Here is a 259,268-nt window from a genome sequence, read left to right on the forward strand (position 1 = left end):
CTGCGTCTGCTGCTAATATAGACTGGATGATAATGATACAAAAAATATATATATATATCACTACTGCAGCCGGACAGGTATATATTATATAATGACGGACCTGCTGGACACTGTCAGCTCAGCACTGCAGACTCCTAAAGTAAGCTACTAGTATCAAGAAGATAGAAAGAAAAAAAAAACACCACGGGTAGGTGGTATACAATTATGGATGGACGAGCGACTGCCGACACAGAGGTAGCTACAGCCGTGGACTACCGTACTGCGTCTGCTGCAGTGCTAATATAGACTGGATGATAATGATATAAAAAATATATATATATCACTACTGCAGCCGGACAGGTATATATTATATAATGACGGACCTGCTGGACACTGTCAGCAGAATGCGTTTATAGAATAAAAACACCACACGACGAGTGTTTAACTTTTTCAGGCAGACAATCACAATATACTGGTGGTCAGTGGTCACTGGTCAGTCACACTGGCAGTGGCACTCTGGCAGCAAAAGTGTGCACTGTTAAAATATGTACTCCTGCTATAACTGCTCCCCAGTCTCCCCCACAATTAAGCTGTGTGAGCAGTGAGCACTCAGCACAGTCAGATATACAGTATTACATAGATGATGCAGCACACTGAGGCTGAGCACAGATATGGTATGTGACTGTGTCACACTGTGTATCGTTTTTTTTCAGGCAGAGAACGGATTAATGAAACTGGTGGTCACTGGTCACACTATCAGCAAGTAGTACTCCTAATATGCTCCCCAAAATTAGTAAATCAAGTGTCTCTACTACTCTCTAGTCTACTCTAAACGGAGAGGACGCCAGCCACGTCCTCTCCCTATCAATCTCAATGCACGTGTGAAAATGGCGGCGACGCGCGGCTCCTTATATAGAATCCGAGTCTCGCGATAGAATCCGAGCCTCGCGAGAATCCGACAGCGGGATGATGACGTTCGGGCGCGCTCGGGTTAACCGAGCAAGGCGGGAAGATCCGAGTCTGCCTCGGACCCGTGTAAAAAGGCTGAAGTTCGGGGGGGTTCGGATTCCGAGGAACCGAACCCGCTCATCACTAGTCAGTGTTGAAGTACACCAGGATGAGGAGGATATGGGTGTTGCTGGCGCTGGGGAGGAAATTGACCAGGAGGATTCTGATGGTGAGATGGTTTGTTTAAGTCAGGCACCCGGGGAGACACCTGTTGTCCGTGGGAGGAATAGGGCCATTGACATGCCTGGTGAAAATACTAAAAAAATCAGCTCTTCGGTGTGGAAGTATTTCAACAGAAATGCGGACAACATTTGTCAAGCCGTGTGTTGCCTTTGTCAAGCTGTAATAAGTAGGGGTAAGGACGTTAACCACCTCAGAACATCCTCCCTTATACGTCACCTGCAGCGCATTCATCATAAGTCAGTGACAAGTTCAAAAACTTTGGGCGACAGCGGAAGCAGTCCACTGACCAGTAAATCCCTTCCTCTTGTAACCAAGCTCACGCAAACCACCCCACCAACTCCCTCAGTGTCAATTTCCTCCTTCCCCAGGAATGCCAATAGTCCTGCAGGCCATGTCACTGGCAATTCTGATGAGTCCTCTCCTGCCTGGGATTCCTCCGATGCATCCTTGCGTGTAACGCCTACTGCTGCTGGCGCTGCTGTTGTTGCTGCTGGGAGTCGATGGTCATCCCAGAGGGGAAGTCGTAAGACCACTTTTACTACTTCCACCAAGCAATTGACTGTCCAACAGTCCTTTGCGAGGAAGATGAAATATCACAGCAGTCATCCTGCTGCAAAGCGGATAACTGAGGCCTTGGCATCCTGGGCGGTGAGAAACGTGGTTCCGGTATCCATCATTACTGCAGAGCCAACTAGAGACTTGTTGGAGGTACTGTGTCCCCGGTACCAAATACCATCTAGGTTCCATTTCTCTAGGCAGGCGATACCGAAAATGTACACAGACCTCAGAAAAAGACTCACCAGTGTCCTAAAAAATGCAGTTGTACCCAATGTCCACTTAACCACGGACATGTGGACAAGTGGAGCAGGGCAGGCTCAGGACTATATGACTGTGACAGCCCACTGGGTAGATGTATGGACTCCCGCCGCAAGAACAGCAGCGGCGGCACCAGTAGCAGCATCTCGCAAACGCCAACTCTTTCCTAGGCAGGCTACGCTTTGTATCACCGCTTTCCAGAATACGCACACAGCTGAAAACCTCTTACGGCAACTGAGGAAGATCATCGCGGAATGGCTTACCCCAATTGGACTCTCCTGTGGATTTGTGGCATCGGACAACGCCAGCAATATTGTGTGTGCATTAAATCTGGGCAAATTCCAGCACGTCCCATGTTTTGCACATACCTTGAATTTGGTGGTGCAGAATTATTTAAAAAACGAGAGGGGCATGCAAGAGATGCTGTCGGTGGCCAGAAGAATTGCGGGACACTTTCGGCGTACAGGCACCACGTACAGAAGACTGGAGCACCACCAAAAACGCCTGAACCTGCCCTGCCATCATCTGAAGCAAGAAGTGGTAACGAGGTGGAATTCAACCCTCTATATGTTTCAGAGGTTGGAGGAGCAGCAAAAGGCCATTCAAGCCTATACAACTGAGCACGATATAGGAGGTGGAATGCACCTGTCTCAAGCGCAGTGGAGAATGATTTCAACGTTGTGCAAGGTTCTGCAACCTTTTGAACTTGCCACACGTGAAGTCAGTTCAGACACTGCCAGCCTGAGTCAGGTCATTCCCCTCATCAGGCTTTTGCAGAAGAAGCTGGAGACATTGAAGGAGGAGCTAACACAGAGCGATTCCGCTAGGCATGTGGGACTTGTGGATGGAGCCCTTAATTCGCTTAACAAGGATTCACGGGTGGTCAATCTGTTGAAATCAGAGCACTACATTTTGGCCACCGTGCTCGATCCTAGATTTAAAACCTACCTTGGATCTCTCTTTCCGGCAGACACAAGTCTGCTGGGGTTCAAAGAACTGCTGGTGACAAAATTGTCAAGTCAAGCGGAACGCGACCTGTCAACATCTCCTCCTTCACATTCTCCCGCAACTGGGGGTGCGAGGAAAAGGCTCAGAATTCCGAGCCCACCCGCTGGCGGTGATGCAGGGCAGTCTGGAGCGACTGCTGATGCTGACATCTGGTCCGGACTGAAGGACCTGACAACGATTACGGACATGTCGTCTACTGTCACTGCATATGATTCTCTCCCCATTGAAAGAATGGTGGAGGATTATATGAGTGACCGCATCCAAGTAGGCACGTCAGACAGTCCGTACTTATACTGGCAGGAAAAAGAGGCAATTTGGAGGCCCTTGCACAAACTGGCTTTATTCTACCTAAGTTGCCCTCCCACAAGTGTGTACTCCGAAAGAGTGTTTAGTGCCGCCGCTCACCTTGTCAGCAATCGGCGTACGAGGTTACATCCAGAAAATGTGGAGAAGATGATGTTCATTAAAATGAATTATAATCAATTCCTCCGTGGAGACATTCACCAGCAGCAATTGCCTCCACAAAGTACACAGGGAGCTGAGATGGTGGATTCCAGTGGGGACGAATTGATAATCTGTGAGGAGGGGGATGTACACGGTGATATATCGGAGGATGATGATGAGGTGGACATCTTGCCTCTGTAGAGCCAGTTTGTGCAAGGAGAGATTAATTGCTTCTTTTTTGGTGGGGGTCCAAACCAACCCGTCATTTCAGTCACAGTCGTGTGGCAGACCCTGTCACTGAAATGATGGGTTGGTTAAAGTGTGCATGTCCTGTTTATACAACATAAGGGTGGGTGGGAGGGCCCAAGGACAATTCCATCTTGCACCTCTTTTTTCTTTCATTTTTCTTTGCGTCATGTGCTGTTTGGGGAGTAGTTTTTGGAAGGGCCATCCTGCGTGACACTGCAGTGCCACTCCTAGATGGGCCAGGTGTTTGTGTCGGCCACTTGGGTCGCTTATCTTAGTCACACAGCTACCTCATTGCGCATCTTTTTTTTCTTCTTTGCGTCATGTGCTGTTTGGGGAGTAGTTTTTTGAAGGGCCATCCTGCGTGACACTGCAGTGACACTCCTAGATGGGCCAGGTGTTTGTGTCGGCCACTAGGGTCGCTTAGCTTAGTCACACAGCTACCTCATTGCGCCTCTTTTTTTCTTTGCGTCATGTGCTGTTTGGGGGGTGTTTTTTGGAAGGGCCATCCTGCGTGACACTGCAGTGCCACTCCTAGATGGGCCAGGTGTTTGTGTCGGCCACTAGGGTCGCTTATCTTAGTCACACAGCTACCTCATTGCGCTTCTTTTTTTTCTTCTTTGCGTCATGTGCTGTTTGGGGAGTAGTTTTTTGAAGGGCCATCCTGCGTGACACTGCAGTGACACTCCTAGATGGGCCAGGTGTTTGTGTCGGCCACTAGGGTCGCTTAGCTTAGTCACACAGCTACCTCATTGCGCATCTTTTTTTCTTTACGTCATGTGCTGTTTGGGGGGTGTTTTTTGGAAGGGCCATCCTGCGTGACACTGCAGTGCCACTCCTAGATGGGCCAGGTGTTTGTGTCGGCCACTAGGGTCGCTTAGCTTACTCACACAGCTACCTCATTGCGCCTCTTTTTTTTCTTCTTTGCGTCAGGTGCTGTTTGGGGGGTGTTTTTTGGAAGGGCCATCCTGCGTGACACTGCAGTGCCACTCCTAGATGGGCCAGGTGTTTGTGTCGGCCACTAGGGTCGCCTAGCTTACTCACACAGCTACCTCATTGCGCCTCTTTTTTTTCTTCTTTGCGTCATGTGCTGTTTGGGGAGTAGTTTTTGAAAGGGCCATCCTGCGTGACACTGCAGTGCCACTCCTAGATGGGCCAGGTGTTTGTGTCGGCCACTTGGGTCGCTTATCTTAGTCACACAGCTACCTCATTGCGCCTCTTTTTTTCTTTGCGTCATGTGCTGTTTGGGGGGTGTTTTTTGGAAGGGCCATCCTGCGTGACACTGCAGTGCCACTCCTAGATGGGCCAGGTGTTTGTGTCGGCCACTTGGGTCGCTTATCTTAGTCACACAGCTACCTCATTGCGCATCTTTTTTTCTTTGCGTCATGTGCTGTTTGGGGGGTGTTTTTTGGAAGGGCCATCCTGCGTGACACTGCAGTGCCACTCCTAGATGGGCCAGGTGTTTGTGTCGGCCACTAGGGTCGCTTATCTTAGTCACACAGCTACCTTATTGCGCATCTTTTTTTTCTTCTTTGCGTCATGTGCTGTTTGGGGAGTAGTTTTTTGAAGGGCCATCCTGCGTGACACTGCAGTGCCACTCCTAGATGGGCCAGGTGTTTGTGTCGGCCACTAGGGTCGCTTAGCTTAGTCACACAGCTACCTCATTGCGCCTCTTTTTTTCTTTGCGTCATGTGCTGTTTGGGGGGTGTTTTTTGGAAGGGCCATCCTGCGTGACACTGCAGTGCCACTCCTAGATGGGCCAGGTGTTTGTGTCGGCCACTAGGGTCGCTTAGCTTACTCACACAGCTACCTCATTGCGCCTCTTTTTCTTCTTCTTTGCGTCATGTGCTGTTTGGGGAGTAGTTTTTTGAAGGGCCATCCTGCGTGACACTGCAGTGCCACTCCTAGATGGGCCAGGTGTTTGTGTCGGCCACTTGGGTCGCTGAGCTTAGTCATCCAGCGACCTCGGTGCAAATATTAGGACTAAAAATAATATTGTGAGGTGTGAGGTGTTCAGAATAGACTGAAAATGAGTGGAAATTATGGTTATTGAGGTTAATAATACTTTGGGATCAAAATGACCCCCAAATTCTATGATTTAAGCTGTTTTTTAGGGTTTTTTGAAAAAAACACCCGAATCCAAAACACACCCGAATCCGACAAAAAAAATTCGGTGAGGTTTTGCCAAAACGCGTTCGAACCCAAAACACGGCCGCGGAACCGAACCCAAAACCAAAACACAAAACCCGAAAAATTTCCGGTGCTCATCACTAATAACAAGACAACGTCCAGTGTGAAGAGAAAACAATCTGGTGATAATGGGGACAGTGCATCCATTTTCTTAAGTAGCGTATTAGAGTCTTTCTGAAAAGTATACTTGTATCAGATCTTGTAAGAAGCTATCAAGGTACTGTTATACCGTGTAATAAAGAGAATCCCGGGCACTGATTATCGGACGCCCTGGTGGGTGTATCAAGTCCTTATGAATTTTTGGGATTGAATATAGTACTGGTGTGACCGGATCACAACTTAAGGCCTTCTGTATTTTTGTTTTTTTGTCAGATATTGTTATGTCACTCCATAGGTTAACAGCTCTTCCAATTCTATTTGAAAAATAGTAGTTGGATCTGAGTATGTCTTCCGGTATACCGCTGTATCTTGGAGTTGTCCCAATAATTAATTTCTATAGTACTCCAGATCAAGGACTACAACGCCCCCGCCCTTGTCAGTGGGGTGTATGACAATGTCGTCGTAGGATTTTAAATCATTGAGCGCTTCCTCTGTGTTTTATTGAGATTATTTTTTGGTCTCGGTAAGGTACGGACCTTGTCCACCACCAATTGACTGATGGTTTTAGAGAAGACTCTGATAGAATTATTATTCGAAGAAGAATCAAAACTTGATGGAATTTTAAACAGTGTCCTTTCTATTTGCAAGTCCCTTTGTGGTTGTTTACTGAAATATTCCTTCAAACCAAGCTGTCGCATAAATCTGTGTACATCAACTGTCCTTTGAAAGTTGTCAAATTTGGTTGACGGAATGAAAGATAAACCCTTACTCAGTATCTCAGTTTCCACCATAGTCAAAATTATCTTTGAAAGATTAAATACTATCCTTTCTTCTTTATTTTTTGCGTTTTTTTGGCAGATCCTCCTCTTCTGTTGGTTTTTCTCTTATTCCACGTTGCGCTTGAATACGTACCCCAAAACGGGGTTTACCTGTGGAAGTGGATGCATCACTGCAAAGGTAATTTTGTGACGTCTGGCTCCCACTTGATGTGTCATTCTGGAAAGTTTTACGTTGGCGCCATCTAGCGGATCTGTTGTACTTAGTAGAGTGATTCGGGTTATTCACCCATGGGTACACCCTACCCTCTTGGGAGTGCTTTTGCACAGTATGAAGTTTGTCCTTCTTAAATTTAAGTAAATCACTTCGATATTTATCAAGTTGTTCTCCCTTTTTGTTCAGCCAATTAGATTCCAAGTCTCGCTTAAGGAGGTCCCAATTATTTTTCTCAAATGACTCTATTTCTCCTCTGGTTTTGGTGAGTTCACATCCGGATTCCTCTATCCCTAGAAGAAGCAGGTCTAGGCTGCATTTATTTAGAACATCCACCCACCTTCTGCAGAAGTCAGGGTTAAATTTTCCAATGGTTGGGGTATATTTAACCCTAAAACCCTGCGGGATCTGTTTCTTTCTGAAATAATCACTTAAAGTGATGCTGTGCATGAGATAGTCTATTTCCCTCTTTTTTAATACTTGGAAATATAATTGTTCATTAGGGATTGTCCTACTGGCAACATCCAGAGCCTCTGTAAACAGGATGGCTTCTGCTTCTATATCCGAAAAAGATAGCACTTCCCCTAATGGGAAATTAACATCTCTGTAACCAGTCTGCTCCAGTATTAAAGAACTCTCCGACGTCATAGAATATTATGGTGAAAACCCGTGAACCAAGATAAAGGCCCTCATTCCGAGTTGATCGCTAGCTGCTTTCGTTCGCAGCGCTATGATCAGGCAAAAAAACGGCACTTCTGCGCATGCGTATGGGGCGCAATACGCACGCGCGACGTACTGTCACAAAAGCCATTGCAGTTTCACACAAGGTCTAGCGACGCTTTTCAGTCGCACTGCTGACCGCAGAGTGATTGACAGGAAATGAGTGTTTCTGGGAGGTAACAGACCGTTTTCGGGGAGTGTGTGTAAAAACGCAGGAGTGGCTGTGGAAATGTAGGTGTGGCTGGCCGAACGCAGGGCGTGTTTGTGACGTCAAAACAGGAACTAAATAAATAGTCTGAAGTGATTGCAAGCTAGGAGTAGGTCTCGAGCTACTCAGAAACTGCACAATCTTTTTTTGTAGCAGCGCTGCGATCCTTTCGTTCGCACTTCTGCTAAGCTAAGATACACTCCCAGAGGGCAACGGCTAAGTGTTTGTACGGCTGCTAAAAGCAGCTAGTGAGCGAACAACTCGGAATGAGGGCCAAAACCCAGTGGAAATGTCCTCTGTTAAGAGTATGGGTGCCTTGTCTCATCAGCAGTGCTATGCATCCACCCTCATAGAAGGAGATAGCACCAACCTAATATGCAGTGTTCCATAGATGACCGGCACTCCTGGTATATAAAAATAGGATTTTAATTACCTACCGGTAAATCCTTTTCTCGTAGTCCGTAGAGGATGCTGGGGTTCCATTTAATTCCATGGGGCATAAACGGGTCCTTTGGGAGCCACTGGCACTTTAAGAGTTTAACAATGTGGGCTGGCTCCTCCCTCTTTGCCCCTCCTACCAGACTCAGTCTAGAAACTGTGCCCGAGGAGACGGACATACTTCGAGAGAAGGAAATACAGATAGTGGTGAGATTCACACCAGCTCACACCGAATCGAAAAAACCATGCTGACCAGCATGCAACATGGAGAAACCATGCTAACCAGCATGCACCATGAAGAAATCATGCAAAACCGCATGAAACATGAAGAAAGCACGCTAACCAACAGGAAACATGAAGAAATCATGTTAGCCAGGATGAAACATGAAGAAATCATGCCAACCATCATGCAACACGAAGAAAACATGTTATCTAGCATGAAACAGCTAGCAACCATTCCAATCCGCATGTAACCTGAAGAAACCATGCTAACCATGCATGAAAGAGGAACAGCAACAACTGAACCAATACTTAACCAAGTAGCAACGCAGGAAAACGAAGCACTGGGCGGGCGCCCAGCATCCTCTACAGACTACGAGAAAAGGATTTACCAGTAGGTAATTAAAATCATATTTTCTCTTACGTCCTAGAGGATTCTGGGGTTCCATTTAGTACCATGGGGATGTACCAAAGCCCCCAGTATGGGAGGGAGAGTGCTGAGGATCCTGCAGTACGGAGTGACTAAACTATAGGTCCTCAGAGGCCAAAGTATTGAACTTGTAGAAGTTCAACAAACGTGTTCGACCCCGACCAAGCAGCTGGTCGGCAAAGCTGAAAAGCAAGATACCCCGGGCAGCTGCCCAGGAACAACCCACTGTACGAGTAGAGTAGGCCTTAACAGATCTTGGACAAGGCAGGGATGGCCGGATTAAGGCTCCACGGGGCAAGGGGGCCCCCTGAGGGCTAATTGTAGTATATATATATATATATATGGGGGGAAGGGGGGAATTCCATACACTATATATATGAATGCTGTTATAGTACATATTATTGAACAGAAAAATAGAAAGCCAATGAGTCCAAAGTAGCAAAACAAAACAATATCACATTGTGGTACTCAGCTGGACTCAGAGAATCAAATGTTGAAGCTGGTCTGCAAGGTACAAGGCCACCCCAAACCTGTCACACGGTAGGTGGTGTTAGTATGGTGTGGGGGTACCCTCTGCAAGTGTCTAAGGGCACACAAGCTGCTGGTTACAATAGCTTCAAGAAGAAAACTGTTACCACACATACAGCATACTTACACACACACACACCATACATACATACATACATACATACACACAACATATATACTGTACATATATGACACACACACAGCAAACCTGTAGACACACACACAGCATACATGCACACAACATACATACTGTACATACACAACACACACACAGCATACATACACGTCACTAACCAAGAGAGAAGAGGAGGAGATTGTCACTGCCCGATTCCATGTGAGCGGAGCTGCTGCTGCACATACTCAGTAGCTCCCTCTGCTGTCTGCAAATGTATCCAGTGATGCAGATAGCTCTGCTGATCAGAGCTCTCTGTGAGGAGCAGCCGTCCATGCTTGTGCGGCTGCTCTGATAGTCAGTGACTGCAGGTGTGCCCGGCCTGTGCAGAGATGGAGACAGGGCTGTCTCCATCTCTTGAAAACAAATTTGGCCCACGCAGGAGGAGTAGTTCTGCGCCACTTCCACCAATGGCAGAACGTTATATATGTATAAATAAATCAGTGTAAATGTCCAGTGCTTGATGGCAGACAGGGGGGCCCCAATATAAGGGGGGCCTGGGGTAATGTGTCCCCTGGGCACCCACTTTAATCCGGCTCTGACGGCAGGCCTGCCATAGAATAAGCATGCTGGATTGTCAACCCGATCCAGCGAGCACATGTCTGCTTAGAAGCAGGACACCCAACTGTGTTGGGACCTTAAATGACAAAAAGAGCGTCCGACTACCTGTGACGAGAAGTCCTCTTCACAGAAACTTTCAAAACCCTCACAACATCCAAGGACTGTGAGGTAAGTGAGGAGTCAGTAGCCACTGGCACCACAATAGGTTGGTGATATGAAAACCAACACAACCCTTGGAAGAAATTGCTTATGTGTTCTGAGCTCAGTTACATCTTCATGGAAAAACAAGTAGGGGCTCTTGAATGACAATGCCCCCAATCTCGACACCCGTCGAGCAGATGCCAATGCCAGTGTGACCACCTTCCGAGTTAGAAACTTGACGTCCACCTCTTGTAAAGGCTCGACCAATCCGACTGCAGGAACTGCAGCACCACATTAAGATCCCAAGGTGCCGTAGAAGGCACAAAGGGTGGCTGGATGTGCAGAATCCCTATCAAGAAATTCTGAATCTCAGGGAGAGCAGCCAATTGTTTCTGGAAGAAAATGGACAAGGCCAAAATCTGGACCTTTATGGAGCCCAAGCGTAGGCCCACAACCACACCTGCTTGAAGAAAGAGGAGAAACCATCCTAGTTGAAACTCTACCGCAGGAAACTTCTTGGATTCACACCAAGACATGTAAATTGTCTAAATGTGATGGTAATGTTTAGACATTACCCCCTTCCTAGGCAGTATCAGGGTAGGAATGACTTTGTTCGGAATGCCCTTCTGAGCTAAGATCTGACGTTAATGCTTCTCCGCCCAGAGGAGGATTATTGTCACCCCTGACATTGCAGCCCTGCTCTTCGTTCCGCCCTGCCTGTTTATGTAGGACACCGCTGTGACGTTGTCTGACTGAACCTGAACGGCTTGATCTTGCAGAAGATATGCCACTTGTAGAAAGTCGTTGTACACGGCCTTCAGATCCAGAATGTCTATTGGAAGGGGAGATACCTGAACTGACCGCTTTCCTTGGAAGTTTTCCCCCTGAGCGACTGCTTCACAACCCGTGAGACTTGCATCTGTGGTTAGATGAATCCAATTCTGAATCCCGAACCTGCAGCCCTCCAGAAGGTGAGAAGTTTGCAGCCACCAGAGGAGTGAAATTTTGGGTTTCGGCAACAGTCGTATCCGCTGGTGCATGTGAAGATGAGATCCTGACCATAAGACCCGGAGATCCAGTGGGAAAGACCGTGCAAGGAATCTTCAATACTGTCGAGCCTCTTAGTAGGCAACCATCTTCCCCAGAAGGTGAATGCACTGATGAACCGATACCCGGGCTGGCGTCAGGATATCCCGGACCATTGATTGGATCACCAACGCTTTCTTCACCGGTAGAAACACCCTCTGCACTTCTGTGTTGAGAATCATCCCCAGGAAGGAACACCTCCTTATCAGCTTCAAATGTGAAATTGGAAGCTTCAGGATCCACCTGAGATCCCGGAATAGTTGATTTTAGAGAGCAACACTCCGCAACAACATCTCCCTGGAGGATGTTAAGGTCATCCAGATATGGAATTATGTCCACTCCTGGTTTGTGGAGTGGGAGTATAAAGGCTACCATGGCTCTGATGAACACCCCCGGTGTTGCGTAGAAGCCAAGGTCAGTGTTTGGAACTGGAAGTGACATAGTTGTAGTGCAATCCTAGATAGGCCTAGAGAGGCGGCCAGATTGGAATGTGAAGTACGCACCCCTGATATCCCAGGATACCAGGAATTCCTTAACATCTCGAGCAGAGGTCACCACTCCCAGACTCCATCCGGAATTGAACACCCACCAGTAGGGAATCAATGACCCCAGGTTTGAATAGTAACCTCTGTTACATAAATGAGGTGGAACTGGAATAATGACATTAGTTTGACAAATGATATGATAGCTTCCAGCAGTAGTGCACTTTCTGCCTGAGAAGCTATAAACCTGATTTGAATAATCTGTGAGGCGGGAATACTAGAAATTCTAGTCTGCACCCCTGGCTAACCCAACTGTTTCCAGGGGTCTAGGCAGTATATCGCCCAGATGTGTTACTGAATCTCTTTAGTCTCGCTCCCACCTGCCTGATTCCCAGGCAGTGAGATCCACCGAAAAACCGAAGGGTTTGAAAAAGGCTGAATTTGAAATCCGTCCCTGGGAACCTGGCGGCGCAGGTTTTCTGGATTTCCCCAATATCCTCTAAAGGAAGTGGAGGAATATGTGGAATCATGTTCGAAGGAACTGCAGTGTAGGTATAGGATATAATTTCCTGGTCTGTGTAGCTGTGGAATGAAGACATAACGACTTACCCACAGTTGACATGGATAATCATGTATCCTGTGCGTCCCAACAGGGGACCTGTCATACCTTACTCGGATTCTGCATCCACAGTCCATTGGTGTAGCCACCATCCCCTGTGTGTCGAAACTGCCAGAACAGTGGTCCCTGTGTTATGCAGGTCAATCTCCTCCATGCCATCTTGCCGTGAAGCCTGTAGAATCCTGTATGTGACATAGAAACAAGTACAAGTAACTTCTACACATAGAATCTAAATCATCAAGTAAGCAGCCTGACCACGTTACAATAGCCCCAGAGATGTTCGCAAAAGTGGGTCTCCGAGTCACACCTGTAGCAGTGTACAGTATTAGAGATTAGTCTCAATAGGTGATCAGCCTTTATGGAGGTTGTACCAGGGACAGGTAAGACAACCATATTTGACAATTTAGACAGTCTATAGGGAAAGTGGATAATAACTCTGGGTGTACTCAGTTTTTCCCAAATAAGGAGTTCAACGCCTTACACAGTGGGAAGGCATTCATTATATACATATAATAATATTTCTTACCCCTAATAGCCTCAAACAAATATTGGACCCCTCTTATATATGCATTATATGGGCAAGTGTACGCTTTCTAGGGTACGGAGATGGGTTGAGAGGCACAGCAGTGGGATTTGAAACCCAACTTTTCTCAAAACTGCGGCTTCTACCCAGTATGGGATATATTGGAAGCATTATATTCTTAAAGTACACCTTATGGAGGCCACCCCAAGGGGAATCTGCCACTGAAGCCTGAGATGTGTACAGTTTTGAGCATGGTGTAGACTCCCCAGGAGAAGATATGCATTCTGCACTACAGGACAAAGTCCCTTAAACATGGTAAAGTGGATTGATTACACATACACAGGAAAACGTCAACACAGTTTCCCCCCCCCTCCAGTATATCTTCAGAGAGTCACAGAGCACAAGAAGCCAGCCACAGCGCGCACTTATAGGCTTTTATAAAGATAAAACCCCGCTGACTAGCGTAACTTTAACAGGGTAGCTAGTACATAATATCACTCCCCCCTTTTATAACACCTTTTACCTCAGTGTAGTTATGGGGAGGACAGCGTTTCCTGTCAGCGTGTGTCTGCAGGGAGAAAATGCCGCTGGTTAGTGCTGGATCCGCTCTGAGGAGAAGCTCCGTCCCCTGTAATGGCACGTCTTACCGCACTTAGAGATTATACTGGCCTGAGGTTATTTTTGCAGCAAACAGTGGGTTAGACCTTGAAAGCTATGTTTGACCAGTGTAGGGTATCGAGCTGGCCCAGGACGCCCCTCACAGCGCCGTACACAGTGTGCCGCTGAACCTTCTGTAGCGCAGCCTGTCAGAGCTGCACTCCCACCCTTGTGCCGCCATTCCCGCCGGGGACCCGCTTACCGGGACTCCGGCGTCAGATTCACCACTCTTCTTTCTTCTGGCTCTGTTAGGGGGTGGCGGCATGCTGCGGGAGTGAGCGGTCGCCTCGGGCGGTTAACGATCATCACCCTCAGGTGCTCAGTTTCCTGTCAGCAGAGATAGGGGCCATTAACCTCAAGGGTTGGATCCTACACCCCCCCTAAGTTGCCAGCAGCCTGCCTGTAAAATAACAAACTCTAGAAAACAATAAAACTAAGAAAACTCCTAGGTGCTCCCCTAGCTGTGACCGGCTCCTCCGGGCACATTTTCTAAACTGAGTCTGGTGGGAGGGTCATAGAGGGAGGAGCCAGCCCACATTGTTAAACTCTTAAAGTGCCAGTGGTTCCCAAAGGACCCGTCTATGCCCCATGGAACTAAATGGAACCCCAGCATCCTCTAGGACGTAAGAGAACCTTTACTATTGCATAAAAACAGTAAGACACAAGGTGGCGGAATAGATCCTATATACCAATAATTACACATTTTGTCTCTATGTTTCATCAAACACTCAATCTGTCAGATACCCATATCAATCTTATACGATCAGTCTGTCAGAATGGCAAAGAGACGAAAAGGTAAGTATAAGGCTGGTACACAAGTTATTAAGAGGAATCTAATGAAATCACCGGACCATATCAGAGAAACTGTCATATCTACAATATAACCATGGTGTACAAAAGGGAAAATGGAAAAGTAGAAAGTAGAAATAGAGTTCTAAAACTACATTACAAGTTATTATAAGAAACATCCCAAGTTGTTGGTTTCGTTAAGGCTCAACGGGGGCCAATGTCTTCAGTTGGTAAAGCCAGCGGGCTTCCATACGGAGTAGGCAAGTACCACGATCACCCCCTCTTAAATTGATGGGGATGTGGTCTATAATCTTGTATCTGAGTGTAGCTAATGAGTGTTTCTTATTCCTAAAGTGTGTCGCCACTGGCTGTTTTTGTGGTTTGACCTGGATTGCATCCCTGATCGCTTGACGATGTAAGGCCATTCTTTCACGGAAAGTTCTGGTTGTTTTGTCTATATACATAAGGCCGCATGGGCAAAGGATGTAGTAGATCACATAGGATGACTGGCATGACAATACATGGTTAATTTTAATCATAGCTCCTGAATGTGGATGTGTAAACGTGGAGAAGCTTTGCATGAAACTACAAGTTGTGCAGCCCACACACTTGTAACAGCCAGGTTTTCTTGCTAAAAAGTGTTGTGGACGGTGATGTCCAAGACCCGATATGTCATTATGGACCAAAATGTCCTGCAAGTTTTTAGCCCTTTTATAGCTGGGCATAATGTTGGTATTTTTTAAGACTTTTAGATCCGAGTCATTCGTAAATTTCTGGCCAAAGGTTCTTACTTTGACATACATTCGACTCACTGAAGGGATGGTATTTAGAGATGTGCGGCTGGCACTTTTCGTGTTTTGTGTTTTGGTTTTGGTTCTAATTCCATTTTTGTGTTTTGGTTTTGGCTTGGTTTTGACAAAAGCACCCTTTCGTGTTTTGGTTTTGGTTTTGTATCTGGATGATTTTTGAAAAAAAACATAAAAACAGCTAAAATCACAGAATTTGGGGGTCATTTTGCTCCTACAGTATTATTAACCTCAATAACAATCATTTCCACTCATTTCCAGTCTATTCTGAACACCTCACACCTCACAATATTGTTTTTATGCCTAAAAGTTGCACCGAGGTAGCTGTATGACTAAGCTAAGCGACACAAGTGTGCGGTATAAACACCTGGCCCATCTAGGAGTGGCACTGCAGTTGCAGACAAGATGGCACTATTCAAAAACTAGTCCCCAAACAGCACATGATGCAAAGACGAAAAAAAGGTGCAATTAGGTAGCTGGATGGCCAAGCTAAGTGACACAAGTGTGCGGCACAAACACCTGGTCCATCTAGGAGTGGCACTGCAGTGACAGACAGGATGGCAAATTTAAAAAATAGTCCCCAAAATGCACATTATGCAAAGAAGAAAAAGAGGTGCAATTAGGTAGCTGTATGACTATGCTAAGCGACAAAAGTGTTCGGCACAAACACCTGGCCCATCTAGCAGTGGCACTGCAGTGGCAGACAGGATGGAAGATTAAAAAAAATAGGCCCCAAACAGCACTTGATGCAAAGAAGAAAAAGAGGTGCTATGAGGTAGCTGGATGGCCAAGCTAAGCGACACAAGTGTGCGGCACAAACACCTGGCCCATCTAGGAGTGGCACTGCAGTTATAGACAGTATGGTACAAAAAGAAACTAGTCCCCAAACAGCACATGATGCAAAGAAGAAAAACTGGTGCAAGATGGAATTGTCCTTGGGCACTCCCACCCACCCGTATGTTGTATAAACAGGACATGCACACTTTAACAAACCATTCATTTCAACGACACGGTCTGCCACACGACTGTGACTGAAATGACTGGTTTGTTTGGGCCCCCACCAAAAAAGAAGCAATCAATCTCTCCTTGCACAAACTGGCTCTACAGACGCAAGATGTCCACCTCATCATCATCCTCCGATCCCTCATCCCTTTCACCGTGTACATCCTCCTCACTGAGTATTAATTCATCCCCACTGGAATCCACCATCACAGGTTCCTGTGTACGTTCTGGAGGCAATTGCGGGTAAAGGTCTTCCCGGAAGACTTTATAATTCATTTTGATGAACATCATCTTCTCCACATTTTGTGAAAGTAACCTCCTATGCCGATCGCTGACAAAGTTACCGGCTGCACTAAACACTCTTTCGGAGTACACACTGGAGGGGGGGCAACTTAGGTAAAATAAAGCCAGTTTGTGCAAGGGCCTCCAAATTGCCTCTTTTTCCTGCCAGTATACATACGGACTGTCTGACATGCCTACTTGGATGCTGTCACTCATATAATCCTCCACCATTCGTTCAATGGTGACAGAATCATATGCAGTGACAGTAGACATGTCAGTAATCCTTGGCAGGTCCTTCAGTCTGGACCAGATGTCAGCTTTCGCCCCTGACTTCCCTGCATCACCGCCAGCAGGTGGGCTAGGAAATTTTATCCTTTTCCTTGCAGCCCCAGTGGCTGGAGAAATTGAAGGAGGAGCTGTTGACGGGTCACGTTCCGCTTGAGTTGACAATTTACTAACCAGCAGGTCTTTGCACCTCTGCACACTTGTGTCTGCTGGAAAGAGAGATACAACGTAGGCTTTAAACCTAGGATCGAGCACGGTGGCCAAAAGTTAGTGCTCTAATTTCAACAGGTTGACCACCCTGGAATCCTGGCAAAGCGAATGAAGGGCTCCATTCACAAGTCCCACATACTTTGCGGAATCGCTCTGTCTTAGCTCCTCCTTCAATTTCTCCAGCTGCTTCTGCAAAAGCCTGATGAGGGGAATGACCTGACTCAAGCTGGCAGTGTCTGAACTGACTTCACGTGTGGCAAGTTCAAAGGGTTGGAGAACCTTGCACAAGACGGAAATCATTCTCCACTGCACTTGAGTCCAGTGCATTACCCCTCCTTTGTCTATATCGTAGTTGTATGTATAGGCTTGAATGGCCTTTTGCTGCTCCTCCATCCATATAGAGTGTTGAATTCCACCTCGTTACCACTTCTTGCTTCAGTTGATGGCGGGGCAGGTTCAGGAGTGTTTGCTGGCAATCCAGTCTTCGGCACACAGTGGAAGAATGCCGAAAGTGGCCCGAAATTTGTCGGGCCACTGACAGCATCTCCTGAACACCCCTCTCATTTAAAAAAAAAATTCTGCACCACCAAATTAATTGTATGTGCAGAACATTGGACGTGCTGGAATTTGCCCAGTTGTAATGCACGCACAATATTGGTGGCATTGTCCGATGTCACAAATCCCCAGGAGAGTCCAATTGGGGTAAGCCATTCTGCGATGATGTTCCTCAGTTTCCGTAAGAGGTTGTCAGCTGTGTGCCTCTTATGGAAAGCGGTGATACATAGCGTAGCCTGCCTAGGAATGAGTTGGCGTTTGCAAGATGCTGCTACTGGTGCCACTGCGGGAGGCCATACATCTACCATGTGGGCTGTTACAGTCATATAGTCCTTAGTCTGCCCTGTTCCACTTGTCCACATGTCCGTGGTTAAGTGGACACTGGATACAACTGCATTTTTTAGGACCATGGTGACTCTTTTTCTGACGTCTGTGTACATTCTCTGTATCGCCTGCCTGGAGAAGTGGAACCTATATGGGAATTGATACCAGGGACACAGTATCTCAAACAAATCTTTAAGTGACTCTGAACTAATGGTGGATACCGGCTGCACCTCTAACACCAACATAGCTGTCAAGGCCTCAGTTATCTGCTTTGCAAAAGGATGACTGCTGTCATATTTCATCTTCCTCACAAAGGACTGTTGGACATTCAATTGCTTATTGGAAGTAGTACAAGTGGTCTTCCGACTTCCACTCTGAGATGACGATCAACTCCCAGCAGCAACAACAGTAGCGGCAGCAACAGCAGGCGTACCACTCAAGGATCCTATGGAGGAACCCCGGTTAGGAGAGGACTTCGCAGTCTTGACAGTGACTTGGCCTGCAGGACTATGGACGTTCCTGACTGAGGAGGAAGTTGACGTTGAGGGAGTTGGTGGTGTGTCTTGCAGGAGCTTGGGTACAGGAGGAAGAAGGGATTTAGGTGTCAGTGGACTGCTTACGCTCTTACCCAAAGTTTCTGAACTTGACAGTGACTTCTGATGAATGTGCAGCAGGAGACGTATAAGGGAGGTTGTTCCTAGGTGGTTAACATCCTTACCCCTAATTATTGACAGAGGCAATAGATGGCTTGACACCTGTTGTCCGGATTTGAGGCGAAATAATTCCACACCGAAGAGGTGGCTTTTTTGGTAGTTTGCCCAGGCATCACAATGGGCTTCTTCATCCCACGGACAACAGGTGTCTCCCCCGGTGCCTGACTTAAACAAACCACATCACCATCAGTGACATCTTCAATTTGAATATCAGGAACTGGACTATGGGTGCTCCTTCCAGCCCTTGCAGGGGGCGTGCAAATGGTGGAAGGAGCCATCTCTTCCCGCCCAGTGTTGGGAAGGTCAGGCATCACAACCGCCAAAACAATTGGACTCTCCTTGAGGATTTGTGATACCATCTCAGAGCGCACAGTTCTTTTCTGTGCTCTTTCCAGCTTAACTCTTTTAATTTTTCTAGCGGGAGGATGAGGGCTTCCATCGCCATGTGAAGCTGAACCACTAACCATGAACATAGGCCAGGGCCTCAACCATTCATTGCCACTCCGTGTCGTAAATGGCATATTGGCAAGTTTACGTTTCTCCTCAGACGATACTGAACCTTAGCTTTCTGGATTTTACGCGCCCTCTACTATCATATTGGGCATCGGCCTTGGCAGACGACGTTGATGGCATTTCATCATCTATGTCATGGCTAGTGGCAGCAGCTTCAGCACTAGGAGGAAGTGGTTCTTGATCTTTCCCTATTAATACCTCAAAATGTTTGTTCTCCATTATTTTTCTGGAGTTATATAACACAATATGTGGCACAAGAGAGCGTACCCCTACACCTCACAGGGCAAACCCTGTAAAAATTATTTGGATTAAATATTAATAACCCTTTATTTGGAGTAAATAATATACAGCACAGGACAGCACCACTGAACTTATATGGCAGCACAACTGGACTGGATTTATACGGAAATATATGGATTTATATGGAATTATACGGCAGGATAACTGGAATTATACGCCAGTATCATGGGAATTATACGGCAATATCACAGGAATTATACGCCAGTATTCCGAGAAATATACGGCAATGTCACAGGAATTATACGGCAATATCACAGGAATTATACGGCAATATCACGGGAATTATACGGCAATGTCACAGGAATTATACGCCAGTATTCAGAGGATTATACGGCAATGTCACAGGAATTATACGCCAGTATTCCGAGAATTATACGTCAATGTCACAGGAATTATACGGCAGTATTCAGAGAATTATACGGCAATGGCACAGGAATTATATGCCAATATTCAGAGAATTATACGGCAATGTCACAGGAATTATACGGCAGTATCACGGGAATTATACGGCAATATCACAGGAATTATACGGCAATGTCACAGGAATTATATGCCAGTATTCAGAGAATTATACGGCAATGTCACAGGAATTATACGCCAGTATTTCGAGAATTATACGGCAATGTCACAGGAATTATACGCCAGTATTCAGAGAATTATACGGCAATGTTACAGGAATTATACGCCAGTATTCAGAGAATTATACGGCAATGTCACAGGAATTATACGCCAGTATCACGGGAATTATACGGCAATATCACAGGAATTATATGACAGTATAACGAGAATTATATGGCAATGTCACAGGAATTTTACGCCAGTATTCAGAGAATTATATGGCAATGTCACAGGAATTATACGCCAGAATCATGGGAATTATACGGCAATATCAAAGGAATTATACACCAGTATTCAGAGAATTATACGGCAATGTCACAGGAATTATACGCCAGTATTCAGAGAATTATAGGGCAATGTCACAGGAATCATACGGCAATATCACAGGAATTATACGCCAGTATCACGGGAATTATACGGCAATATCACAGGAGTTATACGCCAGTATCACAGGAATCATACGGCAATATCACAGGCATTTTACGCCAGTATCACGGGAATTATACGGCAGTAACACTGGATATATGGCAGCAGAGGATACCACCACTGTGACTGGTCACTGGACTGATGCTGCACAAGTCACTACTCCTGGTCTGATGCAAGACAATACAGCTAAAATGCAAGGGACTTATACAGCAGCACTGGGAACATATAGCAGCAGAGAACATCAACACTGTGACTGGCTGGACTGATGCAGCATAAGACACTGACTACACTGGACTGGACTGAGCAGCACAAGACAGCAGTAAGTATACTTGCCACTCCACTTTCCCCACACAGACACTGAGGACGGAGACATGTCCTCTCACTACACTTTCCGAGACTGGAGTGAAAATGGCCGCGACGCGCCGCTCCTTATATGGAATCCAAATCCCGCGAGAATCCAACTGCGGGATGATGACGTTGTGCCGATTTCTAGTTTCCGAGTCAAGAGGAAAGATCCGAGCCTGGCTCGGATACAGACTTGGAAGCCAAAGTTCAGGAGGGTTCGGTTCTCTGAGAACCGAACCCGCTCATCTCTAGTATTGTTGTACAAACGGGATCTTCTTATTCAATTATTTATTTTTTGGGGAAGTTGAAAGTATTTGAGTTCTATGTGTTTTTAACACCTCCTGTTTTAGATCCTTCAGTATCACTATGTCATAACCTCTTGTTATGAACTGATGGATCATTTCATATATACAAACTTCCACCTTTTTGATGTCATCACAAATGCGTACAGCCCTAAGGAATTGAGATTGCAGTGGGCTGTTGATGGTGGACATCTGCATATGCTATTATCGAAAGCACCCAGGCAAACTAATATTTTATATACCAGAAGTGCCGGTCATCTATGGAACACTATATATATATATATATATATATATATATACTGTGCTCATACATATACTGCAACATTATGACATTGACACAACCTGTGGCTTCCTACTGCAAGACCCACCTGCATTGCAAATTGCAGTATCGATGTACCATCAGTCCAACTATCGGACACCCCCTATGGCAGAAAAGAATGTCCATTGGAACATAGCTGCTGAGGCAGCACGACTGCGTCAGTTACAGCCATCGATGCTCCACAAATTTCTGGACATTCCACCCAGCAGTGACTGGGCTGCAGCTGCAGGTAGGAACATTTGGGATCCCAGACAGCATCTGCTACCTTTGTACTGTACTGTATGTACCTTTCATAACTTCATTATCTGTCCATTACACTAAAACAGAAATACACTACAGCCAGGTAAATACCTTCCTGTCTTCTCCTACTCTGAGTGGGTACAGGGCCGTCTTTTCGTATGGGCTCAATGGGCTCTTGCCCAAGGGCCCCAGGGGTAAAAGGGCCCTAGGCTGATAGCTGAGGGTCCCCTCTTTCCAGGGGTACCAGATTTTTGAAAATCGGCCCTGGGGAACCAAAGATATCAGACTTCAAAGTAGTGGTCCCCATCCATGCCTTTTAATTTTTCTTCCCAGCCAGATATCTCGGGTTCTGTCTGACATATAGTTTTTCTGAGGATATATTTCAAAAGCTGGGACTCTCCCCTTTTGGTAGACACTAGCAGCTTGTCTCTACTATGCCCAGAACCAGATATATCAGCCTTCCAGCAGCTGGTCCCTGCTCCAGCTCCACACGCCTAATGTGCAGTTTTATATTTTCGTTGGTGGATTGCTCTGGCTCCTGAACTCTGATCCCCAAGTTCCCAGTACCTCCTGAAAGGTGGGACTCTCTAGTTTTTTTTATCCCATGAAAACTAAGAAATCTGTTTCCAGGAACTGGAGATATCTGCAGTCAAGCATACTGCCCTCCCACCAGAAGATAATGAATATTAAGCCCACTCCACTATCGACCCATTCTGTGCTTATTAAACACCCCCTACCACCCTGGAAGTCATGTACCGGGGCCCCTTCATTCAGCACAGCGTCCCACATTCTACAGTTTAGTGTTCTCCCTAACGCTCCATCTGTGCAGTAAAGGAATAATTAGCAGAAATTATTGCTCCAGGTCTTACACGTTGAGCAGAAGGCAGAACACCCCTTCCACCCGCGGGACATTAAAGCTGCCACTGATAGCACCCCCCATCCCTGCCGCTGATGGATGGTTAGGGGCCCCAGTGCATTGCTGTGCCCAGGGGCCTACACTGCTGTTAAGACGGCTCTGAGTGGTTATCTCTCTCTGCCATCTCCTCCTAGTCCTCCTCTCTCGTCTCACGCTATTCCTCATCTCTTTCTTATTTCCCCCTCTCTTTTCCATCTCCCCCTATTCTTCCTCTCTTCCCCTATGCCTCCTCTTTCCCGTCTCCCCCATACCTCCTCTCTTTTCAATCTCTCCCTATTCCTCCTCTTTACCATCTCCCCTGATAATGTCGATATTATCTTAAACCATTAAAGCTATACCTTTAAACACACTTTTACCATGAGCCGCTGCTGCCGCTAGACTTAATACAAATGCTACGTGCTATGTACACTATTTGCATACAGAGTCCCGTAAGGTGTACGGACTTAACGTACACACGACGCGCTGGGGGTACAAAGTACACACAGCGCGTACACACTCAATTGATAAACTTTAAACCTTATCAGTAATACAATGCAATGATATAATTACACTTTAAACCTTAATGCAGCAAAGCACTGCAGTGATGTCAGTTATACCTTAAACCTTAAGCAGCGCTGATGGTATAAAGTACCCGCAGTGCGTACACCTTATCAATACACTCTTAATCTTTAAGCAGTTAAATACACTTTAAACCCTAGCAGGGAAATGAGGACACAACACCGATTTGTAGTTGAAACCACAGGGTTCTAAGGCCACCGTGGATTATTTCAAAAGGTAAAACAGTACAAATCATACACTACAGGCTAACAAGATAAATCTAAAACAGAGTAATGGCTACAGTCAATGTACATACGTGAGAATGTTCGCTTGCGCAACCCGGCCGGTCCTCCGCTTGTCAGGTAGAAAGCATTCAGAGTCTTATGTGACCAAGCCTGCTGCAAGCTCTCTTTATTCACTTCATCCAAAACAATACAATGGTCACTGTAATCCCTTTGTCTATTGGACACAGAGATGTATCTTTTCATTACAGGAGAGGTCATAGGTTGATTTGAAAAGGTGGGCTATGTCTTTCTCAACTGCTCTTGTGGGTGGTCTCCTCTGGATTCCCCCCACATACATAATATACAGTAAATACAGTTTAAACCTATATTCTGCTTCTGCATCTAACTATCCTCAGGAACATGCGATCTTCCTCAAACCAACACCAGAATGTTTCCCTTAAAATACCCTACAGCTGGATACCAAACACCACCTTGTAACCTTGTTCTGTCCCCTCCTATCCTGTAAAGGTGAATCCCTTTGTTCTGTTACCATTTTAAACAGCTATTTCTTTCTGATGTGGTGCAGGGGGCTATGTGTACAATGTGCACTATTTGGGTTAAATATGTAATGTTCTGATAACCCTCTATGCGCTCACAAACTCCGCCGTAAATACCCATACCACGCGCATGATCGCAGGAGCGATCCTATGCAAATTGCGGATATGTGCACGCACGGCGGAATAAGTGCACGCACAGCGGGCATGTGTATGGGGTTAGTACATGGTGTATGCATTACTATATTATTCAACTTTGACAGTCCACCCTTTGGCAGTCAACAATAACTGCCACTATCTAAACATTAAACAGAAAAATATACAATACAATATCTACAGATGATTGGATGGTATGAGGAGAGGTGTAGGTGGGAAATGTATGACCTAGTGAGATAGTAAAAGCATGTGTGTATGAATCCATGTCTGAGGGGCATGTATCATCGTGCCGTATATGTTCTAGATAAGCTTCCAGGTATTGCGAAGTATACATTAAATCCTTCTCATCCCGTACTAAGGGTCTCTAAGTGAGCCAACAAACACTACCGAGCTCTTTTCGGCTTCTTGTTCCAACAAATGGGGTGCACATTTAGTTGATGATACATGGAGGGGGAACATATGTGAATGCTAATATGGGGATATCACCTGTCGACTATGTGTGTCACTACCTGAAGGTTGTAGAGATGAAGATAAGAAACATATCAAAAATACATTCACATAACATTTGCGTAATCATTCTTGGGTGTTGATTGAAGTCTTTTCCGGATGGGTGTATTTTTGCTGAGGGAAAACAAAGCAAAACGAGTGAAAGAAACGGGCCGTGGAATTCATTTGCAATCCTTATCACAACATAATTTCTATAGATGGGTCATAAATTAAATCTGCTGCTGAAGAAATGCCCCTGCTCCTTAAACTCATCACTTTTGTACTGCGCTTGCGCCGCGTTAAAATTCAAACACATCTAAATATCAAGACAATAATTATGACGACTCCCAGGATACAAAGGAGAAACTTTCCTACACTCATAATGACATTTTTAGCCCATTCTCCTAAACCTGAGAACCAATTGCGTGGGTTCAACCATGAGACCCAGCCGGTCAGTTCATTACCCACAGCAGTCAGGGTAAGGGGTTGTGTCTCCTTCGGAACTCCCACTTCAACTGCAAGATATCGTCCATCTTTTGATCAATGATCTCAGTTGGGTCGTCCGTGCTGTGAGTAGCCAATGTGACACAGTACCCCCCCCCCCCCGTCACAGCTGTGATATAATTGAGGACCATCCTGTGCTGGATCAGTTCCGTTTTGTAAGCTTGCAACTCCCTCCCTGTATACCTGAAGGTGTCATCATACATCTCGGTGATATTATCTATCAGGTTTGCTAGCGCGTGGATATACCTATAATTTATCATTCCTCTGGCAGTACAGGTGTTGTCTAACGCGAGTAGGAATTGAATCCCGGTGGATTTGTGAATTAAATCAGAGGCTGCCTGCTCTGTCCTATCTATAAGGTGTCTCTTAACGATGTGTTCATAGTGAGTATGAGTGTAAGGAGTTTGAGCACTGCGGTGAACGTCTTTCATCCTATCATGGGTTATGGTCATAACCTCTGGCAATACTCTTCCAATGTAACACAATCCCTCTGAGTTTGGGGCAAGCCACTTATACGCCTTCCTCCCACATATGAAATAAGCATCATCGGGGAGAACATATGGGACAGAATATGACATTACCATATTGCAAACCTTCCAAGTGAAAAATCCTATCCCTAACTCTCTCATCTGTTCAGTACAAGTATCAGGCTGTATGATATGCGCACAGTACCCTGGTGATACTTCTCCAACCCGCGTGGTCTTACTTCCTTGAGTATACCTATACCAAAAATACCTTCCACTGTTGGCTATTTGGCGTATAAGATCAGAGTCTACGGGTATTCTGTCAGCTCTGTGTGAAAATGCCATGGTTTGGTTATTCCATGTCACCTCCCAATTTCCCGGCTTTCGGGAATTGGAAATGTTGAAACACACTAAGGATCTATCTACATGGTACTGGTGGAGCTTCAAACTAGGGGGCCTAGAAATATTAAATTTCTTGTCCACCGGTCTCCCACCCCATAATTCGAGTACCTTATCTATTGCTAAAGGGTATGGTACTAATCCTGACTTGCTCTGACCTTGAGGTACTTGTGAGAACACCCAGCATTCTGTCTGGTTTAAGACCTTACCCACTAGTGAGTGGTAATCACTCAATGGATGACGGTCCATGTTGATATTAAGGCTGGACTGACATCTCTGGATGCACCCATCCTCAACTATGTTTTCACAATTCCTACAAATGCATTCTTCCTCAGCCAATAACCCTTCACAGTGCCTCCTAGTTTCTAGACTACCAGATCGTTTTCTGATACTCACCTTTGCTCGATGGATGTGTTGCTCTTGGAATTCTACAAATCCGTCCTTGCCATCAGAACCCATTCCAGATCCTTTCTCGACCTCTCTGGTACTCTCACCGAAACAGACTGTTCTCGTCAACAACAGGATTAACAGGAAAACCCGGAACGCAGTCTCTTGGGATAAGTCCATCTTGTTTAAGGGGAGATAAAGGGAACAAGAAGGGGGAGGAAAGGAAGGTAATGGGAGACGGAGAAAATAATAAAAAGCAAAGAGAAAACTGGTGCGACAATCGCCTCTGATCTTACTGTTCCCCGCGCTCAGGTGCCGTGACAACAGTCCTGCCTCTCAGCCTTCCCGGAACAGACACCCCAGTGATACGATGTTCTCTCCGAGTCAGCGACCTTTCTATAGGGAACATAAATCTTGCATTACATTGTGTTTAACTGTTGTATGAAGTAAACCATCCTTGAAAAATGAAAAAGAGAGAGAGAAAATAATAAAAGGAAAATTTGTCAGATTTGCGTTCACCATCAGGCTGTCACACCATCATGTCTATCGGTATCTATGCACAGTCTCCCTTCACCAGTATTTCAACTCTCCACCCTTTGTGCATGGCCAGGCACAGTGATGCTGGTGAGATATACTGGTTTTGGGCAGACCTCTGAAAAGACCGAGTAGACATGTGACGTTTGAGCTGTAATTCTGTCAGTGAACGTCAGAGATGAAGATGAAACTTTAAAGGCAACTCACAGAGTTTAGTAACAAAGAAGATTTTACAAAGTTTGACATCTGGATTGAGCACTACGGGAATGATTCCCTAATCGGTCTGTTCCCCTAAAAAAAATTCTATGTGTGTTATATCTCTACTGGGACTATCCCAGCCGTCAATCCAGTGTCTTGTCCATTCCAAGTTCATAGGGAACCAGGTATCTTTGAGATAATTTCCTCTACCTGTTATGGACATGCTTCTAAAACAGTGAAATGCAATATTAGTCTCCGTGGGTATTTAACATATTTTGTGCTTCCTGGGTGGGAGCACTCTATATGTATACCATCTCTAACAAAACTCCTGTTAAATTACTTATAGGTCACTTCTGCTAGAGAGAGAGAAGCAGAAGTTTAGAAACCTCCTCCTAATTTCCGTAAATTCTGTCAAAAGGGTAAAGTTGCATTTATTCTGTTCTTTCCATTAACCGAATCTGTGTTTTTCTATACTGCTCGTGATTCCTTACTATATGTCCCTTGATCCTGTCTATGTGTTTAATAACGTGGCTTGTTTATTCTGTCTAGGGGTCTATATTGGCTATGTGCTCCACTACTCCTACAATTTCTAGCAAAATGTCCTTCATTTTTACAAATGTAACATATCTTAGGTCTTTTGTTACTACTAGGGTTTTGGGGTTTGGGCTGATGAGACTTTGGTGTAAGAGCCTGCATACTTTCAATCTTCAGCCTCTTCTCTCGCAGTTTTCTACGCCTAGCAATATTCCTATGGTGTTCAATTGCGCACTCTCTAAGGCAAGCTACTGTGACCCCTCTCCAACCAGGCAAAGAGGTTTGTACTTTGTCCCTCACTGTCTGATCGAGTCCGTCCATTAGCACAGACACAGCTACTTCTCTGTATTTTTCATCGTTCCCTGCATCTAATACCCCCATGTATCTGTCCATTTCCTCCAGTGCTCGGTGGAAATAGTCAGATGCCATTTCATTTTCCCTCTGTTTTATGGAGAAAATTCTTCTCCACTCAGTGGGAAAACACAACTCTAATTGCCTATTAATTAATTTTATATTTTCCTGATTGTTTCTGTCAGTCATAGGAATATCTGACTCTAATCTACAATCAGTGATTAATTTTAGGGTGTCAATATTAGGGGGTAGGCAGGCTTTCAAAAATGTCCGCCAATGTTGGTTTGTCGGTTCATACACATTACCCAGATCTCTGATAAATTTCTGACATCTGGCTAAATGCTTCTTAGGGTCGGGGAATTCTGAAATGATTGATCGCAGCTCATCTCTGGGCCACGGGCAATACATTGCATTATTCCTGGTGAGGACTACTTCCTGTCTATCGGTTCCCCCATTGGGAGTTACTATTCCCAAGACAGGGTGTAATCCTACCATTCCGTTCCTAAACTGTTTACTGTGTGGTGTTGTTTCTGTGCAATGAACTGTCTCATACTTACCGGTAGCTGTGACCTCACCCGTTCTTTCATTGGGGAATATTGTTACTGCACTACCTGGTTGGACAGGTCCCACCTGAGTTTCCTGCAACATGACTGCTTGGAGAAGAGCTGCGATTTGGCTGAATCCTTCATCTTCCTGTGACCTAAAACCTTGGAGAGACTTCAAAACAGGATACATTTTGCAAAAGTTAGGGTTAATACATTGCTCTTTCATATTACTATAATATGGATGTATCATTGACTGTAGCCTTCTGTTCCCCTTCGACCTGTGTTGACCATGGTGTGTTTGTGTTCTCATTCCCGCTAGGTTTGGAACCGGTTGCATATGTTAATTTCTCTTGCATATCGCCCTCTTGCTGCCATAAATTTAAACAGTTTGTGTGTCTGACCTTTTTCTTTTGGGATTTTATCAGACATATCCTAAACCTTAAATTCTGCAACACCTCTGGTTCAAAACTACCTATCCCAGGAAATTATGCTTTATTCCCCACAGTCATTCGTGTCCATTCATCACAAAAGGTCTCAGTGTGGGGACCATACTTCCCCCACATTACTAACCAAGCTGACCCCCTGGGTCTCAATTCTGCTGTCTGAACCCTGACTGAGGAACATCCCTGTGTTGTGCACTTGGCTCCCATTGTGGACCTTTTTAACACGGAAAACTACCTAAAATGCACCAAACACAGTAATCTACCGGTGGAAGTCCTCAAAGTTCTTCCACTAACTTCTTCTGCTCTGAGTATCACGGATCCGCCTTTTTTAGCAGACACGTGTAGCCGTTGCAGGCCCTACTTCGGCCTATATCCCCTGGGCCTTTTTGTACCCAGTGAATATCTGCCTCTGGAGGGACCATTGAAAACTCCCTAAACCTTTATTTTACACAAATCTCACTTGCATGTGCTTCACACAACACTTATGATGACGAGATTTACGCACAAATATGCAAAACTTCGTATCACGTTGCGCCGCGTATTGCCCACACAACCGTGCGGTCCAATCATATCGCTCATAGACACTTGCTATCTATAAGTGGTATGATCACTGGAGTCTCCACACTGTGCTCCAAAACAGCCGGAGTGTAATACCACGAAAACTTTGTCACACTCCGTTGCACGTATTCACCTAGACCGTGCTCACCACGTTTTCACCTAGACCGTGCTTCACCAAGTTTCACCAAGATCACCAAGATCACCAAGTTCACCAAGCGGGGTTCAATACATTCACACCTTATTCAGCCCACACTAACACTCTGTGATCAGAAAATATCTTTTCCTGTTAACTGATAGCTTTCCCCAGAGGTAATACAGTAAAAAAGGTTTTTAAACTAAATTATTGGAAACTGATCAATTTGTGCTATTATCGCATGGCTACCATCTCGCGCCTAAACTAAAACAATGCTATTGTGTGATTTGTACTTAGCGGTCGTACTTTTTTACGCACGTTGCGTAAACACGCCACGTGTGTATACCTTTACGTTGCGTATGCAGTCCCGTACTCTGACCGAGACACGTGTACAAAGGCCGTACATCCGCAGTACTACAAATCCCACACTTCTATAAATGTAAGCGATATTTAACTATAATCGCTCACTTAACACAACACACAGTTTCTTCTGTATAAACCTTTACAACTAGGCCAGGCTGCGTGTGCGTCTTACACTTACTTCCTTAAATATTAACTCTATATTTTAACTAAATAGCAACAAATTTTCTCAGTACAGGTCAAAATGAATCTAATAATCATCAATAATTCAAATAGTATGATTCAGATTGGATAGCTATCTTGCAGAACATACATTGATATAAACACACACATTATTATTATAATATTATATATATGTACCATTCACTGGTCTCCTGAGACTCATTTACCCATTAAGTGCTTCTAATTTGCATATGAATGCTATGTGCTATTGGCTGCCTGTAAAGGTGGGGGGGGGGTTTTCACTGCTAGGAAAAAGCAGTTACACAGGTTAATTTGCATTTCAATGGCTATCTTATAGCAAGCAGAGTTAACTGAATCTTAGAGGTAAAAGAAAAAAAACTTTGTTTATATCTGTGTGTGGTTCTTACATCAAGTATTCATCTCACTATTAACTTTTCACTAGGCCCAGCTGAAACTATTTGTAATTGACTATGGCATTGGTTAAATAAATACATTGGTAACTCATAAATGGTGATTGATTGTGACCAGGGAGAGCTGATTATTCTGGGCAGTGAAAATCAGTCATTTAGAAAAATGACCTTCCCAACATGGCTGCTGCTCCTCCCCCTTCCACATCCATGAGGGTTACACAAAATGGTGGACAGGCCATGTGGTTAGTCCAAAATGGAGGACAAACCATGCGGCTTCCTTTGTCACAAAGAAATCACACACCATGCAAGCCCCTGAAGTTATTTTAGGCCTGAGTTAAAAAAAAACACTATATCAAGGCTTTTGCAGCAACTTTTAAATGTACTTTTACCCTACTTAACAGATAAGCAATCCAATCTGAATCAAACACAATATGACTCATTTGAACCTTGTTTTGCAATAATATGATCAGATATGCAGAGTACAGGTGTATGCTTGTATTGTGTGCGCATTTGGCGCCAAACAGAAATTCACAGACTTTTTAAATAGCTTTGCTTATTCACTTTACGGGTCCCACCAGCATCCCTACAAACCATGCAGAGCAGACGCCATCTAATCAGCATACAAATAGAGTTTCCAGTGTATCCTGCGACCAGGAAAGGGTTCACGCAGGGTACCTGTCCGCCCTTTTGCTGATAAAGTCTGCTGTACCCTGCTAGGCTGTGGGTATGAGGAAAAACAGGAAGATGCCCTCAATTGATAATGTCGATATTATCTTAAACCATTAAAGCTAAACCTTTAAACACACTTTTACCATGAGCTGCTGCGGCCGCTAGACTTAATACACACGCTACGTACTATGTACACTATTTGCGTACAAGTCCCGTAAGGTGTACGGACTTAACGTACACACGACACGCTGGGGGTACAAAGTACACACAGCGCGTACACACTCAATTGATAAACTTTAAGCCTTATCAGTAATACAATACAATGATATGATTACACTTTAAACCCTAATGCAGCAAAGCACTGCAGTGATGTTATACCTTAAACCTTAAGCAGCGCTAACGGTATAAAGTACCCGCAGTGCGTACACCTTATCAATACACTCTTAATCTTTAAGCAGTTAAATACACTTTAAACCCTAGCAGGGAAATGAGGACACAACACCGATTTGTAGTTGAAACCACATGGTTCTAAGGCCACCGTGGATTATTTCAAAAGGTAAAACAGTACAAATCATACACTACAAGCTAACAAGATAAATCTAAAACAGAGTAATGGCTACAGTCAATGTACATACGTGAGAATGTTCACTTGCGCAACCCAGCCGGTCCTCCGCTTGTCAGGTAGAAAGCGTTCAGAGGCTTGTGTGACCAAGCCTGCTGCAAGCTCTCTTTATTCACTTCATCCAAAACAATACAATGGTCACTGTAATCCCTTTGTATATTGGACACAGAGATGTATCTTTTCATTACAGGAGAGGTCATAGGTGGATTTGAAAAGGTGGGCTATGTCTTTCTCAACTGCTCTTGTGGGTGGTCTCCTCTGGATTCCCCCCGCATACATAATATACAGTAAATACAGTTTAAACCTATATTCTGCTTCTGCATCTAACTATCCTCAGGAACATGCGATCTTCCTCAAACCAACACCAGAATATTTCCCTTAAAATACCCTACAGCTGGATACCAAACACCACCTTGTAACCTTGTTCTGTCCCCTCCTATCCTGTAAAGGTGAATCCCTTTGTTCTGTTACCATTTTAAACAGCTATTTCTTTCTGATGTGGTGCAGGGGGCTATGTGTACAATGTGCACTATTTGGGTTAAATATGTAATGTTCTGATAACCCTCTATGCGCTCACACACTCCGCCGTAAATACCCATACCACGCGCAAGATCGCAGGAGCGATCCTACGCAAATTGCAGATATGTGCACGCACGGCGGAATAAGTGCACGCGCAGCGGGCATGTGTATGGGGTTAGTACATGGTGTATGCATTACAATATTTTTCGACTTTGACACCCCCTATACCTCCTCTCTTTCCCTTATCCTCCTATTCCTCTCTCTTTCCTATTTCCCCCTATTCATCCTCTTTCTATTCTCCCCCTATTCTTCCTCTCTTTCCTATTTCCCCCATCCTCCTCTCTTTCCCTTCTCCCCCTATTCCTCCTCTCTTTCCCTTCTCCCCCTATTCCTCCTCTCTTTTCCATTTCCCCCTATTCATCCTCTCTCCATTCTCCCCCTATTCTTCCTATCTTTCCTATTTCTCTGACGTCCTAGTGGATGCTGGGAACTCCATAAGGACCATGGGGAATAGCGGGCTCCGAAGGAGACTGGGCACTCTAAAAGAAAGATTAGGTACTATCTGGTGTGCACTGGCTCCTCCCTCTATGACCCTCCTCCAGACCTCAGTTAGAATTCTGTGCCCGGCCGAGCTGGTTGCACACTAGGAGCTCTCCTGAGCTCCTAGAAAAGAAAGTATATATTTAGGTTTTTTATTTTCAGTGAGATCTGCTGGCAACAGACTCACTGCTACGAGGGACTTAGGGGAGAGAAGCATTCCTAGCTGCTTGCAGCTAGCTTGGCCTTCTAGGCTACTGGACACCATTAGCTCCAGAGGGATCGAACACAGGCCCAGCCTCGGTCGTCCGGTCCCGGAGCCGCGCCGCCGTCCCCCTTGAAGAGCCAGAAGCAAGAAGAACGTCCAGGAAATCGGCGGCAGAAGACTCCGGTCTTCATTAAGGTAGCGCACAGCACTGCAGCTGTGCGCCATTGCTCCCTCTGCACACCACACACTCCGGTCACTGATGGGTGCAGGGCGCTGGGGGGGGGGGGGCGCCCTGGGCAGCAATAAGAGTACCTTAACTGGCATAAAACACATAATATAGTCAGTAGGACTATATATGTGTAAAATCCCCTGCCAGAAATATCCTCAAAAAAGCGGGAGAAGTCCGCCATGAAGGGGGCGGGGCTATCTCCCTCAGCACACTGGCGCCATTTTCTCTTCACAGTGCAGCTGGAAGACCGCTCCCCAGGCTCTCCCCTGTAGTTTTCAGGCTCAAAGGGTTAAAGAGAGAGGGGGGGCACAAAATTTAGGCGCAAAATATATATATATATATAAAGCAGCTATAGGGAAAAATTCACTTTTGTTAGTGTAAATCCCTGATTATATAGCGCTGTGGTGTGTGCTGGCATACTCTCTCTCTGTCTCCCCAAAGGACTTTGTAGGGTCCTGTCCTCAGTCAGAGCATCCCCTGTGTGTGTGCGGTGTGTCGGTACGGCTGTGTCGACATGTTTGATGAGGAAGGTAACGTGGAGGCGGAGCAGGTGCCGATAAATGTGATGTCGCCTCCTGCGGGGCCGACACCAGAGTGGATGGATATGTGGAAGGTATTAACCGACAGTGTCAACTCCTTACATAAAAGGCTGGATGACGTAACAGCCGTGGGACAGCCGGCTTCTCAGCCGCGCCTGCCCAGGCGTCTCAAAGGCCATCAGGGGCTCAAAAACGCCCGCTACCTCAGATGGCAGACACAGATGTCGACGCAGAGTCTGACTCCAGTGTCGACGAGGTTGAGACATATACACAATCCACTAGGGACATCTGTTGCATGATTTCGGCAATGAAAAATGTGTTACACATTTCTGACATTATCCCAAGTACCACTAAAAAGGGGTTTTATGTTTGGGGAGAAAAAGCAGCCAGTGTTTTGTTCCCCCATCAGATGAGTTGAATGAAGTGTGTGAAGAAGCGTGGGTTTCCCCCGATAAGAAACTGGTAATTTCTAAAAAGTTACTGATGGCGTACCCTTTCCCGCCAGAGGATAGGTCACGTTGGGAGATATCCCCTAGGGTGGATAAGGCGCTCACACGTTTGTCAAAAAAGGTGGCACTGCCGTCTCAGGATACGGCCACCTTGAAGGAGCCTGCTGATAGAAAGCAGGAGGCTATCCCGAAGTCTGTATATACACACTCAGGTACTATACTGAGACCTGCAGTAGTGCTGCTGCAGTGTGGTCTGATACCCTGTCAGATAATATTGACCCTCGACAGGGATACTATTTTGCTAACTATAGAGCATATTAAAGATGTTGTCTTATATATGAGGGATGCACAGAGGGATATTTGCCGGCTGGCATCCAGAATTAAGGCAATGTCCATTTCTGCCAGGAGGGTATTAGGGACCCGGCAGTGGACAGGTGATGCTGATTCTAATAGGCACATGGAGATTCTGCCTTATAAGGGTGAGGAATTGTTTGGGGATGGTCTCTCGGATCTCGTATCCACAGCAACAGCTGGGAAGTAAACATTTTTTTACCTCAGGTTCCCTCACAGCCTAAGAAAGCACCGTATTATCAGGTACAGTCCTTTTGGCCTCAGAAAAGCAAGCGGGTCAAAGGCGCTTCCTTTCTGCACAGAGACATGGGTAGAGGGAAAAAGCTGCACCAGACAGCCAGTTCCCAGGATCAAAAATCCTCCCCCGCTTCCTCTAAGTCCACCGCATGACGCTGGGGCTCCACAGGCGGAGCCAGGTGCGGTGGGGGCGCGTCTCCGGAACTTCAGCGACCAGTGGGCTCGCTCACAGGTGGATCCCTGGGTTCTGCAAGTAGTATCACAGGGATACAAGCTGGAGTTCGAGGCGACTCCCCCTCGCCGTTACCTCAAATCAGCCTTGCCTGCTGCCCTCGGAGAAAGGGAGGTAGTACTGGCGGCAATTCACAAGCTGTATCTTCAGCAGGTGATAATCAAGGTACCCCTCCTTCAACAGGGACGGGGCTACTATGCCACAATGTTGTGGTACCGAAACCAGACGGTTCGGTGAGACCCATTCTAAAATTAAAGTCCTTGAACATATAAATAAAAAAGTTCAAGTTCAAGATGGAATCGCTCAGAGCGGTTATTGCAAGCCTGGAAGAGCGGGATTTTATGATGTCATGGGACATCAAGGATGCCTACCTGCATGTCCCCATTTATCCACCCCACCAGGAGTACCTCAAGTTTGTGGTACAGGAATGTCATTACCAATTCCAGACGTTGCCGTGGGTATGTCCACGGCACCGCGGGTATTTACCAAAGTAATGACCGAAATGATGATGCTCCTCCGAAAGAGGGGAGTCATGGTTATTCCGTACTTGGACGATCTCCTTATAAAGGCGAGGTCCAAAGAGCAGTTGCTAGTCAGCGTATCACTATCTCAGGAAGTGCAGCATCAGCAGGGCTGGATTCTGAATATCCCAAGGTCGCAGCTGATTCCTGCGACGCGTCTGCTGTTCTTAGGCGTGATTCTGTACACACAACAGAATATTTCTCCTGGAGGAGAAGGCCCAGGAATTATCATCTCTGGTCAGGGACCTCCTGAAACCAAAGCAGGTGTCGGTGCATCACTGCACGCGAGTCCTGGGAAAGATGGTAGCTTCTTACGAAGCAATTCCCTTCGGCAGATTCCATGCAAGGATCTTCCAGTGGGATCTGTTGGACAAGTGGTCCGGATCGCATCTCCAGATGCATGGGTTAATCACCCTGTCCCAGAGGGCCAGGGTGTCTCTGCTGTGGCGGCTGCAGAGGGCTCCTCTGCTCGAAGGCCGCAGAGTTGGCATACAGAACTGGGTCCTGGGGACCACGGATACAAGCCTCTGAGGTTGGGGAGCAGTCACCCAGGGAAGAAACTTCCAAGGACAATGGTCGAGTCAGGAAACTTCCCTACACATAAATATTCTGGAACTAAGGGCCGTTTACAACGCCCTGAGTCAAGCAGAACCCCTGCTTCAAAACCAATCGGTTCTGATTCAGTCAGACAACATCACAGTGGTCGCCCATGTAAACCGCCAGGGCGGCACAAGAAGCAGGGTGGCAATGGCAGAAGCCACAAGGATTCTTCGATGGGCGGAGAATCAAGTGATAGCACTGTCAGCAGTGTTCAGTCCGGGAGTGGACAACTGGGAAGCAGACTTCCTCAGCAAGCACGACCTCCACCCGGGAGAGTGGGGACTTCATCCAGAAATTTCCAGCTGATTGTGAACCGTTGGGAACGGCCACAGGTGGACATGATGGTGTCCCGCCTCAACAAAAAGCTTAAATATTGCGCAAGGTCAAGGGACCCTCAGGCGATAGCTGTGGCCGCTCTAGTGACACCGTGGGTGTACCAGTTGGTTTATGTGTTCCTTCCTCTTCCTCTCATACCCAAGGTACTGAGGATAATAAGTAGGAGAGGAGTAAGAACTATACTCATGGTTCCGGATTGGCCAAGAAGAGCTTGGTACCCAGAACTTCAAGAAATGATCTCAGAGGACCCATGGCCTCTGCCGCTCAGACAGGACCTGTTACTGCAGGGGCCCTGTCTGTTCCAAGACTTACCGCGGCTGCGTTTGACGGCATGGCGGTTGAACACCGGATCCTAAAGGAAAAGGGCATTCCGGAGGAAGTAATTCCTACGCTGATTAAAGCTACGAAGGATGTGACCGCAAAACATTATCACCGCATATGGCGAAAATATGTTGCTTGGTGTGAGGCCACGAAGGCCCCACGGACTATGGGCCTCAAATTGGGTTCCATTAAGGTCCAGATTTCGGCTCTGTCAATTTTCTTCCAAAAAGAACTGGCTTCACTGCCTGAAGTTCAGACTTTTGTTAAAGGAGTGCTGCATATTCAGCCCCCTTTTGTGCCTCCAGTGGCACCTTGGGATCTCAACGTGGTGTTGGATTTCCTAAAGTCGCATTGGTTTGAGCCACTTAAAACCGTGGAGCAAAAATATCTCACGTGGAAAGTGGTCATGCTGTTGGCCTTGGCTTCGGCCAGGCGTGTATCAGAATTGGCGGCTTTGTCATGTAAAAGCCCTTATCTGATTTTTCATATGGATAGGGCGGAATTGAGGACTCGTTCCCAATTTCTTCCTAAGGTGGTATCAGCGTTTCATTTGAACCAACCTATTGTGGTGCCTGCGGCTACTCGGGACTTGGAGGATTCCAAGTTGATGGACGTAGTCAGGGCCCTGAAAATCTATGTTTCTAGGACGGCTAGAGTCAGGAAAACTGACTCGCTATTTATCCTGTATGCACCCAACAAGCTGGGTGCTCCTGCTTCAAAGCAGACTATGGCTCGCTGGATCTGTAGCACGATTCAACTTGCACATTCTGCGGCTGAACTGCTGCATCCTAAATCTGTAGAAGCCCATTCCACGAGGAAAGGGGCTCTTCTTGGGCGGCTGCCCGAGGGGTCTCGGCTTTACAACTTTGCCGAGCTACTACTTGGTCGGCTTCAAACACATTTGCAAAATTCTACAAGTTGATACCCTGGCTGAGGAGGACCTTGAGTTTGCTCATTCGGTGCTGCAGAGTCATCCGCACTCTCCCGCCCGTTTGGGAGCTTTGGTATAATCCCCATGGTCCTTACGGAGTTCCCAGCATCCACTAGGACGTCAGAGAAAATAAGAATTTACTCACCGGTAATTCTATTTCTCGTAGTCCGTAGTGGATGCTGGGCGCCCATCCCAAGTGCGGATTGTCTGCAATACTTGTATATAGTTATTGCCTAACTAAAGGGTTATTGTTATGAGCCATCTGTTCGTGAGGCTCAGTTGTTATTCATACTGTTAACTGGGTATAGTATCACGAGTTGTACGGTGTGATTGGTGTGGCTGGTATGAGTCTTACCCGGGATTCAAAATCCTTTCCTTATTGTGTCAGCTCTTCCGGGCACAGTTTCCCTAACTGAGGTCTGGAGGAGGGTCATAGAGGGAGGAGCCAGTGCACACCAGATAGTACCTAATCTTTCTTTTAGAGTGCCCAGTCTCCTTCGGAGCCCGCTATTCCCCATGGTCCTTACGGAGTTCCCAGCATCCACTACGGACTACGAGAAATAGAATTACCGGTGAGTAAATTCTTATTTTCCCCCATCCTCCTCTCTTTCCCTTTTCCCCCTATTCCTCCTCTCTTTCCCATTTCCCCCTATTCCTCCTCTTTCCCTTCTCCCCCTATTCCTCCTCTCTTTCTTATTTTCCCCCATCCTCCTCTCTTTCCCTTCTCCCCCTATTACATAGTAACATAGTAACATAGTATCTGAGGTTGAAAAAAGACAATTGTCCATCGAGTTCAACCTATTTGTGGTCTCCTATGCATGATGATTTGACTAAAATTTCTAACTGATGCTGATGTCAGCCGTTGCATTTTATCCCTATTTATAGTAACTATAATACATGACTATGCACCATACCCCTGGATATCCTTATCCATTAGGAATTTATCTAACCCATTCTTAAAGGTGTTGACAGATTCCGCCATTACAACTCCCTCGGGCAGGGAATTCCAAACATGTATTGTCCTTACCGTGAAAAAGCCTTTACGCCGTATTGTGCGGAATCTCCTCTCCTCTAACCTGAGCGAGTGTCCACGAGTCCTCTGTGTTGATCTAACCAAAAACAGGTCCCGCGCAAGCTCTATGTATTGTCCCCTTATATATTTGTAGATGTTGATCATATCCCCTCTTAGTCTCCGCTTTTCCAATGTAAACATGCCTAGTCTTTCAAGCCTTTCCTTGTATTCCATCGTCTCCATGCCCTTAATTAGTTTGGTCGTCCTCCTCTTTTTTTCCTGTCTCCCCCTATTTTTCCTCTCTCCCCCATCTCCCACTATTCCTCCTCTCTATCTCAACTGTCTTCCCCTGTTCCTCCTCTCGCCGGTGAATACAGCATTGCTCCTCTCCAGGTCCGGCAGTGCTGCGCCTGATTATTGGATCAAACGGAGCTGGGACAGCAAGGAGAGGGCAGCAATGTTTTATTTATTGATTGATTTATTTTGGGGTTGGGGGAGTGCAGGCTGATTGAAAATAATAAAATTAAATTTCCATCATGGATTTTTGCAGTAAATATTAACACAAGTTTTTTGTTCAATTGGACACCACAGGTATCACGGGTTTGCATATCTGTGGCAATTAAAAAAAAAGGTTGCAATAGCAGTGGTAATTTTTACCGCAAAATTTGCACATCTAATTGAATATACTCACTTAAGTTATCAAATTTATGGCATGTATGGTGTCTAATTCAGTATAAATTAGAGATGTGAGGCGGGACTTTTTTTGTGTTTTGTGTTTTGGTTTTGGTTCTAATTCCCCGCTCGTGTTTTGGTTTTGGATTCATTTTGCCAAAACCACCCTTTCGTATTTTGGTTTTGGATCTGGATGATTTTTGGAAAAAAACATAAAAATGGCTAAAATCACAGAATTTCGGTGTAATTTTGAACCTCCGGTATTATTAACCTCAATAACATTAATTTCCACTCATTTCCAGTCTATTATGAACACCTCACAATATTGTTTTTAGGCCAAAAAGTTGCACTGAGGTGGCTGTATGACTAAGCTAAGCGACACAAGTGTGCGGCACAAACACCTGGCCCATCTAGGAGTCGCATTGCAGTGGCAGACAGGATGGCAGATTTAAAAAATAGGCCCCAAACAGCACATCATGCAAAGAAGAAAAAGAATTGCAATGAGGTTGCTGTATGACTAAGCTAAGCGACACAAGTGTGCGGCAAAATCACCTGGACCATCTAGGAGTGGCACTGCAGTGTCAGACATGATGGCACTTTAAAAAGCTAGTCCCCAAACAGCACATGATGCAAAGAAGAAAAAGAAGTGCACCGAGATTGCTGTATGACTAAGCTAAGTGACACAACAACCTGGCCCATCTAGTAGTGGCATGCAGTGGCTGAATGTCGAAAGTGGCCCACAATTTTTCAGTCCACTGACAGCATCTCCTGGACGCCCCTGTCATTTTTCAAAGATTCTGCAATTGGTGGACTTATACGGCAGTACCCATGGACTAATACAGCAGTACCCCTGGACTTATAAGGCAGTGTCAGACAGGATGACACTATAAAAAACCATACCCCAAACAGCACATGATGCAAAGATGAAAAAGAGGTGCACCAAGGTTGTTGTATGACTAAGCTAAGCGTCACAAGTGTGCAGCACAAACACCTGGCCCATCTAGGAGTGGCACAGCAGTGGCAGACAGCATGGCACTTAAAAAACTAGGCCCCAAACAGCACATCGTGCAAAGAAGAAAAAGAGGTGCAATGAGGTAGCTGTATGACTAAGCTAAGTGACACAAACAATTGGCCCATCTAGGAGTGGCACTGCAGTGTCAGACAGGAGGGCAGATATAAAAACAGGCCACAAACAGCACATCATGCAAAGATGAAAAAGAGGTGTAATGAGGTAGCTGTATGACTAAGCTAAGCGACACAAACAATTGGCCCATCTAGGAGTGGTATTGCAGTGTCAAACAGGATGGCACTTAAAAAAAAAAGTACCCAAACAGCACATCATGCCAAGAAGTAAAAGAAGGCAATGAGGTAGCTGTATGACTAAACTAAGCGACACAAGTGTGCGGCACAAACACCTGGCCCATCTAGGGTTGGCACTGCAGTCTCTCTGCACTAATGGCGGATACTGGACGCACGTCTATCACCAGCATAGTTGTTATGGCCTAAGTAATCTGCTTTGCAACAGGGTATATATATATATATATATATATATATATATATACGGCAGTATCACTGGAATTATATGGCAGTACCACTGGACAAATATGGCAGGATCATTGGACTGGATTTATACGCCAGTACCACTGGAATTATACGGCAGGATCACTGGTTTTATACGGCAGTATCGCTGGACATATACGGCAGTACCGCTGGACATATACGGCAGTATCAATGGACATATACGGCAGTATCACTGGACATATACGGCAGTATCACTGGACTGGATTTATACGCCAGTACCACTGGAATTATACAGCAGGGCCACTGGAATTATATGGCAGGATCACTGGATTTATACGGCAGTACCGCTAAACATATATGGCAGTATCAATGGACATATACATCAGTATCACTGGACATATACGTTAGTATCACTGGACTGGACTTATACGCCAGTACCTCTGGAATTATATGGCAGGATCACTGGAATTATATGGCAGGATCACTGGATTTATACGGCAGTACCGCTGGACATATACGGCAGTATCAATGGACATATATATCAGTATCACTGGACATATACGGCAGTATCACTGGACTGGACTTATACGCCAGTACCACTGGAATTATACGGCAGTACCGCTGGACATATATGGCAGTATCAATGGACATATAAGGTAGTATCACTGGACATATACATCAGTATCACTGGACATATACAGCAGCACAGGTACACCACCACTGGACTGATGCAGGACAACACAGCATCACTTCAATGGACTGGATTTATACAGCAGCACTGGACATATGGCAGCAGAGGACACCACCACTGTGACTGGACAGATGCAGCACAAGACACCACCACAGGACTGATGCAGCACAACACAGCACCACTGGAGTGATGCAGCACAAAACAGCTCCACTGGACTTGACTTATACAGCAGCACTGGGCATATGGCAGCAGAGGACGCCACCACTGTGACTGGACAGATGCAGCACAAGACACCACCACAGGACTGATGCAGCACAACACAGCACCACTGGAGTGATGCAGCACAAAACAGCTCCACTGGACTTGACTTATACAGCAGCACTGGACATATGGCAGCAGAGGACGCCACCACTGTGACTGGACAGATGCAGCACAAGACACCACCACAGGACTGATGCAGCACAACACAGCACCACTGGAGTGATGCAGCACAAAACAGCTCCACTGGACTTGACTTATACAGCAGCACTGGACATATGGCAGCAGAGGACGCCACCACTGTGACTGGACAGATGCAGCACAAGACACCACCACAGGACTGATGCAGCACAACACAGCACCACTGGACTGGACTTATACAGCAGCACTGGATATATGGCAGCAGAGGACACAACCACTGTGACTGGACAGATGCAGCACAAGACACTACCACTAAGGACGGAGACACGTCCTCTCTCTACACTCTTCAATGCCGGAGTGAAAATGGAGGGGACGTGCGGCTCCTTATATGGAATCCAAATAAAACGGAATGACAGGAGCGCTTAAATATATAAAATGAATTAATAAAAATAATAAAAGATTTTTTTGCAAACACCTGTGAAAAAATAAATGGTTAATTAGAAATGTTTACAGCACTTTCGTGCTGATGTGAGAAGTCCTGTGCGGGAGTCCTTTTCTTAGATGCCGGCACTTCGGTCCGTACTGCGGCTGCAGTGGGAAAGTCTAACTAGCTATCCCTATTGCTGCCTACCTTTAGTCACGTCCAGACTGTGCTTCTTTCTTGCGGATTGCGTCCTGCCGGCTGGTCCCGATGCTGGTACACGCGCTCCCGTCTTAACACCCGTTTGGCGCAGGCGGGATGACGTCAGGGCTTCACTCATTAATTCTTACCAACGCGTTTCGGACTTGCTGGTCCTTAATCCTGGCTGATAGAGACACTTCCCAATAGGATCTCTTTATATGGGTGGTCTTCTGTTTGCCGGCGGTCGGCCTCCCGGCGCTCAGTATACCGGCGCCGGGAGCCCGACAGCCGGCATACCGACAATTATTTTCCCTCGTGGGCGCCACCGTGCCCGTAGCGTGGCGAGCGCAGCGAGCCCGCAAGGGGCTCATTTGCGCTCGCCAAGCTGTCGGTAAGCCGGCGGTCGGGCTCCCGGCGCCGGGATGCTGGTCGCCGGGAGCCCGACCGCCGGCCAGCCGTAGTGAACCCCTTTATATAGCTTTATTGTTTCATTGGCTTGATTGGAGAAGGCTCGTTAAGTTAAAAACAGCTGAATAAAATTATCAGATTCTTTTCTCTCACTCATTAGACACAGGTGTTTGCAAGTAAAAATAAAGGTGAATATATAAAAATAAATAAGTAATCTGTTATGAGAAATATTTTTTTTTTTTAATTCAATAATTTTTATTGGTTTTTCACTTTGCAATTAAACAATACAACAAAACTACTAAACATACAGTGTTCCAGATAAGGGAATACGCAGATTCCCATCCAAAAAGTTTCAATCACAGCATGTGAGATGTGCAGGCTCCACTCATGCATATACATTTATAAATCAGGAGAAGTGACAGATATGGGGACACCTTATTCAGATATAATAATCATGTATATCTCAAAAACTAATCAACCAACTATATTTGTACAACACATAACCTCAAACCCGGGCAAGTGGGTGGCTGGCTGCGGCCCCATGGGCGATACACGAAAGGGAAAACAACACCATCAGTACAGACCCACCTACACACTTCCACACAATCCCCATTGTACATGGCCCATCCCTCCATCCCGTCATCATATTGGTCACACTGTAGCAAGTAATCAGTCACTATGGTTCGTTGAATTAGGAGAGCTGAGCCATCTGCCCCATAGGTCGTGATACTTTTTCCTTGCTTTTCTAGCCATGTATACATATTTTTCGTGAGCAGCCGTTTCATTGACAAGCGAAACCCATGACTGTACTGTGGGAGCATCCTTAGCCAACCATAATCTAGCGACACACACCTTGGCTAAAGCACACAGATTAATCAGATATCGTCTGCTAGGAGCATCCAGGGTCTCTTCCTCCAAAGCCGACAACACACATACCACCGGAGTACACACATCCAATGGAATACCAGTCGACACCATAATGTTAATAATACCAGACCAAAACACTGCCATCCTGGGGCAAAGCCAAATAATGTGCCAAAAATCAGCATCCAAACTGCCACATTTAGGACATCTGGTAGTATGAGTACCGCCCATGCGGGCCAATCTCACTGGTGTCATGTATACTCTGTGTATAATAAACAATTGGATTTGCTGATATCTAGTGGTGGTGGTAGATAACCGTGGGGAGCAAAGAGCATTCTCCCATACCTCGTCAGAAATTGTTCCCAGGTCCGATTCCCATTTATTTCTAAGAGAGGATAATGGGTCAGAGTAGTGAGACCGGAGCATACTTGTATAAATACTGGATACCAAATGCCCGTTACCCAGATTCTGTAAGAGTGACTTGAATGGGGAGGACAGAATCTTCGGAGGGGTATTAGAAAACTGTACATTAATCGCATGCCTCAGTTGCAAATAACGATAAAAATAAGAGGAGGGTAAATTATAGTCCTGTTGGAGCTGCTGGAAAGATTTCAATATATCGCCATTATACAATTGCCCCAGGGATGTAACCCCCCACCTACCCCACACCGCCCTAGTATGCAGCGAGGCCAGTTCTGGGAGACCAAGGACATTATCTAACGGAGTGTCTGGGTCTATACCCTGGCCCAGCAATATAGTATGTACCCGCTTCCACACAAGAGTGGCCTGCCTTATTATAGGGACCTCAGACAATTTAGCGTTCCCACAGAGTAACAACTGCAACGGCGTGCCATCAGGATACTCCTGCAGACACATTTGTGAGTGTAAGGTGAGTCTGTCGGAGTCAGACATCCACTCCCAGATATGCGCCAACTGCGCTGCGTAATAGTAAAATTTAAAGACAGGGAAGGCCAGTCCTCCCGTCAGTCTTGGTCTAGACAGGGTGTCAATCTTCAACCGTGCTCTCCTGCTAGCCCAAATCAAGGAAGACAGTAGGCTGTCAATTTGCCTGAATATTTTTAAGCCAATATATATAGGTGACTGCTGAAGAACATAGAGGAGCTTAGGGAGGTACACCATTTTCACTAAGTTGACCCTACCAGTAATAGTCAGAGGCAAAGCCCCCCAAACCTTAATTTTCGAGCGGAGAAAAACAATCTGCGGCATAATATTAAGAGAAACATAAGTACAAGGGTCATTCGATACCCAAATACCCAGATACTTAAAGGAGTCTACCCACTTAAGCGGGATATGGATCAATGGGGCTACCGGGATTGGACCCTTAAGTGGAGTGATGTTGGATTTATCCCAATTAATTTTGAGCCCGGAGAATTGTCCATGGGTGTTGATCATATCCAGAATTATTGGCATAGAGGAGACATAATCCTGAACAAATAGCAAGAGATCATCAGCATATAATGCTATTCTATCTTCTCTTGCGCCCACCTTAATACCCATAATATCGGGACTAGCTCTAATCAAACATGCCAATGGTTCAATAGCGACGGCGAACAATGTGGGGGAGAGAGGGCAGCCCTGTCTCGTTCCCCTGGACAAGGGGAAGGAATGTGATACGTATCCATTCACCGAGACCCTGGCCATGGGCAGAGAATAAAGCAATCTAACATATTTGATAAAATTGGGAACCATGCCAAATCTACTCATGGTTTCCCACAAGAAGGCCCACTCCACCGAATCGAAGGCCTTTGCGGCATCTAAAGAGGCTACAACAGAAGAGCAGGCCTCCCCATGAGAAACCTGAAAATGGGTGAAAAAGCGCCTTAAATTAACAGCAGTGGACTTACCAGGCATAAAGCCTGTTTGGTCCGGGTGAATGATTTGGGTTATAACCCGATTGAGTCTAGAAGCCAGGACCTTGGCCAGGATTTTAATATCCGTGGGTAGCAGAGAGATAGGTCGATATGACTCAACCCTCTTGGGGTCCTTATCTGGCTTGGGAATCACTATAATCAATGCCTCCGCCATAGAAGGGGGAAGCATATTTTGCTCAAATATAGTATTAAATAGAGTAAGCAACTGAGGGGCGAAAAATCTAGCGTGTTTCTTACACAACTCCGATGGGATACCATCAAGGCCAGAGGCCTTGCCATCTTGAGATGCGGTGATCGCAGCCTCTACCTCCTCCAACGACAGAGGAGCGTCAAGAAGAGCTCTAGCCTCACTGGAGATACAGGGCAACTGGATTCGATCCAAGTAATTACACAATTCTAGCGGGGAACATGTTAGTGTGGAGCTATATAACGCTTGATAATATGATACAAATTCTGTGACAATTTGGGGGGTGCGGTCTAATACCGTCCCGGCCGAGTTCACAACCTCTAGTACCGTATGAGAGGAACGGTCCCCCCTTGCAAGATTAGCCAAATAAGAGCCCGGTCTATCCCCTGTAGCGTAGTGAACATGCGAGGAGAATAGAAGCCTGTGCTGGGTTTTCCCCCATAGATACTCCTTCCATTCTTTCTGAGCATGGAGCCAGTCTAATTTAGAGTTGTCCAAGCCATCCCGTATGTATATCATCTCAGAAGCAATAACCCGAGCCTCCAGCTCAGCCTCATGTTTCTTAAAAGAGGATTTAAGACTACCCACTCTTTTGATCAAAGTCCCTCTCATGAAAGCTTTAAAGGTATCCCACAATAAGGAGATGTCGGTAGTGTCCGCATTCGAATTAAAAAATTCTAGCCAGCTAGCTTCCAATTCGGATCCCGCACCCATATGCGTGAGCCAGAAGGGGTTAAATTTCCATACTGCTTGGCCCCTCTGAGAGCTTAAGTCAATATGTACTGATACAGGGGAGTGGTCCGAAATACCCCTAGTCTCATATTTAACACCATGTATCATAGGCAGGAGCTCCCGAGTGAGGAGAGCCAAGTCTATCCTAGAGAAGGAAGTGTGGGAGTGTGAGAAACACGAATATTGCCTCAGGTCAGGAAGGATATTTCAATCTCCAGGGATCGACCAAGCCCAGCTCAGAGACAGTATCTGCAAATGGAGACCGCTTCGGCTGTGGGTTGGAGGATGCCATGGAGAACCTATCCAGTTCATGGTTTAAGACATTGTTAAAGTCACCCATACATATAGCAGCCACCCCCGGGGACGCAGCCATGAAGGTAGATACCTTTTTAAGAACGTCAGGCGAGTAAGGAGGGGGCACATACACAGCTAGCAACAGTAAAGGAACGGAGTTGATTTTACATTTTAGAAACACATACCTCCCCCACTGATCTGTTTGTACACCATCAAGCAAGAAAGGAACAGACTTTCTAATCAGAATCGACACTCCCCGGGACGCCGAGGTATGCGTGGAATGGAAAGCCCACCCCACCCACGGCTTTTTAAGGGACAGAAGTCTAGTGCCTACCAAGTGGGTCTCCATTAAACAGATTACATCTGATGCATATTGTTTGATCTGCCTAAATACCAAGGAACGTTTGATTTTGTCATTGATCCCCCTCACATTCCAGGACAGTAACCTGACCAGAGCCATAACAGAGCATTTTTAACGATGAAGCAGATGACCCGCGACCAGCCACCCCCAGCACGTATCCACCCACCCATACCCGTGTGCAGCTGCAAAGGAAGCACATCTGAAACAAGCACACTGCACATCAGAGAATAAAAACAAAACACTACTTTCTTAACATAACCGCCACCACCACCCCGTACACCACTAAAAACTTGCAGCATACCTGATTCCCTAACAAACAACTCTCCCAAAAAGCGAACACTAACGACTAAGGCAAGAAATACCCTTACACATTTTACAAAGTCAAATAAAACAAAAGAAAGACCCAAAAGGGGGGCCAAGAATTCAATGACCTTGCGGCAGGAGTAACCTCCAGCTAAATTCAAGTCCCCCCTAGGGCCATCAGAACAGCCCCATCTAAAGAACCATTTAGGACCATACATCGGGACAGGGATATACCCAGGCGGCCCTGAGAGTAACCTATAGAGCTGAACAGGATGCTAGTTCAGGGCAATATGAGGCAGATATAAGGACATAAGTAAGCACCGTAACATATTAGTGAAAGCAGAATAACAGTTCTAAAGATATCCCAGCATTTACCCCGTCAACAATGAGCACACATCCCTCCCAGAAACCCAATGCTTGGGTTCAGTCAGAGGCCATCGCCCGCCGTGCCGGATAGTGTCTGTCCAGCCACACCGAAGCCTCACGAGGAGTCAAGAAGAATTTAGTTTCTCCATCCGAAACCACCCGCAGTTTAGACGGAAAGAGCATGGCATAGGGGATGTTCAGGTCACGCAGCCTGCGTTTCACAGGGACAAACTGAGCTCTATCTTTTTGCACGTCAATTGCGAAATCCGGAAAAACTGAAATCGGAGAACCGTTCCACTTGAGGGGGCCCCTAGTGCGGGACAATTTCAGAATCACATCCCTATCCCGGTAATGAAGCAGCTTGGCAATGAACGTACGGGTGGTGCCCCTGGAGGTAAAGGTTGCATCGGAACTCTGTGAGCGCGTTCCACCGCAAAATGTGAGGTGAACTCCTCCGCTCCAAACGTGTCCAACATCCACTTCTCAAGAAATTTTTCAGGGGAGGCACCCTCCTCTTTCTCAGGGAGGCCGACGAAGCGGACGTTGTTCCGCCTCAATCTCCCCTCCATATCGGTCATATTTTTATTTACCTCCAACATCTGCGACTCCAGGGCAGAAGTACGTCTGCCGATTGGCGTAATCGTGTCCTCCAACGTGGATACGCGCGTCTCAACTACACCGACTCTCTCTCGCACCCGCTGAAGGTCCTGATGAATAATGGATAAGTCCGCCTGGACCTGACCGATCCTGTCGGCCAAGCGGGCTTCGCTGGCTGTGACCGCATCCAGCACCTTTTGCAATGCCGCATCCACAGCCTCCGCAGAAGAGGAGCCAGCCAACGGAGAAGGCGGCGATGAGGTCGACTGTAACTCTCCCCCCCCCCCCCCCCGTTGGGACCGTGTCGGAGGGTTTCTAGCAAATTTCTCTAACTTCGCCGCAGCCGCGGCAGATTGATGTGGTTTAACCATTGCAGCCAAGCCGGTAATAGAGAGCCAGAAATTATAGTATATCAGAACTGTCCAGGTGCTACGTGTGTAACTGCGAAGTATATCAAAACTGCCCAGCTGCCGCCTATGGATATATAGTATATCAAAACTGTCCAGTGGGTGTGTATGGAGAGGGCAGTATAGCAAATCTGTCCAGGGACAGCCTGTCTAGATGCTGCCCGGAAGCATCTGCTGAGGGCCAACAGGATAATGTATCGATTGTCTCACACTGTGTCCCAGTATATAGCAATAACCAACAGGGGCAGCCCAGCCAAGGAGCCACTATCAGTTTATATATAGTGTAGGGAGATCTGCAGACACAGATGCTCCCACACGTCTCCCTCCGAGGCCAGCTCCGTCCCCCCAGCAGTGTAAGTGCCTCTCCGAGAGGCAGACAGGGGAGTAGAGCAGAAGCCGCAGTGGTAATCAGGGGGATCGGCGGCGGGACCCGCGGCAGTGCCGTAGCAGGGGTCAGGCAGAGCGCTCTCCAGTGTCTTCTCGTCTCGGCTCCACACAGCGGCAGCAGGGACGGGCAGCAGTCTCCAGCGCGGGGGAAGGAGAGCGGGTCACGTGGTGTAGCTGGCCCCGGCACCCCGCTCACACAGACAGTCCGGCTGCAGCGGGAATCGAGGGTACAGCTCTCTGTCTGACATGGCGGCCGCACCAAGAGTTCCCACAGGTATGGGGCTATTTTCGGGCCCAGGGGGGGACACAGGATCTAGTTATAGGATAATGAAGCTGGAGAGCCACAGAGCCTGTGTGCTACTCCATGTCCGCCTTGGCCACGCCCCATGAGAAATATTTTTAATGAATCAATTATGAGAAAGATTATAAAAAGGAATTTAGATCAAAATCTATGTTGAGACCGGTGGGTTCCAGAGTTTGTAAAATAAAAGTCCATTTCGCTTCTGCTCTTTTGAGCTTGTCCACTATGTCTCCTCCTCTAAAACTATGAGTTTGCAGTCCTTTTTTGATATTATAAATGTGCTCTGCTAAACGGATTTTGACTGCAAACTCATAGTGTATCTAAACACTTTGCTGACAAACACAATAAAGATCCCAGATTTTTATCATTTTTGGGGATACAACGTATCACATCTAATTGGAGAGGAGGAGACATAGTGGACAAGCTCAAAAGAGCAAAAGCGAAATGGACTTTTATTTTACAAACTCTGGAACCCACCGGTCTCAACATAGATTTTGATCTAAATTCCTTTTTATAATCTTTCTCATAATTGATTCATTAAAAATATTTCTCATAACAGATTACTTATTTATTTTTATATATTCACTTTTATTTTTACTTGCAAACACCTGTGTCTAATGAGTGAGAGAAAAGAATTTGATAATTTTATTCAGCTGTTTTTAATTTACCGAGCCTTCTCCAATCAAGCCAATGAAACAATAAAGCTATATAAAGAGATCCTATTGGGAAGTATCTCTATCAGCCAGGATTAAGGACCTGCAAGTCCGAAACGCGTTGGTAAGAATTAATGAGTGAAGCCCTGATGTCATCCCGCCTGCGCCAAACGGGTGTGAAGATGGGAGCGCGTGTACCAGCATCGGGACCAGCCGGCAGGACGCGATCCGCAAGAAAGAAGCACAGTCTGGACGTGATTAAAGGTAGGCAGCAATAGGGATAGCTAGTTAGACTTTCCCACTGCAGCTGCAGTACGGACCGAAGTGCCGGCATCTAAAAAAAGGACTCTCGCACAGGACTTCTCACATCAGCACGAAAGTGATGTAAACATTTCTAATTAACCATTTATTTTTTTCACAGGTGTTTGCAAAAAAATCTTTTATTATTTTTATTAATTCATTTTATATATTTAAGCGCTCCTGTCATTCCGTTTTATTTGGATTCCATATAAGGAGCCGCACGTCCCCTCCATTTTCACTCCGGCATTGAAGAGTGTAGAGAGAGGACGTGTCTCCGTCCTTAGTGGTAGTGTCTTGTGCTGCATCTGTTTTATTGTTATTATTTCTTAAAGGAGCAGCTGCACAAAACTTTCAAAGCGCGGGTTATCCATCACACATATGGAATCCAAACCCTGCGAGAATCCGACAGCGGGATGATGACATTTTGCATCGTTCTGGTTTCCGAGTCAGGTGGGAAAACCCGAGCCTGACTCGGATCCGGGCTCCTGACGTGAAATCCGGGGGAATTCGGTTCTCTGAGAACCGAACCCGCTCATCTCTAGTATAAATCACACAGTACAAACTCCTGAATTAGGCATTAAATCACTAATACTTAAGGAGAATATTGTAAAATACATTCTTTGTGCAGCTATAAGAACAGACAATTAGCTGCGAAGGGTGTGAAGTGCCGTTGCCGCAGCGTTTAACCGCCAGTAACGGTACCTGATTTTGCACCCTTCACAGCCTGGATTTGCACAAAATTGCTCACTACCCTATGGGGCAGCGAGCACTTTTGAGTGAGTTCGGTCCGCTGCTGCGATGATTTGCTCCCGCGATATCATTGTGGCTTAATTGGATTAACCCCCCAAGTGGGACTGATATAGAATTGGACACAATTTACACACATAAAAAAGATGTTTCCTGACTGCCCTCATTTGGTTATATTTAGGTAATAAAAATAATGCAATTAAATAAAAAAGAAGTATATTGCTGTGTTCCATGCAAGCAAGCAGCAGCCAGCAGGTGTATAAGATGCCAACTGCGTGTGTGTGTGTGTGGGGGGGGGGGTGGGGGGGGGGGGGGCGGGGGAGTAGGCTGAAGTTTTGCCTAGGGTGACACGAAACCTTGCACCGGCCCTGCACAGAAACAATATAACCCACCCAAATCTAACTCTCTTTGCACATGTTACATCTGACCCTTCTCTCTCCCCCCTCCCCCCCCCCACCCCTTCTGCAGTGCAGCAAGGTTTTGCTGATTATCCTTTTGCAATCAGGTCTGAATTAAGCCCAATATCCATTGATATGCTAACAGTCACAGATGTGTGTATATGCATGCACCCGTTAGCGGCCTGAATACTACTGCAATAACTATGGGTATCAGGAGCATTGCTTCCCCCCAGTGGTGTAAGTAGAAAAAACATCTTATTATGGTCCAGAAGATGCCTGTTTGTGTAGGAACATAACCAAAGCATAGGCGTGTGCGCAGCACATTTTATTAGGGGGTGCACCATCGGAGAGATGTGTCTAGCACCGCCTTTTGGGCGTGTCTAGCACCATCTATTGATGGTCAACGCAATATAAAATATCCCCCCTTGTACCAATCCTAATAAAGCAGATACGTTGTCAGATGTTGTGGTGTGCACCAAACAAACAGCCCTGATGGCACTCACTGCAATTACAATGCTCCTCCTCAGCCTGGTCTGGCTCCCCCTCTCTTTCCCCTGCAAGCTGCAGCAGCTAGTAAGCCAAGTCAGTCACTCACTGACAGTCGCAGACTGGTACTGCTGCTGCTGGAAAAATGAGTGACGTGTCAATGTTGCTGCCGACCGCCTGCCAGTATTGAATTTGTCTTCCTAAGAGGAACGCTGGCTGCATGCTGATCCTCATCAGAGGCTTGCGTTGGCATAGCATAGAAGGAGAGAGGTGGGCATGTGGCGGGTGGGCGTGTGAGCAGCATGACGTAATCACATCACGTTGTTTTTGTACATGGAGGTGGAGCCAGGAGTTTGAAAGCCGGTGGCAGTGGCACCCTTGATTAACCCAGGTTAATCAGGGGTGGCAGGGTGCAGCGCAGAGGGGACAGTAATCAGCCTGCTCGGCGACCGCTGCATCAGGCATGTGAGATCGGGGAGCCAGACATTAGGGGGTGCACCAGGCACCCCCCCTGCGCACACCTATGAACCAAAGTCATTGTCATACAACAGAGGTTCAACCAGATTGATGCCAGCTGTGTCACCTTCTACCCCCTGTGTCTCTCATCTACACCATTATCCTCCCCCCTGCATCTCCTAGCCACGCCATCATGTCCCCCGATACTTTCAGCCACATAGTCATCTCTCCCCAGCGTCTCTCAGCCTTCGTTCCCCCGCTCCTTCATTCTGTGTCTCTGAGTCTGCATTCCCCCTCCTTCGTTCTGTGTCTCTCAGCCTGCATTCCTCCCTTCATTCTGTGTCTCTCAGCTGGAATCCCCCCCCCTTCATTCTGTATCTCTCAGTCTGCATCCCCACTCCTCCATTCTGTGTCTCTCAGCCTGTGTTCCTCCCCCCTCTTTTATTCTGTGTCACTCATCCTGCATTCCCCCCTCCTTCATTCTGTGTCTCTCAGCCTGCCCCCCCCCTTCCTTCATTCTGTGTCTCTCAGCCTGCATTCACCCCCCCCCCTTCATCCTGTGTCTCTCTTAGCCTGCATCTCCCCCCCCCTTCATTCTGTGTCTCTCAGTCTGCATTCCCCCTCCTTCATTCTGTGTCTCAGCCTGCATTCCTCCCCCCTTCTTTATTCTGTGTCTCTCATCCTGCGCCCCCTTCATTCTGTATCTCTCAGCCTTCGTTCCCCTCCTCCTTGATTCTGTCTCTCAGCCTGCATTCCCCCCCCCCCCTTCCTTCATTCTGTGTCTCAGCCTGCGTTCCCCTCCTCCTTGATTCTGTGTCTCTCAGCCTGCATTCCCCCCCCTTCATTCTGTCTCTCTCAGCCTGCGTCCCCCCCCCTCATTCTGTCTCTCTCAGCCTGCGTCCCCTTCTCTTCATTCTGTCTCTCTCAGCCTGCATCCCCCCCTTACTCTGTCTCTCTCAGCCTGCTCCCCCCCTCATTCTGACTCTCTCAGCCTGCGTCCCCCCCTTCATTATGTGTCTCTCAGCCTGCGCCCCCTCCCCCCTTATTCTGTCTCTCTCAGCCTGCGTTCCCCCCTTCATTATGTCTCAGCCTGCGTCCCCCCCCCTTCATTCTGTCTTTCTCAGCCTGCGTTCCCCCCCATTAAGTCTCTCTCAGCCTGCATTCCTCCCCCCCTTCATTTAGTCTCTCTCAGCCTTCGTTCCCCCCCTTCATTCTGTTCCTCTCAGCCTGCATTCCCCCCATCTTTCTGTCTCTCTTTCAGCCTGCCCCCCCCTCTTCATGCTGTCTCTCAGCCTGCGATCCCCCCACTCCTTAACTCTGTGTCTCTTTCACTTACACACTCACCCTCCACTCCAGGCGCTGGCTGACGGAAAGCAACAAGGCAGGCGTGCATACAGCAGGAGGAAGCAGCGGCTCTTCTGTAAGAGGTGCGGCGGTGCGTGTGGTGGTGCCTGCTGCCGTGCAGGTGTAGGTGTAGTTTCGGTACTCACCAGGCGCCGCTCTCTCTCACCTTCAGGTACCGGAACCTTCAACGGACCTGGCAAATCTTCCGTCGGACCCGGACACGATGACCTAGGAGGAAGGAGATTGCTGAGTGCCGTCCTCCTGACTGTGGACCGAAACGCCCTCCGGAGCCGAGGAAAATAGTGCGTTCGGGCTAGGTGAGGGTCATCCCAGGCGTCCGCCTCAGAGCCCGAATTTCACCTATTGGCACTCTCGCACCAGGTGGAAATTCTACCTTGCACCGGCGTGCAAGGCTCACCGTTCGCCCTGAAGGAAGGAAGACAGATAGGGACACACACAGAAGGAACACACAGACCGATGTTACTCACCGTCCTACGTCTTGTACTCCGATCTTCTCCACTTACAGGCAAAAAGAGAAACAGCCGTGCAGGGCCTCACTCTAACCTAGTGTGCATCGGCTACACTAACTACATAAACAAAGCCCTCAAACTGGCTCAAGTGTGGGTGGTGCAACACAAACTATGCACAAACTCTAAACAACACTTTGCCCTGCACGGTAACAACACACATATCAGAGTACAACATCAAACGGTGCTGTTCCTTTAGATCCCTACCTGCACTCTGGGGGGTGGACGCCGCACAGCCTACCCACCTCCTGTACCCTCCCTTATGTGTGACTCAGGCCAAGCGAGCCTGCCTACCTAAACACCCTAGGGTGGACTGGGCCTAGTGCCCAGTACCACCTGTATTCACCTTCGGGGAAACTGCTTATTTATTGGGCCTAGCGCCCCCTATTTGCGCACGGGGGCGAGGCCCGACATTACCCACGGGCCTAGCGCCCGCCTAACTTGTCACTCGTTGGGTGACCTGGGCCTAGTACCCAGCGTCACCTTATGTTTACCTAATTGGCCAGAATACACTAGGGCCTAACGCCCTCTAATGCCCCACAGGCCTATTGCCTGATATGCCCCTCGGGCCTAATGCCCGCCTACTGTGCTGTTGGGGTGGCTTGGGCCTAATGCCCAAACCACCAAATCCAATGGTGACTCCAACCTCCTATCTGCGCCACAGGCCTAGTGCCTGAATTGTGCCCCCGGGCCTAATGCCCGTCCCTGATGGTCTAGGGAGGAAAGGAGAGGGGGTGGAAGTAGCCTCACTGAGGCCTCACCTGCTCCAAGGGGTCTCCGGCGCACTCTTCTGCCGCTGGCCCGGCCTGGCCAGCAGCACCGCCTCCGCTCCTCCGCATCCAGCCGCCGCTGGACATCTCCTTTCCTCTGGAGCTCGATGTCTTCTGGCCTCTTCAACGGCCACAGGACCTTCCACCGCGACGTCCTCTTCTTCCTCGCGCCGCCGGGATCTTCGCCGCTCTTCGGCGCGGCCTCCTCCATGTTCGGCTCCTGCCCGGCGTCCTCTGCATGCTCCGTGCTCCCGCTCGCGGTCTTTACCTTCGGCTCCCGCCCGGCGTCTGACGTCAGACGCCAGGGGCGGGGCCTATGACGCGGCGAGCGCCGATTGGCTCGCCGCGCCCCTCTCTGATTGGCCGCCGCTCCGGGAGCCGCGATTGGCTCCCGGAGAGCGCCAATATTTGAATGCCCCTGCAGCCTCCGGTCCGGTGCAGGGAAAAGGGTAATCCCTGCACCGGACACCTGCCGCCGCCACACACTGACAGGCGCTGGGGACAGACAAGCTGTCCCAGCGCTGTCAGAGACGTTGTCCCGCAGGGGACACAGACTCCCTGGCTGCCGCAGCTGGAATGTGTCCTGTAAAACAGGACACATCTCCACATTTCCCCCCCTTTTTCCTTTGTAGTCCCTACAAAGGTCTCCACGACGTCCATCGTCCGCGGGTCAGGGAATTCCGAGGTCCCTCCGGCGAGGTTGTGTTCGAGGGTCCAGCCCGGACAGACCGTGACCCCACACCCTTCCACCTCCGGGTTCCTCTTCTTACCTCCTGACCTCCATCGGCGGATCATCTGGGGGAGTGGCATCTCCTCACGGTCGCTCGACGTTGGCCACCAAGGGGAATCTTCCTCCACGGGGACAACAGTCACCCACTCTTGACCTCCCATGTCGTCTGTGGCATCGTCCCTGTCTTCAGGGTGTGGTACCGACCACCACCCAACAGCGAAATCCTCCGGGGCATCAGTTTCCTCCCGGGCAACAACCACCATCTGTCGCATCTCCTCGTGGGGCATCTCCAAAGGTCCCATGTCTGCCTCTGGAACGGGTCCTCCCACTGCATCACGATCCTCTCCCCGTAAGTCCGTCCATTTCGGCACTCCCGGCAGGTATCCTTGCTCCAGGACTATCTCCTCCTCTTCACGGAGGGCATTCAACTGGGAGCGCGACTCCACCCGATCCTGCCAGTCACTCTCGTCGGCGCTTCTGATGCCAGAGTCGTCCTCCATCTGTTCTTGGAGGGATTCGTCGGCGGACAGCTCACCGTAGTCCGAGTCCTCCTCCGATATCTGGACTGGGGTATTATTTTCCTCCTCAGCGTACTTAGTCTATTCCGCTGGTACCTCTGCTTCCTCAGCGTACTCCTTCGCTTCCGCTGGCATCGTTACTTCCTCAGCGTACTCCTTCGCTTCCGCTGGCATCTTTACTTCCTCAGCGTACTCCTTCGCTTCCGCTGGCATCTTTACTTCCTCAGCGTACTCCTTCACTTCCGCTGGCATCTCTAGGTACCCAGGACACATCTGTTCCGCACGTCCTGGTCGTGGACGGTTCCATCGCGGGGAGATTCCGGACGTCTCCGTCACTGGGTCTTCACGCTTTTCTTCACAGCGTGGTCTCTTCACCTCCCAGTCGTCCATCTCCGCCTTATGTGGGAAAGGATTCTGCCTTACTGGGGTCACTTTCTTGGGACAAAGTAGGTCCGCGGCATCTTCCAAGGGGCACTCACTGGCCGCATGTCCTGGTCGCCGACACTTCCAACAAGGGAGGGCCACTGCCACCTTCTCCAAGACGGGTTCCTTGTCCACCTCCTTCGCTGAGGAATCTTCACCCGTTGGTTCCGGCTCAGAGGAAATGGGCACCTGCGAACTAACTTCAAGCAGGGTCTTCCGCTTCATTTCCCTGGTTTCCTCCTCCCATCTCTGGGCACGACCATCCGCAATCATCCGGTCTTCATTCCACGGACAATCGGGAAGCGCATGTCCTCTCGCCTCGCAGAAAGCACACGCAGGCTCTGCAGCCACCCGGTCCCAAAGCTGCTGACGAGATTTCGTCAGCTGCTTCACCGTGGCCTCGTAGTCTGTCCTGTCTTCAGTCCATGGACATTCCAGGAGCCGATGTCGGGGATCTCCACAGCTTTCACACCAGGAATCAACCTCGTCTTGGCTCAACTCTTCGTCGAAGGGGCAACTGTTATGCTCATGCCCGTAGTTACCGCAGAGCAAACACCAGGACTCCTTCTTCGCTTGGCCCTTCTGACGTCTTCGGTCCGCTTCCTGGACCACCTTCTTTGGGGACGTCTCTTGCCAAGTACACTCGTCGGCAAAGTGCCCCGTTTGCTGACATTTCTTGCAGGGCGTCACAGCGGCCCTTCTCCCGGCGCTACTCCTTTTCACGCCGGACCGACCGCTGCACCATCTTCAGGAGGTCTGCCCCAGACACCGTCACCCAGTCGCTCTGGTCCGCACACGTCCGGGGGTGAGTCTGTCCCGGAGCCGTCCGCAGGGAGGTCTTCTTGGTGGCGTTCCACATCGTGTCCGTGATCCGGTATCCTTGATCCTGCCGACTACGCCAAAATGTAAGAGGTGCGGCGGTGCGTGTGGTGGTGCCTGCTGCCGTGCAGGTGTAGTTTCGGTACTCACCAGGCGCCGCTCTCTCTCACCTACAGGTACCGGAACCTTCAACGGACCTGGCAAATCTTCCGTCGGACCCGGACACGATGACCTAGGAGGAAGGAGATTGCTGAGTTTCGTCCTCCTGACTGTGGACCGAAACGCCCTCCGGAGCCGAGGAAAATAGTGCGTTCGGGCTAGGTGAGGGTCATCCCAGGCGTCCGCCTCAGAGCCCGAATTTCACCTATTGGCACTCTCGCACCAGGTGGAAATTCTACCTTGCACCGGCGTGCAAGGCTCACCGTTCGCCCTGAAGGAAGGGAGACAGATAGGGACACACACAGAAGGAACACACAGACCGATGTTACTCACCGTCCTACGTCTTGTACTCCGATCTTCTCCACTTACAGGTCCCTGTAAGGAGGCAAAGAGAGAAACAGCCGTGCAGGGCCTCACTCTAACCTAGTGTGCATCCGCTACACTAACTACATAAACAAAGCCATCAAACTGGCTCAAGTGTGGGTGGTGCAACACAAACTATGCACAAACTCTAAACAACACTTTGCCCTGCACTGTAACAACACACATATCAGAGTACAACATCAAACGGTGCGGTTCCTTTAGATCCCTACCTGCACTCTGGGGGGTGGACGCCGCACAGCCTACCCACCTCCTGTACCCTCCCTTATGTGGGACTCAGGCCAAGCGAGCCTGCCTACCTAAACACCCTGGGGTGGACTGGGCCTAGTGCCCAGTACCACCTGTATTCACCTTCAGGGAAACTGCTTATTTATTGGGCCTAGCGCCCCCTATTTGCGCACGGGGGCGAGGCCCGACATTACCCACGGGCCTAGCGCCCGCCTAACTCGTCACTCGTTGGGTGACCTGGGCCTAGTACCCAGCGTCACCTTATGTTTACCTAATTGGCCAGAATACACTAGGGCCTAACGCCCTCTAATGCCCCACAGGCCTATTGCCTGATATGCCCCTCGGGCCTAATGCCCGCCTACTGTGCTGTTGGGGTGGCTTGGGCCTAATGTCCAAACCACCAAATCCAATGGTGGCTCCAACCTCCTATCTGCGCCACAGGCCTAGTGCCTGAATTGTGCCCCCGGGCCTAATGCTCCTGCCCGGCGTCCTCTGCATGCTCCGCGCTCCCGCGCGCGGTCTTTACCTTCGGCTCCCGCCCGGCATTTGACGTCAGATGCCGGGGGAGGGGCCTATGATGCGGCGAGCGCCGATTGGCTCGCCGCGCCCCTCTCTGATTGACCGCCGCTCCGGGAGCCGCGATTGGCTCCCGGAGAGCGCCAATATTTGAATGCCCCTGCAGCCTCCGGTCTGGTGCAGAGAAAAGGGTAATCCCTGCACCGGACACCCGCCGCCGCCACACACTGACAGGCGCTGGGAACAGACAAGCTGTCCCAGCGCTGTCAGAGACGTTGTCCCGCAGGGGACACAGACTCCCTGGCTGCCGCAGCTGGAATGTGTCCTGTAAAACAGGACACATCTTCACACTTCCTTCCTGCTATGACACTGCGCTCCCAGCACGCAGTGTCGAACAAGAAAGAGCCACAGCCGCGTGTGTGTAGCTGGCTCATGGAGTCGGTGGAGGTGCGGAGTGATTGCGTTGCTGTGTACCGGGGAGGGGGGATGGCCACCACGGACGGACATGTCTCTGCCAGGTCAGTGGATGGGATGGGGGTGCGGTTGTGAGTGCATGGCTCTATTTGGTGTCACCCCATGGCACCCCCCGACCCCCCACCCCCCTCATGACACCACTGTGTAATGTGAACTCTACTATATATAGCTATTATTATGGGGGCATTACTATATATTGCGTAATGTGGGACACTACTATATATGTCTATTATTATGGGACATTACTATATATTTATATTGTAATGTGGGACACCAGGGTCGGCTCCAGGCCTACTAGCACCCTGAGCGAGAAAAAGTAAAAAGTGCAGCCACCCCTTCGGCGCGCGCGCTCCTGGAAAAGTGGGCGTGGCCTCCTGGAAAAGTGGGCTTGGCCTTGTAACTTCATATTATCAAACTATAAATAAATATATTTTCACACCCCCTCTATGCACACAATTAGCAGCCTTACACATAACAACCACAGTAGTGTTCCTTACACACAATGTCTCCAGTATAGTGCCAGATACACATAATGGCCCTCATTCCGAGTTGTTCGCTCGCAAGCTGCTTTTAGCAGCTTTGCACACGCTAAGCCGCCGCCTACTGGGAGTGAATCTTAGCATAGTAGATTTGCGAACGAAAGATTAGCAGATTTGCGAATAGACAGTTCTTAGCAGTTTCTGAGTAGCTCGAGATTTACTCTGCCACTGCGATCAGCTCAGTCAGTTTCGTTCCTGGTTTGACGTCACAAACACACCCAGCGTTCGCCCAGACACTCCCCCATTTCTTCAGACACTCCTGCGTTTTTCCCAGAAACGGCAGCGTTTTTTCAAACACACCCATAAAACGGCCAGTTTCCGCCCAGAAACACCCACTTCCTGTCAATCACACTACGATCACCAGAACGAAGAAAAAACCTCGTAATGCCGTGAGTAAAATACCAAACTTAATAGCAAATTTACTTGGCGCAGTCGCACTGCGGACATTGCGCATGCACATTAGCGACTAATCGCTCCGTTGCGAAAAAAAATAATGAGCGATCAACTCGGAATGACCACCAATGTGCAGTGCCAAATAGACATGATATGCCCCCCAGCAGTGCCAGCTACACATGACATGCCCTGCAGCAGTGCCAGCTACACATGACATGCCCCGCAGCAGTGCCAGCAACACATGACATGCCCCCCAGCAGTGCCAGCTACCTATGATAGTGTTCACTTTTTAGGACAGGGTGCTGATCACATGGCGGGCACATTTTTAAGTTAGGAGGGCAAAAATGTAAGGGTGTTGCTTCGTATGGAAGGGGCGTGGCCACATAATAGTTGCAATTCGCATTACACCACACAGTAGTGCAGCTAATACACATTTCACCAGCTAGAACTTCCTATACACACTGACAGGTAGAGCACTTATACGCTTTGCGCCAGCAGAACACGTTAGACACTTTGTGCCAGGCAGAGCACGTTAGACACTTTGCGCCAGGCAGAGCACGTTAGACACTTTGCGCCAGGCAGAGCACTGAGACACTTTGCGTCAGGCAGAGCACTGAGACACATTGCGCCAGGCAGAGCACTGAGACACATTGCACCAGGAAGAGCACTGAGACACATTGCACCAAGTAGAGCACTGAGACACATTGCACCAGGTAGAGCACTGAGACACATTGCCTAGCCACAGACGCCTAGCGGGAACACTACATGATATGCTCCCCAGCCGTGCCAGCTACACATGACATGCCCCCCAGCAGTGCCAGCTACACATGACATGCCCCCCAGCAGTGCCAGATACACATGACATGCCCCCCAGCAGTGCCAGATACACATGACAGATACACATGAGATGCCCCCCAGCAGTGCCAGATACACATGACATGCCCCCGAGCAGTGCCAGATACATAAATGGCCACACAGTGCCAGATATGTCCCCACAGTTCTAGATACATAAATGCCCCTACAGTGCCAGATACATAAATGCCCCCACAGTGCAGATATGCCCCCACAGTGCCAGATACATAAATGCCCCCACAGTGCAGACATGCACCCACAGTTCCAGATACATAAATGCCCCCACAGCGCAGATATGCCCCCACAGTGCCAGATACATAAATGCCCCCAGTGCCAGATACATAAGTGCCCCCCACCGTTTCAGATACATAAATCCCCCCACAGTGCCAGATACATAAATGCCCCCAGTTCAGATACATAAATGCCCCCACAGTTCCAGATACATAAATGCCCCCACACTGCAGATTATCCCCCACAGTGCAGATATGACCCCACAGTGCCAGATATGACCCCACAGTGCCCTGCCCAGTACATAAATGCCCCCACACAGTGCCCAATCCATAAATGCCCTCACAATACCTGCGGTGCTGGGAGGGGGAGTGCTGCTGAGGGCGCGGGCAGACTCTTCCAAAACTCTTGTGTGCGCGGCGCCGGCATCTGATGTCAGATGCCGGCGCCGCACAGCGCGCATAGCGCACACACAAAAGTTTAGGCTGGGTAGCACTGCAGGCTGGCTCCAGGCACGAATATGGGGGAACCAGCGTGCGGCGCCCATTAAGGGTGGCACCACGCGTGGCCACTCTATTCGAACATGCTTGGAACCGGCCCTGTGGGACACTACTATATATTTCATTATACCTGGGGAACAACTACAGTATATATTCCTGTTATAATAGGGGCATTACTATGTATTTGTATTAAATTGGGGGCATTACAATATATTTCTATCATACTGGGGTTATTACTATGTATTTCTATTATACTGGGGTTATTACTATGTATTTCTATTAAACTGGAGGCAGTACTATATATTTCTAGCCTTGCCTACAGAGTGCAAAGAAAAGGGACTATGCTGTGTGGCTAGACCCCTAGTGTAATGTAGCCAGTCCCCCTAGTGTCATGTGGTCATGCCCCCTCATGACATGTGACCACGCTCATTTTTCGGCACACTCAGTATCACTATCAAAATATTTCTACTTGCACCACTGCTGTTTGTAGATTGACAGATTGACAGATTTTGGACATACAGTATATAGCAGCGCTGTAGATATCCTTTATGTGTTACATTTTAGTTGCTGTTCAGGATTCGTGTGCACACAGAACCCCCCTCCCGGCCAAGCTGGAACCGTTCAGCGGGACCCGCTTGGCCGCTATGCGTGGCTGTAGCCTTAACCTATTCGAAACAGGTGCCAGCAATCATACATTAAGAGAAAAGTCCAGAAGCAGACACACATACAGAATCCAGGTACTGGCTGCTACTCAGACACTGTGCATGGGTGGCTGCTGCTGGCACTTCGGGTCCCCATTTCCCTCCTCCCCTGCCACGCTGCTCGGCTCCGGTGTCTCTCTTCTTGAACTTCCTGGATTGTGGGTATATGTGTACCTGGCACTAGGGTGGCATATTTGGCACTGGGGGTATATGTGTACCTGGCACTGGGGGGGGGGGGGGGCATATTTGGCACTGGGGGTATATGTGTAGCTGGCACTGGGGGGGGGCATATGGGGCACTGGGAGCATATGTGTATCTGGCACTGGGGGGCATATTTGGCACTGTGGGCATATGTGTTTCTGACACTATGGGGGCATATTTTTATCTGGCACTGTAGGGAAATATCTGGTACTGGGGGCATATGTGGCACTGGGAGCACAGCCCTAGCAACAAGCATTACCCCCAGCTCATGAAATCCCTGACAACAAGCATTACCCCCAGCAATGAGCATGACTCCCAGTGCATGAAACCCCCTGGCACGAGCGTGGAACCAAGAGCATGAAACCCCTGGCAATGAGCAGGTAATTTAAAGTAATTAGGAGCCTTACTGTAGGGCTTAATGTGTAATGGGCATTGCGGTGTGTGGCATAATGTATCACAGGCATTACGGTGTGTGGTATACTATATCACGGGCATTGTGGTATGTGGTATAATGTCTCAGGGGCATTGCAATGTGTGACATAATGTATAACAGGTATTTCAGTGTGTGGCATAATGTATCACGGACATTGCAGTGTGTGGCATAATGTATCACGGACATTACGATGTGTGTCATAATGTGTCACAGGCATTGTACGTGCTATAATTTATCAGGGGCATTGTAGTGTGTAGCATAATTTATAACGGGCATTACGATACGTGGCATAATGTGTCAGGGGCATTACGGTGTGTGCCATAATGTGTCGGGGGCATTACGGTGTGTGGCATATTGTGTCATGGGCATTATTGTGTGTGGCAAAATGTCTAAGGGCCATTGCAGTATGTGGCATAATGTATACTGGGCATTACTATAAGGAGGAAAAATGACAAATAATGTAAGGGGCATGAATCAGGATTATTTTTCTTTCCTGTGGTGGCCAATGTCTGGGCGTGCAGGTTGCAAAACTGGGGTATAAGGTAGTCTATTCCTGCAATGCTACGCCCCTTTATGCAAAGCCACGCCCATTCCAGCAATGCCATGCCCCTTTTTGCAGCACGCAGATTCATCCCTTTACTAGTGGCAATTATGGGAGGGTAGGGGGGCGCCCGAGTATGTTTTGGCTTGGGGGAGAAAAATTTCTACTGGATGGAGTGCACATAATCTTCGTAGGGAATCGCATTTGCGTACAAACATGAATTAGGCCCATTGTATATATTTCATATGAGGTATCATCATTACTTCACACTTTCACAGTCATGCTTAACAGGCCTTTCAAGGGTGATGCTTGCGAAAAATAACTCATAACAACACCACTATTCCTATAAGATCCTACACAACACCTTTTATCTGCAGATTCTTGTTACCGCCATTATCCGGATGTCCTGTGTTGAAATCCGTGCACGACTTGAGGCTCTACCTGCAATCTTGCTCCTAAGTAAGCAAGCAAGTCACCAGCAAAGAGGTTTTGCAGCAGCTATCTAACAACAGAATAAGCAGTTTCAGGTGCCGGTCAAGGAGCCTGATGTTGCAAGCAACTTATCCCCTACAAATGGTGAGCTGTTGGTGCTCACAGTCTACTATTGTCTAGTGGCTATGTAACACCAGCAGCAATTGTTAGTAACAGCAATAAGATGTATTGGTAGGACGGGATACAGTCAGGATCCCAGCAGTCGAAATCCCGACACTGCTTGGTAGTGCCGGCGCCGGCATCCCAACTGGGATCAAAATCCAGAAACAGGAATCCCCGAAAACTGGGATCCCGAAAGAGTGATGGCCGGTCAGCCGGAAAGGTAAACCCGGGAGGGGGAGGTTAGGTTTAAGCTGCGTGGGGAGGGTTAGGCACCCCGAGGAGGGTTAGGGTTAGGCTTCGCAGGGGGGGTTTAGGTTTAGGCTGCGGGAAGGAGAGGTTAGGTTTGGGCACCACAGGGGATGGTTAGGATTAGGCTGTCTGGGAGGGAAGGGGGAGGGGGCGGGGGGTTAGGAGGTTTAGGCTGCAGGAAGGAGAGGTTAGGTTTGGGCACCACAGGGGATGGTTAGGATTAGGCTGTCTGGGAGGGAAGGGGGGGGGTTAGGTTTAGGCTGCGGGAAGGAGAGGTTAGGTTTGGGCACCACAGGAGATGGTTAGGATTAGGCTGTCTGGGAGGGAAGGGGGGGGGTTAGGTTTAGGCTGTGGAAAGGAAGGGTTTGGGGGCATTGTAGGAAGGTGTGCAAACTTACCTTCACCCTGTCGTGATTCAAAACATCGGGGTGCTGCAGTCGGCATTCTCACCGCAAGTATCCCAACTCGGTGAGACTACTAAACACTGGAAAAAGGTACGGGCCGGTAAGTCCTACCTTAAGAGATTGGCAGCCGGCAGTGGTGCAAAGAGAGGGGGGGAGAGGGTACAAATTACCCAGGCCCAGGTCTGACGGAGGGGCCCAGTGAGGGCCCCTTCCCCTTACCTGGCAGCAGCAGCTCTTTTCCTCAGCCCAGCACATGCTGCTGTGTGCTGGGCTGCAGTGTGGTCATGGAGGTGCTTAAAATACCATTTCTTTCAGTATTTTTTCTCTAAGGGAGCATGACCATGCCTCCTGTGATTAGGCCACTCCCCCTGAAAAGTACCTGGGCCCAGTCGGGGCTCTTAACTGCCCTAGCAGCCAGTACACCGTATCGCCTGTCCCACAGCTGCTGTGAGCACTTTTGTATTAAAGTACTTACGGCATAACAGGCCACTGGTTGGCTGAGAATGGCTGTCTCTCAGCCAACCAGTGGTCTGTTACCATGGTAATGGCTGCTGATGGGGCGGGTTAGCAGCGTTGTTCCCGGCTTTGCCTGTCCTCCGTGCCTGGCGTGCTCTCTCTTTTCCCTGCTGCATGTGCTATGGTTCCCGGCTCTCCGTGGTTCTGGCGCTGCTCGGGCTACTGGGTCCTGTGTGTGATCCTCCCGGCTTCGGAGCTGCCACAGGGGATTTATCTGCGGGGATAGTGCTACTGCAGCTGATCCCCACAGTGCACGGCCAGTGTTGAAGGTGAGTGCCTGCGCCTGTTCAAATAGTGTTCCCCCTGTGTGGTGCCATGATCCACGTTGTCTTCTACTCTCCCCCCTTTGTCCCCTTCTCTCCCCCCTGTGTCCCCTACTTTCCCCTCTGTGGCCCCAGCCTGCTCCCTGTGTCCTCCACTCTCCTCCCTGTGGCCCTACTCTCCACCCTGTGGCCCCACTCTCCCCATTGTATCCCCTATTCTCTCCTCTGTGGCCCCAATCTTACCTCTGTGGCCCCACTCACCCCCGTGTCCTTTACTCTCACCTCTGTGGCCCCACTCTGCTTCCTGTGTCCCCCACTCTCAACCCTGTGGCCCCACTCTCCCCTCTGTGGTCCCACTCTCCCCACTGTGTCCCCTACTCTCCCCAGTGTGTCCCCTACTATCCCCTCTGTGGCCCCACTATGCTCCCTGTGTCCCCCTGTGGCCTCCCTCTCCCCCCTGCGACCTCACTCCTCCCTGTGGCCCCACTCTCCCCACTAGGTCCCCTACTGTCCACTCTGTGGCCCACTCTAGCCTCTTTGGATTTTCTTAATACATGTATAAGGGGCTCTGCTGTCTGGTATAACGTGTACAAGGAGTTCTGTTGTCTGGCGTAACGTGTATAAGGGGCTCTGTTTTCTGGTAAATTGTGTTTAAGGGGCTCTGCTGTCTGGCATAACGTGTTTAGGGGGCTCTGCTGTCTGGCATAACATGTATAACGGGCTCTGCTGTCTGGCATAACGTGTATAAGGGGCTCTGTTGTCTGACTTAAAATGTATAAGGGGCTTTGTTCTGTGGCGTAGCAAGTATAAGGGGCACTGCTGTGCGGTGTAATGTGAATAACGGGCACTACTGTAGATGTTGACATGCCCCCATTTTCAATTACCACGCCCCTTATGGCACGTGTCCTTTCAGCGAGCACACACAGTGACAGTACCACTGAAAAAAATTTTTATATGCACCACTGGTTAACACTGACTTGCAGTTCATCATGCACTTACCACTTTAGGGCAAATTCAATTAGCCGCAACGTTCAGCCTGGGCCTAACGTGCAACAGGGGTTATAATACTACAAGGGTTATCCGGGCAGTAACACCTTGTTTGTTTTTGCTGTAACCCTGAGGTGTGATTATGGCACCCAGTATGTGTGTAACTGTAATCTCACAATTAATGGAATCTACCCCTCAGTGTTTACAGAAGTATGTAGGGCATTTTACGTTGATCACCTCACTTGATACAAATCCTGATTTGCCTCACCTCTGCATCTCCCAGATGTCAGGTAGGAAAAGCAGGTAAGTGTGAATTAACTTCACAGAACATTGGACTAGCTCCTTAATTTGTCCTAGAAATTATCATTAGTTACTGGACGTTCATCCACCTCATCCTTCTTCTCCTGGACACATTGTTGTGCTAGCTGTTCTCTGTAATATGATATACAGTATATGTACATTTTAAATTTTTATGTCATACAATTGAAAAGTGGCATAGATGTATATTGGGGTGTTCTTCAGGTTGCCGGCGGCCGGGCTCCCGGCGACCACCATACCGGCGCCGGCATCCCGACCGCCGGCATACCGACATCTTTTCTCCCTCTTGGGAGTCCACGACCCCCCTGGAGGGAGATAGATAGCGTGGTGAGTGCAGCAAGCCCGCAAGGGGCTCATTTGCACTCCCCAGCTGTCGGTATGCCGGCGGTCGGGATTCCACAGGTATAGAATCTAGATGGATAGTATACTTGACGACACAGAGGTAGGTAGAGCAGTGGCCTTCCGTACCGTACTGCTATATATACTGGTGGTCACTGTCAGCAAACTGCAAAACTAAAATGCACCACAGGTATAGAATCTAGATGGATAGTATACTTGACGACACAGAGGTAGGTAGAGCAGTGGCCTTCCGTACTGTACTGCTATATATACTGGTGGTCGCTGTCAGCAAACTGCAAAACTAAAATGCACCACAGGTATAGAATCTAGATGGATAGTATACTTGACGACACAGAGGTAGGTAGAGCAGTGGCCTTCCGTACCGTACTGCTATATATACTGGTGGTCACTGTCAGCAGACTGCAAAACTAAAATGCACCACAGGTATAGAATCTAGATGGATAGTATACTTGATGACACAGAGGTAGGTAGAGCAGTGGCCTTCCGTACCGTACTGCTATAAATACTGGTGGTCACTGGTCAGCAAAACTCTGCACTGTACTCCTATATAATATACTGGTGGTCCCCAGTACCCACAATAAAGCAGTGTGAGCACAGATATATGCAGCACACTGAGCACAGATATGGAGCGTTTTTCAGGCAGACAACGTATACTGGTGGTCACTGATCAGCAAAACTCTGCACTGTACTCCTCCTATATAATACAGCTGCTCCCCAGTCCCCACAATTAAGCAATAAGCACAAATATTTGCAGCAACATTAATAAACGGAGAGGACGCCAGCCCCGTCCTCTCCCTAACATTTCCAATGCACAAGTGAAAATGGCGGCGACGCGCGGCTCCTTATATAGAATCCGAATCTCGCGAGAATCCGACAGCGGGATGATGACGTTCGGGTGCGCTCGGGTTAACCGAGCCATACGGGAGAATCCGAGTATGCCTCGGACCCGTGTAAAATGGGTGAAGTTCGGGGGGGATCGGTTTCCGAGGAATCGACCCCGCTCATCACTACTCCAAACTACTGTACTGTACTGTGTTACATGCCCAAACTGCTGACTTTGCTCACATTTTTTCTCACTCCTCAGGACGCTGCGAGAAAGAATGTGTCTTTCGTGGCTAATGGGCGCCTGAACGGCAGAACAACTCAATTGTTGCCTTCGGGCTCCATCTAGTGGCGGCCATGAAAAAAACAATTGAATTCCCCCTGTAACTAGGGAGGACAATCCCAGGCCATTTTTTCAATCCTGGCTATCGGGATTGAAAAATAGTCAATCCCGGGATTCCCGGGATACCTGGAATTGGCGTTTCCCTGTGTGGCTGCCCCCCTCGCTCCGCCCCGCCCCACACACATAACTCACCACAGCACCAAGGCGGGAGGGTGGGACACATCAGCTTCACTCTCCCGGCAGCGCGTGACGGCACAGCGTGACCTCTCACTGCACTTCACGCTGTGCTGGGGAGCCGGGAGGAGGAAGCCGGGCAGCGTTTGAACATCCTGAGGACGCTCAACGCTGATCCCTCAGTCCCCGGGATTGGAAGCTCCAGTGTATACAATGTATCTTTTCACTCAACCTAGTGTACTATTGGATCATGTACCAAATATCAGTCCATTATTATAAGTTACAAATATATTTATAAATAATTTGCATCTGAAACACAAATAAAATACGTAGAGATGTGCACCGGAAATTTTTCGGGTTTTGTGTTTTGGTTTTGGGTTCGGTTCCGCGGCCGTGTTTTGGGTTCGAACGCGTTTTGGCAAAACCTCATCGAATTTTTTTTGTCGGATTCGGGTGTGTTTTGGATTCGGGTGTTTTTTTTAAAAAAACCCTAAAAAACAGCTTAAATCATAGAATTTGGGGGTCATTTTGATCCCAAAGTATTATTAACCTCAATAACCATAATTTCCACTCATTTTCAGTCTATTCTGAACACCTCACACCTCACAATATTATTTTTAGTCCTAAAATTTGCACCGAGGTCGCTGGATGGCTAAGCTAAGCGACCCAAGTGGCCGACACAAACACCTGGCCCATCTAGGAGTGGCACTGCAGTGTCACACAGGATGGCCCTTCCAAAAAATACTCCCCAAACAGCACATGACGCAAAGAAGAAAAAAAAGAGGCGCAATGAGGTAGCTGTGGGAGTAAGCTAAGCGACCCTAGTGGCCGACACAAACACCTGGCCCATCTAGGAGTGTCACTGCAGTGTCACGCAGGATGGCCCTTCCAAAAAACACTCCCCAAACAGCACATGATGCAAAGAAGAAAAAAAAGAGGCGCAATGAGGTAGCTGTGTGACTAAGCTCAGCGACCCAAGTGGCCGACACAAACACCTGGCCCATCTAGGAGTGGCACTGCAGTGTCAAGCAGGATGGCCCTTCCAAAAAATACTCCCCAAACAGCACATGACGCAAAGAAGAAAAAAAAGAGGCGCAATGAGGTAGCTGTGTGAGTAAGCTAAGCGACCCTAGTGGCCGACACAAACACCTGGCCCATCTAGGAGTGGCACTGCAGTGTCACGCAGGATGGCCCTTCCAAAAAACACTCCCCAAACAGCACATGACGCAAAGAAAAATTAAAGAAAAAAGAGGTGCAAGATGGAATTGTCCTTGGGCCCTCCCACCCACCCTTATGTTGTATAAACAGGACATGCACACTTTAACCAACCCATCATTTCAGTGACAGGGTCTGCCACACGACTGTGACTGAAATGACGGGTTGGTTTGGACCCCCACCAAAAAAGAAGCAATTAATCTCTCCTTGCACAAACTGGCTCTACAGAGGCAAGATGTCCACCTCATCATCATCCTCCGATTCATCACCGTGTACATCCCCCTCCTCACAGATTATCAATTCGTCCCCACTGGAATCCACCATCTCAGCTCCCTGTGTACCTTGTGGAGGCAATTGCTGCTGGTCAATGTCTCCACGGAGGAATTGATTATAATTCATTTTAATGAACATCATCTTCTCCACATTTTCTGGAAGTAACCTCGTACGCCGATTGCTGACAAGGTGAGCGGCGGCACTAAACACTCTTTCGGAGTACACACTTGTGGGAGGGCAACTTAGGTAGAATAAAGCCAGTTTCTGCAAGGGCCTCCAAATTGCCTCTTTTTCCTGCCAGTATACGTACGGACTGTCTGACGTGCCTACTTGGATGCGGTCACTCATATAATCCTCCACCATTCTTTCAATGGAGAGAGAATCATATGCAGTGCCAGTAGACGACATGTCCGTAATCGTTGGCAGGTCCTTCAGTCCGGACCAGATGTCAGCATCAGCAGTCGCTCCAGACTGCCCTGCATCACCGCCAGCGGGTGGGCTCGGAATTCTGAGCCTTTTCCTCGCATCCCCAATTGCGGGAGAATGTGAAGGAGGAGCTGTTGACCGATCAAGTTCCACTTGACTTGATAATTTTCCCACCAGCAGGTCTTTGAACCCCTGCAGACTTGTGTCTGCCGGAAAGAGAGATCCAACGTAGGTTTTAAATCTAGGATCGAGCACGGTGGCCAAAATGTAGTGCTCTGATTTCAACAGATTGACCACCCGTGAATCCTGGTTAAGCGAATGAAGGGCTCCATCCACAAGTCCCACATGCCTAGCGGAATCGCTATGTCTTAGCTCCTCCTTCAATGTCTCCAGCTTCTTCTGCAAAAGCCTGATGAGGGGAATGACCTGACTCAGGCTGGCAGTGTCTGAACTGACTTCACGTGTGGCAAGTTCAAAAGGTTGCAGAACCTTGCACAACGTTGAAATCATTCTCCACTGCGCTTGAGACAGGTGCATTCCACCTCCTTTGCCTATATCGTGGCCAGATGTATAGGCTTGAATGGCCTTTTGCTGCTCCTCCATCCTCTGAAGCATATAGAGGGTTGAATTCCACCTCGTTACCACTTCTTGCTTCAGATGATGGCAGGGCAGGTTCAGGCATTTTTGGTGTTGCTCCAGTCTTCTGTACGTGGTGCCTGTACGCCGAAAGTGTCCCGCAATTCTTCTGGCCACCGACAGCATCTCTTGCACGCCCCTGTCGTTTTTTAAATAATTCTGCACCACCAAATTCAAGGTATGTGCAAAACATGGGACGTGCTGGAATTTGCCCAGATATAATGCACGCACAATATTGCTGGCGTTGTCCGATGCCACAAATCCACAGGAGAGTCCAATTGGGGTAAGCCATTCTGCGATGATCTTCCTCAGTTGCCGTAAGAGGTTTTCAGCTGTGTGCGTATTCTGGAAAGCGGTGATACAAAGGGTAGCCTGCCTAGGAAAGAGTTGGCGTTTGCGAGATGCTGCTACTGGTGCCGCCGCTGCTGTTCTTGCGGCGGGAGTCAATACATCTACCCAGTGGGCTGTCACAGTCATATAGTCCTGAGTCTGCCCTGCTCCACTTGTCCACATGTCCGTGGTTAAGTGGACATTGGGTACAACTGCATTTTTTAGGACACTGGTGAGTATTTTTCTGAGGTCTGTGTACATTTTCGGTATCGCCTGCCTAGAGAAATGGAACCTAGATGGTATTTGGTACCTGGGACACAGTACCTCAATCAAGTCTATAGTTGGCTCTGAAGTAATGATGGATACCGGAACCACGTTTCTCACCGCCCAGGATGTCAAGGCCTCAGTTATCCGCTTTGCAGCAGGATGACTGCTGTGATATTTCATCTTCCTCGCAAAGTACTGTTGGACAGTCAATTGCTTGGTGGAAGTAGTAAAAGTGGTCTTACGACTTCCCCTCTGGGATGACCATCGACTCCCAGCAGCAACAACAGCAGCACCAGCAGCAGTAGGCGTTACACTCAAGGATGCATCGGAGGAATCCCAGGCAGGAGAGGACTCGTCAGAATTGCCAGTGACATGGCCTGCAGGACTATTGGCATTCCTGGGGAAGGAGGAAATTGACACTGAGGGAGTTGGTGGGGTGGTTTGCGTGAGCTTGGTTACAAGAGGAAGGGATTTACTGGTCAGTGGACTGCTTCCGCTGTCGCCCAAAGTTGTTGAACTTGTCACTGACTTATGATGAATGCGCTGCAGGTGACGTATAAGGGAGGATGTTCCGAGGTGGTTAACGTCCTTACCCCTACTTATTACAGCTTGACAAAGGCAACACACGGCTTGACACCTGTTGTCCGCATTTCTGTTGAAATACTTCCACACCGAAGAGCTGATTTTTTTGGTATTTTCACCAGGCATGTCAATGGCCATATTCCTCCCACGGACAACAGGTGTCTCCCCGGGTGCCTGACTTAAACAAACCACCTCACCATCAGAATCCTCCTTGTCAATTTCCTCCCCAGCGCCAGCAACACCCATATCCTCCTCATCCTGGTGTACTTCAACACTGACATCTTCAATCTGACTATCAGGAACTGGACTGCGGGTGCTCCTTCCAGCACTTGCAGGGGGCGTGCAAATGGTGGAAGGCGCATGCTCTTCACGTCCAGTGTTGGGAATGTCAGGCATCGCAACCGACACAATTGGACTCTCCTTGTGGATTTGTGATTTCGAAGAACGCACAGTTCTTTGCTGTGCTTTTGCCAGCTTAAGTCTTTTCATTTTCCTAGCGAGAGGCTGAGTGCTTCCATCCTCATGTGAAGCTGAACCACTAGCCATGAACATAGGCCAGGGCCTCAGCCGTTCCTTGCCACTCCGTGTGGTAAATGGCATATTGGCAAGTTTACGCTTCTCCTCCGACGATTTTAATTTAGATTTTTGAGTCCTTTTTTTACTGATCTTTTGTGTTTTGGATTTTACATGCTCTGTACTATGACATTGGGCATCGGCCTTGGCAGACGACGTTGATGGAATTTCATCGTCTCGGCCATGACTAGTGGCAGCAGCTTCAGCACGAGGTGGAAGTGGATCTTGATCTTTCCCTATTTTTGGAACCTCAACATTTTTGTTCTCCATATTTTAATAGGCACAACTAAAAGGCACCTCAGGTAAACAATGGAGATGGATGGATACTAGTATACTTATGGATGACGAGTGACTGACGACACAGAGGTAGCTACAGCCGTGGACTACCGTACTGCGTCTGCTAGTATAGAGATGATAATTAATGATATAAAAAAAAATATATATAACTACTGTAGGTATATATAATATAATGACGGACCTGCTGGACACTGTCAGCAGACTGCTAAACTACTAGTATGAAGAAGATAGAAAAAAAAACCCCACCACAGGTAGGTAGGTATACAATTATGGACGAGTGACGACACAGAGGTAGGTACAGCCGTGGCCTACCGTACTGCGTCTGCTAGTATAGATAATATACTAAATATATTACTACTGTAGGTATATAATATAATGACGGACCTGGTGGACACTGTCAGCAGACTCCTAAACTACTAGTATGAAGAAGATAGAAAAAAAAAAACCACCACAGGTAGGTATACAATTATGGACGAGCACTGACGACACAGAGATAGCCACAGCCGTGGACTACCGTACTGCGTCTGCTAGTATAGATAATATACTAAATATATTACTACTGTAGGATTATAATGACGGACCTGGTGGACACTGTCAGCAGACTCCTAAATTACTAGTATGAAGAAGATAGAAAAAAAAAACCCACCACAGGTAGGTAGGTATACAATTATGGACGAGCACTGACGACACAGAGATAGCCACAGCCGTGGACTACCGTACTGCGTCTGCTAATATAGAGATGATAAAGATGATAGAGATGAAAAATATATATATAACACTACTGTAGGTAAATATTTATATAATATAATGAATGACGGACCTGCTGGACACTGTCAGGAGAATGCGTTTATACTATAGAATAAAAAAAAAAAACACCACAGGAGTGTTTAACTTTTTCAGGCAGACAATATACTGGTGGTCACTGGCAGCAAAAGTGTGCACTGTACTCCTGCTATAACTGCACCCCAGTCTCCCCCACAATTCAGCTGTGTGAGCAGTGAGCACTCAGCACAGTCAGATATACATAGATGATATATCATGCAGCACACTGAGGCTGAGCACAGATATGGTATGTGACTGTGTATCGTTTTTTTTCAGGCAGAGAACGGATTATAAATAAAACTGGTGGTCACTATCAGCAAAACTCTGCACTGTACTGAGTACTCCTAATGCTCCCCAAAATTAGTAAATCAAGTGTCTCTCTAATCTATTCTAAACGGAGAGGACGCCAGCCACGTCCTCTCCCTATCAATCTCAATGCACGTGTGAAAATGGCGGCGACGCGCGGCTCCTTATATAGAATCCGAGTCTCGCGAGAATCCGACAGCGGGATGATGACGTTCGGGCGCGCTCGGGTTAACCGAGCAAGGCGGGAGGATCCGAGTCTGCTCGGACCCGTGCAAAAAAGGCTGAAGTTCGGGCAGGTTCGGATTCCGAGGAACCGAACCCGCTCATCTCTAATATTACACAGTTACTTGTGAAATAATGTAAACTTTAGAACCATAATCTCGTATTACATTAATATTCATTTGCCATGTGTCCTGCAATATTATTATTACATTATTTTCTAATACTTTTACAACTTTTATACTTAACTGGGGATTAGTAAAAAGCACAGTCAGTATTAAATGTTATATGGTATACAGCTAATTATTTTACTCCGCATTCTCTGATGGCAGGAATAGTGTATGGAGCACTTAATGTACATCGGGGGTAATTCAGACTTGGGGCCTAATTCAGAGTTGATCACAGCAGCAAATTTGTTAGCAGTTGGGAAAAACCATGGCCCTCATTCCGAGTTGTTCGCTCGCTAGCTGCTTTTAGCAGCCGTGCAAACGCTAAGCCGCCTCCCTCTGGGAGTGTATTTTAGCTTATCAGAAGTGCGAACGAAAGGATCGCAGCGCGGCTACAAAATAATTTTGTGCAGCTTCAGAGTAGCTCAAGACCTACTCCTAGTTTGCGATCACTACAGACTATTTAGTTCCTGTTTTGACGTCACAAACACGCCCTGCACCCGTTTTCGGGGAGTGGAGAAGAAAATGCAGGCGTGACCAGGAGAACGGAGGGAGGATGTCTGACATCAAAGCCGGCCCCAGCATCGCAGAGATCGTCGCACAGGGTAAGTATGTCCAGGGCTAGTCATGTTGTGCTTGAAATTTTTTTAGCTTAGCAGGGCTGCACAAGCAATCGCAGCCCTGCTAAGCTAAAATACACTCCCCCATAGGCATGGACTAGTTGATCGCAGCAGCAGCAAAAAGTTGTTGGCTGCGATCAACTCGGAATGACCACTATGGTTTTGCCCAACTGCTAACATATTTGCTGCTACGATCAGGTCTGAATTACCCCCATCCTTTGGTGGATTTCCTCCATATGACAATGTAGGATTTCCAATATATTTATTATACATTTTATGGGGTATATTCAATAAAATTCGGATCCATTCCGACATGCATTTGTCGGAATGGATCCAACAACCCCTATTCAATGGCCGGCCAAATCCGACTGCGGATTTGGCTGTACCTGGGGAGCTGTTCTGCCGGTGCTGTCAGCTGCCGAGAGCAGACAGCGGGGGCTGGCAGGGAGTAGGTGAGGGTGGCGGGCGTGAGGTGACGGCGGCGGGAGCTGGATGGTGGCGGGCAGCGGGGGGAGCTGGATGGCGGCGGCGGGAGCTGCCAGCGCCTGAGGAGAGTGATGTTTGCGGCGGGTGGAGGCGCTGAACGGAGAGCGTTACCTGGCCGGGGGATGGCCAGGCAAGGTACCTCTCATCCCCGTAGCCTGCCGCAGCGCTCCCTGTCTCCTCACCTCAATCCGACTTGTTTTCAAGCATGATTGAGTTTGTCGGAAAGGGGGCCCAAAACCTGTCGGATTTGGCCCCATTTCCGACAGAAGCACGTAGATCGGCGGGTCTCAGAAAGGCATAACCCACTGCAGGCAGGGAACCCGACCTCAGAATGAAAATAGGATTTTAATTACCTACCGGTAAATCCTTTTCTCGTAGTCCTTAGAGGATGCTGGGGTCAACATTAGTAGCATGGGGTATAGATGGGTCCCTTGGGAGCCATGGGCACTTTAATAGTTTAATAGTGTGGGCTGGTTCCTCACTCTATGCCCCTCCTACCAGACTCAGTCTAGAAACTGTGCCTGAGGAGACAGACATACTTCGAGAGAAGGAAATACACAGATAGTGGTGAGATTGCTTCCTTGGAAGTTTTCCCCTTGGGCGACTGCACCCCAACCTCTGAGACTTGCATCCGTGGTTAGAAGGATCCAATTCTGAATCCCGAACCTGCGGCCCTCTAGTAGGTGAGAAGTTTGCAGCCACCAGAGGAGCGAGATTCTGGCTTTCGGTGACAGACGTATCCTCTGGTGCATGTGAAGATGAGAACCCGACCATTTGTCCAGGAGATCTAGTTGGAAGGACCATGCATGAAATCTTCTGTACTGTAGAGCCTTGTAGGAGGCAACCATCTTTCCCAGAAGGCGAATGCACTGATGAACTGACACCCGGGCTGGCTTCAGGACATCCCGGACCATTGTTTGTATCACCAACGCTTTCTCCACCGGTAGAAACACCCTCTGTACTTCCGTGTCGAGGATCATCCCTAGGAAGGACAGCCTCCTTTTTCGGCTCCAGATGTGACTTTGGAAGATTCAGGATCCATCCATGATCCTGGAGTAGTTGAGTTGAGAGAGCAATGCTCTGTAACAACTTCTGCCTGGAAGATGCCTTTATTAGCAGATCGTCCAGATAAGGAAGTATGTTCACACCCTGCTTGCGGAGGAGTAGCAACATTCCCGCCATGACCTTGATGAACACCCTCGGTGCCATGGAGAGGATAAACAGCAGTGCCTGGAACTAGAGATGAGCGGGTTCGGTTCCTCGAAATCCGAACCCCCCCGAACTTCAGCCTTTTTACACGGGTCCGAGGCAGACTCGGATCTTCCCGCCTTGCTCGGTTAACCCGAGCGCGCCCGAACGTCATCATCCCGCTGTCGGATTCTCGCGAGGATCGGATTCTATCGCGAGACTCGGATTCTATATAAGGAGCCGCGCGTCGCCGCCATTTTCACACGTGCATTGAGATTGATAGGGAGAGGACGTGGCTGGCGTCCTCTCCGTTAGAATAGATAGAGACACTTGAGTTGATTTACTACTAACTTAGTAATTTTGGGGAGCATTAGGAGTACTCAGAGTGCAGAGTTTTGCTGATAGTTACTAGTGACCACCACCAGTTTTATTTATTATTTAATATAATCCGTTCTCTGCCTGAAAAAAAACGATACACAGTCACATACCATATCTGTGCTCAGCCTCATTGTGCTGCATGATAATATCATCTATGTATATCTGACTGTGCTGAGTGCTCACTGCTCACACAGCTGAATTGTGGGGGAGACTGGGGTGCAGTTATAGCAGGAGTACAGTGCACACTTTTGCTGCCAGTGTGACTGACCAGTGACCACCAGTATATTGTCTGCTTGAAAAAGTTAAACACTCCTGTGGTGTTTTTTTTTTTTATTCTATAAACGCATTCTGCTGACAGTGTCCAGCAGGTCCGTCATTCATTATATTATATAAATATTTACCTGCAGTAGTGTTATATTTTTTTTGTTCATCTCTATCATCTTTATCATCTCTATATTAGCAGACGCAGTACGGTAGTCCACGGCTGTGGCTACCTCTGTGTCGTCAGTGCTCGTCCATAATTGTATACCTACCTGTGGTGGGGTTTTTTTTTCTATCTTCTTCATACTAGTAGTTTAGGAGTCTGCTGACAGTGTCCAGCAGGTCCATCATTATATTATATATACCTGCAGTAGTGATATATATATATTTTTTATATCATTATCATCTCTATACTAGCAGACGCAGTACGGTAGTCCACGGCTGTAGCTACCTCTGTGTCGTCAGTGCTCGTCCATAATTGTATACCTACCTGTGGTGGGGGTATTTTTTCTATCTTCTTCATACTAGTAGTTTAGGAGTTTGCTGACAGTGTCCAGCAGGTCCGTCATTATATTATATATACCTGCAGTAGTGATATATATATATTTTTTATATCATTATCATCTCTATACTAGCAGACGCAGTACGGTAGTCCACGGCTGTAGCTACCTCTGTGTCGTCAGTGCTCGTCCATAATTGTATACCTACCTGTGGTGGGTTTTTTTTTTCTATCTTCTTCATACTAGTAGTAGGAGTCTGCTGACAGTGTCCAGCAGGTCCGTCATTATATTATATATACCTGCAGTAGTGATATATATATATTTTTTATATCATTATCATCTCTATACTAGCAGACGCAGTACGGTAGTCCACGGCTGTAGCTACCTCTGTGTCGTCAGTGCTCGTCAATAATTGTATACCTACCTGTGGTGGGGGGGGGTTTTCTATCTTCTTCATACTAGTAGTTTAGGAGTCTGCTGACAGTGTCCAGCAGGTCCGTCATTATATTATATATACCTGCAGTAGTGATATATATATATTTTTTATATCATTATCATCTCTATACTAGCAGACGCAGTACGGTAGTCCACGGCTGTAGCTACCTCTGTGTCGTCAGTGCTCGTCCATAATTGTATACCTACCTGTGGTGGGTTTTTTTTTTCTATCTTCTTCATACTAGTAGTTTAGGAGTCTGCTGACAGTGTCCAGCAGGTCCGTCATTATATTATATATACCTGCAGTAGTGATATATATATATATTTTATATCATTATCATCTCTATACTAGCAGACGCAGTACGGTAGTCCACGGCTGTAGCTACCTCTGTGTCGTCAGTCACTCGTCATCCATAAGTATACTAGTATCCATCCATCTCCATTGTTTACCTGAGGTGCCTTTTAGTTGTGCCTATTAAAATATGGAGAACAAAAATGTTGAGGTTCCAAAAATAGGGAAAGATCAAGATCCACTTCCACCTCGTGCTGAAGCTGCTGCCACTAGTCATGGCCGAGACGATGAAATTCCATCAACGTCGTCTGCCAAGGCCGATGCCCAATGTCATAGTACAGAGCATGTAAAATCCAAAACACAAAAGATCAGTAAAAAAAGGACTCAAAAATCTAAAATAAAATCGTCGGAGGAGAAGCGTAAACTTGCCAATATGCCATTTACCACACGGAGTGGCAAGGAACGGCTGAGGCCCTGGCCTATGTTCATGGCTAGTGGTTCAGCTTCACATGAGGATGGAAGCACTCAGCCTCTCGCTAGAAAAATGAAAAGACTTAAGCTGGCAAAAGCACAGCAAAGAACTGTGCGTTCTTCGAAATCACAAATCCACAAGGAGAGTCCAATTGTGTCGGTTGCGATGCCTGACCTTCCCAACACTGGACGTGAAGAGCATGCGCCTTCCACCATTTGCACGCCCCCTGCAAGTGCTGGAAGGAGCACCCGCAGTCCAGTTCCTGATAGTCAGATTGAAGATGTCAGTGTTGAAGTACACCAGGATGAGGAGGATATGGGTGTTGCTGGCGCTGGGGAGGAAATTGACAAGGAGGATTCTGATGGTGAGGTGGTTTGTTTAAGTCAGGCACCCGGGGAGACACCTGTTGTCCGTGGGAGGAATATGGCCATTGACATGCCTGGTGAAAATACCAAAAAAATCAGCTCTTCGGTGTGGAAGTATTTCAACAGAAATGCGGACAACAGGTGTCAAGCCGTGTGTTGCCTTTGTCAAGCTGTAATAAGTAGGGGTAAGGACGTTAACCACCTCGGAACATCCTCCCTTATACGTCACCTGCAGCGCATTCATCATAAGTCAGTGACAAGTTCAAAAACTTTGGGCGACAGCGGAAGCAGTCCACTGACCAGTAAATCCCTTCCTCTTGTAACCAAGCTCACGCAAACCACCCCACCAACTCCCTCAGTGTCAATTTCCTCCTTCCCCAGGAATGCCAATAGTCCTGAAGGCCATGTCACTGGCAATTCTGACGAGTCCTCTCCTGCCTGGGATTCCTCCGATGCATCCTTGAGTGTAACGCCTACTGATGCTGGCGCTGCTGTTGTTGCTGCTGGGAGTCGATGGTCATCCCAGAGGGGAAGTCGTAAGACCACTTTTACTACTTCCACCAAGCAATTGACTGTCCAACAGTCCTTTGCGAGGAAGATGAAATATCACAGCAGTCATCCTGCTGCAAAGCGGATAACTGAGGCCTTGGCATCCTGGGCGGTGAGAAACGTGGTTCCGGTATCCATAATTACTGCAGAGCCAACTATAGACTTGTTTGAGGTACTGTGTCCCCGGTACCAAATACCATCTAGGTTCCATTTCTCTAGGCAGGCGATACCGAAAATGTACACAGACCTCAGAAAAATACTCACCAGTGTCCTAAAAAATGCAGTTGTACCCAATGTCCACTTAACCACGGACATGTGGACAAGTGGAGCAGGGCAGACTCAGGACTATATGACTGTGACAGCCCACTGGGTAGATGTATTGACTCCCGCCGCAAGAACAGCAGCGGCGGCACCAGTAGCAGCATCTCGCAAACGCCAACTCTTTCCTAGGCAGGCTACGCTTTGTATCACCGCTTTCCAGAATACGCACACAGCTGAAAACCTCTTACGGCAACTGAGGAAGATCATCGCAGAATGGCTTACCCCAATTGGACTCTCCTGTGGATTTGTGGCATCGGACAACGCCAGCAATATTGTGTGTGCATTAAATCTGGGCAAATTCCAGCACGTCCCATGTTTTGCACATACCTTGAATTTGGTGGTGCAGAATTATTTAAAAAACGACAGGGGCGTGCAAGAGATGCTGTCGGTGGCCAGAAGAATTGCGGGACACTTTCGGCGTACAGGCACCACGTACAGAAGACTGGAGCAACATTAAAAACGCCTGAACCTGCCCTGCCATCATCTGAAGCAAGAAGTGGTAACGAGGTGGAATTCAACCCTCTATATGCTTCAGAGGTTGGAGGAGCAGCAAAAGGCCATTCAAGCCTATACAACTGACCACGATATAGGAGGTGGAATGCACCTGTCTCAAGCGCAGTGGAGAATGATTTCAACGTTGTGCAAGGTTCTGCAACCTTTTGAACTTGCCACACGTGAAGTCAGTTCAGACACTGCCAGCCTGAGTCAGGTCATTCCCCTCATCAGGCTTTTGCAGAAGAAGCTGGAGACATTGAAGGAGGAGCTAACACAGAGCGATTCCGCTAAGCATGTGGGACTTGTGGATGGAGCCCTTAATTCGCTTAACAAGGATTCACGGGTGGTCAATCTGTTGAAATCAGAGCACTACATTTTGGCCACCGTGCTCGATCCTAGATTTAAAACCTACGTTGTATCTCTCTTTCCGGCAGACACAAGTCTGCAGGGGTTCAAAGAACTGCTGGTGAGAAAATTGTCAAGTCAAGCGGAACGCGACCTGTCAACATCTCCTCCTTCACATTCTCCCGCATCTGGGGGTGCGAGGAAAAGGCTCAGAATTCCGAGCCCACCCGCTGGCGGTGATGCAGGGCAGTCTGGAGCGACTGCTGATGCTGACATCTGGTCCGGACTGAAGGACCTGCCAACGATTACGGACATGTCGTCTACTGTCACTGCATATGATTCTCTCACCATTGAAAGAATGGTGGAGGATTATATGAGTGACCGCATCCAAGTAGGCACGTCAGACAGTCCGTACGTATACTGGCAGGAAAAAGAGGCAATTTGGAGGCCCTTGCACAAACTGGCTTTATTCTACCTAAGTTGCCCTCCCACAAGTGTGTACTCCGAAAGAGTGTTTAGTGCCGCCGCTCACCTTGTCAGCAATCGGCGTACGAGGTTACTTCCAGAAAATGTGGAGAAGATGATGTTCATTAAAATGAATTATAATCAATTCCTCCGTGGAGACATTCACCAGCAGCAATTGCCTCCACAAAGTACACAGGGAGCTGTGATGGTGGATTCCAGTGGGGACGAATTGATAATCTGTGAGGAGGGGGATGTACACGGTGATGAATCGGAGGATGATGATGAGGTGGACATCTTGCCTCTGTAGAGCCAGTTTGTGCAAGGAGAGATTAATTGCTTCTTTTTTGGTGGGGGTCCAAACCAACCCGTCATTTCAGTCACAGTCGTGTGGCAGACCCTGTCACTGAAATGATGGGTTGGTTAAAGTGTGCATGTCCTGTTTATACAACATAAGGGTGGGTGGGAGGGCCCAAGGACAATTCCATCTTGCACCTCTTTTTTCTTTCATTTTTCTTTGCGTCATGTGCTGTTTGGGGAGTGTTTTTTGGAAGGGCCATCCTGCGTGACACTGCAGTGCCACTCCTAGATGGGCCAGGTGTTTGTGTCGGCCACTAGGGTCGCTTATCTTAGTCACACAGCTACCTCATTGCTCCTCTTTTTTTTCTTCTTTGCGTCATGTGCTGTTTGGGGAGTATTTTTTGGAAGGGCCATCCTGCGTGACACTGCAGTGCCACTCCTAGATGGGCCAGGTGTTTGTGTCGGCCACTAGGGTCACTTATCTTAGTCACACAGCTACCTCATTGCGCCTCTTTTTTTTCTTCTTTGCGTCATGTGCTGTTTGGGGAGTATTTTTTGGAAGGGCCATCCGGCCTGACACTGCAGTGCCACTCCTAGATGGGCCAGGTGTTTGTGTCGGCCACTAGGGTCACTTAGCTTACTCACACAGCTACCTCATTGCGCCTCTTTTTTTCTTTGCGTCATGTGCTGTTTGGGGGGTGTTTTTTGGAAGGGCCATCCTGCGTGACACTGCAGTGCCACTCCTAGATGGGCCAGGTGTTTGTGTCGGCCACTTGGGTCGCTGAGCTTAGTCATCCAGCGACCTCGGTGCAAATTTTAGGACTAAAAATAATATTGTGAGGTGTGAGGTGTTCAGAATAGACTGAAAATGAGTGGAAATTATGGTTATTGAGGTTAATAATACTTTGGGATCAAAATGACCCCCAAATTCTATTATTTAAGATGTTTTTTAGGGTTTTTTGAAAAAAACACCCGAATCCAAAACACACCCGAATCCGACAAAAAAAATTCGGTGAGGTTTTGCCAAAACGCGTTCGAACCCAAAACACGGCCACGGAACCGAACTTAAAACCAGAACACAAAACCCGAAAAATTTCCGGTGCACATCTCTACCTGGAACTGATAGTGACAGTCCAGTAGCGCAAATCTTAGATAAGCCTGGTGAGGCGGCCAGATCGGAATGTGAAGGTACGCATCCTTGATATCTAGGGACACCAGAATTTCCCCCTCCTCCAGACCTGAGCACCGCTCTCAGAGACTCCATTTTGAATTTGATGTCTCTCAAGTAAGGGTTCAATGACTTTAGGTTTAATATTGGCCTGACCGAACCATCCGGTTTTGGTACCACAAACAGGTTTGAGTAATAACCCTTGTATGCTAGGTGAGGTGGAACTAGAATAATGACATTTGACTTTAGCAATTTTTTAATGGCTTCCTGTAGGATAGCACTTTCTGTCAGCGAAGCTGGTAAGCCTGATTTGAAGAATCTGTGAGGTGGGAGTTCTTGAAACTCTAGTCTGTACACCTGGGTAACAATATCCTTTACCCAGGGATCCAGGCATGAGGACGCCCAGACACGACTGAAATTTCTTAGTCTTGCTCCCACCTGCCCAATCTCCAGGCTGGCAGGTCCACCGTCATGCCGAGGATTTTGAGGAAGCAGAACCAGGTTTCTGTTCCTGGGAACCTGTTGGTGCAGGTTTTCTGGATTTCCCCTGACCTCCTCTAAAGAAAGTGGAAGGGGGTTTGGACTTTTTAACTTTCACGGTCCGAAAGAACTGCATTGTAGATGTAGGATAAGATTTCCTAGTCGGCAGTGTTGCAGAGGGAAGAAAAGTTGACTTACCCGCAGTTGCCATGGAGATCCATGCATCTAATGCTTTCCCAGAGCCTGACCTGTGAAGGGTAGGTTCTCCACACTCTTCTTGGATTCAGCATCCGCAGACCATTGGCGCAGCCAGAGTCCCCTGCGTGCCGAGACAGCCATGGAAGAAGCTCTCGCATTAAGATGTCTAAGGTACTTCATGGCTTCCACCATGAAACCTGCAGAATCCTGTATGTGACGCAAAAACAATTCAATGTCACTTCTATCCATATAATCTAATTCCTCTAGTAAAGTGCCTAGCCACTTTACTATGGCCTTAGAAATCCATGCACAACATAGTTGCCTACGCTCCCTCATTCTGCAGGATACTCCCTGAAATAGCAGCAATCTCCCTGCCTCCATGAATAGTCCAGCAATCTCCCTCATTGTACCTTACCCCCATTATGTAGCTGTTGTCAAAGTCGAAAAATATTGAAGAACACACAGCACGTATAAACTGCACACACATGCCCACTGCGCGTGCACTTGTTCTGCCATGCGTGCACATATCCGCAATTTGCGTATGGTCGCTCCAGCGGACCTGCGCATTAGCGCGTGGTATGGGTATTTACGGCAGAGTTTGTGTACGCATGGAGAGCCATCAAAACACATTACATATTTAATCCAAATAGTGCACAATGTACACATAGTCTCCTTGCACCACATCAGAAAGTTATAGCTGTTTAAATGGTTGCAGAACAAGGGGATTCACCTTTACAGGATAAGAGGGGACAGACTAAGGTTATAAGGTGGTATTTGGTACCCAGCTGTAGGGTATTTTAACGGTAACATTCCGGTGGTGGTCTGCGGAAGATCGCATGTTCCTGCAGATAGTTATGTGCAGAAGCAGAATATAGATATATATTGTATTTACTGTATATTATGTATGCGGCGGGAATCCAGAGGAGACCACCCACAAGAGCAGTTGAGAAAGACATCGCCTACCTTTTCAAATCAACCTATGACCTCTCCTGTACTGTAAAGGTGCATCCCTGTGTCCAATCGACAAAGGGATTACAGTATCCATTGTATTGCTTTTGGAAGACTTGTATAAATAAAGCCTGCTTCAGGCCGGCCAGTCACAAGACACAACGTTATCTATTTGATTACGGAGGACTGGACCAGGAAGCGCACGCGAATATTCTCACGTATGTACATTGACCTGTAGCCATTATTCTGTTATATATATTGTTTGTATTGTAGTGTATAATTTGTATTGTAAACACCCTTTCAGAAATAATCCACTGTGGTGTCGGAACCCAGCGGTTAATCACAATTGGTGTCGTGTGCTCATTGCCCTGCTAAGGTTTAAAGTGTATTATTATTATTATTATTATTATTGGATTGCATTGCTGTAAAAGGTTTAAAGTGTATCTCTGGGTGTGTATGCGCTGAGAGTACTTTGTACCGTCAGCGCGGCGTGTGTATGCAAAGTCCGTACACTGTACGGGACTCTGTACGCTAATAGCGTAAAAGGTGCGTAGAGTGTGAAATAAGTATAGCGGCCGCAGCAGCTGAAGGTTTAAAGTGTATTGACGTGTGTTTAATGTATAGCTTTTATTCCTGTAAAGATAATCGACATTATCAATTGGGGGCTTAATCACAATTGGTGTCGTATGCTCATTGCCCTGCTAAGGTTTAAAGTGTATTATTATTATTATTATTATTATTATTATTATTGCATTGCATTGCTGTAGAAGGTTTAAAGTGTATCTATGGGTGTGTACGCGCTGAGAGTACTTTGTACCGTCAGCGCGGCATGTGTACGCAAAGTCCGTACACTGTACGGGACTCTGTACGCTAATAGCGTAAAAGGTGCGTAGAGTGTGAACTAAGTATAGCGGCCGCAGCGGCTGAAGGTTTAAAGTGTATTGACGGTGTGTTTAAGGTATAGCTTTTATTCCCGTAAAGATAATCAACATTATCAATTGGGGGCATCGTCCGATTTTCCACATTTTTACTGCTTAACAGGTCACAAGCAGACATAATCTATCAGCATAAGGGTGGACGGGGATCCTACGTATCCTTTTCTTGGTCGGTGGATATACTGAAAACACTACTTAATTGCTGATTAGATGGTGTCTGCTCTGTATGGTTTGTAGGGATGCTGGTAAGAACTCGTAAGGTAAGCAGGTAAAACGTTATTTACAATCTGTGAATTTATTTTTGGCGCCAAATGCGTACACAACAAAAGCGTACACCCATACCCTGTGCATACTCTCCCACATTGTTGCCATAACATTCAGATTACTAGATTCATAATATAAATATTAAGGAAGTAAGTGTAAAACACAAACGCAGTCTGGCCTAGTTATAAGGGTTTATACAGAAAAGAAACTGTGTGGCGTGTTAAGTGAGTGATTATAGTTAATATTGCTCACATTTATAGAAATTGTGTGAGTTGTTTTATTGCGTCCACACATTGGTACACGTGGTACGGAACGTGAGGTGAGCGTACACAAAACGTGCACGTAGCGCAAGGCCACACATGTGGCATTAAGGTACGCACGGTTGCGTAATTACGCAAGCTTGCGTAGCGTTGTGTGCGCATAATAAAACCACACGATAGTTCGTTTAGTTTAAAGGTGGGATAGTAGCCACGCTACAATAACACAAGATTGCCCAGCTTCCAAAATTTAGTATAAAACCCTTATTTGCTGTATTGCCTCTGGAAGTAAAGCTGCTTGTCTGAATGATAATTTTCTGTACAGAAAAATAAAGTGTATTTGAGTGAGCAAGTGCAGGAGTGAGTGAATACTGAACCCAAGAACTAGGAACTAGGTGGACTAGGTGGTCTAGGTGTGCACACTGGGTTAGTAGAGATCCGGTGGCGTAGGGTTCGCAACCCTGCGTTATTAAGAGTGGACTAGGTGGTCTTGGTGGACTGAGTGGTATCCCATACAACTCTAGGTGGTCTACTAGGTGGTACTAGGTGGTACTAGGTGGTCTACAACAATCGTAGGGCATATAGATAACTAGTATCTATAGGCTGTGCTATTGCATCACACGTCCGTTTGTTCTGCACAGAGCAACGTGATATTATTGTGTCATCTGTGGAAGAGCATACGCAGATGTGATTGTATAGACAAAGGGGTTTTTCTTTGATAACTTCGGGAAATCTCCCTGGTGGGCTTCACTGGAAAGAGTGAAAGATAGTTATCTTATTTCTCTGTTTTTCACTCTACAAACAATTCCAGTGAAAGAAACCGAAAAGGAAATTTTCACTGACTCTCTCAGGAAAATATTCCAAACAGAACTTCCACCGAAAGAAATTACGGTGTAAGGTCTGATAGGAGCCCTAAGTTGGGTACATTGCCTTCGCTATCAACAGTGTATGGTAGTACTGGCTAGCGTGGGCGCGAGCGAGTGGAAGGCGCTCAGGTATACTTCCACGGTCTACTTATATTGAGTATTTTGGTGTTTGTGGGAATTTTTTAAAAGATATTAGAAGAGACCCACAAATATGGGAGCCAGTTGCTCAAGTAAGAGACGTTTAGACAGGGTTCAGGCAGAATTGTGGCCAAAAGGCTCCGCAAGGTTTATCATGTGTGAAAAATATGGTTCACACACAGAAGGTTTATGCAATGAGTGGATATGTATGACCAACAATGATAGGGTACCAATCCCTAGAGTGGGCAGCTTTGAACCAGGCAGCTTTGAACCAGAGGTATTACAGAACTTAAGGTTAAGGATATGTCTGATAAAATCCAAGAAACAAAGGATTAAACATACAGACTGTTTCAATTTATGGCAACAGGAGGGGGATATGCAAAAGGAAGTAGCTCGCGCAGCAGGTTCCAAACCTAGCGGGAAAACAATGGCGACGGCACCACCACCATATATTGTTGGGGAGAAAATGGCTACAGGCAATGATACATTGGTACAGAATAAGAGTGTAATTGCAAAATGTACTAACCCTAACCCTTGCCAGTTGTATCCTGTTTTAAATTTTCCCCAGGATTGCGAACAAGAAGATGAGCCCAGCACGATATCGGCACTCTCTCTAGCAGCCACCATACAAGACACTCAGGTGGGCACGGCCCAACCAACAAGAGCAGTAGTCAGGCCCCCTAGCGGAGGGATAAGTGAGGTCGTGTCCACAGGTAAGTACGGTACTGTACATTATGCAGAAACCATAGCACCCCACATTGTAGAATCAAACCAGAAGGTTGTAATTGAATTAAATCCTGTCAGGGTGATTGCAGTCCCCAATGGGAGGACTGATGCTCAGGGAGTCACTCCCATCAGGAACATTGCCATGCATTGTCCCTGGTCCCGGACAAAATTGAGGTCAATTATGTCAGTTTCCCGATCCCAGAAAGGATCGAGTCGCATGCCAGAGGTTCATTAAAGAGTTAGGTAACGCCACCAAACCCACAAACAAAGATTGGCGAACAGTGCTACGGGTATGTTTACCCTCCAATATTGACCACCCGAAGTTCATAACTGATTGCAATTTAGACGAAGAAGTACCTATCACTGATGAGTACACTCAGGAGAAGGTACGACAAATCAATCTGCAATTAGGAATATATTTCCCTACTGTTGTCAAATGGAATAAAATCTTTTCCATAAGACAAAAGGAAGGTGAAACGGCATCCGAATATTTCCATTGAGCACTGCAGGAAAGGACTAGCTACACTGGGATCGAGGACATTAGAGACAATGCACATCATAGGGAGGTTGCTGTTTCAGTATTAATGGACGGGTTGAAGGAGGCACTCAGAACAAGGGTACAGACCTCTCTACCAAACTGGAGAGGTATCTCAGTGGCTGCATTGAGAGAGTCCGCTGTCAAGCATGATAGGAACAACATTAAACACAGGGAGTCACAGGGGGAAAAACTGTTGACGGTAAGTATACAGGCCCTTACGGCAAAACACCATCAACCAAAAACCCGGACCCCTGCTGTTTGGGACAGACCTAGAACATGCTACATTTGTAGGAAGGAAGGGCATTTTGCCAAAGACTGTAGGAGTAGTAGAGCGCATAGCCAAGATAGAACCCTAGACAGAGAATACGAACCACACTACTACTCACATAATCGGGATCAGGGACCACATAGGAGAAGTTATGAGCCACATGCAGGGGAAACAAGAAGGTACCCCCCAAGGAGAGATGGGCAGACCTCCGGAAATTCTCAGCTACCTCCCCCACATATCGTAGCTGCCAATGCACTGCGGGAGGGTCTCACCACACCATAGGGGTTGGGCCACACCTGTAGTCTGCAGCCAGTAAAGTTGATTGCTAGCCTTGGTAGTGAACCTGAGGTCACGGTTGATGTAGCTGGTGTATCATTACCTTTTCTTGTAGATACAGGGGCGGCCAGGTCAGTGTTAAATTCAACTGTAGGTATGAAAACCACGGGTAAAACAATTTCGGCAATGGGAGTAACAGGAATAGTGCAACACTACACTTTGAGTAAACCTGCAGAGATTACGATAGGGCCCTTGCAAACCAAGCATTCCTTTTTGCTGGCTGCAGCGGCTCCGACTAACCTGCTTGGAAGAGATTTATTGTGTAAAATGCGGTGTGTCATATACTGTACTCCTGAGGGTGTCTTCTTGGATATACCTGAGAATCACGTTCAGGAAGTGCAAGATATATTAGACACCCCTCAAAGGCTAATGTCGCATTCTGCTGTTATAGACAAGTGTCCATCAAAGGTAGAGGAAATGATCTCACAAATACTGGGTTCCCTTTGGACCAAAGATGGACAAGACACTGGATTGATGGCGAATGTAGCTCCGGTAGTAGTGCAAGTAAAAGACGGTAGGATAGCTCCAAAAATCCCTCAGTATCCTCTGAAGCCAGAGGTAGAATTAGGAGTGTACCCCGTCATAGAGCGATTGCTACAACAGGGCATACTAGTCAGGACGTCCAGCACTGCCAATAGTCCCATCTTCCCTGTGAAAAAGAGTGGGGGGAGGGGTTACAGGCTAGTGCAGGATCTAAGGGTTATCCAAGATAGTTGAGAGTCAATTCCCCATAGTGCCCAATCCAGCTGTCCTCCTCATGCAAATTCCCCCTACTGCAAAATTTTTCACTGTCATTGACCTCTGTTCTGCCTTCTTTTCTGTCCCTCTGCAACCTGACAGCCAATACCTCTTTGCATTTACATACAGGGGAGTACAGTACACCTGGACTCGACTTCCCCAAGGTTTCATTGACAGCCCAAGTATTTTCTCCCAGGCTTTGCATGACTGTTTACAATCCTTTCAACCTGAGAGCCGGTCAGTATTAATACAATATGTTGATGACTTATTGCTGTGTTCTGATTCACTCGAATCGTCCTTCAAAGACACGAAACAGCTTCTGTTTCACCTTTCTAATACGGGACACAAGGTTTCAAAGGATATTTGGGACATTGCTTGACTCAAGGACTTAGACATCTCACCGCTGATAGAATACAGGCGATTCGCGACATGACCCTGCCACAAACCCAGCAACAGATCCGCACTTTCCTTGGAATGTGTGGGTACTGCCGAAACTGGATCCCAGGATTCTCCATACTGGCTTTACCTTTGCAAGAAATGGTCTCCTCGAACAAACCAGATCGGATCTCGCACACAGATGAGTCCGAATTGGCCTTTGAGAGACTCAAACAGTGCCTATCACAGGCACCTGCATTAGGTATGCCAGATTATGGGAAGCCTTTTGAATTATACGGTACAGAAAGTGCAGGGTGCGCAGCAGGAGTTTTAACCCAGAGACATGGTGATGCCAGCAGGCCGGTAGCTTACTACAGTGCACAGTTGGACACCGTAGCGAGGTCTCTCCCCACATGCTTGCGGAGTGTTGCAGCGATAGCTTTGCTAGTAAGTAAAAGCGAAGTCGTAGTGTTAGGACACAACCTGACCATCCATACACCTCATGCAGTATCAGCCTTACTGAACTCCGCCCAAACCAGACATGTGTCATCGGCACGGTTTACAAAGTGGGAATTAGCACTAATGGCCCCTGTAAACATCACCATAAAGAGATGCAGCGCACTAAATCCTGCAACTTATCTGCCAAGTATGCCTGGACAGGCACAAAGGGTGGAGGATGAGAATGATGGTGAAGGAGGATTAAGTACAGATACTGATACGCATGATTGTATGGAATACCTGAATCAGACTTTCACTGACATCAGTGACAACCCACTGGAAGGCGTAGATTTTACCTTTTACACTGACGGTAGTTGCCACAGACAGACAGACTCGGGAGACTTGTGTACTGGATACGCAGTCATAGATGACAGAGGTATCATAGAAGCTGAACCCCTGGGCCCACCGCACTCAGCACAAGTTGCTGAGCTGGTCGCCCTAACCAGAGCGTGTGAATTTGCCAAGGGTAAGTCAGCCAATATATATACAGATTCTAGGTATGCCTTTGGAGTAGTGCATGATTTCGGGGCCCTATGGCACCTCAGAAATTTTATGACGGCAGCTGGCACCCCTGTAGCGCATGCATCCCACATAAAAAGGCTTCTAACAGCGATACAAGAACCAGACAGAGTGGCTGTTATCAAGTGCAAAGCACACACTTACAACCAAGACCCAATCTCACTTGGTAACAGCCGGGCAGACGAAGCTGCTAAATCAGCAGCCAGCACCCCCATACAAACGAACATCACATCACTGATGACATTCAACACAATCAACACACAAAAATTAATTGAAATGCACAATTTGTGTTCTCCACTGGAAAAGGCGGTCTGGAGGTCAAAGGGGTATGGCCAGGAGTCCTCAGGACTCTGGACAGGTGGACACGGTAAGCCAGTGGCCCCCAGAGCATATCTTCCAAGCTTAGCTGAGGCGGCACATGGTCTGACTCATCTGGGTAAAGAGGGTATGTGTAAGCTGGTGAGAGCCTACTGGTGTGCGCCAGGATTCTCTTCTCATGCGGGTAAGAAAGCAATAACATGTCTTACTTGCTTGAGGAAGAATATTGGAAAGTCAATACCAACAGAACCATCCCATATCCCTCCGACAGACGGCCCTTTTCAGGCAATACAAATTGATTTCATACAGTTACCACCCTGTAGGAATTTAAAATATGTGTTAGTCTGTATTGATGTATTTTCCAATTGGGTAGAAGCGTTCCCTGCTGCCACAAATACTGCTACGTTCACTGCAAAGAAAATTGTGCAGGAATTTGTGTGTAGATATGGTATCCCTAGAATAATTGAAAGCGATAGGGGTACCCATGTTACAGGTGAAGTCTTTCAGGTAATGTGCAAACTGATGGGAATTAATAGCAAGCTGCATACTCCGTACCGAACACAGGCGAGTGCGAAGGTGGAGAGAATGAACAGCACTATTAAGAACAAGCTGAGCAAAGTGATGGCTGAGACTGGATTGTTGTGGCCAGAAGCTTTGCCACTAGTATTGTACAGCATCAGAACCACTCTCAGGTCCCCCCTTAACCTATCACCCTTTGAGATTCTTTTTGGCCGACAACCTCATGTAATGATAGACCCCCAGGATGATTTGAAATGCAATAACGAAGTGACTATAAAATATTTGGTTAGGATGAACCAGCAGCTGAGGAATCAAAATAGAAATCTAAAGCTGGTGATTCCTGACCTACCGAACAGTAATTGTCATGACATTGAACCGGGCGATTATGTAATGATTCAAAATTTTCTACGCTCAGGTTGCCTCATTGACAGGTGGGAAGGACCGTACCAAGTCTTGCTAACCAGCACGACAGCATTAAAGGTTGCCGAAAGAGAGACTTGGGTCCACTCGTCCCACTGTAAGAAGGTTGCTGACCCAGAGAGAACCCGTGACAAAGAACAGAGTGTAGAGAACATCGTATCACCGGAGTGTCTGTTCCGGGAAGGTTGAGAGGCAGTACTGTTGAGACGGCACCTGAGCGCGGAGAACAACAAGACCAGAGGCGGTTGTCGCACCAGTTTTTTTATTTTCTCCATTCCCCACTACCCTCCTTCTCTTTCTCCCCCCCCCTTCTTGTTTCCCTTCTCTTCCCTTAACAAGATGGACTTACCCCAAGAGACTATGTTCCGGGTTTTCCTGTTAATCCTGTTGTTGACCAGGACAGTCTATTTCGGTGAGGGTCCCAGAGAGGTCGAGAAAGGATCTGGAATGGGTTCTGATGGCGGGGATGGATTTGTAGAATCTCAAGAGCAACACATCACTCGAGCAAAGGCGAGTATCAGAAAGCGATCTGGTAGTCAGGGAGCTCGGAGGCACTGTGAAGGGTTATTGGCTGAGGAAAATTGCATTTGTAGGAATTGTGAGAACATAGTCGAGGATGGGTGCATCCAGAGATGTCAGTCCAGCCTTAATATCAACGTGGACCGTCATCCGTTGAGTGATTACCACTCACTAGTGGGTAAGGTCTTAAACAAGACAGAATGCTGGGTGTGCTCACAAGTACCTCAAGGTCAGAGCAAGTCAGGATTAGTACCGTACCCTTTAGCAATAGATGAGGTACTCGAATTAAGGGGTGGGAGACCGGTGGACAAGAAATTCAATATTTCTAGGCCCCCTAGTTTGAAGCTCCACCAGTACCATGTAGATAGATCCTTATTATGTTTCAATATTTCCAATTACCGAAAACCGGGAAATTGGGAAGTGACGTGGAATAACCAGACAATGGTCTTTTCGCACAGAGCTGATAGGATACCCATAGACTCTGAACTTGTACGCCAAATAGCCAACAGTGGAAGGTATTTTCGGTATAGGTATACTCGAGGTAGCAAGACCATGTGGGTTGGAGAAGTATCACCAGGGTACTGTGCTCATATCATCCAGCCTGATACTTGTACTGAGCAGATGGGAGAACTAGGGATTGGGTTTTTCACTTGGAAAGTTTGTAATATGGTAATGTCATATTCTGTCCCCTATGTTTTCCTAGATGATGCCTATTTCATATGTGGGAGGAAGGCGTATAAGTGACTTGCCCCAAACTCAGAGGGATTGTGTTATGTTGGAAGAGTGTTGCCAGAGGTCATGACTATAACCCATGATAAGATGAAAGATGTTCACCGCAGTGCTCAGGCTCCTTATACTCATACTCACTATGAATACATCGTCAAGAGACACCTCATAGAGAGGATAGAGCACGTAGCCTCTGATTTGATCCACGAATCCACCGGGATTCAATTCCTTCTCGCATTAGACATCACCCGTACTGCCAGAGGAATTATAAATTATAGGTATATCCATGCGCTAGCGAACTTGATAGATAATATCACTGAGATGTATGACGACACCTTCAGGTATACGGGAAGGGAGTTACAAGCTTACAAGACGGAATTGATCCAGCACAGGATGGTCCTTAATTATATCACAGCTGTGACGGGTGGGTACTGTGTCACTTTGGCAACTCAATATGGTGTGAAGTGCTGTACGTATATTACAAACAGCACTGACGACCCCACAGAGATTATCGATCAAAAGATGGATGATATATTGCAGTTGAAATGGGAGTTCCAGGGGAGACACAACCTTACCCTGACCGCTGTGGGTAATGAGCTGACCGGCTGGGTCTCATGGTTGAACCCACGAAATTGGTTCTCAGGATTAGGAGAGTGGGCTCAAAATGTTATTATGAGTGTAGGGAAGTTTCTCCTTTGTATCCTGGGAGTCTTCATAATTATTGGCTTGATATTTAGGTGTATTCGAATTCTGACGCGGCGCAAGCACGGCACAAATTTGATGAGTTTGAGGAGCGAGGGCATTGTTATAGCATCAGATTTAATTTACGACCCATCCATAGAGACAGTGTTATGATAAGGATTGCAAATGAATTCCATGGCCTGTTTCTTTCACCCGTTTTTCCTTTGTCTCCCCCTCTGCCCAGATACACCCATCCGGAAAGGACATCAGCCCTACCCAAGAATGTTTATGTAAATGTTATGTGAATGTATTTTAGATATGTGTCTTATCTTCATCTCTACAACCTACAGTTAATGACACACATAGTCGACAGGTGATATCCACATATACTAGCACTCACATATGTTCCCCCTCCATGTATCATCAACTAAATGTGCACCCCATTTGTTGGAACAAGAAGCCGAAAAGAGCTCTGTGGTGTTTGTCAGCCCACTTACAGACCCTTAATACGGGATAAGAAGGATTTAATGTATACTTCGCAATACCTCGAAGCTTATCTAAAAGATATACGGCACGATGATACATGTCCCTCAGACATGGATTCATACATACATGCTTTTTACTATCCCACTAGGTCATACATTTCCCGCCTACAACTCTCCTCCGACCATCCAATCGTCTGTAGAGATTGTATTGATATTTTTCTGTTTAGTGATTAGATAGTGGCAGTTATTGGTGACTGCGAAAGGGTGGACTGTCAAAGTCGAAAAATATTGAAGAACACACAGCACGTATAAACTGCACACACATGCCCGCTGCGCATGCACTTGTTCTGCCGTGCGTGCACATATCCGCAATTTGCGTATGGTCGCTCCCGCAGACCTGCGCATTAGCGTGTGGTATGGGTATTTACAGCAGAGTTTGTGTACGCATGGAGAGCCATCAAAACACATTACATATTTAATCCAAATAGTGCACAATGTACACATAGTCTCCTTGCACCACATCAGAAAGTTATAGCTGTTTAAATGGTTGCAGAACAAGGGGATTCACCTTTACAGGATAAGAGGGGACAGACTAAGGTTATAAGGTGGTATTTGGTACCCAGCTGTAGGGTATTTTAAGGGTAACATTCCGATGGTGGTCTGCAGAAGATCGCATGTTCCTGCGGATAGTTATGTGCAGAAGCAGAATATAGATATATATTGTATTTACTGTATATTATGTATGCGGCGGGAATCCAGAGAAGACCACCCACAAGAGCAGTTGAGAAAGACATCGCCTACCTTTTCAAATCATCCTATGACCTCTCCTGTACTGTAAAGGTGCATCCCTGTGTCCAATGGACAAAGGGATTACAGTATCCATTGTATTGCTTTTGGAAGACTTGTATAAATAAATCCTGCTTCAGGCCAGCCAGTCACAAGACTCACAACGTTATCTATTTGATTACGGAGGACTGGACCAGGAAGCGCACGCGAATATTCTCACGTATGTACATTGACCTGTAGCCATTATTCTGTTATATATATTGTTTGTATTGTAGTGTATAATTTGTATTGTAAACCCCCTTTCAGAAATAATCCACTGTGGTGTCGGAACCCAGCGGTTAATCACAATTGGTGTCGTGTGCTCAGTGTATCTCTGGGTGTGTACGCGCTGAGAGTACTTTGTATCGTCAGCGCGGCGTGTGTATGGGACTCTGTACGCTAATAGCGTAAAAGGTGAGTAGAGTGTGAACTAAGTATAGCGGCCGCAGCGGCTGAAGGTTTAAAGTGTATTGACGGTGTGTTTAAGGTATAGCTTTTATTCCTGTAAAGATAATCGACATTATCACTGTTATATTCTTGGGGGGAACAATAAAGATATATATCCATTCAAATGGGATCATCAGTGCCATTTCCCTGTATTGGTTATAAGGCACAATGATCCCTATGGCTACATGCATTTTAAATAAGGGTTTTCATGGCCACTTGCAGTATACTAACTTTGGGGCTTATTTACGTTTGGATGTAAGCAATTTTCATGACACGCCTCTCAGATGTAGCAGTACACGTCCACGCTGATAGGTGTTACTTTCACAATTTCCCTGAAATGTTTTTTAAAAAGTAGGCAAGTATGATGCACAAGCAATAGTGAGTCGTAAAGCTACGCCATTAGCTGTGTATAATGATTTGAGTGTAGTCTCAATCTTGCGGTCAGCCGGCTCTTTTAAAGCGGTGGACCCAGGGACAGGTATAATTACCTTCTTAGACAACCTAGATACAGAAGCGTCTACTACAGGGGTTTTCCCACTTATTCCTGTCCTCTTCAAAGCAATGAGAACCCTTTTTGGGATCTGGAACTGTTTCTCCGGGTTTACCCAGGATTTTTCAAACAGTGCGTTTAATTCCTTAGACGCAGGGAATGTAAGGGAGGTTTTCTTATTGTCTGTAAAATAAGCCTCCTCTACCTGCTCAGGTATCTTATCAGTAATGTGTAAAATGTCCCTAATAGCCTCAATAATAAGTTGCACCCCCTTAGCAAGGGATGCCTCCCCCCCCCCCCCCCCCAGTATATCACCATCACCGTCCCCTGAATCAGAGTCGGTGTCCGTGTCAGCTTGCACAGTTTCCCCCCAGAGTACCTTCAGAGAGACACAGAGTATAAGGAGCCAGCCACACAGCGCCCTGGTAGGCAGTTATTATGATAAATGCCTGGCGCTGACTGAATAACCTCAATAGATTACACAGTGAAATATAACACTCTCCCCCCTTGTCTAATACACCCTGGTACCGCAGAGGATATCTGTAGAGGAGGGCATCGCTCCCTGTCAGCATCTCTGTAGTGTGATCTGCAGGGAGAAAATGGCACTGGTGAGTGCTGGATCCGCTCTGAGGAAGAAGCCCCGCCCCCTGTAATGGCGCATCTTCCCGCTGATGAGCTTATACTGGCCTGAGGTAAATGTGGTTGCAAACAGCGGGATTAGCCCCTGTTAGCCCCTGTATACCAGTGTAGAGTCCAGGGGGCCCCTCACAGCGCAGCACATTGTACCGCTGAGCCCTCCGAAGCGCAGCTTCGCAGGGCTGCGCTCCAACCCTTATGCCGCCATACTTGCCGGCAACCCGTTTACCGGGGCGCCAGCCTCATACTCACCACTCCATCTTCTGGCTCTGTTAGGGGGTGGCGGCCATGCTGCGGGAGTGAGCAGTCGCCTCGTGGGCTTGCGTTCATCACCCTCAGGAGCTCAGTGTCCTGTCAGCGGAGATAGGAGCCATTAACCTCTAGGGTCAGATCCTACTCCCCCACTAAGTCCCACGAAGCAGGGAGGCTGTTGCCAACAGCCTCCCTGAACCTAGCTCTTTAAAAAAAAAAAAAACTAGAAAAATTCCTAGGAGCTCCCCTAGCTGTGACCGGCTCCACCGGGCACATTTTCTAAACTGAGTCTGAGGGGCATAGAGGGAGGAGCCACCTCACACTATTAAGCTCTTAAAGTGCCCATGGCTCCCAAGTGACCCGTCTATACCCCATGGTACTAATGTGGACCCCAGCATCCTCTAGGACGTAAGAGAATTAAAAAGCTGCAAAAGGAGCAAAGGCCCACATGACAAATGTCTGCAGCGTCCAATTACCTAAAAAAATAAACGCTGTTTTCCCCTTAGCCATAAGTGACAAAAGTACTGACATTTGCCATACATTGTATAGTTTCAAAGTATATACAGTATGGTGATTATTTTAAACATTCAAATTTAGTGCACATGATCCCAAAAAAATCACTAATCCATATAGTACAATTCAGAGTCCATTGAAAACAAGAAGCCTGTATGAAGTCTAGAAAGTGTAAACAAATGATAATGTGACTAGCTGCAATGATTAATTCTCATCACTAGGTGGGGCAGTTATTATTCTTTTTAGGTATCTTGCGCGTATGCTTTAAGACTTGTGTTGGCGTCATGTACGTGCTACTGGCGGCTGAAGCCGCTGTGTGCGTGACTTTGCCCTTACTGCCTCCCGGCGTCCATTCGATGTTACGTGGCCATGGCTGTCCCACGTGTGTCCGCGTTTGCCACTTATAAGCAGTTGCAGCAAGAAACGACACCGCAGGTCGGGTATGATAAATTTGGGTCACCTGTTTGGAAGTTGACAGGGAATAGAATGTGGCTTGGGAATCCAGTGAGTCTTACTGTTACATACCTCCCAACATGACTCTCTCCAGGAGGGACAGAATGCTCTGCTCCTGGACTTCCCTCTTAATTTATGATTGCAGACACCTGTGGTGAAACACGTTTCTTATCCACTAACCTGTTCAACACAGGTGCCGGCAATCATACATTAAGAGGGAAGTCCAGAAGCAGAGCATTGTGTCCCTCCTGGAGAGGGTCATGTTGGGAGGCATGCTGTTATGGAACTACAAGTGCCAGGATGTGCTGTCAGGTCATGTAGTGCTGCAGCCATCCGAGCTACATACTGTATATTGTCAGATTAGTTAACAGAAGCATATGAGAAACACATGCAGTACATTTATGCTTTCACAGCATGCCTAGTAATCATACTTGCCTACCTGACCCTCTCCATGAGGGAGAAAATGCTCTGTTCCTGGACTTTCCTGGTAATGTATAATTGCCATCACCTGTGGTGAAACACCTTTCTTATCAATTAACTAGCTCACCACAGGTGATGGCAATCATACATTACCAGGAAAGTCCAGGAACAGAGCATTTTCTCCCTCATGGAGAGGGTCAGGTAGGCAAGTATGTAGTAAGTGCATACCTTCCTTCCAACATTTTAAACATAAAGGGGGTCATTCCGAGTTGATTGCTCGCTAGCAACTTTTTGCAGCGCTGCGATCAGGTTAAATCTCGGCAAAACTGCGCATGTGTATGCACCGCATTGCGCAGGCGCGTCGTACGGGTATAGAGAGGATCGGTGCTGGGCGATGGATTTAACGAAGAATCCATTTGCACAGCCGATCGCAAGGTGATTGACAGAAAGAGGGCGTTTGTGGGTGTCAACTGACTGTTTTCTGGGAGTGTTTGGAAAAACGTAGACGTGTCCAAGCGTTTGCAGGGTGGGTGTCTGACGTTCTTTCCGGGACCAAAAAGACTGAAGTGATCGCAGCGGCTGAGTAAGTCCAGAGCTACTCAGAAACTGCAAAAAACTTTTTTGTGCCATCAGCTGCAAAAGCGTTCGCACGCTCGCAAACCTAAAATACACTCCCCCATAGGCGGCGACTATCTGATCGCAGCGCTGCAAAAATTTGCTAGCGAGCGATCAACTCTGAATGACCCACAAAAATCAGTACAAATGCGAAAGGGGGCATGGCCACAGTTAAAGGATGCCCCTTTTACTATACTTTCAGTGGAAGTTAGGAGAGCCAAAAATCGGTACAGACCATAAAAAAAAGGTACGGTACCTGCCAAAAAGGTACAGCTGGAGGATATGTAAGTGCAGTGGGCAGCAAGCATACTGCTAGCTTCTTGTATCTAACATAAGGAATGTAAAGAGGTTAGCAAATTAATCTTTGGAATAGTTCATCAGATTAAATTAGGGAGACCAGATTGTATAACTAGTTGTGCAGAAATATCCGCTGTCTCTGTTTTATAGAGATTGCCCCATTTGTAAAGTTGCGTGTCTGGAACATTTTATCCATGGCAGCGATGTGTTCTAGTATTGACCAATCTATTCATTTAGATGCAATTGCCACTACTTGTCTTTCTCTTATACTCCATGCAACTTAATACTCGAGCAACTTTTATTATCCTGTGTGCACCCAAACTTTGCAGATTTTCATCAGACTTGTGCCGTGTACAATGTTTATAAATAGCTCTCGGGATCGCCCGTACGAGGGTCAGTCCAGTTGCAGGCGATGTTCTCGCCCACGCGAGTATGTGTAACACGTCTCTGCCTTTCGTTCGCAGACCTTTCCCCTTCTACTCTCTCTGCTATTTCCACCTGGACGTGCCAGCGCTTTATGTCTAAGACTAAGCTGATAATCTTCCCACCCTCGCACATACCCTCACCTCCCACCATCTCTTTATCTGTTGACTGCGTCACATCTCCTCTGTAGGCCGGAAGTTATTCTTGACTCCTCCCTTTCTGTCAAACCACACACCCAGTCCCCTCTCAGTCCTGTTATTTCCAACTCAAAAATATTTCTAGGATGAGACTCTTTCTCACCCTGTAGGCAACTATCATCTTCCTGCACATCACATCTGCCGCACTTGTAGTGCAACATGGTTTTGCCCATTAATATGCTTTTATTGGTTTGCTAACAAACCTAAATAAGGCCCTAAGACTGGACAACTGTAACCTCCTCTTATCTGGTCTCCGTGACTCCCACCTGTTTTTGCTATAGTCTGTCCTCCATGCTGCTGCCTGGATCATATTCCTCACCAAATGCATACCTCCCAACTGTCCCTCTTGCGGGTTGCAGTGTCCCGCGGGCAGGGGGGCAGATTGGGAGAGCCAGTGATCATCCCTGCTCTGCAAAGCACCCCGTGATGTCCCCCAGCGTTGTAAGTGATTGCCCCTTTAAAAAAAAGTCTGAGTTCAACCGGCTGCCCGCACGGCCACCGAACTTGGGCGGCATTATATCCGGTGCATATTTCTTACCTATGATCGTTTGTAAATAGAACTAAAAAGCTGGTATCCACACTCCTGTCTGTCTTTGTAAGTTCCAACCATCCGTTTTATTATTTATTTGTTCACATATTTTTGTCCATGATGCGTTAAAATGTTGGCCCTGACTGTACAACTTTGCGGAATATGAAAGCGCAATATAAGGAATGATAATAAATGTTCTATAATATCTCCTTAGCATATGTTATTAAAGGACTTGGTTTTTAACTTTGTCTTTCAGTTGGGTTTGAAGAAGAACAAGAACAAGGGCTCCATCTCCAAGACCTCACATAAGCTTCTAAAAAAGAAACGGAAGTCTTCCATGCCAATTTATGAAGCAGCCGTAAACAATTCTAAGGTATTGCGAGAGGATAGTGGACGTGTATTACAGTCATTTCTTCCCACAAACAAGAAAACAAAAGTCTCCAGCAGGAAAGAAAAAAAATTGTGCACAACTGAAAATACTGGAAAACCACGAGCTGTGGAATTGACGGTAATACGTTTTTTTTCTATCATCCAGTATTATGTAATGGAGGAGTGAAATCACATTTGTGTGTATTTCTCTAACGTCCTAGTGGATGCTGGGGACTCCGTCAGGACCATGGGGAATAGCGGGCTCCGCAGGAGACAGGGCACATCTAAAAAAGCTTTTAGGTCACATGGTGTGTACTGGCTCCTCCCCCCATGACCCTCCTCCAAGCCTCAGTTAGGTTTTTGTGCCCGTCCGAGAGGGTGCAATCTAGGTGGCTCTCTTAAAGAGCTGTTTAGAAAAGTTTTTTTTAGGTTTCTAATCAGTGATTCCTGCTGGCGACAGGATCACTGCAACGAGGGACTTAGGGGAGAGACTTGCAACTCACCTGCGTGCAGGAGGATTGAAGTCTTAGGCTACTGGACACTGAGCTCCAGAGGGAGTCGGAACACAGGTCAGCCTGGGGTTCGTCCCGGAGCCGCGCCGCCGATCCCCCTTACAGACGCTGAAGAACGGCAGAACGGAGGTCCGGAAACAGGCGGCAGAAGACTCCTCAGTCTTCATGAAGGTAGCGCACAGCACTGCAGCTGTGCGCCATTGTTGCTACACGGCTCACTGATCTCGGTCACGGAGGGTGCAGGGCGCTGCTGGGGGCGCCCTGGGCAGCAATATAGATTACCTTAGAGGCAAATAAATACATCACATATAGCCATTAAGGCTATATGTATGTATTTAACCCAGGCCAGTTTTCCTAATAACCGGGAGAAAACCCCGCCGAGAAAGGGGCGGAGCTTATTCTCCTCAGCACTCAGCGCCATTTTCCTGACCAGCTCCGCTGGTGAGGAAGGCTCCCACTCTCCCCTGCACTACAGAAACAGGGTTAAAGAGAAGGGGGGCATAAATTGGCGATATAATTATATATTAAGAGCGCATATATATATAGAAACAACACCTTCTAGGGTTGTTATATACATTATGGCGCTTTTGGTGTGTGCTGGCAAACTCTCCCTCTGTCTCCCCAAAGGGCTAGTGGGTCCTGTCCTCTATCAGAGCATTCCCTGTGTGTGTGCAGTAGGTCGGTACGTGTGTGTCGACATGTATGAGGAAAATGTTGGTGAGGAGACGGAGAAAATTGCCTGTAATGGTGATGTCACTCTCTAGGGAGTCGACACCGGAATGGATGGCTTATTTAGGGAATTACGTGATAATGTCAACACGCTGCAAGCCGGTTGACGACATGAGACAGCCGGCGGACAAATTAGTATCGGTCCAGGCGTCTCAGACACCGTCAGGGGCTTGTAAAAACGCCCATTTACCTCAGTCGGTCGACAGAGACTGACACGGACACTGACCCCAGTGTCGACGGTGAAGAAACAAACGTATTTTTCCTTTAGGGCCACAAGTTACATGTTAAGGGCAATGAAGGAGGTGTTACATATTTCTGATACCACAAGTACCACAAATAAGGGTATTTTGTAGGGTGGGAATAAACTACTTGTAGTTTTGCCTGAATCAGATAAATTAAATGAAGTGTGTGATGATACGTGGGGTTCCTCCGATAGAAAGTTATGGGCGGTATACCCTTTCCCGCCAGAAGTAAGGGCGAGTTGGAAAACACACCTTAGGGTGGATAAGGCGCTCACACGCTTATAAAAAACATGGCGTTACCGTTTCCAGATACGGCCACCCTCAAGGAGCCAGCTGATAGGAAGCTGGAAAATATCATAACAGTATATACACACATACTGGTATTATACTACGACCAGCAATCGCCTCAGCCTGGATGTGCAGCGCTGAGGGGGCTTGGTCGGATTTCCTGACTGAAAATTTTGATACCCTTGACAGGGACAGGATTTTATTGTCTATAGAGCATTTTAAGGATGCATTTCTATATATGCGTGATGCGCAGAGGCATATTTGCATTCTGGCATCAAGAGTAAATGTGATGTACATATCTGCCAGACGAAGACACGACAGTGGTCAGGTGAGGCAGATTCCAGACGGCATATGGAAGTATTGCCGTATAAAGGGGCGGTCCATTGGATCTGGTGGCCATGGCAACAGCTGAAAAATCCACCTTTTGTTACCCCGAGTCACATATTGGCAGAAAAGGACACAGTCTTTCAGTCTCAGTCCTTTCGTCCTCATACGGGCAGGCGGGCAAAGGCCAGTCATATCTGCCCAGGGGTAGAGGAAAGGGAAGAAGACTGCAGCAAGCAGCTCATTCCCAGGAACAGAAGCTCCTCACGGCTTCTGCCAAGTCCGCAGCATAACGCTGGGGCCGTACAAGCGGACTCAGGTGCGGTAGGGGGTCATCTCAAGAGTTTCAGCAACACTCGCAAGGGAACTCCGGGATCCTACATGAAATATCCCAGGTGTACATTGGAAATTCGAGACGTCTCCCCCTCACACAATTCACAGGCTGTATTCCCAGCAGGTGATAATCAAAGTACCCTTCTTACAACAAGGAAGGGGGTAGTATTCCACACTATATTGTGGTACTGAAGCCAACCGGCTTGGTGAGATCTGAAATATTTGAACACTTACATACAAGCGTTCAAATCAAGATGGAGTCACTCGGAGCAGTGATAGCGAACCAGGAAGTAGGGGACGATATGGTGTCACTGGATATCAGGGACGCTTACCTACAGGTCCAAATTTGCCCTTCTCACCAAGGGTACTTCAGGTTCCTGGTACAGAACTGTCACTATCAGTTCAGACGCGGCCGTTTGGATTGTCCACGGCGCCCCGGGTCTTTACCAAGGTAATGACCGGAATGATGATTTTTCTTAAAAGAAACATGGACGCTTTCCTGATAAGGGCAAGGTCCAGAGAACAGTTGGAGGTCGGAGTAGCACTATCTTAAGTAGTTCTACGACAGCACGAGGGGATTCTAAATATTCCAAAATCGCAGCTTTTTCCGACGACACGTCTACTGTTCCTAGGGATGATTCTGGACACAGTCCAGAAAAACGTGTTTCTCCCAGTGGAGAAAGCCAGGGAGTTATCCGAGCTAATCGGGATCCTCCTAAAACCAGGAAAAGTGTCAGTGCATCATTGCACAAGAGTCCTGGTAAAAATGGTGGCTTATTACGAAGCAATTCCATTCTGCAGATTTCCCGCAAGAACTCTTCAGTGGGATCTGCTGGACAAATGGTCCGGATCGCATCCTCAGATGCATCAGCGGATAACCCTATATCCAAGGACAAGGGTGTCTCTCCTGTGGTGATTACAGAGTGCTCATCTTCTAGAGGGCCGCAAATTCGGCATTCAGGATTGGATGCCGGTGACCACGGAGGCCAGCCTGAGAGGCTGGGGAACAGTCACACAGGGAAAAAATTTCCAGGGAAGTGTGATTAAGTCTGGAGAATTCTCTCCGCATAAATAAGCTTAGAGCAAATTATAATGTTCTAAACTTAGCTAGACCTCTGCTTCAAGGTCAGCCGGTATTGATCCAGTGGGATAACATCACGGCAGTCGCCCACGTAAACAGAAAGGGCGGCACAAGAAGCAGGAGGGCAGTGACAAAACTGCAAGGATTTTTCGCTAGGCGGAAAATCATGTGATAGCACTGTCAGCAGTGTTCTTTCCGGGAGTGGACGACTGGGAAGCAGACTTCCTCAGCAGGCATGACCTCCACCCGGGAGAGTGGAAACTTCATAGGGAAGTTTTTCAACATGATTGTGGACCGTTGGCAAAGACCAAAGGTGGACATGATGGCGTCCCGCCCGAACAAAAAACGGGACAGGTATTCCGCCAGGTCATGAGACCTTCAGGCGATAGCTGTGGATGTTCTGGTAACACCGTGGGTGTACCAGTCAGTGTATGTGTTCCCTCCTCTGTTTCTCATAACCAAGGTATTGAGAATTATAAAACATAGAGGAGTATGAACTATACTAGTGGCTCCGGATTGGCCAAGAGGGACTTGGTACCCGGAACTTCAAGAAATGCTCACAGAGGACTAAGGGCCTGGGGAGCTAAGAAGGGACTTGCTTCAGCAAGTACCATGTCTATTCCAAGACTTACCGCGGCTGCGTTTGACGGCATGGCGGTTGAATGCCGGATCCTGAAGGGAAAAGGCATTCCATAAGAGGTCATACCTACCCTGGTCAAAGCCAGGAAGGAGGTGACCGCACAACGTCATCACCACATGTGGTAAAAATATGTTGCGTGGGTGAGGCCAGGAAGGCTCCACGACGGAAATTCAACTAGGTCGATTTCTACACTTCCTGAAAACAGGAGTGTTTTGGGCCTCAAATTGGGGTTCATTAACATTTAAATTTCGGCCCTGTAGATTTTCTTCCAGAAAGAATTGACTTCAGTTCCTGAAGTCCAGATTGTAAAGGGTGTATTGCATATACAGCTTTTTTGTGCCTCTAGGGGCACCGTGAGTTTTCAACATAGTGTTGGGATTTCTTAAAATCATATTGGTTTGAACAGCTCAAATCTGTGGATTTGAAATATCTCACATGGAAAGTGACCATGCTGTTGACCAATATCTCACATGGGAAGTGACCATGTGTTAGCCCTGGCCTCGGCCAGGCGATTGTCAGAATGGGCGGCTTTGTCTTACAAAAGCCCATATTAAAATTTTCCATTTGAACAGGGCAGAACTGGGACTCGTCTCCAGTTTCTTCCTAAAGGGGTGTCAGCGTTTTCACCTGAAACAACCTGTTGTGGTGCCTGCGGCTACTAGGGACTTGGAGGACTCCAAGTTACTAGACGTTGTCAGGGCCCTAAAAATATATATATATATATATATATATATAGTTAGGACGGCTGGAGTCAGAAAGTCTGACTTGCTGTTTATATTGTATGCACCCAACAAGCTGGGTGCTCCTGCTTCTAAGCAGTCTATTGCACGCTGGATTTGTAGTACAATTCAGCTTGCACATTCTGTGGCAGGCCTGCCACAGCCGAAATATGTAGATGCCCATTCCACAAGGAAGGGGGCTCATCCTGGGCGGCTGCCCGAGGAGTCTCGGCATTACAACTTTGCCGAGCAGCTACGTGGTCAGGGGAGAACACGTTTGTAAAATTTTACAAATTTGATACTCTGGCTAAGGAGGACCTGGAGTTCTCTCATTCGGTGCTGCAGAGTCATCCGCACTCTCCCGCCCGTTTGGGAGCTTTGGTATAATCCCCATGGTCCTGACGGAGTCCCCAGCATCCACTAGGACGTTAGAGAAAATAAGAATTTACTTACCGATAATTCTATTTCTCGTAGTCCGTAGTGGATGCTGGGCGCCCATCCCAAGTGCGGATTGTCTGCAATGCTTGTACATAGTTATTGTTACAAAAATCGGGTTATTACTATTGTTGTGAGCCATCTTTTCAGAGGCTACTTCATTTTGTTATCATACTGTTAACTGGGTTCAGATCACAAGTTGTACGGTGTGATTGGTGTGGCTGGTATGAGTCTTACCCGGGATTCAAGATCCTTCCTTATTGTGTACGCTCGTCCGGGCACAGTACCTAACTGAGGCTTGGAGGAGGGTCATGGGGGGAGGAGCCAGTACACACCATGTGACCTAAAAGCTTTTTTAGATGTGCCCTGTCTCCTGCGGAGCCCGCTATTCCCCATGGTCCTGACGGAGTCCCAGCATCCACTACGGACTACGAGAAATAGAATTATCGGTAAGTAAATTCTTATTTTCTGCCACATGGGACATGTACTAAGCAGTGATAAAAGTGGAGAAGTGAGCCAGTGAAGAAGTTGCCTATAGAAACCAATCAGCTGCCCTGTATACTTTATATTATGCAAATTATAAATGTTACGTCAATGCTGATTGGTTGCCATGGGCAACTTCTTCACTGTCTCACTTCTCCACTTTTATCACTGCTTAGTACATGTACTGAAGTTTAGTTTGTTTTCTCTTACATCCTAGAGGATGCTGGGGACTCCGTAAGGACCATGGGGTATAGACGGGCTCCGCAGGAGACATGGGCACTATAAAGAACTTTAGAATGGGTGTGCACTAGCTCCTCCCTCTATGCCCCTCCTCCAGACCTCAGTTAGATCCTGTGCCCAGAGGAGACTGGGTGCACTAAAGGGGAGCTCTCCTGAGTTTCTCTGAAAAATACTTTTTGGTAGATTTTTTATTTTCAGGGAGCACTGCTGGCAACAGGCACCCTGCATCGTGGGACTGAGGGGAGAGAAGCAGACCTACTTAAGTGATAGGCTCTGCTTCTTAGGCTACTGGACACCATTAGCTCCAGAGGGTCGGAACGCAGGTCTCACCCTCGCCGTTCGGCCCGGAGCCGCGCCGCCGTCCTCCTCACAGAGCCGGAAGATAGAAGCCGGGTGAGTATAAGAAGAAAGAAGACTTCAAAGGCGGCAGAAGACTTCTAATCTTCACTGAGAGTAACGCTGCGCGCCATTGCTCCCACACATACACAGCGGGCACTGTAAGGGCGCAGGGGGGGTGCCCTGGGCAGCAATAATAAGCCTCAAGGGACACTGGCTGATATATATATATATATATATATATATATATATATGTATGTATATATATATATATATATATATATACATACTGCGGAGGCAGTATATTCATAAACCCCCGCCAGTTTTGATAATTTGAGCGGGACCGAAGCCTGCCGCTGAGGGGGCGGAGCTTGATCCTCCAGCACTAACCAGCGCCATTTTCTCCACAGCACAATGCAGAGAAGCTGGCTCCCCGGACTCTCGCCTGCTGAACACGGTTACAGAGGGCAAAAAAGAGGGGGGGGCACATTTAATTGGCGCAGTGAGTAATATATATATATATATATATATATATATATAAGTGCTGTCCTAACTGGGATTTTATTCCAGGGTCTAGTGGCGCTGGGTGTGTGCTGGCATACTCTCTCTCTGTGTCTCCAAAGGGCCTTATTGGGGAACTCTCTCCATATAGTTATTTCCCTGAGTGTGTGGGGGTGTTGGTACGTGTGTGTTGACATGTCTGAAGCGGAAGGCTCATCTAAGGAGGAGGTGGAGCAGATGATTGTGGTGTCTCCGTCGGCAACGCCGACACCTGATTGGATGGATATGTTAAATGTTTTAAATGCAAATGTGTCTTTATTACATAAGAGATTGGACAAAGCAGAGTCCAGGGATAGAAAAGGGAGTCAATCCATGTCTTTGACTGTGTCATAGGGCCCTTCAGGGTCTCAGAAACGTCCCCTGTCCCAAGTAGCAGACACTGATACCGACACGGATTCTGACTCCAGTGTCGACTACGATGATGCGAGGTTACACCCAAGGGTGGCCAAAAGTATTCATTATATGATTATTGCAATAAAGGATGTTTTACATATCACAGATGACCCATCTGTCCCTGACAAGAGGGTATGCATGTTTAAGGAAAAGAAACCTGAGGTAACCTTTCCCCCATCCCATGAGCTGAATGCGTTATTTGAAAAAGCTTGGGAAACTCCAGACAAGAAACTGCAGATTCCCAAGAGAATTTTTATGGCGTATCCTTTCCCTGCGCAGGACAGGTCACGGTGGGAATCCTCACCCAGGGTGGACAAGGCTTTAACGCGCTTGTCCAAAAAGGTGGCGCTGCCGTCTCCAGATACGGCAGCCCTCGGGGATCCTGCTGATCGCAGACAGGATACTACCTTAAAATTAATTTATACACATACGGGTGCCTTGCTCAAACCGGCAATAGCATCGGCTTGGGTTTGTAGCGCTGTAGCAGCGTGGACAGATACCTTGTCAGCTGACATTGATACCCTGGATAGGGATACCATTTTATTGACCTTAGGTCACATTAAAGACGCAGTCTTGTATATGAGAGACGCTCAGAGAGACGTTGGGCTGCTAGGTTCGAGAGCCAACGCCATGGCAATTTCTGCTAGGCGAGCCCTGTGGACCCGCCAATGGACGGGTGATGCCGACTCAAAGAGGCATATGGAAGTTTTGCCTTACAAAGGTGAGGACTTATTTGGGGAAGGTCTCGCGGACCTGGTTTCCACAGCTACCGCGGGTAAATCTACTTTTTTACCTTATGTTTCCCCACAGCAAAAGAAAACGCCACAATATCAGATGCAGTCCTTTCGGTCGCATAAGTCCTGAAGAGGTCGGGGCTCTTCCTTCCTCGCCAGAGGTAAGGGTAGAGGGAAAAGAATGCCTGCTACGGCTAGTTCCCAGGAGCAGAAGTCCTCCCCGGCTTCTACTAAATCCACCGCATGATGCTGGGGCTCCACTGAGGGAGTCCGCTCAGGTTGGGGCACGTCTTCGACTCTTCAGCCACGTCTGGGTTCAGTCAGATGTGGATCCTTGGGCAATGGAAATTGTATCCCAAGGTTACAAGCTGGAATTCGAAGACGTGCCTCCTCGCCGGTTTTTCAAATCGGCCATACCAGCTTCTTCCCCAGAAAGGGAGATAGTGTTAGCTGCAATTCAAAAACTGTGTCAACAACAAGTGGTTGTCGAGGTTCCCCTACTTCAACAGGGGAAGGGGTACTATTCAACCCTGTTTGGGGTCCAGAAACCGGATGGCTCGGTCAGACCCATTCTAAATATAAAATCCCTAAACCTGTACTTGAAAAAGTTCAAATTCAAGATGGAATCGCTCCGGGCAGTTATCTCCAGCCTGGAAGGGGGGGATTTTATGGTGTCACTAGACATAAACGATGCATACCTTCATGTCCCCATATATCACCTTCATCAGGCGTACCTGAGATTCGCTGTACAGGACTGTCATTACCAGTTTCAGACGTTGCTTTTTGGGCTTTCCACAGCCCCGAGGGTTTTCACCAAGGTAATAGCGGAAATGATGGTGCTCCTGCGCCGGCAGGGAGTCACAATTATCCTGTACTTGGACGATCTCCTGATAAAAGCAAGATCGAGAGAACAGTTGCTGAAAAGCGTGTCGCTCTCCCTGAGAGTGCTACAGCAACATGGCTGGATTCTCAATCTACCAAAGTCACAGTTGGTTCCAACGACTCGGCTATCTTTCTTAGGCATGATTCTGGACACGGGACAAAAGAGGGTTTTTCTCCCAATGGAGAAAGCCCAGGAACTCCAGAACATGGTCAGAGACCTGTTGAAACCGAAAAGAGTGTCAGTCCATCAATGCACTCGAGTACTGGGGAAAATGGTGGCGTCCTACGAGGCCATCCCCTTCGGCAGGTTTCATGCGAGGACTTTTCAGTGGGACCTTCTGGACAAGTGGTCCGGGTCCCATCTTCACATTCATCAGAAAATAAGCCTGTCCCCCAGGGCAAGGGTGTCTCTCCTGTGGTGGCTGCAGAGTGCTCACCTTCTAGAAGGTCGCAGGTTCGGCATTCAGGACTGGGTTCTGGTGACCACGAACGCGAGCCTCCGAGGATTGGGAGCAGTCGCACAAGGAAGAAACTTTCAGGGACTATGGTCAAGCCAGGAGGCTTGTCTACACATCAACGTACTGGAATTGAGGGCCATATACAACGGCCTGCGTCAAGCGGAGAATCTTCTTCGCGACCTACCGGTTCTGATTCAGTCAGACAACGTCACAGCCGTGGCTCATGTAAACCGCCAAGGCGGAACAAGGAGCAGAGTGGCAATGGCGGAAGCCACCAGGATTCTTCGCTGGGCGGAAAATCATGTAAGCGCTTTGACAGCAGTCTTCATTCCGGGAGTGGACAACTGGGAAGCAGACTTCCTCAGCAGACACGATCTCCATCCAGGAGAGTGGGGACTTCATCAAGAAGTTTTTGCAGAGATAACAAGTCATTGGGGACTTCCTCAAATAGACATGATGGCGTCACGCCTCAACAAGAAGCTTCGGAGATATTGAGAATCATAAGACGAAAAAGAGTGCGGACAATACTCATTGTACCAGATTGGCCTCGGAGGGCCTGGTATTCAGATCTTCAGGAAATGCTCACAGAAGATCCGTGGCCTCTTCCTCTCAGAGAGGCATAGGTGTGCGCAGGGGGGGGTGCCTGGTGCGCACAGGCACCCCCTAATATCTGACCCCCCGATCTCACATGCCTGATGCAGCGATCGCCGAGCAGGCTGATTACTGTCCCCTCTGCGTTGCACCCTGTGAGGATTGCATTACTGACCGGATGTCTGGGTTAATCAAGGGTGCCACTTCCACCGGCTTTCAAACTCCCAGCTCCACCTCCATGTACAAAAACAGCGTGATGTGATGTGATTACGTCATGCTGCTCGCACGCCCACCCGTCACACCCGCCACATGCCCACCTCTCTCCTTCTATGCTATGCCAACGCCAGCCACTGATGAGGATCAGCATGCAGCCAGCGTTCCTCTTAGGAAGACAAATTCAATACTGGCAGGCGGTCGGCAGCAGCATTGACACGTCACTCGTTTTTCCAGCAGCAGCAGTACTAGTCTGCGAATGTCAGTGTCAGTGTGCGACTGTCAGTATCAGTGAGTGGCTGCAGCTTGCAGGGGAAAGAGAGGGGCAGCCAGACCAGGCTGAGGAGGAGCAGTGTAATTGCAGTGAGTGCCATCAGGGGTGTTTGTTTGGTGCACACCACAACATCTGACAATGTATCTGCTTTATTAGGATTGGTACAAGGGTGGATATTTTATATTGCGTTGACCGTCAATAGATGGTGCTAAACACGCCCAAAAGGCGGTGCTAGACACATTTCTCCGACGGTGCACCCCCTAATGAAATGTGCTGCGCACGCCTATGCAGAGAGGACCTGTTGCAACAGGGGCCCTGCGTGTTCCAAGACTTACCGCGGTTATGTTTGACGGCATGGCGGTTGAACACCGAATCCTAGCTGGAAAAGGCATTCCGGAAGAAGTCATCCCTACGCTGATAAAGGCTAGGAAGGAGGTGACGGCGAAGCATTATCACCGTATCTGGAGAAAGTATGTATCTTGGTGTGAGGCCAAGAATGCTCCTACGGAAGATTTCCATCTGGGCCGTTTTCTCCACTTTCTGCAGACAGGAGTGGATATGGGCCTAAAATTAGGCTCCATTAAGGTACAGATTTCGGCCCTATCAATTTTCTTTCAGAAGGAATTGGCTTCTCTCCCGGAAGTCCAGACTTTTGTAAAGGGAGTGCTGCACATACAGCCTCCTTTTGTGCCTCCAGTAGCACCATGGGATCTTAACGTGGTGTTACAGTTCCTAAAATCTCACTGGTTTGAACCTCTTCAAACGGTGGAATTAAAATTTCTCACTTGGAAGGTGGTCATGTTGTTAGCCTTGGCATCTGCAAGGCGGGTGTCCGAATTGGCGGCTTTGTCTCACAAAAGCCTTTATCTGATTTTCCATGTGGATAGAGCAGAATTAAGGACTCGTCCTCAATTTTTGCCTAAGGTGGTTTCATCGTTTCATATGAACCAACCTATTGTGGTACCTGTGGCTACGGGGGACTTGGAGGATTCCATGTCCCTTAATGAAGTCAGGGCCTTAAAAATTGATGTAGCCAGGACGGCTCGGGTTAGGAAAACAGAGGCTCTGTTTGTCCTGTATGCAGCCAACAAGGTTGGCGCTCCTGCTTCTAAGCAGACTATTGCTCGCTGGATCTGTAACACGATTCAGCGGGCTCATTCTACGGCTGGATTGCCGTTACCAAATTCGGTAAAGGCCCATTCCACTAGGAAGGTGGGCTCTTCTTGGGCGGCTGCCCGAGGCATCTCGGAATTACAGCTTTGCCGAGCGGCGACTTGGTCGGGTTCAAACACTTTTGCAAAATTCTACAAGTTTGATACCCTGGCTGATGAGGACCTCATGTTTGCTCAATCGGTGCTGCAGAGTCATCCGCACTCTCCCGCCCTGTCTGGAGCTTTGGTATAATACCCATGGTCCTTACGAAGTCCCCAGCATCCTCCTAGGACGTAGGAGAAAATAAGATTTTAAAACTACCGGTAAATCTTTTTCTCCTAGTCCGTAGAGGATGCTGGGCGCCCGTCCCAGTGCGGACTAAATTCTGCAAGACTTGTATATAGTTTTTGCTTACATAAGGGTTATGTTACAGTTTTGATCAGTCTCGGGCTGATGCTGTTTTGATTTATACTGTTAACTGGTTCGTATATTCCATGTTATACGGTGTGGGCTGGTATGAATCTTGCCCTTATATTAACAAAAATCCTTTCCTCGTACTGTCCGTCTCCTCTGGGCATAGTTTCTCTAACTGAGGTCTGGAGGAGGGGCATAGAGGGAGGAGCCAGTGCACACCCATTCTAAAGTTCTTTATAGTGCCCATGTCTCCTGCGGAGCCCGTCTATACCCCATGGTCCTTACGGAGTCCCCAGCATCCTCTACGGACTAGGAGAAAAAGATTTACCGGTAGGTTTTAAATCTTATTTTTTTTTAAACAAAGGGGGTTAAGAAAAAAGTATTTAAGTGTAAATAATAAAAACCCCAAACAAGCGCATAGAGAGGCTGGCAGCGCCTGTTGAAGGGAGGGCTGGCAGTGTGGTGATGAGCAAGGGTCAGAAGTAGTCACTGTCTATGATGGGGGTTGTCACAGGCTGTCACAGTGTCTGGTGATAGGGGAGGGTCACATGCTGTCACAGGGTCTGGTGATAGAGGTTGTCACATTGTCTAGTGATGGGGGAGTGTCACAGGCTGTCACAGTGTCTTATGATGGGGGAGGGTCACAGGCTGTCATAGTGTCTGGTGATGGGGGAGGGTTACAGGCTGTCACAGTGTCTGGTGATGGGGGAGGGTTACACGTTGTCACAGTGTCTGGTGATGGGGGAGGGTCACAGGCTGTCACAGTGTCTGGTGATGGGGGAGGATCACAGCGTGTCACAGTGGTGATGGGGGTGGGTCACAGTGTCTGGTGATGGGGGGTTGTCACATTGGTAATGGGGGAGAGTCCCAGGCTGTCACAGTGTCTGGTGTTGGGGGAGGATCACAGGGTGTCACAGTGTCTGCTGATGGGGGAGGACCACAGGCTGTCACAGTGTCTGGTGATGAGGGAGATTATCAGGGTGTCACAGTGTCTTGTAATGGAGGTTGTCACATTGTCTGGTGATGGGGCAGGATCACAGGCTGTCACAGTGTCTGGTGATGGGGGAGGGTCACAAGGTACCACAGTGTCTGGTGATGGGAAAGGGTCACAGGCTGTCACATTGCCTGGTGATGGGCCAGGATCACAGGCTGTCACAGAGTCTGATGGGGGAGGATCACAGGGTGTCACTGTCTGGTGATGGGAGAGGGTCACAGGCTGTCAGTGTCTGGTGATGGGTAAAGGTCACAGTCACAGTGTCAGGTGATGGGGCAGGGTCACAGGGTGTCACAGTGTCTTGTGATGGAGGTTGTCACATTGGTGATGCGGGAGGATCACAGGCTGTCACAGTGTCTGGTGATGCGGGAGGATCACAGGCTGTCACAGTGTCTGGTGATGGGGCAGGATCACAGGCTGTCACAGAGTCTGATGGGGGAGGATCACAAGGTGTCAGTGTCTGGTGTTGGGGGGGGGGTCACGGGTTGTCACATTGTCTGGTGATTAGGGAGGATCACAGGCTGTCACAATGTCTGGTAATGGGGGAGAGTCACAGGCTGTCAGTGTCTGGTGATGGGTAAAGGTCACAGTGTCAGGTGATGGGGCAGGGTATCAGGGTGTCATAGTGTCTTGTGATGGAGGTTGTCACAGTGTCTTGTAGTGGAGGTTGTCACCGTGTGTGGTGATGGGGGAGTGTCACAGGGTGTCACAGTGTCTGGGGGTAGGGGTTGTCACATTGGTGATGTGGGAGTGTCACAGTGTCTGGTGTTGGCGGAGGGTCACAGGGTGTCACAGTGTCTGGTGATGCGGGAGGGTCACAGGCTGTCACAGTGCCTGGTGATGGGGCAGGATCACAGGCTGTCACAAAGTCTGATGGGGGAGGACCACAGGGTGTCACTGTCTGGTGATGGGAGATGATCACAGGCTGTCACAGTGTCTGGTAATGGGGGAGAGTCACAGGGTGTCACAGTGTCTGCTGATGGGAGAGGGTCACAGTGTCTGGTGTTGGGGGAGGGTCACAGTGTGTCACAGTGTCTGCTGATGGGGGAGGGTCACAGGGTGTCACAGTGTCTGCTGATGGGAGAGGGTCACAGGGTGTCACAGTGTCTGGTGATGTGGGAGGGTCACAGTGTCTGGTGTTGGGGGAGGGTCACACGGTGTCACAGTGTCTGGTGTTGGGGGAGGGTCACAAGGTGTCACAGTGTCTGGTGATGTGGGGAGGGTCACAGGCTTTCACAGTGTCTGTTGTTGGGGGAGGGTCACAGGCTGTCACAGTGTCTGGTGTTGGGGGTGGGTCACAGGGTGTCACAGTGTCTGGTGATGCGGGTGGGTCACAGTATCTGGTGATGGGGGGGATGTCACATTGTCTGGTGATTCGGGAGGATTACAGGCTGTCACAGTGTCTGGTAATGGGGGAGAGTCACATGCTATCACAGTGTCTGGTGTTGGTGGAGGATCACAGGCTGTCACAGTGTCTGGTGTTGGGGGTGGGTCACAGTGTCTGGTGATGCGGGTGGGTCACAGTATCTGGTGATGGGGGGGATGTCACATTGTCTGGTGATTCGGGAGGATTACAGGCTGTCACAGTGTCTGGTAATGGGGGAGAGTCACAGGCTATCACAGTGTCTGGTGTTGGTGGAGGATCACAGGCTGTCAGTGTCTGGTGTTGGGGGAGGGTCACAGGGTGTCACAGTGTCTGGTGATGCGGGAGGGTCACAGTGTCTGGTGTTGGGGGAGGGTCACGGGTTCTCACATTGTCTGGTGATGCGGGTGGATCACAGGCTGTCACATTGTCTGGTGATGCGGGAGGATCACAGGCTGTCACAGTGTCTGGTCATGGGGGAGAGTCACAGGCTGTCACAGTGTCTGGTGTTGGGGGAGGGTCACAGGCTGTCACAGTGTCTGGTGTTGGGGGAGGGTCACAGGCTGTCACAGTGTCTGGTGTTGGGGGAGGGTCACAGGCTGTCACGGTGTCTGGTGTTGGGGGAGGATCACAGGCTGTCACAATGTCTGGTGATGGGAGTGGGTCACAGGCTGTCAGTGTCTGGTGATGTGTAAAGGTCACAGTGTCTGGTGATGGGGCAGGGTATAAGGGGGTCGCAATGTCTTGTGATGGAGGTTGTCACAGTGTCTGGTGAAGGGGGTTGTCACATTGTCTGGTGATGCGGGAGGATCACAGGCTGGCAGTGTCTGGTGATGGGGGAGGGTCACAGGGTGTCACAGTGTCTGGTGATGCGGGAGGGTCACAGTGTCTGGTGTTGGGGGAGGGTCACAAGGTGTCACAGTGGTGATGGGGAAGGGTCATAGGGTGTCACAGAGTCTGGTGATGGGGGAGGGTCATAGGGTGTCACAGAGTCTGGTGATGGGGGTTGTCACAGGGTGTCACAGTGTCTGGTGATGCGGGTGGGTCACAGTGTCTGGTGATGCGGGAGGATCACAGGCTGTCACAGTGTCTGGTGATGGGGGAGGGTCACAGGCTGTCACAATGTTTGGTGATAGGGGTGGGTCACAGGCTTTCACAGTGTCTGGTGATAGGCAGGACTGCCAAGAGAACTCATGGGCCCCGGTACAAAAACTTCCTGGGACCCCCACCACCCCTGGAGAGGGTGTGACCACAGCAAGCTGGGGGCATGGCCACACCTCTTTGGGGGCATGTCTAGCACATGAGAATCACCAACTCTCAGCAGCATGTCCCTGGCTGGGCCAAGGTACTTTTCAGGGGGCGTGGTGCAATCAAAGGAGGTGTGGCTGTGCACCCCTAAAAAAAAAATACAGAAAAAATTGTATTTTAAGCACCTCCCTGGCCACACTGCAGCCCAGCACACACCAGCATGTGCTGGGCTGGGGAGAAGAGCTGCAGCTGCTGCTGTCAGGTAAGGGGGGGACCTGGGCCCCTCCATCAGACCTGGGTCCAGGTAATTTGTACCAGTGTCTGGTGATGGGGTTTGTCATAGTTTCTGGTGATGCGGGAGGATCACAGGCTGTCACAGTGTCTGGTGATGGGGGAGGGTCCCAGTGTCTGGTGATGGGTGCTGTCACATTGTCTGGTGATGCGGAGGGTCACAGGCTGTCACATTGTCTGGTGATGCAGGAGGGTCACAGCGTCTGGTGGTGGGTGCTGTCATATTGTCTGGTGATGCGGAGGGTCACAGCGTCTGGTGATGGGTGCTGTCACATTGTCTGGTGATGCGGGAGGGTCCCAGTGTCTGGTGATGGGTGCTGTCACATTGTCTGGTGATGCGGGAGGGTCACAGCGTCTGGTGATGGGTGCTGTCACATTGTCTGGTGATGCGGGAGGGTCACAGCGTCTGGTGCTGTCACATTGTCTGGTGATGCGGAGGGTCACAGGCTGTCAGTGTCTGGTGATGTGTAAAGGTCACAGTGTCTGGTGATGGGGCAGGGTATAAGGGGGTCGCAGTGTCTGGTGAAGGGGGTTGTCACATTGTCTGGTGATGCGGGAGGATCACAGGCTGGCAGTGTCTGGTGATGGGGGAGGGTCACAGGGTGTCACAGTGTCTGGTGATGCGGGAGGGTCACAGTGTCTGGTGTTGGGGGAGGGTCACAAGGTGTCACAGTGGTGATGGGGAAGGGTCATAGGGTGTCAGAGTCTGGTGATGGGGGTTGTCACAGGATGTCACAGTGTCTGGTGATGCGGGTGGGTCACAGTGTCTGGTGATGCGGGAGGATCACAGGCTGTCACAGTGTCTGGTGATGGGGGAGGGTCACAGGCTGTCACAATGTTTGGTGATAGGGGTGGGTCACAGGCTTTCACAGTGTCTGGTGATAGGCAGGACTGCCAAGAGAACTCATGGGCCCCGGTACAAAAACTTCCTGGGACCCCCACCACCCCTGGAGAGGGTGTGACCACAGCAAGCTGGGGGCATGGCCACACCTCTTTGGGGGCATGTCTAGCACATGAGAATCACCAACTCTCAGCAGCATGTCCCTGGCTGGGCCCAGGTACTTTTCAGGGGGCGTGGTGCAATCAAAGGAGGTGTGGCTGTGCACCCCTAAAAAAAAAAATACAGAAAAAATTGTATTTTAAGCACCTCCCTGGCCACACTGCAGCCCAGCACACAGCAGCATGTGCTGGGCTGGGGAGAAGAGCTGCAGCTGCTGCTGTCAGGTAAGGGGGGGACCTGGGCCCTCACTGGGCCCCTCCATCAGACCTGGGTCCAGGTAATTTGTACCAGTGTCTGGTGATGGGGGTTGTCATAGTTTCTGGTGATGCGGGAGGATCACAGGCTGTCACAGTGTCTGGTGATGGGGGAGGGTCCCAGTGTCTGGTGATGGGTGCTGTCACATTGTCTGGTGATGCGGGAGGGTCACAGCGTCTGGTGATGGGTGCTGTCACATTGTCTGGTGATGCGGAGGGTCACAGCGTCTGGTGATGGGTGCTGTCACATTGTCTGGTGATGCGGGAGGGTCACAGCGTCTGGTGGTGGGTGCTGTCACATTGTCTGGTGATGCAGAGGGTCACAGCGTCTGGTGATGGGTGCTGTCACATTGTCTGGTGATGGGGGAGGGTCCCAGTGTCTGGTGATGGGTGCTGTCACATTGTCTTGTGATGCGGGAGGGTCACAGCGTCTGGTGATGGGTGCTGTCACATTGTCTGGTGATGCGGAGGGTCACAGCGTCTGGTGATGGGTGCTGTCACATTGTCTGGTGATGGGGGAGGGTCCCAGTGTCTGGTGATGGGTGCTGTCACATTGTCTTGTGATGCGGGAGGGTCACAGCGTCTGGTGATGAGTGCTGTCACATTGTCTGGTGATGGGGAGGGTCACAGCGTCTGGTGATGGGTGCTGTCACATTGTCTGGTGATGGGGGAGGGTCCCAGTGTCTGGTGATGGGTGCTGTCACATTGTCTGGTGATGGGGGAGGGTCCCAGTGTCTGATGATGGGTGCTGTCACATTGTCTGGTGATGCGGAGGGTCACAGCGTCTGGTGATGGGTGCTGTCACATTGTCTGGTGATGGGGGAGGGTCCCAGTGTCTGGTGATGGGTGCTGTCACATTGTCTGGTGATGGGTGCGGTCACATTGTCTGGTGATGCGGGATGGTCACAGGTTTTCAGTGTCCAGTGATGGGGAGGTTACATTCTGTCACAGTTTATGATGAGTTTTGTCACATAATGAGAACTCCCTCTCACTATTTTGAGGGGTGTAGTATGGTATGCTGGCGGTCGGGCTCCCGGCGACCAGCATACCGGCGCCGGGAGCCCGACCACCGGCATACCGACAGTGTGACAAGCGCAAATGAGCCCCTTGCGGGATCGCTGCGCTCACCACGCTGTGGGCACGGTGGCGCGCTACGCGCGCCACGCTGTTTTATTCTCCCTCCAGGGGGGTCGTGGACCCCCACGAGGGAGAATAAGTGTCGGTATGCCGGCTGACGGGATTCCGGCGCCGGGATCCCGACAGCCGGCATACTGAAGACCACCCATTTTGAGTAATTGTATTGAACAGGTGAGAATTTCATGCATTCATCCTATAAAAGTTATATTTTATTCTTTGGGAGTAAATAGGCAGTTTGCTCCCAGCCCACATTGCTAAAGCATTATAAGTGTTCTGTATTTATGGCGCCATATAAATAAAAGATAATAATAATAATTTGTGCATTGATCTAGGGTTTGGAGAGAAACAGCAAACAACATGTGGGGCCGTCTCTACGCTCTGTGCTGCAGGAACTGGGAAAGGTGCAGAACAGTAAGGATCGAGCTACAGCCCTGTTTGAGTGGTTTATTTCTCCTATTACATCAGCTGAATTCTTCAGGTAGGTCTCCCTTTCTGCAGTCTCCTGTGTGTATATGGTGGATGTGAGGGCTCCCCCTAATGAAGGAATGCATCTTTAGGTACAAATAAAATACATTTTTAATAAATGTATGCTCAATGGAATGTTAGAGATTTGCTTATTTTTGTTTGTTTTTGTTTAATAAAGCATCAGGACGTACATTATTGTACATGCGACAAGCACTGCGGCTTAACACTGCTTTCTTGGGTGCACCAAAATGTGTATAAGGATTTTACAGCAGTAGGTGGCCACTCCCCAGGCACTAGGTATTTATTACATGTAAAGTGGTTTTTACACACCACTCTCCAATTTGTGTACATCGCTGAGAATGGACTTGTCCTCTTGCAGTCAGGTTTTATGTATAATCATTTATGAAGAGACTTTGTTTCATTTCATACCGTAACTGTAATAGATGTACATATCATAGAGATATACATCTTGGCAGGCTGCGTACTTTGTTTCACTTACTATCCAGTGAGTTTGCTGCGCACAATTCCTTAATATTTTTATGTCTGCTGTTAGATTCACCATGCAGGGCTGTATTAACAATAGGGCGGGTGAAGTTGCAACTTCAGGTCCCCCCATAGAAATAGGCCCACTAGATTCACTGCAGACAGGGTTGACAGGACAAAAATATTTTTTTCCTGTCACCACAAGCGCCCGTCAAAGCCTAGCACCTTTACCTACAGCCAATTCAAAGCTTCACCCATCCAGCTGGGTGCCCGAAGCCCCAACCCCATCGATGCAGACCCCCACCTAATCGCTCTGGCCTCCCGATGCTCTACCTGTACATCACTGTTACCCTAAGCTCCGCCCATCCTCCTGAGTGCTCTAAGCTCTGCCCCTCAATCGCCCATTTACATTGCCTGAAAGCCAACGGAGTAGCATAGTGCAGTGGAAATGAACTGCCACACGGTACGTTTTTCTTATTAGTTTGTTCAAGGACTGGCAACCTCCCTGGGACTCTGCAGTTTAATTTGTTCATGCAGTTTGGGCAATGAGGATGTTCCTGTGTTCTGTGGCAGTTTAAGGAATTGGTAAAGGATTGGTGAGTATAGGGCTGTACTTTTTGTTTTGACATGTATTGTGGTTATGTTTATGTATAGTGAATGGTTTTATCTGTATACTTCTACCTAGTGGGGTGTGGGCAATCTTAAGGTGTTGTTTTGGAGATATTAGGGAGAGAGAGAGAGAAGAGTACAGCCCGTAATAGCACACCCACTAAGCGCATACCATCATAAAGTCGCGACTTAAGGGGTGGGTAGGTGGTATCTCAGGCACAAGGTACGTACGGGAGACGCTCCGACCAACTCTATGTGTCCCTCAGATCCTTGCGATAGTGCAGGAGCCGGGAGGTGAAATAGTCAATGTAGTGGTGAGCAGGGTGGATTCCCCTCAGGGCATCCTGTCCTGTGTGATGGCACCAGCAGCACCGCCCTCCTTACGACCCTGGAAGGGTGTAATGAAATTTTGTGTTAAATGATCCTCGTGTGATCAAAGAAGCAGCACAACATGGTGGTTTCAAAATTGATTTATTGTTGCTAATCAGATGTGGAAAATATGGTATATACTGATGCAAGTAACAAATTGTATATATATTTATCTATATATACACTAGGCGTATTGTATGTATAAAATCTTAATGGAAAAAAGGTAACACTCGTTATTTTGTTATAGCTCCACTACACAATGGTTGAAGCTAGGTGCTAGCTATATCCTCTGTAGAACTAGACAGACCCCACGACACATGCCATGCTCCCTATGCAGACCACACCCACATAGCACTGCTCATGCCCTTTCATCACTAGCCACACTCCCTGCAGCAGCACAAAATAGACCCTAAATAAATACCTGCTCCAGACCCATTTGGGCCTTCATCTGGCACTGCCTGTAATGACAGTGGTTTTACTGACAGCGTCACAGGGGTGGTCTCACCTGCAGGGTGCTGGTTTTTCTAGTCGAGCGTTTCCCTTAAATATGAAGTTGCTGCCTGCTGCAGGGAGCATGCTGCTGCCACTTCTCTATTGCTGCCTCTGGCATGGTCATGTAGTCTGGTCATATAGGTGGGCTGCTCGGCTGCTTACTGTTGAACCAAATGTGCCACCTTCCTCCCTCTCATCCCAGCCCTATGTGCCCTTTTTTGCTCCTCTCTCCCCTCCTTGCTGACAGAGAGACTGGCCTAGGGCTGGCTGGTTGGTATAACTGGGATGGTGCCTCTCCACTGCAGCGGACACCAAACAGCAAGGTTCATGCAGACTGAGATGGTCTCAATGAGAGCGGTTAGAAGAGGAGGAGCCTCTGCTGCCAGGTAGGACCACTAGGGTCTGCATCTAAGAGTGCCGAAAGAAGCTTCGATGGGTGGTGTCGCCAGAGGCCAGCCTCTGCTATGGCCAGGTGCCTCGTGCTGACCCACTGTATGCTGCACAAGGGCCCTGATCACTCAATCGCCCTGATCACTTCACCTGACCAACCCCCCCCCCCCCCCCCTCTGTATACACCACTGCATTTTATAATAAGGTCAATCAATATATTTATATTATCTGCCTGTGTGGGCATTTGCTGGTACATCTAAGAACATTGTTCTGACTGCTCAGTAACATAAAATAATATTCTGGGGACATCTGAGTGCCAGTAAACATGTTCATCATTAGGGGAAAGCGGCTGATATAAGTGAAGACCTAGTTATTCTGAAGGTCTTCTCATTAGGTATTATTCATAACAGAGGTGGAAATGGAACACCGTACAAAGATCAGCCATTACTGTGCATGCTGTGCAGCTGCTATTCTGTTTCAGGTACCTGTTATTCAGTGTACTAATATGCTAATTCTGATTCTCACGATCGTATAGGCAGATTACATTATAGGATACATATAGGAGGGTGATCAAACAGTTATCATTTTATATATATATATATATATATATATATATATATATATATATATATATATATATATACTGCGCCCAAGCATCACCTTTTGTATTATGCGCAGGTATTCGGAACAAATGGTTCAGCAGTTGCTGGTCCAAGTAGTCATTGTGTTTTATGTAAACTACAAACATCCTAACTGGTGCCAAGACTAAAACCACATTCATCGCAACACAAATAAACCGGGCAAGTGGTGATGGTCCAAATCTATTGTATTTTGAATGGTGACTGCAGCAGTGGATGCCATCTCCATTGAAAATGCAAGAGTACCATAGTTACATCTAAAAGCTTGAATTCAATATATTCAATCCTAACAAAGGAGTACCTGGCACCATGACAGCATCTTGTGACTAGCTTCAAGCCTTCTCCATGTAACCAAAGACAGTCGCGACCTAGATGAGAGATCACTGTGGTATCCCTCCTTCCTTGCAGGAATATGTGGGAGAGAAAGCCTGCTCTGATTAGACGGCACAACACCAAATATTATGATGGATTCTTTTCCACTGCAGAGTTTGACCGGATTCTCAGAGAAGTGAGTGGCAGGATTAGATGGTAATACTAAGTTATGGATGTGTACTGTGGATTGGTAAGCTTTTGCTATGTGGAAAGTAAAAATTCTTGATTAAAATATACTGTAGGTTCTGTATATTGTACTTTTGTGTGATCACATTTTGATGGTCTAGCTAACGGGTTGGGTACAAAATCCCAGTCAAGATCCTAACAGTCAGAATACGTGACAGTGGGATCATGGTGAGGATTATTATCTCCTAACCGCCCCCTCCAGCAGCCTAACCCTAACCGTGTCCCCCACCCCCTTAACCTAACCTTTTCCTCCCCCCTTCCCCCCCCCCCCCCCATCCCCATCCCCTTAGCCTAACCCTATTCCCAAAGTCAGTATTTACCTTCGGGACCTGTTGGGATTATGACCTTCGGGATCCCAACTGTCTGGATCCGGACCGCAACCCATTGACAGACTTACAAATATACTGTATGTAATTCTGGCATCTGCATAATTATTCTATTTTCTCATATTTGTTTCAAATCTAGGATAATGTACAGTTTGGCATTAACTTGGATGTCACAAGTTATACTGATGGAGTACGAGAGACCCATAACCCTCCTGGCCGAGCCCTGCCCATGGTTGTGTGGGACTACTACAATGTAAGCAAGATCTGATTACTGATTTGATGTCTATGTATTGCTGCTAAAGATGGTTAAACCTGTGGGAGGTGATGTTCTAGTTAGAGATGTGCACTTGAAATTTTTCGGGTTTTGTGTTTTGGCAAAACCTCACCGAATTTTTTTTGTCGGATTCGGGTGTGTTTTGGATTCGGGTGTTTTTTTTAAAAAACACTAAAAAACAGCTTAAATCATAGAATTTGGGGGTCATTTTGATCCCAAAGTATTATTAACCTCAAAAACCATAATTTCCACTCATTTTCAGTCTATTCTGAATACCTCACACCTCACAATATTATTTTTAGTCCTAAAATTTGCACCGAGGTCGCTGGATGACTAAGCTAAGCGACCCTAGTGGCCGACACAAACACCGTGCCCATCTAGGAGTGGCACTGCAGTGTCACGCAGGATGGCCCTTCCAAAAAACCCTCCCCAAACAGCACATGACGCAAAGAAAAAAAGAGGCGCAATGAGGTAGCTGTGTGAGTAAGATAAGCGACCCTAGTGGCCGACACAAACACCGGGCCCATCTAGGAGTGGCACTGCAGTGTCACGCAGGATGGCCCTTCCAAAAAACCCTCCCCAAACAGCACATGACGCAAAGAAAAAAAGAGGCGCAATGAGGTAGCTGTGTGAGTAAGATAAGCGACCCTAGTGGCCGACACAAACACCGGGCCCATCTAGGAGTGGCACTGCAGTGTCACGCAGGATGGCCCTTCCAAAAAACCCTCCCCAAACAGCACATGACGCAAAGAAAAAAAGAGGCGCAATGAGGTAGCTGTGTGAGTAAGATAAGCGACCCTAGTGGCCGACACAAACACCGGGCCCATCTAGGAGTGGCACTGCAGTGTCACGCAGGATGGCCCTTCCAAAAAACCCTCCCCAAACAGCACATGACGCAAAGAAAAAAAGAGGCGCAATGAGGTAGCTGTGTGAGTAAGATAAGCGACCCTAGTGGCCGACACAAACACCGGGCCCATCTAGGAGTGGCACTGCAGTGTCACGCAGGATGGCCCTTCCAAAAAACCCTCCCCAAACAGCACATGACGCAAAGAAAAAAAGAGGCGCAATGAGGTAGCTGTGTGAGTAAGATAAGTGACCCTAGTGGCCGACACAAACACCGGGCCCATCTAGGAGTGGCACTGCAGTGTCACGCAGGATGGCCCTTCCAAAAAACATTCCACAAACAGCACATGACGCAAAGAAAAATTAAAGAAAAAAGAGGTGCAAGATGGAATTGTCCTTGGGCCCTCCCACCCACCCTTATGTTGTATAAACAGGACATGCACACTTTAACCAACCCATCATTTCAGTGACAGGGTCTGCCACACGACTGTGACTGAAATGACGGGTTGGTTTGGACCCCCACCAAAAAAGAAGCAATTAATCTCTCCTTGCACAAACTGGCTCTACAGAGGCAAGATGTCCACCTCATCATCATCCTCCGATATATCACCGTGTACATCCCCCTCCTCACAGATTATCAATTCGTCCCCACTGGAATCCACCATCTCAGCTCCCTGTGTACTTTGTGGAGGCAATTGCTGCTGGTCAATGTCTCCAAGGAGGAATTGATTATAATTCATTTTAATGAACATCATCTTCTCCACATTTTCTGGATGTAACCTCGTACGCCGATTGCTGACAAGGTGAGCGGCGGCACTAAACACTCTTTCGGAGTACACACTTGTGGGAGGGCAACTTAGGTAGAATAAAGCCAGTTTGTGCAAGGGCCTCCAAATTGCCTCTTTTTCCTGCCAGTATAAGTACGGACTGTGTGACGTGCCTACTTGGATGCGGTCACTCATATAATCCTCCACCATTCTTTCAATGGTGAGAGAATCATATGCAGTGACAGTAGACGACATGTCCGTAACCGTTGTCAGGTCCTTCAGTCCGGACCAGATGTCAGCATCAGCAGTCGCTCCAGACTGCCCTGCATCACCGCCAGCGGGTGGGCTCGGAATTCTGAGCCTTTTCCTCGCACCCCCAGTTGCGGGAGAATGTGAAGGAGGAGATGTTGACAGGTCGCGTTCCGCTTGACTTGACAATTTTGTCACCAGCAGGTCTTTGAACCCCAGCAGACTTGTGTCTGCCGGAAAGAGAGATCCAAGGTAGGCTTTAAATCTAGGATCGAGCATGGTGGCCAAAATGTAGTGCTCTGATTTCAACAGATTGACCACCTGTGAATCCTTGTTAAGCGAATTAAGGGCTCCATCCACAAGTCCCACATGCCTAGCGGAATCGCTTTGTGTTAGCTCCTCCTTCAATGTCTCCAGCTTCTTCTGCAAAAGCCTGATGAGGGGAATGACCTGACTCAGGCTGGCAGTGTCTGAACTGACTTCACGTGTGGCAAGTTCAAAGGGCAGCAGAACCTTGCACAACGTTGAAATCATTCTCCACTGCGCTTGAGACAGGTGCATTCCACCTCCTATATCGTGCTGAATTGTATAGGCTTGAATGGCCTTTTGCTGCTCCTCCAACCTCTGAAGCATATATAGGGTTGAATTCCACCTCGTTACCACTTCTTGCTTCAGATGATGGCAGGGCAGGTTCAGTAGTTTTTGGTGGTGCTCCAGTCTTCTGTACGTGGTGCCTGTACGCCGAAAGTGTCCCGCAATTCTTCTGGCCACCGACAGCATCTCTTGCACGCCCCTGTCGTTTTTTAAAAAATTCTGCACCACCAAATTCAAGGTATGTGCAAAACATGGGACGTGCTGGAATTTGCCCATATTTAATGCACACACAATATTGCTGGCGTTGTCCGATGCCACAAATCCACAGGAGAGTCCAATTGGGGTAAGCCATTCCGCGATGATCTTCCTCAGTTGCCGTAAGAGGTTTTCAGCTGTGTGCGTATTCTGGAAACCGGTGATACAAAGCGTAGTCTGCCTAGGAAAGAGTTGGCGTTTGCGAGATGCTGCTACTGGTGCCGCCGCTGCTGTTCTTGCGGCGGGAGTCCATACATCTACCCAGTGGGCTGTCACAGTCATATAGTCCTGACCCTGCCCTGCTCCACTTGTCCACATGTCCGTGGTTAAGTGGACATTGGGTACAACTGCATTTTTTAGGACACTGGTGAGTCTTTTTCTGACGTCCGTGTACATTCTCGGTATCGCCTGCCTAGAGAAGTGGAACCTAGATGGTATTTGGTAACGGGGGCACACTGCCTCAATAAATTGTCTAGTTCCCTGTGAACTAACGGCGGATACCGGACGCACGTCTAACACCAACATAGTTGTCAAGGCCTCAGTTATCCGCTTTGCAGCAGGATGACTGCTGTGATATTTCATCTTCCTCGCAAAGGACTGTTGGACAGTCAATTGCTTACTGGAAGTAGTACAAGTGGGCTTACGACTTCCCCTCTGGGATGACGATCGACTCCCAGCAGCAACAACAGCAGCGCCAGCAGCAGTAGGCATTACACTCAAGGATGCATCGGAGGAATCCCAGGCAGGAGAGGACTCGTCAGAATTGCCAGTGACATGGCCTGCAGGACTATTGGCATTCCTGGGTAAGGAGGAAATTGACACTGAGGGAGTTGGTGGGGTGGTTTGCGTGAGCTTGGTTACAAGAGGAAGGGATTTACTGGTCAGTGGACTGCTTCCGCTGTCACCCAAAGTTTTTGAACTTGTCACTGACTTATTATGAATGCGCTGCAGGTGACGTATAAGGGAGGATGTTCCGAGGTGGTTAACGTCCTTACCCCTACTTATTACAGCTTGACAAAGGCAACACACGGCTTGACACCTGTTGTCCGCTTTTCTGTTGAAATACCTCCACACTGAAGAGCTGATTTTTTTGGTATTTTCACCAGGCATGTCAACGGCCATATTCCTCCCACGGACAACAGGTGTCTCCCCGGGTGCCTGACTTAAACAAACCACCTCACCATCAGAATCCTCCTGGTCAATTTCCTCCCCAGCGCCAGCAACACCCATATCCTCCTCATCCTGGTGTACTTCAACACTGACATCTTCAATCTGACTATCAGGAACTGGACTGCGGGTGCTCCTTCCAGCACTTGCAGGGGGCGTGCAAATGGTGGAAGGCGCATGCTCTTCACGTCCAGTGTTGGGAAGGTCAGGCATCGCAACCGACACAATTGGACTCTCCTTGTGGATTTGGGATTTCGAAGAACGCACAGTTCTTTGCGGTGCTTTTGCCAGCTTGAGTCTTTTCAGTTTTCTAGCGAGAGGCTGAGTGCTTCCATCCTCATGTGAAGCTGAACCACTAGCCATGAACATAGGCCAGGGCCTCAGCCGTTCCTTCCCACTCCGTGTGGTAAATGGCATATTGGCAAGTTTACGCTTCTCCGACGACAATTTTATTTTAGGTTTTGGAGTCCTTTTTTTACTGATATTTGGTGTTTTGGATTTGACATGCTCTGTACTATGACATTGGGCATCGGCCTTGGCAGACGACGTTGCTGGCATTTCATCGTCTCGGCCATGACTAGTGGCAGCAGCTTCAGCACGAGGTGGAAGTGGATCTTGATCTTTCCCTAATTTTGGAACCTCAACATTTTTGTTCTCCATATTTTAATAGGCACAACTAAAAGGCACCTCAGGTAAACAATGGAGATGGATGGATACTAGTATACTTATGGATGGACTGCCGAGTGCCGACACAGAGGTAGCTACAGCTGTGGACTACCGTACTGTGTCTGCTGCTAATATAGACTGGATGATAATGAGATGAAATCAATATCTATATATGTATGTATATATAATATCACTAGTACTGCAGCCGGACAGGTAGATAATATATTTATTAGGTAATGATGACTGATGACGGACCTGCTGGACACTGTCAGCTCAGCAGCACCGCAGACTGCTACAGTAAGCTACTATACTATAGTAGTATGTACAAAGAAGAAAGAAAAAAAAAAACCACGGGTAGGTGGTATACAATTATGGATGGACTGCCGAGTGCCGACACAGAGGTAGCTACAGCCGTGGACTACCGTACTGTGTCTGCTGCTAATATAGACTGGATGATAATGAGATGAAATCAATATATATATATGTATGTATATATAATATCACTAGTACTGCAGCCGGACAGGTAGATAATATATTTATTAGGTAATGATGACTGATGACGGACCTGCTGGACACTGTCAGCTCAGCAGCACCGCAGACTGCTACAGTAAGCTACTATACTCTATAGTAGTATGTACAAAGAAGAAAGAAAAAAAAAACCACGGGTAGGTGGTATACAATTATGGATGGACTGCCGAGTGCCGACACAGAGGTAGCTACAGCCGTGGACTAACGTACTGTGTCTGCTGCTAATATAGACTGGATGATTGATAATGAGATGAAATCAATATATATATGTATGTATATATAATATCACTAGTACTGCAGCCGGACAGGTAGATAATATATTTATTAGGTAATGATGACTGATGACGGACCTGCTGGACACTGTCAGCTCAGCAGCACCGCAGACTGCTACAGTAAGCTACTATACTATAGTAGTATGTACAAAGAAGAAAGAAAAAAAAAAAACCACGGGTAGGTGGTATACAATTATGGATGGACTGCCGAGTGCCGACACAGAGGTAGCTACAGCCGTGGACTACCGTACTGTGTCTGCTGCTAATATAGACTGGATGATAATGAGATGAAATCAATATATATATATATGTATATATAATATCACTAGTACTGCAGCCGGACAGGTAGATAATATATTTATTAGGTAATGATGACTGATGACGGACCTGCTGGACACTGTCAGCTCAGCAGCACCGCAGACTGCTACAGTAAGCTACTATACTCTATAGTAGTATGTACAAAGAAGAAAGAAAAGAAAAAAAAACACGGGTAGGTGGTATACAATTATGGATGGACTGCCGAGTGCCGACACAGAGGTAGCTACAGCCGTGGACTAACGTACTGTGTCTGCTGCTAATATAGACTGGATGATTGATAATGAGATGAAATCAATATATATATGTATGTATATATAATATCACTAGTACTGCAGCCGGACAGGTAGATAATATATTTATTAGGTAATGATGACTGATGACGGACCTGCTGGACACTGTCAGCTCAGCAGCACCGCAGACTGCTACAGTAAGCTACTATACTCTATAGTAGTATGTACAAAGAAGAAAGAAAAAAAAAAAACCACGGGTAGGTGGTATACAATTATGGATGGACTGCCGAGTGCCGACACAGAGGTAGCTACAGCCGTGGACTAACGTACTGTGTCTGCTGCTAATATAGAGTCTAGACTGGATGATAAATTATTGATAATGAGATGAAATCAATATAATATCACTAGTACTGCAGCCGGACAGGTACTATATATATTTATTATGTAATGACTGATGACGGACCTGCTGGACACTGTCAGGTCAGCACTGCACCGCAGACTGCTACAGTAAGCTACTATAGTAGTATGTATAAAGAAGAATGAAAAAAAAAAACCACGGGTAAATGGTATACAATATTATGTATATATATATATATTATATACAATTATTTATATATATATATATATATATATATATATATATATTAAACTGGTGGTGATTGATTATTAAACTGGTGGTCACTTCAGGTCACGTTGCAACTTGCAACTAGTACTCCGAGGCCTAAGCAGACAATCACAAAATATATTATTATACTGGTGGTCAGTGTGGTCACAACAATGGCAGTGTGGCACTGACTCTGGCAGCAAAAGTGTGCACTGTACGTTATATGTACTCCTGAGTCCTGCTCTCAGACTCTAACTGCTCCCCACTGTCAGTGTCTCCCCCACAAGTCAGATAATACACTTACAGTCACACTATCTATTATCTAATCTATAAATATCACTTCAGCAAGTAGTATAGTAGTATACAGTATAGTAGTACTCCTCCTAATAATGCTCCCCAAAATACTGTGTCTCTCTCTTCTCTAAACGGAGAGGACGCCAGCCACGTCCTCTCCCTATGACTCTCAATGCACGTGTGAAAATGGCGGCGACGCGCGGCTCCTTATATAGAATCCGAGCCTCGCGAGAATCCGACAGCGTGATGATGACGTTCGGGCGCGCTCGGGTTAGCCGAGCAAGGCGGGAAGATCCGAGCCTGCTCGGACCCGTGTAAAAAACCTGAAGTTCGGGCGGGTTCGGATTCAGAGGAACCGAACCCGCTCATCTCTAGTTCTAATAGTGACCTGCACTGTCCTTTATGCCAGAACAGCTGCTCACTGGATTCCACTCCTTCTTCCCAATTCACTGACTGGATTAAGCAAATCAAAAGCCCCTTTGAAAGCAAAGTTTCTTTTAGCAGACTAAGGGGTCTATTCAATTGAAGTCTGAACTGCCGTCTAGTCGGAAAGACGTCAGTTTCCGACTTTTATTTAGGTCGAATCAGTACGGATGGTGTAATGGTTAGCATTACTGCCTCACAGCACTGAGGTCATGGGTTCAATTCCCACCATGGCCCTAACTGTGTGGAGTTTGTATATTCTCCCCGTACTTGCGTGGGTTTCCTCCCACAATCCAAAAATATATACTGATAGGTTAATTGGCTCCCGCCAAAATTACCCCTTGTGTGAATGTGTGTGCATGTGGTAGGAAATATAGATTGTAAGCTACACTGGGGCAGGAACTGATGTGAATGGCCAAATATTCTCTGTGAAGCGCTGCAGAATATGTGTGCGCTATATAAATAACTGGTAGTAGTAGTAATAATGGGGCTGACTCTTTTTTTTAGACTTGTCAGCAATTCCGACTTGTTGGAAAACACGTGGATTGGCGGATTAGCCGAGGATCCACGTGTTTTGTCTGATTTGCTGCCATATCCGACAGGTTTTCGACAATGTCAATCCGGCTTGACAAACCTGTCGGGTTTGGCATCAAATTGAATACTGAACTGTCGGATCCTTTCCGTCGGAAAGGATCTGACATCAATTGAATAGACCCGTAAGTGGGGTATCCTATTAGCTACAAAAATAATTCTCTATAGGTTTTACCTCAAATAGGTTTTCACCACCCTTTAGCAGGTGAAAAGTTGGGGAAAATCCCTATTTCAATGTAAAGATGTGGGTATTTGATTCAGAACCCCTGGGGACCCCCTCCCCCTGTATTACTTATTAGGCATTTAGAAGTATTATGTTAATACTGACATAAAGTGATGGAAATTGGGTTACAAGGTATGGGACAGGTTTATTGGGGTGCATTGAGTGTGACAAGTGTTTTTCAGCTTGCAAGTGGGAGTAATCTTTCTTTTTTTTGGGGGGGAGGGGGGTTTAAAGCCGCTTAAAATGACCCAAATCAATACTTATACCCATTTTATATCTACCCCCCCAATTTAATTTGAGCTTCTTTTGCGGAAAAACACTTGCTTTCTATCTTTCTTTTTTTTTTCTTCCCTTTTTTGTAAAAAAGAAAACATGCATAGAACAACAATTTGACTTAATTTAACTACCCCAAATACTTTTATTATGGCCACTAATCGACTTCTATACTGTTTTCTTAGATTAGTTTGGCTTTTCTGGGGGTACAGGCAGATTACCACCGTTTTCTCCTATAGTTTTACTGGCTAGAATTATCATGTGAATACCGTTTACGTATTTTTTTCAAGGGTCGACAAACGGGAGCGTGCATACCCGCGAAAAGCCGTTTTCGCTGCACTTTCCACGAGAACGCTACGACTAGTTGGCCTGCGATAAATTGACGCTTTTTCACGGCTAATAAGATACTGGCCTTCGGGGTTGGTGTATCAAGCAATGAAAGGAGTGAAGTGGACCAGTGGAGAAGCTGCTCATCGCATCCAATCAGCTTTAAGGAAGCATTTATCAAGTACACTATATAAAATGATAGGTAGATGGTGAGTGGTTGCTTTGGCAACTACTCCACTGGCCACTTCTGCACTCTTTTCACTGCTTGATACATCAACCCCTATATTCCTTCTTGCACATGTTTACAGCTCACATCAAAGGACAAGCACATCAATGTACGCTGTTGTGGTACCACAAGGTACTGCCAGTGAGAGAGAGCTGGGCATCCGCTACATCCCCATCCTCCCTCTACTATATCTGGGAGATTTGTATTACTCCATGAGGGTAGGACCCAGTCCTCACAGGATCAGAGCTACTGCTGCTGCTATAGCCAGAGTACTTGGATCTTACTGTAGATGTGGTGCACTTTCAGGATTCATTAGGGTAAAGCTGTGTGGTGCTGCAGCTCTCTGTGGGGAATCTGGGTGCAGCAGCCCGAATACCCCTTTCAGTTGCTTGCTCCTGCAGGGTTCCGTGTACACTCTGCACACTCTGGGCAGTATGGATGGTGTAGTGGTAAGCTCACAGCACTAAGGTCATGGGTTCAATTCCCACCACGGCCATTACTGTGTGGAGTTTGTATAATCTCCTTGTGCTTGCGTGGGTACTCTGATTTCCTCCCACACTCCAAAAAATTACTGGTAGGTTAATTGGCTTTCAACAAAAAAAATGACCCTAATGTGTGTGCACATGGGCAGACTAGATGGGTCAAGTGTGTCTTAAATGCCGTCACATTCTATGTTTCTATGTTTGTGCCCAACACTGCTGGCACCTTCTGTATCTATGTTTTTTGTAACTTTTAAAACCTATCCAAATAATTTTTAAATAAGTTTACTTAAGTGTTCATTACTTCATAAAACACTCCCCCATGCTGTGCGGAGAGGGGAAGGCGTAACGGCCGCAGATATTTCTTTATGGAGTTTAAAGTGGCTCATCCACCTTTCAGTGACTTTGCAATATTTCCCATTTGCTTTATTGTTCATGTTATCATCTCCGCTTTTCCGACCTGTGTGAAAAATACCCCATTGTTGTCTCTGAATTGTATACAGCTTTATTGTTATATCCTAGGGTAAACAGAACAAGTTTTCCTGGTGATAATAACACGTGGCAGAATAGCACATAAAGTAACTAGAAAGAAAAGGCAACTTACATAGTAAAAGTTGCAAGAGGGCGTGCCCAAGCAATGAATGTCATCTGAAGGTGGAAAATTATTTAAATATATGTAAATCTATGACTAAGACTCTAAATTTTAAAATATCGCTTAAAATTGCTGTGTTTTTTTGTTTATATTTTTCTGTACTTACAGAGCGGATGTTCGCTGAGGTTACTGAATCCACAGGCCTTCTCCGTCACAGTATGGAATGTCTTGTGTATCCTACAGGAGCTTTTTGGAAGCATGGTTGGGGCAAACATGTATGTGTTTAATTTACGCTGAGGAAGAAAGGAACAGTAGTGCGTCTTCACTCTTATGGCTCATGGCCTGTTAGTTGGAACGGGAGGCAATCACAAGACTGCCTATCGAGATCCCGCCAGTCACAATGCCGATGCTGAAATACCGACACCGTAATTCCAGCGCCAGAGGCATTTCTCCCTCAGTGGGTGTCCACGACACCCATAGAATGAGATTATAACCTGTGGCGAGTGCGGCGAGCCACCGTGCCCGCAGTGGGGCGAGCAGAGTGAGCTCGCCCCGCTGCCGGCATACTGGTGGCCGGGTATGCCGCTGTCGGGATCATGACAGCTGAAATCCCGGCCATCGATATATCGTATGTATTCCGTTGGAACAGCTAATTTTACCAAGCAGCCAATCCACTGCTGCAAGACAGCACAGTCGCAGTAATGACTAACCATATTACTTCATCTGTTGACTTACAAGGCAAAGAAAGTTTTCCAAATTGTGTGGTCAGCATTTATTATTTCTCCATACTCTGGCTACGCATGAGTGGGCGCTCAAGTGCAGACCACTGGAGTGATGCTGTGAAGATCACACACTCAGTATACACAGTGCACACTGTGTGATGGTCCACTCTTGGCTTTATAACCCAGTGAGTGCTGGTCTCTATAACTCACCAATATTATGTAAGTGCTGCTAATTCCCCCTTGTTTTCCCTCATTTCCCACCATACTGTGGGTGAACACAAGTGAATTATTAAGTGTCATTGCCTTTAAAATGTATTTTAAATACAGATTTAAAAACTGATTTCTCTTTCATCCATAGGGGACACTGGGATTGCTGTTTACAGTGGGGTATAGATGAGGTCCATGAAGCCGGTGCACTTTAAATTCTTAATGTGTGTGGCTAGCTACTCCCACCTCCTATGCCCCTCCCAGCTCTCATGAGTCCAGTTTTAGAAAAAGTGCCCGCAGAGCCAGACACTTCTCTGAAGGGCTACAGAGTTTTCCTCATTATTTTACTTATTTTATTATTTTCAGGTAGACAGTTGGCCCCTGTCTCCCTGCACCGTGGGAGCTTACCGGGGGGACCCGATCCCACCTCTTGAAGTTAGCGCTTGGGTCCCTGGTTACAGGTATATCTGTCCCTGGAAAGTACTCAACGCAGCCTCATGCGACTAGCATCTTGAGCCCCAGCAACCACGCTGCCATCGGCTAGCCAGGCCATAAGACGCCGATGGTGAGTATAACCCAGGGTCCCTGACTAGCGGCGATCCCGGGAGAATACAGGCGGCTTATTATGGGGCAGACCGCGGTCATGACCACCGGCTCTGGACCCTTTACATACAGGCTAATGGCTCACAGAAGGTAGCCTATACAAACCTACAACAGCCCTGTATACATAACGGTTTAGCACATGACAGCCCGGCAGGAGCTCAGCACAACGGGGATGCTAGAAGCGGGTGTGGGGCTTGCAGTCCACCGCACACCGCTATATTAGTCCTTCCCACTATAGCTGTACATGACCATCGCAGGCTAGGTAGCGGGTACGCGCTGTTGCCGCACTTCGCTGCGGTATTATAGCGATGACGGCACAATTTCACACACCGCTTCCCTGCAGGCTCGCTGGTGCTGTGAAAGGTGACTGAGTGCTGGAGTCTGATGCCACCCCAGTGTCTGTAATAACTAGCGTTCCTTCTAAGGCACGCGGGGACGCCATTACAGGCATAGAGGCTGTAGTCCCCTTCACCCCTCCCTCCCCCTTCACCAACTGTACCGGGCGGGAACGGGAGCGGCCGGTCAGACTTGGCTGTGACTGCGCCTGCCCCCTACGGGCGTGGAGAGTGTGTGTATCTCTGGGGGGGGGGGACTAAGAAATGAGTTGCTATAGCCCAGTGGTATAGTGCCTTGCATTATCAACACCAGGGTCTCGGGTTCGGATTCCCACATGTTCACCAATAATCCCTGGTTAAGGTTAGCAACTTTAGTCTAGTAGGCTAAAGCTCCCATACAACAAAACAGGAGCTAAAAATGTCTCTCCACGTTACACTCATGAGTTCTCCTATAACCAAGATGGTATTGTAGGATTCTTAAGCTAAGCAGGGTTGTGCCTTAGCACTTGGATGGGAGACCCACTGAGAATATCGTGCACTGTGCTTTTAAAATCACTCCTGTGCTTGCTAATAAATTTTGGAGTAGCCTGAGCAGCTCTCTGTACTGACAATGGTAGTGGGATCCCAGTTTCGAATACCAAGACCCCTTCCCTTTAACCCTCTACGGTTATGATGAAGGGGATGTAGTTGTGAGAGTGTTTAGTAATGTTGAGACCTGTTCTGTCACCACAACTAGGCACAGCAGCACATCCCCCTGTTTCCATTGTAATTATAGGCTGCTCATGCAGCTTAATGGTTAGAGTCTATGATAAAAGGGGCTGCAACAGCCTAGTTATCTAATGTACTATACTTGCACCCTTATAGTGCCTACAATAGTTTAGGCACGTAGAAGGATTGTTGGAGGCTGTTGTTCCTAGCGATCCAACCAATATTTGGTTCTTCATTATTTATTTCCTCATGCTGATGCAACCTTAAAGTACATTGGAAAACCCAGTCTGAATCTCTATTGGGCAGCGACCATAAGGTCTCAATACCAAACTGCATGAGCAAGTACAGATATATAATGGCTGGCCTGCATGGATTAGTGGTTAGGGTGAATGCTTTACATAGCTGTCCCTGGGGTTCAACTCCTACCACTAACAATCATATTTCAGGCCTTTTTGGGATGTAAATGTGTACAATTTTCTGACAATTTATTAAAAACACTAACTCATTAAAAAACAACAGTATTCTGTACAGTTATATTGTGCCATGTGCATGCATGAAAGGAATAGAATTTACCCTAGGTATTGTTCAGGACATGTGTCACATAAGCTGTATAGGATCCGTTCCCGATATTGCCCTTAAGTGGTGTATGTCCAGTTGTAATCCACTATAGAGAGTCCCTTTTAGATGGTGTTTAGAGAGTCCTTTACAGATTCCATATGCCGCTAGAGGATTCATGATGGAATAAATGTCCCGTAAACAGTGGGTACCTCATGCAGTGCGGTGATTGGATGGTGCCTCTCTAGGACTCCTCTGGGTGACTGGAAAGTGTTGCGGGCTGGTTCGGATCCAATTGAAGAGAGTCCTGCTCCAAGGGTTAAAAACCTGACGCGTTTCGCTGCATATGCCTTGCAGCTTTTTTTTTTAATTATATATCTGATAATCTGTATTGTTTTAATTACATACAAACAACATATTAGGGCAGGTGTGCTGTTTCCTCCCTTCCCTTTCTCTTTCTCTCTCTCTCACCCTAGGGGGTCTATTCCAGACAGAACCCTACTATACCACCAGGAAATATTATCGGAGAATAAAGAACGCTAGTATCTTTTACTCTTAAGGTTTCTTGCCCATTGCTGTCAGTAGTGTGTTACCGTATCTGCTCTTTGTGAGTAACAAAATTTCTCTGACGTCCTAGTGGATGCTGGGAACTCCGTAAGGACCATGGGGAATAGCGGCTCCGCAGGAGACTGGGCACAACTAAAAGAAAGCTTTTAGACTACCTGGTGTGCACTGGCTCCTCCCACTATGACCCTCCTCCAAGCCTCAGTTAGATTTCTGTGCCCGACCGAGCTGGATGCACACTAGGGGCTCTCCTGAGCTCCTAGAAAGAAAGTTTATTTTAGGTTTTTTTATTTTACAGTGAGACCTGCTGGCAACAGGCTCACTGCATCGAGGGACTAAGGGGAGAAGAAGCGAACCTACCTGCTTGCAGCTAGCTTAAGCTTCTTAGGCTACTGGACACCATTAGCTCCAGAGGGATCGACCGCATGGAACTGGCCTTGGTGTTCGTTCCCGGAGACGCGCCGCCGTCCCCGTTACAGAGCCAGAAGCAAGAAGAGGTCCGGAAAATCGGCGGCAGAAGACATCAGTCTTCACCAAGGTAGCGCACAGCACTGCAGCTGTGCGCCATTGCTCCTCATACACACCTCACATTCCGGTCACTGAGGGTGCAGGGCGCTGGGGGGGGGCGCCCTGAGCAGCAATAAAAACACCTTGGCTGGCAAATATATCACAATATATAGCCCCAGAGGCTATATATGTGATAAATACCCCTGCCAGAATCCATAAAATAGCGGGAGAAAAGTCCGCGAAAAAGGGGCGGAGCTATCTCCCTCAGCACACTGGCGCCATTTTCTCTTCACAGTGCAGCTGGAAGACAGCTCCCCAGGCTCTCCCCTGTAGTTTGCAGGCTCAAAGGGTTAAAAAGAGAGGGGGGGCACTAAATTTAGGCGCAATATTGTATATACAAGCAGCTATTGGGAAAAATCCACTCAATATAGTGTTAATCCCTAAATTATATAGCGCTCTGGTGTGTGCTGGCATACTCTCTCTCTGTCTCCCCAAAGGGCTGTGTGGGGTCCTGTCCTCAGTCAGAGCATTCCCTGTGTGTGTGCGGTGTGTCGGTACGGCTGTGTCGACACGTTTAATGAGGAGGCTTATGTGATGGCAGAGCAGATGCCGATAAATGTGATGTCGCCCCCTGTGAGGCCGACACCAGAGTGGATGGATAGGTGGAAGGTATAAACCGACAGTGTCAACTCCTTACATAAAAGGCTGGATGACGTAACAGCTATGGGACAGCCGGCTTCTCAGCCCGCGCCTGCCCAGGCGTCTCAAAGGCCATCAGGGGCTCAAAAACGCCCGCTCCCTCAGATGGCAGACACAGATGTCGACACGGAGTCTGACTCCAGTGTCGACGAGGTTGAGACATATACACAATCCACTAGGAACATCCGTTACATGATCCCGGCAATAAAAAATGTGTTACACATTTCTGACATTAACCCAAGTACCACTAAAAAAGGGTTTTATGTTTGGGGAGAAAAAGCAGGCAGTGTTTTGTTCCCCCATCAAATGAGTGAATGAAGTGTGAAAAAGCGTGGGTTCCCCCGATAAGAAACTGGTAATTTCTAAAAAGTTACTGATGGCGTACCCTTTCCCGCCAGAGGATAAGTTACGCTGGGAGATATCCCCTAGGGTGGATAAGGCGCTCACACGTTTGTCAAAAAAGGTGGCACTGCCGTCTTAGGATACGGCCATTTTGAAGGTACCTGCTGATAAAAAGCAGGAGGCTATCCTGAAGTCTGTATTTACACACTCAGGTACTAGACTGAGACCTGCAGATAGTGCTGCTGCAGCGTGGTCTGTAACCCTGTCAAACAGGGATACTATTTTGCGAACATAAGACGTCGTCTTATATATGAGGGATGCACAGGGGGATATTTTGCCGGCTGGCATCCAGAATTAATGCAATGTCCATTCTGTCAGGAGGGTATTAGAGACCCGACACTGGACAGGTGATGCTGACTTTAAAAGGCACATAGAGCCTTATAAGGGTGAGGAATTGTTTGGGGATGGTCTCTGGGACCTCGTATCCACAGCAACAGCTGGGAAGAAAAAATTTTACCTCAGGTTTCCTCACAGCCTAAGAAAGCACTGTATTATCAGGTACAGTCCTTTCGGCTTCAGAAAAGTAAGCGGGTCAAAGGCGCTTCCTTTCTGCACAGAGACGATGGAAGAGGGAAAAAGCTGCACCAGTCAGCCAGTTCCCAGAATCAAAATTCTTCCCCCGCTTCTCCTGAGTCCACCGCATGACGCGGGGGCTCCACAGGCGTAGCCAGGTACGGTGGGGGGCCGCCTCAAAAATTTCAGCGATCAGTGGGCTCGCTCACAGGTGGATCCCTGGATCCTTCAAGTAGTATCTCAGGGGTACAAGCTGGAATTCGAGGCGTCTCCCTTCCCCCGCCGTTTCCTCAAATCTGCCTTGCCGACAACTCCCTCAGGCAGGGAGGCTGTGCTAGAGGCAATTCACAAGCTGTATTCCCAGCAGGTGATAGTCAAGGTGCCCCTACTTCAACAAGGACGGGGTTACTATTCCACACTGTTTGTGGTACTGAAACCGGACGGTACGGTGAGACCCATTTTAAATTTGAAATCCTTGAACACATACATAAAAAAATTCAAGTTCAAGATGGAATCGCTCAGGGCGGTTATTTCAAGCCTGGAGGAGGGGGATTACATGGTATCCCTGGACATCAAGGATGCTTACCTACATGTCCCCATTTACCATCCTCACCAGGAGTACCTCAGATTTGTGGTACAGGATTGCCATTACCAATTCCAAACACTGCCGTTTGGACTGCCCACGGCACCAAGGGTCTTTACCAAGGTAATGGCAGAAATGATGATACTCCTTCGAAAAAAGGGAGTTTTAATTATCCCGTACTTGGACGATCTCCTTATAAAGGCGAGGTCCAAGGAGCAGTTGTTGGTCGGAGTAGCACTATCTCAGGAAGTGCTACAACAGCACGGATGGATTCTATACATTCCAAAGTCACAGCTGGTTCCTAACACACGCCTACTGTTCCTGGGGATGGTTCTGGACACAGAACAGAAAAAAGTGTTTCTCCCGCAGGAGAAAGCCAATGAGCTGTCATCTCTAGTCAGAGACCTCCTGAAACCAAAACAGGTATCGGTGCATCACTGCACACGAGTCCTGGGAAAAATGGTAGCTTCTTACGAAGCAAAATTCCATTCGGCAGGTTCCATGCAAGAACCTTTCAGTGGGACCTCTTGGACAAGTGGTCGGGATCGCATCTTCAGATGCATCGGCTGATAACCCTGTCTCCAAGGACCAGGGTATCTCTACTGTGGTGGCTGCAGAGTGCTCATCTTCAAGAGGGCCGCAGATTAGGCATACAGGACTGGGTCCTGGTAACCACGGATGCCAGCCTTCGAGGCTGGGGGGCAGTCACACAGGGAAGAAATTTCCAAGGACTTTGGTCAAGTCAGGAGTCGTCCCTACACATAAATATTCTGGAACTGAGGGCCATTTACAATGCCCTAAGTCTGGCAAGGCCTCTGCTTCAAAACCAGCCGGTACTGATCCAATCAGACAACATCACGGCAGTCGCCCTTGTAAACCGACAGGGCGGCACAAGAAGCAGGATGGCGATGGCAGAAGCCACAAGGATTCTCCGATGGGCGGAGAATCACGTACTAGCACTGTCAGCAGTGTTCATTCCGGGAGTGGACAACTGGGAAGCAGACTTCCTCAGCAGACACGACCTACACCCGGGAGAGTGGGGACTTCATCCAGAAGTCTTCCAACTGTTGGTAAACCGTTGGGAAAGGCCACAGGTGGACATGATGGCGTCCCGCCTAAACAAAAAACTACATATTACGCCAGGTCAAGGGACCCTCCGGCAATAGCTGTGGACGCTCTAGTGACACCGTGGGTGTACCAGTCGGTTTATGTATTCCCTCCTCTGCCTCTCATACCAAAGGTACTGAGAATAATAAGAAAACGAGGAGTAAGAACGATACTCGTGGTTCCGGATGGGCCAAGAAGAGCTTGGTACCCAGAACTTCAAGAAATGATATCAGAGGACCCATGGCCTCTACCGCTCAGACAGGATCTGCTACAGCAGGGGCCCTGTCTGTTCCAAGACTTACCGCGGCTGTGTTTGACGGCATGGTGGTTGAATTCCGGATCCTAAAGGAAAAAGGCATTCCGGAGGAAGTCATTCCTACGCTGAAAAAAGCTAGGAAAGAAGTAACCGCAAACCATTATCACCGTATTTGGCGAAAATATGTTGCGTGGTGTGAGGCCAGGAAGGCCCCAACAGAGGAATTTCAGCTGGGTCGTTTTCTGCACTTCCTACAGTCAGGAGTGACTATGGGCCTAAACTTGGGTTCCATTAAGGTCCAGATTTCGGCTCTGTCGATTTTCTTCCAGAAAGAACTGGCTTCACTGCCTGGAGTTCAGACATTTGTAAAGGGAGTGCTACATATTCAGCCCCCTTTTGTGCCTCCTGTGACACCTTGGGATCTCAACGTGGTGTTGAGTTTCCTAAAATCACATTGGTTTGAGCCACTTAAAACTGTGGATTTGAAATATCTCACGTGGAAAGTGGTCATGTTATTGGCCTTGGCTTCGGCCAGGCGTGTGTCAGAATTGGCAGCTTTGTCATGTAAAACCCTTATCTGATTTTCCATATGGATAGGGCAGAATTGAGGACTCGTCCCCAGTTTCTCCCTAAGGTGGTATCAGCTTTTCACTTAAACCAACCTATTGTAGTGCCTGCGGCTACTAGGGACTTGGAAGATTCCAAGTTACTGGACGTAGTCAGGGCCTTAAAAATGTATATTTCCAGGACGGCTGGAGTCAGGAAAACTGACTCGCTTTTTATCCTGTAGGCACCCAACAAAATAGGTGCTCTTGCTTCTAAGCAGACTATTGCTCGCTGAATTTGTAGCACAATTCAGCTGGAGCATTCGGCGGCTGGATTGCCGCATCCTAAATCAGTAAAAGCCCATTCCACGAGGAAAGTGGGCTCATCTTGGGCGGCTGCCCGAGGGGTCTCGGCTTTACAACTTTGCCGAGCTGCAACTTGGTCAGGGGCAAACACGTTTGCAAAATTCTACAAATTTGATACCCTGGCTGAGGAGGACCTTGAGTTCTCTCATTCGGTGCTGCAGAGTCATCCGCACTCTCCCGCCCGTTTGGGAGCTTTGGTATAATCCCCATGGTCCTTACGGAGTTCCCAGCATCCACTAGGACGTCAGAGAAAATAAGATTTTACTCACCGGTAAATCTATTTCTCGTAGTCCATAGTGGATGCTGGGCGCCCATCCCAAGTGCGGATTGTCTTCAATACTTGTATGTAGTTATTGCCTAACTAAGGGTTATTGTTGAGCCATCTGTTGAGAGGCTCAGTTATATTTCATACTGTTAACTGGGTATAGTATCACAAGTTATACGGTGTGATTGGTGTGGCTGGTATGAGTCTTACCCGGGATTCAAAATCCTCCCTTATTGTGTCAGCTCTTCCGGGCACAGTATCCTAACTGAGGCTTGGAGGAGGGTCATAGTGGGAGGAGCCAGTGCACACCAGGTAGTCTAAAAGCTTTCTTTTAGTTGTGCCCAGTCTCCTGCGGAGCCGCTATTCCCCATGGTCCTTTCGGAGTTCCCAGCATCCACTACGGACTACGAGAAATAGATTTACCGGTGAGTAAAATCTTATTATTTAATGTGATGTTGTTGCCCGATAATAATTGGGGCCTTACCATATTAATGGCTGGTTAGAATATACCAGTGATCTCCAACCTGTAGCTCGCGAGCTACCGGTAGCTCGCTGTAGTATTTTTCGGTAGCTCACAGAGCACACGGGCTTGGGCAGTAACTGGCACTCCTCCTCCCTTCATTTTTAAAATGGTGTCGGCCGTCAGCCAATCAGAGCTCGTGGGATGGCAGTGGCGGCACCTGATTGGCTGCCGGACCGCGAGTTTTGATTGGCTCACTTACCGGCACCATATTTTAAATGTCCGCCGCTGCCGGAGACTCTGTTACCCTCACTGTAGCCGCTCTCCGGACTTCACTGGAGAGGCGCGCGCTGCATTCTCCTCCCCTTCCGTCCCTCATACAGGAGGAGCAGCACCGTCAGCAGTAGAAGAAGCCAGCATGGGTTAGCACTGTGTGGGGCACTGTATCGGACACATGCAGGGGCGCATTTTAAATGGAACTGTGGGGGAATTGTATCTGGCACTGGTGGGGGCATTGTATCTGGCACTGCTGTTGGGCATTATTTGTGTATCTGGCACTGCTGAGGAGCGTTATTTGTGTATCTGGCACTGCTGGAAGGCATTATCTGAATATCTGGCACTGCTGAGGGGCATTATTTGTGTATCTGGCACTGCTGAGGGGCATTATTTGTGTATCTGGCACTACGCGGGGGGCGTTACTTGCAGTTGTGAGGCCCCACCCACTTTTTGAGGCCACACCCACTTTTGCAGTAACGCAAGCGCATTGGTGGGGAGGGGGTAGCTACTTCAGAGGTTTTATTTTCCGAAAGTAGCTCACACCCCAATTAAGGTTGGAGACCACTGGAATATACAGTATCTCGCAGCATCACCCAACTTTATATTGTGTAAGAAGCCCTGGGGTAAATCTAATGGGTTGTTTGCTGCAGCACACACTACAAAGGTATTAGGGTTCACTCTTGACATATCGCAAGTGATAATAGTCTCCCCAAAAAAATAATAATAATAATAATCTGCTGAATGCAGGGTACATTTTTTATTTTATTTTTTTCCTACTAAGGACCTGTACAAGATGAACTCTCTACCGTATGGGATCAAGTACGAGTTCCCTGCTCAGGCCTCTTTGATATCGGAGCCCCTTAAAGGTCAACCGTAACCGTTCTCTCTGCTTTTAAAAGCTTCTTCTATGTTTTTTGTTATCGGTTCAAGTTGTTTTTTTCCTCCTCTCCAGTATATTTTCCGTCTCTCTTCGGGCACAGTTTTCTTAACTGGACTCATGAGAGCTGGGAGGGGCATATGAGGGGGGAGGAGCCAGCCACACACATGTAAAGAATCTAAAGTGCATCGGCTCCATGGACCCCGTCTAAACCCCACTGTAAACAGCAATCCCAGTGTCCCCTATGGACTCTGACAAAAGGATTTTCCTGGTAAGTACCAAAATTCCGTTTTTCCTCCTAACATGTTTGCTGACCAATTATTCCTGCAGGTACTTGACTCCCCCTGGCACCCAGGGATTTGCCCCACACTATGATGACATTGAGGCCTTTGTGATTCAGCTGGAAGGCAAAAAACACTGGAGGGTCTACAATCCTAGGTTAGTGTTATCCTTAGTTTACCTGGTCTTTCTCTGACTACTTTGTGAAGAAATAATTTGAACCAGGTGGGCAGGGCTTGTTGATTGGGTGAATCATAACGAGAGCGTAAAAAAGATGAATATTGCCTTTAAAATAAACTTAAATTAGAAAGGGCTGGTATGTAGACATCAGCAGATGTAGAGCATAGGCGTCATGTATGCCAAAGATGTTTCTTTGTGCTACACTGCAGTGTGACATGTTTCACAGAAACAGAGCAACACATTAACTATTTAACTTCTGAGCTAATGTGTTCCAGCAGTAAACTAGTTAACTTCTTGCATACGAAGCAAATAAGCTGCCCCCTATATTAGTATTATTATTAACACACTTTGCGCTAGCATATTACTTTGTGCTTCACAATTGGGAACAAAATAGTAATAAAACAAGACTGAGTAGTCACAGAGAGACTGAGGTAAGTGGGCTCTGCTCGCATACTTACACTCTGTAGGGAAAACAATCAGAACTTTGATATTTTGTTATTGGGGTTTAAGATAAATGTTTTTTACACTATTGTCTCTTTATTACAGGGACAAATCAGAAATTCTCCCTCAGTTCTCAAGTGGTAAGAACCAGCCGCTCTGCAGTGTGATGACATGTAGGGATTGTTATCATATAGAGTAAACGTTATGGTCTTTGGCACTGATTTTGAGACACACATCTCTTCATGGATGTAAACGTTGAGTCATCACATTTTAACATATGCCAATTGTATTCCTTTGGAACTCATTTAAAGATATATATTTTATTATACAGGTTGAGTATCCCTTATCCAAAATGCTTGGGACCAGAGATATTTTGGATATCGGATTTTTCCGTATTTTGGAATAATTGCATACCATAGTGAGATATCATGGTGATGGGGACCTAAATCTAAGCACAGAATGCATTTATGTTACATATACACCTTATACACACAGCCTGAAGGTCATTTTAGCCAATATTTTTTATAACTTTGTACATTAAACAAAGTGTGTATACATTCACACAATTCATTTATGTTTCATATACACCTTATACACACAGCCTGAAGGTCTTATAATACAATATTTTTAATAACTTTGTGTATTAAACAAAGTTTGTGTACATTGAGCCATCAGAAAACAGAGGTTTCACTTTCTCATTCTCACTCAAAAAATTCCGTATTTCGGAATATTTGGATATGGGATACTCAACCTGTATAACAGTGATGCTGCAATGTGGTAATACATTTGATCACTTAATGCAATATCTTTTCTATTTTGCCGGTGCCTATTATGTTTCCCCAGTATTGAGAAATCAAAATAAAGAATATATATATGAAATGAATGGGTGGCATTGGATTCCACGGGTTCAGTATGGTATGCCAGCGGTCGGGCTCCCGGCGACCAGCATACCGGCGCCGGGAGCCCGACCGCCGGTTTACCGACAGTGTGGCGAGCGCAAATGAGCCCCTTGCGGGCTCGCTGCGGGCACGGTGGCGCTATTTTATTCTCCCTCCAGGGGGTCGTGGACCCCCACGAGGGAGAATAAGTGTCGGTATGCCGGCTGTCAGGATTCCGGCGCAAATGAGTCCCTTGCGGGCTCGCTGCGGGCACGGTGGCGCGCTATTTTATTCTCCTCCCTCCAGGGGGTCGTGGACCCCCACGAGGGAGAATAAGTGTCGGTATGCCGGCTGTCGGGATTCCGGCGCAAATGAGCCCCTTGCGGGCTCACTGCGGGCACGGTGGCACGCTATTTTATTCTCCCTCCAGAGGGGTCGTGGACCCCCACGAGGGAGAATAAGTGTCGGTATGCCGGCTGTCGGGATTCCGGCGCCGGTATACTGTGCGCCGGGATCTCGTCAGTCGGCATACTGAAGACCACCCGGATTCCACCTGCGCATACACGATTCCCGTGCATTAGCTGTACTAATACTTGTATTCGCATAGATGAGTAAATCGGGCTAATGCAGGTGTCTGCAACTCCAGCCTCTTTGCATGTGATTAAGGATAAGCCCCATTGTGTTTTGTACTAGTCAGCAGGTAACTCTTCCATATTGACCTGTATTCATTAAGGTCCTGTCACCTCTAACTGGTGGGCTTATTCTTTTTAATGTCTATTTAAAAACTTGGGCTTTTGATTGTTTTACATCCTGTATAATAAAAGGCTAACATTGCTCCTCACCTCTTGGGGGGGATTCAAGTGATTTGCGCGGCGGCCACAAGATGGCGCCCGATTGAGAAATCCAAGTGTTGCACCGTTCAGGCGCGCACAGCCGCTGGCGCTGACATTAAAGTTTTGTTGTTTCATTATTTTGATGGGCTGGTAACTAGGTTGTACATATTTAGTATAAAGTATTCTTCAACTTGTCTCTCAATGGCTGACTTAGATACAAACAAGACGTAGTGCTTAGTTTTATAGTTGCTATACATGGACAAAGTGTACCTAGTAGTCTGATAACCATATAATCACCAAATGATTTGTCATTATTTCAGAAGTAAACCTGACAAACTGTTTTGTTTTGACAGCAAATTTCACGGACCACAACATTGGGGAACCAATTTTGGAAACTGTATTGGAAGCAGGAGACCTCCTATACTTCCCTAGGGGGTTTATTCACCAGGGTGACTGTCTACCTGATGTACACTCCCTGCACATAACCGTTTCCTCCTTTCAGCGCAATTGCTGGGCAGACCTACTGGACAAGGTGAGAAATAACTTCTGTGACTGACTGTATTGAGAGCGGAGTTTTGCATGGAGTTAACATGTAACTTGGGTGTATATCAGGCATCCCATGGCTAGGAGATACTCCCTTCCACTGACGCCCAAGTGCCTGAGCATGTCCTAAATCACAGGGACTATCAGTTATGGGTCCCTATTGTTGTGCTATTAGACTGTGACAGAAGACCAGGACTCTATCTCCATGTTCTGATGAGCTTGCTGGCAGTCAGATTAGAAGATTTAGATTTAACACCTGTTAGACATTGTTATTGGGTATATAGTTATGGTCCCACGTTAAACTACAGAGTGAGCTCTAAGGACCAACTGTGGTGGATACAGTACATCTGGCCATATACACTGCAATCCTAGTTTCCCTACATTACTAGCCCGTAAACTGTAGAATATATTTCTCTGTCCCCAGCTACTCCCAGCAGCCCTGCTGATTGCAGCAGAGGAGGACGTGGATTATCGGAAGGGGCTTCCTTTGGATTACCTGGAGTACATGGGAGTACAGAATGCAGACTTGGTAATTAGATTGTGCTTTGTGCAACCAGTTTTGTACCAATACTATTACCCTCTTTCTGGGCAACATGAAATAGTTATAGTAGTCTCTCTTGGATTCAGACAACTTTATAGTGTTTCTAAGGGAAGGCATAAAGCATCCAGCAGGTTCAGGCTGAGCTTCTATTGCTGCCTTGAGTTAGGAGGAAATTGAAAGCCACAGGTAACAGGAGCACGAATAATGATTTGCACTGCTGGTGCCATAAAGCGTTAGAGATGCTATATTTGTATTCATTCTTCTATAGCCTTAAACTGCAGCTTCTATTAAACAGGACCTATCACGTGTCCACTGATGTTATTTTCTTTGCTTTGTGCCTCATGCACTATGTAGTTAGCACCAATAAACGGGCTTCCATCTTCTCTCTCTGCACTGTGCTGTCTCCCAGGCAAGCAGGAGAGTGGTCGGGTATGAAGAAAGCATTGCTGGGAATGATTGCATAATGTGCTGGGCAAAACACTCTCCTGGACAAATTCTGGAAAATCGTATGTTTTTTGCTAGCTATAAAATGCTGAAGACATGGCATCAATGGCTGTGGGATGAAATAAATAATGATGATATAGGACATTGCGACCGATCTAATGTTAAAGGCTCCATATCTGGCAAATGACTGCTTAGTCCGCTTTAGTTCATCAGTTATCACTCCTGTTGCTGAAACAAAATACAGAGAAGCAGGGTTTCTGGATGTGTAATTGTGTCTTGGTTTATTTCTGTTATTATTATTGTTTCTCTGACATCCTAGTGGATGCTGGGAACTCCGTAAGGACCATGGGGAATAGCGGGCTCCGCAGGAGACTGGGCACTCTAAAAGAAAGATTAGGTACTATCTGGTGTGCACTGGCTCCTCCCTCTATGCCCCTCCTCCAGACCTCAGTTAGAATCTGTGCCCGGCCCGAGCTGGTTGCACACTAGGGGCTCTCCTGAGCTCCTAGTAAAGAAAGTATTTGTTAGGTTTTTTATTTTCAGTGAGATCTGCTGGCAACAGACTCACTGCTACGAGGGACTAAGGGGAGAAGAAGCGAACCTACCTGCTTGCAGCTAGCTTGGGCTTCTTAGGCTACTGGACACCATTAGCTCCAGAGGGATCGAACACAGGCCCAGCCTCGATCGTCTGGTCCCGGAGCCGCGCCGCCGTCCCCCTTACAGAGCCAGAAGCAAGAAGAATGTCCTGGAAATCGGCGGCTGAAGACTTCGGTCTTCATTAAGGTAGCGCACAGCACTGCAGCTGTGCGCCATTGCTCCCTATGCACACCACATACTCCGGTCACTGATGGGTGCAGGGCGCTGGGGGGGGGGGCGCCCTGGGCTGCAATTAGAGTACCTTAACTTTGGCAAACAACACATAATATAGCCTAATAAGCTATATATGTGTAAAAATCCCCTGCCATAATACAATTATAAGAGCGGGAGAAGTCCGCCGAAAAAGGGGCGGGGCTATCTCCCTCAGCACACTGGCGCCATTTTCTCTTCACAGTGCAGCTGGAAGACAGCTCCCCGGGCTCTCCCCTGCAGTTTCCAGGCTCAAAGGGTTAAAAAGAGAGGGGGGGCACTAAATTTAGGCGAAAACTGTATATAAAAAGCAGCTATAGGGATAAATCACTTTCTATTAGTGTAAATCCCTGATTAAATAGCGCTGTGGTGTGTGCTGGCATACTCTCTCTCTGTCTCCCCAAAGGACTTTGTGGGGTCCTGTCCTCAGTCAGAGCATTCCCTGTGTGTGTGCGGTGTGTCGGTACGGCTGTGTCGACTTGTTTGATGAGGAGGCTTATGTGGAGGCGGAGCAGGTGCCGATAAATGTGATGTCACCCCCTGTGGGGCCGACACCAGAGTGGGTGGATATGTGGAAGGTATTAACCGACAGTGTCAACTCCTTACATAAAAGGCTGGATGACGTAACAGCCATGGGACAGCCGGCTTCTCAGCCCGCGCCTGCCCAGGCGTCTCAAAGGCCATCAGGGGCTCAAAAACGCCCGCTACCTCAGATGGCAGACACAGATGTCGACACGGAGTCTGACTCCAGTGTCGACGAGGTTGAGACATATACACAATCCACTAGGGGCATCCGTTGCATGATTTCGGCAATGAAAAATGTGTTACACATTTCTGACATTAACCCAAGTACCACTAAAAAGGGGTTTTATGTTTGGGGAGAAAAAGCAGCCAGTGTTTTGTTCCCCCATCAGATGAATTGAATGAAGTATGTGAAGAAGCGTGGGTTTCCCCCGATAAGAAACTGGTAATTTCTAAAAAGTTACTGATGGTGTACCCTTTCCCGCCAGAGGATAGGTCACGTTGGGAGATATCCCCTAGGTGGATAAGGCGCTCACACGTTTGTCAAAAAAGGTCTCAGGATACGGCCACCTTGAAGGAGCCTGCTGATAGAAAGCAGGAGGAAATCCTGAAGTCTGTATATACACACTCAGGTACTATACTGAGACCTGCAATTGCCTCAGCATGGAGGTGTACTGCTGCTGCAGCGTGGTCTGATACCCTGTCAGATAATATTGTTACCCTCGACAGGGATACTATTTTGCTAACCATAGAGCATATTAAAGACGTCGTCTTATATATGAGGGATGCACAGAGGGATATTTGCCGGCTGGCATCCAGAATTAATGCAATGTCCATTTCTGCCAGGAGGGTATTATGGACCCGGCAGTGGACAGGTGATGCTGATTCTAAAAGGCACATGGAGATTCTGCCTTATAAGGGTGAGGAATTGTTTGGGGATGGTCTCTCGGACCTCGTATCCACAGCAACAGCTGGGAAGTCAAAATTTTTACCTCCGGTTCCCTCACAGTCTAAAAAAGCACCGTATTATCAGGTACAGTCCTTTCGGCCTCAGAAAAGCAAGCGGGTCAAAGGCGCTTCCTTTCTGCCAGAGGCAAGGGAAGAAGGAAAAAGGCTGCACCAGACAGCCAGTTCCCAGGATCAAAAATCTTCCCCCGCTTCCTCTAAGTCCACCGCATGACGCTGGGGCTCCACAGGCTGAGCCAGGTGCGGTGGGGGTTCAGCGACCAGTGGGCTCGCTCACAGATGGATCCCTGGGTTCTGCAAGTAGTATCACAGGGATACAAGCTGGAGTTCGAGGCGACTCCCCCTCGCCGTTACCTCAAATCAGCCTTGCCTGCTGCCCTCGGAGAAAGGGAGGTAGTACTGGTGGCAATTCACAAGCTGTATCTTCAGCAGGTGATAATCAAGGTACCCCTCCTTCAACAGGGACGGGGTTACTATTCCACAATGTTGTGGTACCGAAACCAGACGGTTCGGTGAGACCCATTCTAAATTTTAAATCCTTGAACATTTATATAAAAAGTTCAAGTTCAAAGTACCTCAAGGTTGTGGTACAGGACTGTCATTACCAATTCCAGACGTTGCCGTCTGGTCTGTCCACGGTACCGTGGGTATTTACCAAGGTAATGGCCGAAATGATGATGCTCCTCCGAAAGAAGGGGGTCATGATTATTCCGTACTTGGACGATCTCCTTATAAAGGCGAGGTCCAAAGAGCAGTTGCTAGTCGGCGTGGCACTATCTCAGGAAGTGCTGCATCAGCACGGCTGGATTCTGAATATCCCAAAGTCGCAGCTGATTCCTACGACGCGTCTGCTGTTCTTGGGCATGATTCTGGACACAGAACAGAAGAAGATATTTCTCCCGGAGGAGAAGGCCCAGGAATTATCATCTCTGGTCAGGGACCTCCTGAAACCAAAGCTGGTGTTGGTGCATCACTGCACGCGAGTCCTGGGAAAGATGGTAGCTTCTTACGAAGCAAGTCCCTTCGGCAGATTCCATGCAAGGATCTTCCAGTGGGATCTGTTGGACAAGTGGTCCGGATCGCATCTCCAGATGCATCGGTTAATCACCCTGTCCCCGAGGGCCAGGGTGTCTCTGCTGTGGTGGCTGCAGAGTGCTCATCTGCTCGAAGGCCGCAGATTCGGCATACAGGACTGGGTCCTGGTGACCACGGATGCAAGCCTCCGAGGTTGGGGGGCAGTCACCCAGGGAAGAAACTTCCAAGGACAATGGTCAAGTCAGGAAACTTCCCTACACATAAATATTCTGGAACTAAGGGACATTTACAACGCCCTGAGTCAAGCAGAACCCCTGCTTCAAAACCAACCGGTTCTGATTCAGTCAGACAACATCACAGCGGTCGCCCATGTAAACCGCCAAGGGCGGCACAAGAAGCAGGGTGGCAATGGCAGAAGCCACAAGGATTCTTTGATGGCGGAGAATCACGTGATAGCACTGTCAGCAGTGTTCATTCCGGGAGTGGACAACTGGGAAGCAGACTTCCTCAGCAGGCACGACCTCCACCCGGGAGAGTGGGGACTTCATCCAGAAGTCTTCCAGCTGGTTGTGAACCGTTGGGAACGGCCACAGGTGGACATGATGGCGTCCCGCCTCAACAAAAAGCTAAAAAGATATTGCGCCAGGTCAAGGGACCCTCAGGCGATAGCTGTGGACGCTCTAGTGACACTGTGGGTGTACCAGTCGGTTTATGTGTTCCCTCCTCTTCCTCTCATACCCAAGGTACTGAGAATAATAAGAAGGAGAGGAGTAAGAACTATACTCATTGTTCCGGATTGGCCAAGAAGAGCTTGGTACCCAGAACTTCAAGAAATGATCTCAGAGGACCCGTGGCCTCTGCCGCTCAGACAGGACCTGCTACTGCAGGGGCCCTGTCTGTTCCAAGACTTACCGCGGCTGCGTTTGACGGCATGGCGGTTGAACACCGGATCCTAAAGGAAAAGGGCATTCCGGAGGAAGTCATTCCTACGCTGATGAAAGCTAGGAAGGATGTGACCGCAAAACATTATCACCGCATATGGCGGAAATATGTTGCTTGGTGTGAGGCCAGGAAGGCCCCAACGGAGGAATTTCAGCTGGGTCGATTTCTGCACTTCCTACAGTCAGGGGTGACTATGGGCCTCAAATTGGGTTCCATTAAGGTCCAGATTTTGGCTCTGTCGATTTTCTTCCAGAAAGAACTGGCTTCACTGCCTGAAGTTCAGACTTTTGTTAAAGGAGTGCTGCATATTCAGCCCCCTTTTGTGCCTTTGTGTGGGATCTCAACGTGGTGTTGGATTTCCTAAAGTCGCATTGGTTGAGCCACTTAAAACCGTGGAGCAAAACTATCTCACGCGGAAAGTAGTCATGCTGTTGGCCTTGGCTTCGGCCAGGCGTGTATCAGAATTGGCGGCTTTGTCATGTAAAAGCCCTTATCTGATTTTTCATATGGATAGGGCGGAATTGAGGACTCGTTCCCAATTTCTTCCTAAGGTGGTATCAGCGTTTCATTGAACCAACCTATTGTGGTGCTTGCGGCTACTCGGGACTTGGAGGATTCCAAGTTGCTGGACGTAGTCAGGGCCCTGAAAATCTATGTTTCCAGGATGGCTAGAGTCAGGAAAACTGACTCGCTATTTATCCTGTATGCACCCAACAAGCTGGGTGCTCCTGCTTCAAAGCAGCCTATTGCTCGCTGGATCTATAGCACGATTCAACTTGCACATTCTGCGGCTGGACTGCCGCATCCTAAATCAGTAAAAGCCCATTCCACGAGGAAGGTGGGCTCTTCTTGGGCGGCTGCCCGAGGGGTCTCGGCTTTACAGCTTTGCCGAGCTGCTACTTGGTCGGGTTCAAACACATTTGCTAAATTCTACAAGTTTGATACCCTGGCTGAGGAGGACCTTGAGTTTGCTCATTCGGTGCTGCAGAGTCATCCGCACTCTCCCGCCCGTTTGGGAGCTTTGGTATAATCCCCATGGTCCTTACGGAGTTCCCAGCATCCACTAGGACGTCAGAGAAAATAAGAATTTACTCACCGGTAATTCTATTTCTCGTAGTCCGTAGTGGATGCTGGGCGCCCATCCCAAGTGCGGATTGTCTGCAATACTTGTATATAGTTATTGCCTAACTAAAGGGTTATTGTTATGAGCCATCTTTTCGTGAGGCTCAGTTGTTATTCATACTGTTAACTGGGTATAGTATCACGAGTTGTACGGTGTGATTGGTGTGGCTGGTATGAGTCTTACCCGGGATTCCAAATCCTTTCCTTATTGTGTCAGCTCTTCCGGGCACAGTTTCCCTAACTGAGGTCTGGAGGAGGGGCATAGAGGGAGGAGCCAGTGCACACCAGATAGTACCTAATCTTTCTTTTAGAGTGCCCAGTCTCCTGCGGAGCCCGCTATTCCCCATGGTCCTTACGGAGTTCCCAGCATCCACTACGGACTACGAGAAATAGAATTACCGGTGAGTAAATTCTTATTTTTCCACAATCTTGCAGTGCCCGCCAGTGGGGTAAAATAGCTTACTACAGAGAGAGCACCAATAGGCAAAGTACAAAACAAGCAGAGAAGGTAGTACTAGTTGTTCAAGAAGAATACACGCAGGCCTAGCATGCAATTAATCATAATGTGCCTAAAACATAATAGCTAAGGTGTATAATAAGCAGGTGTCATACAGAACATGCACAAGGGCATGATACAAAGAGCAGAAGATAGGTGGAGAGAGGGCACGAGAGCTTAGAATCTAATGGTGTCATATTGTATATTGGTTTGATTGCCTTAGGCTGGGTACACGTTAGAAAGTCCGGCAATCGTGTCGATGGTCTGGGCAATTTGTCTTTGTCTCGGACCATCGCAGATTGGCGGTACACATTACACTGGATTCAGTATGGTTTCACGACAGTCAAAATCCCGACATCGAGTACAGCGTCTCCGCTCCCCATGCTTCGGGCTCGATGGCGAGCTTAGCACGCCACATTATTATAATGCCCCTCGGATTGTAGCATGGACCACCACCCTAGTGGGAATGCTTGGCGACGGTCTGGATTTCGACCCTGTGGAATTTTGACTTCTGTCATTTCGACCGCCAGGAACCCGTCTGTCAGGAACTTAACTGCCTCCCATTACACTAGTTAATGAACGACGGAACAATCTCTCATTCTATCCTTAATTAACATTCACAGCCACACACAATATAGTTTGATTGACCGTGCAGCATAGTCAATCAAACAATCTCATTTGTTGTCTGTGGAAGAGCGCAAATGAGGGTACAAACTAGATGATGTACACGATTTGTCATTCCAATACGATAAATTGTCTCGATATTGTCTTAATGTGTACTCGGCCTTAGAGTTTAGGAGGAATTGTAATTTATTTAGAATGAATGGAATACAGCGTATGCTCAGCTGTCTAGCCTAATTCTGGACAAGGAGGGGGATATTGGTGGAAGTGGGATTTCCTTATCGTATACCAGCAAAGAAATCATTTACTTGTCCTTCCTACCCCCCTTCAGGCCAGAAGTGGGTAGATCACTGTCACCCATGTGAAATTAACATGTGACAGGGTGCTTAAATGGATAAATATTTGTTTTTAGAATTTGACTGCAATTTGATTATTTACTTCTGTTGTATTATAATTTAATACAAATTCGGGATTTAAAGATATTGTTAACACACAGATGTTGAGAACTTAAACAATTACATTAGAACATTTAGATTTGACTTGATATATTCCTAGTTAGGGGGAATTCAATTAGCCATGATAACACCCATACCTTGTACCCCTATTTCCTGCAGTTTGTTCTTTTTCTCATCCATAAAATGACATATCATTATTGGCCAAATAAAAATTATGAAAAACGTGTAAGTGCCTAATTAGTCATATAGGGGGTGTCCCAAAGGTTCTGAACCAAGTACTGACATTTTTAACTCTTTAAAATAGATTTTCTCCAACTTTTCATCTGCCCAGGAGGTGGGGAAAAGAAATCCCGGTTAAAACTTAAAAATCCATGGCGAATTATGTTGGGTAGTGTCTTGCAAATAATTGGATAGGTCCGTTTTCACGAGCCACGATAAAAGACCATTATTCACATGAAAATGGGTAACGCTAATTGAAATCCCCCCTACGTGTGTGATATATGGAGATAAGTGAACTGACTGAGTTGTTATGGGCATGTTCTATCTACAGTGTCCAATAAATGTGTGTGTACAAAAGTATAATAATATAAAATGTCTGTTTTCATGCACATTGAGCCTGTGTCCTGTTGCTCATGTACAAAGAGGAAACCTTTAGTCTCTGCATGTGTACATATAAAGCTGTAAGCTTGAAAACAAAAGACTCCTTCTATTTAATATTCTTTCTCTATCGTCCTAGTGGATGCTGGGGTTCCTGAAAGGACCATGGGGAATAGCGGCTCCGCAGGAGACAGGGCACAAAAAGTAAAGCTTTAGGATCAGGTGGTGTGCACTGGCTCCTCCCCCTATGACCCTCCTCCAAGCCTCAGTTAGATTTTTGTGCCCGGCCGAGAAGGGTGCAATCTAGGTGGCTCTCCTAAAGAGCTGCTTAGAAAAGTTTAGCTTAGGTTTTTTATTTTACAGTGAGTCCTGCTGGCAACAGGATCACTGCAACGAGGGACTTAGGGGAGAAGAAGTGAACTCACCTGCGTGCAGGATGGATTGGCTTCTTTGGCTACTGGACATTAGCTCCAGAGGGACGATCACAGGTACAGCCTGGATGGTCACAGGAGCCTCGCCGCCGGCCCCCTTGCAGATGCTGAAACAAGAAGAAGGTCCAGAATCGGCGGCATGAAGACTCCTCAGTCTTCTTAAGGTAGCGCACAGCACTGCAGCTGTGCGCCATTTCCTCTCAGCACACTTCACACGGCAGTCACTGAGGGTGCAGGGCGCTGGGAGGGGGGCGCCCTGGGAGGCAATGAAAACCTATTTTTGGCTAAAAATACCTCACATATAGCCTCCGGGGGCTATATGGAGATATTTAACTCCTGCCAGAATCCGTTAAGAGCGGGAGACGAGGCCGCCGAAAAAGGGGCGGGGCCTATCTCCTCAGCACACAGCGCCATTTTCCCTCACAGAAAGGCTGGAGGGAAGGCTCCCAGGCTCTCCCCTGCACTGCACTACAGAAACAGGGTTAAAACAGAGAGGGGGGGCACTAATTTGGCGTTAGAAATATATAAAAAAGATGCTATAAGGGAAAACACTTATATAAGGTTGTCCCTATATAATTATAGCGTTTTTGGTGTGTGCTGGCAAACTCTCCCTCTGTCTCTCCAAAGGGCTAGTAGGTCCTGTCCTCTATCAGAGCATTCCCTGTGTGTGTGCTGTGTGTCGGTACGTGTGTGTCGACATGTATGAGGACGATGTTGGTGAGGAGGCGGAGCAATTGCCTGTAATGGTGATGTCACTCTCTAGGGAGTCGACACCGGAATGGATGGCTTATTTAGGGAATTACGTGATAATGTCAACACGCGCCAAGGTCGGTTGACGACATGAGACGGCCGACAAACAATTAGTACCGGTCCAGACGTCTCAAAAACACCGTCAGGGGTTTTAAAACGCCCGTTTACTTTAGTCGGTCGACACAGACACAGACAGGGACACTGAATCCAGTGTCGACGGTGAATAAACAAACGTATTCCTTATTAGGGCCACACGTTAAGGGCAATGAAGGAGGTGTTACATATTTCTGATACTACAAGTACCACAAAAGAGGGTATTATGTGGGATGTGAAAAAACTACCGTAGTTTTTCCTGAATCAGATAAATTAAATGAAGTGTGTGATGATGCGTGGGTTCCCCCCGATAGAAAATATGGGCGGTATACCCTTTCCCGCCAGAAGTTAGGGCGCGTTGGGAAACACCCCTTAGGGTGGATAAGGCGCTCACACGCTTATCAGAACAAGTGGCGGTACCGTCTATAGATAGGGCCGTCCTCAAGGAGCCAGCTGACAGGAGGCTGGAAAATATCATAAAAAGTATATACACACATACTGGTGTTATACTGCGACCAGCGATCGCCTCAGCCTGGTTGTGCAGAGCTGGGGTGGCTTGGTCGGATTCCCTGACTAAAAATATTGATACCCTTGACAGGGACAGTATTTTATTGACTATAGAGCATTTAAGGATGCATTTCTATATATGCGAGATGCACAGAGGGATATTTGCACTCTGGCATCAAGAGTAAGTGCGATGTCCATATCTGCCAGAAGATGTTTATGGACACGACAGTGGTCAGGTGATGCAGATTCCAAACGGCACAAAGGTGTATTGCCGTATAAAGGAAGAGGAGTTATTTGGGGTCGGTCCATCGGACCTGGTGGCCACGGCAACTGCTGGAAAATCCACCGTTTTTACCCTAAGTCACATCTCTGCAGAAAAAGACACCGTCTTTTCAGCTTCAGTCCTTTCGTCCCTATAAGAGTCATATCTGCCCAGGGATAGAGGAAAGGGAAGAAGACTGCAGCAGGCAGCCCATTCCCAGGAACAGAAGCGTTCCACCGCTTCTGACAAGCTCTCAGCATGACGCTGAGACCGTACAGGACCCCTGGATCCTACAAGTAGTATCCCAGGGGTACAGATTGGAATGTCGAGACGTTTCCCCTGCGCAGGCTCCTGAAGTCTGCTTTACCAAGGTCTCCCTCCGACAAGGAGGCAGTATGGGAAACAATTCACGAGCTGTATTCCCAGCAGGTGATAATTAAATTACCCCTCCTACAACAAGAAAAGGGGTATTATTCCACACTATATTGTGGTACTGAAGCCAGAAGGCTAGGTGAGACCTATTCTAAATCTAAAAAAATTTGAACACTTACAAAGGTTCAAATCAAGATGGAGTCACTCAGAGCAGTGATAACGAACCGGGAAGAAGGGGACTATATGGTGTCCCGAGACATCAGGGATGCTTACCTCCATGTCCCAAATTTGCCCTTATCACTAAGGGTACCTCAGGTTCGTGGTACAGAACTGTCACTATCAGTTTCAGACGCTGCCGTTTGGATTGTCCACGGCACCCCGGGTCTTTACCAAGGTAATGGCCAAAATGATGGTTCTTCTTCGAAGAAAAGGCGTCTTAATTATCCCTTACTTGGACGATCTCCTGATAAGGGCAAAGTCCAGGGAACAGTTGGAGGTCGGAGTAGCACTATCTCGGATACTGTTACAACAGCAGGGGTGGATTCTAAATATTCCAAAATCGCAGCTGATCCCGACAACAAGTCTCCTGTGCTTAGGGATGATTCTGGACACAGTCCAGAAAAAGGTGTTTCTCCCGGAAGAGAAAGCCAGGGAGTTATCCGAGCTAGTCAGGAACCTCCTAAAATCAGTGCATCATTGCACAAGGGCCATGGTAAAAAAAATGGTGACTTCCTTCGAAGCAATTCCAGTCGGCAGATTTCATGCAAGAACTTTTCAGTGGGATCTGCTGGACAAATGGTCCGGATCGCATCTTCAGATGCATCAGCGGATAACCCTATATCCAAGGACAAGGGTGTCTCTCCTGTGGTGGTTACAGAGTGCTCATCTTCTAGAGGGCCGCAGATTCGGCATTCAGTTTTGGATGTTGGTGACCACGGAGGCCAGCCCGAGAGGCTGGGGAGCAGTCACACAAGGAAAAAATTTCCAGGGAGTGTGATCAAGTCTGGAGACTTTTCTCCACATAAATATAGCTAAGGGTAAATTTATAATGCTCTAAGCTTAGCAAGACCTCTGCTTCAAGGTCAGCCGGTATTGATCCAGTGGGATAAAACATCACGGCAGTCGCCCACGTAAATAGACAGGGCAGCACAAGAAGCAGGAGGGCAGTGGCAAAAACTGCAAGGACTTTTCGCTGGGCGGAAAATCATGTGATAGTACTGTCAGCAGTGTTTCATTCCGGGAATGGAAACTGGGAAGCAGACTTCCTCAGTAGGCACGACCTCCACCCGGCAGAGTGGGAACTTCATGGGGAAGTTTTCCACATGATTGTAAACCGTTGGGAATTACCAAAGGTGGACATGATGGCGTCCCGTCTGAACAAAAAACGGGACAGGTATTGCGCCAGGTTAAGAGACCCTCAGGCAATAGCTGTGGACGTTCTGGTAACACCGTGGGTGTACCAGTCGGTGTATGTGTTCCATCCTCTGCTTTTCATACCTAAGGTACTGAGAATTATAAGACGTAGAGGAGTAAGAACTATACTCATGGCTCCGGATTGGCCAAGAAGGACTTGGTACCCGGAACTTCAAGAGATGCTCACAGAGGACTTATGGCCTCTGCCGCTAAGAAGGGACTTGTTTCAGCAAGTACCATGTCTGTTCCAAGACTTACCGCAGCTGCGTTTGACGGCATGGCGGTGGAACGCCGGATCCTAAGGGAAAAGGCATTCAGGAAGAGGTCATTCCTACCCTGGTCAAAGCCAGAAAGGAGGTGACCGCACAACATTATCACCACATGTGGCGAAAATATGTTGCGTGGTGGTGAGGCCAGGAAGGCCCCACGAAGAAATTTCAACTCGGTCGATTCCTGCATTTCCTGCAAACAGGAGTGTCTATGGGCCTCAAATTGGGGTCCATTAAGGTTCAAATTTCGTCCCTGTCGATTTTTCTTCCAGAAAGAATTGGCTTCAGTTCCTGAAGTCCAGAAGTTTGTCAAGGGAGTATTGCATATACAACCCCCTTTTGTGCCTCCAGTGGCACTGTGGGATCTCAACGTAGTTCTGGGATTCCTCAAAACACATTGGTTTAAAACCAGTCAAATCTGTGGATTTGAAGCATCTCACATGAAAAGTGAACATGCTCTTGGACCTGGCCTGGACCAGGCGAGTGTCAAATTGGTGGTTTTTTTCTCAAAAAAGCCCATATTTGTTTGTCCATTCGGACAGGGCAGAGCTGCGGACTCGTCCCCAGTTCTCTCCCTAAGGTGGTGTCAGTGTTTCACCTGAACCAGCTTATTGTGGTGTCTTGCGCCTACTAGGGACTTGGAGGACTCCAAGTTGCTAGATGTGGTCAGGGCCCTGAAAATATAGGTTCCAGGACGGCTGGAGTCAGGAAAACTGACTTGCTGTTATCCTGTATGCACCCAACAAACTGGGTGCTCTTGCTTCTAAGCAGACTTTTGCTAGTTGGATGTGTAATACAATTCAGCTTGCACATTCTGTGGCAGGCCTGCCACAGCCAAAATATGTAAATGCCCATTCCACAAGGAAGGTGGGCTCATCTTGGGCGGCTGCCCGAGGGGTCTCGGCTTTACAACTTTGCCGAGCGGCTATTTAGTCAGGGGCAAACACGTTTGTAAAATCCTACAAATTTGATACCCTGGCTAAGGAGGACCTGGAGTTCTCTCATTCGGTGCTGCAGAGTCATCCGCACTCTCCCGCCCGTTTGGGAGCTTTGGTATAATCCCCATGGTCCTTTCAGGAACCCCAGCATCCACTAGGACGATAGAGAAAATAAGAATTTACTTACCGATAATTCTATTTCTCGGAGTCCGTAGTGGATGCTGGGCGCCCATCCCAAGTGCGGATTATCTGCATTACTTGTACATAGTTACAAAAATCGGGTTATTATTTGTTGTGAGCCATCTTTTCAGAGGCTCCGCTGTTATCATACTGTTAACTGGGTTCAGATCACAGGTTGTACAGTGTGATTGGTGTGGCTGGTATGAGTCTTACCCGGGATTCATAAATCCTTCCTTATTGTGTACGCTCGTCCGGGCACAGTATCCTAACTGAGGCTTGGAGGAGGGTCATAGGGGGAGGAGCCAGTGCACACCACCTGATCCTAAAGCTTTACTTTTTGTGCCCTGTCTCCTGCGGAGCCGCTATTCCCCATGGTCCTTTCAGGAACCCCAGCATCCACTACGGACTCCGAGAAATAGAATTATCGGTAAGTAAATTCTTATTTTAAATACTGTGGGGGGTTTTTGTACTACTAAAATGAAAAGATCTAGAATCCCTACACACCATTAGATTGACGCATTATTACACCATTTCAGGCTTCTGTACATTGTGTCTTATTACTGATTAGTTCATGCTGCAATGTTTGTCTGCTCCCTATTAGTTGGACCCGCGCAGAAGTAGCTTCATAGAGAAGGTGCACACACTGATGAGGAAGCTGACAGAGTACGCCCCGGTTGATGCAGCAGTAGACCAGAAGGCTAAAGCATTCCTGCATGACTGTCTACCTCCTGTACTGACCCCTGGTATGATCTAGTCCACAACCATACAGCTGTGTGTGTGTACTTTGTGTTGTGGGATGTTTCTTCTCTATAAATGGTATTTTGTATAAAAGTAAATGTTCTTTCTCTGAGGTCCTAGTGGATGCTGGGTACTCCGTAAGGACCATGGGGTATAGACGGGCTCCGCAGGAGACTGGGCACTCTTAAAAGAAAGATTAGGTACTATATCTGGTGTGCACTGGCTCCTCCCTCTATGCCCCTCCTCCAGACCTCAGTTAGTTAGTATCTGTGCCTGGCCAGAGCTGGATGCACCCTAGGGGCTCTCCTGAGCTTCCTAGAAAATAAAGTATTTGTTAGGTTTTTTATTTTCAGTGAGATCTGCAGGCAACAGACTCACTGCTTCGTGGGACTGAGGGGAGAGAAGCGAACCTACCTGCTTGCAGCTAGCTTGGGCTTCTAAGGCTACTGGACACCATTGGCTCCAGAGGGATCGAACACAGGCCCAGCCTCGGTCGTCCGGTCCCGGAGCCGCGCCGCCGTCCCCCTCGCAGAGCCAGAAGAACGAAGAGAAGTGGAAAATCGGCGGCTGAAGACTCCGGTCTTCATTAAGGTAGCGCACAGCACTGCAGCTGTGCGCCATTGCTCCCTCTGCACACCACACACTCCGGTCACTGATGGGTGCAGGGCGCTGGGGGAGGGGCGCCCTGGGCAGCAATTAGAGTACCTTACATGGCTAAATAGCACATAATACAGCTATTAAACTGTATATGTGCATAATCCCCCGCCATAAAGCATATAAAAAAGCGGGAGAAGTCCGCCGAGAAAGGGGCGGGGCTATCTTCCTCAGCACACCAGCGCCATTTTCTCTTCACAGCTCCGCTGGAAGGACGCTCCCCAGGCTCTCCCCTGCAGTTCCAGACTACTAGGGTAAAAAAGAGAGGGGGGGCACATAAATTTAGGCGCATAACTGTGTATATAAGCTGCTATAGGGGAAAAATCACTCTGTATAGTGTGCATCCCTGCATTATATAGCGCTGCGGTGTGTGCTGGCATACTCTCTCTCTCTCTGTCTCCCCAAAGGACTTGGTGGGGTCCTGTCCTCAGTCAGAGCATTCCCTGTGTGTGTGCGGTACGGCTGTGTCGACATGTTTGATGAGGAAACTTATGTGGAGGCGGAGCAGGTGCCGATAAGTGTGATGTCAACCCCGGCGGGGCCGACACCAGAATGGGTGGATATGTGGAAGGTTCGATGACATAACAGCTGTGGGACAGCCGGCTTCTCAACCAGTGCCTGCCCAGGCGTCTCAAAGGCCATCAGGGGCTCAAAAACGCCCGCTACCTCAGATGGCAGACACAGATGTCGACACGGAGTCTGACTCCAGTGTCGACGAGGACGAGACTAATGTACTGTTAAAGTCAGAAAAATATCTCTATGCACACTGCCATATTTGCACCTCACATACGTCTGCGCTGCGCATGCGTACGCTCTCCCGTGCGTGCGCATACTCACAGTCGCGGGCACCCGCAGGCGCACGGTATGCGTATTTACGGTAGAGTTTATGTGATCGTAGCGTGCGACTCAATCGTTACATATTTTAACTATATAATGTATTTTGTAGATCATGGTCCCTTTGGTAGATTCTGAAAGTTTGGTTAATGTAGAATGTTCATGAACAGAGAAATCCCCCTTTGTTTGATACGAAGGGTCAGACAGGAGTAATACAGTGGTGTTTAGTACCCATCGGAAGAGTATTTAATTAGCAATATTCCGGTGTTGGTTTGGAGCGGATTAATCGCTCGTGCGAATAGTTATGGACATAAGAAGTTTATGTCCATTTACTATTATTTGCTCTTACTATTATTATTTGCTCTTACTATTATTATTATCCATGCGGCGGGAAACCCAGTTTCCCTCCCACCTGAGCTGTTGGAAATAGTCACAGCCCACCTGTATGAATCAACCTATGACCTTTTGTTATAATGCGAGAAGGAATTCCTGTGTCCAATGAACAATGAGATTGTAGGGACCATTGAATTGTATTGTGTGTGGGGCATAAATAGACAAGCCGATCACATCCAGCTCTCACTCTTCAACGGTTATCATTGCTGAAAATCGGGAGCTGGATGTCCAGAGGCGCATGCGATCGTTTCCCCTTGTGCGTAAGTGTTTCTCCGCAATCATATTGTTCTTACTGTTATTGTGAGCCATTTCTCTCTCTCTCTCTCTCTTCTCCTCTTTCCCTCTTATTTTCCCTTAAAACGTAATTGTATTGTATTGTATTTCCTGTGTAGTTATCTGGTTAGTTAGTCTATGTTATATTGTAGTGTATGACTTGTATTATGTTAATTCTTTTGCAAGTAATATCCATAATATATATATAAGGCGTTAGACCCTAAGCCCAGGTATCCGTGTATTTTCTATATAGTGTTAAGTAATCTCAGAGCGTCGGTGACGCTCAAACAGCTTCTAAGTTAATCAGGTTACACAAGGTTGCATCTACACACTATCACTACACTAAGGTTTTACTGCATAATGGCCCTCATTCCGAGTTGATCGGTCGCAATGCGAATGTAGCAGAGTTACACACGCTAAGCCGCCGCCTACTGGGAGTGTATCTTAGCTTCTTAAAAGTGCGACCGAAGTAATCGCAATATTGCGATCACAAACCTCGTAGCAGTTTTGGAGTAGCTTCAGACTTACTCTGCCTGTGCGATCAGTTCAGTGCTTGTCGTTCCTGGTTGACGTCACAAACACACCCAGCGTTCGCCCAGGCACTCCCACCGTTTCTCCGGCCACTCCTGCGTTTTTTCCGGAAACGGTAGCGTTTTCAGCCACACGCCCCTGAAACGCCGTGTTTCCGCCCAGTAACACCCATTTCCTGTCAATCACATTACGATCGCCGGAGCGATGAAAAAGCCGTGAGTAAAATTACTTTCTACATAGCAAAGTTACTTGGCGCAGTCGCAGTGCGAACATTGCGCATGCGTACTAAGCGGATTTTCATTGCGATGCGATGAAAAATACCGAGCGAACAACTCGGAATGAGGGCCAATATACTGTTTATGGTTTAGATATAAAGGTTTAACATTGTGAGCGTCAGCGCCGCTGGTGATCTCCTCGTGGTCCCGAGCGTCCGCTACGCTATAGCGAACCATTACGTTAGTCGGCAGCCAATAGCGTGCCTGCCTGTGATCTCTTGGCCGTAAGCGAACGTGACGCTTGAGCGTCTCGACCACGGCTAAGCGATTGTTACGCAACAAGCGTACCCTTACGGTACTTCATACGTAAATAGCGTACAGTGTTCTTAGACCTCACAAAGGGTTTTATATAAGATAAATATTTAGCTTTATCAATTGGCGGCTCGCCCGTCCTTCACATATCTGCACTAGGTAGATTCAGCAGACATTATCCATCAGCAAAGGGCGGGAGGTTATATTCCTCGTAGTGCTGACGGGATAAGCGTCTGTTTCACTTAGTAAAGGGTGCTGAAGGAATCCGGGAACCGGAGGTAAGAACAACACGCTAGTGTCTTTTAAAACTGTTTATTTTTCTGTCTTGCGTACACACGCACGCACATATATATATATATATCTGCATTTCTTTTTCATTTGTGTATTTTCGTATATCACTCTCCTGGTTGCCAGTTTTATAGTTGATAAAAGTGCTAAGAGAGATTTGCCGCTATTTCAATAGTTTGAGTAAAGGTAATATAGTTAAAGTATAGACAAACACACAGCTTTGCCTGAGAGACGAGGAGGTCAGTGTGGTGCGCGGTAGATGATCGAGGATCATCTACATTGATAAACGTATAAGTTGTGTTACAATGGATCTTTGCTTTGCGTACACGTGTCTCTAACAAAGGACTGAGACTTGCGTACGCAACCCAGAGGCCGACGCACGCAGCGTATATTACGCAACGGAGCGTCCGTGTACGCCCATGTAACTCAAATCACAAGTGTTATTTTTAAAAGGAGATAAATAGCGCAACGCGGTAAATAACGCAAGGCGATAAATAGCACAAATTGATTTCAGTTTTTCCAAAACTTAGTTTAAATACCTTACTTTACTGTAATGCCTCTGGGGACAGCTATCAGACTACGGGAAATGATTTTTTTCTGATCAGAAAACTATAAGAATGATAGTGGGTTGAAAACGGTATGAGTGTATTGAATCCCGCTTTGTGGACTTTGTGATCTGTGTGATAAAACGGTATTGAATCCCGCTTTGTGGACTTTGTGATCTGTGTGATATGAGCACGGTCTGAAGTGAAAACGTGCAACAGAGTGTGATAAAGTTTTCGTTGTATTACGCTCTGGCTGTTTTGGAGCACAGTAGGGAGACTCCAATGATCCTACCATTTATGGGCAACAAGTGTCTATAAGTGGTACGATTGGACCGCACGGTTGTATGTGTGACCAATAACGCAACGTGATATGAGGTCGTATATCCATGCGTAAATCTTGCCCTCATACGTGTTGTAGGGAGCACATGCAAGCGTGATTTGTGTAAAGAAAAAGGAAGGGAATTTTCTCAGGAAAATCTCTAGAGATAGGGCCTGCAACGGCTACACGTGTCTGCTAGAAGGCGGACCGGAGATACTCTGAGCAGAAGAAGTTCAGTGGAAGAGCTTTAAGGATTTCCAACGTAAATTTCTGTGTTTGGTGCATTTTAGGAAGTTTTTCTGTGTAAGGTCCACAATGGCAGCCAAGTGCACAACACAGAGACGTTCAGCAGTCAGGATTCAGACTCCAGAGGCTTGCAGACCCCGAGGGTCTGCTCGGTTAGTAATGTGGGGGAAATATGGTCCCCACACTGAGACCTTTTGTGATGAATGGACACGAATGACTGCGGGGGATAAGGCACCATTTCCCGGGATAGGTAGTTTTGACACAGAGGTGTTGCATAATTTAAGGCGGAGGATCTGTCTCATAAAATACTGGAAACAACGAGTTAAACATGAAGATTGTTTGCAGATATGGCTACAGGAAAGTGACATGCAAAGAAATGTAACTTACATACCTAACTTTCATCTTGAGAGGAGAGACATGGCAATGGAGAGGATTATGGTTGCGGAGAAAGGCACAATGGGGTGTGATAAAAGTGCACTTAGTAACTATATTAAGACTGAATGTAACAAACGTAATAAGGTTTATAAAAATGAAAGTGTTAAATGTACAACTATTAACCCATGCAAGTCGCACCCCATGTTAAACTTTCCTCAGGAATACAAACAAGAAAGTGAGCCCAGAACGATGTCGGCACCTCTTCCAGAAGCCATCACACAAGACATCCAGGTGGACGCGACCAAATCGGTAAAGACTGTAATCAAACCCCCTAACGGAGGGTCAGGTGAGGTCGTGTCCACAGGTACGTATGGTATTATACATCACGCACAAACAAATGTACCTCATATCGTAGAACCAATTCAGAATGACGTTACTGGACTTAATCCTGTCAGGGTAATTGCAGTACCGAATGGGAAAACTGACTCTTCAGGAGTCACTCCCGTCAGGAACATCGCCATGTACTGCCCCTTTTCCCGGACAGAATTAAGAACAATTCTGTCTGAATTTCCTGATCCCAGGAAAGACTTAGTTGCTTGTCAAAAATACATTAGAGTGCTAGGACATACTGCAGAGCCAAATAACAAAGATTGGAGGACAGTTTTGAGGACATGTTTACCCCCCGATGTTGATTCATTGAAATTTATCGCTGATTGTAAACTAGATGAGGAAGTGCCACTAACAGACGAGTATAACCAAGATAATGTAAAAAGAATTAATCTACAGTTGAAAGAATATTTTCCTACAGTAGTAAAGTGGAATAAAATCTTTACAATAAAACAAAAAGAAGGTGAATCCGCATCAGAGTATTTTCACCGGGCTCTGCAGGATATGGCTAGGTACACGGGTATAGATGACATTGACACTAATGTACACCACAGAGAGGTAGCTGTGTCTGTATTAATGAACAACTTAAAAGACACACTAAAAATTAGGGTACAAACCTCGATACCTCATTGGAGAGGTATCTCGGTCGCTGCATTAAGAGAGTCCGCTATCGAGCATGACCGAAATATCCAAAGAACCAGGGAAGCGCAGGGAGAGCGGTTAATGGCACTGAACATCCAAGCACTAGAGGAGGCATCAAGTCGACCGGAACCCCAGGCCCCTAGCACATGGAGAAAGCCAAGGATTTGTTATCATTGTAGAAGAGAAGGGCATTATGCCAGCAACTGTAATAACCCACATAAAGTTAGACCCCCTAGACCAAGAAATGAGCAAAATTATAACACACAAAATTATAATCAGGGATCATATAGGAAGAATTTTGGTCCACACTCATGATATGTAGTCAAGAAAGGTGATCACTAGGACGGATGGTAAGCCTGAGGTAATAGTTAATAAAATTGGGAGGTCATTCCCTGAAGACACAGGAATGACCGGGTGAAACGTTGTAAATGTATCTGTGAAATGTTTCTTTTTCTCTCTCCCCATCTCTGACGATTATTGGTAGGATTCAAACATTGCATATATACTTGGTCTTTGCAGAAGTCTACCAAACCCCAGCATGACCTATCCGCATCAATGTATTCTGGCCAGATACAGACAGTGGAATATGGAAGTGCTGGGGGGAGGGACTGCGCAAGGAAACCATTAGACATGTAGATATGACAGCCTGATGATCTGACAATGTTTTAAAATGTTTGAAAACTGTTTGTTTGAAAAATGATTTTTTTTCCTGTTGTTGTTTATTGATGTGTTATGTTATATATATATACATATATGAATTGTTCTCTCTCTCTTTTGTTTTTTTTGCTGTTGTTGTTTTCTCTCTCTTCTCACTCATGCTTTCATGTTTTAAAGATGGTATGTCACACCTCAGTTAGGCAAATGGTAATGCAAGATTTTTTGCTCCTTACAGAAAGATCGCTGGTTTGGAGGGAATATTGCATCACCGGAATGTTCGTTTGGAAGACTGAGAGACAGCACCTTTTTGAGATGACAGCAGAACAAGAAGAACAACAAGACTAGAGAACTTAATTATCGTAACAAGTTTCTCTCCCCCTCTAACTGTTTTCCTGTACCCCCATTACAAATTTCTTCTTTTCTCCTCCTGTAAGATGGACTTGCCCCAAGAGACTGTGATCTGGATTTTCCTGTTGACCATGATGTTGACCAGAGCAGTCTGTTCCGGCGAGAGTACCAGAGAGGTCGAGAAAGGATCCAGAAAGGTTCCGATGACTGAGACGGAGGTGTAAATTTCCAATAGCAACACAACCACCAAGCAAAAGGCGAGTACCGGAAACGATCTAGCAGCCATGTTATTAGTAAACATTTGTTAGCTGAAAAGAAAACTGTATCTGTAGGCTCTGTGACAATGTAGTTGAGGATGGGTGCATCAAGAAATGCCAACCCAGTTTTAATATCCACATGGACCGGCATCCCTTGAGTGACTATCACTCCTTAGTGGGTAGTGTGCTAAATCAAACAGATTGTTGGGTATGCTCTCAAGTACCTCAAGGTCATAGCAAATCAGGACTAGTACCATTTCCTTTAACAGTAGGGGAGGTACTTGAGCTAAAGGGTGGGAGGCCGGTGGACAGGAGGTTTAATATCTCCAGTCCTCCTAGTTTGAAGCTCCACCAATACCATGTGGATAGGTCCCTATTATGTTTTAACATCTCCAATTCCCGAAAGCCGGGAAATTGGGAAGTGTCATGGAGTAACCAAACCATGACCTTTTCATATAGAGCAGATAGAATGCCGACAGATACAGAGCTTGTACGCCACATAGCCAGTAGAGGAAAATCTTTCCGATATAGGTATACCCTAGGAAATAGGATTACGAGAGTTGGAGAGGTATCACCAGGATACTGTGCACATATCGTACAAGCTGATACGTGTACTAGACAGATGGGAGAATTAGGGTTAGGAGATTTCACATGGAAGATGTGTAATATGGTTATGTCCTACTCCGTCCCATATGTTCTCCCCGATGATGCATATTTCATATGCGGGAGGAAGGCGTACAAGTGGCTTGCCCCAAACTCTGAAGGATTGTGTTATATTGGAAAAGTACTACCTGAGGTAATGAGTTTAAGGAGTGAGGAAACTGTAATTCCCATGGATCTGATTTATGACCCAAATGTAGAAACAATGATGTGATGACAATGCGATTTCTACGGTCCGTTTCTTTCACCTGTTTTTCCGTTTTCTCCAAGGTAAAAAGACCCACTTGGACGAGGAATTTGATGAGCCGATATACAGACAACAAATGGATTAAAGAAGAAGTTTTGACAACCTGATACACAGATTTTTGATGAACTTTGCCATAGATCCCCAGTTTCCCTAGAAATTTTTAAATTACGCTAGCCCAACACTTTTGTAAATCTATGGACATTGACAAAGCTTTTGCTCGCACCTTATGGGCAAAAGCACAAAGAAGACTGCATTCAACAGACACCAAACAAGACCTCAATCGACGAATGTACATTTACCTGACATAGAATACCACTGCATTTACCGTAATTATGTATTTTCTTCATCTCTACAACCTTCAGGTAATTACACACATAGTATAGGGAATACAGGCACAGATATCAGCAATCACATATTCCCCCATTCATGTATCATCAACTAAAATGTGCTCCCCCATTTTGTTACAACCAAAAGCCGAAAAGAGCTCGGTAAAGTTTGACAGCCCATCCACAGACCCGTACCACGGGATAAGAAGGAATTCAAATGTATACTTCGCAATGCCTCGAAGCTTGATTCAAAACACGTACGGCACGATGATACATGACCCCCAAGCACGGATTCATACACACATGCTTCTGCTATCACACTAGGTCATACCCTTTTCCTACCTTCTCCTCTCCTCCCCTACCCAACCATGTAAATGTATTAACCCCTGACATATATTTTTCTCTTTTTGAAATGTTTTAGGAAGTGGCAGTTATTGTTGACTGCCAAAGGGTGGACTGTCAAAGTCAGAAAAATATCTCTATGCACACTGCCATATTTGCACCTCACATACGTCTGCGCTGCGCATGAGTACGCTCTCCCGTGCGTGCGCATACTCACAGTCGCGGGCACCCGCAGGCGCACGGTATGCGTATTTACGGTAGAGTTTATGTGATCGTAGCGTGCGACTCAATCGTTACATATTTTAACTATATAATGTATTTTGTAGATCATGGTCCCTTTGGTAGATTCTGAAAGTTTGGTTAATGTAGAATGTTCATGAACAGAGAAATCCCCCTTTGTTTGATACGAAGGGTCAGACAGGAGTAATACAGTGGTGTTTAGTACCCATCGGAAGAGTATTTAATTAGCAATATTCCGGTGTTGGTTTGGAGCGGATTAATCGCTCGTGCGAATAGTTATGGACATAAGAAGTTTATGTCCATTTACTATTATTTGCTCTTACTTATCCTTGCGGCGGGAAACCCAGTTTCCCTCCCACCTGAGCTGTTGGAAATAGTCACAGCCCACCTGTATGAATCAACCTATGACCTTTTGTTATAATGCGAGGAGAAATTCCTGTGTCCAATGAACAATGAGATTGTAGGGACCATTGAATTGTATTGTGTGTGGGGCATAAATAGACAAGCCGATCACATCCAGCTCTCACTCTTCAACGGTTATCATTGCTGAAAATCGGGAGCTGGATGTCCAGAGGCGCATGCGATCGTTTCCCCTTGTGCGTAAGTGTTTCTCCGCAATCATATTGTTGTTATTGTGAGCCATTTCTCTCTCTCTCTCTCTCTCTTCTCCTCTTTCCCTCTTATTTTCCCTTAAAACGTAATTGTATTGTATTGTATTTCCTGTGTAGTTATCTGGTTAGTTAGTCTATGTTATATTGTAGTGTATGACTTGTATTATGTTAATTCTTTTGCAAGTAATATCCATAATATATATATAAGGCGTTAGACCCTAAGCCCAGGTATCCGTGTATTTTCTATATAGTGTTAAGTAATCTCAGAGCGTCGGTGACGCTCAAACAGCTTCTAAGTTAATCAGGTTACACAAGGTTGCATCTACACACTATCACTACACTAAGGTTTTACTGCATAATATACTGTTTATGGTTTAGATATAAAGGTTTAACATTGTGAGCGTCAGCGCCACTGGTGATCTCCTCGTGGTCCCGAGCGTCCGCTACGCTATAGCGAACCATTACGTTAGTCGGCAGCCAATAGCGTGCCTGCCTGTGATCTCTTGGCCGTAAGCGAACGTGACGCTTGAGCGTCTCGACCACGGCTAAGCGATTGTTACGCAACAAGCGTACCCTTACGGTACTTCATACGTAAATAGCGTACAGTGTTCTTAGACCTCACAAAGGGTTTTATATAAGATAAATATTTAGCTTTATCAGTACAATCCACAAGGGCCATCCGATGCATGATTACGGCAATGAAAAATGTGTTGCACACTTCTGACATTAACCCAGGTACCACTAAAAAGGGTATTATGTTTGGGGAGAAAAAGCAACCAGTGGTTTTTCCCCCATCAGATGAGTTGAATGAAGTGTGTGAAGAAGCGTGGGCTTCCCCCGATATGAAACTAGTGATTTCAAAAAAGTTACTGATGGCGTACCCTTTCCCGCCAGAGGACAGGTTACGTTGGGAGACATCCCCTAGGGTGGATAAGGCGCTCACACGCTTGTCAAAAAAGGTGGCACTGCCGTCTCAGGATACGGCCGCCTTAAAGGAGCCTGCGGATTGAAAGGAGGCTATCCTGAAGTCTGTATATACACACTCAGGTACTATACTGAGACCTGCAATTGCTTCGGCATGGATGTGTAGTGCTGCAGCAGCTTGGTCCGATACCCTGTCAGATAATATTGATACCCTCGACAAGGATACGATTTTGCTAACCATAGAGCATATTAAAGACGTCGTCTTATATATGAGAGATGCACAGAGGGATATTTGCCGGCTGGCATCTAGAATTAATGCAATGTCCATTTCTGCCAGGAGAGTATTATGGACTCGGCAGTGGACAGGTGATGCTGATTCTAAAAGGCACATGGAGGTTTTGCCTTACAAAGGTGAGGAATTGTTTGGGGATGGTCTCTCGGACCTCGTATCCACAGCAACAGCTGGGAAGTCGACATTTTTACCTCAGGTTTCCTCACAGCCTAAGAAAGCACCGTATTATCAGGTACAGTCCTTTCGGCCCCAAAAAGGCAAGCGGGTCAGAGGCGCATTTCCTTTCTGCCCAGAGGCAAGGGAAGAGGGAAAATGCAGAACCAGACAGCCAGTTCCCAGGAACAAAAATCCTCCCCCGCTTCCTCTAAGTCCACCGCATGACGCTGGGGCTCCACAAGCGGAGCCAGGTGCGGTGGGGGCGCGTCTCCGGAACTTCAGCGACCAGTGGGTTCGCTCACAGGTGGATCTCTGGGTTCTGCAAGTGGTATCTCAGGGATACAAACTGTAGTTCGAGGCCACTCCCCCTCGCCGTTACCTCAACTCAGCCTTGCCAGCTGCTCCCAAAGAAAGGGAGGTAGTACTGGCAGCCATTCACAAGCTGTACCTCCAGCAGGTGATAATCAAGGTACCCCCCTTCAACAGGGGCGGGGTTACTATTCCACAATGTTTGTGGTACCGAAACCAGACGGTTCGGTGAGACCCATCCTAAATTTAAAATCCTTGAACACTTATATAAGGAAGTTCAAGTTCAAGATGGAATCGCTCAGGGCGGTTATTGCAAGCCTGGAAGAGGGGGATTTTATGGTGTCATTGGACATCAAGGATGCATACCTCCATGTCCCCATTTACCCACCTCACCAGGAGTACCTCAGGTTTGTGGTACAGGACTGTCATTACCAATTCCAGACGTTGCCGTTTGGTCTATCCACGGCACCGAGGATATTTACCAAGGTAATGGCCGAAATGATGATACTCCTCAGAAAGAAGGGAGTTATAATTTCTCTGACGTCCTAGTGGATGCTGGGAACTCCGTAAGGACCATGGAGAATAGCGGCTCCGCAGGAGACTGGGCACAACTAAAAGCTTTTAGACTACCTGGTGTGCACTGGCTCCTCCCACTATGACCCTCCTCCAAGCCTCAGTTAGATTTCTGTGCCCGGCCGAGCTGGATGCACACTAGGGGCTCTCCTGAGCTCCTAGAAAGAAAGTTTATTTTAGGTTTTTTAGTTTACAGTGAGACCTGCTGGCAACAGGCTCACTGCATCGAGGGACTAAGGGGAGAAGAAGCGAACCTACCTGCTTGCAGCTAGCTTGGGCTTCTTAGGCTACTGGACACCATTAGCTCCAGAGGGATCGACGGCATGGAACTGGCCTTGGTGTTCGTTCCCGGAGCCGCGCCGCCGTCCCCCTTACAGAGCCAGAAGCAAGAAGAGGTCCGGAAAATCGGCGGCAGAAGACATCAGTCTTCATCAAGGTAGCGCACAGCACTGCAGCTGTGCGCCATTGCTCCTCATACACACCTCACACTCCGGTCACTGAGGGTGCAGGGCGCTGGGGGGGGGGGCGCCCTGAGCAGCAATAAAAACACCTTGGCTGGCAAATATATCACAATATATAGCCCCAGAGGCTATATATGTGATAAATACCCCTGCCAGAATCCATAAAAAAGCGGGAGAAAAGTCATCGAAAAAGGGGCGGAGCTATCTCCCTCAGCACACTGGCGCCATTTTCTCTTCACAGTGCAGCTGGAAGACAGCTCCCCAGGCTCTCCCCTGTAGTTTGCAGGCTCAAAGGGTTAAAAAGAGAGGGGGGCACTAAATTTAGGCGCAATATTGTATATACAAGCAGCTATTGGGAAAAATTCACTCAATATAGTGTTAATCCCTAAATTATATAGCGCTCTGGTGTGTGCTGGCATACTCTCTCTCTGTCTCCCCAAAGGGCTGTGTGGGGTCCTGTCCTCAGTCAGAGCATTCCCTGTGTGTGTGCGGTGTGTCGGTACGGCTGTGTCGACACGTTTGATGAGGAGGCTTATGTGGTGGCAGAGCAGCTGCCGATAAATGTGATGTCGCCCCCTGTGGGGCCGACTCCAGAGTGGATGGATAGGTGGAAGGTATAAACCGACAGTGTCAACTCCTTACATAAAAGGCTGGATGACGTAACAGCTGTGGGACAGCCGGCTTCTCAGCCGCGCCTGCCCAGGCGTCTCAAAGGCCATCAGGGGCTCAAAAACGCCCGCTCCCTCAGATGGCAGACACAGATGTCGACACGGAGTCTGACTCCAGTGTCGAAGAGGTTGAGACATATACACAATCCACTAGGAACATCCGTTACATGATCCCGGCAATAAAAAATGTGTTACACATTTCTGACATTAACCCAAGTACCACTAAAAAAGGGTTTTATGTGTGGGGAGAAAAAGCAGGCAGTGTTTTGTTCCCCCATCAAATGAGTGAATGAAGTGTGAAAAAGCGTGGGTTCCCCCGATAAGGAACTGGTAATTTCTAAAAAGTTACTGATGGCGTACCCTTTCCCGCCAGAGGATAAGTTACGCTGGGAGATATCCCCTAGGGTGGATAAGGCGCTCACACGTTTGTCAAAAAAGGTGGCACTGCCGTCTTAGGATACGGCCACTTTGAAGGTACCTGCTGATAAAAAGCAGGAGGCTATCCTGAAGTCTGTATTTACACACTCAGGTACTAGACTGAGACCTGCAGATAGTGCTGCTGCAGCGTGGTCTGTGACCCTGTCAAACAGGGATACTATTTTGCGAACATAAGAGCATATTAAAGACGTCGTCTTATATATGAGGGATGCACAGAGGGATGTTTTGCCGGCTGGCATCCAGAATTAATGCAATGTCCATTCTGTCAGGAGGGTATTAGAGACCCGACACTGGACAGGTGATGCTGTTTTTAAAAGGCACATAGAGCCTTATAAGGGTGAGGAATTGTTTGGGGATGGTCTCTGGGACCTCGTATCCACAGCAACAGCTGGGAAGAAATTTTTTTACCTCAGGTTTCCTCACAGCCTAAGAAAGCACTGTATTATCAGGTACAGTCCTTTCAGCTTCAGAAAAGCAAGCGGGTCAAAGGCGCTTCCTTTCTGCACAGAGACGAGGGAAGAGGGAAAAAGCTGCACCAGTCAGCCAGTTCCCAGAATCAAAATTCTTCCCCCGCTTCCTCTGAGTCCACCGCATGACGCGGGGGCTCCACAGGCGTAGCCAGTTACGCCAGTTACGGTGGGGGGCCGCCTCAAAAATTTCAGCGATCAGTGGGCTCGCTCACAGGTGGATCCCTGGATCCTTCAAGTAGTATCTCAGGGGTACAAGCTGGAATTCGAGGCGTCTCCCCCCCGCCGTTTCCTCAAATCTGCCTTGCCGACAACTCCCTCAGGCAGGGAGGCTGTGCTAGAGGCAATTCACAAGCTGTATTCCCAGCAGGTGATAGTCAAGGTGCCCCTACTTCAACAAGGACGGGGTTACTATTCCACACTGTTTGTGGTACCGAAACCGGACGGTTCGGTGAGACCCATTTTAAATTTGAAATCCTTGAACACATACATAAAAAAATTCAAGTTCAAGATGGAATCGCTCAGGGCGGTTATTTCAAGCCTGGAGGAGGGGGATTACATGGTATCCCTGGACATCAAGGATGCTTACCTACATGTCCCCATTTACCATCCTCACCAGGAGTACCTCAGATTTGTGGTACAGGATTGCCATTACCAATTCCAAACACTGCCGTTTGGACTGTCCACGGCACCGAGGGTCTTTACCAAGGTAATGGCAGAAATGATGATACTCCTTCGAAAAAAGGGAGTTTTAATTATCCCGTACTTGGACGATCTCCTTATAAAGGCGAGGTCCAAGGAGCAGTTGTTGGTCGGAGTAGCACTATCTCGGGAAGTGCTACAACAGCACGGATGGATTTTATACATTCCAAAGTCACAGCTGGTTCCTACCACACGCCTACTGTTCCTGGGGATGGTTCTGGACACAGAACAGAAAAAAGTATTTCTCCCGCAGGAGAAAGCCAAGGAGCTGTCATCTCTAGTCAGAGACCTCCTGAAAACAAAACAGGTATCGGTGCATCACTGCACACGAGTCCTGGGAAAAATGATAGCTTCTTACGAAGCAGAATTCCATTCGGCAGGTTCCATGCAAGAACCTTTCAGCGGGACCTCTTGGACAAGTGGTCGGGATCGCATCTTCAGATGCATCGGCTGATAACCCTGTCTCCAAGGACCAGGGTATCTCTACTGTGGTGGCTGCAGAGTGCTCATCTTCAAGAGGGCCGCAGATTCGGCATACAGGACTGGGTCCTGGTAACCACGGATGCCAGCCTTCGAGGCTGGGGGGCAGTCACACAGGGAAGAAATTTCCAAGGACTTTGGTCAAGTCAGGAGTCGTCCCTACACATAAATATTCTGGAACTGAGGGCCATTTACAATGCCCTAAGTCTGGCAAGGCCTCTGCTTCAAAACCAGCCGGTACTGATCCAATCAGACAACATCATGGCAGTCGCCCATGTAAACCGACAGGGCGGCACAAGAAGCAGGATGGCGATGGCAGAAGCCACAAGGATTCTCCGATGGGCGAAAAATCACGTCTTAGCACTGTCAGCAGTGTTCATTCCGGGAGTGGTCAACTGGGAAGCAGACTTCCTCAGCAGACACGACCTACACCCGGGAGAGTGGGGACTTCATCCAGAAGTCTTCCAACTGTTGGTAAACTGTTGGGAAAGACCACAGGTGGACATGATGGCGTCCCGCCTAAACAAAAAAACTAGATATTGCGCCAGGTCAAGGGACCCTCAGGCGATAGCTGTGGACGCTCTAGTGACACCGTGGGTGTACCAGTCGGTTTATGTATTCCCTCCTCTGCCTCTCATACCAAAGGTACTGAGAATAATAAGAAGACGAGGAGTAAGAACGATACTCGTGGTTCCGGATGGGCCAAGAAGAGCTTGGTACCCAGAACTTCAAGAAATGATATCAGAGGACCCATGGACTCTACCGCTCAGACAGGGTCTGCTAAAGCAGGGGCCCTGTCTGTTCCAAGACTTACCGCGGCTGCATTTGACGGCATGGCGGTTGAATTCCGGATCCTAAAGGAAAAGGGCATTCCGGAGGAAGTCATTCCTACGCTGATAAAAGCCAGGAAAGAAGTAACCGCAAAACATTATCACCGTATTTGGCGAAAATATGTTGCGTGGTGTGAGGCCAGGAAGGCCCCAACAGAGGAATTTCAGCTGGGTCGTTTTCTGCACTTCCTACAGTCAGGAGTAACTATGGGCCTAAACTTGGGTTCCATTAAGGTCCAGATTTCGGCTCTGTCGATTTTCTTCCAGAAAGAACTGGCTTCACTGCCTGGAGTTCAGACATTTGTAAAGGGAGTGCTACATATTCAGCCCCCTTTTGTGCCTCCTGTGGCACCTTGGGATCTCAACGTGGTGTTGAGTTTCCTAAAATCACATTGGTTTGAGCCACTTAAAACTGTGGATTTGAAATATCTCACGTGGAAAGTGGTCATGTTATTGGCCTTGGCTTTGGCCAGGCGTGTGTCAGAATTGGCGGCTTTGTCATGTAAAAGCCCTTATCTGATTTTCCATATGGATAGGGCAGAATTGAGGACTCATCCCCAGTTTCTCCCTAAGGTGGTATCAGCTTTTCACTTGAACCAACCTATTGTAGTGCCTGCGGCTACTAGGGACTTGGAAGATTCCAAGTTACTGGACGTAGTCAGGGCCTTAAAAATTTATATTTCCAGGACGGCTGGAGTCAGGAAAATTGACTCGCTTTTTATCCTGTAGGCACCCAACAAAATAGGGTGACTATTGCTCGCTGAATTTGTAGCACAATTCAGCTGGAGCATTCTGCGGCTGGATTGCCGCATCCTAAATCAGTAAAAGCCCATTCCACGAGGAAAGTGGGCTCATCTTGGGCGGCTGCCCGAGGGGTCTCGGCTTTACAACTTTGCCGAGCTGCAACTTGGTCAGGGGCAAACACGTTTGCAAAATTCTACAAATTTGATACCCTGGCTGAGGAGGACCTTGAGTTCTCTCATTCGGTGCTGCAGAGTCATCCGCACTCTCCCGCCCGTTTGGGAGCTTTGGTATAATCCCCATGGTCCTTACGGAGTTCCCAGCATCCACTAGGACGTCAGAGAAAATAAGATTTTACTCACCGGTAAATCTATTTCTCGTAGTCCGTAGTGGATGCTGGGCGCCCATCTCAAGTGCGGATTGTCTGCAATACTTGTATGTAGTTATTGCCTAACTAAGGGTTATTGTTGAGCCATCTGTTGAGAGGCTCAGTTATATTTCATACTGTTAACTGGGTATAGTATCACAAGTTATACGGTGGGATTGGTGTGGCTGGTATGAGTCTTACCCGGGATTCAAAATCCTTCCTTATTGTGTCAGCTCTTCCGGGCACAGTATCCTAACTGAGGCTTGGAGGAGGGTCATAGTGGGAGGAGCCAGTACACACCAGGTAGTCTAAAAGCTTTCTTTTAGTTGTGCCCAGTCTCCTGCGGAGCCGCTATTCCCCATGGTCCTTACGGAGTTCCCAGCATCCACTACGGACTACGAGAAATAGATTTACCGGTGAGTAAAATCTTATTTATCCCGTACTTGGACGATCTCCTGATAAAGACGAGGTCCAAAGTGCAGTTACTAGTCAGCGTAGCACTATCTCAGGAAGTGCTGCATCAGCACGGCTGGATTCTGAATATCCCAAAGTCACAGCTGATTCCTGCGACGCGTCTGCTGTTCCTGGGCATGATTCTAGACACAGAACAGAAGAAGGTGTTTCTCCCGGAGGAGAAGGCCCAGGAATTATCATCTCTGGTCAGGGACCTCCTGAAACCAAAACAGGTGTCGGTGCATCACTGCACGCGAATCCTGGGAAAGATGGTAGCTTCTTACGAAGCAATTCCCTTCGGCAGGTTCCATGCAAGGATCTTCCAGTGGGATCTGTTGGACAAGTGGTCCGGATTGCATCTTCACATGCATCGGTTGATCACCCTGTCCCCGAGGGCCAGGGTGTCTCTGCTGTGGTGGCTGCAGAGTGCTCATCTGCTCGAAGGCCGCAGATTCGGCATACAGGACTGGGTCCTGGTGACCACGGATGCAAGCCTCTGAGGTTGGGGGGCAGTCACCCAGGGAAGAAACTTCCAAGGACAATGGTCGAGTCAGAAAACTTCCCTACACATAAATATTCTGGAACTAAGGGCCATTTACAACGCCCTGAGTCAAGCAGAACCCCTGCTTCAAAACCAACCAGTTCTGATTCAGTCAGACAACATCACAGCGGTCGCCCATGTAAACCGCCAGGGCGGCACAAGAAGCAGGATGGCAATGGCAGAAGCCACAAGGATTCTTCGATGGGCGGAGAATCACGTACTAGCACTGTCAGCAGTGTTCATTCCGGGAGTGGACAACTGGGAAGCAGGCTTCCTCAGCAGACACGACCTCCACCCGGGAGAGTGGGGACTTCATCCAGAAGTCTTCAAGCTGATTGTAAACCGTTGGGAACGGCCACAGGTGGACATGATGGCGTCCCGCCTCAACAAAAGCTAAAAAGATATTGCGCCAGGTCAAGGGACCCTCAGGCGATAGCTGTGGACGCTCTAGTGACACCGTGGGTGTACCAGTCGGTGTATGTGTTCCCTCCTCTTCCTCTCATACCTAAGGTACTGAGGATAATAAGAAAAAGGGGAGTAAGAACTATACTCATTGTTCCGGATTGGCCAAGAAGAACTTGGTACCCAGAACTTCAGGAAATGATCTCAGAGGACCCATGGCCTCTGCCGCTCAGACAGGACCTGCTACAGCAGGGGCCCTGTCTGTTCCAAGACTTACCGCGGCTGCGTTTGACGGCATGGCGGTTGAACGCCGGATCCTAACGGAAAAGGGCATTCCAGATTAAGTCATTCCTACGCTGATAAAAGCTAGGAAGGATGTGACAGCAAAACATTATCACCGCATATGGCGAAAATATGTTGCTTGGTGTGAGGCCAGGAAGGCCCCAACGGAGGAATTTCAGCTGGGTCGATTTCTGCACTTTCTACAGTCAGGAGTGACTATGGGCCTTAAATTGGGTTCAATAAAAGTCCAGATTTCGGCCCTGTCTATTTTCTTTCAAAAAGAACTGGCTTCACTGCCTGAAGTTCAGACGTTTGTTAAGGGAGTGCTCCATATTCAGCCCCCTTTTGTGCCTCCAGTGGCACCTTGGGATCTCAATGTTGTGTTGGATTTCCTAAAATCACATTGGTTTGAGCCACTTAAAACCGTGGAGCTAAAATTTCTCACGTGGAAAGTGGTCATGCTCTTGGCCTTTGCTTCGGCCAGGCGTGTGTCAGAATTGGCAGCTTTGTCGTGTAAAAGCCCATATCTGATTTTCCATATGGACAGGGCAGAATTGAGGACTCGTCCCCAATTTCTCCCAAAAGTGGTATCAGCTTTTCATTTGAACCAACCTATTGTGGTGCCTGCGGCTACTCGTGACTTGGAGGATTCCAAGTTGCTTGGCGTAGTCCGGGCCCTAAAAATCTATGTTTCCAGGACAGCTGGAGTCTGAAAAACTGACTCGCTATTTATCCTGCATGCACCCAACAAGCTGGGTGCTCCTGCTTCAAAGCAGACTATTGCTCGCTGGATCTGTAGCACGATTCAACTTGCACATTCTGCGGCTGGACTGCCGCATCCTAAATCAGTAAAAGCCCATTCCACGAGGAAGGTGGGCTCTTCTTGGGCGGCTGCCCGAGGGGTCTCGGCTTTACAACTTTGCCGAGCTGCTACTTGGTCGGGTTCAAACACATTTGCAAAATTCTACAAGTTTGATACCCTGGCTGAGGAGGACCTTGAGTTTGCTCATTCGGTGCTGCAGAGTCATCCGCACTCTCCCGCCCGTTTGGGAGCTTTGGTATAATCCCCATGGTCCTTACGGAGTACCCAGCATCCACTAGGACGTCAGAGAAAATAAGAATTTACTCACCGGTAATTCTATTTCTCGTAGTCCGTAGTGGATGCTGGGAGCCCGTCCCAAGTGCGGACTCTCTGCAATACGTGTATATAGTTATTGCTTAACTAAAGGGTTTTGTTATGAGCCATCTGTTAATGAGGCTCATTTGTTGTTCATACTGTTAACTGGGTATAGTTATCACAAGTTGTACGGTGTGATTGGTGTGGCTGGTATGAGTCTTACCCTGGATTCCAAATCCTTTCCTAGTAATGTCAGCTCTTCCGGGCACAGTTTCCCTAACTGAGGTCTGGAGGAGGGACATAGAGGGAGGAGCCAGTGCACACCAGATATAGTACCTAATCTTTCTTTTAAGAGTGCCCAGTCTCCTGCGGAGACTAAATTCTTATTTCTCTGACGTCCTAGTGGATGCTGGGACTCCGTAAGGACCATGGGGAATAGCGGCTCCGCAGGAGACAGGGCACAAGAATAAAAGCTTTAGGATCAGGTGGTGTGCACTGGCTCCTCCCCCTATGACCCTCCTCCAAGCCTCAGTTAGATTTTTGTGCCCGAACGAGAAGGGTGCAGGCTAGGTGGCTCTCCTGAGCTGCTTAGAATAAAAGTTTATTTTAGGTTTTTTATTTTCAGTGAGTCCTGCTGGCAACAGGCTCACTGCATCGTGGGACTAAGGGGAGAAGAAGCGAACTCACCTGCGTGCAGAGTGGATTGGGCTTCTTAGGCTACTGGACATTAGCTCCAGAGGGACGATCACAGGTTCAGCCTGGATGGGTCCCGGAGCCGCGCCGCCGCCGGCCCCCTTACAGAGCCAGAAGAGCGAAGAGGTCCGGTGAAATCGGCGGCAGAAGACGGTCCTGTCTTCAGACTAAGGTAGCGCACAGCACCGCAGCTGTGCACCATTGCTCTCAGCACACTTCACACTCCGGTCACTGAGGGTGCAGGGCGCTGGGGGGGGAGCGCCCTGAGACGCAATATAAACAGATAATACCTTAGGTTGGCAAAAGAATACATCACATATAGCTCCTGGGCTATATGGATGTATTTTAACCCCTGCCATTTTTACAGAAAAGAGCGGGAGATAAGGACGTCGTGAAGGGGCGGAGCCTATCTCCTCAGCACACAAGCGCCATTTTCCCTCACAGCTCCGCTGGAAGGACGGCTCCCTGACTCTCCCCTGCAGACCTGCTACAGAATCAGGGTAAAAAAGAGAAGGGGGGGCACTATTGGCAGCTAATATTAATAAACAGCAGCTATAAGGGAATAACACTTATATAAGGTTATCCCTGTATATATATATATATATATATATAGCGCTTGGTGTGTGCTGGCAGACTCTCCCTCTGTCTCTCCAAAGGGCTAGTGGGGTCCTGTCCTCTATCAGAGCATTCCCGGTGTGTGTGCTGTGTGTCGGTACGTGTGTGTCGACATGTATGAGGAGGAAAATGATGTGGAGGCGGAGCAATTGCCTGGGTTAGTGATGTCACCCCCTAGGGAGTCGACACCTGACTGGATGATCGTATTAAAAGAATTAAGTGATAATGTCAGCACTTTGCAAAAAACTGTTGACGACATGAGACAGCCGGCAAATCAATTAGTGCCTGTCCAGGCGTCTCAGACAGGGCCCTAAAGCGCCCGTTACCTCAGTGGGTCGACACAGACCCAGACACAGATACTGAGTCTAGTGTCGACGGTGAGGAGACAAACGTAATGTCCAGTAGGGCCACACGTTACATGATCACGGCAATGAAGGAGGCATTGAACATTTCTGACACTACAAGTACCACAAAGAAGGGTATTATGTGGGGTGTGAAAAAACTACCAATAGTTTTTCCTGAGTCAGATGAATTAAATGAGGTGTGTGATAAAGCGTGGGTTTCCCCTGACAAAAAACTGCTAATTTCTAATAAATTATTGGCACTATATCCTTTCCCGTCAAAGGTTAGGACGCGTTGGGAAACACCCCCTAGGGTAGATAAGGCGCTCACACGTTTATCTAAACAAGTAGCGTTACCGTCTCCTGATACGGCCACCCTCAAAGAACCAGCTGATAGAAGGCTGGAAAATATCCTAAAAAGTATATACACACATACTGGTGTTATATTGCGACCAGCAATCGCTTCAGCCTGGATGTGCAGTGCTGGAGTCGCGTGGTCGGATTCCCTGACTGAAAATATTGATACCCTGGATAGGGACAATATATTGTTAACTATAGAGCATTTGAAGGATGCATTACTATATATGCGTGATGCACAGAGGGATATTTGCACCCTGGCATCAAGAGTAAGTGCTATGTCCATTTCTGCCAGAAGAGCGTTATGGACGCGACAGTGGTCAGGGGATGCGGATTCCAAACGACATATGGAAGTATTGCCGTATAAAGGGGAGGAGTTATTTGGGGCTGGTCTATCGGACCTGGTGGCCACGGCAACGGCTGGAAAGTCCACCTTTTTACCCCAGGTCACTTCACATCAGCAGAAAAAGACACCGTCTTTTCAAACTCAGTCCTTTCGTTCCCATAAGTACAAGCGAGCAAAAGGCCACTCTTTTCTGCCCCGGGGCAGAGGAAGAGGAAAAAGACGGCACCATGCGGCCGCTTCCCAGGAGCAGAAGCCCTCCCCTGCTTCTGCCAAGTCTTCAGCATGACGCAGGGGCTTTACAAGCAGACTCAGACATGGTGGGGGCCCGTCTCAAGAATTTCAACGCGCAGTGGGCTCACTCGCAAGTGGACCCCTGGATTCTACAGGTAGTATCGCAGGGTACAAACTGGAATTCGAGGCGTTTCCCCCTCGCCGGTTCCTGAAGTCTGCTCTACCAAAGTCTCCCTCCGACAGGGAGGCAGTTTTGGAAGCCATTCACAAGCTGTATTCCCAGCAGGTGATAATCAAGGTACCCCTCCTACAACAGGGAAAGGGGTATTATTCCACGCTGTTTGTGGTACCGAAGCCGGACGGCTCGGTGAGACCAATTTTAAATCTGAAATCCTTGAACACTTACATAAAAAGGTTCAAATTCAAGATGGAGTCACTCAGAGCGGTGATAGCGAACCTGGAAGAAGGGGACTATATGGTGTCTCTGGACATCAAAGATGCTTATCTCCACGTCCCAATCTACCCTTCTCACCAAGGGTACCTCAGGTTTGTAGTACAAAACTGTCATTATCAGTTTCAGACGCTGCCGTTTGGGTTGTCCACGGCACCTCGGGTCTTTACCAAGGTAATGTCACGATCCGGGTATCTGGACGCCATTTCTTACCCATCAGATGCCTCCTAAGGCTGGCTCAGCGCTCCAGGACCGGATCCCATCTGTTATCCTGATGTGTACATTCCTGTATCCTCTCCTGTCACTCTGGGACGCTGTCACAGTAAACGCCATATTACACCTGGCATGGCGTCTCCCGCGGCCTCCGCCGCCGTCCCTGAACTTCTGCATGCAGAGTGTCTGAGTGGCGATTACGTCAGCCGCGGCCTCCGCTGTGTCCGCGTGGTTGGATGTGCATCTGTCAGCCTGGCGCCTCCTGTCTCCGGTGGCCGGCGCCGCCATTACTGTTTTCATTACCACATGGATTACAAACCAAACTTCCCTCCAAGTGTCTGCATCTTGGATTCTGTCAGCTGATCATTTCCACCAATCTGTTCTCAGTATTGATAATCTGCATAATTGCCTAGCCAATCCCTTCCTTGCTGCAGGTATAAATACACTGTGCCTGAGCAAGGAAGGCGTCAGTGCTTTGGTTGTCAAACCTAGTTCCTGTTTGTCTCTCTCCTGTGATTGTCTTCCAGGTTCCAGCTCCTGTCTCAAGACTTCCACCATAGAGACCCGCACCAGCATTCCACCTGCGGTGTAGCCTGACTCTCCAATCCATTGTGGATTCATCTGTTTCCAGCTACAACATTACCTGCTTCCAGCTCAGCTTCCAGCAGAGTATAGCTTCCCTTAAAGGGCCGGTGTCCTTTCTACACTTTACCACTCTCCACCGGTATTATTATTTCTCCGCTCTCAAGTTCTACATTTCAGTTCATATTTCATCGCTCCCAAGTTCATTTATTATTTAACTGGTTCCAGCCAGTATCCACTCCGTGCTAACAACAGTCTGGTTCCAGCCAGTATCCACAGCAGCTGTTTTATCTTCAGCAACCCAGCTTTTCCTGGAACACCAGCTGGCACAATCCTGGGTTATCTCCATTGCTACAGTCGTGCCTGGTAAGGACTTTCCATCTAGAAGATCATAAGAACTATCTCACACTACCAGTGCCCTGTGGCTCCTGCCATCCTGTAGTACCCAGGAACTGTATTTATTCTTTGCTGACTTTTACGTTTTCTTTTACTGCTGCTGTGTTGCGGAGTTGTCATAATAAACATCATTGACTTTTATCCAAGTTGTCGTGGTCACGCCTTCGGGCAGTTATTATTCATGTTACTTACATGTCCAGGGGTCTGATACAACCTCCCAGGTTCCGGTACATCTCAGCCCCTACAACTGAGGCTGCCTCCCGTCAGCTCAGGCCCTCAGTTGTGACAGGTAATGGCCGAAATGATGATTCTTCTTCGAAGAAAAGGCATCTTAATTATCCCTTACTTGGACGATCTCCTGATAAGGGCAAGGTCCAGGGAACAGTTAGAAGTCGGAGTAGCACTATCTCAGGTAGTGTTACGTCAGCACGGGTGGATCCTAAATATTCCAAAATCGCAGCTGATTCCAACGACACGTCTACTGTTCCAAGGAATGATTCTGGACACAGTCCAGAAGAAGGTGTTTCTCCCGGAGGAGAAGGCCAGGGAGTTATCCGAGCTAGTCAGGAACCTCCTAAAACCAGGCCAGGTGTCAGTGCATCAGTGCACGAGGGTCCTGGGAAAAATGGTGGCTTCTTACGAAGCGATTCCATTCGGAAGATTCCATGCAAGAACGTTTCAGTGGGATCTACTGGACAAATGGTCCGGATCGCATCTTCAGATGCATCAGCGGATAACCCTGTCGCCAAGGACAAGGGTGTCTCTTCTGTGGTGGCTGCAGAGTGCTCATCTACTAGAGGGCCGCAGATTTGGCATTCAGGATTGGATCCTGGTGACCACGGATGCAAGCCTGAGAGGCTGGGGAGCAGTCACACAGGGAAAAAATTTCCAGGGCTTGTGGTCAAGCATGGAAACATCTCTTCATATAAACATTCTGGAACTAAGGTCCATTTACAATGCCCTAAGTCAAGCGAAACCCCTGCTTCAGGGTCAGGCGGTATTGATCCAATCGGACAACATCACGTCAGTCGCCCACGTAAACAGACAGGGCGGCACGAGAAGCAGGAGGGCAATGGCAGAAGCTGCAAGGATTCTTCGCTGGGCGGAAAATCATGTGATAGCACTGTCAGCAGTGTTCATTCCGGGAGTGGACAACTGGGAAGCAGACTTCCTCAGCAGACACGACCTCCACCCGGGAGAGTGGGGACTTCACCCAGAAGTCTTCCACCTGATAGTAAACCGTTGGGAAAAACCAAAGGTGGACATGATGGCGTCCCGTCTAAACAAAAAAACTAGACAGATATTGCGCCAGGTCAAGGGACCCTCAGGCAATAGCGGTGGACGCTCTGGTAACGCCGTGGGTGTACCGGTCAGTGTATGTGTTCCCTCCTCTGCCTCTCATACCAAAAGTACTGAGAATCATAAGAAGGAGAGGAGTAAGAACTATACTCGTGGTTTCGGATTGGCCAAGAAGGACTTGGTACCCGGAACTTCAAGAGATGCTCACGGACGAACCGTGGCCTCTACCTTTAAGAAAGGACCTGCTCCAGCAGGGGCCTTGTCTGTTCCAAGACTTACCGCGGCTGCGTTTGTCGGCATGGCGGTTGAACGCCGGATCCTGAAGGAAAAAGGCATTCCAGATGAAGTCATCCCTACCCTGGTCAAGGCCAGGAAGGACGTAACCGCAAAACATTATCACCGCATTTGGCGAAAATATGTTGCGTGGTGTGAGGCCAAGAAGGCCCCTACAGAGGAATTTCAACTGGGTCGTTTCCTCCATTTCCTGCAAACAGGACTATCTATGGGCCTAAAATTAGGGTCCATTAAGGTTCAAATTTCGGCCCTGTCGATTTTCTTCCAGAAAGAACTGGCTTCCGTGCCTGAAGTTCAGACATTTGTAAAAGGGGTACTGCATATACAGCCTCCTTTTGTGCCTCCAGTGGCACCTTGGGATCTCAATGTTGTGTTGAGTTTCCTAAAGTCACATTGGTTTGAACCACTCACCACTGTGGACTTAAAATATCTCACATGGAAGGTGACGATGCTGTTAGCCCTGGCTTCAGCCAGGCGTGTGTCAGAATTGGCGGCTTTATCATATAAAAGCCCTTACTTAATTTTTCATTCTGACAGGGCAGAATTGAGGACTCGTCCTCAATTTCTACCTAAGGTGGTTTCTGCATTTCACATGAACCAACCTATTGTGGTACCTGCGGCTACTAGGGACTTGGAGGACTCTAAGTTGCTTGACGTTGTCAGGGCCCTGAAAATATATGTTTCCAGGACGGCTGGAGTCAGAAAATCTGACTCACTGTTTATCCTGTATGCACCCAACAAACTGGGTGCTCCTGCTTCTAAGCAGACGATTGCTCGTTGGATTTGTAGTACAATTCAGCTTGCACATTCTGTGGCAGGCCTGCCACAGCCAAAATCGGTAAAAGCCCATTCCACAAGGAAAGTGGGCTCATCTTGGGCGGCTGCCCGAGGGGTCTCGGCTTTACAACTTTGCCGAGCAGCTACTTGGTCAGGGGCAAACACGTTTGCTAAATTCTACAAATTTGATACCCTGGCTGAGGAGGACCTGGAGTTCTCTCATTCGGTGCTGCAGAGTCATCCGCACTCTCCCGCCCGTTTGGGAGCTTTGGTATAATCCCCATGGTCCTTACGGAGTCCCAGCATCCACTAGGACGTCAGAGAAAATAAGATTTTACTTACCGATAAATCTATTTCTCGTAGTCCGTAGTGGATGCTGGGCGCCCATCCCAAGTGCGGATTGTCTGCAATACTTGTATATAGTTATTGTTACAAAAATTCGGGTTATTATTGTTGTGAGCCATCTTTTCAGAGGCTCCCTTTCGTTTTATCATACTGTTAACTGGGTTCAGATCACGAGTTGTACGGTGTGATTGGTGTGGCTGGTATGAGTCTTACCCGGGATTCAATATCCTTCCTTATTATGTACGCTCGTCCGGGCACAGTATCCTAACTGAGGCTTGGAGGAGGGTCATAGGGGGAGGAGCCAGTGCACACCACCTGATCCTAAAGCTTTTATTCTTGTGCCCTGTCTCCTGCGGAGCCGCTATTCCCCATGGTCCTTACGGAGTCCCAGCATCCACTACGGACTACGAGAAATAGATTTATCGGTAAGTAAAATCTTATTTTTTATATTCTGCAATTTATTAAAAGTTTTCTGTTAAATATGAAACCCTAAAACATTAGCAGTTCAAGGGAGGGGGGGAATAGATGCATCAGAAAATTGTTTTAAATGGCCTATAGATTGTTTGCTTGCGAGCAGGGCCCTCTTACCTCTTTGTCTGTTGTTACCCAGTCTTGTTTTATTACTATTCTGTTACTGTTATGTTTGCAGCTGTAAAAAGCAACAGAATATGTTCACACTATATAAGTAATTGTTAATACATAAGTACCCCAGGAAGATGTGTATCCATGGACATTAATAGGAGGAGGAGCGGTGAAGATCCCGCTGCCGACGCTGGTATCCCGCACAGCGCTACAATTGCGGCGCCGGAGTCCTGGCACCACAGGCTTTTCTCTCTCATGCGTGTCTTCGACACCCATAGAGGAAGACTGTAACCTGTGGCAAGCGCAGCGAACCCGCAAGGGGCTTACTAGCGCTCACCCCGCTGCTGGCATCCTGGTGTTCGGTATGCCGCTGTCTGTATACGGACGGTCGGCATCCCAGCCATCAGTATTACATACTGAATCCAATAGAAGGGCTCCCAAATGTTAGGTGCCAGAAGTATGTTTTAGACACTTTGATTTGTCAAGCCCTTATTTACTCAGACTTATGGGCATGTCCTTTTTAAATCTCCAGTCATTTAAAAGGCAAAACCAGGTTGGTTTTGTCATATGAGTTATTGCCACTTTCAAAACACGGGCTAAGTTGCCAGAATTTTTCCATCCCTGCATCTTGCAGGCTATCCTATAAGGCGCACAGTGTGTAGAAAATATGAGCTTATTTATGTTTTGCATCATTTATTTATTTGTTACCAGTTATTTCTATAGCGCACACATATTCCGCAGCGCTTTACATAGAATATTTGGTCATTCACATCAGTCCCTGCCCCAGTGGAGCTTACAATCTATATTTCCTATCACATGTTGGGAGACAGTTAACCTACCAGTATATTTTTAGATTGTGGAAGGAAACCGGAGCACCCTGAGGAAACCCACACAAGAACGGGGAGAATATACAAACTCCACACAGTTAGGGTCATGGTGGGAATCGAGCCCATTACCTCAGTACTGTGAGGCCGTAATGCTATTACACCATCTGTACAAAGTTGTATGGTTTTTAATAGGCTCTGTTTTTTTCCTTCCAGCTGAGAGAGATCACAGTGTATACGGAGCTCCAGTGCGATGGGAAAACGGACATGTGAAAGATTGTGTAGTGAAACTAGGAAAAGACTCAAAGATAAGGTTTCTGAGAGGTGGGGTGGCAAGGTCAGTGTGCTGTACAGTGTTAGTCTGACGTGTCGGTACCACTGCTTTGGTGGATTGTGTCTGTGTATATTTGTGTTTCTTACATCTTTGCTTCACTTGTTCACAAAAAATTATTTTAATCCGTCACAACAGTGAAAGAAAACCAATAACAAAACAAGACAGAGTTTATTTTAAGGCATTATTTATTGGCAGACCATATAGATCACGTTTAGAAGAGAACTTGTGTAATTAGTTACTCCAAAGGCCTATTTCAGACCTGGTCACAGCAGCAAATGTGTTAGCCAATGGGCAAAACCATGTACACTGCAGGGCGGGGGGGTCTTGGGGATATAACATTTGCAGAGAGAGTTAGATTTGGGCGGGCTGTATTGTTTCTATGCGGGTTAAATACTGGGTGTTTTATTTTTACACTGCAATTTAGATTTCAGTTTAAACACACCCCACCCAAATCTAACTTCTCTCTACACATGTTACACCTGCCCCCCCCCCCCCCCCCCCCTCCCCACCCCCTGAAGTGCACATGGCTTTGCCCATTCGCTGACAAATTTACTCATGCGATCAGGTCTGAATTAGGCCCCAAGTTTCACCCACATATTAGAATGGGAGGCTAAAACAAGACACAAATCATGATGGGAAGGGAAAGGGGAACAGGAGGGGGAGTAGGAAGTGGGAATATATTAAACTTTTTAACATTTTTCTATAATTTTAAACATTTAAATGAAGTGACCTTTATTCCTTGAGGATGTTTTACTAAACTTAGTGTCCACTGCCTGGCCTGCAACAACGCAGTCTTCATTTGCATCGGGTTCTAGTAAAGCAATTTGTGCATTAAATAGGAGTGAAATGTGCATGCATGTTGGATAGGGAAACAGTATCCGTGGTATCTGCTGGAACAAATTACTGCATTCTATTTAAAATTAGACAGAGAAGAGGTACATTCATGTTTCCTTTAATAACACAATGTACAAATAACATAGGCTTTTGGGAGTATGTCTGTAACAGTGAGTGTCTGCTTGGTGTGATTGATCAAGTCTCAAACGAGCCATGCTGTCCTAAGGAACTGGACACAGGAAGGAGCATCTGCCTCTAATAAAAGCTATTGCATCTGTCTGTCTCCATCTTCCATAATAAATGTTACCGGTGTTCTTGCATTGATCTAATCATCCTCATTCAGTCATTTACATGTACAGCAGGAAGGTTGCTGTTAGGACATCTTTATTCTGAGACATTTCTGATTTGATTGTGGCATCTGGGCACATAAATGGACACTGAGCTGAAGCATAGCACACAGAGCAGGACTAAAGCCGTCCTTAAGTTCTGCCCTTACTATATCGCCTTACCGTTTTGAAGAGTAATTTTCTGTTATATTTTTTTTTTTTTTAGCAAATTTTCTCATCTATTGATGTCTCTCAATGAGATGATAAACAAATTTCTGATATGCAGTGTTAGTTATTTGCTTCATTTATCTTCTGTATTCTGCGGCCATCCAGAAATGAGTTGTTCTGTATTCAACGGCCAACCAGAAATAAATTGTTCTGTATTCCGCGGCCATCCAGAAATGATCTATTCTGTATTCCACTGCCATCCAGAAATTATCTATTCTGTATTCCACTGCCATCCAGAAATGATCTATTCTGTATTCCACTGCCATCCAGAAATTATCTATTCTGTATGCTGCAGCCATCCAGAAATGAGTTGTTCTGTATTCCGCGGCCATCCAGAAATGATCTATTCTGTATTCCGCGGCCATCCAGAAATGAGTTATTCTGTATTCCGCGGCCATCCAGAAATGATCTTTTCTGTATTTGCGGCCATCCAGAAATAAGCTATTCTGTATTCCGAAGCCATCCAGGAATGAGTTATTCTGTATTCTGCAGCCATCCAGAAATTAGTTACTCTGTATTCCGCGGCCATCCAAAAATGAGTTATTCTGTATTGCGGCTATCCAGAAATGAGTGGATTGTGAGTTTGTAGTATATAAGATGTAAGAACAGTGTAGGCCTGTTGTGATTTACACCAAGCACTATTAAGCTTGGAACCTAGAGAGAATTATTGCCATTTAACAGACCTGGTGTTTTGTTAGGAAATAATGTGTAGTGACCAGTAGTCTCGTAGGTCAGCTACTGATAAGGGGTAGCAGTTGATTTACTGATGGACATAATACCGATGGTCATAATCCCGACAGCCAAAATACCGACATTCATTATACCGACATGTTCAAAATGCCCCAAAACAGACTTGTCCATACTTTACCATCCCAGTGGACCTGGAGGGGGAATATAATAGGGCGCCGAGCACAGCGAGGCACCTTGCCCGAAGAATGGCGAGCGCAGCGAGGCACCTTGCCCGAAGCATGGCGAGCGCAGCGAGGCACCTTGCCCAAAGCATGGCGAGCACAGCGAGGCACCTTGCCCGAATCATGGTGAGCGCAGCGAGGCACCTTGCCCGGAGCATGGCGAGCGCAGCGAGGCACCCTGCCCGGAGCATGGCGAGCGCAGCGAGGCACCCTGCCCGGAGCATGGCGAGCGCAGCGAGGCACCTTGCCCGAAGCATGGTGTGCGCAGCGAGGCACCTTGCCCGAAGCATGGCGAGCGGACACAGTACACTTATGTCCATGTCGACGTAGACACCCAAAAAAACTGAAAAACACATGTCGGTCTTCACACATGTTGGCATTTCAAATGTCTGTTTTCTGTCGGCATTTTGAACATGTCCGTATAATAAATGTCAGTATTTTGACCGTGTCGGTATTTTGACTAGGTCAGTGGCTGTCGAGATCATACTGAACCCCTGATAAGTGATGTTTGTCTGTATTTTATAAAGTTTAGCACAAAAATTCCTTATGAGAAATATTGTTCTATTTCCGTTTTTGATAACTTCTCCTTTAATATGTGCAGGTTGTGTAGTGAAGGCGACGCCTGCGTGTTGTATTACTCAACCGATAACTCCAGAGTGTATCACAAGGAGGGACCAAAGAGCATTGATGTTGATGCCGAGGTAACCACATTCATACTGATATCAGCCTCTGCATTTGTTGCTGCCTAATCTGACCTCCCAATAAAACCGATCTGCAGATCCCCACCACATTACAGAGGTTATGTATGCAAATTGTCACAACTGGATGGTGCTAGTTTATAGCACATTTCCACCATAGCACTTATGACCTTCAGACAGCCATATCTGAGCGGCTGCGGACACTGATAATCTGGACATTGGTTTGTTTATTAAATAACCTGATGCATTTATTAAATAAGACGTATGCCAGTGCAGTGATGTTATATAGCCCTACCCAAAAAATCTCCCTTTTGTCTATAAAGGAACTTTGATCTCCTCTCTCTTCAATGCAGGATGTGGATGCAGTAGAATATCTCCTCCGGTCTTACCCTACCTATGTGACAGTTGCAAGCCTTCCACGTGAAGAGCTGGATAACAAGGTAGCTATTGTTTCTTCTCCCCATAGAGCTGATATTGCCCTCCTGCTTTAGTTCTCTCTAGGAATAAAATAACAGCTAACTGCAAAAAGTGTATTTTCTTTATTTGAAGCATAGAGCTAAAATGCAGTTAGCTCCAGGTTCTGATAAAGTCAAATATTACCTATGAACATAAGCTATGTACTAATACCTTGGAGCCGTAATGGCCGCTAAACCACGTGCTGCACACTTTGTACGCTGTTTGCGTACAGAGAACCGTACGTGGTACGCACGTTGCGTACACACGCTGCGCTGAGTGTACGGAATACACACAGCGAGCGTACACACAGTTGATAACCTTTAAACCTTTTAAATGAACACAGTAGGGTATGCTTATACTGTTAAACCTTGGCAATGTAATACCACAATGATGTAATGATTAAACCTTTAACGATATAAATACGGTATGAGCGGTTAATACGCTAAGAGAGACCCTTTATAATAACTGGTGAAACACACAAGACCTGGTAGGGTTCCAACACCTTCTTAGAAGATTTTTAGTATTTCTATGACGTCCTAGTGGATGCTGGGTACTCCGTAAGGACCATGGGGTATAGACGGGCTCCGCAGGAGACTGGGCACTCTTAAAAGAAAGAATAGGTACTATATCTGGTGTGCACTGGCTCCTCCCTCTATGCCCCTCCTCCAGACCTCAGTTAGTATCTGTGCCCGGCCAGAGCTGGATGCACCCTAGGGGCTCTCCTGAGCTTCCTAGAAAAGAAAGTATTTGTTAGGTTTTTTATTTTCAGTGAGATCTGCTGGCAACAGACTCACTGCTACGTGGGACTGAGGGGAGAGAAGCGAACCTACCTGCTTGCAGCTAGCTTGGGCTTCTAAGGCTACTGGACACCATTAGCTCCAGAGGGATCGAACACAGGCCCAGTCCTCGGTCGTCCGGTCCCGGAGCCGCGCCGCCGTCCCCCTTGCAGAGCCAGAAGAACGAAGAGAAGTTGAAAATCGGCGGCTGAAGACTCCGGTCTTCATTAAGGTAGCGCACAGCACTGCAGCTGTGCGCCATTGCTCCCTTAGCACACCACACACTCCGGTCACTGATGGGTGCTGGGGCGCCCTGGGCAGCAATTAGATTACCTTACTTGGCGAAAAGCACATAATACAGTCTGATAAACTGTATATGTGCATTAACCCCCGCCATTATACATTTAAAAACGCAAGAGAAGCCTGCCGCTGAGGGGGCGGGGCTATCTTCCTCAGCACACCAGCGCCATTTTCTCTTCACAGCTCCGCTGGAAGGACGCTCCCCAGTTTCTCCCCTGCAGTTCCAGACTTCAAGGGTAAAAAAGAGAGGGGGGGCACATAAATTTAGGCGCAAAACTGTGTAAATAAGCTGCTATAGGGGAAAAATCACTCAGTATAGTGTACATCCCTGTATTATATAGCGCTGTGGTGTGTGCTGGCATACTCTCTCTCTGTCTCCGCAAAGGACTTTGTGGGGTCCTGTCCTCAGTCAGAGCATTCCCTGTGTGTGTGCGGTGTGTCGGTACGGCTGTGTCGACATGTTTGATGAGGAAGCTTATGTGGAGGCGGAGCAGGTGCCGATAAGTGTGATGTCACCCCCTGCGGGGCCGACACCAGAGTGGGTGGATATGTGGAAGGTATTAACCGACAATGTCAACTCCTTACATAAAAGGTTGGATGACGTAACAGCTGTGGGACAGCCGGCTTCTCAGCCCGTGCCTGCCCAGGCGTCTCAAAGGCCATCAGGGGCTCAAAAACGCCCGCTACCTCAGATGGCAGACACAGATGTCGACACGGAGTCTGACTCCAGTGTAGACGAGGATGAGACAAATGTACAATCCACAAGGGCCATCCGTTGCATGATTACGGCAATGAAAAATGTGTTGCACATTTCTGACATTAACCCGGGTACCACTAAGAAGGGTATTATGTTTGGGGAGAAAAAGCAACCAGTGACTTTTCCCCCATCTGATGAGTTAAATGAAGTGTGTGAAGAAGCGTGGGGTTCCCCCGATAAGAAATTAGTGATTTCTAAGTGGTTACTGATGGCGTACCCTTTCCTGCCAGAGGACAGGTTACGTTGGGAGACATCCCCTAGGGTGGACAAGGCGCTCACACGCTTATCAAAAAAGGTGGCACTGCCGTCTCAGGATACGGCTGCCTTAAAGGAGCCTGCTGATAGAAAGCAGGAAGCTATCCTGAAGTCTGTATATACACACTCTGGTACTATACTGAGACCGGCAATTGCTTCAGCATGGATGTGTAGTGCTGCAGCAGCTTGGTCTGATACCCTGTCAGAAAATATTGATACCCTCGACAGGGATACGATTTTGCTAACCATAGAGCATATTAAAGACGTCGTCTTATATATGAGGGATGCACAGAGGGATATTTGCCGGCTGGCATCTAGAATTAATGCAATGTCCATTTCTGCCAGGAGAGTATTATGGACTCGGCAGTGGACAGGTGATGCTGATTCTAAAAGGCACATGGAGGTTTTGCCTTATAAGGGTGAGGAATTGTTTGGGGATGGTCTCTCGGACCTAGTATCCACAGCAACAGCTGGGAAGTCAACATTTTTACCTCAGGTTTCCTCACAGCCTAAGAAAGCACCGTATTACCAGGTACAGTCCTTTCGGCCTCAGAAAGGCAAGCGGATCAGAGGCGCTTCCTTTCTGCCCAGAGGCAAGGGGAGAGGGAAAAAACTGCACCAGACAGCCAGTTCCCAGGAGCAAAAATCCTCCCCTGCTTCAACTAAGTCCACCGCATGACGCTGGGGCTCCACAGGGGGAGCCAGGTGCGGTGGGGGCGCGTCTCCGGAACTTCAGCGACCAGTGGGTTCTCTCACAGGTGGATCTCTGGGTACTGCAAGTGGTATCTCAGGGATACAAGCTGGAGGTCAAGGCCACTCCCCCTCGCCGTTACCTCAAATCGGCCTTGCCAGCTGCTCCCAAAGAAAGGGAGGTAGTACTGGCGGCTATTCACAAGCTGTACCTTCAGCAGGTGATAATCAAGGTACCCCCTTCAACAGGGGCGGGGTTACTATTCCACAATGTTTGTGGTACCGAAACCAGACGGTTCGGTGAGACCCATCCTAAATTTAAAATCCTTGAACACTTATATAAGTAAGTTCAAGTTCAAGATGGAATCGCTCAGGGCGGTTATTGCAAGCCTGGAAGAGGGGGATTTTATGGTGTCGCTGGACATCAAGGATGCATACCTGCATGTCCCCATTTACCCACCTCACCAGGAGTACCTCAGGTTTGTGGTACAGGACTGTCATTACCAATTCCAGACGTTGCCGTTTGGTCTGTCCACGGCACCGAGGGTATTTACCAAGGTAATGGCCGAAATGATGATACTCCTCCGAAAGAGGGGAGTTATAATTACCCCGTACTTGGACGATCTCCTGATAAAGGCGAGGTCCAAAGAGCAGTTGCTAGTCAGCGTAGCACTATCTCAGGAAGTGCTGCATCAGCACGGCTGGATTCTGAATATCCCAAAGTCACAGCTGATCCCTGCGACGCGTCTGCTGTTCTTGGGCATGATTCTGGACACAGAACAGAAGAAGGTTTTTCTCCTGGAGGAGAAGGCCCAGGACTTATCATCTCTGGTCAGGGACCTCCTGAAACCAAAACAGGTGTCGGTGCATCACTGCACGCGAGTCCTGGGAAAGATGGTAGCTTCTTACGAAGCAATTCCCTTCGGCATACAGGACTGGGTCCTGGTGACCACGGATGCAAGCCTCTGAGGTTGGGGGGCAGTCACTCTGGGGAGAAACTTCCAAGGACAATGGTCGAGTCAGGGAACTTCCCTACACATAAATATTCTGGAACTAAGGGCCATGTACAATGCCCTAAGTCTAGCAGAATTCCTGCTTCAAAACCAACTGGTGCTGATTCAGTCAGACAACATCACGGCGGTCGCCCATGTAAACCGCCAGGGCGGCACAAGAAGCAGGATGGCAATGGCAGAAGCCACAAAGATTCTTCGATGGGCGGAGAATCACGTGCTAGCATTGTCAGCAGTGTTCATTCCGGGAGTGGACAACTGGAAAGCAGACTTCCTCAGCAGACACGACCTCCACCCGGGAGAGTGGGGACTTCATCCAGAAGTCTTCAAGCGGATTGTAGACCGTTGGGAACGGCCACAGGTGGACATGATGGCGTCCCGCCTCAACAAAAAGCTAAAGAGATATTGCGCCAGGTCAAGAGACCCTCAGGCGATAGCTGTGGACGCACTAGTGACACCGTGGGTGTACCAGTCGGTTTATGGGTTCCCTCCTCTTTCTCTCATACCCAGGGTGCTGAGGATAGTGAGAAAGAGAGGAGTAAGAACTATACTCATCGTTCCGGATTGGCCAAGAAGAACTTGGTACCCAGAACTACAAGAGATGATCTCAGAGTACCCATGGCCTCTGCCGCTCCGACAGGACCTGCTACAGCAGGGGCCCTGTCTGTTCCAAGACTTACCGCGGCTGCGTTTGTCGGCATGGCGGTTGAACGCCGGATCCTAACGGAGAATGGCATTCCAGATGAGGTCATTTCTACGCTGATGAAAGCTAGGAAGGATGTGACAGCAAAACATTATCACCGCATATGGCGAAAATATGTTGCTTGGTGTGAGGCCAGAATGGCCCCAACGGAAGAATTCCAGCTGGGTCGATTTCTGCACTTCCTACAGTCAGGAGTGACTATGGGCCTAAAATTGGGTTCCATTAAAGCCCAGATTTCGGCCCTGTCTATTTTCTTTCAAAAAGAACTGGCTTCACTGCCTGAAGTTCAGACGTTTGTTAAGGGAGTGCTCCATATTCAGCCCCTTTTGTGCCTCCAGTGGCACCTTGGGATCTCAACGTGGTGTTGGATTTCCTGAAATCACATGGGTTTGTACCACTTAAGACCGTGGAGTTAAAATATCTCACATGGAAGGTGGTCATGCTGTTGGCCTTGGCTTCAGCTAGGCGTGTGTCAGAATTGGCGGCTTTGTCGTGAAAAAGCCCATATCTGATTTTCCATATGGACAGGGCAGAATTGAGGACTCGTCCCCAATTTCTCCCAAAGGTGGTATCAGCTTTTCATTTGAACCAACCTATTGTGGTGCCTGCGGCTACTCGTGACTTGGAGGATTCCAAGTTATTGGAAGTAGTCAGGGCCCTGAAAATATATGTTTCCAGGACAGCTAGAGTCAGAAAGACTGACTCGCTCTTTATCCTACGTGCACCCAACAAGCTGGGTGCTCCTGCTTCAAAGCAGACAATTGCTCGCTGGATCTGTAGCACGATTCAACTTGCACATTCCGCGGCTGGACTGCTGCATCCTAAATCAGTAAAAGCCCATTCCACGAGGAAGGTGGGCTCTTCTTGGGCGGCTGCCCGAGGGGTCTCGGCTTTACAACTTTGCCGAGCTGCTACTTGGTCGGGTTCAAACACATTTGCAAAATTCTACAAGTTTGATACCCTGGCTGAGGAGGACCTTGAGTTGCTCATTCGGTGCTGCAGAGTCATCCGCACTCTCCCGCCCGTTTGGGAGCTTTGGTATAATCCCCATGGTCCTTACGGAGTACCCAGCATCCACTAGGACGTCAGAGAAAATAAGAATTTACTCACCGGTAATTCTATTTCTCGTAGTCCGTAGTGGATGCTGGGAGCCCGTCCCAAGTGCGGACTCTCTGCAATACATGTATATAGTTATTGCGTAACTAAAGGGTTATTGTTATGAGCCATCTGTTAATGAGGCTCATTCTTGTTTTCATACTGTTAACTGGGTATAGTTATCACGAGTTGTACGGTGTGATTGGTGTGGCTGGTATGAGTCTTACCCTGGATTCCAAATCCTTTCCTAGTAATGTCAGCTCTTCCGGGCACAGTTTCCCTAACTGAGTTCTGGAGGAGGGGCATAGAGGGAGGAGCCAGTACACACCAGATATAGTACCTAATCTTTCTTTTAAGAGTGCCCAGTCTCCTGCGGAGCCCGTCTATACCCCATGGTCCTTACGGAGTACCCAGCATACACTACGGACTACGAGAAATAGAATTATCGGTGAGTAAATTCTTATTAAAAAGGGGAAAAACAGTTACAGCTTATACACTACAGACCTAACATCAATATCTAAACAGTATAACAAGAAATAAATGTGAACAATAGCGAACGATCGCAAACAGAACAAACACAAAGAGAATAAATGGCAAACACTTAAAGGATAACAAAATGAGAACGAATGGCGTACACAAAGAATAACAAAATGGCTACAGAGAAACTTGCATACGTGGGAATGATTCGCAAGCGCGTTCTGGAAACCAGCCCTCAGCCTTCACCGTGAAAACCTTGCAGAGAGAGAGTGAGTGCTGGTCCTGCAATGGTGGCCTTTATATACACAGCATACTGTACAATACAATGGTCCCTACAATCTCATTGTTCATTGGACACAGGAATGTGTCTCTGCATTATAACAAAAGGTCATAGGTGGATTCGAACAGGTGGGCTGTGTCTATTCCAACTGCTCAGGTGGGAGGTATCCTCAGGATTCCCGCCGCATGGATAATGAACCGCAAATACAGTAAATGTCTATGAACTACCTTTATACATAACTATACGCAGGAGCGAACAATCTCTTCCTAACCAACACCGGAATGTTACTAATAAAATACTCTACAGCTGGATACTAAACACCACCGTTCAACCTTTGTCTGACCCTTCATATCATGCAAAGAGGAATCCCCATGTCCACAAACCATTTACACTAAACATACTTGCTGACATTGTTAAGGTGAATACTATCTATAAAACACACTATCTATGTTAAATATGATATAAACGAGTCGCCCGCTACAAGCTCACAAACTCTACCGTAAATACGCATATCACGCGCGTTATTGCCGGAGCGATTTTACGCAAATTGCGGACATGTGCACGCACGGCAGACTGGGTGCACGAGCAGCGGGCATGTGCATTGGGGTTAGTACAAGGCATTGTGAATCACAATATTTTTCGACTTCGACAGTCCACCCTTTGGCAGTCACCAATAACTGCCACTTTCTACACAATTCAAACAGAAAAATATATATGTTACCATGAAATACCTCATTATGATTGGGAGTAGGGAGGAGAGGAGGAGGTGGGAAATGTATGACCTAGTGGGATAGTAAAAGCATGTGTGTATGAAATCCATGTCTGAGGGGTCATGTATCATCGTGCCGTACATGTTCTAAATCAAGCTTCGAGGTATTGCGAAGTATACATTGAATCCTTCTCATCCCGTATTAAGGGTCTGTAAATGGGCTAACAAACTCTACCGAGCTCTTTTCGGCTTTTAGTTCCAACAAATGGGGGTGCACATTAGTTGATGATACATGAAGGGGGAGAATATGTGAGTGCTAATATATGTGCCTATATTACCTGTCGACTATGTGTGTCACTACCTGAAGATAGTAGAGATGAAGATAAAAAACGTGTTATAAATGCAGTCATATGATTATGTATGTGGTCGTCTTTGGGTGTCTTGTTGACGTCTTGTCTGATGTTTTGTCTCTTTACTGTATCTTTGCGGTAATTGGCAAGCAAAGCTCTTCAAGTGTCCATAAAAATTAGTCTCTAAAAGCTCATTTATTGTCGGTGAAACAGTTCATCAGTGGTCTGTATAAAGGGTCATCAAATTCTTCTTCCAGGTGGATGTCTTGGTACCTTGGAGAAAACCAAAGGAGAAACGGGTGAAAGAAACGGACCGTGGAATCACATTTTATCACAACATTGTCTCGATTGATGGGTCATAAATTAAACTAGTTGCTGTTACAATGCCCTCGCTCCTCAAACTCATCAATTTGGTACTACGCTTGCAATTCATTAAAATCCGAACACATCTGAATATATGACCAATCATTATGACAACTCCTAGGATACATAAGAGGAACTTCCCTACAGTAACGATAACATTTTGAGCCCATTCTCCTAAACCTGAAAACCAATTACGTGGGTTCAACCATGATACCCAGCCGGTTAGTTCATTACCCACAGAGGCAAGGGTAAGGTTGTGCCTCCTTCGGAACTCCCACTTCAATTGCAAGATATCGTCCATCTTTTGATCTATGACCTCTGTTGGGTCCTCAGTACTGTTTGTGATATACGTACAACATTTCACACCATACTGAGTTGCTAGGGTAACACAATACCCTCCTGTCACTGCTGTAAGGTAATTTAGAACCATCCTGTGCTGGACCAGTTCCGTTTTGTAAGCTTGCAATTCTCTCCCGGTATACCTGAAGGTGTCATCATACATCTCGGTGATATTGTCTATCAGGTTCGCTAGCGCAGTTATATACCTATAATTTATAACTCCTCTGGCGGTACGGGTGATATCTAACGCGAGTAGGAATTGAATCCCGGTGGATTCGTGAATCAAATCAGAGGCTGCATGCTCTGTCCTATCTATAAGGTGTCTCTTTACAATGTGTTCGTAATGGGTGTGAGTGTAAGGAGCTTGAGCATTGCGGTGAACATCTTTCATCTTTTCATGGGTAATGGTCATTACTTCTGGCAATGCTCTTCCAATGTAACACAATCCCTCTGAGTTTGGGGCAAGCCACTTATACGCCTTCCTCCCACATATGAAATATGCATCATCGGGGCGAACATATGGGACAGAATATGACATAACCATATTACAAACCTTCCATGTAAAAAGTCCTATCCCTAACTCTCTCATTTGTCTAGTACACGTATCAGGCTGTATGATATGTGCACAGTATCCTGATGATACTTCTCCAACTCGCATGGGCCTATTTCCTAGAGTGTACCTATATTGGAAATATCTTCCACTGTTGGCTATTAGGCGTATAAGCTCTGAGTCGATGGGCATTCTATCGGCTCTGTGTGAGAATGTTATGGTTTGGTTGTTCCATGTCACTTCCCAATTTCCCGGCTTTCGGGGATTGGAAATGTTAAAACATATTAGGGACCTATCTACATGGTATTGGTGGAGCTTCAAACTAGGAGGGAAAGAAATATTAAATTTCTTGTCCACGGGTCTCCCACCCCTTAATTCAAGTACCTCATCTATCGTTAAAGAGTATGGCACTAGTCCTGACTTTCTATGACCTTGAGGTACTTGCGAGCACACCCAGCATTCCGTTTGGTTTAAAACCTTTCCCACTAATGAGTGATAGTCACTCAATGGATGACGGTCCATATTGATATTAATGCTGGACTGACATCTCTGGATGCACCCGTCCTCAACTTTGTTGTCACAATTCCTACAGATACACTTCTCTTCAGCTAACAATCCTTCACAATGTCTATTAATGTCATGGCTACCAGATCATTTTCTGATACTCGCCTTTGCTCGGTGATTGTGTTGCCCTTGGAATCCTACGAGTCCGTCCCGATCATCAGAACCCATTCCAGATCCTTCCTCGACCTCTCTGGTACTCTCACCGAAACAGACTGCTCTGGTCAACAACAGGGTCAACAGGAAAATCCGGAACACAGTCTCTTGGGGTAAGTCCATCTTACAGGAGGGAAAGGAAAAGAATGAGAAGGGGAAAGGAGCAAGGAAGGGAGATGGGAAGTGGAGAAAATAATAAAAGGGAAAAAGAAATCTGGCTCGACAACCGCCTCCGATCTTATTGTTTTCAGTGCTCAGGTGCCGTCTCAACCTTCCTGGAACAGACACTCTAGTGATACAATTTCCTCTACCGTTTGTTCTTTGTCACGGGACCTTTCTGGGTCAGCGACCTTCTTACAGTGAGACGAATGGACCCAAGTCTTTCTCTCGGCAACCTTCAACGCTGTCGTGCTGGTCAGTAAGACTTGGTACAGTCCTTCCCATCTGTCAATAAGGCAACCTGAGCGTAGAAAGTTTCGAATCATTACATAATCCCCAGGTTCAATGTCATGACAATTACTGTCTGGCAGATCAGGAATTACTAGCTTTAGATTGTTATTCTGATTCCTCAATTGCTTGCTCATCTTAACCAAATACTTTACGGTTACTTCATTGTTACATTTCAAATCATCCTGGGGGTCAATCATAACATGGGGTTGTCGACCAAAGGGGGACAGATTAAGAGGAGACCTGGGAGTGGTTCTGATGCTGTACAATACAAGTGGCAAAGCTTCTGGCCACAACAGTCCAGTTTCAGCCATCACTTTGCTCAACTTGTTCTTAATAGTGCTGTTTACTCTTTCCACTTTCGCACTCGCCTGGGGGCGGTACGGAGTATGCAGCTTACTATTAATTCCCATTAATTTGCACATTACCTGAAAGACTTCACCTGTAAAATGGGTACCCCTATCACTTTCAATTATCCTAGGGATACCATACCTACACACAAATTCCTGCACAATTTTCTTCGCAGTAAATGTAGCGGTATTTGTGGCAGTGGGGAAAGCTTCAACCCAATTTGAAAACACATCAATACAAACCAATACATACTTTGATTTCATACAATTACCACCTTGTAGAAATTTAATCTGTATTACCTGAAAAGGGCCGTCTGTTGGCGGAATATGGGATGGTTCTGTTGGTATTGCCTTTCCAATGTTCTTCCTCGAGCAGGTGAGGCATGTCATTGCCCTCTTACTCGCATGAGAAGAAAATCCTGGTGCGCACCAGTAGGCTCTTACCAACTTGCACATACCTTCTTTACCTAGATGAGTCGGCCCATGTGCCGCCTCCGCTAAACTCGGAAGGTATGCTCTGGGTGCCACTGGCTTATCCTGTCCAGAGTCCTGAGGACTCCTGGCCATATCCTTTTGACCTCCAGACTGCCTTTTCCTGTGGCGAACACAAATTTTGCATTTCACTCAATTTCTGTGTGTTGACGGTGTTGAATACCATCAGTTGTGTGATGTCTGTCTGTATGGGGGTACTGGCTGCTGATTTAGCAGCTTCATCTGCTCGGCTGTTACCAAGTGACACTGGGTCTTGGCTGTACGTGTGGGCTTTACACTTGATAACAGCCACTCTGTCAGGTTCCTGTATCGCTGCTAAAAGTCTTTTGATGTGGGTTGCATGCGCCACAGGTGTGCCAGCTGCCGTCATGAAATTTCTGAGGCGCCATAGGGCCCCGAAATCATGCACTACTCCAAAGGCATACCTAGAATCCGTGTAGATATTGGCTGACTTACCTTTAGCCAATTCACACGCTCTGGTTAGGGCAACCAGCTCAGCAACTTGTGCTGAGTGTGGTGGACCCCGGGGTTCTGCTTCTATGGTGCCTTTGTCATCTACGACTGCGTATCCAGTACACAAGTCTCCCGAGTCCGTCTGTCTGTGGCAACTACCATCAGTGTAGAAAGTAAAATCTACACCTTCCAGTTGGTTGTCACTGATGTCAGGCCTTGCAGTGAAATTTTGGGTCAAATATTCCATACAATCATGTGTGTCAGTGTCTGTACTAAATCCTCCTTCGCCATCATTCTCATCCCCCACCCTTTGTGCCTGTCCAGGCACACCTGGGAGATACGTTGCAGGGTTTAGTGCACTGCATCTCCTTATGGTGATGTTTACAGGGGCCATTAGTGCTAATTCCCATCTTGTAAACCGTGCGGATGAGACATGTCTGGTTTGGGCAGAATTCAGTAAGGCTGACACTGCATGAGGTGTGTGTATGGTCAGGTTGTGTCCTAGCTATCGCTGCAACACTTCGCAAGCATGTGGGGAGGGATCGCGCTACCGTGTCTAGCTGAGCGCTGTAGTAGGCTACCGCCCTGCTGGCATCACCATGCTTCTGGGTTAAGACATCTGCCGCACATCCAGCATTTTCCGTACCGTACAGTTCAAAGGGTTTCCCATAATCTGGCATACCTAATGCTGGTGCCTGCGTTAAGCACTGTTTAAGTCTCTCAAATGCCAGTTCGGACTCGTCTGTGTGCAAAATGCGATTTGGTTTGTTTGATGAGACCATCTCTTGCAAAGGTAAGGCTAGTATGGAAAATCCTGGGATCCAGTTACGGCAGTACCCACACATTCCTAGGAACGTGCGAATCTGTTGCTGAGTCTGTGGCAGAGTCATGTCGCGAATTGCCTGTACTCTATCAGCGGTGAGGTGTCTCAGTCCTTGTGTCAAACAATGCCCCAAATATTTTACCTTGGTCTGGCATAATTGCAACTTATCCTTTGAAACCTTGTGTCCCGTATCAGAAAGATGAAACAGAAGCTGTTTCGTGTCTCTCAAGGACGATTCGAGTGAATCCGAACACAGCAGTAAGTCGTCTACATACTGTATTAATATTGATCCGCTCTCAGGTTGAAAGGATTGTAAACAATCATGCAAGGCCTGCGAGAAAATACTTTGGCTGTCAATGACACCTTGTGGTAAGCGAGTCCAAGTGTACTGTACTCCTCTGTATGTGAATGCAAACAAATATTGGCTGTCAGGGTGCAGAGGTACCGAGAAGAAGGCGGAGCAGAGGTCAATCACAGTGAAAATTTTCGCAGGGGGAGGGATTTGCATAAGGATGACAGCTGCATTTGGCACTACGGGGAATTGGCTATCAACTATTTTGTTGATCCCCCTTAGATCCTGCACTAGCCTGTAACCCCTCCCCCTGCTCTTCTTCACAGGGAAGATGGGACTATTGGCAGTGCTGGACGTCCTAACCAGAATGCCCTGTTGTAGCAAGCGCTCTATTACTGGGTAAACTCCTAACTCCACCTCTGGCTTCAGAGGATACTTTGGGATTTTTGGAGCTATCCTACCATCTTTTACTTGAACTACTACAGGAGCTACATTTGCCATTAATCCAGTGTCTTGTCCATCCTTGGTCCAAAGTGACTCCGGTATCTGGGAAGTCATTTCCTCTACCTTGGACGGACACCTATTTGTAACAGCAGTGTATAACATTAACCTTTGTGGGGAGTCTAGCATATCCTGTACTTCCTGAGCGTGATTCTCGGGTATATCTAAGAATACACCTCCAGGAGTACAATATATGACACACCCCATTTTGCACAGTAAATCTCTCCCAAGTAGATTAGTCGGGGCCGATGCAGCTAGCAAAAAGGAGTGCTTGGTCTGCAAAGGCCCTATCGTAATCTCTGCTGGTTTGCTTAAAGGGTAGTGTTGTACTACTCCCGTTACTCCCATGGCTGGAATTGTTCTACCAGTGGTCTTCATACCCACTGTTGAATTTATCACTGACTTGGCCGCCCCCGTATCTACAAGGAAAGGTAGAGATCTACCAGCTACATCAATTGTGACCTCGGGTTCACTTCCAAGGCTCGCAATTAATTTCACTGGCTGCAGACTACAGGTGTGGCCCCACCCCTATTGTGTGTGGTGACCTCCCCGCAGCGCGTTGGCAGCTACTACATGTGAAGGGAGTAACTGGGAATTATCAGAGACTTGCCAGTCTCTTTTGGTGGGTACCTTCTCGTTTCCCCTGCATGTGGCTCATAACTCCGTCTCTGCGGTCCCTGATCCCAATTACGTGTGTCAGGTCGTTGTCTAGGGGGTTGATATACCTTATGGGTGTCTTTAAACATACAATTCCGTGCAATATGTCCCTCTCTGTGACAGTTGTAACATGTTATTACATTTGACTTACCCACAGGGGTCTGGGGCCTTGGCTGAGGTGGCTTTGTTGTAAGGGCTTGTATACTTACTGCCATCAGCTTATCGCCCTGTGACTCCCTGTGTCTCATGATGTTCCGATCATGTTCAATAGCGGTCTCTCTCAAAGCAGCCACCGACAAACCTCGCCAATTTGGTTGAGTGGTCTGTACCCTCGATTTCAACAGTTCCTTTAAACCATCCATTAACACAGAAACTGCTACTTCCCTATGATGCACACTTGTCTTAATGTCTTCTATTCCAGTATACTTAGCCATTTCCTGCAGTGCCCGATGGAAATACTCAGAAGCCATTTCACCCTCTCTTTGTCTTATGGAGAAGATTTTGTTCCACTTGACAACAGCTAGGAAATATACTCCTAACTGCAGGTTTATACGTTTTACATTGTCCTGATTGTACTCATCAGTGAGAGGTATCTCCTCATCTAACCTACAATCAGTGATAAATCTCGCAGAGTCGATATTGGGGGGCAAACATGCCCTCAACACTGTCCGCCAATCTTTGTTATTGGGTTCTGCGGAGTTACCTAGTTCTCTAACGAACCTTTGGCTTGCAACTAGATCTTTCCTAGGATCAGGGAATTCAGACATAATTGCTCTTAATTCTGTCCGGGAAAAATAAGAATTTACTTACCGATAATTCTATTTCTCGTAGTCCGTAGTGGATGCTGGGGACTCCGTAAGGACCATGGGGAATAGCGGCTCCGCAGGAGACTGGGCACAAAAGTAAAAGCTTTAGGACTACCTGGTGTGCACTGGCTCCTCCCCCTATGACCCTCCTCCAAGCCTCAGTTAGGATACTGTGCCCGGACGAGCGTACACAATAAGGAAGGATTTTGAATCCCGGGTAAGACTCATACCAGCCACACCAATCATACCGTACAACCTGTGATCTGAACCCAGTTAACAGCATGATAACAGAGGAGCCTCTGAAAAGATGGCTCACAACAATAATAACCCGATATTTTTTTGGTAACACTAACTATGTACCAGTATTGCAGACAATCCGCACTTGGGATGGGCGCCCAGCATCCACTACGGACTACGAGAAATAGAATTATCGGTAAGTAAATTCTTATTTTCTCTAACGTCCTAAGTGGATGCTGGGGACTCCGTAAGGACCATGGGGATTATACCAAAGCTCCCAAACGGGCGGGAGAGTGCGGATGACTCTGCAGCACCAAATGAGAGAACTCCAGGTCCTCCTCAGCCAGGGTATCAAATTTGTAGAATTTTACAAACGTATTTGCTCCTGACCAAGTAGCTGCTCGGCAAAGTTGTAAAGCCGAGACCCCTCGGGCAGCCGCCCAAGATGAGCCCACCTTCCTTGTGGAATGGGCTTTTACCGATTTTGGCTGTGGCAGGCCTGCCACAGAATGTGCAAGCTGAATTGTACTACAAATCCAACGAGCAATAGTCTGCTTAGAAGCAGGAGCACCCAGCTTGTTGGGTGCATACAGAATAAACAACGAGTCAGATTTTCTGACTCCAGCCGTCCTGGAAACCTATATTTCCAGGGCTCTGACAACGTCCAGCAACTTGGAGTCCTCCAAGTCCCTAGTAGCCGCAGGCACCACAATAGGTTGATTCAGGTGAAACGCTGAAAACCACCTTAGGGAGAAACTGAGGACAAGTCCTCAATTCCGCCCTGTCCGAATGGAAAATCAGATAAGGGCTTTTACAGGATAAATCCGCCAATTCTGACACGCACCTGGCCCAGGCCAGGGCCAACAGCATGACCACTTTCCATGTGAGATATTTTAACTCCACATATTTAAGTGGTTCAAACCAATGTGACTTTTGGAACCCAAAAACTACATTTAGATCCCAAGGTGCCACTGGAGGCACAAAAGGAGGCTGTATATACAGTACCCCTTTCACAAACGTCTGAACTTCAGGGACTGAAGCTAGTTCTTTTTGGAAGAAAATTGACAGGGCCGAAATTTGAACCTTAATGGACCCCCATTTCAGGCCCATAGACACTCCTGTTTGCAGGAAATGTAGGAATCGACCTAGTTGAAAATTCCTCCGTCGGGGCCTTACTGGCCTCGCACCACGCAACATATTTTCGCCAAATGCGGTTATAATGTTTTGCGGTTATATCTTTCCTGGCTTTGATCAGGATAGGGATGACTTCATCCGGAATGCCTTTTTCCTTCAGGATCCGGCGTTCAACCGCCCTGCCGTTAAACGCAGCCACGGTAAGTCTTGGAACAGACAGGGTCCTTGCTGGAGCAGGTCCCTTCTTAGAGGTAGAGGCCACGGATCCTCCGTGAGCATCTCTTGAAGTTCCGGTTACCAAGTCCTTCTTGGCCAATCCGGAGCCACGAATATAGTGCTTACTCCTCTCCATCTTATAATTCTCAGTACCTTGGTTATGACAGGCAGAGGAGGGAACACATACACTGACTGGTACACCCACTGTGTTACCAGAGCGTCTACAGCTATTGCCTGAGGGTCCCTTGACCTGGCGCAATACTTGTCGAGTTTTATAAACATGTGGAAGACTTCTGAGTGAAGTCCCCACTCTCCCGGGTGGAGGTCGTCCACTCCCGGAATGAATACTGCTGACAGTGCTATCACATGATTTTCCGCCCAGCGAAGAATCCTTGCAGCTTCTGCCATTGCCCTTCTGCTTCTTGTGTCACCCTGTCTGTTTACGTGGGTGACTGCCGTGATGTTGTCTGAATGGATCAACTCCGGGTGACCTTGAAGCAGAGGTCTTGCTGAGCTTAGAGCATTGTAAATGACCCTTAGCTTCAGGATATTTATGTGAAGTGATGTCTCCAGGCTTGACCATAAGCTCTGGAAATTCCTTCCCTGTGTGACTGCTCCCCAGCCTCGCAGGCTGGCATCCGTGGTCACCAGGAACCAGTCCTGAATGTGCGGCCCTCTAGAAAATGAGCACTCTGCAACCACCACAGGAGAGACACCCTTGTGCTTGGTGACAGGGTTATCCGCTGATGCATCTGAAGATGCGACCCGGACCATTTGTCCAGCAGGTCCCACTGGAAAGTTCTTGCGTGGAATCTGCCGCATGGGATTGCTTCATAGGAAGCCACCATTTTTCCCAGAACCATCTCATTGATGTACCGAGACTTGGCTCGGTTATAGGAGGTTCCCGACTAGCTCGGATAACTCCCTGACTTTCTCCTCCGGGAGAAACATTTCTGAACTGTGTCCAGGATCATCCCTAAGAACAGAAGACGAGTCGTCGGAATCAGCTGCGATTTTGGAATATTGAGAATTCAATCGTGCTGCCGCAACACTACCTGAGATAGTGCTACACCGACCTCCAACTGTTCCCTGGATCTTACCCTTATCAGGGAATCGTCCAAGTAAGGGATAACTAGAATTCCCTTCCTTCGAAGGAGTATCATCATTTCGGCCATTACCTTGGTAAAGACCCGGGGTGCCGTGGACCATCCATACGGCAGCGTCTGAAACTGATAGTGACAGTTCTGTACCATAAACCTGAGGTACCCTTGGTGAGAAGGGTAAATTTGGACATGAAGGTAAGCATCCTTGATGTCCCGAGACATCATGTATTCCTCTTCTTCCAGGTTCGCAATCACTGCTCTGAGTGACTCAATCTTGAATTTGAACCTCTGTATGTAAGTGTTCAAAGATTTTAGATTTAGAATCGGTCTCACCGAGCCGTCCGGCTTCGGTACCACAACAGTGTGGAATAATACCCCGTTCCCTGTTGCAGGAGGGGTACCTTGATTATCACCTGCTGGGAATACAGATTGTGAATGGCTTCCAAAACTGTCTCCCTGTCAGAAGGAGACATCGGTAAAGCCGACTTTAGGAAACGGCGAGGGGGAGACGTCTCGAATTCCAATTTGTACCCCTGAGATATCACCTGAAGGATCCAGGGGTCTACTTGCGAGTGAGCCCACTGCGCGCTGAAATTCATTGAGACGGGCCCCCACCGTGCCTGATTCTGCTTGTAAAGCCCCAGCGTCATACTGAGGGCTTGGCAGAGGCGGGAGAGGGTTTTTGTTCCTGGGAACTGGCTGATTTCTGCAGCCTTTTTCCTCTCCCTCTGTCACGGGGCAGAAATGAGGAACCTTTTGCCTGCTTGCCCACGAAAAGACTGCGCCTGATAATACGGCGTCTTCTCATGTTGAGAGGCGACCTGGGGTACAAACGTGGATTTCCCAGCTGTTGCCGTGGCCACCAGGTCTGAAAGACCGACCCCAAATAACTCCTCCCCTTAATAAAGCAATACTTCCAAATGCCGTTTGGAATCCGCATCACCTGACCACTGTCGTGTCCATAACCCTCTACTGGTAGAAATGGACAACGCACTTAGACTTGATGCCAGTCGGCAAATATTCCGCTGTGCATCACACATATATAGAAATGCATCTTTTAAATGCTCTATAGGCAATAATATACTGTCCCTATCTAGGGTATCAATATTTTCAGTCAGGGAATCCGACCACGCCAACCCAGCACTGCACATCCAGGCTGAGGCGATTGCTGGTCGCAGTATAACACCAGTATGTTGTGTAAATACCTTTTAGGATGCCCTCCTGCTTTCTATCAGCAGGATCCTTAAGGGCGGCCATCTCAGGAGAGGGTAGAGCCCTTGTTCTTACAAGCGTGTGAGCACTTTATCCACCCTAGGGGGTGTTTCCCAACGCACCCTAACCTCTGGCTGGAAAGGATATAATGCCAATAACATTTTTGAAATTATCAGTTGTTATCGGGGGAAAACCACGCATCATCACACACCTCATTTAATTTCTCAGATTCAGGAAAACTACAGGTAGTTTTTCCTCACCGAACATAATACCCCTTTTTGGTGGTACTCGTATTATCAGAAATGTGTAAAACATTTTTCATTGCCTCAATCATGTAACGTGTGGCCCTACTGGAAGTCACATTTGTCTCTTCACCGTCGACACTGGAGTCAGTATCCGTGTCGGCGTCTATATCTTTAGAACCCCTGACGGCCTATGAGACGTCTGGACAGGCACAAGCTGAGTAGCCGGCTGTCTCATGTCAACCACTGTCTTTTATACAGAGCTGACACTGTTACGTAATTCCTTCCAACAGTTCATCCACTCAGGTGTCGACCCCCTAGGGGGTGACATCACTATTACAGGCAATCTGCTCCGTCTCCACATCATTTTTCTCCTCATACATGTCGACACAAACGTACCGACATACAGCACACACACAGGGAATGCTCTGATAGAGGACAGGACCCCACTAGCCCTTTGGGGAGACAGAGGGAGAGTTTGCCAGCACACACCAGAGCGCTATATATATACAGGGATAACCTTATATAAGTGTTTTTCCCCTTATAGCTGCTGTATCTTTAATACTGCGCGTAATTAGTGCCCCCCCTCTCTTTTTTAACCCTTTCTGTAGTGTAGTGACTGCAGGGGAGAGCCAGGGAGCTTCCCTCCAACGGAGCTGTGAGGGAAAATGGCGCCAGTGTGCTGAGGAGATAGGCTCCGCCCCCTTATCGGCGGCCTTATCTCCCGTTTTTCTATGTATTCTGGCAGGGGTTAAATTCATCCATATAGCCCAGGAGCTATATGTGATGCATTTTTTGCCATCCAAGGTGTTTTATTGCGTCTCAGGGCGCCCCCCCCCAGCGCCCTGCACCCTCAGTGACCGGAGTGTGAAGTGTGCTGAGAGCAATGGCGCACAGCTGCAGTGCTGTGCGCTACCTTGTTGAAGACAGGACGTCTTCTGCCGCCGATTTTCCGGACCTCTTCTGGCTCTGTAAGGGGGCCGGCGGCGCGGCTCTGGGACCCATCCATGGCTGGGCCTGTGATCGTCCCTCTGGAGCTAATGTCCAGTAGCCTAAGAAGCCCAATCCACTCTGCACGCAGGTGAGTTCGCTTCTTCTCCCCTTAGTCCCTCGATGCAGTGAGCCTGTTGCCAGCAGGTCTCACTGAAAATAAAAAACCTAAAACTAAACTTTTCACTAAGCAGCTTAGGAGAGCCACCTAGTGTGCACCCTTCTCGTTCGGGCACAAAAATCTAACTGAGGCTTGGAGGAGGGTCATAGGGGGAGGAGCCAGTGCACACCAGGTAGTCCTAAAGCTTTTACTTTTGTGCCCAGTCTCCTGCGGAGCCGCTATTCCCCATGGTCCTTACGGAGTCCCCAGCATCCACTTAGGACGTTAGAGAAAAGGACAATGCATTGCAATGTTCCTGACGGGAGTGACTCCCGAAGTGTCAGTTTTCCCATTTGGGACCGCAATTACCCTGACAGGATTAAGTTCAATAACATCACTCTGGGTTGATTCTACAATATGTGGTGTAATTGTTTCTGCGTAGTGTACAGTGCCGTACTTACCTGCCGACACGACCTCACCTGTCCCTCCACTAGGGGCCTTTGCTACTCCTCTTACTGGTTGGGCCGTGCCCACTGTAGTCTCTGCTATGGTGGCTGCTAAAGAGAGTGCCGATATTGTGGTAGGCTCATCTTCCTGGTCGCAATCCTGGGGGAAGTTTAAGACGGGATACAACTTGCACGGGTTAACATTAGCATCAATACACTTATTTACTTTACTCTTATCGTTAATACATTTATTAAGTGCACATTTATCATACACCAGTATGCCATTCTCTGTAGCCATTTTCTCTCCTGTTATGTATGGTGGTGCGGTAGCTATCAGTTTCCTGATAGGATTGGAACCAGCTGCTTGAGCTAATCCTCTTTGTATCTCACCTTCCTGCTGCCACAACTGTAAATAATCATAATGTCTAATTCGTTGCCTCCCAGACTTTATTAGACATATCCTTCTCCTTAAATTTTGCAACACCTCAGGATTAAAACTGCCTACCCTGGGAAACTTCTCCCCATCGTTCACAGTCATACGTTCCCACTCATTGCATAAAACCTCGGCGTGTGAACCATATTTCTCACACATGATATACCTGGCCGACCCAACTGGTTGCGGTACTAAATCAACCTGAACCTTGGTTGATCGTCCCTTACTTGAGCAACTGGCCCCCCATTATTTGTAGGTATTGCTTTCTCAGCGAATTTCCTACAAAAATCAAGTTCCCAGAGGTAAGGCGACTGTGAAAGTTCAACAAGTGCCTTCACCCACTCTCGCCCACGTTGACCAATACACCCAGAAACTGCTTCAGCGCTGGCGTACTCAACCCAGGGCCCCTATGTAACCGCTATTTACTGGGGCGTGTGGGAGTATGCTACCCTCCCCAGTAAGTATCAGTTGCTGGAGAATTCCTGAGTGAACAGCGAACCTCCCTTAAAATAAAATAAAAACCTACACAAATCACGTTAGAATGTACAAGTAGTGTTTATGATCCCGCAAAGCGTACGCAAAATGCGTATGGGGTATCAAGGTAACAAACTAATGCACACAATTACATGCGGTACAGTCGCACTGCGTATAAGTAACTATTACTTATCCGCCGCACGACTAGCGGAATCGGTTGTTTAGGCTGCGAAACCTTCAGCCGGAGCGTATTCTCAAAACGGGCCTATATGGGTACTGCGCCAACTCCTGGGGTTGCGCTCACTACCTCTGACCTTTCTTAAGTCAGGGTCTTCAGAAACTTCGTATAGGTACTTTTAACGGCTTTCTGACTTTAGCGGACCTTCTGGTCTGCCATAACACTAATTGCTCCTTTTACCTTAAATCACTGTTAACGTGAGATGGCCTTCTCCCACGCCACCACGTGTTCACTTCACGGGTGTACTCCTACGAGACCTCGATTTTTCTCAAGGTTCACCCAAAAGAAACTTTACTTGCATACGCACGCTCTTTCACTTCATATATACTTTGAAAGAAATTTTCTGTACAGAAAAATCATTCAGGTAACACAGGTTAATCCCAGAGGAGATGCAGCAAGAGAAGGATCTTTTTAAACTAGTTTTAGGAAACTGAAAGAAATTGTGCTATTATCTCGTGGCTTCCGTATCGCCTTACTAAAACAATGCTATCGTGTGATTTGTATTTAGTGGGCGTATCTGTACGCACGTTGCGTAATATACGCCACGTGTGTAGGCCTTTGCGTTGCGTACGCTGTCTCGCACGTTGCCCGAGACACGTGTACACAGGCCGGATACGTCCGCAGCAATACAAATAACACGCTTCTATAAATGTAAACGATATTTAACTATAATCGCTCACTTAACACTACACACAGTTTCCTCTGTATCAACCTTTACAACTAGGCCAGGCTGTGTGCGTGCTTTACAATTACTCCCTTAAGTATTACTCTTTACTTTTAACTAAAAATAGCAACAAATTTCCTCAGCACGTTATCAATGCAAATGGCAAACAGGAAGGTAGATAGGTGAAAGTACACAAATGAAAATACAGGTGTGTGCGTGTGTTGCGTGCGCAATGTGCGCCAAACAGAAATTAAAACAGTTTTAAAAGACAATAGCTTAACGTTCTTACCTTTCGGTTCCGGATCCCACCAGCATCCCTACAAACCAAGCGGAGCAGACGCTTATCCGATCAGCACTACCGTATCCCCAACCACAAACACGGATACAAGGGATACTACCTTTCCGCCCTTTGCTGATGGAAAAAGTCTGCCTGGTTGGCTGCAGATATGAGGAGGACCGGACGAGCCCTCAGTTGATAAAGTCAAATATTACCTATGAACATAAGCTATGTACTAATACCATGGAGCCGTAATGGCCGCTAAACCACGTGCTGCACACTTTGTACGCTGTTTGCGTACAGAGAACCGTACGTGGTACGCACGTTGCGTACACACGCTGCGCTGAGTGTACGGAATACACACAGCGAGCGTACACACAGTTGATAACCTTTAAACCTTTTAAATGAACACAGTAAGGGTATGCTTATACTGTTAAACCTTGGCAATGTAATACCACAATGATGTAATGATTAAACCTTTAACGATATAAATACGGTATGAACGGTTAATACGCTAAGAGAGACCCTTTATAATAACTGGTGAAACACACAAGACCTGGTAAGGTTCCAACACCTTCTTAGAAGATTTTTTGTATAAAAAGGGGGAAAAACAGTTACAGCTTATACACTACAGACCTAACATCAATATCTAAACAGTATAACAAGAAATAAATGTGAACAATAGCGAACGATCGCAAACAGAACAAACACAAAGAGAATAAATGGCAAACACTTAAAGGATAACAAAATGAGAACGAATGGCGTACACAAAGAATAACAAAATGGCTACAGAGAAACTTACATACGTGGGAATGATTCGCAAGCGCGTTCTGGAAACCAGCCCTCAGCCTTCACCGTGAAAACCTTGCAGAGAGAGAGTGAGTGCTGGTCCCGCAATGGTGGCCTTTATATACACAGCATACTGTACAATACAATGGTCCCTACAATCTCATTGTTCATTGGACACAGGAATGTGTCTCTGCATTATAACAAAAGGTCATAGGTGGATTCGAACAGGTGGGCTGTGTCTATTTCCAACTGCTCAGGTGGGAGGTATCCTCAGGATTCCCGCCGCATGGATAATGAACCGCAAATACAGTAAATGTCTATGAACTACCTTTATACATAACTATACGCAGGAGCGAACAATCTCTTCCTAACCAACACCGGAATGTTACTAATAAAATACTCTACAGCTGGATACTAAACACCACCGTTCAACCTTTGTCTGACCCTTCATATCATGCAAAGAGGAATCCCCATGTCCATGAACCATTTACACTAAACATACTTGCTGACATTGTTAAGGGGAATACTATCTATAAAACACACTATCTAGGTTAAATATGATATAAACGAGTCGCCCGCTACAAGCTCACAAACTCTACCGTAAATACGCATATCACGCGCGTTATCGCCAGAGCGATTTTACGCAAATTGCGGACATGTGCACGCACGGCAGACTGGGTGCACGAGCAGCGGGCATGTGCATTGGGGTTAGTACAAGGCATTGTGAATCACAATATTTTTCGACTTTGACAGTTCATTCCAACCCATCATTTATCTTGTTAGTGGAGTTACCTACTCCTTAAATTAGTCGCATTAGGATGATCATTCATTGCTAAGAAATGTTGAATTTTGAATAAAATAACATTATTTTTTTATCATATCTGATACAGTAGTAAATAGGCTTGCACCAATTTTGTATTTGCCAAATTTGAATTGCCAAGTGGCGCACGCAGCACTAAAATATCACACTGTGAATATTTACTTCTTAAGTTCAAAAAGAGCATAAATGAAATGTTTCTAAAATGTTAGTCTGTTTTGGGCAATCTCTGACCTTTCACGTTTTGTATGTCATTGTACAGCTTACTTTGGCCAATATGCTGTTTGAGAAAGGCCTACTCACCACCAAGACATAAAGTTCTGCATTTCAAAGATCTGGAGAACACAAGTCATCAGTAATATTTGGGAATCCAAACATGTTTGCCCTCAGAATCTTAGAGCTGGGAAGAGGAAAGCTCCAAACTTGTTCCCTTCCACAGCTTTTTGTGCCTTGGGACGCTTGTAACCTCAGCAACGTACCAGGGGGAGAATTGCTCTGTGTCACTTTCTTAAGACATTAGTTCCACATGGAGTACTTGATGTTCAGGAGGGACATTGTCCCTGTTCTTCTGAAATCCATGTGAAAAACTGATACGTTTTCTAACTCCCAAGTCTGGCTGAGAATGTTGACATCTGAATAAATTTTCTGCGGATTCAAATCGATTGGAAGTGGAAATTTACATGACTCTTAGTATTCATATGTCTGAATAGCTGCGTTTTATGGAAGGACTGACAAATGTGAATATGTTTGACCTGTTTGTGCCAAAGTATTCACCAGTAAATTGCCATGATTTGTTGTTTTTATTTTGTTTATTATTTATAAGGTTCCCGTTGCATCCTTTATACTGTACTGCATACATTTCAAAGGGATATTTGTGAAGCATTAACTATGGCCTGCAATGTGACAGAGATATTGCTAACAAGAGAGGCCATGCACACAAACTCATAGTGCCATTGTCTCATGACTGTTTCTCAGTGTCTTGTTACTGCTGCGATGTTTAGAATTTGCATGTAGTTTCCAAGAAAAGTAAAACGCCAGCTCCCATCCTTGTAATTGCAAAGTTGTCCAGGCAGGAGTTGGTTAAACATTTAAAAAAAGATTCATAGTTTTATGTGATGTACATACAATGAAAATGCTGCATTTCTAGTGTACTTGCCTGTTTAAGAGCGATCACTTCAGGGAGATTGTGCAGGGTCCGAGGGTTTCACCCTCAGCAGGACTTATTTATATTTTACCGTAAAAGTTATGGCAACTCCGGCAATAATAAGGTGTCACAGGCAATCTTGGGGGCCCAGTCACTTGGTAGAATGAGTAAAGAATAGCAAAAAAAAAAGGATTTATAGGGCTTGATAAATAGTCCTGCAATTCTTTAACTATCAAAAACCTGACACGTCAACAAAAGTATTTTGGTCCTTTTTAATAAATTACTAAAAATCAAATAAAATCATAAAAGAAAACTGACTCGCAAGCTTTTGCTGACTCACTTAATTTATGCATCCTCATTCTTCTGTCTGTTTCCTGATACGTTAATGGCTAGTCAGTGTGAGATGGAGATTTGGGAGGTACATCTGTAATCTGGTAGGTTAGCCTACCGTCTCGGGGGTCCCTGTATGTTTCCGATATTGTGGGTATCTGACGTTCTTCCAGTAGGATAGGCTACCATTTCTTTAAAACCAGGGTGTCTGGGAGATATAAGTTTATGGAATTTACAATAAGGATAACATTTTTATCAGTCTGATGATGGTTCTGCTGTAGACAGCTTTCAAAGTTTCCTACTGAAATAAATGACTGCTACTATAATCCCCACTGTATTACAAGACATTAGCCACAGCCAGTGGTGCAAATATGCGGGTATGGAGTACCCTTAAGAATTTGACAGCAGGTACGCAGTACCACCCGCCACACATTTTGCACCCATGACAGCCATTACCACAAATATAATGCGTCACCGAGCGAACAAGACCATGGTGCTTGACAGCATGACTGAGCCTCCCACTTTGTCAGGGTTACTGGGAGAGCGACGGTGATGTTATGACGTCACATAACGCTTCCTCCTCTGGCGGCCGTGGCTGGCGTGAAGAGAGGAGCCTGGGTGCACTTTCCCGTGGCGTCCCTTGCTGGGTGCAACAGTGCAGCTGTTTCCCTTCACTTGGCTCGTGTGATGCATCGGCACTGAGCGGCTTTTGTTCTTCACAGGCTGGGCATGTCTCTGGCTTCACTTTGTGGGGTAATTAATTTCTAATATAATGTAGACGCTACTATATATTTCTATTATTATGAGGGCAATACTATATATTTCTATTGTAATGTGGACTCTACAATATATTTCTGTTATATTGAGGGTATCATTATATATTTCTAACCTTGCCTCCAGAGTGCAAAGAAAAGGGGCTGTGGCATGAGGCCACGCCGCTAGTGTCATGTAGCCACTCCCCCTAGTGGCATGTGGCCATGCCCCCAAACAACACATGATCACACCCATTTCTCTGACGTCCTAGTGGATGCTGGGAACTCCGTAAGGACCATGGGGAATAGCGGCTCTGCAGGAGACTGGGCACAAAAGTAAAGCTTTAGGACTACCTGGTGTGCACTGGCTCCTCCCCCCATGACCCTCCTCCAAGCCTCAGTTAGATTTTTGTGCCCGAACGAGAAGGGTGCACACTAGGGGCTCTCCTGAGCTGCTTAGTGAAAAGTTTAGTTTTAGGTTTTTTATTTTCAGTGAGACCTGCTGGCAACAGGCTCACTGCATCGAGGGACTAAGGGGAGAAGAAGCGAACTCACCTGCGTGCAGAGTGGATTGGGCTTCTTAGGCTACTGGACACCATTAGCTCCAGAGGGATCGAACACAGGCCCAGCCATGGAGTCCGGTCCCAGAGCCGCGCCGCCGGCCCCCTTACAGAGCCAGAAGCAAGAAGAGGTCCGGAAAATCGGCGGCAGAAGACATCCTGTCTTCACCAAGGTAGCGCACAGCACTGCAGCTGTGCGCCATTGCTCCTCAGCACACTTCACACTTCGGTCACTGAGGGTGCAGGGCGCTAGGGGGGGGCGCCCTGAGCAGCAATAAAAACACCTTGGCTGGCGAAAATACATCACATATAGCCCCCAGGGCTATATGGATGAATTTTAACCCCTGCCAGATTACACTGAAAAACGGGAGAAAAGGCCGCCGAGAAAGGGGCGGAGCCTATCTCCTCAGCACACTGGCGCCATTTTCCCTCACAGCTCCGTTGGAGGGAAGCTCCCTGGCTCTCCCCTGCAGTCACTACACTACAGAAAGGGTTAAAAAAGAGAGGGGGGCACTAATTAGGCGCAGTATAAACAATACAGCAGCTATAAGGGGAAAAACACTTATATAAGGTTATCCCTGTATATATATAGCGCTCTGGTGTGTGCTGGCAAACTCTCCCTCTGTCTCCCCAAAGGGCTAGTGGGGTCCTGTCCTCTATCAGAGCATTCCCTGTGTGTGTGCTGTGTGTCGGTACGTTTGTGTCGACATGTATGAGGAGGAAAATGATGTGGAGGCGGAGCAAATTGCCTGTAATAGGGATGTCACCCCCTAGGAGGTCGACACCTGAGTGGATGAACTGTTGGAAGGAATTACATGACAGTGTCAACTCTTTACAAAAGACAGTGATTGACATGAGACAACCGGCTACTCAGCTTGTGCCTGTCCAGACGTCTCATAGGCCGTCAGGGGCTCTAAAGCGCCCGTTACCTCAGATGGCAAATACAGACGCCGACACGGATACTGACTCCAGTGTCGACGGTGAAGAGACAAATATTACTTCCAGTAGGGCCACACGTTACATGATTGAGGCAATGAAAAATGTTTTACACATTTCTGATAATACGAGTACCACCAATAGGGGTATTATGTTCGGTGAGGAAAAACTACCTGTAGTTTTCCTGAATCTGAGAAATTAAATGAGGTGCGTGATGAAGCGTGGGTTTCCCCCGATAAAAAAATTGATAATTTCTAAACAGTTATTGGCATTATATCCTTTCCCGCCAGAGGTTAGGGTGCGTTGGGAAACACCCCCTAGGGTGGATAAAGCGCTCACACGCTTGTCAAAACAGGGGCTCTACCCTCTCCTGAGATGGCCGCCCTTAAGGATCCTGCTGATAGAAAGCAGGAGGGTATCCTAAAATGTATTTACACAACATACTGGTGTTATACTGCGACCAGCAATCGCCTCAGCCTGGATGTGCAGTGCTGGGTTGGCGTGGTCGGATTCCCTGACTGAAAATATTGATACCCTAGATAGGGACAGTATATTATTGCCTATAGAGCATTTAAAAGATGCATTTCTATATATGTGTGATGCACAGCGGGATATTTGTCGACTGGCATCAAGAGTAAGTGCGCTGTCCATTTCTGCCAGAAGAGGGTTATGGACACGACAGTGGTCAGGTGATGCGGATTCCAAAGGGCATTTGGAAGTATTGCCTTATAAAGGGGAGGAGTTATTTGGGGTCGGTCTTTCAGACCTGGTGGCCACGGCAACAGCTGGGAAATCCACGTTTTTACCCCAGGTCGCCTCTCAACATAAGAAGACGCCGTATTATCAGGCGCAGTCCTTTCGTTCCCATAAGGGCAAGTGGGCAAAAGGTTCCTCATTTCTGCCCCGTGACAGAGGGAGAGGAAAAAGGCAGCAGAAATCAGCCAGTTCCCAGGAACAGAAGCCCTCTCCCGCCTCTGCCAAGCCCTCAGCATGACGCTGGGGCTTTACAAGCAGACAGGGAGGCAGTTTTGGAAGCCATTCACAAGCTGTATTCCCAGCAGGTGATAATCAAGGTACCCCTCCTGCAACAGGGAAAGGGGTATTATTCCACACTGTTGTGGTACCGAAGCCGGACGGCTCGGTGAGACCGATTTTAAATCTAAAATCTTTGAACACTTACATACAGAGGTTCAAATTCAAGAGAAGGGGACTACATGGTGTCTCTGGACATCAAGGATGCTTACCTTCATGTCCCAATTTACCCTTCTCACCAAGGGTACCTCAGGTTTGTGGTACAGAACTGTCACTATCAGTTTCAGACGCTGCCGTTGGATGGTCCACGGCACCCCGGGTCTTTACCAAGGTAATGGCCGAAATGATGATACTCCTTCGAAGGAAGGGAGTTTTAGTTATCCCTTACTTGGACGATCTCCTGATAAGGGTAAGATCCAGGGAACAGTTGGAGGTCGGTGTAGCACTATCTCAGGTAGTGTTGCGACAGCACGGTTGGATTCTCAATATTCCAAAATCGCAGCTGGTTCCGACGACTCGTTTTCTGTTCCTAGGGATGATTCTGGACACAGTCCAGAAAAAGGTGTTTCTCCCGGAGGAGAAAGCCAGGGAGTTATCCGAGCTAGTCAGGAACCTCCTAAAACCGAGCCAAGTCTCAGTGCATCAATGCACAAGGGTTCTGGGAAAAATGGTGGCTTCCTACGAAGCAAGCCCATTCGGCAGATTCCACGCAAGAACTTTCCAGTGGGACCTGCTGGACAAATGGTCGGGGTTGCATCTTCAGATGCATCAGCGGATAACCCGGTCACCAAGGACAAGGGTGTCCCTCCTGTGGTGGTTGCAGAGTGCTCATCTTCTAGAGGGCCGCAGATTCGGCATTCAGGACTGGGTCCTGGTGACCACGGATGCCAGCCTGCGAGGCTGGGGAGCAGTCACACAGGGAAGAAATTTCCAGGGCTTATGGTCAAGCCTGGAGACATCACTTCACATAAATATCCTGGTGCTAAGAGCCATTTACAATGCTCTAAGCTTAGCAAGACCTCTGCTTCAAGGTCAGCCGGGTTGATCCAGTCGGACAACATCACGGCAGTCACCCACGTAAACAGACAGGGTGGCACAAGAAGCAGTCAATGGCAGAAGCTGCAAGGATTCTTCGCTGGGCGGAAAATCATGTGATAGCACTGTCAGCAGTATTCATTCCGGGAGTGGACAACTGGGAAGCAGACTTCCTCAGCAGACACGACCTCCACCTGGGAGAATGGGGACTTCACCCAGAAGTCTTCCACATGATTATAAACCATTGGGTAAAACCAAAGGTGGACATGATGGCGTCCCGCCTCAACAAAAAACTCGACAGGTATTGCGCCAGGTCAAGGGACCCTCAGGCAATAGCTGTAGACGCTCTGGTAACACCGTGGGTGTACCAGTCAGTGTATGTTTTCCCTCCTCTGCCTCTCATACCCAAGGTACTGAGAATTATAAGATGGAGAGGAGTAAGCACTATATTCGTGGCTCCGGATTGGCCAAGAAGGACTTGGTACCCGGAACTTCAAGAGAGGCTCACGGAGGATCCGTGGCCTCTACCTCTAAGAAGGGACCTGCTCCAGCAAGGACCCTGTCTGTTCCAAGACTTACCGCGGCTGCGTTTGACGGCATGGCGGTTGAACGCCGGATCCTGAAGAAAAAAGGCATTCCGGATGAAGTCATCCCTATCCTGATCAAAGCCAGGAAGGATGTAACCGCAAAACATTATCACCGCATTTGGCGAAAATATGTTGCGTGGTGCGAGGCCAGTAAGGCCCGACGGAGGAATTTCAACTGGGTCGATTCCTACATTTCCTGCAAACAGGAGTGTCTATGGGCCTGAAATTGGGGTCCATTAAGGTTAAAATTTCGGCCCTGTCAATTTTCTTCCAGAAAGAACTAGCTTCAGTCCCTGAAGTGCAGACGTTTGTAAAAGGGGTACTGCATATACAGCCTCCTTTTGTGCCTCCAGTGGCACCTTGGGATCTCAATGTAGTTTTTGGGTTCCAAAAGTCACATTGGTTTGAACCACTTAAAGATGTTGGCCCTGGCCTGGGCCAGGCGCGTGTCAGAATTGGCGGCTTTATTCTGTAAAAGCCCTTATCTGATTTTCCATACGGACAGGGCGGAATTGAGGACTCGTCCTCGGTTTCTCCCTAAGGTGGTTTCAGCGTTTCACATGAACCAACCTATTGTGGTGCCTGCGGCTACTAGGGACTTGGAGGACTCCAAGTTGCTAGACGTTGTCAGGGCCCTGAAAATATATGTTTCCAGGACGGCTGGAGTCAGAAAATCTGACTCGCTGTTTATCCTGTATGCACCCAACAAGCTGGGTGCTCCTGCTTCTAAGCAGACTATTGCTCGTTGGATTTGTAGTACAATTCAGCTTGCACATTCTGTGGCAGGCCTGCCACAGCCAAAATCTGTAAAAGCCCATTCCACACGGAAAGTGGGCTCATCTTGGGCGGCTGCCCGAGGGGTCTCGGCTTTACAACTTTGCCGAGCAGCTACTTGGTCAGGGGCAAACACGTTTTGCTAAATTCTACAAATTTGATACCCTGGCTGAGGAGGACCTGGAGTTCTCTCATTCGGTGCTGCAGAGTCATCCGCACTCTCCCGCCCGTTTGGGAGCTTTGGTATAATCCCCATGGTCCTTACGGAGTTCCCAGCATCCACTAGGACGTCAGAGAAAATAAGAATTTACTTACCGATAATTCTATTTCTCGTAGTCCGTAGTGGATGCTGGGCGCCCATCCCAAGTGCGGATTGTCTGCAATACTTGTACATAGTTATTGTTAACTAAATCGGGTTATTGTTGTAGTGAGCCATCTTTTCTAGAGGCTCCTCTGTTATCACACTGTTAACTGGGTTTAGATCACAAGTTATACGGTGTGATTGGTGTGGCTGGTATGAGTCTTACCCGGGATTCAAAATCCTTCCTTATTGTGTACGCTCGTCCGGGCACAGTATCCTAACTGAGGCTTGGAGGAGGGTCATGGGGGGAGGAGCCAGTGCACACCAGGTAGTCCTAAAGCTTTACTTTTGTGCCCAGTCTCCTGCGGAGCCGCTATTCCCCATGGTCCTTACGGAGTTCCCAGCATCCACTACGGACTACGAGAAATAGAATTATCGGTAAGTAAATTCTTATTTTTTCCGCTAAGAAAATATTCCTACTTGCACCACTGGCTACGGCTCTCATTAACAGCGATTGGTGACTATCAGATTTTTTTTGATGCAGTGTTTGTAGAGTACAGGGATCCCGGCGTCTGTATCCTGACAGCCAGGATCCCGACAGTCAGAAAATGAATGCTTCCTCTGTGAGATTAGCTAGGCTTTCTCAGGAAAAAAATACTGATGGACGATCTCCAAGCGCTGCTATATAGAACTGGAATCCTTATGTCTGAGCGTCCTCAAAAAGAGCAGAACACAGCAATATTCATAAGGGAATCTTCAAACTATATCATTCACTTGCTGAATTACCAACAACTGACCTTTATTAGTAACCCTATGTTCCCATAAAGGTTTCTTTAAAACTCCTTCACCCCTTCATTTCTTCGGGATACTATGAAATCACAATCTACGATATACAGCTCATTAAAACCGGGCTTACCTTAATGTTAAGCCCTATGTGCATCAAAAGGTATCTTTAATGGTTCCTCCTTCACAGGAGCCTTCTGTTGCTCTGGTATTTATATATCCAGCCTTCCAATAACTTCTCAAAAAGAATCCATAAGTCTTTTTATAAAGAACGTTCTCTCTTTTTTATTTTCACAGTCAATATTTATAAAAATTGTATAAAAAATTCATACAAAACATAGAGGTTCCCAATTTTAAAGAAAGGCAAGGCCACTTCCACTCACACTTTCTTTATAAAAAGAGACTTATGGATTATTTTTGAGAAGTTATTGGAAGGCTGGATATATAAATACCAGAGCAACAGAAGGCTCCTGTGAAGGAGGAACCATTAAAGATACCTTTTGATGCACATAGGGCTTAACATTAAGGTAAGCCCGGTTTTAATGAGCTGTATATCGTAGATTGTGATTTCATAGTATCCCGAAGAAATGAAGGGGTGAAGGAGTTTTAAAGAAACCTTTATGGGAACATAGGGTTGCTAATAAAGGTCAGTTGTTGGTGATTCAGCAAGTGAATGATATAGTTTGAAGATTCCCTTATGAATATTGCTGTGTTCTGCTCTTTTTGAGGACGCTCAGACATAAGGATTCCAGTTCTATATAGCAGCGCTTGGAGATCGTCCATCAGTATTTTTGTTGTGTATAGAAAGAAGTGGTATTCTACTTAGACGTATTCCAAGCCGCAGCTAGGGCGCAAGTTATTGTTTCTTCTAGGCTTTCTCAGGAGTCTGGGAGATCAGAAGTCTTTGGACATTCTGGAAAAGACTGCAAATATGATTTATAGAAACATCAAACCACTTAATCCTCTCTTGGCATTGGCTCAAATGCTACTGATCACCATGTCCAACTCCTAGTAGGCCAGAACAGTAGAATTCTACTACTGCACACACGCTTTTCCAGTTTTGGTGGAACTATTATGAAAATAAAGTAAAGGCACTCAATAGCATATAAATATGGTATTTTGTAAAAAAATACACTAGGAGTATTTTGTTTATTTGGTTAGTTCTCTCCCAATAATCCAGTAAGGGACTAACCACAAATTTCTAGTGAATTGATATTTTATCACCACAGGCAAGTTTTTGCACCTACTGGGCCTGGTTCAGAGGTGGACACAAAACAGTTCTAGCTATGGAGGTTGTCGCAAATGATGGGAATGCTGCAGGAGGCGTCTTGTGTAAATAGGCCTCCCACCAGCTTCTGTGATCTGCAGCTGCGTCTGTAGCTTTCTCAGGTTTCTCAGATGGCAGTCTCAGATCTGTAGACGATGCCAGTAAATCTGCGTCAGAAGATGCACGAATGGCTCCTGCCTGTCAGGATGCACTGCATGCAGTATCCGTACTGCAAATGAGCACAACGGGAGCTGCGCATGCGCAATCCTCCCTCGATCAGAGCAGAATGGGTCCTGTGCATCTGCAGTTCTCCCGCCAACAGAGTTGTACGCAAACCCAATCCTCCGAATCAGGCTCATTGAGTGTAAAAATAAGACACACACACAATCACAATGTCTTGGAAATTTATAAATTATACATAGGTGCTGATTTGCCTGGGGATAGAAATTACAGATGAAAAACAAGTTGCGCTGTAATACATACAAAACCCCAAATTCCTATGAATGGCTCGTACTTTATGCTGCAGATACATGTTGGCCAGCTCTATATTCAAACATGTCAAATATATATTCAAATCATGTTATAGTTAGACTAGACCAGGCCTGGCCAACCTGTGGCTCTCTAGCTGTTGTGAAACTACACATCCTAGCATGCCTAGACACAGCTTTACCATTTCCTAATAGAAAAACTGTAGCAGGGCATGCTGGGACTTGTAGTTTCACAACAGCTGGAGAGCCATAGGTTGGCCAGGCCTGAACAAGATCGTGCCCTCATCACAATGCTAAGTCACTTGGATTTTACATTTTCCCCTCTGCTGCACAGTGATTGTTCACAGGTGGTAATATAGAACGCAGTAGCTGGATCAGCTCCTTTCTGTATATCCACTCTATAGTTTGTATAAAAACCTATGCTTATGAGAACGATGCCTATACTCATTGCTGAGCTGCCTGAGCAATGCATTGGCAGCCAAAGAGTTAACTATAGTTGTCTTTAAGAGAAAACATTATTTTTCCATTTGCACACATTGCACACCCCTGCTGCCCCAGTCTTCGTTGTCTTCAGTTCTGAACTACTACTCATTCATATAAAAACAGCTTTGCATTTGTGCCTGACGGTTATGTACAAGCTGATGCAGGAGTACCTGCAGGCAGAGGTTGAACTGGATTATTAAACTGCGTAAGAAGTTACACACGGGAAATGAGTCATTTTGATTTCTGTGAAATGATGGCTATATATTTTAGAAGAAACCTATTGAAACCATTGACCCGGATACTATACAGTTATATAATACTGTAATGTATCTTTCTGATTGTGTTTCTAATATTGCGGAGCACACTTGGTTATCCTGTCAAATTAAAGTAGATTTACTGAACAACACAACAAGTAGTAGGATGTGCTGTCATAGGTGATAAGTAGTGCTATATTAGAACAGAAAGGTATACAGTATTTACATTAAACAGCTCATTTGTAGACTGGTGTTGAGTTGGACATATGCATTTGTCCACTCGTGTTTACAAAAAAATGACACCTCTGTCCATATGAAGATTGAGTCACACATTACATATATTTAGAGATGAGGGTCATGGGAGGGAAGGGTTTCAAAGTGTAGGCCATGGTGGTCTTTCAGAGTTGTTCGCTCGCTAGCTGCTTTTAGCAGCATTGCACACGCTAAGCTGCCGCCCTCTGGGAGTGTATATTAGCTTAGCAGAATTGCGAACGAAAGATTTGCAAAATTGCGAATAGAAATTTCTTAGCAGTTTCTGAGTAGCTCGACACTTATTCTGCCACTGCGATCAGTTCAGTCAGTTTCGTTCCTGGTTTGACGTCACACACACGCCCTGCGTTTGGCCAGCCACTCCCCCGTATCTCCAGCCACTCCTGCGTTTTTCCCTAACACGCCTGCGTTTTTTTAGCACACTCCCTGAAAATGGCCAGTTACCTCCCAGAAACACCCACTTCCTATCAATCACACTACGATCACTCAAACGATGAAAAAACATTGCTCGAGCTTGTGCAAATCTCCAAAGTTTTGTGTTAAATTACTGAACGCATGCGCGCTGCGTACCATGCACATTTTCCACCTAATCGCTCCGTTGCGAAAAACGTCAACGAGCGAACAACTCTGAATGACCACCCATGTACGTAATGCGACCATGGTAGACCTACATACACTTGTATTGGGAGAATTTAGATACTCAGAAATGCCATAATAAAAGGTTGATGCCAAGCAGAGGGCAATACCAAGCCTGCGGACTGAAATTGAATAGCCACGGGCACTACTACAAACCAGCTGCTAATTGAATCTGACCCTAAAGGCACAAACTGTATTTGTAACCATTTTTGGGATGACTAGGCTAACATTGGGCAGAAGCCCAGTAATAAAGGTGAAGTGTAGGGCACCCTCCCTCTCCTGATTCTTGCCTAAGATGTCAGAAAGGTTTTAACCAAGCTTTGTCCCGATGATGGGATTAGAGGTCTCATGTCTATCAAAATGCAATATTTCTTCAGTGTCTGAAACGTATAAAAGCCTAAGGGGGATATTCAATTTCCCCCGATGTTTCTTCGGGTGCTGCGGTCGGGCTATTTGATTAGCTCGGCCAGTAACAAGTGCATTTAACCCAGTAAACACACAGGTTCAGTGAAACCTGTGTGTATTCGGGTGAAATGACCCCATTTTCGGATGAAAACGGGGCTGTTATCATGGATTTTGCTTCGCCTGCCGGCTTATCGGGGCTAATTAGATACATTATACCCAACTTTCTGTTGAGGTAATTGAATATCCCCTTAAGTAAGGATTTCATTTACAGGGGAGATTTATCAAACCTACTAAGGAGACTCTAGGACATAGGTCTTCAACCTGCGGCCCTCCAGCTGCTGTGGAACTACATATCCCAGCATGCCCTGCCTCAGTTTTAGCATAGTTTAATAGGAAAACTGGGGCAGAGCATGCTGGGATGTGTAGTTTCACAGCAGCTGGAGGGCATAGGTTCAAGACCCATGCTGTAGGAGGTAGATTTACAAAAGCTTCTAAAACAGACAAGTGAAGATGTTGCCCCTATCAAACAGATTCTAGCTATCATTTTCTAGAATGCAATAGAGAAATTACAGCTAAAATGGGGCAACACCTCCTCTTGTCCCTCTAGTAAGTTTGGCCAATCTTTCCCATGGTGTAATATCTGTACTGAACCAGGAGAAAGCTGGAGTGTCCTATTTTTACATACCAGACATAGCTTGGCTTAAAATACTGAAAGTGACTAGAGTAATAAGGTAAATGATTATAGGGCAGATGTACTAAGACTTAGAAAGTAATAAAGTGAAGAGACATAAACTACCAACCAATGAGCTCCTAACTGCCATGTTATAGGCTGTGTTTGAAAAATGACAGAAGCTGTTTTGCTGGTCCTTTATCTCGCCACTGTATATCTCTCCTCAAGGCTTAAGCTGGTTACAAATTATACGATTATTGGTCTGAGTTGCCAGTACGTTAATCGGGTGATTGGCCTCATTTACTGATAGTGTATAGGCATCACTGATAAAACGGTTAAAAAAACATCCAGAATCGCATTCCTTTGCTTATCTGATTGGTCGGTCAAGTCTGAAAATCTTGGCCTCAATTTCCCGATATGGGGGGTCATTCCGAGTTGTTCGCTAGTTGGCAATTTTCGCTATACTGCGCATGCGCTTAGTTATTTAACACAAAAGTTAGGTATTTTACTCACGGTATAACAAGGATTTTTCATCGGTCTGGTGATCGTAGTGTGATTGACAGGAAGTGGGTGGAAACTGGCCGTTTTCTAGGAGTGTGCGAAAAAACGCTGGCGTTTCTGGGAAAAACGCAGGAGTGTCTGAAGAAACGGGGGAGTGTCTGGGCGAACGCAGGGCGTGTTTGTGACGTCAAACCAGGAACGAAACTGACTGAACTGATCGCAGTGTAGGAGTAAGTCTCGAGCTACTCAGAAACTGCTAAGAAATTTCTATTCGCAATTCTGCTAAGCTAAGATACACTCCCAGAGGGCGGCGGCTTAGTGTGTGCAATGCTGCTAAAAGCAGCTAGCGAGCGAACAACTCGCAATGAGGGCCATAGAGCAGTGTGTGTGCGCATGCTCAATAATCTTCCCATATTTCCTAAGTTTTCCTGTCACTATGTTATCCTCCTTGTGGGCGGACACATGCAGAATTAGTATGGTGTGGCAGAAAATCGGCAGCTCCTAATACAAAATTGCATAAAGTGTAGCACAGATGGTGGGGCTTTCAATTTACCAAAACATTGTCCCGATCAAAAAAATCAGACAGTGTGTAGCTAGCTTTATCACCTCTGCCCCTATCTGGACTACAGTAAATCAGATGTTTACGGTTGTTGACCTCATTCTCGCTGCAGTTAGACTGTCTTAAAGTTGGAAAGACTGTGACTCATATACATTTTTCATGAAAGTGGGAAGAGCGGTGGTCTGAATTGTTAGTCCATGGACTGCTAGTGGTTTTCTAATCCTGTAGAGGAAGGGCTCCAGAGTAAAACTGTTGGCAATGTGCTGCCAGTCCAATCACACATCTTGTCACATCTAGTGAGAGCAACTATAACTATATGTTATTTTGCACCAGTAATGAATTTAGCGTTGGTACCAAGATCCCGGAACTTGGGATGTCGGCGGTCAGAATACAGACAGCGGCATGCTGATACAAAGGATCCCGCCACCTTACTAACCAACAACCCCCCCCCCCCCCTCATAACCCTACTCTGTGATGTCTAAGCCACCCCCCCCCCCCCCGGCCTAACCGCCTGCCGCAGGTTAAACCGAACACCTCCCGCAGCCTGAGCCAGCACCAGCATTTTGGTCTTTGTCGGCATTCTGGTGCCGGTCTTCTAACCAGAATCAGGATTCCGACATTGGCACTCGGATCGCGATCGCCAGGATGGTGACCGGATCCCTGAATCAATGTGTCTATTCAGAAGACAGAATTACTTTTTCGCCTGCAAGCAGCAGCAACAAAGTTAGGGGCAGATTTAATGATTGATATTCTTGTTGTCACTTGTTATTAATCTTAAATGGTTCTCCAACCAATCGGCTCCTAACTGTCATGTGTTTGACAAATAACAGATAGGAGCTGATTGGTCGGAGCATCATTTAAGATTAGCAACCAGTGGTAACAAGAATATCACTAGTTGTTAAAGTTGACCATTCATTCAAGAGAATGACCTTCAGGAGATATTGGGGGTAATTCCAAGTTGTTTGCAGCAGGAAAAATTTTAGCAGTTGGGCAAAACCATGTGCACTGCAGGGGGGGCAGATATAACATTTGCAGAGAGAGTTAGATTTGGGTGGGTTATTTTGTTTCTGTGCAGGGTAAATACTGGCTGCTTTATTTTTACACTGCAATTTAGATTGCAGATTGAACTCACCACACCCAAATCTAACTCTCTCTGCACATGTTATATCTGCCTCCCCTGCAGTGCACATGGTTTTGCCCAACTGCTAAAAAAGTTCCTGCTGCGATCAACTTGGAATTACCCCCATTGAACAATGGGGACTTATAGGTTTCCTGGGCTAGTACATCAGTAAACATATTATACACAATATAGTATTTTCCATCCATAATAGAGAGGCCTGTATAGTCATGTTTGCATTATCACTTCTATTAAAGAAATACAAAAAAAAAAAAAAAATCATAATTCTGTTTTTTATGTATTATTGGAGCTTATCGGGTATATGCAATTGCGGTCGAATTCCCGAAATTGTCCAAAAACTGGACTTTTTCGCCAAATTTTTTTTTCGACAATGCAATTCAGTACTTTTCGTCAAAAAAACGGACTTTCCAAATTCGACTTTTTGAAATTCGACTTTTGTGAAATTCGACATTTCTGCAATGGTACAAATGCGGCAATTTGCCAAAAGCATATTCAATTGAAGTTTGGAAATTCGACAACAGTGCTTTTAGACAGTAAATTCGTCATTTTCAATCCGCCACACTTTGGTGGCGGAATCTAATAAAAAAAAAATTTAAAACATGTTTTTTTTTGGTGTTTTTTTTATTGGTAATAGCATATCTATTTATATTAGAAGGGATTAGGTACTTGGTTTGTCTTTTTTGGAGGCACAAGTATTATTTATATATTTTTAAAAATATCATTTTTTATTTTTTTATTTTTATTTTAAATGGAGTGGTAAAAACCCGAAAAAAAATTGCATGGGGTCCCCCCTCCTAAGCATAACCAGCCTCGGGCTCTTCGAGCCGGTCCTGGTTCTAAAAATCCGGGGGGGAAACGGACAGGGGATCCCCCGTATTTTTAAAACCAGCACCGGGCTCTGCGCCTGGTGCTGGTGCAAAAAATATGGGGGACAAAAAGAGTAGGGGTCCCCCGTATTTTTTACACCAGCATCGGGCTCCACTAGCTGGACAGATAATGCCACAGCCGGGGGTCACTTTTATACAGCGCCCTGCGGCCGTGGCATTAAATATCCAACTAGTCACCCCTGGCCGGGGTACCCTGGAGGAGTGGGGACCCCTTCAATCAAGGGGTCCCCCCCCAGCCACCCAAGGGCCAGGGGTGAAGCCCGAGGCTGTCCCCCCCCCCATCCAAGGGCTGCGGATGGGGGGCTGATAGCCTTGAGAAAATGTAAAGAATATTGTTTTTTCCAGTAGTACTACAAGTTCCAGCAAGCCTCCCCCGCAAGCTGGTACTTGGAGAACCACAAGTACCAGCATGCGGGAGAAAAACGGGCCCGTTGGTACCTATAGTTCTACTGGAAAAAAAATACCCAAATAAAAACAGGACACGCACACCTTGAAAGTAAAACTTTATTACATACATGTCGACACACACACACATACTTACCTATGTTGACACGACGTTCGGTCCACTTGTCCAAGTAGAATCCACGTGTACCTGTGAATAAAATTATACTCACCTGATCCAGTGTCCAGATTATAATCCTCGTACTTGGCAAAAAAAAAAAACGAACACCCGGACCAAACGGGGTCCCATGTTTACACATGGGACCCCTTTCCCCGAATGCAGAGACCCCCCGTTACTGCTGTCACAGAAAGGTCTCTTCAGCCAATCAGCAAGCGCAACGTCCTGGCACTCTGCTGATTGGCTATGCGCGTCTGAGCTGTCAGACAGCGCATCGCAAAGCCTCTCCATTATATTCAATGGTGGGAACTTTGCGGTCAGCGGTGAGGTCACCCGCGGTCAGCGGCTGACCGCGGGTAACCCCACCGCTGACGGCAAAGTTCCCACCATTGAAACTAATGGAGGGAGCTGTGCGATGCGCTGTCTGCCAGAAGACGCGCATACAGCCAATCAGCTGAGTGCCACGAAGTAGCGCTTCCTGATTGGCAGAAGGGACCTTCTGTGACAGCAGTCACGTGGGGTCCCGGCATTCGGGGAAAGGGGTCCCATGTGTAAACATGGGACCCCTTTCAGTCCGCCTGGTCCGGGTGTTCGGTTTTTTTTTTTTGCCAAGCACGTGGATTATAATCTGGACCCTGGATCAGGTGAGTATAATTTTCTTCACAGGTACCCAGGATTCTTCAGTGACGAGGGGGGCGTGGCAGTCGGCGGGTCAACATAGGTACGTATGTGTGTGTCGGCAGGTGTGAAATAAAGTTTTACTTTCACGGTGTGTGTCTCCTGTTTTTATTTGGGTATTTTTTTTCCAGTAGAACTACAGGTACCAGCGGGCCCGTTTTTCTCCCGTATGCTGGTACTTGTGGTTCTCCAAGTACCAGCTTGCGGGGGAGGCTTGCTGGGGCTTGTAGTACTACTGGAAAAAAACAATATTCTTTACATTTTCTCAAGGCTATCAGCCCCCCATCCGCAGCCCTTGGATGGGGGGAGACAGCCTCGGGCTTCACCCCTGGCCCTTGGGTGGCTGGGGGAGGGACCCCTTGATTGAAGGGGTCCCCACTCCTCCAGGGTACCCCGGCCAGGGGTGACTAGTTGGATATTTAATGCCACGGCCGCAGGGCGCTGTATAAAAGTGACCCCCGGCTGTGGCATTATCTGTCCAGCTAGTGGAGCCCGATGCTGGTGTAAAAAATACGGGGGACCCCTACTCTTTTTGTCCCCCGTATTTTTTGCACCAGCACCAGGCGCAGAGCCCGGTGCTGGTTTTAAAAATACGGGGGATCCCCTGTCATTTTTCCCCCCGGATTTTTAGAACCAGGACCGGCTCGAAGAGCCCGAGGCTGGTTATGCTTTGGAGGGGGGACCCCACACAATTTTTTTTCGGGTTTTTTCCCATTTTTAAAAAATCGGATCAAAATCCGTCAAATCGGCCGTTTTTCGACAGCGGGACTGTCTAATCCGTTTTTTATTGAATATGGTGAATTTCGGCACCCACTTGCCAGAATTCAATGGTCGAATTGTGTCGAATTAAAAAACAGGCGAAAAATTGCCGCGATTCGCCGCTAATTGCATATACCCCTATGTGTTTGAGCACATTCTTGTATACAAGCTTTATCTTTTGCATAACCTCTATATCATCAGTTTAAGAGGTGACAGAACAACCTGCAGCCAGATCAGCAGAATCATTAGCTCAGTGGAGATCAAATGGGGGCAGTGACCTGTCCAGTGGTGTAATTATATTAGCTGGAGCAGGGTTGCATGATTGGAAATCATGTTGTGAGGAGGGCAGTAAAAGCGACCGATACCACTTTTACACCAAAAACCCAGGTTCGACTCAGGTTTCTGGACACAGTTCCAAACTTGGTCAGACCCTGTTTATATTGCACATTGGCCCCGGGTTATTCTGGGGCAGCCCCATTTACACTGAACCCGGAAATGCCAATCATGTTACTCACAGACCCTCCCTTGAGGCAGACCTCTGCATACACAGCCAGTCAGCAGCTTTTAAGCATAACCCGGGTCGGATAACCTGGGTCGAGCTGCTTACACTTTATCGTTACCTGGGTCCAAACCTGGTAGCTACCAGGGGCGGATGCCCTGGTCATTTGACTTGGGTTATTTTTCAACCTTCGACCTTTTACACCAAGCTTTGACCTGGCTGGAAAACTCGTTGTAAAAGGGGTATGAGAGATCAGTAGTGAAGGGACAAAGTAGTGATGCGAGTAGCCGCGTGGGGAAATTGTGTGAAACGCATCTCTACATGAAGGTTCCTTCATCTCAGCTGTTTCTCCATCTACTATTAAAAAAAAATGTAGATATGGTTAAATAAAAAAAATGTCAAACGTAATAATAAGTTGGAAGAATTTTCTTACTTTCCAATTTGTGCTTATGAATAGAATCAGATTATGTAATGTTAACTGCATTCTTACTTTGTACATAAATCACATTGGGTTATTGATATTTATTTTTTCTTTTCAGATTACAATTAATAATGTACTGATTACTATTATGTGACTACCATGACAACCATAATCACGTACTATAATGTGCAGCTAGGCCTTTTCTCAGTATGCGCTTTCACAGAACAAAATCCCCCTCCTTCCTCTGACCTCATCATCGGACATCAGGTGCTCCTACCCGGTGATGAGTTGGACTACGCAAACACCAGTGCCTTGAAGTGGCAGACACACACGTGTACCCCACAAAGAGGTTTTGTATAGGGATGACAGACTGCTAGAAGGTTATCGTAGAATAGAGGTTCTTAACTCCAGTCCTCAAGTACCAGCAACACGTCATGATTTGTGGATGTCTTTTTCATCATGCACAGGTGAGTTAGTAATAATTATCCCAACTGCTTCCACAGACAGGAATCCTCAAAACATGACTTGTTAGGAAAACTTTTAGGGTTGAGATTCAGAACCCCTGTCCTACAAAAATTCTGTTAACAATTCACAAAATCTGTTGTTTATTAAAAAAAAAAAAGTCTGATAGCAGTAGGTTGTTTTGATATAACCAGCACTACAATGTTTGTTTCTTAGAGAATCATTTCACAACTCAGTCCTCAGGGACCTCTGGTACCCCTTTCAGACATTGGACCCAGGAATTTGCCAGGTCTAGCAACCAGGAAATTCCTGGGTCTCAGCCCCGACAATGGTAAAGGGCAGGGTCGGGGAACTGGGACTTATAGGCCCTACACACTGGCCGATTTTTTGAAAGATATGAACGATCTCGTTCATAAATGAACGAGAACTCGTTCATATCTTTCAGTGTGGAGACTCCAGCGATGAACGATGCGCGGCCCCGCGCTCGTTCATCGCTGGTCTCCCGTCGGCTGTGCATGCAGGCCAATATGGACGATCTCGTCCATATTTGCCTGCACTTCAATGCAGCCGCGTGACGGGGGGAGTGAAGAAACTTCACTCCCCCCGTCACTGCCCCCCCCGCCGCCGGGTCGCTCGTCGGCCGTATCCGCCGTCGGGCAGCTCGGCGGCGGGTCGGCCAGTGAGTAGGGCCCCTTAGTCCCGGGTAGTTTGCAGTTACACATATAAATATCCTGGGTTGATGTGTATTCGAGTTCAAAAACTCAGGACTTTTGTGCTTGTGAAAGAGGTATAACAGTAAATGTTGTATAGATCGGATAGTTGGTGTAGTCATTACTGACTGACACATTTTAATACATCAACTGGTGGATCTAATTATTTCAGTTGTGATACTGAGGAGATCTGTAAACATGCACTGTAAGGGTCCCTGAAGACTGTTTCCCAAACTCTGCTTTACAGTCCAAGTTTTAAGGATATACATGATTGAGTCCAGATGGTTAAATCAAATTGGCTAAGGTACTAATTAAGTCACCCCTGCTTAAACATAGAAATCCTTAAAACCTTGCCTGTACTGACGGAGTTTGGGAAATTCTGGTTTAGAGCATGACAGGTATATCCTTACAACCAGGTATATATGACGTGGCTTTGAGAACAGAGGTTGGGAAATAGTATTTTAGATCAACCGGTAACAATCCAGAACATTAGATCACAGCATCAAGTTCCATAGGGACAGTAACACATGTATGTGGTATATGCTCCAATGTAACATTATATTTGTACACTAAACTTGTTATATAAGTAATGTGTCATCATGTAGAACCAAAAGCTTCCAGTTCTGCAGCTGTATAAACTATATTGTGCTACACCAATGGTTCCCAAACGCGTTCCGCAAGGCACGCTAATGGGTCAGGTTTTAAGTATATCCATGGCTCAGCAGAGATTTTTCAATCAAATTGACTGAGGTACTAATTAAGTCACCTGTGGCCAAGCATGGATATACTAAAATCCTGGATCATTAGGGTGCCTTGATGACCACGTTTGGGAACCTCTGGGCTACACATTTTTACAGATCGCAAAGATGCATATGGGCGAATGATCCATATTACCCTCTGAGTGGACCATATTGATGTATGTTAGCCAACAGATGATAAGATTGTGAGAAACATCAGTGATGTAGGAGGATAAAGCTGATGTTTTATAAGTGCTGCAATGAGAACACAATGCAAAACAGCTTATTTGTCATTTATTTCACATTCAGCTGCTCTTCTTTCCTGTTTTGTCCTTCGCTGTCTTGTCCAGAATGGTGGTCGGGCTTGCCGTTCGCTTTTGAGAATGCATATATTCAACGTAGGACAAAAATCCATCTTTATCCAGGTCATCTTCTTCTAGGACTTCATCGGTCATCGCTAGAGAGAGGAACAGACTTAGGTATTTTATAGACAGTGCATTTTACTATTAAAGATCGAATTTGGCGTTATATCATTGTTTTACAGTATTTAGCTTATATATTCACAGTGCCTGAAAAATATACTCATCAAAATAATAGGTATTCTTATTGCTAAATGATACCTAAAACATCTGGGGGATACAGACCCAGACACAGTCTCCTTGTTGGTGACGTGTGCGCCAGATGATAACTAATGCTGATTGGGAATAAAGTAAAGTTTTAGTTTTGATATAAAGATAAAGGCTGTTTTGTGTGCTAGATAAACGGCCATGATTCTACAAATGAGCTCCAGAGCTGACATTCTTCTGCAGAGCTGTAGCCTAGCGCTATATGCAGTGACAGCAGCGGATGTGCGAGGGATGACAGTTCCTTTGATCTTCTCCATCTACCAGAGCTCCAACCTAGTTTTGTAGATCCCTTTGAACTCCAGATACTGTACGTAGCTTTGTCACTTGCATTTTAAAAAGGATGAATTAACTATTAGACGATGTGAAAATTAACAAGTGCAGATGTAACCCATATAAAAATTCTCTTTAACGCAAAACTATGTTAAATGTATAAATAGAGCAGTTGCACTGGCGAGCACGTATTTAGAGGTTGTGCTACCCTAGGCTATTATGAATGAATGTACTGTAATACACTCCTTCCATACCAGACACTACCCAAACTATTCTCTATGGTTATACCAGCTTCACATAGTCCCAAATCATGCTGCACCAATGGATCATTTTGTTGTACTGATAACTAAGCGCTCTCATGAGACTGATTTACAATCTATTCAGCATAGAGGAGATAAAATATATATAAATATAAATCCCCAACATTGGCCCTCATTCCGAGTTGATTGCTCGCTAGCTACTTTTAGCAGCCATGCAAACTAGAGATGAGCGCCGGAAATTTTTCGGGTTTTGTGTTTTGGTTTTGGGTTCGGTTCCGCGGCCGTGTTTTGGGTTCGACCGCGTTTTGGCAAAACCTCACCGAATTTTTTTTGTCTGATTCGGGTGTGTTTTGGATTCGGGTGTTTTTTTCCAAAAAACCTAAAAAACAGCTTAAATCATAGAATTTGGCGGTCATTTTGATCCCAAAGTATTATTAACCTCAAAAACCATAATTTCCACTCATTTTCAGTCTATTCTGAATACCTCACACCTCACAATATTATTTTTAGTCCTAAAATTTGCACCGAGGTCGCTGTGTGAGTAAGATAAGCGACCCTAGTGGCCGACACAAACACCGGGCCCATCTAGGAGTGGCACTGCAGTGTCACGCAGGATGTCCCTTCCAAAAAACCCTCCCCAAACAGCACATGACGCAAAGAAAAAAAGAGGCGCAATGAGGTAGCTGTGTGAGTAAGATTAGCGACCCTAGTGGCCGACACAAACACCGGGCCCATCTAGGAGTGGCACTGCAGTGTCACGCAGGATGTCCCTTCCAAAAAACCCTCCCCAAACAGCACATGACGCAAAGAAAAAAAGAGGCGCAATGAGGTAGCTGTGTGAGTAAGATAAGCGACCCTAGTGGCCGACACAAACACCGGGCCCATCTAGGAGTGTCACTGCAGTGTCACGCAGGATGTCCCTTCCAAAAAACCCTCCCCAAACAGCACATGACGCAAAGAAAAAAAGAGGCGCAATGAGGTAGCTGTGTGAGTAAGATAAGCGACCCTAGTGGCCGACACAAACACCGGGCCCATCTAGGAGTGGCACTGCAGTGTCACGCAGGATGTCCCTTCCAAAAAACCCTCCCCAAACAGCACATGACGCAAAGAAAAAGAAAAGAAAAAAGAGGTGCAAGATGGAATTGTCCTTGGGCCCTCCCACCCACCCTTATGTTGTATAAACAAAACAGGACATGCACACTTTAACCAACCCATCATTTCAGTGACAGGGTCTGCCACACGACTGTGACTGATATGACGGGTTGGTTTGGACCCCCCCCAAAAAAGAAGCAATTAATCTCTCCTTGCACAAACTGGCTCTACAGAGGCAAGATGTCCACCTCATCATCACCCTCCGATATATCACCGTGTACATCCCCCTCCTCACAGATTATCAATTCGTCCCCACTGGAATCCACCATCTCAGCTCCCTGTGTACTTTGTGGAGGCAATTGCTGCTGGTCAATGTCTCCGCGGAGGAATTGATTATAATTCATTTTAATGAACATCATCTTCTCCACATTTTCTGGATGTAACCTCGTACGCCGATTGCTGACAAGGTGAGCGGCGGCACTAAACACTCTTTCGGAGTACACACTTGTGGGAGGGCAACTTAGGTAGAATAAAGCCAGTTTGTGCAAGGGCCTCCAAATTGCCTCTTTTTCCTGCCAGTATAAGTACGGACTGTGTGACGTGCCTACTTGGATGCGGTCACTCATATAATCCTCCACCATTCTATCAATGTTGAGAGAATCATATGCAGTGACAGTAGACGACATGTCCGTAATCGTTGTCAGGTCCTTCAGTCCGGACCAGATGTCAGCATCAGCAGTCGCTCCAGACTGCCCTGCATCACCGCCAGCGGGTGGGCTCGGAATTCTGAGCCTTTTCCTCGCACCCCCAGTTGCGGGAGAATGTGAAGGAGGAGATGTTGACAGGTCGCGTTCCGCTTGACTTGACAATTTTGTCACCAGCAGGTCTTTCAACCCCAGCAGACTTGTGTCTGCCGGAAAGAGAGATCCAAGGTAGGCTTTAAATCTAGGATCGAGCACGGTGGCCAAAATGTAGTGCTCTGATTTCAACAGATTGACCACCCGTGAATCCTTGTTAAGCGAATTAAGGGCTCCATCCACAAGTCCCACATGCCTAGCGGAATCGCTCCGTGTTAGCTCCTCCTTCAATGTCTCCAGCTTCTTCTGCAAAAGCCTGATGAGGGGAATGACCTGACTCAGGCTGGCAGTGTCTGAACTGACTTCACGTGTGGCAAGTTCAAAGGGCATCAGAACCTTGCACAACGTTGAAATCATTCTCCACTGCGCTTGAGACAGGTGCATTCCACCTACTATATCGTGCTCAATTGTATAGGCTTGAATGGCCTTTTGCTGCTCCTCCAACCTCTGAAGCATATAGAGGGTTGAATTCCACCTCGTTACCACTTCTTGCTTCAGATGATGGCAGGGCAGGTTCAGTAGTTTTTGGTGGTGCACCAGTCTTCTGTACGTGGTGCCTGTACGCCGAAAGTGTCCCGCAATTCTTCTGGCCACCGACAGCATCTCTTGCACGCCCCTGTCGTTTTTTAAAAAATTCTGCACCACCAAATTCAAGGTATGTGCAAAACATGGGACGTGCTGGAATTTGCCCATATTTAATGCACACACAATATTGCTGGCGTTGTCCGATGCCACAAATCCACAGGAGAGTCCAATTGGGGTAAGCCATTCCGCGATGATCTTCCTCAGTTGCCGTAAGAGGTTTTCAGCTGTGTGCGTATTCTGGAAAGCGGTGATACAAAGCGTAGCCTGCCTAGGAAAGAGTTGGCGTTTGCGAGATGCTGCTACTGGTGCCGCCGCTGCTGTTCTTGCGGCGGGAGTCCATACATCTACCCAGTGGGCTGTCACAGTCATATAGTCCTGACCCTGCCCTGCTCCACTTGTCCACATGTCCGTGGTTAAGTGGACATTGGGTACAACTGCATTTTTTAGGACACTGGTGAGTCTTTTTCTGACGTCCGTGTACATTCTCGGTATCGCCTGCCTAGAGAAGTGGAACCTAGATGGTATTTGGTAACGGGGGCACACTGCCTCAATAAATTGTCTAGTTCCCTGTGAACTAACGGCGGATACCGGACGCACGTCTAACACCAACATAGTTGTCAAGGCCTCAGTTATCCGCTTTGCAGCAGGATGACTGCTGTGATATTTCATCTTCCTCGCAAAGGACTGTTGAACAGTCAATTGCTTACTGGAAGTAGTACAAGTGGGCTTACGACTTCCCCTCTGGGATGACCATCGACTCCCAGCAGCAACAACAGCAGCGCCAGCAGCAGTAGGCGTTACACGCAAGGATGCATCGGAGGAATCCCAGGCAGGAGAGGACTCGTCAGAATTGCCAGTGACATTGCCTGCAGGACTATTGGCATTCCTGGGGAAGGAGGAAATGGACACTGAGGGAGTTGGTGGGGTGGTTTGCGTGAGCTTGGTTACAAGAGGAAGGGATTTACTGGTCAGTGGACTGCTTCCGCTGTCACCCAAAGTTTTTGAACTTGTCACTGACTTATTATGAATGCGCTGCAGGTGACGTATAAGGGAGGATGTTCCGAGGTGGTTAACGTCCTTACCCCTACTTATTACAGCTTGACAAAGGGAACACACGGCTTGACACCTGTTGTCCGCATTTCTGGTGAAATACTTCCACACCGAAGAGCTGATTTTTTTGGTATTTTCACCAGGCATGTCAACGGCCATATTCCTACCACGGACAACAGGTGTCTCCCCGGGTGCCTGACTTAAACAAACCACCTCACCATCAGAATCCTCCTGGTCAATTTCCTCCCCAGCGCCAGCAACACCCATATCCTCCTCATCCTGGTGTACTTCAACACTGACATCTTCAATCTGACTATCAGGAACTGGACTGCGGGTGCTCCTTCCATCACTTGCAGGGGGCGTGCAAATGGTGGAAGGCGCATGCTCTTCACGTCCAGTGTTGGGAAGGTCAGGCATCGCAACCGACACAATTGGAGTCGGACTCTCCTTGTGGATTTGGGATTTCGAAGAACGCACAGTTCTTTGCGGTGCTACTGCTTTTGCCAGCTTCAGTCTTTTCATTTTTCTAGCGAGAGGCTGAGTGCTTCCATCCTCATGTGAAGCTGAACCACTAGCCATGAACATAGGCCAGGGCCTCAGCCGTTCCTTGCCACTCCGTGTGGTAAATGGCATATTGGCAAGTTTACGCTTCTCCTCCGACAATTTTATTTTAGGTTTTGGAGTCCTTTTTTTACTGATATTTGGTGTTTTGGATTTGACATGCTCTGTACTATGACATTGGGCATCGGCCTTGGCAGACGACGTTGCTGGCATTTCATCGTCTCGGCCATGACTAGTGGCAGCAGCTTCAGCACGAGGTGGAAGTGGATCTTGATCTTTCCCTAATTTTGGAACCTCAACATTTTTGTTCTCCATATTTTAATAGGCACAACTAAAAGGCACCTCAGGTAAACAATGGAGATGGATGGATTGGATACTAGTATACAATTATGGACGGGCTGCCGAGTGCCGACACAGAGGTAGCCACAGCCGTGAACTACCGCACTGTACTGTGTCTGCTGCTAATATATAGACTGGTTGATAAAGAGATAGTATACTCGTAACTAGTATGTATGTATAAAGAAAGAAAAAAAAAACCACGGTTAGGTGGTATATACAATTATGGACGGGCTGCCGAGTGCCGACACAGAGGTAGCCACAGCCGTGAACTACCGCACTGTACTGTGTCTGCTGCTAATATAGACTGGTTGATAAAGAGATTGTATACTCGTAACTAGTATGTATGTATAAAGAAAGAAAAAAAAACCACGGTTAGGTGGTATATACAATTATGGACGGGCTGCCGAGTGCCGACACAGAGGTAGCCACAGCCGTGAACTACCGCACTGTACTGTGTCTGCTGCTAATATAGACTGGTTGATAAAGAGATAGTATACTCGTAACTAGTATGACTATAAAGAAAGAAAAAAAACCCACGGTTAGGTGGTATATACAATTATGGACGGGCTGCCGAGTGCCGACACAGAGGTAGCCACAGCCGTGAACTACCGCACTGTACTGTGTCTGCTGCTAATATATAGACTGGTTGATAAAGAGATAGTATACTCGTAACTAGTATGTATGTATAAAGAAAGAAAAAAAAACCACGGTTAGGTGGTATATACAATTATGGACGGGCTGCCGAGTGCCGACACAGAGGTAGCCACAGCCGTGAACTACCGCACTGTACTGTGTCTGCTGCTAATATAGACTGGTTGATAAAGAGATAGTATACTCGTAACTAGTATGACTATAAAGAAAGAAAAAAAAAACACGGTTAGGTGGTATATACAATTATGGACGGGCTGCCGAGTGCCGACACAGAGGTAGCCACAGCCGTGAACTACCGCACTGTACTGTGTCTGCTGCTAATATATAGACTGGTTGATAAAGAGATAGTATACTCGTAACTAGTATGTATGTATAAAGAAAGAAAAAAAAACCACGGTTAGGTGGTATATACAATTATGGACGGGCTGCCGAGTGCCGACACAGAGGTAGCCACAGCCGTGAACTACCGCACTGTACTGTGTCTGCTGCTAATATAGACTGGTTGATAAAGAGATAGTATACTCGTAACTAGTATGTATGTATAAAGAAAGAAAAAAAAACCACGGTTAGGTGGTATATACAATTATGGACGGGCTGCCGAGTGCCGACACAGAGGTAGCCACAGCCGTGAACTACCGCACTGTACTGTGTCTGCTGCTAATATATAGACTGGTTGATAAAGAGATAGTATACTCGTAACTAGTATGTATGTATAAAGAAAGAAAGAAAAACCACGGTTAGGTGGTATATACAATTATGGACGGGCTGCCGAGTGCCGACACAGAGGTAGCCACAGCCGTGAACTACCGCACTGTACTGTGTCTGCTGCTAATATAGACTGGTTGATAAAGAGATAGTATACTCGTAACTAGTATGACTATAAAGAAAGAAAAAAAAACCACGGTTAGGTGGTATATACAATTATGGACGGGCTGCCGAGTGCCGACACAGAGGTAGCCACAGCCGTGAACTACCGCACTGTACTGTGTCTGCTGCTAATATAGACTGGTTGATAAAGAGATAGTATACTACTAATATTATATATACTGGTGGTCAGGTCACTGGTCACTAGTCACACTGGCAGTGGCACTCCTGCAGCAAAAGTGTGCACTGTTTAATTTTAATATAATATTATGTACTCCTGGCTCCTGCTATAACCTATAACTGGCACTGCAGTGCTCCCCAGTCTCCCCCACAATTATAAGCTGTGTGAGCTGAGCACAGTCAGATATATATATACATTGATGCAGCACACTGGGCTGAGCAGTGCACACAGATATGGTATGTGACTGAGTCACTGTGTGTATCGTTTTTTTCAGGCAGAGAACGGATATATTAAATAAAACAAACAACTGCACTGTCTGGTGGTCACTGTGGTCGTCAGTCACTAAACTCTGCACTCTCTTCTACAGTATCACAGCCTCAGGTCAATCTCTCTCTCTCTCTCTCTCTCTCAACCCTAATCTAAATGGAGAGGACGCCAGCCACGTCCTCTCCCTATCAATCTCAATGCACGTGTGAAAATGGCGGCGACGCACGGCTCCTTATATAGAATCCGAGTCTCGCGATAGAATCCGAGCCTCGCGAGAATCCGACAGCGTCATGATGACGTTCGGGCGCGCTCGGGTTAACCGAGCAAGGCGGGAAGATCCGAGTCGCTCGGACCCGTGAAAAAAAAACATGAAGTTCGGGCGGGTTCGGATTCAGAGAAACCGAACCCGCTCATCTCTAATGCAAACTCATAGTTGCCGCCCATGGGGGAGTGTATTTTCGCTTTGCAAGTGTGCGAACGCCTGTGCAGCCGAGCAGTGCAAAAACATTTTGTGCCGTTTCTGAGTAGGTCTGGACTTACTCAGCCCTTGCGATCACTTCAGTCTTTTTGGTGCTGGAATTGACGTCAGACACCCGCCCTGCAAACTGCATACAAAGAAAAAGGTTGCAGGTGCACAATTCAAACATTACAAATTTATTAATAATAATCATTGCAATAAAATTTTACATTTTAAGCGAGGTTCTTCGCATAGTTATGGCCATAAGTAACGGCTTGCCCACAGCGTCCAGGTGACCTCATTAGTCGGGCAAGCCCCTAACATTTTGGGGGGTACAAATCTAGGGTGCGGTACCCCCCAAAAATGAAGCGGCTGGGCAACACAAAAGTGAAAAAATATATAGTGAAAATAGGTTAGTGAGGGAGGCTGCTGAAAAGAGCAGGGGTAAATTAGTGAGAGGTAATGATGGGAGAGATAAAGTAGTGAGAGGTAAAGTAGTGAAAAGTGAAGGAAGGAAATGAATTACATTGAAACAAAACACACGATAGGGATGAAAGTAAATATGAAAATAAGTGTTAATATGTGTTGCTCCTGAGGCAAAACAGCCACAACAGTCCAGGGGCACCCACACCCCGGAAATGCACCCCCATCTGATAATCTAATATACATTTGTGCAGGACTCACCTTGCTCTGCATGCAGTCTAAGAAATGTCAGGAACCTAATTAAAACCAATATATAGGACAGGTGGGCGTGGGTGCTTCACTTTTTCACTCTATATTTTTTCACTTTTGTGTTGCCCTGGGGTCACTCAGCCGCTTCATTTTTGGGGGGTCCCGCACCCTAGATTTGTACCCCCCAAAATGTTAGGGACTTGCCCGACTAATGAGGTCACCTGGACGCGGTGGGCAAGCCGTTACTTATGGCCATAACTATGCGAAGAACCTCGCTTAAAATGCTAAATTTTATTGCAATGATTATTATTAATAAATTGGTAATGTTTGAATTGTGCACCTGCAACCTTGTCTTTGTATGCAGTATTGAAAGGTCTCCGCAGGGTCGCACCTCTCATTACCGGTGTGCATCCCAGGACCCCTCCCCTGTATACCCGCCCTGCAAACGCCTGGACACGCCTGCGTTTTTCCAAACACTCCCGGAAAACGGTCGGTTGACACCCACAAACGCCCCCTCTTCCTGTCAATCTCCTTGCGATCGCCCGTGCGAATAGATTTTTCGTTAAATCCATAGCTCAGCAACGATCCGCTGTGTACCCGTACAACGTGCATGCGCATTGCAGTAGAGACCTGATCGCTGCGCTGCGAAAAATGGCAGCGAGCGATCAACTCAGAATGACCCCCATTATCACTACAGGGGCCTACACACTTGGCAATATATTGGAAGATATGAACAATATCATTCATAAATGAACGATAAATCGTTCATGTCTTTCAGTGTGTATGCTACAATGATGAACGATGCGTGTGCCCACAATCGTTCATCGTTGAATGATCATCATTAAAACATGGCAGTCAATTTTGGACGAGATCGATGTCTGTACTTTCATATCGTCCAAATTAGCCATCGATATCGTCCAGTATGTAGGCTATAAATCGCTGGCGAAAATATCGACCATCAGTACTATCGATGATCGATAATATCGCTACCATCGCCCAGTGTGTAGGCCCCTTTACTTAAATAATTAGAAGATATGCAGCAAAAAAAAAAAACTTTTAAATTATAAAATAATTTTAAACTACAGAAAACTGTAGCTAGATAAGATCGTAAACTGGCAACAGTGACCTAGTCATTGCTAGTATGGCAGTGTGACAGCTGAGGGGAGCTAAGTACATGAGGATGGTACTGGGTTATAGCTGAATGTCACACAGCATAGTGCTCTGGATGAGGCTTAGAATATGGGCAGCTACAAGTCTCGCTGGCTGAATGGTTTTCATCAACATGGGCTGCAGTGCTGTGTAATGTGTGATTGGGTGCTTGGTTCACTTCTATTGAAACTACACCAAGATCTTTAATGGTTAATGGCTGATATGTAGGTTTTTGGATGAAAGAGCATGTTTGGAAGCTTATTAAACAATGGGATAGGAAGTTTAATGTTTGTTCACTTGATATCCATGCGTGTAGTGATATTAGTGAAGTGGGTGGATTATACAAGAGTAGTGGACTGAGTGTATGCTGTGGGGTTCAGTGGAATGCTAAGAGATATTGGTGGTCATTCCGAGTTGTTCGCTCGCTGCCGATTTTCGCAGTGCAGCGATCAAGTGAAAAAACGGCAATGGTACGCAGCGCGCATGCGCTAAGTACTTTCACACATAACTTTGTAGATTTACACAAGCTCGAGCAACGTTTTTTCATTGCTCGAGTGATCGTAGTGTGATTGACAGGAAGTGGGTGTTACTGGGCGGAAACTGGCCGTTTTCAGGGAGTGTGCTAAAAAACACAGGTGTGCCAGGTAAAAACGCAGGAGTGGCTGGAGAAACGGGGGAGTGGCTGGCCGAACGCAGGGCGTGTTTGTGACGTCAAACCAGGAACTAAACGGACTGAGGCGATCGCAGTCTAGGAGTAGGTCTGGAGCTACTCAGAAACTGCTAAGAATTATTTAGTAGCAGTTCTGCTAATCTTTCGTTCACTATTCTGCTAAAATACACTCCCAGTGGGCGGCGGCATAGCGTTTGCAATGCTGCTAAAAGCAGCTAGCGAGCGAACAACTCAGAATGACCCCCATTAGTATATAGACTGTATTTTTCTTTGATAATATATTGTAACATTTGAGTGTTGACTATAAGAATATATATTGGTAGACAGCTTGATGTGGGGCTTGGTGGCATGTGTAAATTAGCCCAGAAAGCCAATGACATTGTCAACTCTGTGGTGTGGTGTGGTGTGCTGTTCAGTTCATGTGTATATTATTACAGAGGGTGGTGGTCTTAATGATATCTATACAGATGGAGCCCTGCTCATTTATCCCTTTAATAGGATTAATTGAGCCAGTGCAGTCGGACCTAATATCCTGCTGCATTGTTCTCTCTGTATTGTTTTGCAGCCGAGAACATTATATGTAAGGCTTATGGCAATAAGCCTTGGTGTACACCATGGCGCAGCAGAGGAGGCTAGATGAGCGAGGCTCCATCTGTGTATATACATACATACATATATACACACATACATACATACATACATACAATCATACAGACGCATGTGGTTTGGGGAATGTATAGGTTAAATGTAGAAAGTAGGTATTGCATTAACATAAGATTCCTAGGAGCCAACTTTGAAAAATTATTGGGAGCACTTCTGATAGTCCGTTAGTGGAAGCACAAATATTGGGAGTTGTCTACTATGGACAAAATTACCTATGTGGGATATAATCGTGCAGATGTATAGTACTAAGGAAAATTGCCTGGTAATAGCACAGAGGCAGTGGTAGCTTTCATTCACCAATTTTCAAAGTTATTTTTTATTTATTTTTTATCCATCTTTTCAGATGTGTACAGATAGATCCACAGTAATCTTGGCTTCTTTGCTGCGCCTAGGCACACCATGGTTTATTTACATAAACCCTTCATCTATTGTTCTCAGCTGCAATACAATACAGAGAACAATACAGCAGGGGATTAAGTCCGACAGCACTGGCTCAGTTAATCCTATTAAAGGCCAAGATAAACATGGACCCATCTGTATGTGCCTTTCCCTGTAGCCTCTCTGTCACTAAATAATAGCTCATTTGCAGTATACTACTCTCCAAACGGCCGCAGTGATGAGTACAGTGGAGCAGGGAGAAGGGACAGCAGCTGCCAGCTCTGCTGCTTGAGTTCAGGAGAGCGGGCAGCCGCAGGCAGAGATGATACAGCAGGGAGAGTTCTGAATAGATCCCACTGCAGCACAAGTTGCCACGTAAGCATCAGCTTGTGAAGAGATTCCGGTGCTGTACGCATATTCAGGATGGCATACAGTAACACTACCCAGATCAACAAAAAATAATGCTTTTTCAGAAGTGGATAAATTACATAATTTCCACATATTTGTAAAGTATGGGGACTGTGAAAAATATCGGGGGAGAATTATAACCAGGAGATATTAGTGATAACTCCTGTGTTACACTGTTAGTGAATGGCACTGAACGTTAATTTTATTTACAAAAGTAGGTGAAAATTTTAATTTTCACCTATTTTTGTAGCAATTAAAGGATAATGAATACACTTCTAATAGAGTAACAATATATAATTCAAGTGCACAGTCTGCAATCTGACCCCTAGTGGAGGGGGTGGGTCCTCAGCCGGGTGGGCCAGATGGAAATTTCCCCCTGTGCTCCTATGGGCTAATTCAACCCTGCCTCTGGGCCCTGCAGTGCCCACATCACTAGATACTACATATCATTGAGCTTTTTAGAATATGACCAATCTGTTTTTCTAACCATTAGTAGCCAAATAAGATACGGAACGATACTGGTAAACAGTAACAACTAATTTTATATTGGTAACTAGAATGCAGTGACGTGAGGAGAGACAAATGGCTGGGGAGGCACTGGCTAGTATCAGAGCCAGATTTACACACAATACATGAGCTGAGTGTTCATTGGCATTGTGCACAGGTGCAACAGTATATATTGCTGGAACATTGGTGTTTTGCTCAGAGATGTGCGGACAAGGTAGGCAGGGGAGGCACTGCCTCACTTGTCATAGACCAGTATACTCCAGAGTTTTTACTTTAAAAATAATTAGAATAATACAAAGATGATATTTATAATATATTCTTCATATTTTTCTTATTTTTATAGCAAAAACTCTGGAGTATACGGGAGTATGACAGGAGAGGCTGTCTCACCTGCCTGCACGTCACTGTTAGTATGTGCTTTATGTATTTGTCAGTAACACTGGATCTTGATGGGTCACTTTGTGACAGACCTAGATGGAGAGTGTACCTTAGACAAACTATTTTTTGTGACATTTTATTCCTTATTTTCTACATATAAATTAATAGCTGCAAATAGATAGAAACTATATCACAAAGCAGAGTTATCTGTATTGCCTTGGGAATCACAGGAAGCTATTCCCTGGATAATATTATAGCAATTCAGATCTCACTGCAGAGCTGTGTTACATTCAGGGGAGAAGAGAAACATCATTTGGATGATATAATTGTAAAGATAAAACCAGAGACGGCACTCAGGAGAGTATAGTAATGAACTTGGTAAAAAAACAGTCAGTTCCATGGACTGACTCAAGCATAAACAGTAAAAGGCACAGGCGTTACGTATGTGTGCAACCGCTGTGCTAAAATACTGAATGCAAAAGCTGCAGGAGGTGTCCTGTGTTCAAAGACTCCCATTTCCAGCTTCAGTGATCTGCTGGCCGCATCTGAAGATGCAGCATTGGATCCTCTGCATGAATTATGGAAGGCCATCGGACATGTGAGTGACCTCTGGTTACTCAAGATGTCCGACAAAACCACGCTGCTTGGACCAGTAAAGCGGAGTCAGAGGAGGCAGCCACTGGCTTCGGCATACCCAGAAAGTGAGGCCGTGTTTTCTGGAATGCTCCTCAGCGCCGCCCCCAAATGCCATCCTCAGGATCAAAACCACATGCGCAGAGCGGCTCCGGCTCAGATCAAGAAATATCTGAGATTTGCGAGATAATCTAGGTTGAGGTAATCTCTGAATCAGCCCCTATGTCCCTATTAGATGAGCTAAAAGACCCAGATGAATAGGAAAGATCACCCACCTATATAATGCTTCATCTTTTCCTCCTTGGAGAAAGCGTTGCCTATATGATCTTCCAGCGACTCCTGTAATGCTGCCAGTATTTCCAGTCCATCTAGCAATTTATTGTGATCAAAGTCATGTGTCCTGCAGAATGTATATACAAGTTATTACAATAGCACCATTACATTCCTATTGCTCTGTCTTCTGGGCCATATTTAGATATTTGGAGAATGTAGCTACAAAACTTATAAAGCACTAAAGGCTGGAGTCCACTGCTAACCACACCTCTACCCTAGGCCATGGTACAATACAGGATATACTGTAGCGGAAGCAAGGGCCTAGTACCTCTCCCCCTCAGTTTATCGCACATCAGTGGAATTCCATTTCCCCCAGTTAAGTTGTCTTTGCTGATGGAAACATCAAAACACAAACACCTTGGCATATATGTTGTGCTGGTAAAGTGTCACCTGTCACATTGTTCTGCCAACACACTTTATAATGAGGTTTAGCACAGAAATCTTAACACAAAATAACATGCTGTAAACATAAAGACTACAACGTCTATGAATATTCAAGCCAGCTTAGTAACAACTAAAACTATAAGGTCCCGACTGCAATGTCTGCTGTTAGTGTAGATATTATGACTGACCGCCGGGATCACATGACCGCATCCCATTAGGACTGCAGCTGTTCCAGGCATAAAGCAGATAAGGATTGAGAAATAGCACCAGGGACCCTGAGCGGCAGCTACTTCTCTACATAGTGTATAGTGTAAGGAAATATTTACTGATGGACAATAAATCAACAAATGGCGGTATTACCTGAGCTGGGGAAATGTTGTATTAACTGAATGGTATATGAGGAAAATAATTTATCGGAGGAGAGTATAAGGGGCTGCACAGAGAAGAGCATGGATGGAGGTGGTTAAACAGAAATAAAACCATCTTTTCTGCATGGATCTCTACTAACAGTTTAACAGCTAAGCTCCAGAAGCACTGCAGACACTAGACAGGACATTTGCATTCAGAACATTGTAAGCTGATGTCATGGAGCCTAGCTGATTAACTGCAAAGCTTTGGGGATGGCCTAGACTCTGACAATGGAGACACGCTAAAGGTGGTGGGCTAAATGCCACAGAGCTGGTTGGCACATATTAGCACTGACAACATACTTTTTGAGTGGCAGAGACCTTGCCTTATTAAGACAAAACTTTGGACAAAGTATGGAAAACACAGATCTGGAGTTAGGGTGCCAAAGGTTGTGTACCAAAAGGCGCCAGTGGAGTCAATCAGGCTCTGGGTACAACATTTGTATTGGGAATCGGTATGCTTTTTTTGGCAGTCACAATGTCCACAATGAGTTTGTGTGCAGCAGGATGTCGAGCAGAGTATGCCAACATGGTAGGAATGTTAATTAAAGCAAGGGGCCTAATTCAGACCTGATCGTAGCCGTGCAGCTACGATCAGTTACTCAGACATGCGGGGGTACGCCCAGCACAGGACTAGTCTGCCCTGATGTCTGGCCCTACCCCCTCCCACGCACAAGTACAAAAGCATCGTACAGCAGCGATGCTTTTGTACTTGACGAATAGCTCCCTACCAGCGCAGCTCCTGCATACTGGCAGGGAGCTACCCATCGCTGTCCGGGTTGCAGCGGCTGCGTGTGACGTCACGCAGCCGATGTGGCCCGCCCCCCGCACGATCCGACCAATCAGACAGAGGCGATCGCTGGGCTGAGATGGCCATCGGCTGTCTGGCATGCACCAGTGCACTGCGGCGCCGGCGCATGCGCAGTTCAGACCTGATCGACTGCTGTGCGAAAACGCACAGCAGCGATCAGGTCTGAATTAGGCCCAATGTAACCATGTCGGCAGTATAAAAGTTTGAAAATGATGCTAAAGCACTGTATGCTCTACTAACTGTAATGGGATACTTTTTATATTGTATGGCAGTCACGCTCTGTGTATTGTCTGTTGATCAATGGGATGCTCTCTGCATTGTTGTATGGTCATGATAACAGTTTATTAAGCCTGGGTAATAAGAGATCTCTAGGTTGAAGAAAGACCGGGATAATAGACACAAATCGTTCTCTAATTTAAGAATAGTCGGACCTCACTCAGATGTGGTTGCAATTCTTTGCTGTCCACAGTTGCGACTATACGCTAATATGGGCAGAAGCTTACCTGAGCGTTGCCTCCTAATTTCCATCCAATGGCGTACATCTACAGAAACATTGGTACCATCGTCACAGATCGGGTCACCATGCAGAGTTGGAAGACGCGCTGGTTGAACTGCTCTGCAGGGATGCAAAGATCTCTCTGGTAGCAAGTAACCTACTACTAATTTATGCACGCCCAGAAAGTGCCATCTAAACATCAATGACATGCCTGCGTTTACCTCACCACTCCCTGTTGCCACTCCCAAATGTTGTCTACCGGTCACTCACTTTGCGACTGATTCGGTGCGGCGAGCTTCATTGCAATTCAATTGCTGCGCATGCACACTGTGGCTCAGATGAATGCACAGTAAGAAGACATCAACCTATTTGTTTACTTCAGCATCTGTGCGACCACATCTGAATGATGCCCCTTATGGCAAATAAAATATGGTCCTGCATTAAGTAGTTTTCCAATTTTCCAATGATTAATACAATAAAAACCGAAGTACCAAAAAAATGATCTGGTATTAAACATGTGGGATATTGTGTCTTTGATCCCGGTCTCTGGAGTACCCCTATTACTAATATTTCATTTGAAGGGACACGGGACTCCCCTTACTCTCCAAGTGGCTGCGACCTTACCAAGGATCCCTAGTAGTAGGTTTGTGAGTATCATAAATGTTTGCTAAATCTGCCTAGATTTGTGTTGGCTCCACCTACAGTTGATTTGGTGAGGCCTACATTGGGCCACTTTAACTGCCCATTCTACCCCTGCATGCAGCTCTAAATTATTGGCACAAGCTGGTGAGCATGTCCAGTGCACCAAAATCTACATTAGACACGTAATTATAAGGCATTTATGTCTAACACTAAACCTCCATTATCTCCTACCTGAAGTTGGTATATATGGATGATAGCTGCCATGGTTCCTGGGTATTTAGGAAAGCCACTTATTTTTCCTCACACAATACTTATTTTGCAATTATTTAAACTTCTGAAGCACCTGTATTAACGCCATGAAAGGAAACATGGTGGATTTTTATCACCTAAGCAAACTTCACAGGGAATAAATAAAAAAATAGGAAAACCCCTGGCGCCAATTAAATACTTCTTTGTTAGGTTTTTACCTGCTGCTTCCCCACGGGAGGTTACTTTCTCTCCTGGTTAAAATCAAAGGCAAAGGTAATAAGTAAGGAAGTGCTGGTAAATAGATTAAACCGGGGATTATTTATTGATCATAAAAAGAGAAAAATGTCTCTAGGTAGTGAGCCACACTACCTCTCCTGGCGCTAGAGGTTTATTTCTTAAATAAATACATGGACTAGGAACACTCCTGCAGCAAGTGAAAAAAGGTCTTGTTAGGACCATGGTTATATGCAAACACAGACACGTATATAAATTATCCTCTGCACAAGTTTCGGATACCATTAGTGGGTGTACTGAGACGCCGGCACACTCACATTAATTATGCACGTACCTGAATCTACACTGCAGCTTTATAATATCTGTCCAGGTATTGTCAGTTTCATCCAAAAGGAGCAATCTAAATAGCTTGTGGCTTCTACATGTATCAATGTTAGAAATATCCATCGTGCAAAATATTGGGGGTCATTCAGACCTGATCGCATGCAGGCTATTTTTTGCACTGCTGCGACCAGGTAATCGCCGCCTACAGGGGAGGGGGTAATCGCTGTGCAGAGATACGAACGCTTGCGCAGAGAGCTGCACAAACTAAAATTTGTGCAGTCTCTGCACAGCTCGGGACTTACTCGGCTGCTGCGATGATCCTGGACGGAGCTGACATCAGGAACCCTCCCTGGAAACGGCCGGGCGCGACTGCGTTTTCCTAGACACTCCCTGAAAATGGTGAGTTGCCGCCCACGAATGCCTTCTTCCTGTTAATCTTCTTGCAATCGCCGGTGTGATCGCTTTCTTCGTAAGTTCCGTTGCTGCCTGGCGATCCCCGACGCCGGCAACCGACACGCCTGCGTATTGCGGTGCATGCGCATGCACTGTTTAGACCTGATCGCAAGGCTGCGAGAATAGGCAGCGTGTGAACGGGTCTGAATGACCCTCCATTGGCGGGATTGGGGAATATAGTCCTAACCCCGCCGAATGGTAATGATCTAAACTTTGTTGTATTTTTACAAATTTCATATGGTATGTGATTAATGTGCCGCACACATGATCTTTTATAATTAATATATCTGTTGGGATATATATGTGAATTAGTTCATTTAATTTGAATAAACTGTGATAAATGTTACCGCTGGCTCCAGGGCCTTTTTCCATAAGGAGAGCATATACACCAGGATCTAAATAAATTGATATTTAAATTGTAAATATACACTTACCTTTTCAACACCTAGCGCAGTGACAGTATTTATATACGTTTCTTTATTGATCATCTCCCATACATTTTTTACACATTTAATAAATCATAAAAATTCATATAAAATACAGTTTCCATAAAAAAAAAAAAACTGCTAAGCCAGGATATACCAGTCTAAGTCCTTTGTAATAGGAACTCTCAATTATAAAAAAATAAAATAAAAAAAAAAGCGAAAAAAAGTACATACAATCTTATACCAATAAGTTTATCTCTCTATACCAGATCACAGTGACTTATACATAGATGAAATGGAACATTTGCATTACTCAGCAATGGTTAGTATTTAGATTTGTAAACGAGAAAGATTTCTCTAGACCAGTGGTTCTCAAACTCGGTCCTCAGGACCCCACACAGCGCATGTTTTGCAGGTAACCCAGCGGGTGCACAGGTGTATTAATTACTCACTGACACATTTTAAAAGGTCCACAGGTGGAGCTAATTATGTCACTTGTGATTCTGTGAGGAGACCTGTAAAACATGCACCGTGTGGGGTCCTGAGGACCGAGTTTGAGAACCTGTGCTCTAGACCAGTCATTCTCAAACTCGGTCCTCAGGACCCCACACAGTGCATGTTTTGCAGGTAACCCAGCAAGTGCACAGGTGTATTAATTACTCACTGAAACATTTTAAAAGGTCCACAGGTGGAGCTAATTATTTCACTTGCGATTCTGTGAGGATACCTGCAAAACATGCACTGTGTGGGGTCCTGAGGACCGAGTTTGAGAACCTATGCTCTAGACCAGGGGTTCTCAAACTCAGTCCTCAGGACCCCACACAGTGCATGTTTTGCAGGTAACCCAGCAGGAGCACAGGTGTAGTAATTACTCACTGACACATTTTAAAAGGTCCACAGGTGGAGCTAATTATTTCACTTGTGATTCTGTGAGGAGACCTGCAAAACATGCACCGTGTGGGGTCCTGAGGACCGAGTTTGAGAACCTGTGCTCTAGACCATAGGTTCTTAAACTCGGTCCTCAGGACCCCACACAGTGCATGTTTTGCAGGTAACCCAGCAGGTGCACAGGTGAATTAATTACTCACTGACACATTTTAAAAGATCCGCAGGTGGAACTAATTATCTCACTTGCGATTCTGTGAGATTACCTGCAAAACATGCACTGTGTGGGGTCCTGAGGACCGAGTTTGAGAACCACTGCTCTAGACATATTCCAGCAGAATCTCATCTATCATATTTAGTAATGCAGGTGTTAGTCTTTCAAGCTGCAATAATCAGATGGTAGCATTAAATGAGACAAAACAGGTATTAGTTTTTCAAGCAATATCAATCAGAGAGTTGTATTCGAATACTGCTTTTCTTCATGTATTAGTATGAAGTCAGAAGGCTGCAGCAC

At 47.1% G+C, this 259,268-nt stretch overlaps 1 protein-coding gene across 5 annotated transcripts; it reads left to right on the forward strand.

The window, feature by feature from the left end:
• Nucleotides 1-99,303: 99,303 nt before the first annotated feature.
• RIOX1 (ribosomal oxygenase 1) lies at nucleotides 99,304-220,437 on the forward strand. Of its 5 annotated transcripts, none has more exons than XM_063918033.1 (15): nucleotides 99,304-99,416; nucleotides 102,172-102,288; nucleotides 120,938-121,083; nucleotides 124,460-124,559; nucleotides 125,075-125,188; nucleotides 135,299-135,405; nucleotides 146,011-146,118; nucleotides 146,686-146,720; nucleotides 148,645-148,823; nucleotides 149,259-149,363; nucleotides 163,238-163,379; nucleotides 191,842-191,962; nucleotides 194,860-194,959; nucleotides 195,310-195,396; nucleotides 203,072-203,235. In XM_063918033.1, exons 1-15 carry the CDS (start codon nucleotides 99,351-99,353, stop codon nucleotides 203,174-203,176), a joined length of 1,632 nt encoding a protein of 543 aa, XP_063774103.1. In that variant the 5' UTR covers nucleotides 99,304-99,350; the 3' UTR covers nucleotides 203,177-203,235. The 5 variants fall into 5 exon arrangements, with proteins under 5 accessions (XP_063774103.1, XP_063774100.1, XP_063774102.1 ...); XM_063918030.1 differs by having other exon boundaries at nucleotides 99,305-99,416; nucleotides 102,172-102,423; nucleotides 203,072-203,233; XM_063918032.1 differs by lacking the exon at nucleotides 203,072-203,235 and adding an exon at nucleotides 219,239-220,437 and having other exon boundaries at nucleotides 99,307-99,416; nucleotides 102,172-102,423.
• Nucleotides 220,438-259,268: the final 38,831 nt, after the last annotated feature.

The sequence above is a fragment of the Pseudophryne corroboree genome, chromosome 4 (genome assembly GCF_028390025.1).
Source record: "Pseudophryne corroboree isolate aPseCor3 chromosome 4, aPseCor3.hap2, whole genome shotgun sequence".
Lineage (NCBI taxonomy): Eukaryota > Metazoa > Chordata > Amphibia > Anura > Myobatrachidae > Pseudophryne > Pseudophryne corroboree.

Excerpts from the sequence above, each read along its gene's own strand:
- RIOX1 (XM_063918030.1), top strand. The coding sequence starts at position 99,351 with ATGGCTGTCCCACGTGTGTCCGCGTTTGCCACTTATAAGCAGTTGCAG. Across the intron at positions 121,084-124,459 it reads ACATCAGCTGAATTCTTCAG|GAATATGTGGGAGAGAAAGC; the intron begins GTAGGTCTCCCT and ends CCTTCCTTGCAG. Across the intron at positions 146,721-148,644 it reads TCTCCCTCAGTTCTCAAGTG|CAAATTTCACGGACCACAAC; the intron begins GTAAGAACCAGC and ends TTGTTTTGACAG.